Source organism: Drosophila nasuta, chromosome 2L, assembly GCF_023558535.2.
Source record: "Drosophila nasuta strain 15112-1781.00 chromosome 2L, ASM2355853v1, whole genome shotgun sequence".
Classification (NCBI taxonomy): Eukaryota; Metazoa; Arthropoda; class Insecta; order Diptera; family Drosophilidae; genus Drosophila; species Drosophila nasuta.
The window spans coordinates 5,954,656-6,175,343 of record NC_083455.1 but is presented as its reverse complement, the minus strand read 5'-3'; the positions used below and the strand labels follow the sequence as shown (position 1 = coordinate 6,175,343).

General features: G+C 37.5%; 5 protein-coding genes across 7 annotated transcripts; 1 reads left to right on the top strand and 4 right to left on the bottom strand.

Moving 5' to 3' along the window:
* Nucleotides 1–20,022: 20,022 nt before the first annotated feature.
* On the top strand, nucleotides 20,023–90,472 carry LOC132798667 (uncharacterized). Its single transcript, XM_060810613.1, is given in 9 exon segments — nucleotides 20,023–20,108; nucleotides 20,235–20,799; nucleotides 20,866–21,128; nucleotides 21,748–22,195; nucleotides 22,198–22,973; nucleotides 85,730–86,269; nucleotides 86,429–86,629; nucleotides 87,381–88,062; nucleotides 88,193–90,472. Coding segments are annotated over 8 exon segments (3,747 nt in total). The 5' UTR covers nucleotides 20,023–20,108; nucleotides 20,235–20,399; the 3' UTR covers nucleotides 88,630–90,472.
* On the bottom strand, nucleotides 24,717–26,601 carry LOC132798482 (mucin-2-like). The gene is made up of 2 exons (XM_060810351.1): nucleotides 26,506–26,601; nucleotides 24,717–26,436 (listed from the first exon to the last, which is right to left on the bottom strand). The coding sequence occupies exons 1-2, from the start codon at nucleotides 26,560–26,562 to the stop codon at nucleotides 24,982–24,984; spliced, it is 1,512 nt and encodes a 503-aa protein (XP_060666334.1). The 5' UTR covers nucleotides 26,563–26,601; the 3' UTR covers nucleotides 24,717–24,981.
* Nucleotides 90,473–91,288: 816 nt separating the features above from the next.
* LOC132798421 (uncharacterized) lies at nucleotides 91,289–113,100 on the bottom strand. Its single transcript, XM_060810276.1, has 5 exons — nucleotides 112,528–113,100; nucleotides 92,666–95,548; nucleotides 92,472–92,609; nucleotides 92,204–92,411; nucleotides 91,289–92,135 (listed from the first exon to the last, which is right to left on the bottom strand). Exons 1-5 carry the CDS (start codon nucleotides 112,624–112,626, stop codon nucleotides 91,825–91,827), a joined length of 3,639 nt encoding a protein of 1,212 aa, XP_060666259.1. The 5' UTR covers nucleotides 112,627–113,100; the 3' UTR covers nucleotides 91,289–91,824.
* A 7,197-nt stretch (nucleotides 113,101–120,297) lies between these two features.
* Nucleotides 120,298–182,762, bottom strand: LOC132798668 (dual specificity tyrosine-phosphorylation-regulated kinase 2). Of its 2 annotated transcripts, XM_060810614.1 has the most exons (10): nucleotides 182,190–182,762; nucleotides 168,086–168,149; nucleotides 161,743–161,788; nucleotides 136,801–137,060; nucleotides 135,862–136,234; nucleotides 135,035–135,207; nucleotides 134,699–134,976; nucleotides 126,490–126,628; nucleotides 126,258–126,429; nucleotides 120,298–123,177 (listed from the first exon to the last, which is right to left on the bottom strand). In XM_060810614.1, the coding sequence occupies exons 4-10, from the start codon at nucleotides 136,822–136,824 to the stop codon at nucleotides 122,108–122,110; spliced, it is 2,229 nt and encodes a 742-aa protein (XP_060666597.1). In that variant the 5' UTR covers nucleotides 136,825–137,060; nucleotides 161,743–161,788; nucleotides 168,086–168,149; nucleotides 182,190–182,762; the 3' UTR covers nucleotides 120,298–122,107. The 2 variants fall into 2 exon arrangements, with proteins under 2 accessions (XP_060666597.1, XP_060666599.1); XM_060810616.1 differs by lacking the exon at nucleotides 161,743–161,788.
* Nucleotides 182,763–210,301: 27,539 nt separating this feature from the next.
* LOC132792044 (lipase member H-A-like) lies at nucleotides 210,302–211,680 on the bottom strand. 2 transcript variants are annotated; one of them, XM_060801268.1, is made up of 3 exons: nucleotides 211,602–211,680; nucleotides 211,452–211,522; nucleotides 210,302–211,395 (listed from the first exon to the last, which is right to left on the bottom strand). In XM_060801268.1, exon 3 carries the CDS (start codon nucleotides 211,359–211,361, stop codon nucleotides 210,444–210,446), a length of 918 nt encoding a protein of 305 aa, XP_060657251.1. In that variant the 5' UTR covers nucleotides 211,362–211,395; nucleotides 211,452–211,522; nucleotides 211,602–211,680; the 3' UTR covers nucleotides 210,302–210,443. The 2 variants fall into 2 exon arrangements, with proteins under 2 accessions (XP_060657251.1, XP_060657244.1); XM_060801261.1 differs by having other exon boundaries at nucleotides 211,452–211,548; nucleotides 211,602–211,636.
* Nucleotides 211,681–220,688: the final 9,008 nt, after the last annotated feature.

Sequence of the window (220,688 nt, the reverse complement as noted above, 5' to 3'; positions counted from 1 at the left end):
ATATATAATATATATACTATATATATATATATACATATATATTTACTTAGTGTACTGTGTAATAATACAACAAAATATTTAAAAGCAAATGATGAAACTTTTTCCTAAAAACTAGTTGCATTTAAAAGAATTTTAAAAAATATACATAAAAGTATATATTTATTAAATGAAAAACAAAACAAAATTAAAAGAAAAACCATGCTCCTTTCTCTACTAAAAAAAAAAAAAAAAAAAAAAAAAAAAGAAAAACATAAAACCAACTTTAATATAATACTTAATTAGACATTAATAATAGTCAAAGAGGGAAACCAAGAAGAGATAAAGAAAAAGAAAACCAAGCAAAAGCGAAATAAGAAATCGTAAACTAGAAAATATTTAAATTAAATTAATTTTTAAAAATGAGAAAACACAAAAAAAAAAGAAAGAAAATGCGCTGATTTTTTATGTCGTTATTAGTATTTAAATTAATTGCATAAAAAACATAAAAAATTAATGAAAAACCAAACCAAAAATACAACAGAAAAGAAAAAGAAAATATAATAATAATAAATTAGTAAAATTGAAATTGGTCATTTTGACCTAAATAGTAAATTATAGAAAGAAAAAAATAACAAACAAAAAACCAATTGAAAGCAAACCCCGAAAAAGAAAACAATTGTAAAATTTTAATTATTATTATTCAATAATAAAAATACAAAAAGAAACGATTTGACAGAAATACCAAACATGACGGCGATCAACCGGTTTTATTGGAGGATTTCATTTATTTGTCTATTAGTGGACTGTTATCTGTATGAAGGAATGAAGATCATCGATTCAGCTTTATTCTAAGCCCAAGTTTCAAACCACGATTTGATGTCTCGTATGGAAAGGTAAATCCAGTGTGGTTAGTTCTAGTCCAAATTGATGTAAGACATGTGCAATGTATTATAAACACTTTGCAGGAATTGATAAATGTGTAAATATTATTTAGTTAACTAACATTCATGATCATTGCAAGAACACTGACTCATCGCAATCTTTTATTGTGAGGTTCGATAACAAAACAACATTTTTTTTATCAACCATGGCAATCACATTACAAAAAAAAACAATACTTTGTAAAATAGTATGTAACACACACATAAAACAACGAAATATCACATCTCTAAACCTATATAAATACTTATATTCAAAGTGGTAAAATTTCAGATCAGGTCGCATTCTGATACTTTCAAAGAAACAATTTTACGTAAAAATTCTGATGTCATGCGCAGTTTGTCAACAAAAACCAGCTGAATGAAAATTAAAAACAAGTCATTTCTTTACAACTCTTTCCTATAACAGCTATCTATAATCATCAAATGTAATATGAACTAATAGCAAACTATAAACAAATACAATATCAAGCAAGCCTGACAACAGAATCGACCTTATAGTAAAACATGTTTATCGGATGCTGCGTGTATGTATAAAAGTTATTTTTAAAGTATATCTTCAGATTATACTACGTACACTGGTTGACAATCTGTTTAAATCAAAAATTTCCTTTTACATTTTCAATATTTCGGCATGATTTCTCCATTAACTCCTGCTATTTTCTTCTAACTCCACAAAAAATTAGAAATTTCGAGAAATTTTTACCAAACAATAATAATAATAATAAAAAAAAACATATCCTCATCATTACTCTGCACTTAGATTTGCATTTGCTTTTGCATGCAGCACTTTTCTATTTAATTATTTTAATAATAAAATACTAATTCAAACAATTTTATTTCTATGCTGTGGTTTGCTATTACACGGATTGGAGAGGTAATTGTATTAAAATACGAATATCGCTAAAAATATTAATCAACTTTTCGTTAACAGCGGACTGACCTAAGATCCCCGAAATCCTTATCTATTTGGAATTTAGCTAATGGAATTCAAATCTATTGTATATTATTATATGACAAGTAAATAAATGTTAAAAAAAAACATATCATTAAAATAATATATATTTGTAAAAGCTAACGTAATGAATAAATATTATAACGTGATTTGATGGCGTATTTGTATTTTAAATTCCATTTAACTACTTTTGTGCACATGTCAGTAACTCTCTTAGTAAAATCACCTTCCTCATCTGAAGAAATTAGAGCATTACCTAAACATTGATCTTTATTAGAAACTTAAACCGAGCAGACAAAGTTAATGCATAAACATGGATGGCCCGTTCTTTATGGACTGCTTTGCTCCTTTGTCTCTTTTTTTGTCCTAGTTTAATTAAAATGAAAATACATTAAAAGTAATAAAGATCTGTAGAATCATAAAAAAGGTTTTCGAACCACCAAAAAAAAGGAATACAACCACCAAGTTAATTGCCGTAATTAAAGATCTGTATAATTTTATAGTAAATATTGTGAATTAAAATAAATATTTATTTCAAATATAAAAAAAAAATTTTAAAAAAGGTTTAAAACAAATGAAACAAATTTATTGTTGATACTTAGATTAAATTAAAATATTTGCGGACGGTCATATAATGAATTTATTTTATCCCCATGACATTACTGGAATATATTTTTTATACCATTTAGAGCCTTTAGTATATTTATAGAATATGGTTGTATTAAAAATGGGTTGCTTTGTTTAAGTCATTTCATTTGATATGTTTTTATGATTTCTACGGAATCTAGTTAAAAAAAGGGCATATGCCAATTTTATGAAAAGATTACAAAATGATTCTAAACTATAAAATACATCGATAAGTGGCAATTAAGTTCGATAAGTTGAATATCGATTTCAATGCAAAAATATCGATTTTAATGCCTTCGCAACCAACTTTATTAATTTACTATTCGTATTGATGACATTTTCAGCACAAAAAACAGCAAAAATTTTGCGGGGATATTTCGTTGCGAAGTTCCCAGAACAAACAAATTTTTAAGCGATTCGATACTCCGATTCTGGAATATATGTATGTGGATGTCAAAACAGCAGATCCACATGCGAAAAAATAGACAACCTACTATTCTGGACTCATATCGGCAATGTGAAAGAAATCATCAAGATGGAAAAATTAAAAAGAAAAGAGAAATAGAATGAATTAATATTGTGGAGTCACAAGAATTTAAAATCAAAACATATTGCAACTAAGTTGCAATTATTGCAACATATTAATGTGCTCGAGTTATTATCACCATAGAAATAGAAAATGAATTTAATTTTGTGTGTGTGTTTTTTTTAATAATTGCATTTATTTAAAAGGCAAATGTTTATGTGGTGCCAAAATCTTTGGTTTTAGCCATTTTCGGTCCAAATTTAGGGTTATAAAGGTGACCAAAAACGGTCACTCTAAAATTGGCTGCACATTATTTTGCACATAAGTTGGCCGCCACTTGCGCATTACGTCACGTATAAAAGGGCACAAGCAAGGTTTTGTAATACAATTCGATATTCGAAAATCGAAGACGAGGCGCACGCTCAAGGGTTCAAATCATTGCTAAGTGATGCCATTAAAGCTGTTGGTGGTGAAATCACATTAGCCTAGACACAAACTCTCATCGCACGTATAGTCAGGAAATACACCACTCAATTTTATAGCAACTGTGTGGAAATTGGATAAAATTATAGTACTTTTCTAGAAAAACCGTTTTAATAATTACAAATCAAATTGCTATTCAATTCAGTAAGGAAAGTTCTTATGTTATGAAATATTAATGTGATTGGTGTTGAGGAGAATAAGAAATATTTTAAGAATACTTTGTAAGCTATATTACTAATAATTATTTTTGATTACCTGTTTCAATAAAAATTTATATTATACATACATCTACATACAAAATTGTTTAAATCTGTATAATTTTAGACAGCCTTAAAAACAAGGAGTTTTTTTTAGCTGTGTGAGGCAAATGTCGCAGGTTTCGTTTGCATATTTTGTATAGCTTATCATAAACACTTCCCCGACTTCTGCAAGAAAATTGTTTACATTTGCACTTTGTTTAAACATGTTGCGATTTTTTCGCACTTGTAATTCAAATAACAAAACAGACACACGTTGCATTCAAATGTGTGAGTACGTAAGCATTCTGCCCACTTGGGGGTCCATAAAGAATGCAATTCAACTGTAATCGACTAACAGCAGTTGTAGCAACAACAACAACAACAGCAACGCCTGACCATGCAATGTGATTTTTTTCATTCGCATTTTTATTTTCATTTTGTTTTTTGTATGCTGTGGCATGCTGCGAAAATTTTCAAAGCAAATACTCGAAACAAGGGCTTTCAGATGAGAAGAGCAAGGAAGAGGGAGGGGGAGGGCGTTAATGATGCCGAAAAGAGGTGTTCGTTGTGGGTATGACGAGCGGTGCCCAATCTATGTATGACCCTATTGCCTATGCATTGAAGAGTTGCTTTTGCTTTTTTCACAGCATACTTTTGTGCGTGTAAAAAAATAATAAATGCACTTTTTTTTACAGGCTTACACACAGACAGACTGTGAACAACAAAAGAGGTTTAAGCCTGTTGTATATAAACTATGTGTAGCATATATACTTGTGTTTGTTTGATTGTGTGGGTATATAGTGTTGACCCCCTTCCCCCCGCACGTATTTATTGTAGTTGTTGGTTATGTAAATGGAATTCTATGTACGCAATACCCACGCACAATTGCACCAGCAGCCCACCAACAACAATAATAACAACAATAGCAACAACAACAACAACAGCAACAACAACAATAATGGAAAATGTAACGCGCTTTTGTTGTACATTAAAATTGCCGCCTGTCTTACTGTCAGCATGAGTGCGTGTGTGTGTGTGTGTCACGTAGGCTAGTGTAAAGTATATAATTAACGGCGGTTCACATATGTGCATTGGAAGCGGGCAACGTATCGCGTATATAAGCCGCATTTCCACCTCCCCCTCTTCCTGCAATGGCACCACTGATTACACGGAATACATAAAGTAAATGTCAAAAGCGACACACACACCACCCACATTTGTTGTTGTTGTTGTTGTTGGTACTGCTGCTGATTGAGTTTGAGTTGATGATGAGTGCAACTGGCGACCCCAATGAAACCTTGGCACCGTCCTCACTCCCTCTATCCTCCTTCACTTAACCCCACTCGAACAAACCCCATCCTCGAAGCTCAGCCCCATACCTTAGCTCTGTTCTCGAGCCTACCTCAATATTAGCACACACACACACACACACACATACACACACAACTTCAACTGCCTGTGCGTGTGGGTTGGAGTGAGTGTATGTGTTGTTGTTCTTCTTGTTGTTGTAGTTGTCATTGGCCTGAGAGCACACCCGCTGTCCGCTTCTTTTGTAGCCCGTGTGCATTGCATCTTAGGCACATCCTCTTACCCCACCACCCACCACCCTCCACTATCCCACGACCATCGTCCACAGTCCTCTTTCAACTGCTTGCACCCTCAGCTGCTGGCAAGTCACTGCACTATGGGCTACTTCAATTCATTTAGTTTTAGTACTGAAGTTCTAGGTTTTTGTGAAGCATTTTTCATGAAGCATATTTGTCTTATATGAAGGATATTCTCTTATATTAAATGAATACAAAAATCGAACTCGCTGAGGAAAATATTATAAAATAAAAATATTCTATGCATGAATTGTGCTGAATGGAAAGTTTTGTGTTAATTATTTGCAAGATTAGTAACTGAGGTCAACAGTGAAACTTTGGAATGAACTTGCATCGATGCAGAAGATAAGAAAATTGACTTTAGGCTTAAATCGAATTCTGACAATTGTAAATTTAATCTTTTTGACTAATTACCTATTTTAATAAGAAATATATTTGTTATTCATTTTAATGGAAAGCAAACTTCTTTAATTAATTAACAATGAACGGCCTATTAGTTTAATGTGTAATGCTTTCAGCAAATAAATCAGAGTATGTATACAAAAAAAAAACTTAAACTTTGTAATCTTTAGAGTACTTATTATTAGCTCATAGCTACGTATAAAAGGATTTAAGCTACCAAAAAGTCTTATGAATTTATTAATTGGTACTAATAACTTACGAATGTTAAATTATATATAAGGATAACGAGTTCTTGCTTTAATAAAAGTAAATTTTGCACGCTTTAAACAAATATATTAAATAAAATAATGTTATCGATTTAATTACCATTGATTGTTGTTAAATATTGAAATTGAAGTGCAGTGTGACAGAATAATTTCGTGATATCTTGCGAAGGCCAGATAAAAGGATAGAAAATTATGCCCATTCTTTTAGTCGTTTAAATTATTAATATGTTATTTTTTATTATTATTCCCTGCGCTGTTGGAGCAAAATTCTATGCTTATGATATGAGAATTGATTATAACAATAAATGTAAATTTTCCTAAGTTGAATTTCTCTTTTTGCGCTGAACTATAAATTTGCTTATTACATAAAGCTATAAGTTCATATTTAGATGGAAAATAATCACGATCCAACGGGCCTAACGAAAGTTGCAACAATCTTAGCAAATGTGCGACTGTTTTAGTCCTGTTGTCTCAAACAAATTTTATTTGTAAAGAAAAGTATCTACACATTCCGAAGATTGAAGATACCTTCATATCCCGATTCCCCGTCTTGTCGCAGTAAAAGCTGCTAGGGGAGAAGCTACCGAGTCGACATCGTCCATGATATCTGTGGCAAAGTAGTCAATAAGACCGAATAAATTTGGAGCAGTTGAGAAAATTCTGAAAAAGGAAAAATAAGTGTTATGTTAGATAGAGCAATTAGTGCAATAAAAAGAAAGCTTTCAACGCATTGTGTTTTTCGTAGTTATCAGTAACTATTTCTCGAAATATTCCATTTATCCCATGGTTTATAGTGGAGTGCACAATAAGCACAAATTACGAATACGCATTTGACTAGATCTTAGGTTGGGGCCTCCACATTCGCATATTCGATTGTCCTCCATGGGGGTCAACGCCGTTGTCCTCTTCCTCTTCCTCTTCCTCGTCCTTGTTCTTATCGCCTTCTCCCCATCCTCATGGTCTTCATCGTGATGTGTGTTGTTCCTGGTTGTTGTTGTTTGTCGACGTCTTTGGTTCCACTTCTTATGGCAAAATTTATGTGCACTCTTAATTTATGCATCGGACAACACAACAGCGTAATGTGCTCTGATTTCAAATGCGTTCAGGGCATTTGAATATTGCAAATCGCAATGTGGGGCACTTCTTAAAACCTCTCATGGTTAAGATTATTTTTTTTAAGAAATATGCAATTCTGTTGGCTCTCTTTTGGATTGGCTATAGACTGCCTTAGCAACTATACAAATATACGTTACATATATTTTATGAATATACTCAACATAGTATATGAATACAATAACTTCTTGAGCTTGTAAAAATAAAAAATTATATTTTATAACAATTTAATTCTTAGTCTGCGGAAAAACGCGTGATCGCCTGCCCTAAGTTGTACCCATTAGTTCTTAAGAAAAGTTATAAAATATATTGTTATTCCCATTCCCCATAAGGTAGAATAATATTATAACTAAACTTATTTAATACTCAACTCCGAGCCATTTAACTATATCTATACCAGGGTAGATGCGCATTTTAACTTTGTGCCTCCAGGAAAAGTATTTAGCAGGAGATATCTCCGATCCTATTTAGAAAATATTTGCACGCTGATCAAGTTTTGTTTTTTCCTCCCCCGCAATTCGAATAACAAGCATAAATTTAAAACTAGTGTCGCGAAATTTAGTACATACAATAATAACAACAGTATGCGGTCAGATACAAACTGTAGAAGTTATTTAAAAGATACTTTAAAATGGAAAAAAACACCTTAGTTGCTTTAGCGAACAATCTTGTGTGTTTAGTACTAGTTGGTATATTCTTAATGATTTTAATGGGTATCTCGCAGTCGAGCACTCCCAACTGTAATTTTCTTAATTGTCTTGATTTGCGTGAAGAGTCGAGACAATATAATCGGATCTATTTCTGACCTAGTTAAAGCTAACATGTAAACTTTCAATTAACTATTATAGATGTAATTTATTATATGATTATTGACAGATAAAAACTTGTAATAATATTATTTAATTGCCAATTCATAATAATGCCAAAATTAGTGCATTGCTATTCAATGGCATTTGTGGCATTTGAAATTAAAAAATTAAAGTTTGAGAGGATTAATTATTTAATAAAAATAACTCAAATGCTAATACAATAATTAAATTTAATTAATTCCGAATTGAATATTTATTGTTTTAAAAACAACGACTTAACTTTATTTATATTATAATCGTTTTCTTCTAATGTCTAGACTGGAAAAAAATGCAATTAGAAAGCAACTGTCATTTGTGCTCGATATTCTAACAATATATTGCAAAAATACAAAAATATATCAAAGTCAATGTTTGGTATATTAATATTGCTCACTACATTCAAAATATACCGTAGAGTACAAAATATATCAGATTTTCAGTCAAAGCAACTAAGATTCGTAATAAGTTGGCGTAGAAGGAGATCTAGCCCTGTCCGTCTGTCTGTCTGTCCGTATGAAACACTGGATATCAGAGACTATAAGAGATAGAGCTATAATTTTTTTTCGACAGCATTTGTTATGTTTGCACGCAGATAAAGCTTATTTCAAATTGTTGCCACGCCCACTTCTGCCCCCGCAAATCGAAAAAATCGAATAACAAGCGTAATTTGAAAGCGAGAGCTGCATAATTTTAAAGCCAATAATAACAATAGTATTTATGATTCCTGAATTTGTGCATTTGGTTATGGTCAGATTAAAATTGTGGATGTTACTAAAGAAATACTTTTGTTTGGCAAAAACGCCTACTTACTAGGGGTCTTAGTTGCTTTGGTTGACAATCTGGTATATTGTGCCGTCTATGGTATACTTTGAATGTGGTACTATATCGATATACCCAACATACCATTTGTCATATTTTTAGTATTTTTGTAGTATTTTCGGCATATTTTTATATTAATATCACAATATTTTTATTTTATTCAAAATGCGTAGCGGGTATCTCACAGTCGAGTACACTCGACTGTAGCTTTCTTACTTGCTTCGATTTGCAATGTTGACACAAACTTGTCGGAAATTTATAGACGGTCAGACAGACAGACAGGCATCGTCGCGACTGTTGACGCTGATCAAAAATGTATAAACTTTATAAGATTGGTACTGGATACAAGCGATATTATAACATTGACATAACTATAAATTATGTAGAATTAAGTACTGTTAAGATATACATATGCAATACGATGCTAAATGAAATATCAGGCAGTCTATGCTCACGAGTTAAATAAAAAGAACAATACATTTACTGTATTGTTCTCCTATGGGTAGCGGGTAAAAATATTCTTTTGAAAATATTTTAAAAAATTTTCTGTTTTTTTTAATTTTGTTAAACTTCTTTTATTATTTTTTAATTCAGAAAATTAATATTAATTTTTTAGTATTCCAAACTCAAGCTTTATAAAAAAACTCTGATATTAGGCAAAACTTTATAAGAATTCTAAAAATTGAGTATTACTAATTGTCACTTGAATATTGCGTTCTCATAAGCGAGGATGAAAATATCCTAAACCCGCCTATTCATATCAATTGTTGTGATAAAAGATAAAGTCTTTGATAATAAAATATTCAGGGGACAATTTAAAAATGCATTAAAAATTTGTTTGCAATCCAAAGTGTCATCAAAAAGTATTTTTTCATATTTTATTGTTATAAAACGAACTCATTCGCACACTGAATACTAAAAAACTAACCAATTACATAATTTGGCTAATGGCAAATGAACAAATGCCGAGCGCTCGATGCAAGTTCGCATAGCAAACAAACAACAACAACAAAATAGACACTTATACACACACACACACACACACACACACACACACACACACACACACACACACACACACACAGATTGAGACTCACACTTATATTCTTGTTATATACTATTCAAATAGCATATAGTGAGATACATAAGCGGCGCTTGGCCTGCCGGCAGTTTTACAGTACATAGAAAACTGTACTCGGTGCTCGGATGCTATGGCATCTAATTATATACACGTTGAGTACAAAGAGACCAGAAGAAACACCCTGAACAGGCAGCTGGTGTACTGAAAAATCACTTGAAAATCGACCCCATCCCATCCCGTCCCGTCCCATGCGGGGGGAGAGAGAGAGAGTTCGGCCAGAGTCAAACGATGACCCAAGCAATGCCTAAGCATGTGCAATAGATTTTCCCAAGCTTGGCAAAGACAATGGACCCGAGCTGAGGCGCCTGCGAGTAGGCTTAAGATTTTCTTCGTTGCACAAGTGGCAAGTGGAAGACAAAACCAAATATAATGAAACATTTTTGACAAGATGCAACACGCACAGCTCACACACGTCCACATGAATGCAGCTGCAACAATGTGCGTGTGACTTTGAGTGTGTGCGTGTGTGTGTGTGTGTGTGTGAGTCTCTATGTGTGTCTTAGTTTACTTTACTCATTTGCAATGTTTTTGGTAAAATGTAAAATTGAATTATTTAAAATTTTAATAGAAAATCTTTGACTTGCACTCAAACGCATACATATTATATCTACAAATGTACACACATTCAAATACCTTGCTATAGTGAATACATACATACATGCTTCCAGGTGAAGAAGTTTCTTATACTCTACAAAAAGATACTCTCATGTAACTTCTTAACAGATTTCATTCAATAATACTGAAATTATCGGTCTGAGATAAAATGGTAATAACGAATTTATGGTCTTGATTATTTTGTTATTTAACAATATTGATCCAAAAAATAATTAAATAAATTGTATTCCATATTATTAAATGAATTTTGTTTGAACAAAATCATTTAATGAGTGCTTACATTATTATTAAATTAACCTGAATGTATATTAATTCATTAATTTAAAAGATCTGATTTTAATTATTAGTTTAAAATATTATGGGACTTTTTAAATACTATTCACTATAAGGGCTTTAAAGTTTTAATTAGTATCTTATTTTAAATTTACAATCTACTTTAAATAAAATAAAATAAAAACATACAAGATTACAACTAGATATAGCTTAAACGTTTTATTTTCTAAAAAAAAAAACAAGAAGGATAAAAATGGTTTTGATAAAACAAAACCATTAAATCAGTGGTTAATTACCGAAAAAGTTCATTAACAAATTTATAATCTTAAATGTGTGTATATTATTAAATTCTTAAAATTTAATTATTAATTTATTATTTTAGAATTATAAGATTCTGATTTATTTTGACTATAACAAAATTTGTATTGATGCGAGGTGCGCAGAACTTAAAAAGAGACTTTAACTTAAAAAAAGAATATATCGAACTGTCGATACTTATTAACAGTGTTCCTAGATAAACATTATTAGGGTTGGAAGATACATACCATATCTAAAAGATTCTTTAAAGTGTTTATTGGTATCCAATTTTCAGCTATAAAAGTATTTTTTTCTGTGACAGCTGCTTTTAAATAAAATAAGATAAAAACATAAAAAAATACAACTAAAGTTACGAAATTAACTTTTTTTAAATAGTTAAACAGTATCTTAATAACAAAATTGTATCACATTTTCTTAATTACTTTCACGTGCTCTAAGCTATATTTTACTTATTTTTTTTAGAGTATTTTTCTTTCGTTGTGATTTGCGCATTGTTATCCATATTGTATATATTAATATATATTTTATGCTTCACTTCAGACACACATCCACACAAATACACACGCAAACACACACATTGATACTCACATGGACACGTACAATCTGCATGACTAGGATATCAACATCTTGAGTTTGGCCAGCAGTTGAAGAAGGAATCGTCTCGAATCCTTTTTGCTTCCATAGGCCATGTTATCATTTCAGTAATTGCATTTTTGTGTTTGTCGTTGTTTTTGTTGTTCTTGCTGTTGTTGTGGCTCTTGTTGTTGTTGCACTTTACCGTTTTTGCTTCCTCTGGATTCTCTAAGGGGTTATTTTGATAATTTTCTCAAGAAAACTCAACCCAATACAAATATGGCCCCATAAATACTTGACCTGGCCTCTGTGCATACTTTTGTGCGTCTCTCTATCTAATTTTCAGCAAAATGCAATGCACACCAATACACACACGCACACACACAAATACATATACATTCGATGCAGCATTGCATTAATAAATATGCACAGCTTGCATTTATATAGCATACATTCAGTTTCTAGCCGGTTGCATGTTGCTATTGTTGGGGGATTTATTTCGAAATTCTTTTTTCCAACTCCCTCTCGAGTTTTCTCAAGCTGCTTCCATTTCTTCTGCAAAGTTTCAGCTCTTTGATGAATCATCTTATGAACAACAGTGCATAAAGATAGACGAAATGTGTTATTTTCTAATGTGTTTTTAAAACGTTCTTATATTTTCTTTAATTTTAGAAAAGCATACAAAATAAATATTGGCAAAAGAATGTTGAACATAAATTATTAAAATTTATTTCTTCTTTTCAGTTGTCAAAACACTTTATGTAATATTCTTCATATTAAAATCATATCAAATTAAAAATTGATTTCAATTATTACGAATAAACTAAATAATGTAATAATATACAAAATACCCGCTACCCATTTTCAATTCTACAATATACAAAAAAAAATATCAAAAATATACCGAAGAATACTACAATATACCGATGACTAAATTTGGTATATTAATATAGTACTATATTTAAATTATACCATAGAGTATTAAGCATACCAGATTATCAGCCGATGCAACTAAGACCAACTATTGCAGTTGGCTTTCTTTATTATACAAAAGTATTTGCTAAATAAATTCTACAATTTGTATCTAATCTATTATATTATATATACCAAACATCGCGACTCTAGCATCAAAATTACGCTTGCTATTTGATTTTGTCGATTTGCGGGGCGGACGTAGGCGTGTCAAAAATTTGAAACAAATTTTGTGCAAACTTTAAAAGTACTCTATTTCTTGTTGTCTCTGGGATCTAGCACGGACAGACAGACGGACATGACATCTCGTCTGTTGGTGCTGATCATGAATATATGTACATACATATATACTTAATGGGATCGTAAATGACTTCTTCTGCCTTCCACCGTATGGGTAGCGGGTATAAAAACCAAGAAAGTGACGGAAAACTGAACAGCTTTTCGGTATAAGCATATTGAAAAAAATAGAAATGACTTTTTATTATTAATTTTTATATTACAAAAAATATTGTAAATAAATTATCCGTCATACTATCATCTATATTCATATGATAACGGATTTGTCACATTGAGCGTTGTCTTCTTTAAAAAGAAATCAACTTCATAGTTGATTTAATCATTTTTGATAAATTTCATTTTATACACGGACAGACAGACGGACATGAATATATTATCTCGGCTGTTGGCGCTGATCATGAATATACATACATATATACTTAATTGGATCGTAAATGACTACTTCTGCCTCTTACACAAATTTTCTTCAGGCACAACGAAATAATACCCTTCCACAATATGGGTAGCGGGTATAAAAACCAAGAAAGTAAAGGAAAACTGAAAGGTTTTCGGTATAGGCATATTGAAAAAAATAGAAAAATTTTTTATTATTAATTTTTATATTACAAAAAATATTGTAAATAAATTATCCGTCATACTACCATCTATATACATATGATAACGGATTTGACACATTGAGCGTTGTTTTCTTTAAATAGAAATCAACTTCATAGTTGATTTAATCATTTTTGATATATTTAATTTTATATTTGTAAATACAAATTTTGTAAATTGATTTATAAAATATACTAGATGAATATTATCTTAGTTTAATAAATTATTGTTATTATTAAAAATAATTGTGCTTTTTCTCCAACTTCTTGGGCATAATGGAATACTTATTTTTATTATTAAAGTGACACAGATTGGTTCAGTTACTACTTTGAAGTGGAGTTGAATTTTCAAGTAAACTTTTGAAATATGAAACGTAGATGACTTAAAGCAAATAAGCTGCATGTTCCTGATAACTGTAAGTATTCATTAACAGATGTCATTTGCTGCAAGACGAAAACATTTAAAATCCCATCAAATGAAAATAAAAAATGTATCAATCATACGATGATATTGTATAGTTTTGAATCTGGATGTATTGTAATTCTTTTGCTTGTCGGTAAAAATTACAGACGAACAAACAAATTGATAGGGCAAGTGCGAGAGGGGGAGTGAATAGGGAGATGGAGGGAACAAGACAAACAAACAGCCAGGATTGCGGTACCAAAGAGAAGGGAAAGATGTGGGAGAAGAATGCGAATAGGGAGGCTGATTGAAGAGGGCAAATAATGAGCTTTGGCAGAGGAGTAATTCCCAAAAAGAAGGAGGTGTGTGTGCGAGTGTGAGTGTGTGTGTGTGTGTGTGTGTGTGCAGCTTAACAACGCAACATAAATTAACGCATATTTCAGTTGCAATATAAAAACGCACAAAGCGAGTGAAGAGCTCGCTGCAACGGACAACAACGTCAACTGCGATGAAGCTGGCAGAGGCAGAAGCAGCATCAGAGGCAGCGACAGCGACGCCAACGTTTCAATTATTTGCTGTTATTGTTGTAGCTGCGCGTGTTGCTGCTGTTGTTGTTATCATTAACTTTGTTGTTGTTGTCAAAAGTGCCAGAGCAGCGGGCATTTTTTTGTGTGTGTCCTTTTTTTTGTTGTTGTTCTTTCAGCCGCTTCTGCTGCTGCTGCTGCACGCACAAAAAATGAATAAAACAGACAACGCCCTATCACACACACACACACACACACAGATGCACTCCCCCCCTCTCTTCTGCCAAATGGGTTGTATGTGTTGTAAAAAGCTGCCGCCGCGCCTAAAAGTATGCAACGCATTGGCTGCCTATCTGTCAGGTTGCATCCTCAGCTCTCTCTGCATCTCTGCAGTTGTACATTATTTACCTCTTGTTCGTTTTTTGCGAGTGCAGCCGCTGCCGTTTTTTATGGGTTTTATTGTGTGCGTGCGCGAATGAAAAATAAAATATATAAAAATATATAACGGTACCGCTCGAACAGCGCCGGCGTCGACGTCGCCGCACGTTGCACGCACATTGTCATGCCCCACCATTGGCCTCGGCGTTCCTCTCGTTCCTCTCGTGTCTCCCGCCCCAGAGGCCGTGCGTCGTCCGCACCGATGCCATGAAAAAATGAACACAAAAAGCAAAAGAGATGCCCAAATGCGAAAACGCGTGCAAGCAAACGGGCCGAAGCGATATTTTTCTGGCCGGGATCAGGGCGTATATATTGCATATATGTGTGCAGATACATATACACACACACACACAGAAATATATATATATATATATATATATAGGTGCAGTGATTGCCACAGCATGCGGGGGAGGCGAATGGTAACTGGCAAGGGCAGAAGTAGAGGTAGCCGTAGTATAAACACAACACAAAAAAAATACACCCCCGGACGGACAGCCGGCGGGGCCAATGGTGCGTATGTGTCATGATGGTGGCGACGGCGTCGTCGCTGCATCAACAACAACAACAACATCAACAACAATTAAAGCAAAACATAGATTTAAAAAACCAAAAAAAAAAGAGGAGTAAAAACGTTTTGCTGCTGCTGTTGTTGTTGCTTTAAGCTCTGCACAAATATATTGCAAATATTTGTTGCATATTTATTTTATTTGTTTGTCGCGTTTTATTTGGGCTCCTAAAAGCGCACAACACTTTTTAATTGGGTTAGTAATTGAAATTTATCGAACGCTTCCACGCACAGCACACAGAGCACACAGTGCTCAGTGCTCAGTGCATCGACACAGTCCCCAGGGACGTGTTCGTGAACAAAAAGCGCCAAATGAATTGCACGCATTTGAAAAGTAGACATCAAACAACCATAACAAAAGCAACAACAATAACAACAACAACAACACAGACAAAGGGAACAAGTTAAAGAAATGAAAATAGAGTTTTTAGTCCATTCAATTGTAATTGTTGAAAAGACCCAAGGGAAAACTAATTGCCATTCAGAGCTTCCTCCCTCAAACTTGAAAATGTAACATGAGATACCTGGGGGTAGCTATAGCTATAGGTTCGTATTTCCCAATATCGAAGCATATACATACTACTAAATCTTTTATGCCTTTTTAATTGTAATTAAAATAAAGAACAGTGCACATAATTATTATTATAACATTCATTTTGTCTTTTAAGTCTTATTCAATGAATTACAAAAAAAATAATTTTTATTTTCCCTCCTTCCTAATCTTCCCTGAGTTACCAAGCGCCTTAAGCTTATTTATTTAATATTTAATTTGTTTGTTTTTCATTTTATAATCCTTATTTAACTTTAAGAAATAACAAAAGTAACTGTATAATTGTGCTTTTGTGATTAATGGGATTTGTTTTGTTTTCATTTAATTTTAATCTAACTACATTATTATTATTATTTGATTTTATATAATGCAAACTGTGCATAGCTGATGTTAAGTAAATAAATAATCATAGTTAACTAAATTATTATTGTTAAATATATAAATAAATCCATTGCCCAAATATTCATCACATGCATTACAAAAAGCTGCAATTCATTTGCCAAACCAAAAAAATCTTTTTCGATCTCGCGATTTCTTGTACTCAGTAAGCCAAATGTTAAACTCACTACCGTAATATTTTTAATGACATCTGGAATGATATTTACAAAAATTCACTTCTTGTTGATAAATTAGAAAACGTTAAAGTAAAATAGTAAATATTCTCAACAATTTTGGATGTCATAGATTTATGAGTTGGATTAGAGAAATTCACAAAACACTTACCCATGATGGTCAGCCCATTTAAGAGAAACTGGTTGTATAACTTTGCATTCGATTCAAAATGTGTGGACTTTTTATTGGTGTCCTTTGGCACAGCATCATTAAGAGCAACAACAACGATAAGAGTGAAGCAAGATCATCATCTCAGCCACATCTAAACAGTCGAATTCACACACAATGGGAACGACACAAGAAACTGGACATTATCTGCCCAAAATATAAGGTAGAATAGTGAAGAGGATATATGCGGGCCAGAAAGATTGCAAATCAAAAGGACAACAACATCAACGGGCAACGGGCAGCAGCATCTTGGAATCCACCCCAAAAACAAGGAAGTGACCAAAAGGGGTTGCATCTTGGCCGGGATGCGTGTCAAAGTTCAACGTCTCGCCTCTCTGCACATTGATGCTGTGTCCAGTTTGAAAAACCGGCCTGTTTTTGCGCTCAAATCTGTTGAAATTTTGATGTGAAAGTTCAGAAGATTTTTATAAAAGTTTCATGTCCTGCCACGGATGCTCGATTCTTGATTCTCGGTACTCGGTTCTCGATGCTGATGCTGAGCTGAGCTGAGCGTGAGAAAGTTTGAATCGCCATCGAAGAAACTCGTTTATGCCCAATGTCTACTAATGTCCTGCTACAGATGCTGTTGTCCTCTAGCCTCCATTCCACTCTTTTCATCTCAGCTCCTCCGGCGTAACTAGTTGACCATCGTCTTGCCACTTAGCCAGCGACCAGCGAGCGAGAGATTTATTCATGTTATTTGGCCAGTTTGCTAATTACTAACCAAATGCCAAGACTTTGCTGCCAAACATTAGCTCAACAAATGGTCAAGAGGCTGCTGATACTGCTGCGACTGTTTCGCATTGTTTGTCTCCAAGTCGTTGCACTAATTGTCCTCGAAGGCGCACTGACTGTAGCCTCAAATGTCCCCCATCGAAGTGACTTCGCTAACTTCGCTGACTTCTCTCTCCCTCTCACAGTTGACCAATGCTGGCCCTATTAGCTTAGATATTCCATTAGGCGGCATCGATTACTCAGACATGCATTGATTTTTTTCACAAGTGACTGCAAATTTCAATGCATAGCCGATGAGACGCAGACCCTAATGAGCTCCTGTTTAGCGAGAGAGTATGCGATTGCAGTCCACATTCGGTAAATAAGTCAATGAATTTGGACTATCTCTTATTCGGAGTTATATAATGGAAAAAAATAGAAGACATGCACATTGCACTTATGTGGGATAATAAGAAGCATTTTAAGTGATCTCATTTTGTCGCATACCAATAAGGTGAAAGGGTAAAACTTTGTGCCAGATGAAAATGATATAACTATGACCGTCTGTCCATATCTCAGAGACTATAAGAGAAAGAAATGAAACTTGTTTCGACATCACTTATTTTTGTACGCAGAACGATTTTGTTTCAAATTTTTGACCCAACAATTAAATAAAAAGCGTAATTTAAATTTAATTCTTACACTAATATCAACATTATTTATCGTTCGTGAATATTTTTGGTTGCGTTCAGATGAAATTTGTGAAAATTATTGTACTAAAAAGATTATTTTATTTTGCAAAAATTTGCTGATGTTGTCGAGTCGGTTCAATATCTGGTATATTTTGTAAACTATGGTTTATTTTGATAGTGTAGCGATATACTAAATAAATAATTATTACAAGGTTCTGCATAATTTTTATTGATTTTCTAAGCCCTCTAATAATATGAGCTATATTTAGTAAATCATCTTAATCGAAAGTTTGGTAAAGTAATAAATTGTGTTACAACAACTTTCTAACTTTAATCCTCATTTAATGACGTCTGACCTATGCACATTTGCAGACTCATGCCACAAAACCGTTAAGCAATACGTATGTTTATTTTCATCTCTAATTACTGTCAACTTCCAGAGATTTCAAGAAAAACGTTACATAAAACCGGTCGGTCTTTAATATTTTCAGTAACTGACAGTTGATGTCTGCGTAATTTTGGCGGTAAAAGCACAAGAAGTTTTATGCAAAAAGATCCAGTTTTGTGTCGATGTTATGAGGGTCCAGCAATTAAGTTGATCTTGGCCTGTAGATGCTGAGCCGCAGACAGAAGTCAGATAAACACTGAGACCAAGACACGGAGGGAAGTTCTCAGTTCTGGGACAGTTCTAGCGGCCAATCAGGAGTCCCGAAAAGTTGCTTAGCAATTCCTACACATAAAGAATAATCAAAGCAAATAGATAACCCTTAAGGAGATACAGCTACAACCACCCCAAAATCGAAAACGGAGAATGTAAAATTCCGTTGCATACTTTCGCGCACGAACTGAAATTCAGAAGAAGGGAATTTACATATTAGTTAGTGAAAGATTATTGCTAACTCCGAGTTTTACTGAGAACTCTTATTTTTTCACTATGCCAACATAAATCTTTTATTCTCCGATTTGGGTGTGAAGGCGCAACATGTGGCGCGGTGACAGGCAAAGAAACAACAAGCGAAACCGAAAGCCAAAACAAAAGCAAAACAATGCGTATTTCAAGGCGAAAAAAGGCGCAACAGGCGACGGGTGGCAAGTGGGCGTCTAAACGTGCCACAACATGTGGGCGAGCGAGAAAAATGAGCGTAAAACATTTTTTAAGGAAACAACCAAAGCGTGGAACTCTCACCGCCGAAAAGTATGCTACGAAAAATGCAAAATACTTGGGCCAACTTTAGGGGTTGCTTGAGAGAGACAGAGTGAATAGCGGGTTGATTTTCAGGAAGACATTTTTCGGCATTCCTTAAAAGCACAATGCTGAGCGCAGCCCACATTGGGTTGGCTCCGCTCACTCTTATTGTCTCTGACTACAATTGTACGATTATTGAGGTAGGCACATGATTATCTATTTATATTTGGAAGATTTCCTTATGTAGTCTTGAACAGCCACCCCTTTGGCAGAGACTACTGGCCTTCATTAACTTGATGTACAAAGTTCAAAGATGACCGGTCAAGCAACCGGTTTGCATCTGGCCCAGCCTGTCTTCGACTGGACCTGGACCTGAACCTGATTGCCTATTCTTGGACAGCATCTGTGCTCTACGATGGCATCGACTGGACCCAAAGCTGATCAGTTGAGTTTGAACTTTCATTTCGGTCGCGTCGCGTTCGCAACTTTTCTGTTTTGGCTTTGTTCTCTCTATTGAAATTCTCCCATTTGTTTTTCGTTAATGTGGGGATTTCTGTTTAATGTTTTATGTTTTTAATGTTGTTACAAAATTAACATTTGTTTTTGTTGTCCCTTTTGTTGACCATTTTCGTTGTGCACGTTTAAACTTATGGAAATAACAAAACAAAATTAAATGTAAGTGTGAATCGATCGAATTGATAAACTATTCATGTGAAAATTTAAAGTGCAGTGAAGTTGTGAAAATAAAGATTTAATTGTGAATTCGAAATTTGATGAGTGATTTTTCCCTTTAATTTGCAGTGAACTCCATGAAATCCCACAAAACGAAGAATTGATTTCAATATAACAAAGCCACACACAAATTTCAAAACCCATATCAAAATTAATGCGCTGCTACATCGCTTGGACTTTGCCTTGAACACAAATTGAATTTCATTAGATATTTGAACAAAATTTCATACACATATGGAGCAATCCAATGGCAATCGTAAGCAGCTCTCTGAGTCCTCGACACTCGGCATGACGGAGAGTGGCAGCAATAAGCGAAAACTCTACGCCATCGATGAGCGCGAGGAGAGCTCTCCAGTCACAGTGAGTGAACTGGAACCCGAGGCAGAGGCTGCCTACGATGCGGATGTGGATGAACTGGAGCAGCCCGTGGCAGGTCCGCCGCTTGCCAAATTGGCCGGTGAGCGTGATGTCATCTATGAGCTGTTCCAGCCCTGGGCACTAAAAACCTATGGCGATCAGGCAAAGACCAAGACGATAACGCTGCGCAAGAAGGCGCGCATTCTAAAAGCACTCGAGGGCAAGGAACACAGTCGTCCGGACAGCTCCAAGTTTCGCTTCTGGGTGAAGACAAAGGGTAAGCTGAACTCATTTTAAGCCGTAGCCTTCACTAAGCCAAGTGGCTTAATTACATTCATTGCAGGTTTTACCACCAAGCGACCTGAGGGATTCGAGGAGGCGCCGGGCAGTCATCGGCTTCTTCAGCCGCTGCCCAGCACTGCAGTTCTCTCCGATAATCCAGGCGCCGTCGATCTGTTCGCAGCTTCGGCTAGCAAGGACTTTGGTCGTCGCATCTATCGCAAGGTGGCTTGCGTGGAGGAATTCTTTGATATCATCTACAACGTGCACATGGAGCTGGGCGGACGCAGTGGCATGCATGCGGGTCAGAAGCGCACGTATCGCATTGTGAGTGTAGCGTATAAACCATTTCCTTACTTAAGGGTCACTATTCACTGTACACAAAAATATTTATTTGTATCGTATAGTTTTAATACACTTGCAGTCTAGCTAAAATTTAAGCATTTGTGCTTGAAAATGTTAAACGCAAACATTTTCGAAAATATCACATTTTGTGCATTACTCATTATGTTATTATTCTTTATATTCATCAAAAATTTCATAGAGTATAAAGTTTGACAGGAGTGTTGAATGCATTCGTTTGACAGAAGTGAAGTGCTAAGTTTCACTTAGCGACAACATGTACAACAAAATGCATTAAAAGATGATAAGAGTTCACTTAGCTGCAAAATTCTACTAGCAGCGTTATTCTCACTTACTGGTCACACGAAAATTTCATTAAAATACGAGTTGAGGCCATTAAATGACATATAATTATATTTTATTTTATTACCATATGAAGATATAATACTAAACGCTTAATATATAGTATAGTATTATATAACGTCATTCAGTTAGATGTAGATATAAATATGAAATCTACATAATAACTACTAGCATGACATACATCTTGACTTCTAATATATATATATATGTATATTGTTTATTTCTTCTCTCTTTTATCTAGATCACCGAGACTTATGCTTTTCTGCCCCGTGAAGCTGTCACACGATTTCTAACCATTTGCCCCGAATGCAAAAAGAACCTGAGACCCTCATCGCCCGCAACGGGCGGCAAGGAGTCGGAGCTGGTGGGCAATGAGAGTTCGTCCGAAGTGGAGAACTACTTGAGCTACTCATCGCACACCGAAAGCTCCCTGGAAACGGGTCCTGCGGCCAAACGGCGTCGCCACTCGAGTGCCGATCTCAAGGCACATGCCCCCTTGACCGCAGGATCTGTTGCAAGCAGCGCCAGTGCCAACCAGCTGGACGCCATTACAGCTCCAGCCCCCAGTCCCAACACTAACATAAGCTCGGCCAAAGTCGAGGTGGCTGTCGAAACAGCGTCGGTCAGCGTGCCCAAGATACGAGTGAAGAGTCAATTACAACGTCCGCTTAGTCCGCCAGCGGCGCCAGTTGAGACAGCAACAGCAGCCCCTTACCCCCTTTGCCCCATCCCCTGACTGACCCCGCACAGCTTCATGGCATCGATATGCAGCTGCTGAAGTCGCGGGATAATCTAGTTCGCTATTACGACTTTATGCGACGCTTCTATGCCGGTGGCTCGTTGCTCAGTCAGCCGGTTTTAGCACCGCCCCTTTACGGCAGCAGTCTGCTGCAGAGTCTTAGCTATCCAACCACCACCACCACCTCTACTACAAGCACCGCAGCTACCACCACCAGCACAGCAGCAACAACAACAACATCTAATAACAATAGTCAGACACAAGCCAAGCCGTTGTCCGTGGCAGCGCCTCTCAAGACAGTTTCCCCGACGCCAACTGCGTCCGGCTCTCAGCAATTGAAGACATCCCCTGATAGCTCGTCTCGTGCACGCTCACCGATCGTTTCGCTGGCCACGCCCTCCATACCATATACGCCCATCAATTTAACAAAAGCTCCATTTTCCAGTTGCAGTTCCAGCAGCAATGGGCAGCCCACCTCGCATTCCACGCCCGTTGCTATGCCGCCCCTTAAACTGGAGCTCCTCAGTCCACCCAAGCCATTGGCAGATCTTCGCATTCCCCAATTGTTGACGCTGCGTGGCGCTGCTGCTTCAACGGAGCAGCATCCGTTGCCTGTGCCGCTGCCGCCTCTGGACTTGGAGCGATTAAAGCCCATCACATCCACCTATTTGCAGCTAACACGCAGCATGGGTCTCAGCGATGAGGATGCTTTGCGATTTGACAATCTGGTGAGTAAAGACTTTAAATACACTCTTTAAAATTATATTCCAATTTACACTTATTTTCCATATTATAAGAAAAATTTACCCTTTTATGATGTGAAGATTCATTGATTCTTATGATCTCCTACCAACATTTTTAACACACATTTTCCTAGTCTTAAGTTTATATCAATGATGTCCCGCTTTTAATATCCATCAAAGTATTTCCATATGATCTCTGTCAGCAATGAAAATCATATATTTATTATTTTTACAAACATTTTACCCCCACTACTTACATAGTACTTATTATTCAATAAGAGTTATTTCACCCAATTGTTTATTATTGAAATTATGATATTAACAACGCAATTACCGCCAAAAAAAAATCAACAATTGCAAATCAGTCTTTATTCTATGCGAAATACAATTTATATTTCCATTTTCTATTACATAATATCTGACACGTTTTTATTAAATTTAAATGCCTTTGGCTCTTTTTAACATGCATTAAAAAGTCTATTTATAAAAAGCGAGATTTTTTCCATTGCTGTATTTTTCACAATGGAATTGCCAAATCAAGAAATATAAATATAAGCGAACTAAATTTTCAAATATTTATGCTTTCTATAATATTTTAATATTTTTATTATAACTTTGCACAAAATATATATGCCACGTGTTTATTATTTGTCAGCGTGCTTTGAACAATTCGTAGGCAATGCTTTTTAATTAGTTGAACGCCTAAAGCGCTTTTGCATTTAAAAAAAAAAGTACAGTGGAGATATGTCCATATATACCTTTGCTAAGATATTATTTATTAAACTGCAGGATTGTGCTTTAAATAATACATATTTATTGTTCATATCATTTTGCATCTCAGCAGGGGTATAAATTATTCGGAATTCCGAAGCTCAAATAAACTATTATAAACTTTTATTGAAAAATTCATTTTTGATCAACAAATTTTTTACTAATTTAGTTTCTTTTTTCTCTGACATGCTTGGCTTGTAAATCTAACGCATCTATCGCAATGTAATCGAGCAAATATGTTATATATATCTGAGAGAGTTACCTATGACAACTACAACAACAACATGAACAACAAGTACCACTGTATCTACAACAACAACTACTACAACAACAACAAAGCTTTTCGGCCACATCCAATGTGTTTGCATTGAGCAACGCACAAAATTATGCAATAGTTATTTTTTTCGTTTCGTGTTTATTTGAAAGTTCAAATTGAATTTTCCACTAACATTTTTTATGTACATGTTTTTTGATCTCTTAATGCTTGAATTATTTCCTGCAATTTATGTTTTACTTTAATAATGCTGTAAACATGCTTAATGCAATGCTTTTGTATTATTCATATTTTTTTTTGTTGTTTTGTTTATGCTTAATTTAATTTTTGTTGAATTTCATATTATTTGATTTTATTCTCATTTCTTGTTATATTTTTTTCTTTGTTATTTTCCAGCTCAGTTATTAGCGCAAGCCAAAAATTGTTGTAATAAATTAGTTAAACACAAAATTTAATGCTTTTTTCTAAAGTTCTTTTGCATAATTCATAGCAAAAAATTGCAAAAGAACCGTATAATAAATTAGAATGCTTATTTAAAATGTTTTGCGTAGCTTATTATTAGACCGCTTTGTAAAAGTAATTTTTTATGGCTTTGGTATTACAGCTGCGGTAAGTACTGGAAGTTTATTGAATCCGATTTTCCTTTGCCTTCATATTAATACAGGAGCATTATCAACGATTCATTCAAATTACAAATTTTTTATTTACTTACTTTTCCCATATATTTTGTATTATAAAATTACTGAGTCAGATTTCTTCTCAGAATTCTATACATAACATATATTTATTATTACTGAACTGAACTTCTGGTTCGGGGTAATCTTTAGAAGAAATAAAACCCGCGCTGATAAGAAGCATTTCCTTCATTTAGTTGTAAACAATGTTCAAACACATATTTATTTATTTACATACATATTATTTATATTTAATCTTATCTCAATTTTCGACTCATTTCGTTGGTGGCTCTTGTCCTTGACCTTGCTCGTCGCCCTTGGCAGTGCTAAGCACAAACCTGGCACTCAGCACCCGACCGTCCTTATCGACAATGGTCTTGACCACTTCACCGTTGTGCTCCAGAATATCGGAGGGCTTCAGATTGACCTGAGACAGAAAGTTGTCAATAGACTTGTCTGATGATTCAGCTGGTGCTGGAGCTGCTGCTGCTGCTTCTGGCTGGGATCGATATAGCACATTTGCTTGAGGTGGTGCTGTAGGAAGCGGAGCAAGAGCTGGCGTCGAATTAACTCGCACCGTGGTCGTAATTTTTCTGCCATCCGGTGTTGTTCGTGTACGCACCAAGTCTTCGCCCCTGGCCCGGGCATTGTTTATGTCCTCGTCGGTGATGCCGCCACGATCGAGGAGATTGCGCATTTCTGGCGTCAACTCACTCGTCGTTGGTGGATCTAATCCATAGGTGCTCTGGGTGAAAGTTCTTACTCTCGTGTTGTCCGAGGGTAGCTCGTTAGTTTCCCGATAAGTGGGCAAACTATCCAAGTTGTAGGTGCTTATGGTCCGGGGAGTAACTTCAGCCTGTAGCGTTGGTCGCGTTGGAAGTGGTGGCAGAAAAGTTGGAGTTGACTGCGACACCGGATCACTTGATGATGGATTCGATGCTGGCGAAAAGTCACCGTCGAAAAACTGAGGTCTTTGCTCGGCAAATGGATCGCGTCGACGCTGCCAGCTTTCGGGTAGTCCTCCGTTGTTTTGCGAGAACCAATTGATGGGCACCGTTGATTTGTACAGCTTGGTGGTGGTTGTCACAGTGTTACCTTGATCGTCCTGCTCCTTCTTGGTGGTCACCTGAGGTGTGACGCCACTAGGAAATGAAAAGCTTGGCCAATTGGCTGATAGCTGTGGCCCTGTGGACCAACTGTGGGTGCTGGTGCTGAACAGTGGTGTTCCATATGTCTTGATAGTTGTCGTCACCCTATTGCCTTGATCGTCCTGCTCCGTTTTGGTTTGTGTGTGAGGTGTGACTCCAGCGGGAAAGCCAAAGCTTGGATAGTCACGACTGCCAGGCAATAGGGGAAAGCTGCCGCCAAGACTAGGCCAATCGCTGCCCAAGTTTGTGGTGGTGAAAGTACGTCGATTGCCAATTGAATTGGGCAGATACTCCCAGTCGGTCTGGGGACTCGGAGTTGTGGTGCTGGTAGTAGTGGGAATGGGATCCAGCTTGGGAGCTGACGGCTCCTCAGGGTCAGTGCGAACGATAATAGATTTTTCGTCGGGCGAGAGACTGTAGGTTGTTGTGTGCAGTTGACCCGATGCGTCCGGCTTGCTGATAACCACCGGCTGTTTGTTGCGCCACAATTCACCCAATGTCGGCGCATCTATGCCAAGTTCTATGGCTTGCCTGGTTAGTGCCATGCTGGGTAAAGTTGCAGTCGCACTGCTGCCATTTAGCTGCGATAAGAAACAAATATAATTGACGTCACTTTGTGCAAAATACACTCCACCAACAACCTGACCTACCTCCAGTCCCAACAGGCAGCAGCCGATCAAAATCAGCGCAAAACTCATCCGTTTCATATTGTGTTCTCTATGCTTGTCTCAACTAAACTGAGCTCAGGCCTGAGTCTGGGTAATACTTAAGCTCCAGTTGCAGCATTATTTAGTCTGTCTGTATATATGGGAAGTCAAAGGTTATCGCTTCTATTTACTACGACTAGATGCAAAGCATCTTTATTCGATTTAGTGGGAATACTCACATATTATAAACAATGTTTTGTGTAGTAAATTACAATTGCGATACTTATAAATATTTGGATTTGTATTTACTCAAAAAAATTAATCTTATTAATTTCTATTTCATTGTTTATTAATTTCTAAATATTTATAATTTTCTATTCCTAATTGAATTCATGATTCTCTATGATGCAAATCTTTCGATGAAATAGAACGAATTCGAACATAGCATATACATACGAGTATATTATAATAATTTGATAATATGAAGATTTAGCCACCTACTTCTTATATGATTGCATTTGAAATATATCCATTCAATTGTAAAAAAGGGAACACATTGTAAACTAATAGTCTATATTAATTTGCACTTGTCGAGCTTACTTTGAATACTTTCAAAATTCTTTGGAAACTTTTTGTATACACCCGCAAGAGAAAAAAAACACCCATAATCTTTTGATAGCTTGGCATTGTTCTCTGAGCGTGGTATGTTGTTGACACATTCAAATTGCTTTACAACCAGTGCAAAAAAACTATTCAATTGGAGCACAGTTTCAGTTGAAAATATTTATACATATATTATACTTATATATTATACTTGTATATATGAAGTCAAATATTTATAAAAATTTTGCGCGTAAATAAAAGGCATTGACTGACCAACCCGACAACACAATAAAGCCAACTGCCAACAAAGCTCTTGAAATTGTTCGAACAAAAAAAATACGCACATATTTTGTGTAAATAAACAGAGCATCATATCAATTAATTTGCCGCAAAGGCTTATTAATACACTTTCGAATATGAGCAAAAAATTATTTTCAATTCATAAAGTAATATACGCTTAATATTATATATATGCATTTTACCATATGTGAAAATAGAAAATACCTAAAGATTCGAATTATAGAAATATTTTCAATTTGAATATGATTCTTTCGACTAGAAATTTTTAAAACTGTCAATTATTCATTTTCATATTTCTTTAATATTCGAAATTTTTGTTTATTATTTTTGGCCAAAATTCAATATTTTAAAAGTCCCTGAAACGTTAAGTCATTTAAAAATTTTTAAATTAATAAAAATGTATATTAAAGGTATATCAACTTTTTAAAACACCTTATTTGAGGATAGTGTGTACAAATCAAACAAATGAAAATAAAATACGCGATTTCATAAATTCGCAGTGAAACTATAAAAAAAGCAACAACAATGAGCAATGAGCGACAAATATAAAATTGTATTAAAGTTTTAGCTTTGTGAGCTTGTTTGTTTGTGTGTCTATATGAAGGTTAGAAGAACGCCCAAAAAAAATAAGGGATACCGAAGATGCTGTGTCTGTGATACCCCGGGAAGGCTGAGGTTATGGTCCAGCGGCGGTTAGCGACGTTGTCCTGGGCTGGGTGAGAAAAGGGTACAGGATCTAAAAAATAAAGCAGAGCTTGCGGAGCAGGGACATCAGCTAGCTGTCCGGGTTACTGTTACCCAGTCAGTCCGGGGACAGGATTTACGCTAAAAAGACGCCATAAACTTTGAATGCCGGTGTAGGGAGTAAAAAAAAGGGACCGAAATTGGAATTTGATAGACGCCTGGGCCTGGGCATGGGACTGAGTCTGAGTCTGAGTCTGAGTCTGGGCATGGGCCTCACTCAGTCTGTGACTAGTCCAGTGCAAGGGTCCTCGTTGCTTTTGCAAAGTTCAGAGGCCGCTGCATAGAAGAAGAGGGGAGCAAGGGGGGTGCAATCCAAGTATTGACGACTTTTTAAAAGGGTCGAGTGACGTCGAAGCTGTTAAGGACGTCGCAAGCAAAGAGAGAGAGAGAGAGAAAGAGAGAGAAAGTGAGGGAAAGGAGAGCGAGCTGGCTTGGCGCGTGTAATAAACCAAGCGATTTTAACGCTTGCGAGAGGAGTTAGGGATAGGGGGTGGTGTAGGTGTCGCTCTTGGCGTGTTTTGGTGGTGTGGGTTGCTAGGTAGCTGAGCTGGCCAAAGTTATAAAACTTTACAGTTAACTAGGCTTGGCAATCAAGCTAAAAGCAAAGGCGTCGTCGTCATCGTCATCGCCCTTTCACCCCCTATTTCTTCACCCCCTCAAGCACTGCAAGTGCCTGTCGCGTCACGTCTGGCGCCACCTAGCGACCGTTGCACGAGACATGTAGCCAAAAACAAAAACTGAAAAAAATATGTATGCGAAAAAGAAAGCAACACAAAACGGAAGGCAAGCACCTCTAAACGTGGACAGTTGAAAACACACACACTCGCACACATTCACACACACGCTTCCACAAAAACAAATACCCCCAACGCCCACTTGTGGCACACCATGTGTGTCCAGTGTGCCCAGCGTATGAGTGTGTGTGTGTGTTCAAACTGTCCCTTTGAGCAGTCAGTGAGTGGGTTTTGACTCCCCGCCGGGGTTTGGCTTATCCAATGTGCCGTTTGTTTGCTCAAATCGCTTCTCGTTTTAAGCATTGCCTTTTGTTGCCGCCTTTTGCCTTTCCACGTTTTGCCATTTCGTCTGTCTCTGTCTCCTTTATAGACATTGTCTATGGGTCCCTCCCAAATGGCCAGCACCTTTTTCCGTGAGTACCTTGTGAGTACGAATTAAATCCTATTCACTACGCATTCACATAAGTATTTACTTAAATAGATTTAAAAATTAGAAATTGTTTCAATCATTGAATTAGAATTAAATAACAATTGATGAGTCAATTTGAAAAGACAGAAGCCCAAAATATTATTCTTTTTTTTCACTCTTTAAGGCAATTTCCAATAATTAAAGCAATAGGCAGTTTTTTAGAAATTAAATACTTCCCTATGGCATGAGTATGAGGTTGGGCTTGCATTAATTTTCCCTAGAATGTGTTGTTGTGGCACTTTATTGCTATACTGCAGTATACTAGGTGAACTACCTAAATAATCTAAATCTATGAAAAAATGTATTAGAAATTACAAAATTTAAAGCATACTTTTAGGTGCCACAAGAAATATGTTTTACTTGGTGTGAATTATTGCTAACTAAAAAATGTTCATTATAAATTTAAAACCACTTAATATAGGCCACAGTTTTTGACTTTTCATATCCACAATTTTAAATTTTTAAGAACTCTACTTAATATTTGTATTTCTTGAATGCAACTTGCATCACATTTTTAATTCCTCAAATTGATTTGTTGCTCGATTGATTGTTCGAATGAACAAATTCTAAAATTTCCGATAATTTCCTAATGTCATTAAATTTTAAGCAGTTTTCTAAAAAAAATTAATGAAAATCAATAACTCCTATATGTTTGTAAAAGATGTTACAAAAATGGACATATTCCAAATGACTAATAATAAGTCCCCAATTAAAGATCTCGTTTGTACATCGTAGAATACATAGAAAATAGATTCAAGAGTCACTTCTATGGAAGTCTACATTAATGTAGACTACGGATACAAAAAAAAAATGTTTGGTAGCCAGACAAAACGTTGTGCAAAGGTGCTGGAGTTGGAATATTTAGCGAGGGGTTGGGGAATAGGAGATTGGGCAAGGCAACGGCACGCACCCTTGGAAGGTAAGGAAGGCGCAAAAGCAACATCAAATAGAGCTTTGGGTGCTACCTCGCTTACGCTCCAGCAGACCCATTGCTCCCTCTCACTTCACATTTAGCCAAGAGAAGGAAGGGGAACTGGGCACGTCAGCCGTTGATGGGGCGCATGGGGTTGACGGAGTTTTAGGTCCGTTGGAACAAGGGTCGGGCACTTCTTCATTAATTTTCATGGCGGCACAAGAACAATGAACGGAACGAAACATAGTCCCAGTGCCGTCTCCACCCTCCCTCCCTTTTCGCTCAATATGAAAACGTAGAAAACAGAAATGATGAAAAAAAAAAATGAAAAAGTAAAAGAAAAGCAGGAAAAGTTACTCCTGCTGCCAAGTTGTGGGTGTGTTTTTGTGCAAATGAGTAGAGAGTGAAGGCAGGCACTGAAGTGCCAGTGGAGTTGCAATGGGTCTAGAGGGCTGTCTGTGTCTCTATGTCTCTGTATGTGTGTGTGTGTGTGTGTGGGTTGATTACTTTCTGTGTTAGGTGCCTGTCCGTCCACGCCCAACGCCCACAGCCGCCTTTCAGGGCACAAAACTTCTGAAGGCAAGTACGCATTTTTATGTTTGCTCGCCTGGCTAGCGGTCCTTATTTTTTATCGCAGCACTGGAAGCCCTTTTTGCCGTTTTTCCCCCTCCCGCACATCGCCTCCATAATGGAGGACAGGCAGAGACAATTGTCGACGCAAGCGAAGAGACAGAGTCTGTGCTATGCTGAGGATGGGATGGGAAAGAATTGCAATTTTTGCGAAGAAAAAGCCAAGAAAACGTCTTGGAAACTGTTTGACATGCTCAGCCTCCCTTTGGCTAGAGCTGAACGCTCTAATGAATTTCCGTCCAAGTCCTTAGAAAGAAAACGCAAAAAACTCACAAAAAAAGAAACAATTAAAGTGGACTTAGCATGGGGTTTGTGGAGTGAATGGAAAAGGAGAAGGAGTAGGGGAAGTCTGACGCACCCATAATCATAATTGCGCGTCCAGAAAGTTACCCCTTGGACTTGTCGATTCTGTTCTCGAGTTTCAACTGGCTTCGCCTCTCTATTCTATTTTATTTTTTTGCACTCTAATTGTTCAGCCAGTATTCCTTTTTTTTTTGTTGCTCTTCGTGTTCTTATTGCGTGGCTCTTCCAATCCCTTTGCTTAATTGTGTTCCCGGACCGTCTCCCTTTCTGATATCTGTCCTTCAATTTCTCCTTCTTTTTTTTGGTTTAAGTAAAATTTTCACTTGCTTTTAATTTGTCAATTTTGTGCTGAACGAAGCTTCCATCTTTTTTACCCTCTACTTCTACTTCTACTTTTTCTTTTACATTTTATTTTCTTTTTTTTTTGGTACTTCTTTGCTGGACATTTTTTATGTTTGCTGATGAGCTCTAAAAGTTGCAAAACAAGGTGGCAATTACTTATTTTGGCTTTTCAGCGACTTGCGTGATAATTACTAGGCAGATTCTATTTCCAAGAAGACCGTTTCAGGGATTCTCATTTGGTTCTTTATGTATTAAGAATCTTCTAGTCTATATAAATAGAACAAAAAATATATGAAAATACGATTTTATGCTGCTGAAAGCAAGACCCAATTGAATATAAAGTACTCCCATTGAAATTAACTAAATATTGCCCTTGGCCTATTCATATATACATATATATATATATTATTCTCTTTCTATGTTCTCTAATTTCACATTAAATTTTTCACATTATAGTATACTTAACAATTGAATTCGTGAAAAAAACAATAGCATATTAAAAAGAAAGTTTTGTCTAGTTCTATATGTTCGAATTTTCATTTTATAGTTCATTCAGAATATCATATTTGTGGTAATATACTTATATGTATATATAACAATTGACCAGATAATTCATAACTTAAAAACTGGTTTAAATTATACAAAATTTTTGAAAATAATGATTCTATAAAAATTATATTTTTAATTCCACAAAAAAACCCTTGTTTACTTCCTGTTTAACATTTCTCTTATCTAATGATATGACACATTTTCAACCCTCAATGTATCTAACTTCAATTAGAAACAGGGAAGAAGTAAAAGAAAAAAATAAATTGCCACCGATTGAACTTCCGTTAAGTACGATGACAAAGCAACAAACATAAGCATAGCAATAAAAATAACATCGACGATGTGATGACAAATAAACAAGCGATTAAAGTCAATGTAAAACATAGAAAAAAATATGTAGCGAGAGAAGGAAGGAGGAAGCAACGAAACTGGCAATAATGAATTCCTTTGGCAAACACAAATTGATAAATTAAACGCCACTTATGACAAAGTGAAGAGTGTAGCAAATACTCGTAAACAAACATAAAAAAAACGAAAGATGGAGAAAAGAGAGCAAGCGTAAGAGAAATAAAGAAATCAAAATAAACGGCAAGGACACGCACGAATACAACAACCAAAAAAAAAAACGAACAACAACCGCAAAGTGCACGCAAATTGAAGCGGCAATAAAAAACAGAACATAAACAAGGCACAAAATAAAAGTCAAAAGACACACACATTCTTTCTCCCATATTTCCGGTCACCATCTCTCTTTCTCTCTTTTTGTCTCTGCACACACAGCAAACGAGTTGAATAAAAAATAGAAGCAAAACAATTAACGTCCTTGGCGAAAATATTTTTATTTTTTTTTTGCACGAAAGTCAAAGTGGAGGAGAGAGAGAGAGAAACTTGAGTTTGGCCATATAAAAGTGCAAAAAGCAAACGAAGAAATTATACACAGCAGAAGGGCAAGAAGGAAGGCGCCGCAAAAAAAGCAAGTGAAGCAAAACAAACAAATAAACAAATAAAGGCGAACAAACAAAACAAAACGACGGCAACGCCAAAGTCGACGTCGACGCAGACGCCAACGTTGACGCTGACTCTGACGTTAACGTTCTGAGAGTGTTGCGTCGTGAGAGTCCAAAGAGAAGAAGACAATGTTGTTGTACGAATGCCGAGATGACGATGATGACGACGACGATGATAATAATGATTGTGCACACGCACACACGCAAAGAATTGCGCAGGCAAAAGTATTTGGAAGCAACAAAAACCAAAAAAAAAGACAAACTAGAAAACGAGCAAAAAATACTCAATGACAATGCCAGCAACAACACAAGAGCAACAAGAACAAGAAGAACAAGCGAGCCAGAGACAACAACCTGTTGAGTCTGACACACACACACACACACATATACACGCACACAATGAGAGACCTGCAACTCAAGCGGAAATGCAAATAAACAAACACGAGGAGCAAACGAGACAAGGCGAGACGAGACGCGACGCGATGCGGAGCGTGAGAGAGAGAGAGCAAAGCAGAAGAGAGCGAGATGGAGAGTTAGCAACAGAAACTCGCGTCGTTCTCAACTACAGCTGCCACACTCACACATACATATATTTATATTTACACGCTTTGAATAACATTATGACAGTTTCGCCTTTTTACTTTTAACACTTTTTACAAAACATGCAACAAAAACAAGCGCGTTAAAAGCAAAACAAAACACTGCAAACAACTGAAACAAACAACGAGACAAGCGAAAGTTGCCAGCCCGTTACTAAAGGAATTTACGACTTTTGCGAAATCAATTGAAAACTGGAACAGAAAACAGACGCAAAAACTCCCCCCTTGCCCCATCATCTCCATCATTTCCACCTCTTTTCGCTCATCTCCCTCTGTTTACGAGCACAGCATTCGCCCTTGTCATGTAACTGGAGTGATTTTTGATTTTGCTGACCAAAACTGTTTTTTTTTTGTGTTTTATTATTTCTTTTCTCTTTTTTTGTTGAGCGACAAAAGAATTTTGATTTATCATTTGTGGTGGCGGAGCGAAAGGGGTTGTAACGGTACTTTGCACTGTACTCAACTCACATCACTCGATGCATTCAATAACTGTTCTGTGGTTGGGACTTTTGTTGTAATAGATACGCCGTTTGATTGCTTTGTAATTGGTTTTTTATTGGTGCCGACTTGTGAAAGGCATTTCGACCGAGTGTTGAAATATTCCTTGTCGATTATGCCAGATGCTAAATGCACTTCCAGCCCACAGACACATGATGGAGTGCTCAATGAAAAATGAATGGGGAAATATGTGTAAAGTTGATTATTATGAGTGAGCAGTAAAATTATTATTGTGTTACCAAAAATCAAGCGAAAGATAGAGATAGATTGTTGCCTTTTATGGCAACTGTATTATTGAAATATTCATAGCGTCTAAGCTTTAGCAAATCCTGCATAAACTAAGCTCTTAAAATTAAATGTTTATTTTGCATTCTTACTAGATTTAAATGGTTTCGATACGATACGTTACAAGGAATGCCATTAAAATCAAAAATATGTGAATTTTTAACCACTGAAGGATACTAAAATTTTGATTTATAAGTTTACACTATTATAAATAACAAGTATAATAAATATTATATTTCAAAAATGTAATATAGTGAAATCTATTAAAGCGAATCATATTCATTTTTCTATTTGCAATAATTTTTAAAGAATTTTGAGATCTGTTGATCTAGACAGTTCTTTTAAGTAAACACTTATTGCTTATTTATGGGCTTTAACCCACAAAAGTTTTCCTTTTCATCCTTCAATTTAATCACAACCAAAATTCAATCTAAAATACTTTTAAGGTATTAATTTTATTAAAATTAAAGCGCCTAAAATATGAATATATTATTTCAATTGATATATAAAAATTGTAATTTAAAACACAGTTCAAACTAATTGATGGATGATATAAAGCAAGTTTTATTATTTCTATTAAGAAACCCATACATTTTTATTATTTATAATTTATGAGATATATTAAATTATAATAATTAGAATATGTACTTATATTAAAATCAATTATATACAATTTTGTAAAGACTGTAAATAATAATATATATTTAGGAATATGAATTACAAACTTTATAAAATTATTTGTAAAGAAATCAATCTTTTAGGACTTGTATTTTCCAACAATATTGTAAATAATGCAGATAGCTTATTCAAGTTATTTACGTCATGTTCTGAGATTTTTTCGAAAGCGGCTAAAAGTGGCCAAAGCAATTAGCCAAAAGGCTCAAAGACTCTATTGAAGTTAGCTCAGCTTTCAATCGATTCAATGTTGAGTTTGAGGCACAATATTTCTTCTCTAGCAATAAGCATGCAAACATATTTTGCTAAAATCTTGAATTATATTTTGCAACTAATTTAGAGCAAGGCAATGCTGCCATCTCCCTCCCACACACACACGTACATGCTCTCTTGTTTACTCTAACTCTGTGTCCTCATCGAGCTGTCTTTTTCTCTCTATCTCAGTCTCTCAAAATAGTGTGTGTGTTGCTGTGTGACTGTGGAAGAAATGCATTGATTATGCATGCGTAAAGCTGAAACTCAGCTCACAGTTCTGAGTTCTCAGTGCTCAGTTCTCAGTGGATGCCACTGTACCAGCCTTTGATCTTAGGCATCCCTTTCCGAAGCTCCTCCACCTGGTCGACTTGCATGTAGAGGCTTTCAAGTAAAAAGATAAGATAGAAGGACAATTTGCAGGCACATGCGTCCAGTCCAAAAAGGCGCACAACTTGTCCCAAGATTTACCCAGACTCCTTCAATACTCTCTCTCTCTCTCTTAGCATGTTGAATTTTCTTCAAAATGCTGCACGTAGTCGTAAGTTGCCTTTTGTTTGCATGTGTGTGTGTGCTGTGCAAATTAAAAGCATTCATATATGTATGTATGTATGTATGGATGGGACGCCCTCTTGGGAGAAATTACCTCATGCTCCTCTGTCACGAATTATGCACAAAACTTCATTCGTTCAACGTTGCGTATACGTAACATTTGCTTGCTCCCAGCCAGCTGCTGCTTCTGCTGTGTGTGTTGATTAGATTTTCTTGCAAGAAAACTGACCAAAGAGTCCTCATACGTCAGCACAACCTGAATGTGTGTGTGCGTGTGTATGTGTGTAACCACAAGCACTCACACTCTCACCCACACACGTACATACAAATGTGTATATATAGAATGAATGCTTGCATTACTTTTACTCTAAGAATTTTTGGCCTCTCTATATGTTTGTGTGCGAGTGCATGCATTTTAAGAAGCTGACCACACACACACAGCTGCACATCTCTCTCCTCACACACACACACACACTAACACACACATGCATCATGTAGCAACATGCAGCTGCAGTACAGCAACTTTTTGGGGGCTTTTCTTGGGCTTTTCTAATGCACATTTTTGCATTTTCTCTAGAAAGAGTCGACTGCGAATGCGAGAGAGAGAGAGAGCCTTAATTTGAACATTTCTTATTAGTGCACACGCACAGACGCAAGTGCGAGCGAGTCCGATATATGTTTGCGAAGAAAGTGCAGCAAGTTTGTGGTTGAGGTTCCAAGTTTTGGGTTGTAGGTTTTTTGGGTGTCAACTGCTTGGGTCAGCCTTAATGCAACTCTATGTATGTGTGTGTGTTAGTGTGTTGCATTTGTGGAGGGTTGGACTTTTTTTTTGGATAATTGCATCGAACTCTTTTGAACTTAAACTCTATTTTTCTGCAATTCATTACAACTTCTCAGAAAACAATTTTTAAAACAAATTTTAAGCGATTTGTTTGCTAATTAAACAAATTATACTCAATTATCAATCACAAAATTGACGATTAAATTTCATAGAAAAGTAGTTTCAGTCGAATATTTATTTACATTAATATGTATTTGATAGAACACAACAAATCAAATTTAATACGAACATTTTTGTCTTGAATTATTCATGTGAAATATTTCCAAGACAATAAATGAGCTGCCTTAATGGCATAGCCATATAATCACCTCAAGAATATTAGAAAATGCTCAAGAATTATATAAATTTAAATTCACAAGTCGAGAGTGCAAGAGAGAAAGAGAAGGAGACAGACAGCAAGTAAAAAATAATAAATTTGTATATAAATACAAGTACATGCAGCTATCTGAAATATAAATTAATCTTAAAATGTTAGAAGGCAGCCATCAAATGCCAAAGTAAATTGCTCATTTATGTATAAAACTGGCTGCGTATACGACGAACAGAACGTTGAGTTGAGTTGCAACAAGAAAATGCAATTTCTTAAGACATTTTCTTCCCTCACAAAGTGGAAACCCCTGTCTAACCTCAAAGACTAAGCCTTCAACACACGAAAAATCAACAAAGATCTAAGTGAGAAAGAGCATACATGTGTATGTATAAGTGTGTGTGTGTGTGTGTGTGTGTTTGGGTGTGTGTTTTAGTGTTGGTCAAAATTTTAATCAAAATGCGTCTTAAGAAAAATGAAAATGCTGCAAAGCGGCAAAGGCGTGCGCTAGAGCGGGACAAATAGAGAACAACAATTGCTGCAAATCGATGGCGTTGCATACTTTTAGGCCTCCAAGACGTGGGCGTCACACAAGACACAAGGCAACTAACTACTCGACTCTGCTCGGCCATAATAATAATTATAACAAGACAAAGTGAGGCAAAGTGAGGGGACAACATTTTTAAGAGCATTTCACACTGGGCAACAGCAGCAGTTGCTGTCTCTGTCGTTTTGGCTTTGGGCTTTGTTGAAATAATTATAAGGACATGCCAAGTATAATAAAGGTGCAACTTAACTCCTTATCTTGCTCTCTGCCCATGTGTGTGTCTGTGTGTGTGCAACGTTGTGTAGGTGTCACACTTGCCACAGGGCCAGCAACAACAACAAGAGCTGCGTCCCAAACCCAAAACTAAATCCTAGGCTCAGTCGTATCCAACACACAACGCACTGAGCATCGATTGTCTGGTCAAGTCATTGATGAGAACAGCCCTAAGCTGACCCTGTTCCCCTCGCCCCCGACCACGCCTTGTATCCTGGTTATCCGTCGCCCTATGCTGGCCATCCTGGATATATTGTGTGCGTGTCGCTGCCACAGTTCGCTTTGTTCTATGATGATGCATCGCCATCATTATGATTTTCTATACATACGACTACAACAACGTTCTCTGCCGGAAACGGTTGCTCTCCTCGTTTGGGGGACAGATATGAATGTGTATGTGGGTGTATTTTGTTTGTGTTTGTATATAATTTTCCACATATAAATATGCATATGGAGCCACCTTGATCCCTCCTCCATTGGACTGCGCCTGCTGACTGCCTGCTGTGTGTGAGTAATTATGTGTGAGCGCGTGTGTTGTTTGTGTATTGGTATTATTATTATTTTCGTTTTTTTTTTTATTATGTTTTCATTGCATTCCTCTGTATGTTTTTAGCCCCGCAACTCGACATATGCAAGCGGCGCTCATTCAATTAAACGCATTAACTTGATTTTCAATTAACTTTAAATATACGATAGAGATTTTTACGATCAATCTACAAGTATATAAATGCGTTTCTGATTGCCAGCCGTAACCAAGATATTATGATGCGTAAATCGTTATGCTTATCACATTATCAATTGCAATATAATCTGATTAACAATCAACTAAATGCGCTTGGAATGAGGTGCGAAACTTGTCAGTGCAATGTTTCAAATGCTTTACAATCGTTGCGTTGAAATAAATTCAAAATTATTAACAATTGTTTTAGCACACATTTTTAAAAATATTAAAAATTTCTTAATAATAGATTTTAAACAGTCTTGAAACTTCTGAAATATTATATTAACTCAATAAAATTTTATATTTGTAGCGTTTTTTTTATGACTCTCTAAACTTCACATCAATTCAACAATAACACATCTTGAATTGAATTAAAATATTCGTATTTTTTTCTCCGATTTCAAAGTATTTATCTTTTTATTGGCAAACTCTAGCCTCTCCACCAACTGAATTTCTTTTAAGACAAAGTGCGAGTATTGATTTAAAATATTTATTTAAAATTAATCTATTTAACAAAGAAATAAATGCGTTTGGAATGAGCTGCGAAAAAGAACAGTTTCATTTTGGAATATATTTGTAACATATTATTTTAATAAAAAAACTTATGAAATATTATTCTAATATATCTTTCTCATACATAGTTATGGGACTCTCTATATTTCACATCACTTAAGTATACTTTTACTCGTATCTTACTTTCGCTTGAATGCAATCAAAATATTCCTCATTCTTCTCTGTATCTCGTCATTGTGTTTAATATCTCTTTGATGGCAAATTCTACCCTCCCTCCAAAAGCAGAATATACTTTCATGACCAAGCACAAACTACTCAAAAGTAACTTTAGAAACATCCGCCGTTTCTTCTGCAACCCTTTTACTACTATATAAGCCAGCCCCAGAGCCAATTTGCCACCCTCCTTATTAGATGTAGCTCACACTCAACCCCTTTTGCATATATTTTTTGGGAAATTTTCACCGCTTTTCTGCCATTATTTCCATCAAATACTCGAATGTTTTGCTTAAATGGAAAACACAATTAACTGAAATTAAAATAAGCGCGCAGCGAGCGACAGTAAGACAAGCGAATGAGTTGAGTGAGAACAACCCTTATAGAGTCGTTAGCTCCGACCATTTCACCTGCACAAAATACTCGTCACATCTTGAGCAAACCCCTTTGCCTTACCCTTTCTCCTCATTGTTGTTGCACCCCACCACGAAGGTTGCTTTTGTGCCACGTCTTGCTGTCTTGCCTCAATTTTTAATCACTTTGTCACCCCTTTGGCTAGCGTCGTCGTCCTCATCGCTCTCATCGTTGTCGACGTCTAATCCTAATTCCAAGCGCACAATGCCAAACCCTTTTCACAAACTGTGAACGCTACCCGTGCTCAACCCCTCCCCCATATGCCAGATGCCTTACCCATCTCCCCCGTCTCCCACTGTCTCGCTGTCTTCTTGTCTCCCTGTCTCCATCCCTGTCCCATTCGAAAATGCAAATCAGACACATTTTCAGACCCAAAATGAAAATTCCTTACGAAAAATGCGACATTGGGTGCCTTTTTTATACCCTAGCATCAAAGGCAACTGAGGGTATTGCAATTAATATATAATACATGAATATGGATCTACTTATTATTATTTGGGTTTAACAAAATTCAACCTATAATATATATATGTATATTGTATTCCCAATACAAGGAACAATTATAGATTAAATTGTGTTTTACTATTTTTCCATTTATTTATTGTACTTATGTTACCTTGAAGTCCAGAGCATTCTTTAGTCTTGTTATTTCGAGTAGTGTCTACTTTTTACACTTTTTCTTTGGAGTACCACTTTGGAAAGCGAAATTTATTTTTGATTAGGAACACCCCGAAAAAAACCGAGAAAGAAAAGGAAGAAGAGCGAGCAGAGAGTGAACGATATGTATGTATATATCTTGCGCTGTTTCTGCTCATCATCGTCATCATCATCATGAGACTTCATCTCGCAACGCAGCAACCCCACGAGGCCAAGAAAGTGGGCCGGGATTAGGGGGGAGCGCCTGGGCAACTTGGTGGTCTCGAAGTCTTTTGCGCCTGGTTGCCTTGACGGCGACGGCAACGGCGACACTGGTGCCCAGACCAGACCAGACCAGACCAAGACCACGACCAGAACAAGGAGGAGGACGATTCCAGGGGGCAGCTCCTCTACCACTCTAATGCTCTAACAGAACTTGATGTTCTACCATAATCCTGCACGTAAAGCGTAAACTGAGCTTGCCTTCTTCTTCACTACCCCCTCACGTCGCCGGTGTCGTTAGAGCCGCCTGGAAGGACATCTTTGTATTATTTTCAACATTTAATTTGTTGCCTGCGACGACGGCAAGGACAACGATGGGCAGGGGCAGAAGGACCTGGCACAAGGATGAGGACGGATTGGACGACTTCAGCAATCTCTCCCAAACCTCCGCCCTCAACATTGTTACTTTGTTTCACATTTTTCGTGCCCAAATATAAAATAAAAATGCTCACGGCACCCCCCTCACACACACACTCACACACAAACACACACACACACACACAGAGTAAAAGTAAGCTTGTCCCCCCACACAACCAGCCCAATTTTGGTCGCTCGTTTGCGCTTATGTAATAACCTCGAATCTAATTACTTTCTGACAACATCGAGTGGGGTGAAGCTGAAGTTTATTTTTTCTTTCTGGTCGTTCTGTTCTTGATTTCGATTTCATTTGGGGTGCTTATGATTTTTGGGGTCACATGACTGTACGACTATAATTGCCAACTAAAATCACATTGCTCTCGAAATGGAAATGTCGTGGGATCGAATGACGAACTCAAGTAACGAGCTGAGGTCGTGGATTTATTTCCATCACCGCATTTGAACTATCTCACCTCACAAGTGAGAGTTACTTCTTAACCCATGCAGCGTTTTTATCTCCATATTTTTGAAGTCATAACTTTGGCATCTTACGAGGCAATCCAAGCCAACCCCAAACCACTGACAAAAAGGTGTGCTTTTTGTCTGTACTTGAGACCCAAACCTTTCATTTTATGCAAAACAGGCAGAGCTCACAGCACACTTGATGAGCTCAAAGAACCCTTGCAATGCGGCTCAAAATCGAAATGAAAAGAAACGAAACGGATGGGAAGGGTGAAGCCAAGGGTCGTTCTACCTACCCAATTTCCAGCATTTTTTCGTCCTCGCTTTTTTGTGTGGACCCAAAAGTAAACTTTTTGTTAGCCCATTTTGCAGCAGCGCGAATAAAAAAGTTATGAAATATAAAAAAAAGTGAATGAAAGAAAGTTAAGGGATCGGAGAACCTGGGGTTCCATGCGGCATATCCTTCATTAAATCGAAGAACAAACGAGCAGACAAGCAGCATGGCGTCGTCGTCCAGAAACAGAACGAGCAAGAGAACCAGGACCAGACCCAGAACTCGAGCCAAGCCAAGCCGAAGGGGCTAAGCCCAGGGCAAAACGTAACTCGCTAGCTAGGAGACGTTGATGGCGATGGCGATGGCGATGACGATGGAGATGGTGATGGCGATGGCGATGGAGACGGTGTAGCACACATGCACCATGTGCCGCCCAACACCACCCAAAACCCTAACCCCGCACTCAACCCCTCAAGTCAAAGACTCGAACCCCGCCCAACGTAGCGGATTTCTTTCATTTTAGTTTCCCTTTAGCTCGCTTTTGCTCCCTTTTAGCTGCTCCCTTTCCCCCTGTTATCCACTCCAGCTGCGGCAATGTGTGCCAATGTGAGCGACCCTCTTCAAATGTGTTTGTTGCCTTTGCCGCTGCCTTTGGCTGGCATGTGGCGCGACGACCGGACCCCACAGTCTCTCCCACTCCTTGACGCAACAACGTTTCAAATTCAACAACGACGAGGACGAGGACGACAATGATGATGGGAACCGAAGAACATGCCAGAGTGGCAGGAGTTTTTGGGAGCAAAGTAGAGAATGAAGGTATGGAGGAGGGGCAGCGACGTCGAGCACAAAAAAAAAAGAGAAAAAACCTTTTCTTGGCATTTGTTGAACAGGAAATAAAGTTGGAGTGTGGGTTTGTTTCAGGGGGCAGAATTGCTGTGAAAAAAAGCGGCATGCCAAGCTAGACGAATGAGCCAGGGCAGCGTCTGATGTGTCCTGGGTTTGGCCCAGGCTCTTGGCTCGCCCTTGTATAATGGGTATATAGAACTTGGGCTAGGGATTGGGAATGGGATTGGGATTGGGATTGGAGCTGACTGACGAGCTCGCGCGTTTCTCGTTTTTGGGTTTTTTCGCTGTGGGATAGATGGAGGTTTTATTTGGGCAAGGCCAATGGATATACCCAGGGACGTGGACAAGCAGGAGAGAAGTCATGGCAGAGGAGGGAAACGAAGCGTTGTGGCATGTGTTAGTTTGAGTTAGACCCTTGGCTGGAGCATTCGCCTGGGGGGTTCGCTGCGGTAACCATGTCGCCTGATAAGACACAATGGACATATCAAATTGTGGCTTAACTCATGTGTGCTCTGTGCTGCCCAAGCAAGTCTCCCCTCGCCCCTTGCCCCTCTATTTATCCCTCACCCTCTCTCCCACCCAAGGGGCGTTTTTTTTGCCTCTGGGGCGCGGCTGTTGGTCGTGCAAAAGTTTTGGGAGTTCGTTTTCGTTCCGGCATGCCAGAAGTAAAAATATATAAATGGAATTTATGTGCCATCAACCCCTAGCTGCCTATCCCCCTCCCCGCTACCCCCGCTTAGCCAAGGGTAGGCAACCCAAGCATTTGGTTTATGTGGGAACCTGCGACCAGTTCAAGCGGACAGTTCTAATAACTAACTAGCGCACGGCGAACGCTTCACAAAACCTTCTCGTTCTTCAACATTTTACTCGTCGTCTTCTCGAAATACGACTCTGACCAAGCCCCAAACACGCAGGTTTCCCTCTTTTCCTCGTTCTCCTTTCATTTGAACCCATTCCAAATGCTTAGACTGTCAGTTGATGGACGCCAAGTGCCGTGGAAAACATAATGCGCGTAACGTGAAATGAGTTTTGATGTATGAGTGTGTGTAGAGTGTATGACTGGTGTTAGCCGACATATAGCCTCAACTAGGCAGCCTGTTACATTCTTGGGTTATTAGGGGAGTAACTTGTAAGTTCATCATTTAATGTAAATTGTAAGCAAGAGCTTCCAGCTCGGTTAGAAAATTTGATAAATTGCAAAACTGAAAAAAATCGAGTTGAGTCTACATCAAATTAGTTGGGCTTCACTTTGGGAAATTGTTCATCAGTAGAATAGCAAAGTATTAACATTGAGCTTCAATAAGACGAATCGTACTTAATTTTGAATATAACGCAGTTCATGCATAAATAATGAATATCATTGCATTTAAAAATATAAATAAAAAGGACAATCAAGTATTTTATTGTTCTTTATCAAAATAAAAACATTTTTTTTTGTCAGTGACACTCATTTCAAAACACTAAATAGTCTCTTACTATACCCGCTACCCATAGCGTAGAAGGGTATTATAACTTTGTGCCGGCCGGAAATTTGTGTAACAGGCAGAAGGAAGTAACAAGTCCCCCAACATATAATGTATGTATATTCTTGATCAGCGTCAACGGCCGAGGCGACATTGCCATGTTCGTCTGTCCGTCTGTCCTTAAGAACACCTACATCTTAGAGACTATAAGAGATAGAGATACAATTTTTTTTCGACATCACTAGTTATGTTTGTAGGCAGATCAAGTTTGCTTAAAACTTTTACCACAAATTGAAAACCCAAGTGTAATTTTATAGTCATACACATATCATACATGTGTAAAGACTTTATGATTTTTTAATTTATCGTTTTAATATGCTCAAATTTGATTCAAAAACTTTTTGATTCCTAATTTTAATATCGAAAAAGTTTAAAAAAGTTCTCTATTTGTTTACTTGATCATTCTCAACATGAAAATTTATAGTTAAATCCTTGCTTTCTTCCCAGGAATTCTTAAGCTCAGCCTGATCAAAATCAAGAATTCACTTTGCCCATTATAAAACCAACTTTGCAATAAGTATTTATCGATAACCATTCCTGGGGACTCATCAATATATATCTAATCGTTTTATCTTCCTGTTTATCAGTCTGCAAGGCTATAACCTTATTTCTCTGCGCTGAACCAGCAGCGACCTCTCCCACAGCAGCCATTGAATGGGGTTCGTAACTCCCTAACAACCAGAGACCCCAACTCAACCTTTTCCATCTCCCCCATTTCTTTTATGACGATTATTTTTATGCTCTCATCCTTCCCCTCAAACTCAACTCAACTCGACGCGTCGTCTTGGCAGGCAGCTTTGACTCTGGCGATTGTCTCACGCCCTGGCAAAACTTTGCTGGCTGTTACCAAAAATTTTTGCGATTGCTCCAATTCTCTGCCTTGCCTCATCATACCCCTCAGCACCCCTTCGCTTAGTCAGCTACCCTTGCTCTGCTTTTGGCTCATACTTTGCTCCCCCCCGCAACATTTTCCAAGCTTAGCGCAATGGAAAAGGATTTTTGGTCTTTTATTGCACGTCAGACGTTAGTCCGCTCACAGGACTTCAGCCTGGCGTGACTCCTGCCACGACTCCTCGTCGACTCTTTGGACTCCTTCGACTGGAGCTGCTGTTCCTGTCCCGTTGCCTTGGCCATTATGCTGCAGCAGCAAGAAAAAATTTAACGTTTATTGCTTGCGCCAATGAGCTAGTCCTTCCCCTGCCTTGCTGCTCCTCCTCTGAGTCTCCTGCGCAGTCCTTTCAACATTTGTCGGGCGCCAAGTTGTGTCCACCCCCTCTTCGTGCTCTTGCTTTTGGGGTTTTCTTTGGCTGCCCTTTCGTCCTGAGCAGCGCCATCTTGTTGTTTTGCTGAAATGCGAAGGACATTTGATGTAATGATGCCTGGAGGCAGCCAGCGCTGTCTAAGTATGTGTTTGTATATGTGTATGTGTGTGTGTGGCCAACGGTGGTCCTTCGTCCTGAAGCCTGTGTGCTCGCCTTCGTTCTTCTTTTGCGAAAAAGGCACTGTGGGGGCAGCATCCTTCGCCTTCGCCTTCGTCTTTGCCGCCTGCGCCTTTTGTTTGAGTTCACTTAAGTTCAACGCTTGGGTCTTGGGTCCTGAGTCCTTCTAGTTTGTGCTCTACGCCTTGCCTTTTTGCAAACTTTTGCTCCTGCTTCTACTGCTACTGCTGCTGCTGCTTTCATTATCCTTTTTGGCGTATCCTTGGCAGCAACTGACTCATGTGGGCGTCTTGAGCAGTCAACGAAAAAAAAGGAGAAAGCCAAAAAGAAACGTGCAAAAAAAAAGAAAGAAATAAGATGAATTACTTCGTTTGGCTGCCGCGCCAATGACCAACACCCCTCCCTTGTGTCCTTCTCTTCTCCTCACAATACCCCCGCTCAATGCTTGTCATGACTATGGCTTGACTAGTCCTAGTCCAGCAGGACAACCCTCGATGCCAGCTGCCCTGGTCGGTCATCAATTTTCGTTCTGCGCGAGGGCAAAAGATGTCCGTTTCATTTGTGGCGCTAAGAGGTAAAAGGAGCTGACCAAATGGAGGCAGCAGGAAGGAAGGATGAGAGATGGAGGATAGAGGATGGTGGGGGAGTCATTGCTTGGCTGGGTTCCTAGCAACCGATGTGCGGTCCAGGCCATCAGCAGTCGCTAGGAGATTAGATTTGATGGGCTTTAGGTGCCGCCATTGCTGCAAACATGGCGCATGTGTCCTTCCCTCTTCTCTCCACTCGTCTCCCTCTGCATACGCTTTCTACTCCTTCTCCTCTCCTTTTGCTGAGAGAACTATGTCTTACAATATTATGTCCGAATGCTTTTTGCGCCACTGTAACTCCAGCTCCCACTAAAACTTTTCGCCAAACAAGCTGCATCCTGTTTTAGCTTCAGCTTATGTGTGGCCAGTCTGACTGTCTGTCTGTCTGATTTTTTTTCCGTCGGTGTGTATCTGCTTGTATCATGGTCTGTCTTTTCCGCAGTTCGTGGCTCGAACCGTCTGTCTGTCTGCTTGTATCCTCGCCTATCTTGTTCTTGGTCCTCCCTCCTTCTTCTGTCGCTCTGTATCTCTGTCTGCCTTGACCAACTTGTGACATTATCACAGAGCATGATAAGCTGCAACTTCAACACTCACACTCGCTCACACACTCGAGTGATCAGTAATTAGAAAGCTCTCAATGAAAAATGTGCGCTTGATTTCATTCACAATAGTTTTAGTCGCTTTCAAATGATTATAAAAATCCAATTTCATTTATTTGCTTCAATCAATTTTAATCAAGCCAAAACACAAGCTGTGGCCCCCAAAACACCAAGGCAAAAGACGATGTCATGCATTCACACATACAAACACAAACACACACACTCGACTGTCGACTGTCGCAACTCACACTCTTGGGTGGAGGGGGGCGGTTTTATCTTCGGGTTATTACCGCTGAGTGTTGCCACACAAAATAATGCATTAAAGACGACAACGAAGAGGACAGAGCATCAACAGCTGTGTCGACAGAGCAGAGACAGGAACGTGGGTGAGGGCAAGTGCTAGACTGTCAAGGGTTGGGGGAAGGGAGGGTAGCAACCCCAGTGCACGCATTTGAAAGGCGAGACAAACTCAGCACACTTCACTTCCCAGTCGCCTGTCGCTTGTCTTTGGTTGCAGTCAACCTGCTGTGCTTACAAAGTGCATTTCAAACCCCTCAACCCCCCAAATGTCGAGCTGCCCTCAGCCCGCTTTACCACATTGAATGCATTTTACTTGGGCTTGCCCCATCGAAATTTATGATGCTTGCAATGGCAAAATCGAAATGCAAAAGTGTGAGTTTTCTTGGGCCTTTGACCAATACCAGGCTGGCTATATATATTTAGAAATATATGCACACACACAGCAATAAATAGGTATATGCCATATAAGGCACCCTCTAGTGCAAGCACAACAAAAATGCAGTGCATACTTACAGGCGTCGCCTGCTGAAGCATCTTAAAATTTAATGAAAATCTGCAGCTTTCGCACACACACACACCCACACACACACACACACACAGCATAGATTGCTCATTGTCTGAGTGTGGCCAAAAATCTATATACATACAAGTATATGCACTACAGTTGCTGCTGCTGCTGTTGTTGTTTTTTGTGCTTGTCAGAGCCTGCAATAATAAGTTTTCTATGCACTTAATGTCAAGTAAACAGAGACCAACTGCCCGCTCTCCAGGCACTTGAGGTGCAAGTCAAGCTGCTCGGCAGCTCAGTTCGGCATTGCAAGATGCTTGGCCCGAGCATTTTCCACAGACTTTTGCATAGTTTTGCACTCGCCTACCGAACAAAGCACACGCACACACATCGCTCATACGCACAGTTGGCTGGGCTTTGTGTCTTTCTTTCCCTTCATGCCGCTGCAACTGCAACGGCAACTGCATCGACAACGGCAAGTGCAACTGCATCGACTTCTTGTGCAATTTCTTAAGATTTGAGGTAGCCACTTGCTGCACTGCTCTAACGTTGTGTTCACTTCTCGCTCGCACCTGTTGCCAGTGCTCATTGCAATGTCTTTTGACTCTAAAATTTGTTGCTGCTGCATTTTCTTAAAATTTTGTGCAAATATCTGAGTAATTGCCGAGCCTATGTGCACTGCATTTAATTTTCTCTCTCTCTCTCAACTTCTTTATATATGTGTGTGTGTGTATATAACCCACTCCAAGTGTATGTGTATATGTTATATATATTATATTTTCTGCTCGAAGATATTTTGCAATCTTCATGCTGGGCCTTTTGTCAACCCGCCAGAGACTTACATGAATAACTAAAATTTTAATATATGTTTATTAAAGTACACTTTGCTTCTACTAAGTAGTCGTCCCCACTCATACCCTATCATCTTTTTGGACTAATTGTGCAACTTTTGATTGGTCATTGATTGTATACTTTTGCCAGGCACTGTTCGCAGCATTAAAATTGCAGCACTAAAAAGGAGACGACCCCCGCACTCAGCTCCTACTTAAGTATGCACATTCGACGTCTACATATCAGCAAATAAGCAGCTACTAATATGATAAATGTACATAGAGTGTTGAGGGCAACACTCTCGGCTGTAGTCGTATCAACACACAATTATTAAATAAGAAAATTGTGCAGAAGAATGATTGGGAATGTGTTGGCAGTTGGGGTGGCAAAATAAAAGGCATTATCGGCTTAGGCTCGCATTAAGTTCAATGTACTTTGCAGTCGGCTTAACTGCTTGATTAGTAGCAAAATAGGAAGGGAAAAATGGTTGCAATTTATATATTAATTTTATTAATAAATCAACAGTGCATTAGAGCTGCAGCTAATATCATTTATAAATGTATACTTTTCGAATTTATAGTTTCTTTCCTTCAAATTTCTTAATAAAGCGCCTTTGAAAATCATAGAATCATTAATTCTTCTTATTATTGCATTGCATTGATCACTTTATATATAAATTCTTATCCGCAATCTTTAATCCAGTTTAATGAGTAATAGCTCTTAATTTCATTCTAATAATTTTCAAACATTTCCTAGGAAGAATGTTTGAGGGCGTTAGTTTTTTTTCATATTTGTAATTTCTTTTACGAATTCAATTGTTTTTTGGTATTTCAAATTATAATTTTTAATGGAACATTTTTTTGTATTCATATAATATCAGAATTGTGATGGATTATTCTTTATTTAATAAATAACATCTATAGAATAAAAAATGATTGGCTTCAAATCAATCGGGTCACTTATGATTTATTGGACACTCCTAATACTTGATGATAAACCACACCCATAGCTGGCGGCTATAGCTGATTAACCCAATATGCATATCTATATACCCAATAGGCATGGGCTTATATATGAGGGGGCTGATTTAATATATAGTACCTATGCTGGTCGCATTTTCTGGTTGCTTCTTGCTTAACCTACCTCAACAAACTCGCAACGCCGCTGAAGCGCAAAACAAACAAATGCAACCAATAGGAATAGAGGCGAGCTATGAGCTATCATGCCATAGCTATAACCATAACCGACTTTCCTCCCACTCCCGCCATCCCATCGCGATGCTAAACCCCTTTTGGAAGCCCCTTCTATAGTTTAGGGCAATGCTCAAACCGTAAAGCGTTGCCAATTTTTGGTGCACGCGTCAAAGCAGAAAAAACATTGGGCACAATAAAAGTTGTGTAGGCGCATTGTTGGTCAAAGAGGATTGTGGATGGGGGGATGGTGGATGGTTGGGGGGTAATAGGTGCTGAGGGACCTTAGGGTTGTGTGTGCGGGGGGTCTTTTGACTTTTTTCTATGGGCTTTTTGGTGGGTGCAAAATATTTCGATCAGGCGTAAAATGTGCGCAAAATTCAACAGCATTTTTTGTGCCAACGACAACAATACAGTCGAGTGTAACTGTGAGTGTGTGTGTGGCTGTGTGTGTCATGTACATGCGTGTGTGTTATACTTTATTATTTATTATAAACACAAACCCACTCACACACACACATCGACTTGTTGTAGTTGTCGCTGCATTTGGTCAAGCGCAAAAAATAGACAAAATGCAAGCGGAAAAAAAAGAAGCGAACGAAAAATAAATTCAAATAAAATGTTCTATATACAAAAGTGCACTCTATGGTTATAGAAGTGCATGTATGCGACTATGTATGTGTGTGTGAGAGAGAGCATATATGCCGTTGCAGTTGTGTGTGTTTTTGTGCTATTTAGTTTGCTGTTAAGCTGCATTGCCTGCCCGGCCAGCTATGGACCAGGGCTGAAAGTATTGAATTCAAAATTTCGTTTCAAACGGAATTTCAATTATTTTCCAATGAAGTGCAAAGTTGCTTCAAGCTTTAGCAACTAAATTAACTGCAATGCGTAGTCTATTTAATGCTCGACTTTCAATTTGATTTATTTGCGCAATTAAACAATCAAAATGTAAATGAATTCACAATACGTAGCTGCAACTGCGTTGACTATAAAATTATTTTTTTCGCCATGCCTGGTTTGCCATTTGGCACCAAACATGCACTCCTCCACCTCCTTGGCTACCCCTCTCTACCTCTCTACCACCTTCTCTCCCTTCGCTCTTTATGCTCATACCTGCTGGCTGCAGTTGGAGCTGCAGTTGGAGTTTCTGTTGCTGTTGCTGTTGCTGCACTTCCTGCTGCATTTTGAGGGCAGCCTGCCGGCGTTGACCCTTGATTCCCTCAACCCCCTTTGGTTTGGATTTGTCGCATTTTGTAACTACTTTTTTTCATTTGTTGCCCATATTACAAACCATTTGTTTTTGCATTAGTTTTGCCAGCTTGCAAGATGAAAAAAAACGTGCACGTAAAACACAAAAACAAATCGTCTGACATTTTGTACATGTTCCGTGTTTTATATACCCCTATATATAGGCATATTTTGAGGAGTTGGGGCTACACTCCTCCCACACTCTATGCAAGCTAGTTGAGGTATAGGAGGTGTGCGTGTGTGAGTGTGTGTGCCATGCTGACATTTTCAAAATAGAGGCGACTGCGCATTTTACGCTTTTTTCGTATTGTTTTTTCCTTTTTTCGTGCATGTTTCGTATGGACTGCGCATTTTTGCAATTTATATAAATATTTTATACATTATTTATTTTACATATAATATTTTTTGCCATGCTACGGCAGTTTTTTGCTTAATTTTCATGCGCTTTATAAATATTGCATTAATTTCATTTTTACTCCACGTTTTGCGTATTCCCATTTTTATGCATTTTTGATTAAATAGTTTTTGGATTTCCTACAACTAATTTCGCTGCCATTATTTTATTTTTTTTTTTTGTTTTTTCCTTTTGATTATTTGAAATCTCTTCAATTTATGTTCATAAACAATTTTTCAAAAGATTCATAGAGTTTATGTTGCGACTGCTGACCGCGTGTCTATTATTGTACAACTGGTTTTTAGTTTTCAATCTGAGCACAAACATTCAATCGTCATAGTTTTATAAATGGGTTAATGGATACTCAAGAATTCATTATTGAGAATTTAATTCTACTTTTATTATCATTAATATATTTTGTAAGTAAGCTTTTTAATTGTAAGAGAAGAAGAGTATATATCCAGCTCAATTAAATTAGCAATCAATTTGAGTCTAACAAGAAGATCAGAAAGTCAGCATAGAATAAGTAACTACAGCCGAGTTCGATAGTGCGGTAACCGTTAAATATTTTGAATAAAACCAAAACAGTTTGGTATTCATTGCAAAATACACCAAATAATATACAAAAATACTAAAATATAGCGAAGGACATATTTGGCATATCGATGAGGTCAAAATATACCTCAGATTCTCAGCCATATCATCTACTACTCTATTTAGACAAAGTGCATCTGTTTCAATGATGGAGTTCTATAATGCAAGTGTTTACACTAAGACTGCATCACGCGAAATGCTGTTTAGGGCTAAAAAGTAAACAAACTCATTCAGAAAGAACAATAATATCAAATGCAATAGCAACAAATCAACCAAAAACTAGCACAAAAATTTAAAAATATATAAGTTTTATATATTATTCATCAATTGATTCTACTTTATTCTGTTTTACATCATAATAAGCAACTCTTTCTGCAACGTTCATATTTCTATACAAAGTGGCCAAATTGATCGTTTTGGTGGTTTCAACTTTATTTCTTTAAGAATTGGAAATCAAATTTTAAGGCGCCAAAAAGCCATCTGATTTTCATCGATATCGCGTGGCAAAAATGTAAAACAAACATTTGAAGTGCTGTCGAAAAAAATTAGAGCTCTATCTCTAGGTCGGAGAAGTCTCCTTCTGCCTGTTATATCCATTTCATGGAGTCCAAAGTTATAATACCCTTTTATACTATGAATGGCGGGTATAATAAGTTTGTTTGTAAAGCAAAATTGGCATTTAATATTTTAAGAATCCCAAAACAACTACAAACATAGCTGGCTACACAAATGGCTAGAACTAAGCAACCTATCGTGAAAACTTAAAACAAAGAAAGTTACAGTCGAGTGTGCTCGACTGTGAGATACCCGCTACCCATTTTTAATAAAGGCAAAATATTGCGGTATCATTTTCAAAATATACTGCAAAAATACTAAAAATATACCAAATGGTAAATTTCGTATATCGATATAGTACACCATTCAAAATATACCATAGACGGCGCAATGTAGCAGATTGTCGGCCAAAGCAACACAGACCCCTAGTAAGTAGGCGCTTTTGCCCATACAAAAGTATTTCTTTAATAAATTCCACAATTTTTATTTAATCGTAACCAAATTTTCAGGAATCATAACTACTATAGTATTTGTTGTATATACCAATATTCGCAACTCTAGCTTTAACATTAAGCTTGTTTTTCGATTTTTTTATTTGCGGGGGCGGAAGTGGGCGTGTCAAAAATTTGAAACAAACTTGATCTGCGTGTAAAAATAACAAATGCTGTCAAAAAATTTATAGCTCTATCTCTTATAGTCTCTGAGATCCTGTGTTTCTTACGGACAGACGGACAGACACACAGACGGGCATGGCTATATCGTCTCGGCTGTTGACGCTGATCAAGAATATATATACCTTATAGGGTCGGAGATGCCTCCTTCTTCCTGTTACATACATTTCCTGCCGGCACAAAGTTATAATACCCTTCTACTCTATGGGTAACGATATAAAAAAACAACAGAAAAGCCAAATCTTTGCGCAATGTACACTGCTGAAGGACAGTATCGTATTTATATGAGACAAACATGCATATATAACATACATAATTAACTGATAATTGTTGACTGAATTTGAGCTTAGAACACGTGTGAATCGAAGCAATTGGTGAGCCAAGTGATAAATCCATCATATTATCTTAACAAATCAATTGACAATCGACCATTAACCACTGAGCATATTCATTAACCTAATTATCGCAGAACGGCATTTGGACTGAACATCGACAGGATGCGAATATATTAATGCAATCAACAGATTTCTAACCTGAACAATGTGCGTTTCACTCACTCATTCATTTCACCCCCCAGAGCGAAAGCCAAAGTCAAGACCAAGATACGAAAAGCAGCGAGCTTTAATTATATATTAGCCAATTGGCCTCGTTAGTTCAAACACTTTGACTTCCAAGCAGGCCAACAGACAGCAAATATATGTATGTATATATTTATGCTTGTATGTGGACATATCTAATGTATGTATATTATTATTTGAAACTCGGCTAACTAAGTTGAAAATGCAGCGACCGCGTCAATTTGGCTGCCAAGTTGAAGTTGAGGTCGAGACACATCGTCATCTTCATCGTCATCGTCAGCGCCATCGTCATAATCGTCATTGTGCTTGGGCACGTGTTGAATGCCTCGTCGAGATGCTGACGGCATGACAAACACCCTGATAGCCATAATAACTATAATAATCAACATCTACGCTATGTGGCCTAAAGGCAAGACGTAGAGAGACAGACAGAGAGAGATATATAGAGAAAGAGAAGGTGGGTCACCATGTTGGCCACAAATGCTAAACAATGACGCGTTATCCCCTGCCTGATTTTGGGGGCTTAAATTGAAGGCGACAGTTGGCGCTGAGCTCGTGATGAGCTGGCAATTTGAGGCCAACACTGTGTTGACATATTGAACCGAAAAGACAATTCTGGCCGCATTAGCTGCCAAAGCTCTTTGGACTAACTTCAAGTCAATTGATTTGCGCTTTTTTAAACGTTCCTTGCTCTTCCTTCTCTCCGTTTCCCACAAAACATATCAAAGTACTTCCCTTCTAATTTTGGTAGCTGAACTATGAAACAGTTCTCCATCCGTATTCTTATCCTTTTTTGCTATGCCGCAGCTATTTTGGTCGGTTTGGCGTGACGAAGAAAAAACCAAGGGAAATCACTAAACCAAGGGCAGTCAAAAAAACGCTGCAGACAATCATCGAATAACTGACAGTCCATCGACGCTTTTCATGTATCTATCCGTTTCTCAGTTCTATTTTAAATTGCGTCTCCTGCACAGTTCTTTTCTCGTTTCCTTTGCTTCTCTGTATTTTATTGCTACTAGGGTATTTTGAGGACTAAGGAACTTTTTGGAAGTCGAATCTTATCTTTTTATACCCGCTACCCATAGGATAGAAGGGTATTATAACTTTGTGCCGACAGGAAATGTATGTAACAGGTAGAAGGAGGAATCTCCGACCCGATAACGTATATATATTCTTGATCAGCATCAACAGCCGAGACGATCTAGCCATGTCCGTCTGTCCGTCTGTGTGACTGTCCGTCCGTCCGTATTAACACCAAGATCTCAGAGACTATAAGAGGAAGAGCTATAATTTTTTTTCGATAGCATTTGTTATGTTTGCACGCAGATCAAGTTTGTTTAAAATTTTTGACACGCCCATTTCCGCCCCGCAAATCAATAAAATAAAATAACAAGAGTAATTTTCAAGCTACAGGTGTATATAATAATAGCTATAGTATTTATGATTTCTGAAAATTTGGTTGCGATCAGATAAAAATTGTGGAAGTTATTAAAGAAATACTTTTGTAAGGGCAAAAACGCCTACTTATTAGGGATTTAGTTGCTTTGGCCGACAATCTGGTATATTGTGCCGTCTATGGTATATTTTGAATGTGGTACTACATCGATATAACAAATATACCGATTGGTATATTTTTAGTATATTTGTATTTTGGTATATTTTGAGTGTGCTCGACTGTAATTTTCTTACTTGTTTAATTACATATTTGAAACAAATTGTAATAAAATTTTGACCAATAATAAATCTATTGCTATTATTTAAAATGGTTTGTATCTTATATATAATTTTACAGCTATTGATAAGTTCACAATAATGAACAAAAATGAAAATAGTAAGAAATCTCTTATAAATTAAAAATGATATCTAAATTACAAATCACTTCAAAACATATTAAATTAGTTAATTTCTTAAATCCTGTGTCTTATCTTATAAAATGCAATCGGGACTCTTTAAAACTATTTCTAAAATGAGGGACAAAAATTTTAATTATTAAATGGTAAACGATTAGTACAAAATTCGTATCGAAATCATTTTAAAATCACCCTTAATCCACACACTATTTTATAGAAAATATATAATATAAAAATTGCTGAATGAGTTTATATCAAATTCAAAAGATATAAAATAATATAAAACGGTCCCGTTTCGACATCTTAGTGGTGTAGATATCGCATTCTGTGCTTGCATAAATCTAAATTCTAAAGACAATAACCTGAGCGCAAATCAACTGCTAACAGAATGAAGACGACGTTTTGACCGTCGTCGACAGCCGCCACCCCAGACAATCTCAACCCAAGAGCAACAATGATGACATACAAGGCCCATTCCTCACCCCCGTGTAGCACAGCTCTACCTCACGGTGATGCGTTCTCACTATTGTTTGTCGGACAGGAAAAAAGAGAAAGAAATGAAAGGAAAATCGAGTCGAGTTTTATGATCAGGAATGGACGTTGCGCTGAAGACAAACCTCAAAAATGTTGAAACAGCGACGGCTATGACGATGGGCAAGGGAACAGCTCCCTGCTCAATAAACACGCACCGTCAGGCAGAGCTCTTGCCAGCACCCCCTCCTGCCTCCTCTACTCCCCTCCCGGCCCTGCTAGCTAAACATTTCTTTTGGAAAAGGTAGTCATAGCCTAACGCTCTTGACCCTTTTTGCACTCAAACCAAGCAACGAAAAATGACTGAACCTTAGCCCACACTGAACACCCAACCCCTAATCCCATCCTAGCACCCATCGACTTTTTTCTCTTTTATTCTTTTCAAAAACTTCACGCTGCCCAACCCACAAATTTGCCCACTTGCAACCCCCCGCACACAACCCGCACAGTTACGCAGCGCACACGGCAGACAAGCGACAACAACGTTGTCCACTTTCGCACCATCCCACCCCTAACCACCCGCGCTTACACACACATACATACATACACAGTCATAGCACACGTATCCCCTCACCCGGCCTCGGCTGTTGCCCCTGCCAACAGGAACAACAGCAACAACGTTGCGTTGCCGGCTCGTATATTTTTCTCATTTATTTTTCCAGCTCCCAACTCCGGTCTGGCAACTTCACCTCCAGCCACCCGCCATAACGAAACCCAACCCAACCCAAAGCGCCGCAAAGCATGCTTTATTTTTTGTGCGTTTTTCATATCCGAAACGCCGACGAGCCCCGAACTCATACTCCATCCCACCCGACCGACAAATGTCCCCGAATGCCGCGCGCCCGACCGAACTCGCTGACGAACCAACCAACCGGCCTTTTTTTTCACCATGCCGGCGAAAGACAAAAGCAACAACAACAGCAGCTCGTCCCCTTCCCACCGTATGACCCAAACTGCGCTCGGCCTCTGGTCCCGCTCTCAGTCACATTGTTGTTGTTGCATTTTTGTTGGCGACGCGCAAAAAAAGCAACAAAAATAATTGCCATTCCCCTCCCGCATACGCCATACCACACTCAACAAACTCACAGCTCACACCTCAACTCTCCCTCCACCCATTGGCCTCCCAAAAAACTCATGCTCTCTCGCACTCATCCCGCATTCCACATCCCGCACTCTCTGCCCAGTGTCTCCCTAACCATTCACAAAACTCGGCACTCAGCTGTTTGTCAACTCATCTGCCGTCGCCATCCGCTTTGGCTACGGCTGATTCAACTCTCCTTCCACGCACACTCCCCACTCGCTCTCCCCCTCGCTGTGCTCTACAAAGCATGCTTGCCGCGTTGGTTCGTTGACGCCGCCGTCGCTGTCGCCGTTATCGGCGTTTCTCTGTTTTTGTACTCATATCCCTCGACTCGACCATGGATGGTCGGTCGCCCATTGCCCATTGCCCGTCGTTCGCCAAAGTTTCTCGTCCCTCGACCCTCTTGTCCATCGGCCAAGCACATTGTGTTGCATACTTTTTGCCATTTGCCTTCCACACGCACGTTCCGCGTTCTCCATGTGCTTTTTGGCGGCGTCCCACATTCACATTGCCTTGCACACACACGCGCATGACACGCTCTCGCACTCACTCGTTTCTCTCTCCTTCTCACTCTCGCCAATGCTGTGGCATGCTAGTACACGCTCTCTCTGCACTGTGTGCTCTCAGAGCATTGCTCTCTCTCGCTGCCGCAGTCGACGTCGCTGGCACTTTGGCGGTAGAAAACGCATTTGCCTGTCTCTGTTTTGGTCAGTCAGCAGTTGGCTTTCGTCGTGTTTGGTTCGCCTCTGGTGGAGCGCTCTAAACTCAGCATTAGAATCAAAATCAGAACAGAAAAACAAAAACAAATAAAATCTCAAAGAATTCCACATAACAACAACAACAAAAACCGATTAGCCGATTTTGTGTGCCAAAAACTTGTTAGCTTGTTGCATTCGCCGCGAACAAAAAACAGCTGCAAGAGAAACAAACAACCCAAATATCACAAAAACAAAACAAAGCAAAACAATTTCAAGTGTTGCATATCGAAGCGAAACGCAAAGAAAAGCGTAGCAAAAGAAAACGCGCCAAAAATCATTTTGCATATTATTACACTCTCTCACTCTGTGTGCTTGTGTGTTGAATCAAATCAAGTTCTTAAGCCATCCAAAGTGAACAGTGTTTAGTGTCAAAGATCAACATAAGAAAAGTTGCCTCGATAGCAACTTTGATATCATCGAGTTTTGGCAACGACTGCGTCAATTTAATACTTTGGTTTTTGGCCAATTTCATTACCCGGAGCAGGCATTCAAAAAATTTGCCAAAATTCCGAAAAATCCGAGAAAAACACCAAAAACTTCGACACGTACCGCATCGGCAACCGGTGGCGGTGGCGGAGGTGCTGGCGGAGGTGCCACCACCAGCACAAAAATGGCATCTAAAAGAAAAGCCTCGGTGTTGCTGCACAAGGTGAGTGTCCTCTCAATCTTTTGAATTCGAAGAAACTCAACTTGCAACTGCTGTCAAATGCTCGATGTCCAATACAAATTCCTTTCCGAATTCGAGTCCAAAACTTTTTTTTTGTACTTATAAACATGTTTTCAAGGTATTAGATCACAGATAGTGCAACTGAAATTTTTCAAAATAACAAACGGAGTACTTTTTTAATATTTACAGCGTTCCGTCAATTGTTCTGTGATCTATTAACAATTATATATTTGTGCATTAGAAAAAAAAAGATTACACGAATGATCAAGTTGTAGTAAAGTTTCAGAAAGGACTATTTAACTTAACTCGTATTCATATTTATTTTAATGGATAAGCTCAACAAAATTATTAGGAAAGTATCGTAGAGAGATATAATCGCTTACATTATTTTTAAAATAATCAAAGTTTATTTAATTCCACATCAAAAAGAAGAAATATCGTATATTGTGGAGTTCTTTGATTATTGAATATGTTGCAGAAACATTTTTTAGAAACCTAATTTTCAATATAAATTATTCGTTTTGCAATTTCGTAGAAAATTCCTTGGAATAGTGTGCCTAGGGTTTATCTGCAAAATGTGATCAACACTAAACACAAGAGCATCCCCTACCATTTGCTAGTCAAGCATTCACCCCTCTGAGTTTGCTGCCTTCGGTCTTTGCACAGCCATCTAAACCAATATGAAATCAATTTGCCCCCTTTGCCCAACCACACATCCGTTATTTTTTTTTTTTGGCAACCTTGGACGAGCAGACACATATTCCGCCCAGCCGCAAAGCAAACAGGACCTCCTTCCCTTAAGGCGCTCAAAAGAAATCGAAAAAAGAATAAGAAAAAAACGTAGACAGTCGTAGAAAATATTACTAATACGGCGCGTAGGCAGCAGCCGCATAAGAAAACCTGCTCATAATGCCATTTAGGATGAGATGGTGCCTAGACGGGGGGTTCTCTAATGATATACGACAACATCCCGTGTGTGTGTGTGTGATGTATAGGTGTGCGAAGCCGTAGGTGTGAGTGTGAGTGTGTATTTGAAGTATATAGAAGCGCGAATGGAGCTGACATGTGTGTGTCAGTTTGTTAGCTATGGAGAATGGGTGTCTTCTGCTCGCAGCCCAAAATGAAACGCTGCGCGATGTCTTGTTCCTTTCACCCCCACATAAACACAAACACACACACACACGCATGCACCCACATACTCACACACACTCACATGCACTCACACCAATTCTGACTTTACTCAGATAAACCACCCAAAAAGGGCGCACATTTTGCCCCTGCACGGTAATTCATCAAATGACGAAGACGCAGGCAAAGACGAAGATGAAGGTGAAGGCAACAGCAACAACAACGGCAACGTCACATGGCCGACGGGGGTGAGAGACTTGCGAACGGACTCAGGGTAACTTGGGCGCCACCGCTGTCGCCACAAAAGAAGTAAAGCTTCTTGAGCCAAATGCCACCCGAAACCCACAGTTGATACACAAACACCCCATCGCGTCCACAGAGAGAGAGTGTCCAGCACCCACCCAATTTATGTGTGCTGCTTTATACCCTAAGCTAGCTAAAGCATAACAGCTTCGATGTTGCTGAGAATTAAGGCGTCATTTTAATGATAATCAAAACAAAATCAACGGGAAAATAAAGCTTATCAACTGCAGCTGAGATCATACGAAATAGTTCGAATTTGAAAAGAAGACCAAATCGAATATTTAGTATTTAATAAGGAATAATAACAAGCAACATACTTTGAAATAGTCGCTACCCATTTTTAATAAAAAGAAAACAGTGCGGTACTATTCATAAAATATACCAAATTAATATACCAAAAAATACTTAAATATACCGATGGATATACTTGGTGCTTAATGTATCAGATTGTTAGCTAAAGCAATTAAAAATAATTCTTCAATAAATTTAAAAATTTTTGATGGTGTGATTTATTTTAAATAATTGATTGACGATAACTTGAAATGAAGTAAGGCTTAGACATGCATTAAAATTGTGATTACTTTGATTGTGTTGACTTCGATTTATATTAAAGGTGGCTTTACACGCAAATCACGCTTACCGGCCACATATTAACACATGACATGCTCACAAAATCATAATTACCAAAAATAACAGATCACTTGTCGTTAACTGTAGCGATATGAATCACATTCTCTTTTTTTTTTGCAATTTTCTAAGTAGAGTATTTAATGTTCGTTTTAGCTTGGAATCTTCTCAAGTTGTTTGTTTATTGCAAATATGGGTGGGTCAGTGTAAGAAAAGGGAAGGGAAGGACAAGGAGGAGGAGAAGGAAAAGGGGGTTTCGTGACGAGCCCCCAAACCCGAAGAGCTACAAAAGCATTGACTTTTGTATATAGTCAGCGGCATTTGTATATAAATAGTGCGGGTGTGTTTGCCTGCAAGTGTGTGTGTGTGTGTGTGTGCGTGGGTTTGTGTGTGTCACTTGGTGGGAGGGTGTCAAAGGCAACTTCAAATCCATGAGGGCACTACACACATACAACTTTACTACAAATGGGGAAGGGGAATGTGTGCGATTGTGTTTGAGTATGTTTATGGTCAAGCTTTGTGCTTAAGCGCACATAAGCCGCCGCAGGACATCGTGTGTCCTGCCAAAACGTCTTTAGGTTTAATTTGTACCTCAAAACTGTTCATGGGTTTGGAAACTTAAAGATGTGCCTGCGAGTGCAAGTGCGAGTACTCGCAAACTTTCAAGTACTTGCAAGTCAAATACCAGGCATAACTTGTTATGCAGCTCAGCTGTAATCAAACATGATTTTATGGTGATGGTTCCCCTCTCTCTTTCTCCATCTATCTATGATTCAACAAACTCATTCCCATCCCAGTTATCAATTTGGGGGGGCGACACAAACTTTCGACTTGGCTGGAGAGTGCTACGGTTACACATCTCAGCATTAGTGTCGCAGGCAGACAACGTGCCAGGCGAATCGAAGAAGACATAGCTGACGGCAGAGCCAGTCAATGCCAGGACCAAGGACCAGGACCAAGACCAGGACTAGGAATAGGATCAGGCTTGGCATGAGGCAAGCTTTGTAGGTAGGAGTTTGGCGACGATGTCTTTGCCTGACGCTTGTCTTGTCTTGGCTCTCTACCTCGGTTAGATGTTACGGAAAATTGCTTACGGTTTTTTGCACACCAACACACATGTGTGCACGTTCTTCCACACATGAATAGAGAGGGAAAAAGAGAGAGAGAGAGAGCGAGAGAGTCAGAGATGAAGGCAGTTGGAAGGGTGGGAAGGACCGCGGGTAGCGTCACATCATACAAACAGACAAGTTAGACAGCCCAGGACCCTCATCTGCTCATCCATTGCTCGAAAATAGAAATAGATGACAAGAAAACCGACGACGAAGACATTGCTGTAGAAAATCCTTTTGGAATGGGTAGCGCCTGCCACGATGCCAGGACGATGACGACAGCAGCAGCAAAAGCAACAGCAATAGCAACAGCAACATTGAGGAATGAGAACGAGGACGACTTTGGCTAAGGGCAAGCGACAAGCTCGACGGGTTACATTTGGCTGATGCGCGCAAGCACTGCAAGAAATAGTTGACCACAAAACGGATGAATTTTTAAACCGTTAAATCAAGAGTTAAAATTAGGCAGCGTATTACCATACTGAAATTTAAAATAGAAATAAAATAATGTAATTTTAATACAAAAGTGCACTCACTGACAAGCTTTCAATACAAACAAAAATAGAAAAAAATTAATAGAAGTTGCTTCACTGACTATATCTTTGCCTAAGATAAAATTGTAACCGTTAAGCAAGATCAACTTGCATGCATATTTCATAGATGTTTCCATCTCCATGACAAGCAACATTATTAGCATTTCACTTGTCTAAATTGTTGTCGATAACTATTCCTTAAATATTCGCCTGATAGCCGCATCATTTTTGGTAGTGTAGACCATCACTTGCTCCTGGGCTTGCCATCCAAGTCCCTCCATACACACACAGACAGCCCAAGCACACCCATATAAATAACAGCCATCAGCTCAAAGCTCTCCCTCTCCACTCCAAACACTATATACACACCCACACACACACACCCAGTTTCGTAGATAAGAGGTGGAGGAGGCGCTTGCGTCTCTGGTTTTAGGAAAAACCTTCCCTAGAACGTCTTTGCGTACTGTCAAGCACAAAACAGACAAACCAAGGTGGCTAGGCCATCACCCACACTCATCGAACTACACAGCACACACACACACACATTCACGCACACACAAGCTAACACCGACAACTGAACTGAACTCCATCTTGGCCAAAATGAAGGCGCTGCAGCAAAAGCAGCAGCAACAGCAGCAATGCCACAATCAAAGTTGCTGCGAAAACTGAGTTAGAGGCGGGTACAGACTTAGCTCATCCCAATCTTAACACATACATGGAAACTTACACACATACATCCACAGAAGTCCCACATCACAAAAAGGACGCCCGACATGCGACGCCGCCCCCAAATCCACACACAAAAACAATGCCAAAAGTTTCTACACACACACAAACACACACACACACATACGACAAATAAGAGCAAGAAAGGGCGGCAAGCAGGGACAAAGGAAGGGAAGGGTAAGGGGAGACGGCGCCTCACCTTCGTGCCAAGTTGGATGCTGTCTTGCCATGTTGCCAAGTCAAAGCAAAGGCTCCATGCCATGCACTCTCTGCCCCAAATTGTATGCTACACTTTTCATAGGCACAGCTTCGTATGTGTGTGTGTGTGTGTGTGAGTCTCTGCCTGCATGTGTGTGTTTGTGTCTGTGCGAGTGTCTTCGACTTTGGCTTAGTATTTTTGGTTAATTTTCTTGCAGTTTTAGGTTACATTTTTGGCTTTTCCCCACTGATGCCTGTCGGCTGTCGACTGGGATCTTTCTCTCCTTCCAATTTCTCACTCCCAATTTTCCCTGCGCCGCCCCCAAATAACCGCCTTACTCAATCCTCTGTTTGGCCCCAGGCCTTTCACTTGTAAAAGACGTTTGCTTAAAAGCCACCACACTAGCAACACACTCACACTTACACACGCACAGGCACATGCACAATCCTTGCTCACACACATATGCACACTCACATTTAGTTAGTTTGTGATGCTTTTTAGTGCCAGAGACCGAGACATCTTAAAGGGGTGCCGCCACACATGAGCAGGGAACAGTGACTACAGCAGGGGAGCATTGACTAGAAAGGGAGAGCAGTGAGCAGGAAGATTCAAGCTCAAGTCCTGCAGCCGCCTCCTCCCTCGCCTCTCTTGCCACTGTCGCCAGCAGGCAGCATACAAATGAAACCCATGTCAGTTTGTAGCAAGTCCTCCAGCTCCAACCCCAGTTTCAGTCCCTGACTCAGCCTCATTCTCATTCTCATTCAACGGTTTTCTTCGTCTGCTAGCAGCAACGCTACTCTTACCCTTCATTATACGGCTTGTGCCGGAGAGGTAAGGCGACTGTTAGTTTGAGGCTGCTGATGAGCTACAAAGGCAGAGCCAACAAATTTTTATGCTTTCTGCCTTTGTGCGCTGTTCATCAGCCGCATTTTACTTTTATTACTTGGGACAATGTCGCAGACCAAAGCAACCCAAGGCAGCTACAACAACTGCCCGCCTTCTTCACTCTCGCTGAGTTTTGGGCTTAATGAAAATGAAGGCAACGACAACAACATCAACAACAACAACAACAACTTGTGCGCTGCTTATCCGTTATCCCCTGAGCAACGCCCAGCTCAAAGCAGAGTCCACAGCAGTCCAAATGTCCACACTATTGATGTGTAGATGGAGCACACTTGAAGGCGTCGCTAACCAAACGTTCTCGTCTCGTTTCGTCTCGACTAAAGATTATTACTTGCGACAGTCTTCGAAAGTCCGACACTGACACCGACATCGACTCTACGTCCGACTTCGAGTCCGAGTCTGAAACAGAGTTTCAGCTCTCGTTCAACGTCTTCGTCCCATAGTCGCCGCCATCGTTTTCGTCATCGGCAGCAGCAGCAGCAGCGGTTTTTCTTTGGCCTGGTACAACGCACGTCCAATCGTTACCCGTCTCCAACCCCCCCTTAACTGTCCTTGTCTAATGGTCGCCCACTCAGTCTGCGAGTCGCTCACTCGAATGCTCAAAACGCCAACACAAAACGATTCATCTTCCCGTGCTTTCAATCCCACCCAAGCCGCCGTTTCCAACCCACCCCCTCCCCCCAATCCCCTTTTGCAATACCATCTAGAATCCACCAACAACCGTTGGAGCCAACTTTCCGCTTAGCTAAAACGTTGGCCTTCATTCTTGAGCTACGTTTTTTCCCTTGTCGTTTTTTCCTCTTTTTTTTTTGTTGCTCCGCACTCTTCGTTTTCCTTTTGCGAGATTTGAGGCTGGCGGCCTTATCTTTGGGGCCTGAGCAACGTCTTCTTGTGTTGTCCTGCCTTCCTGCCTGATGCTGATTCACAGCGATGTCTTCTCCTTCCACTTCTGCTTCCACATCCACATCGTCTTCACTTACAGTCCCTGGATAGCAGTGCCAGCAGCTAAAGCAAAAAAGGTTTCCGGTTGCGACTTCCTTTTTGGCTACAACGTTCTCGTTGCCTGGGTATTGCGTTTGACTCAACTCGCCTTCTCCTTCCACTCCCTTCCTTGCCTCCCTCTTGACTACTCTCGGACACCAGAAGCTCAAACACAAATTAGAGAACTTTGCAGGCAAGCCAACTCTCCTCGAGAACTCTGGCAAACTTTGAGGCACAAAATATTGAGAAAAAAACAACAAATATAAGCCGCAGTTGAGTAATGAATAAAGAGGGGGTAAGCAAATGTTACAAATGTGCAAATGTTCAAAGGGTTGGAATAGCAGAGAATCCGTAGATCTCTCAGGTCTTTTGCCGTAGTTTAACAAAAGTTTAAACTAACATCTCGCAAGCAGCATTTTGTGAATCGCAACTTGTCCCGTCACATCAAATAGACAATTTAGTTTTTGCTCTGCAACCTGGAGTTTCTTCCTCAAGCCTACATCAAAATTAACTATTGAGTGCACACACATACACACTATAGATATCAAGAAGCATTCGTAGTTCCCAGTCTCAGTCCTAGTCTCCGATGGACGGTGACTCCAACCCCCCCCATCGAGTGCCGTTCCATGACGACCCACTCCAATTTACTCACTGACTATCAGAACTGCTAATGAAATACGCCACGTAGCGTGCGCCAGCAACTTTTCCTTTGGCTCTGGGGGTTGTTGAATTCCTTCGTCCTGCTATTGAATTACTCAAGCATCGTAGTTGTCCTCCCCCATTTCCCCGATCTCCAACTCTCACACTCATCGTTTCACTTGGACTGCAGACCTCACTTCCCAGAGCCGGCAACTAGCTCAAGTCAGCAACATTTCAGCGTGAACGTTGTGTCTTGTACCCTTTCAACGCTTTTCTCCTTTGCCACACTTTGCCCTCTTTCACTCTCAAGCCAACCCCTACCACCATAGGTGGTACACCCCAAAAAAAAAGATAAAAATAAAAAAAAAATAACAAGAAAAAAGGAAAAATCTATTCTGCAGGGGCTTTAACAAGAATTTGCGCTTTATTTTCTACTATGAAGTCGGGTAACTGGCCAAAGGTGGCTGAGACCTGAGAAAAAACTGTGGAATGGATTGGCAAATATTTGTAGTTTAAATATTGATCACGTTTACAAAAGACTAATATCGACACCTTTCGAGCTCCGTCGAAACCAAATTTATAGGAAACTAATTGCGCAGAGTGTTGATAATATCTGCTAATCAAATATATGGGAAAGAACTTCTCAATTAAAACGAGATATTTTAATTTTCAATTTCCCAATATTTGTTCCAGTTCTTTATTTATATAAAAATTCAAATCTAGATCTTGATTTTATAATCATTTGAAGACTTATAATATATGCTCTGAAATCCCCAATTTTTACTTTTTTTTTAAATTATAAATTACAATATATTATATTTTTTATTTTGTGTAAAAAATACAATTTTATTATTTTTGTTTTCTTATTGATAGCATAACTTATTAAAAATTATTTCAGATCCACTGTTTGTTATCGCCAGAACCTTTCGTTGTCTTTGATGCTGCCCTTAGCAAACACTCTCACCCCTATTCCACCCGCTGCTAGCTTTACCTATATTTTCTCCCTCATTTTATCATCTTCTTCCTAAGCCATTTGCTTCTCCTGTCCCATTGTCCCCACCCACAGCCAACAGTGAATTGGGAGTTGCAAACTAGGTGGCAGCAGAAACAGAAGTAGCAGCAGCGTCGTCGTCGTCGTAGGCTAACCTAACCCTTCATCAGCTAACCAACACCCCAGGATCCTGCCACACCCCAGACCACCCCCAAGCCCGAACCATTTAGATGGTTACCCTTGGCATGGTCGTTGTCTGCTTTTTGCTTGCTTTGCCAAGCGCAATTTTTATACAAAAATTTTCTTTTTCCGCCACCCAACGATAGACGTTTTCCCTTGCCATGCCAAGCATAATTTGGGGTGTAGCAAGGAAAGAAACGGAACAGAATAAATTGGAATGGTTAGTCGGTTGGAGAGGGGAATGTAGGAAAGTGAAGTGAAGGTAACCCTCGCATAAGAGTCACTTGGCAGCAGGAGAAGGACAGAGCAGGGCAGGGGCAGTGGCTGGGGGAAGACGACTAGAGAACTGGGGGAGACTAAAGGACTAGTTCACGCGGACGTTCTCCGCAACGCTTTTTATTAGTGTATTTCAGATGCTTTGCGCTGCTGTCTCCGCTTCCCCCCTAACCACTCGCACTCGTGGCGCCCTGCTATGTCCTGTGCCCTATGCGATGTACTCAACCAACAGTCGCAGTCCTTGCTCATCAGCGAGTCGTTGGTCGGTTGGTAGCTGACTCCAACCACCGTTGATGTTTCTGCTGCTGCTACTGCTGCTGCTACTGCCACTGCTCTGGCTGCCTTTGCACGTTTGTCCATTTTAAGTTCGAGCTCTGCCCGTGGCACTCATCCAGCAGCGCTGAGTCCTTCATCTGGGTGCTATCCCTTGGACCTCCTTCTAGCAGCATCGCCCTCATTTATTTTGCACCCACGCCTCGCAGCAAAGTTTGTCTTGCGTTTCGTTTCGTTTGGGTTTTTCATTTTTTAGATTATTTCTTGCCCCAGTCACCCCGCTCACGTTGTTTCGTGCTCTTCTCTTTTCTTCGCTTCCCCCTGCATTCGCCATTTTCCATTTTTATTTTAGCATCCTCTGCTATCCTGGCGAGGACTAACGAGCATGTTACTCCTTTCCTTGCCTTGCCTTTCGCTTTTATTATTATGCTTTGGCGCACATTCCAACCAAAAAAAAAAGAGTACAAAAAAATATATAAAGTTGTGTACCGCTTTGCCATCTTCCCACCCCCCGACTCTAACCCCGCGTAACCAGGCTACGAGTTTCTCGCTCTGGACGCTGCAAAAGTTGCATGTCCGACTCGGACTTCGACTCAGACTGGGACTCGCTCCCTCCATCGGTTTCGGTCTGGGGCCATATAAAATAATAACAACTAACTAAAAATCCGTACGCTTTAGCTGGAAAATCCTTTTGTTTTGCTTGCGTTGCCCCTCTATACGATATAAAAAAAAACACAGAAACTACTTGCAACAAAAAAAAAAAAAACAAAAATAAAAAACCGGTAGAAGGCGGACTAAAAAATTAAAAAATAGAAATTGTTTGGCCCGCTCAAATTCAATGCAAAACTTTTGCCTCCGTTGGCGTCTGGCAGCCCACATAAATTTTGAGCCCAGAACACTTCTCACCCCCTTCGAAACCTCTAAGCGCTCGCTTTTTCTGGTCCGGGTGGAAAGTTTATCAGCGCGTTTGTCTGCCAGTATCCAAAAACCCCAACCCATCTCATCTCATCACACCCCTTGCCCCTTGCCTCTTGCCCATTGCCCGTCAAGTCACCCTTCACCCCAGCGACCGCCTACGCTGAGTCCTTTTTTTTCGACCCCGTCCGGCTTGTTTGTCTTACTTTTGACCTCTATAAGCGCGGCGCCGCCGGAGCCGCTAAAGCAGCCCCGATAATAATGAATTCGAAAATAAGCGAATGCAGTTCCTGCAAACTGAAATTATATGGAGGGAGCAGAGCTTACAGTGCAAAGAGATCACAAGGATTAACTATGAACAGTTCCTTTGTGGCCGTAATAAACTTGACTGATGCATTGCACTTCGGGCATAGTCCTTAGAATGCAAATCAGAAAGAGCACTTTGTGCACCAAAATATATAAGGTTACAGGACTTAAATAAAAAAAACTCATAATTTTTTTTTTAAACTTTCTTTGCCACGAAGATTGTGAATAGCAAGATCATAAAGTAATCGTGAATAATTTAACAAATTTTATTATGATAAAATTATACAAATTATTAAATATCGTATGATTATAAGTATTTTGTTACACTTTTCAATAACCAAATACATTACATTTTATTTACTACTTACCTATTCACATATTTGGAGTCATAGAAGTAGAATACAACACTTAGCAAGTTTGAGTATATTATATTTATTAGCTTTTGTCCATGTTGTTTAGTGTATTCCAAATGATTATATACATATGTAAATATTGCTAACATTAATATCACATTTATTTCTCTAAGTTTTTATTTGTTATCAAAAAAATAACCAAAGCATTTGTTTTCTTTCTTTACAGGTAAGCATTGAATAAAAAGTTTCTTCCATAAAAATAAACAATAAGTAAGTACAAGTACAAAAATATTTATTTGGCATATTTCTCTAAATTTGCCATCAGTAAAATGGATAAATTCTGAAATTAGATGAATTTAGTTTACAAAGATACTGCAAAAACGTAAAAAAGAAGTGAAAAATGTTCTCTCTTGGCTTAAGCAGCTTAAAATTAATTTACATGGAACTTTCATAGTACCAGGACGCAACCAAGGATCAGGGTGCTACTCCTAGGCTTGCAATCTAAAAAAGAAAAAATAATATTCAGTTGCAGTGGCATAGGAATTATACATTTGCCGCCGGAAGTTGAAAGTGGCAGTCGCGTTGCTTACACAGAAAACAGGAGAAAGAGAGAGAGTGAGAGAGGGGCTACATACAGAGTGCAATAGAAATAGAGTGGAGAAAGAGGGTCAACATGTAAAGCCTCCTAAAACCTAACCCCATCTTGAACCCCTCCCCGCAACGCCAACCCCATTCCGACCACGCACTTAATAATACGGTTTATTAGCGACATAAGCACATCCGACGCTGGGTGCAGACATTTTAATTGGTAGGCGAGTGCATGGTAACATAAAAATTATAGTAGAGTGCAATGTTGAGGGCTGCTGTGGCATAAAGCCCAGGGACGGGGGACGAGGCAAGGGTGCGGCCTGTAAACAGAGTCTGTCTGTCAGCGAGGCAAACAGCCGGGCTCCCATGCAACATCGAGGGGTGCAAGGCTGAGGCAATTGAAATGTAGGATATACTCGTACTTCAATCATTGGCTGCTTTTGTCTTTTCCAACAGTTAAAAGTGGTTCATGGTGTGGTCTAGGTGGTCTGGCTTCGAGGATGTTAGAAGAGGGCAGGGGAGGCTGAATGGGAGGCAAATAGTGTCTGCTGCATTGCCACAAATTAAAAAGTGCTGCGTTTTTTTTAATCAAAGCAGCATTAAGAACTCATAGATGCATGTAAAAAAGGCGCAGAACACTCTGCTACATCATTTGGGCACTAAAATGCAAATGATGTGTAGTTATTATATAGTAAAGATATATAATTATATATAATATAATAAAATTAATAACGAGACTTAAGTTTCAATAACAATCAAAGCCGCAACAATTATTTTGTTTTCATAGCACATTCAATTTGAGTAAATACAACAATAATATATATATTTAAATTGTGGTTAAAATATTGTTTGTTTTAGGCTTATTTGAGTTTTCAAATGATTCATTTTTGCGCTCCTATTTTGTGTTAATTTATGTCCAAATTTGTATCTTTCGAGCAATCTAGTATTGCTCAACTTTAGCTTTTATTTCTATTGTCATGTTCATTACCAAATGCTCAAGCTGTTGCAGAGTGTAATTGAGTACTGCCTTTTGTGTGTGGGTTGGCAAAGGGTTTCGGGCTTTGGGTCTAGGTAGTTAGTGTCTTTGTGAGTCGCCGAGTTGCCCATTTAAATGCGGCAGAATGTTGCGTTGAAGTGCAGCTTAACAATTTTCGTGCCTCGCTGCAAGTCTCGAAAACAATTCTAGCGCTGGGCTCCGAGACCCAGAGAACCCTTTTCATGTCGCTGGTCCGTGGACCGTGGATCGTGTGTGGGTCGTGGCTCCATCGTTGGCAGACGTACGAATTTTCCACATCCCTAAATCGCTAATCTGCTACGCATTTTTGCCATGCCAGAGCTCCGCACCAGCTCCGCAAAGTCCCAGCTCTCTCCACCTTCACTGCTTTTTGTAATAATTTTGCAATGTGTGTGAGGCAGATGGAGTTTTTCCTTTTTTTTTGTTTTTTTGTTTTTTTGCTGTTGTTGCACCCAAGCGCGAATCGGCAACTTTGAGCTGTAAACTTTGGCGGGTCCTGGCTGGGGCCCAACCGGGCTTAGCTTGGTTGGGTTTGTGCTGTTCTAGCTCTGGGTCTCGTTCTGACTCTCATTTCGACTCCCACTGCCACATATGTGCGAGGGCGCGATAAGGCGTCAGAGAAATTGAAATTGTTACCATTTGTGAAGGTTGCCGCCGCAACGCTAGACGACGACGACGACGACGACAACGAAAACGGCGACGATGACGACGTCGACGTCGACCCTGCCAGGCATACATACTCTTACATAGGTGTGTTCGCCCAACCAGGGTGGGCACGCTAGAAAAAAAAAAAAAAATGAAACAGAACAGAGCAGAGAAGAGCAGAGAAGAGCTGAAAAAAGCGTGCAGAGGCGAACGCAAGTTTCGCCTCGGCGAAGGTTGTAAAACCGCCAGTGACGACATGGGAAATGGCAAATGGCAATGGGAGCCTTTGGAACATTTTGTGTTGCCAACTTTCAGGCGCGCTCACAAAACTCAAGTGCGCTTCGGGGACGCGACGCGTGTTGTTCTTGTTATTGCTGCTGCTGCTGCTTCGTTTGGGTCGCAGCCGTAAGGTGAGTGGGACAAAAGGTTGTGGGTGTGTAGTTGGTCTGAGGCGATGTTGATTATGATGGCATCGGCCATCAAATTGCGGAATGGGCTTGGCTTTATTTCGCTATGGATCTGCACTCTTTGGACTTGAGTTGAAGCGAAACTCGACTCAGCATAACTGAAATTGCCGAGCGAGTAAAATGTCTGGAATAAATTAGATTAAAACTCTGCAAATTATGACATACAAACAAGTAGCCATAAAACATTTACTTGCTATGGACTAAGAGTTTTCTATTTAATAACAAATCTTTAGCTAACATTATATTTTGCTCAGTTCAATAGGTTTTTGCAAATTCAAAATGAATATTCATAGCAGCTAGCACAATGTCATTTATATCAGTTTCTTTGGCCAACTCACTTCAAATTAAGTTCAACTCGCTGATAATCCAGCACAAACTCATACTCAACCCTTTTGTTGGCAATGTGGCCGCCAAGTAAAAAGTTATATATACATTTTTTGTCGGAATATATTTGTTGTATTATCTAGCTGACTTTCTTTTGTGAAAAGTTGGGGGAATGGGGAATCGCCCATAAAGGCAAAATTCGATGGCAAAAAGGGGCTCCCATTTTTACCAAAAATATCACCTAAAAAAAAACGAAATGAAGAAGTAGAAGCACAAAATAAAAAATAAAAGAATGAGCAGAGCAAAGAGAAAACCCACGTGAACTCATGCCAACAAAACGTTTGCCGCATCTTTTGGGATTTCTTGCCTCGTTTAAAAATCATTCAAGCAGCAGACACAACCCAACTCACAACTCACAGCCAACTGAACCACCAAATCAACCCATCCACCCACCCATTCTCCCACCACCCACAGACAGTGCCACAAATTGTGTCAAAAACGTTTGGCGTTGTCGCTGGAGGCGGCAGCAGAAGGAGAAGCAGCAGAATCAGCAGCGAAGTTGGCTGTAAAAAGTGATGGTTGGGTCCATGTGCCCACCTCTAAAACGTTTGTTTGGTATCCCCTTCATTTTTTTTTATGTTTTTGCGCAGTCCCAGACCCAGTTGAAGTCTCCCTTCCGATCTCCGTCCTCAGTGTATGAAACTTTGACGCCTAACGAAAGAGGCAGCAAATAATTCATCATTTTGCCTTCAGACTTCAGAGCATTTCCTCTGCCAATGTCGCTGGCAAATCCTCTGGCTCTGGCTTGCCTGCCATGCAGCTAAACTTTCCCATCTCCTTCTCCAGCTTCATCCCCATTCCCATCCCTATTTCCATCTCCATCCATCTCCACCTTCTTTCAAGCTCTGGCTGAATACTGCCCCTTCGGCGGTAAAGTAAAAAAAATATTATTTGGAACGGTTTATCATCAATTTTATGTGCGATTTTTCTTTTATTTCCTTTCTTATTTTCGCTTTTTTTATTCTTGTTTGTTTGCGCTTTGCTTTTAGTCTGCTGGCTCCCTTTACCCTCCCGCACCTGACCAGAACTTGGCTTCATCAGTTCCTTCCTCTTTCCCAGTCTCGCTGCCCCTTTTCTCGTTTCTTTATGCTTATCTTAGTCCGCTCTGGAAATGAGTCCCGCTTGCGACTTGGGGCTGTCAGAGAGAGAGAGAGACAGAGTCAGAGCGAGGGAGTCAGGAATAAGCCACTCGCTGTGACTGTCTTTTCGAGTGAAAATCAACTCAAATTCGATTTGATTATGATTTGTTTCGATTGCCGACGAACAGAGTGAGAATAACGCGGAGAGGGGGAGTAAGATGGTTACCTACCTCAGCCTAGCAGCCGAGCAGTGGTCCCCAACAATTGCACTGAGTGGAGTCTGAGTCTTGCTCTGCAAGTTGAATTTGATTTTTCGCATAGCTTGGCATTTGCCACGAAGACTTTCATTTAACAAGATTTTCTAACGAAGTTTTACGAGGCCAGTTAAGAATTGCTGTTAGACTCTGGCTCTATCTTAATATCATCGTGAAGCAGCCGAAGAAAGATAGTTTTGAAGTGCTTCCTATATCTATTCTCATAATCGCTATAAAAACAAAGCTTTATGCTAAACATACATAAGTTTCATTATGATATAAATATTTCAGTTTGCAAATATTATTGTATTGAAATTGTATTATTATTTCATTTCATTTTACTACATAAATATTTCGGCATTTCCATGATTTAATACCAGTATTATTTGTTCAATCTGCATACATGTTTTATGTGCATCCTTATATGTTATATACACAATATATATTGTTTAGTTTTCATAAAAAACATTTATTGGTACACGTCGGGCAAAAACTGTCAAACGCAGCAACGCATCAATCAGCGGTCAACAGCAACAATAGAGAACACCAAAAATTATATTTATACATACACAAACACACATATCCAAATACGATGCAGGTACAACTATACACACACACACATGTGTTTGAACGTATTTATGTATAAAATAAATATTATTTTTTAGACTTTGTTTAATTAAGCTGCGTATTTTGTTATGATTCTTTTTGTTGTTGGTAAAAAATTTAGTTTGCTTAATATTTCATGCGTTAAATATTTGATAGCTCGCATTGGGCATACAGTTCCATAGCTCATACGGTCAGCTACATACGCAAAGCAGTGTACATTATTTTTTTTCTCACAATCCACTCAAATTTACATTCAAACAAAAAACAATACATACAACAACCAAAGAAAAAAAAAATTTGGATCAATAGAAATGATTTAAAAAAATTAAAAATGATGAAAATAAAATTGGAAGTGCAGCTCTTGCTGCATTTGCATATTCAAATAATTTTTTATAAAATAAGTATACATACAAAAAACATGCGAACGTCGCGTATACGCCGTGGGTACACATAAGGATTGCATAAAATATGAGCGACACATAGAAAAATCAGCGCTGCATTAATAAAGACTCACACTCCTTGATCGACCGCAACGCATGAAGCACATATTCTATTTCAATTATCCCATCTTGCCATACTTTAAAAATATTTAATTTCTGCATATTTAATAGGAATTTCATTATATTTTTATAATAAAATAAATATATGTATGTATATTTTTTTTAGTATTTTTCAATTTTAAATTGGCAATTAAATATTTTTGTAGAGATATGTGGCTTTCCTTTTCAAAACTCGTATTAATTTTAGCGTTTGATTTTCACTTAACACACCTTTGAGTCACTTTCCCTACTTGTCTGTTTGGCTGTTACACGCCTCATCTATCTGCACTTCACTGCTTGTGGCCGAAATGCTGCTCCGGTCTGGTGTCGCTGATTTGCGTTTGGAATTTCCATACGAATTCTCATCATGTTGCTGATGAAGATGGCATCAATGATTATGACGTTGCAGCTGTTGCTGATGTTGCTGCTGCTGCTGCCTGTTGCCGACAACTACACAACAACCTAACTCTAATGCACTGCCGTTAACCGAAATCTATTGAGTCCTTTACACACTTGACCAACACCTCCCCTTCAGCTCTTCCTGCTGTGTCATTCATTGCACATGGCGCCCGTTTAGAAGTCCAAAATATCTCACTTCTAATCGCTCTCGATTAGAGAGAAATTGCATTTCATTTTTTTTGCTCAATTACTTCTTTTGACAATTTTGTGTGATTTTTATTCTCAGTTTGTTGCATGTAATTTAACTTTCCGGTAATTAATTACATTCAAAGCCTACTCAAATTTTTGAGTTTTATATTCCTGGAAACAAATTTATTAATTAATGAAATTAACTATTTTGGCCAATATAAATAAAAAATATTTGTAAAAAGTCCAATTTATTTTTAACTTTCTATTCAAAATACTACAAACGAAAACTAAAAAATATAATTAACGTAACTTCTGCATTCCACCTTTTCCCTGCTCATAAGTTAATTCTAGATTTTGAATTTCTTCTTTGAACTACAATTAAAAAGAGCTTCCATGTAAATTATTGCGTATAGCTTTGTCCCATGCTTACCATTGCAACAAATCGTTTGTATTTTGCAACTAAAAATACAAAACATTTCGCCAATTTACATGCAAACCATTTGCCCACTTCTAGGACTGTTCTCTGCATTGCTAAGCTGCCTTCCCTCTACTCTACTACATAGAAAAGCCTCCCACGCACAGTCCGCAGCTAGCATTGTGATAGCGCGTAAAGCTGGTTGTGCTCTCAGCTAATGCATTGACTAACGGCCCATTATGCATACGTGGCGTATGAGTGATTTGTTGTTGCCAACAGGCCGAGTCACAAAACAAAACAAAACAAAAAAAAAAAAAAAAAAAAGAATAGCTGAAGAGAATTTGCGAAAACGTGCAAAAGCGCGCTTGCAACGCGTTGCACGCACCAAGAACCAAAAATAAAATCCAATTTTTGTTGCTGTCGGATGTTAAAATTATTGCATTTGCTGCCCGAGTCCAACGAGGCAACAATCGTGGCCCTTGTGGGTGGCATTAACTGGTCCGCCCGTTTGTCCCAATGCCACCACCTCATTTGTGTATACACGCATCTCTGTGTGCGTGTGTGTGTGTGTGTGTGTGTGGGTTGGCATTAATTGTGATGTCTGGCGTGGTCAGGAGCCGGCTGATGAGTAAGTAGATTTCCTTGTATGCAGCAGCCTCCGCCTGCCGTTCTTTTTTTTTTCGTATACATACGAGTGTTTGTTGTTGGAAGTACGCCTACTTTTTTGCATTGCACGCTGCACGCTGCTGCTGGGTGTAAGGGTAAGAGGTGGAAGACTCGGTTTGGTTTTTTTCTGCACATTGCCTCATTGATAATAATGCCCCCCGCTGCCGCCAAGCCACCTATCCGCCTAGCCGTGCAGCATCGGCTGCAGTCGCGTTGTCGGTTGTCCGCTGTCCGCTCGGTTTTTTGCCTTGCATGCGGCGTATGCGTAATATTTTTAAACACACACGCACGCACATACACGCACTGCGATTACGCGGGACTGAGGACTGTCCTGAGGTAGCAGCAGCAGCAGTGGGTAGTCAGGCATCAGGCATCAGGCATCGAGCATCGGCCAGGCATTGCTGCCCAGTGAGAGAGTCGTCGTTGTAGTGCGTTGTGCGTGTGGCCAGCGCGAAAAAAGGACCAAAAAAGCTCCGCCTTAAAAATATGCGCGCACCAATTGCCATTTGTGTCTGTTTTTCTCTTTTTTACACGCACGGCGCGAAATGTGGGCCTATGTTGCACAGTGAAACGTCTGATAAGCGCGCATAGTTGTTGCTTCTCTCGTTGCTGCCGCTGCTGCTGCTGCTGATGTTGTTGTAAATAAAAAACGTTGCACAGCAACAACAACAACAGCAATAACAACAGCGAAAAAAGAGTGGAAAACGCACGCGATGCCAACGGCTGACAAATGAAAAGTGCAAAAAGCGTAAAAATCGCTGCGACCGCTGGAGAAGCCTTCTCTTTTCTTTTTTCGCACTTTTCAGATGCCAAGCTTCGTTACTGGTCCATGGGGCATCCCCGGAACATATGGCAACAAAACTTTACATACTTGTAGGCGTTATTTTTTTTGTATTATTTACGCACCTCTCCATCGCAGGTCGAGGGTTGCGGTTAAGTGGCCTCGCCGAGTTGCAACAGAGCGGGAACGGGAAAGAGAAGGGAAGAGGGTGGCAAAGTTGTTGCGGTTACTGAGGAAATGGGCATCAATGTCTGACAATATTATGTTTCAATTTCTGCCTTGGACTGAGTGAGTCGGAATTGGAGATGAGGACTGAGCCTGAGTCTGAGGCTTTTGTCTGCGCGAAATTTGACTTGATGATGGAAATATTAATAGAGTCTCGGGGGAGAGAAACTTAATAAGATATGCAGTTACGATATGTCAAAGGCAAAAGGGAGAATTTTGTTTGATTTTATAAATGAGTTGATTGGCTTTGAGTGCGAAAAGCCACAGATCTACTTTAAGGTCTGTTCAAGCAGTGAAAAGTTTCTAGGTTAAATAATACTCAACCACATACGAAATTTCTATGCATAAAACTATTTTTATATATAATTGTTCTCTTCAGATTTGTAACTTCAAAAAGTGGTAAAAATAATATTCGCAGCCTGACCTTAACGGAGTCCATTGTTTGACAGCATTATCGTCTGTTCCGCTTCAACTGCGCATTTTGCACCTAAATGTCAGTTGCTCCTCAGTCGCATTTGCTGCTGGCAATGGCAATACTCATACGCCTCGTATGCGCTTTTGTGAAATTTTTGGCGTTTCCGTTTCATTTATATTTTTTTCTGCTTTTTCGGAGCAGATCCCACGCATAGCTTAAAATGCAGTCACGAAGAGGGAAGCACAAACAGTTGAAACTTTTTTGTTTCTCTTTTGCTCCATTGGCCAAGGCAACTAAAAAGCAATGGTGTTCCTACACACACCCTTTCAAGCATGTGTATGTGTGTGTGTGTGCATGTGTGTCTCTGCGTAGTTTCTGCACATTTTTATGCTTTTGCATTTGCCGCCAGGCGAAAAATGGACAAAGCGTCGACGACAATTGCTGCAACAGCAAATATTACAAAACTTGAAACTCTATAGAAAAAAAAGATATTTAATAATTGTATATAACATATGTAACTGCATTTTTATATATATCGTGTATTAAAAATGAATTCAAAAATTCATAAAATACCCTATACAGCAAACACAATACCCTGGCAAAAACCGAAATGTGCATCATAGAATATCATCGAAAGCTTATTGGGAGCTCCTCTTACACAGCCTTGATGCACACCTGCCTCCCCTCTGGTGCAGGCAATCCTTTTAGCATTTGATAGCATTGATGATGTTTTGGTTTACCATTTGTGACCCAGGCTATACTATATTATATACACCAAAAACTAAATAGCAACACAAAAAAATGCATGTGTATTTATATAAAAGAGCTCTTCCCTCACTCGCCTCTCTCCTCTGCCTATCGAGCTTTTGATTTGCTTTCAGTTTTTGGGGTTTTTTCCCCTTTTTGATTTGATTTTATTTTTCTATTTTTCCAGCGACTGCCCACAAAGCGGGTCAAAGTTACTCACATCACACGCGGCCAGAGCCAGAGAGCAAGGTGGTTGAATGGTCGCTGGGCGTGTAATTGTTTCGGCGTAGCATGCATGTAGCATACTTTCGGCTAGCACTGTAACTAACGCTACATGCCACTCAATCGCACAACAACAATAACAAACATCAAGTGTGGGTGCCAGAGAGAGGCGGAGGGCCGTGTATATTACGCTTTTTATGCGGCACGCGAATATTATTTGTAGTGCGCCATAAAGTATGCAACATTTTGTTGACCAGTCCGCAGTTGAACAGCGATATTTCTTTTTTTATTTCGGTGGGTTACAGACGACTCCGGCAACGCCTGGAGCATGCTTAACTTCCAGTTGCCAATGTACCGCACCTTGTCTGGCTGATTAGTTTATGATGTGGTTGGGCTAGACAGCAAGGGGATCGGCAGGTTTGGCTTCCAGCTCCGACCTCGAGTTGGGGTTTAGGTTACAGTTTTGTGGTTCGTTTGGAATTGCATTTTTATGTTCGAGACTCGAAGGTTTCTTCTTGCACCCACATGGAAAATTTATCCGCTAATTTGAGTGGGCAAGTGTGGTAAAGTGTCTGACTGTCAAGGAAGTTGTTAAATATTTAGCATAATATCAAGGTAAAAATTATGGTGTGGCTATTCCAAGTGAAGTTCAATTAAAAGCGGTAATGTTCTTTGAAATGCTACCGAGAGACCGCCACCAAAAATATTAACATTATATTTTGAAAGTTTTGAAAACAGAATGTGTTCATTAATTTCAAATATTACATTATTGTATGATTATCCTTCAATAAATTTGGTTATTGTTTTCAAATTTCATAGTACTAAAATAGAACAAAAAGGATCATTATATCAGATGTTGAGAACATTTTTAAATACGGGCTTCATTTTATACCCGATACACACAGAGTGGAAGGGAACATTCATTATTCCTCCAGGAAATGCTGAAAGAGTCATCTCCGACCCTATAAAGTATATACATTCACAATCAATGTCGACATCAACCATGTCAGTCTGTCTATCTGTATGAACACATAAATCTCAGAGACTCTCTAAAGCACTCGTTATGTTTGCAGATGCAGATCACGTTTGCTTCAAATTTCCACGCCAGCCAATCGACAAAAATCGAATAGCAAGCATAATTTTAATAGCAAGTATAATTTTGCATCCCTGATAATTTGGTTGGTATATTAGTATGTTTTGAATTAGGTTATATGCTCAAAAAACAAGAAAAAATTGAATTGAATTGAATTGAATTGAAATAATCTGAGATGTCTTGAACCTTTTATTAAGATCGCAATCTTGCCTTCAAGGTGCACAAAGTTGTATTTACTTTATCAATTTATTTTTTCCCAATATTCCAAATGATAACTGGAAAATAATTTTTGAAACTTTCTTGGACTCAAATTTTAAATTTCAAAATAATTTAAATTAAATTGTTTTATTATTGCTCTACACCTTGGCTTAATCATATGTTTTATGCATTTATCATTCATTCCCCTCCCTTTACATTTCTGTCTCCCTATCTCTCACTCTCGCGCTAATGACTGTGAACCAGGTTGGTTACTAATTTAATGCTGGCCTGTGACTGCTTTCAACCCATATTTGCATCTACCGATTTTTTTATATATGTATATATTCCGTCATAGATATGTATGTATACATGTATTTTAAAATCTATTTTTTTGACATCGTCAACAAAAATGGCCGTCTATCCAAAAGTATACAGCATTGAAAAAAAAAACAGTTTTTGTAATTGCTTTGACCAACGCTAGTGTTTCAGGGAAAGGGAACGCTGCGATATAGAGGAGTATGCAGGTTTTACCATATATATTTTATAGCTATCCGTGCATTTAATGCATTTAGACTGCAGTTGCGTCAAAATGACGCAATGCATCAGAACTGCGAATCTGAAGCGGAGAACATGCATATGGAAATTGTTGGCCAAATATTGATATGCATATTCATGTCCGCCCCAAAAGAAGGCTTCAAGCGCTCAACATATTAAACGAAAGATTGCAAATTTTCGACTTGTATCTAACCACATAAATATTTGTAACTTTAAGGATTCCATAAAGTATCAGAATGTTCGACTTTTAAGTCTGCCAATAAAAAGGTAGAAAAGCGAAATCAAATATTTATTTTATTGCACTTTTTGGACCAGCTGAAACTGTACCAAGCTGTCACTCCCACTCTATCAATCGCCTTCAATGTCTATCTTCGTTTATTTGTGCACACAACTAGTATCTAAGGTTCGATATGCGCTCACATCTCATGTGCAATTTCTTTTAATTTCTTCAGCACGATTGCGTAGTTAAGTTTCGAATTCTCATTAGACTAAGTTGCCAGCCCACAGCTCAAGAGCTAGACCGACTCTGACAGACATCAGGGTTTCCCCCCTGGGCACCCCCTCCGCGCCGTAGCGTGGAAGCTGCAGCCTCCCCCGAAAACCAATGTCGTAACCACAAAAACTTTGGAGCTTGCCTCCCGTTTTTACCGCCCTTAGAGTGAGATGGCAACTTGTGTGTGTGTGTGTGAGGGAGTGAGAGAAAGTCTGAGACAAAAACTAATGCATATGTTTAGGCATTTTAATTTATATACGACAACCCACTCACACAAACACACACACACACACACACACAGACAAGCATACATAAAGGCGGGCAACTTCTAAGAAAGGCACACACACATGCAGACACTAACCCCCGCTCTGTTTTTAGGGTAAGCATAACCCCTGCCACACTTGCCCCGGCGCCGTTGATAAAAGCAACTTCCATTTCATTTAAACTACAATTTCCTTGACAGCGCACAGAGGCAACCATCTTCCTTCCCCCGACCCCGCCCCCGTCACCGTTCCCTTTACTTCTCCGAGTTAGGTCTTGGTGTAGCAAGGGAATAGGAGGTTGAGGTTGTAGTTGAGAGCTGGGCTTGGGGTTGGGGTTGGGGGTTGGCAACCCTTTCACGCACTTATGAGTTAAACGCAAATTTTCTTAGCTGCCTTTTAGGCGCTGCTCGGAGAAGAGGCCGTGTGTGTTTGTGTGCGCACGCTTCTCGTCTGGAGAAATATGTCATCGGCAGTTGGCAGTCATGAGACGCACACTCACACTCACACACACACACACCCCCGCTCACACTCACACATGTGTACTCACGTGTAGACACACACACACTTGTATGCGTACTCTCGAGCCGTTTGGTAATTCATTATGCGTGTGCTTAGAGGCTTTCTGCCATTGTAGTGGTGTGGAGTGGTAGTCATAGTCTGCTTTTAGGCGCACTAGACAACAATAATAACAACAACTACAACAACAACCCCCCTTCTGTTAGTGTTTCATTTGTGCCTTTTGCATTGAACTTCTCGTTTCGTTTAGTTTCGTTCCCCATTTTGGCTTTTGCTTTTCTTGCAAGATGCCACAGCCCGCATATTTCTCAACATTAGACTTGGCAACCAATCTCTCGCTCTCTAGCATACTTTTAGGCGCAACCGTAAAAGGGTTACAATTTGTCTGCCTCTGCATTCCCTCACTTCAGCACTATCCCATACCCATTCCCTTTTCCATTCCCACTTCCATTTCCACTTCCTTTGCCTTCAAAAACTTCAAAAGCAACTTCGTTTCGACTCTCGCACAGAAATGTTGTAGCAATGGAAATAAATGCTTAGATTTATGTCCTACTGTGTGAGTGTGTGTGCTTATGAGTGGGTTGGTTCGCCTTGCAGGTGTTACTCATACGCCATGTGGGCTGCTGCTGCTGCTGCTGCTGCAGAGCACACAACACACAACAAATTGCTTGGCACATCGACAGCAATGGGCCACAACGAAACCCGTTCTATGGCTATGCCAAAGTCAAGGTTGCCTTGGATGAGCTCACCAGCTTAAGTCGAATTGTCCCAGCCAAATGAAGTTTGCTTCCATTCCAAGCCAGAAATCTTACATACACATATATTTATATATATATATATGTATGTATATATATATATATATAGCAAGTGTGTCGGGCACAAAGACTCCCGGCGGAGTTGCTCAACTTCACAAAAATGTCAGTCGTTTGGTTCCTTCGCTAGATTTAACCTGCCTTCCCTTAACTCTTTTCTTTTCCTCCCCCAACAATCCAACTGTCCGGCTTTCTATTCCTGCCTGGCCATTGACTTTGTCCAGTCAAACTCTCTTACTACACTCTCTGAGTTCCCCAGTTGCTTTTCTTATACCGTTTTAATTAATGGAAAATTTGTACGTTTTCTTCTTATTCATGTGGTCTTTTCTTCAATCGACAGCGGTGCCTTAAGCAAAAGGGTAACTCGAACTAAAAGAAATTTCCAGCTCTAGCCAAGGCAAGCTTAACCTGAACCCCAAAACTCAAACCCCAATATTAAAGTCACACCCACACATGCAGTCGCATTCGCATTCACACTCGCAATCCCAAACCTAGAGTGGAGAACCCAATTCCATTCCCTCGCTTTGCCCACCACAATCTAAAAGGAAAAACAACTCCCACAAGTTGTCCATCTACGGCTCTGTTGGCTACTTTCGTTTGACAGTGGACAAAATCCAAATTGTCATTTGTTTTCCACAGCTTGATTAGAAAATTGTCTTGGGAGTTGTTTGCTTTAAGCTGAATGAATGATTTTTCCTAAACTAAACTAATTTCTAGGTGTCCCATTTCGCTCTTAAGTAAAAGTCGTTGGTTACTTGATAGATATTTGTGCCTGCAGCAGAAGTTTCTTGAATAAATCTTCAATGGTTTAAGATTACACACTTGTTACCTTTATCTTTAACTAATAAATATACAAAATATTTATTAATAAAGTAAATAAATGTAATAATAAACTAAATATCTGAATATGTCTTGTGGAATATATACATACATATATAGATTTCTTTTTTGATTGATTCAAATCAAGTGAACTTTAAACTCAAATACTTAATATAAAAAATAATATATTAGGTTGGCCAAAAAGTCTTGCGGTATTTCCGATAGGTGTCTTTGCAAGCGCGTAGTTCTAGTTCTATTTATCGAATCGGTTCATGCGATACCTTTTTGGAAAGCTCTTTTCCCGCGCTAACACGTGTTTGATTAATTGTTGTTTGTCTTGAGTCGTTCGTGAGTTATAGCGTCACAAACATGGAGCAAAATAAAGAGAAAATACGGCATATTTTACAGTACTACTACGATAAAGGCAAAAATGCAACTCATGCTGCCAATAAAATTTGTGCAGTTTGTGGACCCGATACAGTTTCCATTTCCACCGCACAACGATGGTTTCAACGTTTTCGTTCTGGTGCGGAGGTGGTCGAAGATGCGCCACGGTCCGGAAGGCCTGTCGTCGAAAATTGCGATAAAATCGCTAAATTGATCGAAAGAGATCGGCATAGTAGCGCCGGAGCATCGGCCAAGAGCTGGGCATGAGTCATCAAACCGTTTTAAACCATTTGAAGAAGCTTGGATTAAAAAAAAGTTCGATGTGTGGGTGCCACACGACTTGACGCAAAAAAACATTTTTGACCGTATGGATGCATGCGAATCGCTTCTGAATCGCAACAAAATCGACCCGTTTTTGAAGCGGATGGTGACTGGTGATGAAAAGTGGATCACTTACGACAACGTGAAGCGCAAACGGTTGTGGTCGAAAAGCGGTGAAGCGTCCAGACGGTGGCCAAGCCTGGATTACCAGCCAGGAAGGTTCTTCTGTGTGTTTGGTGGGATTAGCAGGGAATCATCCACTATGAGCTGCTCCCCTATGGCCAAACGCTCAATTCGGACCTGTACTGCCAACAACTGGACCGCTTGAATGCAGCACTCAAGCAGAAGAGGCCATCTTTGGTCAACAGAGGCCGAATTGTCTTCCATCAGGACAACGCCAGGCCACACACATCTTTGGTGACGCGCCAGAAGCTCCGGGAGTTCGGATGGGAGGTTCTATTGCATCCACCGTATAGTCCGGATCTCGCACCAAGTGATTACCACCTATTTCTGTCCATGGCGAACGACCTTGGTAGTCGGAAATTGGCCACAAGAGAGTCCTGTGAAAATGGGCTCTCCGAGTTTTTTGCCAATAGAAAAGCGAGCTTCTATAAGAGGGGCATTATGAAGTTGGCATCTCGTTGGGAACTCGTCATCGAACAAAACGGCGCATATTTGACTTAAATCGCATTATTCTAACCAATTTTATGAACAATTGAAAATTCAATAAAAATACCGCAAGACTTTTTGGCCAACCTAATATATATAATTTGGTAATATAAAGTGCATCGTTGGGATGCTTCTCAGTTGATTGCAGATAACTAAACCCAATATCGAAAAGACTTTCGATCAAACTCTGCTAGCTGCACAACGAGATCCTTCAACTCAATGTTAATTAGGAGTGGTGTTCAAACTTCATTTTCATTCGCTTCCTTTTTGCTTTTGCTCCATCTGCGTGTTATTCACACAGAATACAACTTCATTTGTGCTGGCAACAGAGTTGGCAATGATGGCAAGCTGGCAGGATGGCGAGTCCAACCATTGTCCCTTAAACCACAACCCAAGACAGAGAGTAGCAGGAAAAAAAGAAGCTGTGCTGAACGATGCCCAACGTCTTGGAAAGAAGGCAAACGAAATGTTTCATTAGAGCAATGTTTGCCACAAATGGCAGAGACCCAAAAGCGCCACCCAGTTGGCCCCCATCCCATTGCAGTCACTCTTCGGGGCGGAATATCCTGGGCAACTAATTTGCAGCGTAGCATAAAAAGGAAGCATTCAGAGAAAAAAGCAATCCGAAGTAGAGAGGAAGAGAGAAAGAAAAAAAGGGAACCCGGTTCCCTGGACTTTCATCTTGGGCCAAGATAAACTTTCCTGCTGGTTGGGCTAAACTTGCCCATACACCAGAAGGGAATGTTGAAGTAGACGCCGAAGCCGAAGACCAAGTAGAGATGTATGTAGCTGGTAGATTCTTTGACGTTTTTTGCGCATACTTTTCAATGGTCTAACGAGTTTGGGCCCCTTCTAATCATTGGGATTTTGGTATATCGAACGCTGTCCCAAAACTTTGTGCGGTCATCGAAAGTTCCGTAAACTGAACTTGCACTCATCTCACATTCACTCTGTCTTCTCTCTCTCGTCCTCTCACAGGAAACCATTCCAGCAACACCGGCCACAAGCACCGACACCAGCAGTGTGGTTGGTGTAGGCGGTGGCGGAGGCGGTGGCGCTGGCGGCGGCGGCGGAGGAATCGCCAGTGTTGCCAGTGGACTGGGTGACATTGCGAGCAGCCTCGGCGGCGGCAGTGGCAGCGAGTCGGAAGCCTACGCGGGTCTCATGAAGGATGCGGACAAGCTGAAGCTGATGCTCCTGGCCTGGAACTATCAGAACTCGACGGCTGTGCGCAATGGCACCGAGGGACCAGATCTGAGTGTTGTCGGCGGCCTTTGGGCGCAGTATCAGAATGCTTTGGCCCAGAATGCAGCGGCTGTGGCAGCAGCCAGCAGTAAAATGGACAGCTCATTGTCGCCGGTTCCCAGACAGGATGCACACTCGCCGATGGAGGCACAGGACGAGACGAACTCGTCGGGCCAGAAGGAGGAGGACGAGGTTTCCGAAGATGATTCCGATGACAAGATGGACGAGAAATTGGCCACCACACACGATCCCGAGCGCCTCAAGGCCTTCAATGTGAGTAAACTGCGTGAGAGAAAGAGATTGAGATGAGTTTTTTGCCAGTTGAGCAGCGAATGTAAAGCAAGCGTTGCTAATGAAACACCACCAGAAATGGGAAAACACTTTTCCCGCCCCAAAGTAACCGCAATTAATCGCTGGTATTTTGCCTTGCAGATGTTCGTGCGTTTGTTCGTGGACGAGAATCTCGACCGGATCATTCCCATTTCCAAGCAGCCAAAAGAGAAGATTCAAGCCATTATCGATTCATGTGCCCGACAATTTCCCGAGTTCAGTGATCGTTCCCGCAAACGCATTCGCACCTATCTGAAGTCCTGTCGTCGCAACAAAAAGACACGAGACGGTTGGGAGAATACGGTGAGTGATTAGACATTATCTTGATGTTCTTACCAGAATGTGGTGCATATAATAAAAATAGTTAAATTTACTGCAAAATTGGCACTTCAAATATTTTAGTCTTGGGAAACAAAATGTAATGTTTGCTAGTAGTTGAGAAATATTATTTATAACATCAATCTGAAATTTTGCATTTCTCTTTTGTTCATTATCAGAAGCTTTACAAAAAGATGGAAATTAAATAGAATAAAGAATAAATATAAGAAAAACATAAAGAAGATTATATTAGTATTCAAAGTGGCAAAAATTATTCCATGTTAAGTAAAATTATGAAAGATACTTTAACATTATTTTATTCGTAAAATAAGATACTTTCTTTTTCTATTTTTTGGTGCTATTTAGATAGTAAATTCAATTAATTTTTAGGCTTTCTATTTATTTTTCATCTTTTTATATAATAAATCTACTATATTTTATAGGAAATGTAGCATTTTCTCATATTGTATTAAAATGACAATGTAAATGAAATTTCATTAGTATTTTGGAATTGTCGAAATATGAAGATATTTTGAGCTTATCTTCCATACATATTTTGAAAAGGGAAAATAATTTTTTGTGCTCTTAAAGTAATACAACATATAAATATGTTGCTATAATTGTTAGTATAGGAATATTCTGATACAGTTAAAAGTGACTAGAGTATGGAATGTTTTACCTTAGACCTCACTTTCATTCTGGTATTCACCATCTTTTTCCAATTGCCATTTTGCAGACTCGACCGACGCCCGCGCATCTGACCTCCGTGCAGGCGGAACAAATCCTGGCGATTGCCTGCGAGAACGAGTCGATGAACGCGAAGCGAATGCGAATTGGCCTCGAGCCAATTACACATGCGGTGCCAGCGCCGGGCAGCGTTGTGGCAGCTGCAGCTGCAGCGGCAGCTGTTGCCGGCACCAGCACCACATCCGCGAGCAATGCGGCCACCGTAACCTGCACGGCAGCCGATGCGGCTGGCCTCACCAGCGTGGCAGCGGCAGCGTTGCCATTCGTTAGCGCCGTCGGCTTCGCACGCTCCACACCGAACTCGGAGCACGCGGATACCGCGTTCGGTGGCGCCTCCAATTTAGGCGCCGGCGCTGGCAGTGCAGGCGGCAACAGCACTAGCGGCGCAGCTGGCGGTGGCACCGGTGGCATGAGCTCGGCGCGCAGCTCACCGCTGGCACTCAGCTCAAATGCCAGCGTTGGCGGAGCGAGTGTCACGGGCTTGGCATTGGCCAATGGGGCTGGAGCATCGAATGGCGCCGGTCTGCCCTCAAGCAGTCCCTATACCACGGACTTTAGCTCGCCCTCGGCGGCCTCGCCTTTTGTGGCAGCTGCAGCGGCAGCGGCAGTGGCAGCTGGACGTGCGCCCAGCTATCCTGGCTACTTCCCAGGCGTTGCCGGGCTGGGTAATGGTAAGTAAATAGTTGGAGTGACACTGGCATAAAGCACTAGTGGATTAATCCATGAACTATACGCTTTAAGTGAGTGTCATTCAAATCGTTAGCACACGCTTTATTAACTTATCTTCCCTTCTTATTGCAGTTACGCCCACCGATCTCTCCATGAAGCCCACGGCGCTTGGCGTTGGCGGCGGCCTCGCTGGCAGCGTCAGCAGCAACAGCAACAACAATACAGTTAGCGCGCAGCTGAGTGCCGCCAATCTGGCCACACTGAGCAATGCCAGCAACAACAATGTGCTGGCCACAGCCACACAGCAACTGCAGCAGCTGCAACAACAGCAGCAGCAACAGCAGCAGCAACAACAGCAGCAGCAACAACAGCAACAGCAGCAGCAACAGCAACTGCTCTCTACGTCCGGTGATGCCAACTGCTCCCGAGTGCCGCCCATTCTGCCCCACAAGCTGAGTCCCAACGAGGTGACCGCTGCCCGCCAGGTCATATCGGCGTACAGGGAGAGCGCTGCGTTCCTGCTGCGCACCGCTGACCAGGTGGAGCAGCTGCTGGTGCAACAGCAGTAGGCTGGCGATGCAGATACTGATGCTGATGATGATGATGATGATGGTGGTGGCTAACATTGGGCACTTTCCAGACCCGAGGCGACGCGAGGCGCGCGCGCGGGTTGTTCCTATTTAAATTTAAATTTAAATTGAATTACACAGAGCAACAACAAAATAAAAAAGAAATAATAAAACACTCACAGCAACTAAGCGAATTAGAAAGCGAAAGCTACAAAAATAGTCAAAGCATAGCAGCAAAAAAAAAAAAACAAAACCAAAAATCCAACCCCAAACAAAATAAATAAAACAGAAACAAAATAGATACAGAGAAACAGATAAAACAAAAATAGTCAAACAATGTTCGTTTTAACACAAACATTTTAAGTGTTTTTTCCTCCAAACTACGTACAGCATATTACAAATAGCATTAACGGATAAACAAAATGATTAATACGAAATACCACAAAATACCAACAAATTCCAAACAAAAATACCAAAAACCAATCACTTAATATTGCAATTGTCGCAGCCGCAAAACAGAATTTTGCTTTGCAGTTCAATAGCTCGCAGCTTCGCTATAAATAATAAAAAACAAATCAAATTTAAACATAATTAATTTTTTTAGCACTATATTATTTGCATGTTTTATTCATAGTAACGACTGCGAGATATTGAATTAAAAAGCTTAACTCTGATTAAAATATCAAATAATTAAATGAAAACAAAACAAAATCATAAGCAGCAAGTCACATTACTACAGTGTCTACTAAAAGTAAAACTACAATAGCCACCCACACAAAAAGACAGTCACTCAAATATGTTCACACTCGCATTACGTTGAAGTTTTTGTTTAAATTTTACAAGTTTTTATTACATTTTAAATGCTCGAATAGAGCCACAGTTTCCGGCCCAGTTTGATGTGCGCGATTTGTTAAAAAAAAAATAAATAAATAAAAAAAAATATACAAAAAAGCGAAAAACAATATATTGTATTGTATGTAATTAAGTTGAAGTATTGTTGTAAATTTTAAGTGTATCAAAAGAGATGAAATGGTCGAGTTAGAAAAAAAAAAACACATTTTAAGATAACAAGCATAACAAAAATGATAAAAACAAAAAAAAAAACATTATTTCAAATATATGGGAAACTATGAGAAAACACAGGGTGATACTTTCTGAAATTATTACAAAAGCCTAAGCTAAAATTTAAAACAAAAAATGTGTAAAAAAATATATAAAAATGGTATGGCATAGAAGTTGGTATATGTGTATTTAAAAGTGAACAAAAAAATTCGAAAAAAAAAAAATTTTATTTTATTAAAATTATGAAATTATAAATTTTATTTTCATTATACTGTCTCTATTTTTGATTTTGTATTTTGACATTTTTATTGAAATATTTTTATTATTCTTATAATTCATTGTATAGATCATTATTGTGTTGGTTTGTTTATTGCATACGAAATATAAAATAAAAAAAATACATAAATACCAAATAGCCATTAATGTTTTTTTGCATCTATAAATGTGCATGTAAAAATACAATACAATCCGAAATTAAATCGAGTCAAGAGAAAACCAAATCGAAAAACCGCTATGCAAAGCAAATTATAGAATTTAATAACATAAATAACAAAATACACCAAAAGTATTTAATTATTTAATCAAATAAATAAATATTAATTACACGAAGCGTGGCGCAAAGAGATTCGATAAATTTGCTGGTCACGCAAAACGAAAACTATTATAATACGAAAACACAAATTTATTAATTATAATATAATGGATTGATATTTGCATAGAAAAGTAAACTGATTATAAAAGTCCGAAAACAAAAAAGACAAAACCCAAAAAAAAAAAAAAACATTTTAAAAGTCGACTTAATAAAGAATTTATGAGAATTATATGTATATTAATCACTTGTTGTAATTTATTGTGTATTTTTTTATTGGACAGGAATGATAAATTAATCATATTAATTAAACAGTTTTAAAAAGCCCGAAAAGCTATTAGAGCAATAATATAATAAACTGTACAGTTTTGTATATTACCTTTTAATGCTGAGCTGTGCAGTATGCTTCGAAGTATACATTATTCATTTTGCTCAAAGACGAACACTCCTATTAATTTTTGTATCCCTATTTAGATTTACAAAGACAGACTATATGGCTTCGGATTTTAGGGCTGATCAAAAATTATATGTTTCTTTGAACGAGTTACTTTCATTTCCAACGGCTACTTAAAATTGAATCATTTTTTTGCATCATATTTATTTGAGATTTAGTTATTGTATATTGTTAGTTATACGCGATACAACTTAGCAGCTGGCTTTAAAATATTTGCTATATATTTAACGATCAATCCGGATTTAATAAATATAATAATAATCTCATAAAATTGAGTTCACCTTTCTAAAACGAATTTCACTCGAAATTCCAATATACTTCAAACTGTAGTCAAGCAGACATCTTTTAGTACAGTTTGACCCCAACCATTCAATAGCAATTACTCAAACCAGCTTTGGACAGTTACTTTAAAACTGTATAAACTTAGCGTATGCGCGAACCAATGAAATCAATTGTTGAGGGCTCTAAACTCTTGTTAGCAATTGCTTTAAATGTTTGAAAATATGCATGTAACAAAAAATTTCAATATTTGTCTATAACATATATTATAATAAAACGGGTTGGTTATACTGTACAGTTTATTTAATTCTACATTTATTTAAAACAAATCAACTTAACTAAAATTCTTAATTAACAGAATTTCGAATTGGATTTTATGCCCGAATAATAAATTAGATATAAAACTCTTAAAGTTATTCCATTTGCAATGCTGTCTTCGTTCTCAGAACATTGTTTTTCTTTTCTTTTTTACACTCTTCTGTTTAGTCTTTCACTTAAATTAAACTAATTCTATTTGTAATGACTTGTTTATGTAAGCGAAAGAAAAAATACAGAACTCATTGTGGAAGCACCCAAATATTCTGATTGTTGTCGTTGCTGTTGCTGTGTTTGCTGATGTTTGCACCAATTCTCTACTATAAGATTCCGATTTCTACACGTAGTGGCAAGATTTCACTAACAATTTTTGCTTGATTTTGTGATAATTATAAAGATACCCCCATCTTGGTCAATGCAAACCAAAAAACTTATGGACTAAACAAAATTTGCAATAACAAGGCCCACAAATTGGCCAATCTCCAAGCTAATCGCTTCACGCCAGGACACCATCCAGGGCGTGAATCACACCGTTGGTTGCCGGTATATTCGAGGTGACCATTTGTGCATCATTCACTTTGATTTTGCCAGCAGAAGTCTTTTGCAACACAACGGTTTTGCCCGTGAACAACGAATCCTTGACCTGGTAGAAACGCATGCCGGCAGAGAAGAGAGCTCCAGGCACAATGTGTTTCATGGCGAACTGTTCAGCGGCCTCCTTATCCGTGTAGAGTTTCTCGAGCGTGTCCGAGTCCAGTTCGCTGAAGCTCTTGTCAACAGGAGCGAACACTGTGTAAGTCTTGACACCTTAGGTAGCAAACAATATAAACAATTTAGATAGGATTTATTTATTTGCAGGTGGTACTCAAAATTACCTTTGCTTTGCAGTTTCTCAGACAAACCAGAGGTGTAGAGAATCTTCAAGAAGTTGGAGAAGCGACCTTCGCGATCCGATTGCAGCGTCTGCAGCAGATCTCCAACGGGCAGCGGGAACATGACACGATCGACAGCATGGGCAACACCTTGTGGTATCTTAATGTCCTTCTTGTTCAGCACAACCATCGCGCCATTAATGGTGGTGAGCTAGAAAAGTTTGAGGGTTAGTAAGGAAATTACATGGTCAGTTTGTAAGGTTAAACTTACAGTGACATCGTTCCACTCCTGATCATGCATATTGTACTGATTGACGCGCAGCTGAGTGCCAGCCAAGGAGACGCCAGTCATCTCGTCCTGCAGCGTAGCAATCTCAAACGATCCGGGAATAACATGATGCAAAAGCAGCTACAAAGAGCAGACAGTGAGTTAAGCATTAAGATTGATGATATATTTGAACTTACGCCACTCAGCAGTCGTGGATTGGAACGGAACTTCTCCTCGGCACGTTCGGGACCTCCAAGTTGAACAAGCAGATTCTTGAACGCCTTGTCCGTAGGCACAAAGATGGTGTAGGGACCCGTCTCGTTGAGTATGCTGTCCAGTCCGCTCTGACGCAGATACTTAGCCATGGCAAACAGTCCATTGCTCTTGAGTATCTGCAACAGATCCTCGCTGGGATTTGACAGCACTGAGGCACCAACAGTCGAGGCTGCCTTCTCAGTGTTCTCCGTTTCCTGCACCAAAGCATCGGCATATTGAGCGGGTGTCTGTGCCAAGACCTCAGGGGTTTGCGTAATGTCAGCCAGACGCTCGGTCACCACAGGCAGATGCGTGGATGCGCCCGCAATGTACTGCGGCGATTGCGTGATTGGCGACGAGCTGTAGATGGGCGCTGGCGTGGTACGAACCAAGCTGGCACTAATGCTGGGGATGCTGCTGCTTTCGTACAAGCTGGGGAAGCGAGGAGTATACGGAGTGCTAGTGGTGCTCGTGGTGGTTGTGGTTGTTGAGGTGGTGCTCGAGAGACGCGACGGATGATACTGGCGATGATTGCTGGGTGTGCCACGGGAAACAAATGGCGCTGGCGTTGTGGTTGTTGTGGTGGTGGATCTAGCTGTGGTTGTGGTACTGGGAGTGGTGCTGGGAATGATGACTGGGGCACGTGTGGTGGTGGTCTGTATGATCTTTCCGCTCTTGATCTCGACAACCTCATCGTTGGGCAAGGTCAGACGGTACACAGAGGGCGGCAGCTTAATCTCTCCGCTGCGAATGCGCTCCAAGATGCTCTCCACCTCGGCACCAGTTTGCTTTGTTTCCTTCTCGCCATTGGCCTTGACACCCTGGATCTTGAAGCTGCCATCGGCTTGCTCCTCCAGATACACATATGTGGCCTTCTTCTTGGGCGGTAGTGTGGGTGGTGCGGGCGTGGTCTTAGAGCTGAGTCCTTCGATCTCGTAGCCATCGGGAATGAGGCCACGCTTAGCCAGTTCCTCGAGCGTGGGTGGATCATCCGAGTCAGAGGTAATCACCGCCGAGCTGGCAATGCTGTTGGCTCCATTGCTGACTCCCTGAATGTCACCTGCGCCGCCTCCATACAAAGCCGCCAAGCTGGAGAGATCAACACCGCCGGGTAGTCCGCCAGCTGGCAAAGTATCCGACTCCTGTGGATCGGGGGAACGCAGTATTTGCACCTTGCCACCACCTGGCAGCACCAGATCCTTGCTCTTCGTGGGCGCAACATCACTGAGACTCAACTTTCCCTCCGCGCCTAAAGCCTGCTGGGCCAGCAACGTCTGCAGCTGTTCCTGAGAGTAAGCCTGTTGTCCCTGCACTAGGTTGGGATCCGTGGTGCGAATGACCTGCACACGCTGCCCATTGGGCAACACCAGATCCATCTCGTCGTAGGTCTTGTTGCCCGTCAGTGGCTGCTGTGGTGTCTCGGACAGAGCTGCCTTCAGCTGCTTTAGCAAATCCTCGCGAGCAATAGTCTTAACCGGTTTCTTGCCCACCAACTTGGGACTGTTGTATTTGCCCAGCTCAGACTTCACCTGTGAGTAGATGTTCTTCTTGGGCGTGGTACTGGCTTCTGTCGTAGTGGTAGTGGTGGTTGTTGTAGTTGTCGTTGTTGTGGGATGCTCCTTGTAGTATTGCTGCAGTGCGCTGTTGAACTGATTGTATTCCGTGGGATGGGCAACGGGACGACCGCGTGGTGGTTGCACATACTGTTGCTGGGGTGGATAATTGTTGTGCTGAGTGATGATGGTGGGCAGCACGTGCTGCTTGATGGCATGTTGCTTAGCCAGGAATTCCTCATGTTGCTGGCGCACCTTGTGCTGGGATTTCTCATATTGCTTGGCCACAAATTGTTCGTGTTTCTGAATAATCTTTTGCTTGTACTCTTGATCAGCCTGCTGTGCTTGTGGTGCATTATTGATGAACTGATGCTGTTGTTGCTGCTGCTGAGAGAACAGAGGTTGTTGCTGCTGCTGCAACTGTTGCTGCTGCTGGAAGGTTTCACGCGATGGCTGCACGGGGAACGGCGTTGACTGCAGGTTGTTGAAAAGTTGTGGCAATGGCAAGCCCAACTGGGGTGTAAGTTGATACTGCTGCTGTTGTGGCACACTCAGTGGCTGTTGTTGCTGTTGTTGTGGCTGTTGCTGGTAGCTGAACTGTTGCTGTTGCTGCTGCTGTTGTGGCTGCGAAAGAGTCTGGAATGTTGGCACGGGCAACTGACTTGGCAGCTTCTGCGTAGTCTGCTGGCCAAACTGCTGTGGCTGCTGGAAAGCAAACTGCTGTTGTTGCTGCTGCAGTGTCTGCTGTTGCTGTTGTTGCTGGTAAGCTGGTGCTGGAAATGCGGTAGATTGCAGACGTGCATCCGGAAATTGTTTGTGGCGTGGCGGCAGCTGCTGGGAGCCAGCAAAGTTGCGCAAGTCCAAGAAGTTCTGATGATGCAGGTCGAGATTGCTGGCAGTTGAAGGCAACTGTTGCTGCTGCTGCTGCGGCTGCTGCTGTTGCTGGGGCTGTGGATATTGTGGTGCTGTTTGCAGTTGACTTTGAGTCGAACGCTGGAATTGTTGATTGCTATGCGGTTGCTGCTGCGGCTGCTGCTGTTGTTGCTGCTTCTGTTGTTGCGGGAATTGGGCAAAACGATGTTGCTGTGGCTGCTGCTGCTGCTGATGATGATGCTGCGGCTGATGGGATTGCTGATGTCCATGATGCTGGCGCTGTTGATGTTGCTGATGTTGTTGCGGTGGTATGGGCAACTCAACGCCAGCCTGGATAAAGTTTTGCTGATTATACTGCGGTAAATTCAGTTGACGACGATGCGCATTGTGGAAAGACGGCTGCAAGACATAAGAGTTAAAAGAAACAATCAATCAACAATACTCGCATCATTTCATAAACACTACTTTTTATTACATCACTCGCTTGACATTAATCCCCTTTCAGTTGGACAGCAAAGCAAACCAGATTTATCGGCGAAATTGAAAACTGGCACACAAATTTGCCGTTGCCATTGAATGCTCGAAAAGTGGACTAACCCACAACGCCCCAACTTGGATTAATAGAGTTGAACCAGTTTTGTAGCTAGTTCGTTTGCTCCATTTCAGCTGGCCACAACAAGATATTGTTTGGGGTCCTTTGGAGCCAGCGGGCCAAGTTGAAGTCTATTAATTTACAATAACAAAAAAGTGGGTTGAAAACCAGTCAAAGTCATAAAACTTGCTCTGAATAATGCCACTTGTAACAGGTTAACGAATCGAGAGTAAGTTAACCACGTCACAGCAAGTTAATGATCTGATTTATTACCCACATCCTTATATCATATATACTGCTGTTATATTTCCGCAATCTGCGAATTATAATTGCCCGAACAATTAAACAACAAAATGCTTAATTGCGGAATGAAAGGTGTAAAAAGTACAAGCAGAAGATGCGCTCAATTTGATCGACAATACAAACTTACAACCGGCAGTTGACATTTTCACTCAATTTAATCTTATTTTATTTATGTAGTTGCGTAAAGTGCACTATTTTTGTAAATGTGAACATTTGTTTTACAGTAGTCAAATTGGCTTCCTTAATTAGACCATTTTGCATATAAAGTTAATGTCAATACTTTTTTTAGTTATGTCTAATAATTTTTCACCTCAAACTGACTAAAATTTCATTTGGTTTCAAAGATCAGTAATACAAAATTGTAATCTTTGGATGAACTTAAATGAACAGATTGTTTATATATCAGATTCGAAACTTCTAAATAGCTATGCGCTGAGATTTGTGAACTCTGAATAATGCAATAAACAATCTAAATCTAACTGCTATATTATTCCAAGAGTTTAAGTTTGAAGAACCGAATGAATGAGGTGCACAAGTGTGCAAATTTATAATACTTTGATGGTGACAGATTAAGAATTGATCAAAATGTTAAGATACATAACAGAAATGTTAAATTAACAGTTAAGACTTAATATATCACTGTTAGACTCAGCTATTGCGAGCGAAGAGCATGTGCAATCATTAAAACAATATAAAATTATTCATTCAGGCAAATTAATTTACACTATTGTGTTGGAATCAAACTGCATTTATTTCATAAATTGTAATGAATTGTTTTACTCGTAATAAATTTGTTATAATTCCTCTATAAAGGTTGATTTCGGTTTAAATTGTAAACTAACAACTTGAATTGTATTATAATTCATCTATAGCAAGTTTCTTTTCAGCGATGACAACCAACGTGAATAAACAATTACAATTTATATTTACTTGTATTCATTTGTGATAACTCATCACTTATTGTAATAAATTCAAATAAAAGCCAAACAATCCTAGCGTGGTTTTAGTGAAGTCATACAGTTGAGTAAATGTTTGTATGTGAGATCTTCAAAGAGCTGTCAAATGCTGCGCAAAGATGATGGATTGAGACATTGGTTGGCCAACTGACAGAGCCAGGGACTGGCGCTATTTACTCGCACTTCCTTTCAATTTGCTGTTGCAATGCAACAATTTTTCTTTGTTTTCATGTTAGTTAACATCTCCAGCTGCAATTGCTGCGATTCGTCTGGGATCTGTTCCCTGTTCGCAGTGCCACAAGAGCTTATACAATCTCTGGCTCAAACTGCTTGTCATACGCATCGTATACGCATCGCATCAAGTCTGAAATGATTCGGCGATAACAAAGCGCGTCTCGACGACACAAAAAAAAAAGGTAAACGAAAATCATTTTACAGCCATTATTCAACGCAATTTTCATAGGCAAGAAGTGCGGACTTATAAAATGCTTAGCAGCATGCATAATTTAATTGCCAGGGTCATAAATCTTATGGCTTTTGCACTTACTTGCGACATTTCCATGCGTCTGCAAGATTTTCAACGATTCATACCCCAGCCTCCTCCTCCCTCCCTTCCTTTGGCATCTCTTTTCTTTGCGCATGTTAATTATGTTGTTGGCACTAATGATGCAGCTCATCATCGGCAAGCCGTCGAAGCTGCCACTGTGACTGCCGCTTATGCAACCAGAGTCAACAACCAGCGGCAGCATAATGATTGAGCTCCTGTCTCAGCTACCTGTGAAGCCAAACAGGTGTTGCATGAGATTCTTGATTGTTGGGCTTTCATTTAATCTGCTTGAGCTTAAGTTGTTGGTGGGGTTTCCAATTGTTTGAACTGCATCTTCTGAAATCTGGAATCTGGAATCTAACCTATCCCAATAGGTCAGCTTCTTTCAACACAAGAGATTTCTTTTTTGTGTATTGAGGTTTTCTTTTAAGCACAAAACAAAACAACAAAGTTTCCCTGCCATTTGTTTTTGTCTTTTCTGACATATTACTCAGCTGGTGAAAACATCAATCAATCATCAATCAAAGTACCCAAAAAACATGGGCACTGCCAAGCCGGACACCGAGTCTGGACTGTCTGTAAGTCATGTCAGTCAGTCAGTGAACTCCATCAAAAGGGTTCCATAATTTGCGTCATATTTCATGGCTGGAATCTTACGGACATGTTAATTTCACGCTTTAGCGTCTTGCTCTCAGTATTTTCTCGCATGCAAAACACTTTCATTTCTTTTTAAATTTTTTCTCCATTTCTTCTCATGCCAATCCCCGGCATTCAAAGCTACGCATGCGCCCAGCTAACGACTCCCATAACCATAAATATATATACACATATAGTCAGGTGTGGCTTCTGTGTTGTTGTCACATGCCAACACGACACCCATTAGTCGATTGTTGTTGCTATTGTCATTGTTGTCGTGGGCTGCTCTTGTGTTTGAAGGTGTCAATGCTTCGACAATTTGAGAGTTGGCGTTCTCCATGAATTGAGCACCAGATCATAAGAAAATATCCAAACGGTGGCCATGTTTAAGCAGCAATCAATTAATCATTGGCTTTTGATTGAGTTTGGATTGGTGAAAATGGTTTTGATGATTGGCAGTTCGACACAAATTAATCGCTTGACTGTCTGCTGCTAAGATGAGTTATAAAGCGTTGAAAAAGAAGTTAACTTTTTTTTATAAAATAATTAAACGCCTTTTTACTTTATTCTTACACATCTTTCGATCCCCCTAGCTAGAGCTGATTAGAAATTAAAACAACTGACAAAACCATATTCAAAATAATTTTCTCAATCTTTTTCTTTTTGTTTTCTCTATTGTTTTCCTTATTCTTACACAATTTTCTATCGTTTATTGTTGAACTGCGATAGATAGTTTATAAAATAAAAGAATTCATTTCTTATTTATTCCCACACAACCTTCAATCAATGTAGCGCCTAATACATTGTTTACTATTGTATAAAATAAATTAAATAATTTTCTCTCTTTCTCGATGTCTTCAACGATTAAATATTGATTCTTACACAACACCGTAGAGCAAGGTGTTTAATGCCTATATTAGGTAAGGTCATTTTGGGAAATGCGGATGAATAGAGCCAGTTCATTTATCAGTTGACTCAATAATGTCTACTTAATAAGCCACAAATAACTGTGCAGCATAAATTATGGCATGTTTCGGGCAACAAAGAAAGTTTCACGAGACCCAAAAGTGTTGCAGTCCATAAAAAAGAGGCAAAATAAAGGGGAAGACCACATTCCCGCCTTCAAATCTATCCAATGTTCCTCAAATTGTAGTTTATTACGAAAGCGTTGCATATTCGGGCTGTCATATCAAACGAGCATTATGCTAATGAGTCTATATCGGACATGAGATTGGAACATGAACATGAGGCACAACCCAAAGAAGAAGAAGAAGAAGTTGATGTCGAGGAAGCAGTAAAAGCCGGTTACGGCATTTATCAAACACACACACACACAGCAAAAAAAAACATTTTTTCTTTTTCTAATAATTTTTTCTATAGTTTTTTTGACGGGGCGTTCAGCCATGATGTTAAATCTGTCAGTTACACGACTCGCTGGCAATCTGACTAATTTGTTAATAAGTCATAATTGATTTCACATCACATCGCATCGCATCACACATCAGCAAAAGAGCAACAAATTTGAGTCGAGTTTCGGTTTCAGTTTCGGTTTCGGTTTCGCGGTTACGCTTGCCCGATTGCCCGAGCTCCAGATGAGCTCCAAAAGCAGCCAATGAAAGCGAAATCTTCAATCTTCAAATCTTAAAATTTCTTTTCGTTGTTCGTTGTTTCTTTCGTGTTTTGTGTTTCGTGGCGTTCGCAGTGAAAGTGATTTGTAGACACTAAGTGAGCATTTATGTTGTGTATGTTAATCAGAATATAATGGATCAAAATCAGAAGCAAACAACCTGGCCAGACAAACGCCACTGGCGCTTACCTTGTTTTACTCGTTTTTGTTAATTAAAGAGTTACCCAAGTGCTCCGTAGCCGTAAATTCTTCAAATCCCCAAAGCTAACCGGGTTGCGCAATGGCCATGACTATTCGAGTATCTGTGAGATACGTCTGCATCTTAGAGTGTTTCTGTTTTTGGTAACGTCAATGGCCAATGGCAACCAATCTGTGAAACTACTCGACTACTCGACTGGCCCCGTTTCCCGCTGCCTTTCGTATTTCCTGTCCAATCCCCCCCGTCTCAATCTCTTGTTGATTGCATTTTTGTTTATGCATGTTTCTCTTTTTTTATCTGCAATTTTTGCTACCGGCTGTTGACGTTTGTTCGTTTGTTCGTTTGTTTTTCAAACTTCTTTTCTAGGGCGCCTACATTTTTGGTCATTCGTGGAGTTTCAAGGTTGTATCTTCGGGGGAATCTTGTAGTTGGTAGTTTGCAACGGCTCAACGTATGTTGCAATCATCTATGCTGCAGATGCATGAGTCAAAGTTAGAACAGCTTGTTTTTTTGGGCATAATTAATGAGCACTGTGATTGTATCTTTCGGTGATTTGATGGACAGTTCTGAATGCGACTTGTAAATTGAATTTAATTGGCCCAGAAAACACTGAAAACACAGCTCACATTAAATATCTAGATTAAGCAATTAATCTTCTGCCTGTTTTGTGTAACTTTTGATTATTTCTTCAATAAATTCAATCGAGGTGCTTACGAAATTTACAGACTTGAAGCTGCTTTGAAAAACATTGTTCACGTTGCGACTATTGTTTGGCAATTGCATTGACTAACAAGTCGAAATAATCGCATCTTATCGATGATCATAAAACTCGATCGCAGAAATCGTGCCCACATCATTTAAATGGCACTTTGATTGCAGTCAGTAATAAATTGTGATCCATTCAGAATGGCCACAAACAGCTTCAGTTTCTGTCAACACACTCAACATAGAGAGACAGACGCTGCCTGCTCTTAAAGTGTGCATAATAAACATTTGACGACTGCTTTGGTTTTTTTTTTTTTTTGAGGTGTTTTGTGGTGTTGTTGGTCAATCTAAAGATTTGGCAATTGCCTTTCACTTTTTCAGTTTTTTAGTTTTGGTTTTGGCTGAGCTATCGACAAATGACTGCAGTTAGCAAAGCGAACCCAGGAGATCCCCAAACTAAAGGCATTTTAATTGCCTACAAAATAGTTTTGCTTGCTACGCAAATAAGTAATTAATTCGTGGCCGCACAAAAGAATGCACAACAACCACAACAACAACCACAGCGAAGGCAGCGGCAGCGGCAAGCAAAAGAGAAATTTACATAAAATTGTGTAATTAACTGAAATTTTGTCTGGCCAAAAGCAAAAAGCAAATGCCTGCTAGCAAACACCTACACCTACACCTATCTACAAACAAGCAACTGGAGTCCAGTTGCCGCGAGGTGAGGCACGAGACGAATCGCATGCCCCAACCGGTCACATGAAAGCGAAAGAAGCCACCCAAAAACAACAACAACAACATGGAATTGCCGCTAGCAAGTGAAACAATTGCAGGCACAACAAATAACAATAAGTCCAGTTAAAGCAACAACAATCACAAATGTTACTTAACAATTGCTTTGGAATAAAAAAGAAACTTGGTCAAACTTTTGCTGATATTATCGCTTCGTTCCCCTCTCTCTCTCTCTGCCCCGCTTTTAGCAATGAGACGAAGTGTAGCGAAATGCTCGTAAAACTGTTTATAAATTAGCACGATTTGTCTTCTTTTATTTGTAAATTGTAAGCAACAACAAGTGAAAAATGTTGCTTCATTTTCGAGCCTAACATTTTGCAGCCAATTTACGGACTAAACGCATAAAATGGAATGCAAAATGAATGTGAAAAATCACTTTTTGGTTTATGTTCTTAACTGAGAATTCAAAATGAAAAGAATTTAGTAAATGTTCAAGTTGAAATGAAAATATAAAAGTTTAACAAATAAATTGAGTACAAAGATGCAAATGACGGAATTTGACGACAGCTACACATTTTAGTGCAATAAGAATTTACATTAACAATATAACCTTCTCTGAGATGCGATGGATAATAAATAAATAATACATCTGTAGGGCTAATTATGGCTACTGCAATCGGGCTTAGCTGACTATCTGGTATATTTTGACCTGTATGGTATATTTTGAATGTGGTACTACATCAATATACCAAATATGGCCTTCAGTATATTTTAGGTTACATTGTATTATTTAGTATAATATAGAAACAATTCTGCACTGATTTGCTTGTATTTAAACGGAATAGTCGAGCATACTCGACTGTAACTTTCTGATTTGTATTTTAAATCTACATATATGCAATTACATTTATAAATTGCTCAATAATAATAAAACGCTGTGCAAATATAAATCACATAAGTCGATTCATGCTACATACACATTTAAGTAAATTTTAAAACGAATTTGCAATCACAACTTTATAATTAGAATAAATCATGCTACAAAATATTTCTCAATAACATTTATAACACTTTATATATTAAATTAATAAACCTTTACCGAAAACATTTAAAAATTTACAATCACAATTCTATATATAAATATTCTTTCGATATTTTCAGTTAATTTTATTTGGTAACTGCAACAAACCCAAAACAAATAGTGTGAAATGATGATTAACCTGGATTGGCGGCTGTCAAGGCAGCTTTGTGTATCTGTATGTAACTTAGTTAGTTAGTTGTGGCAGCAACTGCAGCAGTTGGTTAATTGCGAATGCTTTGCATCTTCGAGATGCGAAGCCGATTCGTGGCGCATGTGCAACAACTGCTGGCTAGCTTATGCAAGAGCGCCTGTGGCACAAAACAAGTTGCAGATACAATTAACGCAATCGTCAGCGTTAGCACTTCAAACCGATGCGGCATGCAAATTTCGTTGCGTTGCCTTCGCCTAAACTAATTGAATGTAATGCATGCAAATTACTTTGAAATTGGGACAAAATGCCGATGGCCATGTTGGGAGCAAATACAACGCAATCGCCCACGCTCACGCCTCCTCCTCCTCCTCCTCCTCCTCCTTCACCTCAGAAAGGGGGAAAATTATGCGGGTTGCAGCAGCAGCGGGTATTTGGTGGCAGCTACTACACACATAGTGCTACCTACTCTCATATGCCATGCCTAATTTGACAGAGTCTGACACTCTTAACGAGTTACGAAGATTTATTATATCATTAGCGTCTCTGCCTGCCCCTCCTCCTCCTCCTCCTCCTCCTCCTCCTCCTCCACCGACCGTAATTGTAATTTAAATAAACCCAGTTTTTGGTCAGTCTTTGAGCTGCATGTGAGTATCGAGGTTTATGTGCCAGTTAATTTAAATGTTCATATGGCTAATTGCATTGAAGTTTTTCCTCTTGAACTTTTGTTTTCTTCTCTAAGATGTGTTTTGCTTTATTTTTTGTTGTGTTGGTTGCTTTGACCACAGCGAGATCTGACGCAAAGTTGAAGAAATTAATTAGCGAAAAAGCCATGAAGTAAAGACCATGCAAAGAGCAGCAAACAAAATAAAAAAAGAGAGCAGAGTTCAAAAGGGTAATAGCAGAAAGTTAATAGAAAGTTCGTGAGGGTGGTCTCAAGAAATATGCCAAATATTCGTAGTTAATCATTAAGAAGAAATCGCAAGTTTTTCGATATTCCGAAACCAGTTGTGAATAAATTCCTTTCGCCAGTTTCCGCATCTTCTAAAATTTATTGTTATTGCCATATGATCAAATCAAACGCTTCATCAGACTGTCAAGGCAACAACTTAATTCGCCAAACACACTTTCAATTTACAACTCAGCATAAGTCAAATAATAAATAATTATAATGTTTTGTTGTATTTTCAGCAAAATACACATAATTATTAAACGCAAATTTGCGTGTTGGCTGCACATTTGCAGAAATAAATTTAAATAGTTATAACAAAATTAACTGCAATTTTACTTTCCAATTCAATAAATTTGACTTTGCGTGTCTTCTATCTTATATCTTCGTTTCTTTGCATCTTCTGTAGCGAATTGTTGCTGGACAGTAGCGTTGAGTATCACGAGTTCAAAGTGAGCCAACAGAATCGTTCAATAATTGCTCAGCCTTGCCCAACTCCAACTCCACTCCACTCCACTCTCTACGGATTTGCATGATCTGGCAACCTGCTGGGCAACTGGGATTTCATAACTTTAACTAGTTTCGCAGTTGTAGTCGCACTATTTCATTGACAGTTCCACGCCCAACACGACTCAACAGCGTCTGACAACCTTTCCACGCTCATCAAAAATAAGCAACAAAAATTTTGGAATCTTTTGTTTCGTTTCTTACGCCTCTTTCGACATTTTTTGTGCAATTTTTCTGCGACCACAAAAGCACAAAATAAATACAATTTTCGAACCGAAAACTATTCAATTTTTGATTGTTTGTCTACTCGTTTTCATGGGCTGTCACTTCAATTGAGGCGTTCAATTGCAATTGACGCCACAGTCACAGTCACAGCCATTGAAAATGGGTCAGAAATAAGCCAACGTACTTGTGTCTAAACTAACGCTATTTGTACAGATGAGTTGCAAGTCTTGACCTTCGGCAACGCTTTTGCTTTTCGGTATTAAAATTAAGTAGTCTATTATACGACTAAGATTTGTCGTGGGATTGACTTGAGTACACCTTGAAGTCGCTGCAAGGCTCGTCAAGATCGCCAAAGATCTGCATTAATTAGGAGTTATTAGGGTTTTCCCTCATCATCATCATTTTGTGTAGAACTCGAGAGCTGTTCACCTTCTTCAAATGTGCAAAAGGCGCTTAAAAACAACTAAAGTAAGCAAAACAAGTAAGAAAACTACAGTTGAGTATGCTCAACAGTGAGATACTCGCAAAACAAAGAGGGATTTTTTTTTATTAATATACCAAATAATATAGTATTTGGTATATCGATAAAGTACTACATTTGAAATATTTGGGCAGCGGGTATAAAAATATAAATACTCGCAGCGAATGCATTTTTTTAACTTTTTCTCCAACATTCCAAAGACGCAGTGAATCCGCAGCCGCAAATTGCAGCTTTACGCTTAAGATCTTTCTAGTAATTTTCATTTTAATGCATTAATTACACATTAGCATTAGCTCGAAGTCGCTTCAACATGCGATTGCATTTCCAAACCAGCTGGAAAACTGAAAAACTGAAAAACTCCACTCAACACTTTTCAGTCTGCGGCTCTGTGTCAATTGGACTGCCATTGTTCGCAATGAAATGGAAACTCTTGTTGTGTGTTACATTTTTATATACAATAATATTCAGTTGGAATGCATAATTTATAGGTTAACAGTGTGCAACTGAAAGCTGAGAGTCGTTCTTTTGCATTTAATTATTTTAACCAGTGATGAGACAAGCTTAATGCGGCTGCTGATTTTCCAAATACTTAAGCTGAACTCGTGCCCAGTTTTTGGTCACGCAAACATTGCACTTGCTTCGCTTGCTCACTCGCTCGCTTTTCCGAGAAACGATATTAAGCGCTGTCCCGACATGCAAATTACTCTGAAGAGCTCTCTGGGGTCTGAGGTCTGAGGTCCGTGGTGTCTGGAGACCGAGGTCCACACTCGTTGCTATGCACAAGCCTAAGCAGAGTCAGTAAACTTTCGCATGTTTAGTTCGTGACAATTTTTAGCAATTACCTGAACAAGACGATGTCATCGTCTAGCTAAACTAACGGGAGACTGTCTGACCATTGTTTAGCGGTTAATAACCTGGCTTACTTTGTTGTCCACTGATATGACAGACCGCAGTGCAGTTGGCAAATTGACAGAATGTTTATCACGTGACTGCAGCATATGTTTGATGAGAAAGTTGCCGAGCGTGAGAACTTTCTGAGTGCCACAAGCAGCAGGCAGCAAGCAGCAAGTTGCACGCTAAATGTTTGTCTTTCATTTCAGCTGCTCTTTGGGCTAATAATGCTTTATTACAACTTTAATAAAGTAGAAAATATTTATGTTGCCAGACTCACTTGGCCTAGTAACTTACTGAGAGAAAAGTTTATACAGCAGAGCATTCTTTCGCGTGCCTCAGACACTAATTAAATTTAATTCGCTAGCAACTGAATTAGAAATCCTTTCTTTAGTCCAACATTTTGCATTGCATCATTTAAAAGAAAACCCGCTTAGTTGGCAAGTTACAATTATGCAGTCGGAGCTGTCTACTTTACGAGTAACTCAACTGCCATCATCGCATTATCATATTTGCTCAACTCTGATGCAATTCTGTTTAAATTGTGACTCTTGAAAGCATTTCTTGGACGCACAATTCACGGCTAAGCCGAGTTTAACGCCCACCAATGGGAAAGTCAAAGCACTCGCAAATGTTGCTGGTACTTAGCGCCTGTCGAGATCCGAGACACCTCCCCCAAAGCAAACTGACAAAGCAACTGCCAACGACTGTCGACTGTAACCCACTTCACACTAGAGTGCGGTTGGGCGAGTGTGGCATCCATAGCGCATAATGGCCAGCTCCAGATACGAATAGCAGCAGTGGCAGCAGCAGCAGCAGCTCTGTGGCAGACTCAATGCCTGGCTGCCACTTTCAATTTTTCTGTTTCTGCTGAAGCTGCCACGAAAAGCCAGAAAACAAAAACACTTTTCGCAAGCTTCGCTGAGCAAAGAGCAACAACTATTCCATATTCCATTCCCAACCCCTCCCTTCGCCTGCAGTCTACAGTTCTTCTTCAGTTGCATTTGCCAGTTTGCAAATACACGTTTTAATTTGTTTTGTTTTGCGGCATCTGCTGCGCATTTGAGTGCATCAGTTAAGCATGCAACACACTCGCATCGCATCGCATCGTATCATATGAGCAAATTGCGTTTTGCTTTCGATTTCATGGTGAAAATCGTTCACGTAAACTTTTAATAAAATTTCATTTGCTTTTGCCTCGTCGATAGTTCTTTGATCGCTCCACAATTGCTTAACCTTATCCCCCTGTTCAATTGCCTCAATTGTGTTTTGCATAATTCACCAGCTCAAAACCATTTTTATTGTTATGTTGTTTTCATTTTCGCCAATTTTCTTTTCCACCTTTTCGACCACAAAAATGTCATTAAATAATTGCAAAGTGCATTTTTTCGTTCGAAAACAGTATTAAAGTGCAAATCAATGGCCACAAAAAAAACAAAACTTTGACTCCCACCACGACTTGTTGGCAACAACAACAGCAACATCAACAACAGCATTTGAAGAAAAACAAATTATGCAACTCGTGTTTGGCTTGCAACATCTTCCAGTCAGACAAACAGACAAACAGGCAGGCAGGCGGCCAACCAACCCAGCCAGATCTTTGAGGCGGCATAGCTAAAATCTTGTTTTGGAACTCTCTCGCAGCGGCAGCGAGCAGCAGCAGCAGCAGCAACAACAAACGCTTCTTCATTTTCGCGCTGTAAACTTTTCACCCAGCCAACAAGAAACAACAAAAACGAAAGTGCAACAGCCGCAGCTAACCAGTTGCCCAGTTGCAAGTTGCTGCTTGCAACTTGCCCGTTGCAATGTTGCAAGCTGGAAGTTGCAGCGCAGGAGGCGCTTCGTCTGGGTCTCTGGGCTTGGTCGGACTTGGTCGCTTACGTGACCGGCGACGAGGATCGTTTGACTTTTGGCCATATTTGTGTTGAGTTATGGCGAGAAGATGCTGCAGCAACAGCAACAACAGCAACAACTACTTCGTCTTCAACGGCAACTGCATTTGCAATTGCAAAACCAGTTTTACGTGGCGTATGAGTAATGCGGAAGTTGACACTTGCTGCGCTTGGCAAATCTCCACGGCGGTGGGTGAAAATTGTTCCCTGATATATTTACAGCGCATTGCAGCACTAATTGCGGCATTCATCAGTCCCCTCTTTGCAAAAAAAAACCAAAAGACATGGGCTAAAAACGCAAACAAAACTCATTTTGTTGCAAGTCCCCAACTAGCTATTAATGACCCAACCCAGCGTAACAACAACAATTTGTTCAAAACTGAAAATATCAAAAAAAAAAAAAAAAAAAAACAGAAAAATGAGTCGCCTGTCAATAAGCAGCGATGAGTTATGTCGCAGGCCCTTTTACTTTCTTTTCCCAGCATCGCTTAACTACATACAACTATCTGAAAGATGCCTCAAGTAGAAGCATTAACGATCCACCTCTCTCGCAGCGGTTCATGTGAATTTTTATCGCTCGTTTTTCGACTGCAAAATTTAGGCGTAACTCCATCGTAAAAGCGCACAAGTTAATGGCTTAATAATTGAGCATATTCGGGAAATAAGCGCAGGAAATCATTTTTATTTGTTTGTGCATAAAATGAGAACTTGAGAATTGTTATCAAACAACTTCACATCATTAGCAATTTTAGAGAATGAACATGAAGAACCAATAAGTGACTGAATTGATGTCAATTGACTTTTGAAGTTATCTTGAATTAATTCCAGTTCATGTTGAAGTGGTTTTCTCTCTGCCCTATTATTACAACTGGTGCAATTAACAAATATTTAATTTCTTTCATTATTTTCGAAATTGCATCCATTGTACGCAGCACATTGCCACGACCATTGTCCTTAACCTTTTGTGCAGCTGTTGAGTTTCCTTTTTTTGGCATTTTTTTTGCAAATTTCTTCATGAGTTTTCAGAGAGTTTAAACGAAAAACGTGTCAGACCAGATTGCTGCCGTCTGTCTGCTGCCTATTGACATAAGTTGACTGCGGCAATAGCAGCAACAACAGCAACAGCAACATGAACTGAGCAACGGCAACGGCCTGCGATTACAACAACTACGGCCCATTGCGAACTTTTTTTTGTTTTATTTTTTTTTTCTTTTTGGTTTTTTGGTAAACAAGAAAAAGACAAGAAAGCATTTTCAGCCACATCATCATCTTCCTTTTGTCTGCGAACAGGAACTGGTCACAGTTAAAGTCCCAAGACGAAGACAAAGACAAAGTTGAAGCTGTCTCAAGTTTCTTTTATGTGATTTTGTTGTATTTCTTAATTTTAAGTCTTATATTGTTTTGTATGTATAAGAGAGTATAGACTATAGTAATTTCATATAGATGCATACAGCATGTACATACTTATGTATATATTGCCTCACGTAGCGTTTTGCAGTTGCCTTTTTGTGTCGTGTAAACAACTGTTCAACATTGCAACAAATTGAGCAACATCTGTTGCCCATCATCCAATTGGTTAGTTGGTAAGCCATGTTTCTGTTTCTGGGTTGGCCATTATCACCCGCCCCCTCTTCCTCGGCCCTTCTGCCAAATTGTTTGCCATAGCATAGCTTTGGTTTTTAATTTTAAATTTCATTCGCTCTGTTTCTGCTTCGATTTCAAATTTAAAATCTTAATGCATATCTCCTCCATCGGCGATAAAAATATTCAAAGTTTGTGTGCTTGCTTTCACTTTCGATTCAAATGAAATGCATGAAATGGTTATGAAATTGGTTTGCCAAGTATAGAAAAATGTAAGGAATTTGCTTTAAACTAGTTCACGAATTTTTTGGCGAGATTTTGAATAATTTATTTTAATTAAAAATAACATGGAAATAAACTGTAAGTACTCTTATTCGATATGTATTAAAGCATAAAACACATCTAAGCCGTGATTTTAATAAGAAGTGTCTTTAGCCTTTAAATTGTGCTATATACTATTTATAGTATATACATTATAAAAACATTTATTGTAGTTTTTATTTTACTACATCTCGAATTGTTGCTGTTTTTGCCATTTTCCTTAAGAGCTTGAAAAGTAAATATTTGTGTTTTCACTAGAACCAAGTATCGTAATGGGCTTAGTAATTTACTTAAATTGAACTCGATCAATTATAAGCGGGCACTTTATTATAAATTAGCCGCAAGCAACTGGCAACTGAGAGAAGATACTTTTTGTATCGTTTTTCTGAATGGTACGAATGCGAGTACGACAGCCCTTGAACCTGTTCATTGTCCGCTCCAACTCGCATTTCTTTTGTATGAATTTCAAGTTGTAATTTCTTTTCATTTTTGCTGCTTATTTTTTGCGCGACTTTGGAACGGGGCTCGACGTTCTGGCAGGTTATTGCTTTTATTTTCTGTTGAGTTTCGTTTCGTTTTCATAGCATGGAAAGTGGGTCAATCGAGAGATCTTTATAAATTTTTTGGGTTGCATATTTATCTGAAAGATATTTTCGAGTTCCACTCAAGTGACAACAAACAGTTAATGGATTTGTGTTTAAAAATGAAAGTTGTTTGGCAACAGGAGTAAATAAATGATCGACTGGCAGCTTCTCACTGTAATTCACTGCAATCAGGATGACACTTGCCCAGCCCAGCAGTTAATCGAGCGTAGTTCGGATCCAAATTATTTATTAATAACTCACGAATTTTCCACTTCAAGCTTGTTAACTGGCGCCTGACAAATCGCATCGAATCGATTTGTGTTGAGTTGAATCACATCGAATTGGATCTCATTGCTGGGCCAGAAAAAACAAATAAAGTAATTGAGCGCTAATCACACTCAAAGTCCATTAGGGTCTCCCTTCTCTTCAACACTCAATCTTTAAAGTGTTGGTAATGTGATTTATTTTTCACTTTGAACCGACTTCGTAGCTTTTGACTGGGCTGCTGTTGCTGTGTTAGTTGTTGCATCGAATGAGAATTAAATCGAGTTTCAATTTAATCCCATCTCATTGGGAAAGTGCGCTTGTGCCTCTGATGACTCGCCTGATTGGCCACTGGCCACCGACACAGAGCCAAGTTAATGGAAATCATGCCAATAGTGTTGATGTTAGTGTTGGCCCAGGAAGTGCTGCTTAGCACAGCAAATTGAAAATGCAATTGGGCATTGCATTTGCCATGATATAAGCGAGATTATGAAAGCATAAAGTACTGCATAAATGTATTAAAACATTCTTCAACTGATGGGAATTGTAACAATATTTGTATTGTTTTGGCTATTGTACTTTAATTGAGATGTTTTAATCTTTCAACGGATTAATCTCGTGCTCGAGGAAGTCTATTGATATTTTGCTTAATATCTTTATCTTTATTTTGTTACTAACGATAACAAAATACGGCCTGGAGCTGAATTCAAAATGCGTTTACGTAACACCCCTATTGCTTTAACAAAAGCACAAAAAATCCCAATTATAAACATTAGTTCATCCGCAAATCAAAGGCAACAAAGCCAACAACAAATAATATTTGAAATCATAAATGATTGGGAGCTATTGCCAAGTCTGGTGGTTTGCTGGCCATGAAAGTGAAAACTAAGTATAACAGCGGATGCCACATTGACCAACAATCAAAACACAACAATACCAACAACAACAGCAAACTGGGCTATAATCCAACCACATATCACACTCGCTCTGGCACTCTCATAAGTAGCAAATAGCTAATGGCAATAAATTATCTTGGACCAGCAATTTGTTGATGAGGCATTACAAATTATCTGCCCAAAATCTTAGATAAGCAGATAAAGATCGAGCTGAGAATGCAGCTGAGTTGCATAAAAGTTTTTTGTATCTTTTTTTTTCTTTTTTTTTTTTGACCAGTCCAAGCGAACAGGTTTATTATCTGTCTCAGTTGTTGTTTTGGTTGCTGTTGCTGTTGCGGCTTTAAACGTTGTCATGACTTTATGGCTTTTACTCTCCGCTCGCTTCGTGGCGCTTCCTTTGCATCTTCATTAAACACCAAAAAATAAAATACAACAAAATAAATAAAAGGGAAAGTTCATTGAGGCGTGTGAGGCGCTCATCTCTCTGCTCAGTTGCATATTTGTACAATTAATATGAAAATGTATATGAAAATATTTTGAATAATTGAATGCTTAAGCAGACCCCCACCAGAGACCAAAGGCGAGGCTTATGCAAGTGTTCAATCCATAGGAATTCATTTAATATTATTTCCATTTCGAGCCTATTGCATAATCATATTTAGACCCATTTCAATGGACGCACTTTTTGGCATCGATTTTCCCTAAGTAACAGCAACTTTCTTTATCTTAAGTAAGTCTCCAAAAAAATCTGTGTCACTTTGATTTTGTTGGCCTAACTTCCAAAAAGGTGAAAAAATAAATTCACAAAATAAAAACAACAGCTACAATAAATATTTGCATAACAAACGTTCAATGGAAATGCAAATTGAGTAATAAATATTTTTTTCTATGAAACTTTGGCACATATTTGGCCTGAGAGCTTTATCTATGACTAACTGGGACACCTGATTTGGTTTGTATCAAAGTGGGTCTATTTTTAAATTCAATAGGATGTTGGTTGAATATAAAAAATATAACGAGTTTGTAAACCTTTGCAATAATGAATAAAAGCCTAAGCTGGCTTAAGAAATGTAAAAGAAAACAGTATAAACAATGTGAATTTACGGAATCTTTAAGAACTTGTAGATATTTAACCACAACTTGTTTTATCAATTTCGAAATGATTTCCATCATTAAATTAAGTGTCTTCATTTATAACTTAATTCGTTGCACAATTTTCACATAAATCTTTGTCAAATCACAAGCATTAATCCAGACTTACCGCATTATGTATTGCCCCATTGGGTGGTATAAATCCCTGAGCATCGCTGGAGACTGCCCACAGGCACAAGGTGCCCCAAAGTGCCAACAAAAGTCGCATGATTCGCACAAATGCCAGACAATTTATTTGGCTGGGTTTCTTCAGAGACGGCAACAAATTGCAATTGTTATGTCAATTGTATGATTCAATATCGTTGCACTATTTTGGTATATTATTCAATTTAAAACAAGACACGATAAGGATGCAGAGTATGAAAATTTGGAAAATTTCCAATTGGCGCGCGAGAAATGTCAAAAATGCGAAGACGATAAAACAACAAAAAAAGCGAACTCAAAATTGAAATCGAAATTCAAATCAACTTTTGCTCAGCGCGTTTTGAACTTAACGTTTTCTATTTGCTTTATGCAAATGATGCAGTTTTTTTTTCTCTTCTTTTTTATTGTGTTGTATGCTTTCGTTGTGTGTTATTTGTTTTTAGTATTCCGTTAGTGTAGCTATTGGCGTTGCTGCCTCGCGGACTCGACTCGAGTTGAAGTGGCAAGTGGAAGCCGCAGACACGACTTGTCTGGTAAAAGTTCGATGCTTAACTGAAGATCATTAAGCGTTTGGTAACAATTTAAGCCAAGCCATGCGGCGGTGATGCCAAAAAGCAAAGAAACAAATACGCGAAGCGACATCGCTTGCGATGAGCCGGCAACATGTTGCTAGCAACATCTGCAACCATCGCAGAAGCATCAGCAGCGACCTAGCAACAACTGAACTGAGCGCTGAGCGCTGAGAGCGTTCGCTGACAGCGAAGAGAAAGCAAAGAGCGCATAATTTGGATGGAAAGAGAAAGTATTGGACTAGCAACATGAGGAAATACCATGCTCTAACTTTAGTTTTTCAAATGCATTTCTTGTTCAACTCTTTTCATAATGTCTGAGGTCTTCTTCTAGTATCAAACCAGAAATGGCTATCAAATTATGATGCCTGCATCTGCAGAGATTTCGATTTGACGCGCTGATCACGTAATTTCCTCAAGCTCTCGTACTCGGAAATGCCCCGATAAGAACGTTGTATAAATTGAAGGTGTATCGTATTGCATCGAGACAAAACAATAATTATGAATAACTCTTAATAGCTGACTGACTGACGGAGAAATGCATTATTATCGCTTACATACGTGGGCCAAAAAATGTGGTTGTTCCAACCGAAAACAATAACAACACGAGCGAAGCTATTTAAGCTGCATTCCGTGGCACGCAGCGATGTGTCGTTTAAGTCTTAATACCAAACACAATTTGTCTGCTTCGTTTAAAGTGATTCATTTTTTCTCGATAATTATGTGGAAGTAGATGATTAATGTGGCCCACTCTTGTGATCTACCAAATACACATTATTCACGCTGATCTGTGAGTAGTAGCTTTGATCCCGCTGTGATCACATCTCGTCCGCTCTACTGATCAACATATTACGCACTTACATCACTTTTGAATGCCATTTGGATCAGTTGATAGTTTGGGTTTGCTGTGCATTGTATGAGATAACACAGCATGACTTGATCAACTGGCCACGAATAATTAATGTTTGTTATTAGCGTGTAAAGATTGGTGGGAATTCAAGCTGCACTTTACATTTCTGATCTTCAAATGCACTATAGACTGAAACCTCTCTCTCAATTATTATTATTATTACCTCTAACGTCGCCACTCACTTTCAGTAATGCGCTCTAATTCCATAATTATGCATTACATCATATATTTATTGAATTCTCTTCAAGAATTATACCTAGAAGGTTTTTTAAAAAATAATTTATAATGTGTCCAATTAATCAAGTAAGAAAGCTGCAGTCGAAAGTGCTTGACTGTAAGATTCGCCATACCCATTTTAATAAAACCATATTCTAAAAATATACTAATATACTGAAAAAATACAAAAATATACCAAAGGCTATATTTGATATATTGATATAAAACATTGATATATACCAAACAAAACAAAATATATCAGACCAGCACTGCATTCAAAATACATCAAGGGGCACAAAATATACCAGATTGTTAACCAAATTTTCAGGAATCATAAAAACTTTTCTTATTATTGACTGCACCAAAAGTTCCGAATCTATTGTTCCGAATTCGCTTGTTGTTCGATTTGCGAGAGCGAAAGGGGCGTGGCAAAAATTTAACAAACTTGATCTGCGTGCAAAAAATAGTAATGGCAATAGCAATTTTAGATCTAGGTATTCATACAGACGGACAGACACACAGACAGACATGACTATGTTGTATCGGCTGTTCACACTGATCAAGCATATATATACTTTATGGGGTATAAACATTTCCCAAAAGGCATTACTTTCTACCCTATAGGTAGCGTGTTTCAAAATTATTTCGTTCAACAAATTGAAGTTGAACTCTATGTATGCGCTCTTAAGATGGAGTATTCCCTAACCTCTATCTATCTCTGAATTATTATTATTACATCTAACTAAGCCACTTACTTACAATAATGAAAATAAAGACAATTGCATAATAATGCATTATATTATAAAATTAATAGAATTCTTCTGAAGAATAATCTGCAATATTTAATCAAGAATAATTTGTAAATTGTGTCTGTAGTCTAAAACGTTATTTCTACATCAGCGTTTTAAAGTAAACTTACCATTTTTGCTCTAAAAATCAACTATTCCTAATTATTATTATTACATCTCACTAACCCACTCACTTTTAACAATGATAATAACGATGCTTCCATAATTATGCATACCATCAACAATTTATGAAATTCTTGTAATATAATAATAAAAATATGTAATATTTAAACCAGAATACATATATAGGGTAAACAATTATTGCGTTATTGCACTTTACATTTGTCATTTTGAAATGAACTATAAATGAATGAATGAAGCCACTCGCTTTAAGTGGAAATGAACAGTTTTCCATTATGACATTCTATCATTTTTATTTCTTCAAAATATATAGAAAAGTTACCAAGAACTTAACAATTAGCAATAATCTGCTGCTGTCACTCCCTCCCTGTTCTGCCTCAAACAGCTTCCTTTTGATCATTTTAAGTAGATTGGAAAATTGATTTCCTCTTGTGCAACACCTGTCAGCTAGTTAGCTTGCACTTTTGGCCCTTATCAAAAGGCAACCTGAGCCAATCATCAAATTATGGCATTTTCAGCTTTCCAGCAATTATAGCAGCAATTTGTGTGAGACCCACAGCACAATTCGGCAGTCGACTGTCGAGACGGCAACACGACTAATCGACAGATCCATCAGCCCAGGCATCCGACACTTCATCGCCAGCTTTCATTAATAAATTTTCACTTTCAAAGCTGGCCAATGCACACACAGCAAAATGCAAGCCAATGGGCACCATTAAGTCAATGCCCACTGCAATTCTAGAGAAGCTTCGACGCCAGGCCCCCCTAAACCATTCCCTTGTCGCATTGCATAAGATACACACACACAGCTTATCAGGTTTCCATTGAGTCAGAGTCAGAGCTAGAGGCAGACAAAGAGTGAGACCAAGACCCAGACCGAGACAATGATAATGGCTCTGCTGATTTGACTGATTTGGACGATGACGCCCAAGTCCAAAGACATTGTCCAAGTCATTCGACTGAGTTGCTCTTTTGTATCTCAGCGATGTTTAAATTTTATTTGATGGCTTTCTTTATTAACCGATCAGTTTTCTGAAAAGCCTCGATGAGTCTTCAATCTATATGGAAAATAAATAAAAGAAAACATTTTCACCTGTTTGCCTGGCAACAGCACATTAATAACCAACCCAAAAGGCAGATTTAATTACTTACCTCAGGCTTTTGTCAGGTCTTTGAGAAAACTGTCCAACAAATCTTCCCTCAAACCAAAATGTTTTCAAGCAAATGTTTTTGTTTGTTTTGAATATTTTTGTTCTTATCTATTGTTAACCACATTATGTATTTCATTATTGATAATATGTGTATAACAATAAGCAGCAATTTTATTTTTCATGAAGTTTCTAATAATAAAATTCTTCCTTATAGGGTCTAGCTTATGATGATTACATTTTTGCGAAATCATTTCTGCTAACTTATAATAATAAATTTCATATTTCAGAATTAAAGCTCATCCGCGAAGGTTTTTGCTTTATTTATAAAATAAATTACTTAATCTCAAGCAGCCTTGTTTGGACTACATACAAATTGGCCTTTGGGCCTTTTGTGTACACCTTTGCCAGCTTAATGTTTTATTTGTCACATATAAGCCTGGTTTCCATCACATTCTCAACTATATTGACCTCACTGAGACGTGACGAGCTTGCAATTTATTTTTATATCTCAAAAATTAAAATGTCTTTTTGCTAACCGCACCTCCAAGTGCGTCATAAGATGGACTCCATCCGTAGATAAGAAATAAGATGATTAAACGTCAGGTAGTTGTTCACATTTTGTAGTAAGATTTATATACATAGGGGAAGTGTGTATGTTTCAAGTGTGAGACATTTTTGAAGGAGGTTCCGTTGGATTATCTGCGCATAAAATATTAAATTTTATTGCAGTTAAATTTCTTTGCATAGAGTGCGAGATTTTTTATTTCCACTTGATCTTTAAAATCATGCAAGCGAAAAGATACAAAAATATCTGAAGTCATGCATGCAGTAAAATACATTCCTCGATTTTAAGTACTCTTTAAAATTTGCTAGATTTACATATAACACATCTCCTAATAATAACTTATTTTGTTCTTAATATCTTATACATATAAATTACTAAGACCACAATACAGAGTTCTTAGATCAATGCACTACCTACTTAGTTTTCTTTACCACAAATATGTCTTATCAAATGATGACAGGCACATAACTCAAATATGTAAACAGAATGTCATCGGATCTTCAATCCGGGTAAATTCCTAATAGCCAGGTAATATTTGTGCAAGAGATTACCAAAAGAGCGTGCAAACCCACAATCCAAAGCCAAGCAAAACAACAGAAATCAAAACATTTTGAAAGAAAGAAAGAAATACAGAAAAACGAGACTAAAAGCTGTACAAATAGCAACAACAAAATGCTTGAGGGAGAAAGACTTTCACCTTGCGACGAATGATCACCATGCACACAAAATAAAAATAATACAAAAAAAAACTAAAACTCAACCAGAGGCAGCAGAAGCGACGGCCTTCGAGGTGCCATGGACCCGAAACGAATCAGCCTGACTTTGCCTGGCAACAAGTGCCATGAAGAAGCCTCACCAGAGATCGAGCTGGAACTGAGACTGAGACCGAGACTGAGGTTGGAAAATACTACTTGCGTCAATAAACCTTTGACTCAATGACGCTTACACACGGTTGCTTATCACTCGAAGCTCTCAATGGGAATATTTTGTTGTTCGTTTCTGTATTGCGTTGTGGATAAACGTGGTGGAACAACTTTTACTTTTCATTCAAGAATAGGCCTTCCAACACATTTGGGATTAAGTCATCTACCACTTATATGAGTGGGTTCCTACTCCGAAGTACTTAGAATTCTCAACACTTTCTCGTTGTCAGTTGATACTCCCCACGCAATGCTGACAATCATTTCAACTTGTCAAGTGCTTCATATGAAAAGTGAAAAGGAAATTTGTTTATGAGAATTGAATCTGCAGCCAACAGAGGCTGACTTCAAAATCAAATTATCATCCATTAATATTGTAAACATTTAAATTAAATTATCTCCACGCGCTAAAAAAAAAAACAATAATATACGATGTTTTAACAAAATATTTAACAAATTTGCGCAGTCAAATATTACATAATTCCAGCAACTATCTTACAAAAAATAGTTAGTCACACAAATTTTAAATTAACAAATTTGTGCCCTCCGGACTTAACGATTGGTGTCAAATGCTGCGATCATTAATAAAATCGCATCACTGAAAAAGCTAAATATTGATAGTGAATATTGACATTTTGCATTGATGAGCTATCCGAAGTCTGCCAATTATTTCTATAGACATTCATTAGAGCATAGGTGCGACACTTTCTAGACACACACGGCAAGTAGCAGAGTCGTTATTTTACTTAACATTTTTTTGACACTTATGATTTTTGGGAGTGACTAAAAGTATGCAATGTTTTTTATACAATCAGCATTTATCTTAACCCTTCAATGGTGTCCGATTTACAAATGGTGATGACGACCAATAATAAGACTAATACTGCTTCTAATGGATTAGGGTATCCTACAAATTATTTTATAAGTCAAATTCTTAATTGTATAGAAAAATAAAATTGTATTTTTATTTGTTAACTGAAAACAACAAACAAAAATTATTGGATATCCATCAGAAGCACCCAATGCATATACTAAAAAGTAAATTCATATTTGGGATTCTGAATACTTTTAAGTCAAAACTAGATTAACAATGACCTATTTAATTGTTTTTGAAATAATGGAAATCGATACCATTCGTTTAAATGGTCTTGCAATAATCAAGCAAGATATGGACAAGCTATGGTCATTTGTTAATATCGTTCCTTAATTAAAAATTTTTACTCCTGCGGATCTATGAATGCCAATTAATAATACCATTCTACCATGCTAGATATCTGACTTATATAGCGGAATTTATATAAGCGATTGCTTTAACAAAAATAAAATGTGATTTCTTAGCCCTTTCAAACATAATACACCAATACATAGCTTTACAGAGAATCACTTGGACAACACGCTAAAAGATCTTCCTAGGTTAAGCTGACCAATAGCAGCAAATCACACTTACACACAGATTGTATAGTTCTTCGTGGTGAGAGAATCCAAATTAACTCCAAATTTTACTCTATTACGTCCAGAAATGTATTCAATTTATTTAAAAAAAAAATTGCTGGTGCTTCCTAGACCAAACAAGTAAGAAAGCTACAGTCGAGTGTACTCGACTGTGAGATACCCGCTACCCATTTTGAATAAAATAAATATAATTTGCGGTATTTTCTTAAAATATACCGAATATACTGCAAAAATACTAAAAATATACCAAATGGTATATTTGGTATATCGACATAGTACCGCATTCAAAATATACCATAGACGGCACAATATACCAGATTGTCAGCCAAAGCAACTAAGACCCCTAGTAAGTAGGCGTTTTTGCCCATACAAAAATATTTCTTTTATAACTTCGACAATTTTTATCTGATCGCAACCAAATTTTCAGAAATCATAACTACTATAGTAGTTATTATATATACCAAAATTCGGAACTCTAGCTTTAAAATTACGCTTGTTATTCGATTTTTTTGTTTTGCGGGGGCGGAAGTGGGCGTGGCAAAAATTTGAAACAAACTTGATCTGCGTGCAAACATAACAAATGTTGTCGAAAAAAAATTATAGCTCTATCTCTTATAGTCTCTGAGATCTAGGTGTTCATACGGACGGACGGACAGACACACAGACGGACAGACGGACAGACGGACAGACGGACATGGCTATATCGTCTCGGCTGTTGACGCTGATCAAGAATATATATACTTTATAGGGTCGGAGATGCCTCCTTCTACCTGTTACATACATTTCCTGCCGGCACAAAGTTATAATACCCTTCTACCCTATGGGTAGCGGGTATAAAAATGTTATAGTAAAAAAAGGCGCCCAAATTGATAAAACATTTTGTGATTTGAATACATAATTTTTTAATTTATTTTTTTTTTTAATTATTGTAATTGTATTGATTACATGGTTGTTTTGTTTCTGGCGGCTAAACCATTAATATGATTCATTAATCAAAAATTGATATATTTTTAAATTTAAATGTAGATTTTGTTATTGTTAAATTTAATACTAAACTTTAAATTCGAATCAAGTGTGTTTTGTTTTTGTTTTCATTTTTGTATGTATATTTTGTAGTTTGTATATTGAAATGAAAAGGCCTAATACATTAAAGGAAAGAAAATAGTAATTGCAGTAGTAAGAATCAGCAGAGAAAAATACATAATATAAATAATACGTAAAATAGGCGAATTAACTTGTAAATATTCTAATTCTGTGATACATTATATTCGTACATAGTCGTATTTTTATATTCATACGCAAATGTTTGTTGTATTTATAAACGTTTACATTATCAAAGTCATGAGCAAAAGTTGCATTTGTTTACAGTGATATCTAAAATTACATTACAAACTTTGTTCAATGACAGTCTAGGTTCAGATACAGAGACGGAGTGTGTTTTTTGAGGGGATTATAGGGGAAAGAGGGGGCAAAAGGGGCACACTCTGCCAACGCTTAATAATCAACTGTGTGTTCTTGTTGTGTATTTCTTAATTGATTATAATAAAATTGTTTTGTTTATTTCTTGTTTTTTTTTCGACTAATACGATTTACATAGAATTAGTTAAAGTTCCATCTTATATATTGGCCATAATTGTTTGTTTGTTTGTTGTTGTTCTTCTTCTGCTTCTTCGATTTGCACAAAAGTTTGTTATAACTAGGCATAATTACGTAATATAGTAGTTCATTAAATATGTTTACTCATTAGATTATGACATGTTTGATGAGTTGATTTGTTGGATCCTATTTCATAATTCTCCCATTTTGGGGTGATTCTAACAAGGCTCGAATGTTTCAATATCTCCGCAATGGAGTAGATGCAATATATATTTCATATAATTATGTGTAGATTGATAAGTTGGTGGGTCTATGAATATGTTTTTCGTTATGGAGTTACGTGATATATTAGCTGTGTATTTCGATCATATGTTCGCGAGCTGTATTGTAAGTGAAACATTCGAACCTATACCAAAACTTATACTATACATAATATTTATGTTTTTTGTTTGTTTGTTGAATATTACATATATGTGTTTAGCTACATTTTGCATATGTAACTAATAACAGCCTTGATACTGTTGCAAAAGACATGGAAGCTGTATGAAATTGTTACAGATTTGAGTCGATACAATCGTATATCGTAGAATTACCATATTACTATATTAGAGTACTACAAACTATCCAATGTATAACTATGTTACGTGTTGTTGTTGTTGTTTGTTTGTTCCTTTGAGCTGGTTGTGGGTGGTGTACAGTAAAATGTGAAGAAAGAGAGATGAGGCAAGTTTCAAATACAGAGTGGAAATACTTATTCGGGAAAGTACAAAATACAAATATTTAGCTATGGCAGTAGCAAGAAATCAGAGAAAACTGAGAATACTGCAGAGTGTTGCAAGTGTGTGTGTGTGTTTGCGTGTTTGTGTGTGTCTGTTTAACTACATTATATTGTATTATTGGATTGGTTACTTATGCTGTATTCTATATAGAGTTATTTCGTGGCTTCGTTTTGAGGAATACAAAGAGCTTTGCGCTCAGCTTTGCTTCAACAAAACCGGGACACAAATACAAACACACAGACATGTACAAATATAAACCAAACCTACACATACGTAGCCTATATAACAATTATATATCTTTAGATCTATGGCGGGCCAGTCGTCGGAGCCTTCGCCTCGTCCAGCTCCTCCTCCCGCAGGGCAGCGCATTGCTGTGGACGCCACTTCTAGCTCCAGAAGTCCATCATATTCACCAGTTTGCACTTCTTGAGCTCGAGCTTTGTTGGCCGGGCGCGAAGTCAAGCCCGCCCAAAGATGGCCCGATCCGAGACATCGCCAGTCGACTGTGAATGCGACATGGCCACATTTGAGGAGGAGCCACCAGCACCTCCAACCTGTGTCTGTCCATGATGATGATGATGGTGATGTGTTGCAGTCGCAATTGTCGCCGTCGAGGCATTGTGATGTGTCAAATTGTGATGATTGTGGGCCAGCGTCGAGCTGCCGTACTTGCTGCTGCTGCTGGTGGTCGTGTTGCCGCCGCTGCCGCCATTCAGATGCTTCCGGGTCGCCGCCGAGGAGACGTGCTGTGTGCTGCCCCTGCCGACGCCGCCGTAGATGCGATGCAGCGAATACTGCTGCACAGACTCGAGGTCTGAGACGCTCGAGGTGATCTTCGAGCGGACCGCCACCTTCTGCATGCTGTTGTATTTGTCGCTGGCACTGAGCTTAATGTCGGGCAGGTGTCCATTGGACTGGGCATGGCTGTGGCTGTGGCTGTGACTGTGACTCTGCATCTGGCTCTGGTTGTGACTCTGGCTGTGTGGCTGGCGCGAACTGGAGCTCGACTTGGTGGTGATGGCCGCATTGCTGACCGCCGTGGTGCTCGTTATGGATGCCACAACGGGGCCGCCGCCGCTGCCGGGTGAGATCTCTGCAAAGTTGTAGCAGGAAGACTTCTGGGAGACACTGTTGAGACCCGAACTCGACGAGCTCGTCGACATGCGGCAGCTGCGATGGCGACTCGATGCCGATGGCTGCAGGAACTCGTGGTGTGCGGCCTCATCGGGGGTCATACGCTCCGCGGGATCCCATTCGAGACAACGCTGCAGAAAATCGATGAAGTAATGATCCTGGCAATGCACAATCTGTGACAACTTCTTGCTGCCCGGCGTTCGCTTGCGTCCCTTTGTGTTGGTTATGCAACGCGGATAATCACGTGAATCGAAGAACAAGCGGCGACGTCTCGCCACCGAGATGAGCACCTTGGGCGGCAATCCCAGCACCTCCATGATGCAGGCCAACTGCTCCACCTCGTTCTCGCCGGGAAAGAGTGGGAAGCCCGTGTACAACTCGGCCAATATGCAGCCTGCAAGATAATCAAAAATAATAGCGTAATTAATATTGATTTCTATCGAATGTTTATTATTTGTATACTGCAGTAATTCTGGGTGTCAGACAAGCGCATTGACCTTGACTCTCGGTGCTCAGTTCTTAGTTGGCAGCTATTTATTCTCTGCTGGTCACTGAACACGTGCTTGTTGGGTTGACCACAGGCTACAACCCAAAAGAGTCCTAAGGGTATTATTTATTTACTGCTGCTTGTATTACAAATTGTTTAAGTGGCATTTGGGTTCAAAAGTTCACTGCAATATTGATTGGCTACAGCGACTAATACTCGCACTTAGTTGAGGTCAAACTTCAATTATATGAAATACTAAAAGGGTTCTATCTGACATTTGACAGCTCGAAACTCGCCAGCACGTGGCATCTATAAAACTAAAAGCCCATTTAATTATTTAAAGTCAATAAAATTGTTAAACACAAAAGTTTCAATATTCTTCGATTTAGCTATTTTTTAAATAGGTATAATACAAAATGAGATCTACTGAAATTCAGTCGGAAATCGCTTTAAGTATTTTAAACTCTTAAAAAATTAAAATGTTTAGAAATATCTTAAGACTCTTTATTAATAAATCTGAGTTTGGAAAAAAATTAACGTTGATTTTTGTATAAAGTGAAGAGCTCGAGTCACAAATTATACTTTCATTATTACTGAATTTGAGTAAATTGGCTAATACCTTTCTGACTGTTTGCTTAGCAACGAAGCAAAGTCTTCGAATAATTCAAGTTATAAGAAGCCTTGAGATGATACTTGATTAGTTTTCTTTTGCTCTCTAATTAGTTGCTAGACTTGAGTCTATACGCTGTAAGTAAATCCCATTAGTTCCATATCAGTTGACTGCACTCCACAATTTCCTAGACTCATTATCCGTGCATTCACATATTTAGCTGCCAAATGGTAATGTTCAATCGCGCCCTAGTACAACAATTCCTTCGGTATGAAGTCGCCTTCTCTCTAGGTACGTTAGAGCCCAGCCAAGTGTAAAAACACGCACTATGCCAATTAGCAGCAACAGGCGAAAAGAACGTGAGGCAAGGACTCGGCTGTAAGCAGTAACTGGAGCAACGAGATAGCATGTGGAACAGATTTCAAATTTCAGGAGACGGCAGCTTAGTCTCGGGTTAGTCGAGTCGGATACTCAACAAGTGCCGCCCACTTAAAGTTTATGTCTACAATAATAATGGCTCCTCCCAATCTGGACTCGTTCGCCCCTTTTACATCCTTTTAGCGTCCATTTCCGACGACGACCACGTCCGGTCAGCACAAAATATCGTAGAACTCTGGTCTGCTCGACACAAAAGACTCATTAAAAGTGCACACTACGTGAGCGATAGTTACATTCTCCGTGTGTCCGAGTTTATTTTCACTCACTGTCTTGGCTACACTACGATTGAAAGCTCATGCGGGCGGGCGCTTACTTATTCAAGTTACTGTGAACGCTTTCAAAATGGGTTACGTGTTGCATAGTGTGAAGCTCTTAACAAACTAGCTGGGGGCAGGCCGCCTCTTAATGTGCCACATACGAGTACATGAAAGAGGTAGTTCTGAGGGTTTGATAAGCAACACAACACAGAGCGAGGGAAGAGAATTTCAATTATAGAAATGAGCACAATATATGAAAGTGCTCAAGAAATGGGAGCACCTGGAAATTATTTCCACAGCACGATAAGCTAAGTCTTGCACACAATATTTAAAAAGCTTTTTAGTTACAGGCAAATTTATTAATTTTTAACTGTAGTATAAATTTTACTGCTAAATATTCTTGTATTTTTTCTTTAATTTCTCTATTAAAATGGGACGAATAAATTATATTCTTAGTATACCATTTTACGAATTCTTTATTTGTTTTATTTATTGGTTTTATTTTTATTCAATACACTTCAATGCACTTCTTTGAATAATTGTATAATCCTTACATTTATTTTCATCAATTTAAGATCAAATTTTCGTATTGAAGATGTCTATTGATCAACATTTTCTCTTTTTAGCTTCTTCAAAAGCGGGAGAAGTCCCTAAAGAAATTCTGCAACTAGAGGTTTTTAAGTATTTCTATTTGATATCCTCATATCCCTCACCTATTAAACTCAATTAAGAAGCTCTATAAGAAACATATTTTTAATGATTTATATTTCATATCACATAATTTGATGTTCTTATTATTGTGTATATTTGACCTAGACTCAAATCGAGCAACTAGCTCTTTAAACTCGACTTTTAAATTGTTTACATTTAATAACATAATCATTATATCATTAACCTATTAAGAATAAGGTTACAGAGTAAAGAAGCTAACCCACCATTCAGAAAAGAAGGAGAAGAGTGATAATTTTATTATCAATTGCAGTTAAATATAGATACTGCCAAGCTGTCTAACCCAACGCATGAAGCTTGTCCCTTTTCCCTTGGCTAACCCACATAGTATTTAACGGACTTTCTCGATCCCCATTTAATACCCTCTTCATGCTGTCATCCATTCAGCAGAATATTAATGATGATAACAGTAACGAATATTCGCTGGGCTGCCATTACGAGTGATAGCTGTCAATAAGTTAGCAGCATAAAGGCCACCAACCATTTGTGGCACTTAAACCCCACTGAAAAATTGCGTTAGATATTTTAAATGTCGACCGCACAGGAGCGTAGAGCGTAGAGAAAGAAGCGTCTTTATTTCGATGGAACACATTCGCACACAGAAGTGAATGCCACATTCAATGTGGCCATAAAACAGAATATAAAATATTTAAATGTTACACGTAAGCTGACTATATGCAAGGCAATACACCTACACACTTTACTCTCTCTCTCTACCACTCTGTGCGCTGTAGTTATTTATAGGTGTAACGAGAGACTATGTGTATGAGTGTGTGTGTGGGCTATAAATTTGCTTGCCAATGCAGGGCAACCATTTAAAAATTCATTTTCATTGCATCGAGGTCAAAATGGCGCTGGCAAGAGACACACACACACACACACACACATACACAACACGCAGAGAAATTGAAAAATGTTTTTAATTAAAATCAACCAGTTGACTCTGCACTCACCCAAGCTCCACATGTCAATGGCAGTGCCATATTGCAGGCCCAATATCACCTCCGGGGACCGATAGAACCTCGACTGAATGTACGTATAGATTTTTCTATCCACATAACACGAGCTGCCAAAATCGATGACTTTGATGGAGCTGCTGCCGCGCTGTTTAAGCAAAATGTTTTCCTACAAAAAGAGAGAGGATTGATTAATAGATTATTCTATTTAAATATTTATACCACTTACCGGCTTGAGATCACAGTGTATGATATTCTCTTTGTAGAGCAAACGCAGGCATTTAACAATCGAATTGCAGAAGCGTCTAATGAGACTCATGCTGAAACCATTGTAATTGTTCTTCTTTATCAGCTCGTAGAGATTAAGGCTGCAAATAAAAGAAAACGATTCGATTAGAATTACAAAATTTCAAAACATGACTCACAACAACCCCATCAAACTTGTTTCGACTTTACCAAAAAAAAAAAACGAACATATTAGAAGCCACAGTCAAGTATGCTCGACTGTGAAATACCTGCAATTTTAATAAAGGGAAAACAGTTCGGTATTATTCTAAAAACATACCGAATTAATATTTCGAAAAATACTATGACATACCGAGCACTATATTTGGTATATAGTTAAACTTTCACGATTAAAATATACAATATGGTAAAAAAAATATACCAAATTTTTAATGAAAGCAACTAAGTCTCGATAACAGCAGCAGTTTTTTGCATAAATAACTTATACACTTTTAGATTATAGTATCTGCTTAAATTCATAACTATAACTTCAGATGGCTGATCAAGAATATGGATATGTATATACTTTATGGAGTCGGTGATGCATATTTTGTTTACTGGTGGCATAAAGTTATAATACCCTTCTATCCTGCGGGTAGCTGGTATAAAGAGGTAAATATAGTAGTGTAGGAATATAGTCGAATCGAATACAAAAAAGACGCTACGAAACGCCGGCCGCTTTAAGCCCACATCGAAGCAGCGACGATAAAATAGCATGCATTGAATTAATTTGCATTGCATGTCGCACAGAAATTTGGATATATGACGATAACAGCCAACAACAACAGCAGCAGTAGACTGTAATAGCAGGGACAATTGTGCCCCAAAGTAATACAGTGGAAATTTGTTGCTATCGATTATGAAATTTGTAAACGAATCGCGATTAAAATAATCGCATTAAGAAGTACTATTGAGAGGATGACACCGGAGCAGGCTTCACAATGAGTTCAATGCAATAAAATATAAAACGAATTTAACTGCCACATTGTGATTTCATTTGCACAATTCGCTTTGTCATAAATTGTTGAAAATAGTCTACTTAAAATTGTGTTTGTTACACAAAATGGAGTAATTTCACCCACTGTACCACTTTTGACATTCCCCTGTCGTTGGTTTTGTCAACCCGTTTGCTATTTTTGTTTACAATTTTCCGCTGTATTTTTCTGTTTTCGATTCTTGTTTTTATTATACGTTTTGCACTCGCAGTTTGTGCGATTGTTGGCGATTAATTAACTGATAACGAAGGCGGTTGTTTTTTTTCTGGTGTGTTTTTAGCTTTTTACCCAATGTCATTGCAACCACTAAAACCTTATTTACGTTATACGGTATGCGGTTGAATCAGGGGTTAGGTCAACCAAATATCCACCATGTTTTATCAATTGCTTGATGACTGTCAGTTTTCGCTTCTGCATTGCGTTTGATGAGTTTTTGACGGTCGAAAAATCATCAATTTTCTCCTTTATCCCTATGTTTTCCTCCTATCATTATTGACATACTTTTCTGGCTCTCATATATCATGTTTGAACCATTGCCAATTTATTGAACTGCCCGACCACACATCATGTTTGCTTTCATTTCCGTTTCCACTCCTGCAGTTGGCCGAGTGTCATCTTCTTAGTATGCTATCAATATCTTCATCAGCAGCTCGAATTTGCTGAGCTAAGCTGAGCTGCTTTGACATGCACTTAATAGATGCTTTGACCTAGTTGCGAGCCGGAAAATGCCAAAAGTAATAACTGGAACTGGCATAAAGATGAGACTGCCATCAAGTAAAGTTTCAGCAAACTTAATGAGAGAAGCAATCAAATAGTTCAGATACCGAAAATGCGGATGGATATTCGAGATTAAATTTCTTGACTTTCACAGACCAACTCCTTTTAATCGATTGCAGTCTTAGTTTATTTATATGCCATTTTATTCACTTAATTAAAGTAAATTCGATGACATTCTCTTCTTTCTATTGTCAATTATGACAAGTGCTGCATACTTTTAGGCGAGCTCATGTCATGTTCAACATCTTGTTATCAAGTAATCCAATTAAGAATCGTGTCTTACGGTGCTAAGCGACAAAACTCAGCCACCTTGCCACACACACCTCCACTTGGCTATTATAGTCGATTGACAGTTGGCTGCGGAGCTGTTAAGGAGGCCTCAAATCGTGTTAGGCTTATTGGGTTAAGCTGGCGTCGTTGTGAGGCCTTGACTTTAACCGAAATAATGGATGACTGTCAGAACGCTTGAGAAGCGTAGAAGCAAGCCACAAAGGTCACATGGCTTTTGCAAATGGGAAAAGTTTTCTAATGGCAAAATACAGTTTTGCATTTAAAGCGTAGAATACCTTTAAAGCGCTAACAGTTTGTGTGGATTTTGTATTGATTTTTCGGAAGCAGAAGAGAAGCCTTGCATCTATAACAAACCAATAAGAAAATCATCAAAATGTCATAATTTCAATCGGGCAAATCGGCAAAGCGAGCCAACTTGGCTTGATATCTAGTTGACTGCTTCTCTCTTACTAGAAGGCATTGTGTCAAAATGGCATATTATAACTGCATTATGACATGCCACATGCCGCTGCCACTGCCGATGACACTGGCAATGCCAACCTGGAAAGAGATGGCAAGTCGTTAAGTAAAAACGAGAGAGAAAAAGAGAGAGAGAGCGAGTCCATGAACTTGAAAATTGTTGTTTATAGCATTTTACTTTTGCGCTTTTCCTTTTGCTTTCGACAACTGTTTCCCTTGCGTCGGCTGCTTGGCTGCTTCATGACTTGTGTGCCAAATTCTTTTCGGTAATTTGATTGATTTGCCAGCTGTGTGAGGCAACCAGTCAGAAAGCCAGTCAACATGCAACTGTAACGAGCCACTAATGCTCACATTTAGCGCGCCAAAAATACACACACACACACACATCGATGTGTACATATTGCAAAAAGAGCTAACAAAATTATTGTCTAAACAATACAGTATTGAAGAAGGTTTTCACTCTGTTCTTCTGCATAGAGCGTAGAACACACATCCGGGTCTTTTTTTTTGGGGACTGTCAATTGGCCGCAGAAATGAATTCATTCGAAAAAGTGTCGAAGTTTCTCTGGAGAGAAAGTGAAAAGTTTGTGCTGTGAAATTGATTGACAGACAACTGCAAACACCTTCTGCATGGATTTGCATACTATAAAAGTTTATTTGCATAGCCATAAACGAGCTTAAATTGCCGCCTCGAAGCCTTTAAAGCGAAACCATATAATTATAAATACCTTTGCTTCCTTGGAGGTAAGATGGAATCTGATTTTGTAATATTTATTGGCATGCTCAAATGCCTGCCTAATGCCGCCCCTAAATATCTATTAATAATATAGCTTTTAGTTAAGCGCCTTAAAGTAGGCCAGGGAAATGGAAGCAACAATCTCCGCGTGTGGGAGGATTACTAATTAATGATGCTGTCCCCGACGACAACCTTGATTTGGTTGGGTTCAGGATGTCACATTGGCTCAAGGCCTCTAATCCCCATACAAATTTATATTCTACTCGCTATTCAGCAAGCAGAAACCACAATTTGTTGTCTGGGTGGCATTTTAATTAGTGAGCCGTCGCATTTGAGTGTGGGAATTTAGTCGCAAAGAATCGGCCATAAATATTTCAAAGGAATATTGTCGAATAAAACACATGATGAATGACTTTTGACCTTGGCCATCGCAATGGTTTATCCTCTGCTTTATAAACTGGAATTGCGCGCGATCTGTTTATATCCATCTTAATGCCTGGCAAATGTCAATTAGCGGTAATTACTGTGCCACGGCACGGCATAATAATAACCTACATCAACAACTACAAACAAGTAAGAGAGCTACAGTCGAGTGTGCTCGACAGTAAGATACCCGCTACCCATTTTCAATACAACTATAATACAACTATAATATATACCCAATAAAAATACTGAAATATATCGCATGCTATTTTTAGTATATTTATATAGTACTACATTTAAAAAATACCGTAGAATATACCAGATTGCCAGCCAAATCAACTAAGAACAGATTGCCTCCTTCTGTCATTTTCAAAATAACTATATTCTATAAATATACACAATATACCGAAAAAATACTAAGATATACCAAAAACAAAATTTGGTAATTGATGTAGTACTACACTCAACATATACCATAGAGTACAATCTTGCCAGCTAAATCAACTAAGAACCGATTTCCTTCTTCTCCCTGTTCTACACAATTCCTGCAGGCACAGAATTATTATACCCTTTTACCCTATGGGCAGCGGGTATAAAAAAAGCTGTCAACAGCGATGTTGTTTACGCAACTTGCCTCGCCTTGGTCCTTGGCCAGGACTCGGTGCGTCGAGTCTCTATGTCTGTGGTAACTCAATCCCCAGTTGCTTCCATCTATTGCAATCTACACGCTAAGTGCAAAAATTAATTTTTAAAAAAAACCCAAGCACAGTATGCTGCTCATTTGCATAGAGACAACTGAGAGACGAGAGCTGAGAGGGAGGAAAACATTCTCGGCATGCATGCTGCGCTTTTAATTAAAAACCTCCGACTATATAAACTGACTTGGCTGCTGTTCAACATTGTCTATCATGTCAGCCTTCATGTCAAAGTGGACAATTACATGGCTGCCATCAACAGGACGAGCCATGAAATATTCACAAATATATTATTACTCATCTCGTATCTAAGGGCTTTAACATGAAGGAGAGCTCACCACATTAAAGATTACTTAATTAATTAATAGGCGGAGCATCTTTTAGCTATCAATTTGGATTAATTGGCATTTGTTAATGAATTGCTCAAATTCCACAAAAGCCGCTCTGTGAATTGTGCTTAAATTCATTCATTCAGCTTAAAGAGCACTAAAATGTTGAATCTAATGTCATTGTTCGACATCTTGTATTTGTAGATAATGCCTTGATTATCTCATCATGAGCTCAGCAAATTGAAATAAATTTAACACTAAGACACAAATTCTTGACACATTGCCCGCATGTCCAAAAAATCAGCAAGAAAAGAAGAGAAGTGAAGCTTATCCACCAGAACAGCATAGAGCCATATTTACGACCCTGACACTTCCTACTCTCCCTCTCTCTCTTCTCTGCTAGCAAACTTGGCCATGACAACATTATTTTGGCAACGTCATCTACACAATATGCTGCATAGTTATGGCACTCAATGTGACCATATCTTATGGCATTTGATGGCAGCAAAAGCAAAAGCAAAACGCTCTCCCTCTCTGTCTGTCTTCTTCCTTGGTTTGGCAGCTCATTTTATCGCTGTCGCTGTAAATTACGTGGCCCATAACATTTTTTGCACTACGAGTGGACTTATGTGGCACAGGACAACGAACAGACATGCTGCAGGTGAATTTAGTGTGTGTTCACTTCGTGACTCTGGCTGTCAGACAAGTCCTCTATACGAAATTAAGTGCTCGAAATGTGTGCTAGTGGGCGTATGTTTGCCTCAGTCCCTTGATGAGAATGAAGTGTCGCATTAGGAACCATGGATTAAGTTTCATATTTGCCGAGACTTGTCCCCTCTCCCCCGCAGCTTTCGTTCTCTTTCTCTATTTTTTGCACAGTTTTCCGGCACATGCTAATTAGCTAATCAGCTTGCGGTTCCCTTTGCATGTTTTGGATGAGCTTTTTGGACAGCAACAAAAAAAGGGCTGCCAATTAGAAATGTTTAAGTGCTAAGTGCACACGTTCTGTAATTAATTAGAAAGACCACAAAAAAAGGGGCAAATGTATTTGGAGGCTTGAATGAAAAAGTCTGCCAAAAGTTTAGAGCTATTTCTATGGAAATATGTGGAGCCACAGACCTGATTTTATGGAGCGGAATAGAGCTAGGAAACACATAGGATTTTATTTTAGAGGAATGCTAATGCATTCATTCATATATTTTTGAAAATATTTGAAACCTTTAAATAAACATTAAGTTAAAAATATCTATTAGTTTTCTATTTTAAAACTCGATCTCGGAACAAAAACCTTGGCATTCGATTCGTGCTACTTGATCCAAGTTTTAATCCATCATTAATCCTGTAGCGCGAAACTCAATTTGCAGTCGCTGCCCGAGAGAAAATTAGCATGTAAAATTGAATTGCGTGCAAGTAAATTGAATTACGTAAAACTTGGCCACACAATTTGTTTACTCGTTCAAAACAAACTTTAAACTTGCCGCTGGGTTGTCAATGCAGAGCCCCATTTTCCATTTCCCTTCCCCGTTCCTCAACTCTCATCCTATTCATTACAGTTTCTTAGTTCCATGGTCATTGCAGAAACTTTGCCCATTGCTGTAACTTGCTACGGTGGCGAAAAAAACAAGACGCAAAGTGCGCACTCGAGTAGCGATTTTGCGGCTAATTAGCCCAAAAGGCAAAATAATTAAGTTTGTGATTTCGTTACAACTGAGTATTTTTTTTTTTTGGTCGTTTTGGTTTCGCTGTTTTGCATGGTAAACAATTTAATTTTGTCGCGTTATCGATTCTTAGGGAACCCCGAAAATTCCGTTTGGTTTAATGGCGTGTTGTTAACCCATTTGAAATTAGAGTTCCCAAATCGGTGCTCAAAAATGTCAACTTAAGCAAAAGTTAGTGGAAGGCCTGCAATTAAGACAAATTAGTTACCGCCTGCCGGAAATGTCAAGGGACTTCTGATATGGGCACGAGCCGGGCAAAAAAACCAAAGAGAAAAAAAACGAGCAAACGGAAGCAAGTCAAGTCAATGCAATGGTTAAACCATGACCTTCAACATTTTCTTTTTTTTCAAAACTTTTTCTTACGTTTTTTTGCCCGTACATACAAATAGTATTTTGTGCTTTCATATTCTTGCATCGCGTGTTTCTAGCCATATTTGCGTTGCCAACTGTCTAAACTTTGACATATGCAGGCTAAGACAAGGAGACGCAGGAAACGAAGACTACTCCCAAGCCCCGCCTGTAAAATCAACACCTGATAGGGGCGTTGGCTGTCTATCAATTAAATTGCACCGACGACCAAACACAACAGGTAAATATAGACACCTCACACACAGCAACACATGTGTTGCACTTGCACTTGCACGCATGCAATGCATTGCATTTTGCAAGCACCTGAAAGTAGGCTACACAATATTTAAATTGAAATTGATAGTCGAGCGGCGTCTGCGGTTTGTTGTTCATACACTTCCTGCGCTGTCTATCAGCATATTGTGTGTGTGCTGTTGTGTGTGGGCAGGCATGCAAGCAAATTAAATAGAAATTTATTTGTTTACTGCACTTAAGTGGCATTCCAAGCGATAAAACTGCCATTTCCGACGTGCAATCAAAGTAAATGCATCTCACGCTCTAGGAACGGACTTTGAATGAAAACTCTATACCACAAAATATTGGTAGTTGGACAAGGAAAGAAGGGACTCCCAACCCACATCTTCATTCATCGAAAATGAATAACATGCATGGTCTAACTATTTAGAATAATTTAATATACAATATGCATATGAAAAACTATTAAAGTAAAACTAATAAAGCAGAGACAACGTTTGAGGGTTGTTAATTAGATAGTTAAGATTGCCATCAGAAACAAAAGTTATAAAACCATTAAAAAGAGTTGTTAAATAATTACGATAACCACTTGACGTTTTACGATGCTCATGTGAAAAACCAAATGAGATTTATGGTGTCATAAAAGCAAACGCAAAATCAAAATCAAAAGCCAAAGACAATGGCAACAAATACCATATGACACGAGCTGATAATATGTGTTTATATTAAGGGGGTTGTTGTCTTCGAGGAGATAGCGGGGGAGGTGTATGGCTATTTTTAACACAAGAGCTCTGGGCTTGGTGTGTGTTATGTGTGTTGTCAAGGTAAAAGCGCAACAGAGGATCTGCGTAATGCGTGCTAGGCACTTGTGAGAAGGCACACAAAAAGAATGAAGCAATGATTACGATTGTCGTTTAATGGGCACAATGCACGCAAGGATAAAACTTGCGAATAAATTTAATTGGCTGAATGTTAATAGAAATGCGAGCGATACGCGTTTTTAATTGACGAGAAGCGAGAGTTGTGTCAGTCGTGACAGTCACTCTGTTTAGCATTGACGTCACAGCATATTAACTAAGTGGAATGACTAGCGAAATATTAAATTATCTAAAAAGGGTGAGACTCACCTCATTAACTCGAAGGTAATGCACAAATGCCTACGGAAATATGTATAGTCCAGCATGTGTATAACATTATGAGATCCATCCGCATCCTTTTCACGCAGCTCATCCAATATATTGAGCTCAACAACCGCCTGGTTGAGGAATCGCTTTTTATTCCTTATGATTTTAATGGCCACGTGTGTGTTGGTCTTATGATCTAACGCTCTGATCACCTGACCAAAGCTCCCCTTGCCAATCACCTCCAATATCTCATAGCGAAAGGCTATATGATCGTGTTCAATCTGTCAACAAATATAATTATTTGAAGAGTATTCACGATTAATAATTTATTAGTCTTACGATTTTGTAGTTGCCATTATCATCGTCATAGCCCATGTTTGTTGTATTGGCTGTGGGGGCGGGCTTATTGTAATTCTTGCTGGCATGCTGGCCGAAATACCAAACCTCCTTGTACACCTTAAGCTCCTCAAACTCCAGATCAGTCAGATAGTTGCGAAACTTCTTAACGAGCTCTGTAAAAGTTAAATATATTTAATATTAGCATGTGAGATGTTCTAAGGTTTTTGTTGTTACTTCACTTTTCGGGAACCCTTTTTGTTTAAATCTATCTGTGGATATTAAAAATAGCTACAAAAGTATCTATCTATCAAGAACCATCCATCTTAGATGTCACAGCCCTTTTTCATATTACACTTTCTTAGTATTATCTTAAATTAATGCAAATTGTTGTGGCAAATGCTCTTTTATAAACAGTATCCTTAGTGAGCCACATCAAGGGTCAGTTTTTGAAATTTACACTGTTTCTATAGACCTTTTTGCAACATGAGGGCCATTCGGTTGAGTGCCAAAGCAAACTAATTGAAAACTAACCCGTTATACGTAGTGGCACACAACACTGGTCTGAGTCTGACCTTGACCTCAATGCCATTTGAATATAGTATAAATAAGAAAAAATTAATTAATGGCAGCTTCCAACTGTGGACGCAAAAGCAAAACTCAACTGGGAGCTGCTTTGCTAATTCGCATTGGACGTCAGCGATGCGTATTAACCCAACGCGTTAAACATTGCAAATGTTGACAAGGGCCCATCCACCTCTTCTATAACTTGTAGTTAACATACTATATAGACCCCCCTCTCTTCTACCCTGTCGCTCTTCATTACGAACCTGATGGTGTCATGGGCGTGTTGCATTTCAGTTCGGCGCTTCCTGTGCTGCTCGCCGAGTTGCCGGAGCTGCCGCTGCCGCTGCTGCTGTTTGATTTGGTCGAGGAGCCACGCTCATTGCCGCTGCTGCTGTTTGTGGTCGAGCAGGAGACCGGTGAGCCAAGGTTGTTGTTGTTGTTGTTGCTGCTGCTGCCGTTGCTGCCATTGCCGTTTAGTGTTGTCGTTGTTGTCTCATTCACGTTGTTGTTATTATTGTTGTTGCTGTTGCTTATGTGGCTATCAAGGCGACGACTCACGTTGCACAACTGTGGCAGATCCAGCCTGGAGCTGGACAGACGCACGTCGCGTCTGAGCTTCTCGTTGTCCAATTGTATCTGCGTTAGCGTTAAGAAAATATATTTTATATTACTTTACAATACAAAATATATCAAGATATGTAGACGACAGAAATGACATTTGACATATTGAGAAGTCTTCAAAAAAGTGTTGTATACTTTTCAGCTGCTGTTAAACGGAGAGTGTTTGCTATTTTATGTTGCATACTTTGCGGTGTCAATATGAAATTCATTTATTTGCTAAAGATGATTTGAAATTTATTATTTGCTTTGGCAAAAAACTAATAAGTTTAGATGTAAGAAAACTAAAAAGAAATTAATATTATTTTACAATATTTGATAATTTTCAACTCTTCTAAACAAAACTCATGTACTCATTCTGTCAATCTAAACTGTTAGGTATATCCAAAAATATTTGATTACTCTGCTTGGGATTTTATATGTCACCTTTCTTTTAATTTTCCGTGTATCGTATCATATTACAAATAAGAAGATTATTCAGTTGAATTTCGTAAATTGATTTCAGTTGTATTTTTTTAATCCTATTAATCTGAATGTATTTTCAATGTCTTCATGCCATTTTCGATCTTTTGTTTGCCACTTACCGGCATTTCACATCGATCCAACATTGTGCTATGTTCTGTCTGTGTGTATTCAGTTTCCAATGCTTTCCAAAATGGCACAGTGCTTTCGCCGCACAGTGCTTAGTGGTTGGTTGTTCTTATGGAACCGGCCAAAAAGAATTATTATTGATAACCAGCTGCTGGGCAATGTGTCTTCGGGGCGCACAACATTTGCATTTGAATGTGTTGGTTTCCTTCCTTCCGCCTACTTTGTAGTTGATTTTGTTTGGTTTGATGGGCAACTGCAAAGAAAATAAAAACAAGGAATCGAAATATTTATACAAGCACAAAAAAAGTATAAACACATTAATAATATGCTAAACTAAACGGACGGATGTCTTTAAACCCTTCTTGACTTTAACCCTTGACGTTCGACGGAACAAACTGTCGACAAACAGGTAACCAACAACCAACCACTGCAACAACAAGAAACACCGAATAATCGATGTGCATTCAAAGCACACACCATAAATAAAATGGTAAACCAAAATAAGTTTCCTCCTGCAGAGAAACCCCCAAAAATCGTCGACTTGTCAAAACATAACCATAACTAACTCAATAGCGAGAACCACCGAACAACCAAAAAAAAAAAACGAAAATAAAAACTCGAATGTCAGTCAGTGGCATTTAGCAGTTTTCATTGTCAAGGCGGTGTTTGTCGGCAAATCATCAAAAGGCCAAACTTTATTAATATTTTATTCAAAGGGTCGTTCCACGTACTCATAGCCTAACTAGACGCTCCCGACATTAACTTGGGAGCTGGTAAGGATCCAGCCAGGCCGGTGTACTCAATGCAAGCCGGCATAAAACTTGGTAACCAAAAGTCATGACCAATTATTGGCTTTTTGTGTTTTTTGCGCCTTCTTCCTGTTAGCCCTTTCATGTGCATTTCGTTGCGAGGGGCATGCATAACGATTCCTAACCCTTTTCGCTGTCAGTGTAGGGGGCGGACAACCCTTTTTTTGGGGGCTGATGCAGCGCAAAAGTTGTGCTGTGCTCGACAAGTTTCTCTATGAATAGCAACATAATGAGTAAACAGTTAGGTAGGTACACTGAGCAAAAAAGGGTGCTAAGATTGAGTACAGCCCGATTGTAATTCATCTTTATTTTCCTCTCTACTTCTTATGCTATTAAATATTTATGACTTTCGGTTCTTCGTTTCTTTCAGTGCATTTAACTGATTCCCACATTTCAAGGTGGCACTGAGCGAGACCCAGGCTAACTTGTCTACTATTTCTCAAGTTTAACCTATTCCTTTGGCTCTCTTTTTTAAGTTTTCTTTTATGCTTTGGTCTCTTGACATGCCCTGCAAAATTTATTGGCTTTTAAAAAGTTTTCTGTCATAAAATCATAATTTACAGCATTCGTTTTTGACGCAGAGTTTTTGGATCAACTTGACAGTTGTTATGGCATTAGTGGGCGGTTGGGTTGCCCATTTTTTCGTCTCCTTTTTATAAGTAAGCGTATCTTCATACAAATACATAAAAATATAGCAATATGTCTTGGGTTTCTTTTTTGTCTCTTCATCCGCTTGTGCTGTCTGCGCACAAAGTTTAGAGCCGACTATAAGTTTAAATTTTTTCAGTCAGTCTGTCAGTCTTAAATGAACTTTTTGAGCTGGTTTTTCGCCAAAAGAAATTCGCATATAGAAAGCAGAGGGCCAAGAGCAAATGGCATATGCCCAGGTCATTGAGTGGCTTGAATTTCACATTGTGTCTGTCGTAATTCGATAAACGAAAGTATTTTGAACCCATTTCGAGATACGATTCGATTGCAAGGCTGTCAAATTATGTCCAAAAATAACTGTCGACGGTCATGGGCACATTAAAATGACAAATCAATGATACAGATAAGCGATCAACAAAAAAGAAACAATATATAATTGTCTAGGCGTTCACAATTCTTTATTTTCTACGGTGACTTTGAGCTCGAAATGTTTTTGCATTCATTTCAATTGAAAAACAGCAAGTTTTTTGACTCATTTGCCATTGCTTTGACACCCACCCAATTTATATAGAGACAGACACTGAATTGGTTTCTGTGCATAGATTCAAGTATAAACGATATCTGCAATTTCTATGAATGACATTGAAAATTAAATGTCAGTTTCAATGATTTTTCATGTACTCGGTGTTGTTTTACGACTCAAGTTGGCGAAGATGTGTCAGAGAAGTTGTTTTCAGCCTTTGTTGGCATTGGAGCTTTGTGTTTTTTTTTGCGTGAAACATGATTCAGTTTGAACCTGGCCTCTTAAGAAAACCTCCATATTGACAACTGATATGTCTAGTAATCGAATATCAATATTGATTCATCTTTGCACTCAAATTCAAGCGCTTAGTTGACAAGGGAAACTGTATTATTAAAAAGTAATCAATACTGTGTTTTTTTTTTGTGCAACTTATTCTGCGTGGAGTTTTAAAATTCAGCTTTTTCTCTCTTGACCAATCCATCAGCAGCTAGCGGTTTTATGATTTTAAAGCTTTCACAGCAATTTACCTTTGGCTGATCTCAGCTGTGACCCCAGACATAACTAAATATTAAGTCATTTATTTTAAATTTCTACGTCAAGTGTCGGAGACCCTTAGCCAAAAAAAGCGACTGTAAATTGGTCACTCAAAGCAATTGACTTGCTTCTTTTGGAATATACAAAACGAAAAACAAAAAAACAAAACAAAACAAGGAGAAGGCAACTTTGATGGCAATAAAAATGTCATGAAATTTATGGGCATAATTTGTCAATTTATAGCAGAGTTTTATTTTGACAAGCGCGAGAAAATCATTTCAATCAAGTACAGAAAACACAAATAATAAAATTGTGCATCTTTTTTCAAGTGCATTTCATTTTGGAGTTCCGTTAAAGCTGCACCACAAATTTGCTTAATAAATGTCAATTGCTTTTTTTTCTTGGTTTGTTTTATGTTTGGCTTTTGGTTGTGTTGTTTTTGTTTTGTTTTTGCTGTCGGTTCGTCAATGAGCAAACACATAAAATAAAACAAAACAAAACAGAATAAAACAACAAAACGTGACATTTTGTTGTTGACTTTTGACACTTGCAATCATTTTTGGGCAGTCGGATGGAAGATTTATAAACTGCGCGTACAAATTTAACGTTGACTCGGCGAATCTCAGGGAATCGCATTATGTAAATAGTATTTTAATACCCTGTGACCAATGAGAATAAAAAGATAGGGTGTAATATATTTTCTGCAACATCAGCTCTGCGATTCATCTTTACAGACTTTGTCGGGTTTATTAAAGTACATTTTAGTATTCTTTGTTTTACAGAGTATATTCAGGTCGAGCACTTCAACCAGCAGTGTTATCACTCGTTTTATTTTCATCGACAGAGAAAAACCTTGTTGCAAATGCCAAACTTGTCGGGGAGTGTTGCCATTTAAGTGTTCAGCTACCCGACAATTTACGAGTAACAGCAAAGCGACAATTGGGCCACAACTGGCAGATGTTTCCATTCACATTGAATGCCAAAAAGAGTTCTTTTTACAACCGAATTCTTTGGCTGTCCATAACTCTGCTGATCCATTGTTACAATGGGATTTATTAAAATGTTTTCTTTTTGATTCATTCTTGACACCTCAAGTGATTGGCCGCCAAAAGCTCAACAAGCATCAATATGCATGCAAAGCAGTTTGAAAATTAAATAATTCACATTTCTTTTATTGTCTCTCGGACATGTACACACTTGTTGCCCATAATAAGCCGCAAGGCATCACGTTCATAGTTCTTTTTTTTTTTTTTGCGAATGGTTTTACATCTATTGTTCCATCATTTTATTGATTTGTCTGAAAGCAGCCCAAAACTGCCAAGATTTTTGACATTTGGGGTGAAAAAACACATTTCGGGGCTTTGATCTTTTCGTTTCGTTTGAAGAATCTCAATTATAATCACACTTCATATGTATTATTTGTGAGTCAGAAGATCTAGAGGAAAGCATTTGCAAATCTTCATAACTTTGCCAAGTAATTAAGCTTTATACAGCATTGTCTGTTATTCACAAGCCATAACTTTAGAGCAAGTTTAATTCGAAAAGGAAATCCTGAAACAACGATCGTCAAAACAATACTCTACTCAAAATCTATTACTAAATCTTGTATACATCATTTCTTTTATAGCATAGTTATGGAACCCAGTTAACATGAGCGCAATTTTGTAATAGCTGCACATAAACAAGATAATTTCTGACTGCGATTTTAGCTTGTCGAGGCCCATTTACATGCTTTCTTTGCCCAACATAATAAGCCTATAATTTTATAGCAACTGCATTTGTGCATGCAAGTCTCAAATTTCAGAGTAGCAAGCAATGAATGAAAAAATGGAAGAAAAATCAAAGTAAACGCGGCCAATTCGCTATGAAATTTGGGGCACGTAACCCCAATGGGCGTAGTTCGAGTTGAATATCCTAGAACTGACCCACGACAAGGGGGAAATTGTACTTAATCATATGGCACACCAGGTTAAAGCGCAACCAAAAACATCGTTTGTCACAACAAGTTAGCTGCAAAAAAACCGAAAAAAGTATCGGCCGTGTGGCCCAGAAAGAGTCGCCCTCAAAACCAAAGAGAAAAAAAAAGTCAAAACACAAAAATAGCAAAGAGCCAGCTAGCTAGCGACATGCTATAAACATTTTTGTTACATTTAATTTGGCGCAGGCACGACACATAAGTGAAATTCATTTAGTTTTCATTATTACCTGAATTATTATTATTCGTATTATTCCTATTACTCTTGCTATGCTTCTCCTATTATTATTAATGTTGAGCCAGAAATTGCATGCCACAAACAGAAACAGAAACAGAAACAGACCATAGCCAACACATTTTTGTGTGCTAGGCATTAACCAGCCAACTAGCCAAACTATGTTAACTAATAGAGCCTACCCAAATGTGACCTCATAAGCTATTGACCTACTAACCCCAGCAGCAGCAGTAGCAACAGAAACCCCAGCCGCAAAGTAATGACCTCAAGCGAAATGTCAACTAATCGCATATGGATTTCAGCAGTCCACAACGGAAGTAGCCAACGCTGTTCTATGTTGTGTCGTGGGTCTTTCGGGCGGAACTGGATCGCTGTCAGTCCGAGGGAGCCCAAACAAGTGTTAAGCGTAGTTTTGGGAGCAGGTGCTATGATTGGATTAATAAACTTTCGAAGGCGTGTTCCCGGGCATAAACAATGAACATGAAATTGGAATTATCAAATATATTTAATCAACTAAATGCAAAAACATAACTATTCCAAATAATTATCTTAAATGTAAAAGGCCACATGCCGTTTATTTATTTTTAATGTCAGTGATTCGCTCAATCTAAATTTATTTTCATATCCACAACGCAACAGTTGTCAACGCAGCAAGGCAATGCAAGAGTACAATAGTAGGTGTGACATATAAACCTTAATACCGTGCACATAGCAAATGTCACACACACGCGCAGACCCCCAACTGGGCGCACGTTGCGTATGTGTAATAATTGCTGGTCAATGCACTGCGCACACTCGCTCCCTCATCTTGAAAAGCAACGGTACACAAACTTGACTACTAAAACAATTTTAATAACTTCCGTTCTACAAACACTTTTCGATTCACGTCCTCTTGCTCTCCCCCCTCTTCCATCCAGTTATTTGCTGCTCCCTCTCTGCCGAGGTGACTGCACAAAGACAATAGATGTGAACGTGTAACAGGGCGGACTTTGACAGTTGGCGACTTTTGCTGCTGCTGCTGTTGGGGGCCATTAAACTCGCAGAAAAAAATACCAACTGCAGCAGTCTAATGGCCGATAGTTGGCAGCAAAAGAAAGTAGTCGCCAAATCTAGGGACAAAGGGGAGCAAGAATTTTGCTTTATTAAGCGCAATTGGCATGGCGAGGAAAATGCAACGGAAACCTGCATAAAATTGAACTACTGTTGCTCCAACGAAGTTTGCAGTTGTTGTCGGAAAATGACAATTAGCTTCGGTGTTGTTGAGATTCTCCCTCTCATTTACCAGTTGACTGCATTTCTCTTTCTCTCTTTACTCTTACTAACCAATATAAAATATAAAGACGGAAGTCTTTAAAGTTGATTGAGTAATATCTGTAAGTATCTTTAACTGTATAGCATCGGTATCTTTACTTTGTCTATGTAATTGTATTTGTATTTGTTTTGTTTTCGTATCGCATCTATGCTGGCAGCTGCTGCTCAAACGTATTGCCAATTTTGTTAATAGCTCTGATGATAATGTCTGGCAACGTCTGTTGTCTCTGTTCGTCTCAACGCTGAGCAGGAAGCAAATGAAACTGTTGCAAAGCGCATCGATCATTTTTCGCCAGCGGCCTACTTAGCTCAGTTCAGATACTGTAGAGGGGAATTTAAATGAAAGATTTTATGTAGGCGAAGCAGGGAAAACTTTGCAAACGATCGCAGTTTTTCTTTTTGGGTGTGGCTTTCTGGAGGAGGCTCAGCTAATGTTTATATTTCTATTTTTATACATTTTCGGTATATTCATTTGGTTTATTTTCAGAATAATAATGCACAGTATATTGGTTTACCAACCTTCGACATTTATTTTTATTTTTTCAGTATATTAATTTTGTATATTTCCAGAATTATACTCCGCAGTATATCGGTGTACAAAATATAGTCGTAGGTATTTATTATTATTTTTCAGTATATTAATTCGGTATATTTGTACATATTCTCGAGCGAGATAGTATATTTATGTGTTTTTAGTATATTAATTTGAGATATTTTAAAAAACACTGATTTGCCCTAATTGAAAATTTAGTACTTGTTTTGTTTAAAATCGATGAATCGAAAAGTCTGCGACATTTTCCTATCAGTCCGACTTCAAACTGAGCTCACACTTCGGCAAACCGAACTCTGTGATCTTCATACAACAATTGTCGCAATCATAGGGGTATCATAAAGAAACTATAACTACGCTAATTGCGTTGATCGTGCCTCTTCAAGTTCGAGATACGCACACACACACACTCACACAGTAGCAATAATTGCTTCAATTATTTTCATATTATTATGTGTTAAAATGCTTTTTGTTCAGTTTATTTATTTCGCAGTCTAACCCGCCGCAGCCTCCCAACATCCTCCTCACATCAATTCATTATGCCGCCACAAACTGCGTCCGTCTCTCTGTCTGTCTCTGTCCGCTTGTCTGTCACCGAGTCTGGTCTCTGCCCATTCGGGGACTGCTGCTCGCTAAAGTGTGCTCATGTTCATTAACGCCAAAGTTGAGGCAATTGTCGCCGTGGCCGTCGTCGTTGTCGTTGTTGTCTGTCGTCTGTCCGCTGTAATCTGAGCGTCGAGCATCTTTCCGCTTTCCTCTGCTGCTCCATCTCTATGGCCAACAATTGCCAGCATATTCCATGGCTCATTGTAAAGCGAATCGTCCCATGCTTGGCATCTGATTTTCTATACCCTATGCTCAAATAGTTGTTACACAGATACACAAGAGTTGCGAGACCGATTTCCGATTATATAAATCACATTGCGAATGGTAACTAATGGGTATTTTATTAGTCGTGTTGCTTTGTCAGCTGCAGCATTCTCACTTTTTATTAATAGTTGCTTGATATGTTGGTTGTTGTAGCTGGCTTTTTTGGTTTTGTTTTCTTTAGTTTGTCAGCTGTCAGCAGATTTTTTCGGGCATGGAAAGTGTGACATTTTGATTAGTTGATATTTTTTCTGCTTTTTTTGCTGTTACTGCTTGTGATTGAACTTGAGGCGCTTGTGGGTTAATGAACGTCAAGGTTGAGCAGAGAATGCTTATTAAATTGAATAATTGGGGAAGTTGGAAAGTCGGTAAAAATGGGAGGGAAGCGAACTGAAAACTGAATACAATTTGAAAGCTAAATCTTTGCGCTTCTGTTCTTTACTCTCAGCACTTGCCACACTCTGTCAACCATGATTGATCAATCCCTGTACGTGTGTAATTGATATGTCTAAAGATGATGCCCACAAGCTGCGTTTTGTAGCGCCGCTTTGTGGTCGATTAGTTACTCGACTCAACTTACATACCATGTGTTTTTGCTTGCCTGTTGCTAGTTTCCCTTTGCCTCGATTCCCACTTGATTTCCACTTCATACATCGTTCCCAGTAACGATTCTGTAAGTCTGAAACCGCAGGCGCACCCAATTGACAGCTGATTGACTGACAGTTGTTTGTCAGTTTTTTGACAATTAGGCGGCAAAGTGAAATTGCTTTCGATTTCGATACGATACAACAGCAACAAGAACAACAACAAAGGAATACTGCTAGACTCAAAAGAACAATAGAATATATACAGAAAAAGACGAATGCCCCATGATTGCCTTGAACAAAATTGATTGGGAAATTATAAATCAGAATGGTATTTTTACACAATATTTACTATTTTTAGATGCGAGTACTATATATACACGATTCTTTTTGGGCACGGAGAAAGCGACGACCTAAAACACAGAATAAACTGAGACTGTGGGTTGCTTCCATACACTTCCATACGATTGGGGAATAATGACTAAATTAAATGTTCAGTATGACATTCAATGTTTTTCTATGATTTTCAACTTCCACAATTCCGTAAGAGTATATCGAATTCGGATATTTAAATTTAGCATTGTGGGGAAGCTCTTATTTCTTGAATTTCTTCGATGTCGTGAGTTTTATTTTGGTTGCGGAAAATTGATAGAATGCTGTCAGAAATTGGGTCACCAGCGAGTCACTTGACATGTGAATGCCGAATTTTGTTGTGTTTTCGCCATTTGAATAATATATGAAACTAATTAGAGGTTGCGCAAAATATATATTTTCTAATGAAATTATCAAGTGGACCCCGCATCAACGTTCATCGTGATCTCTATTTCTAATAAGAGCTCTCCATAAATTGTTTATCATAAGCCACAGATCGTTTTGATGTTGCCCAATTTCTTTATTGCCATTATGATAGCTTTTTTAAATGTTTGATGTTCTAATTTCGTGAGCTCAGCAGGCACCCACAAAAAAAGAGAATAAAAAGAAGAGATCCGAATTCATTTATTATGTACATTTTTTTATTTTTATATTTTGATACGTTTTTTTCGATGTCATACTGTGCGATCAGCTCAACATATCAATTGATAATATGTTGATGTCTCGGTGTTTTCATATTTGGTTATTACTATTAACTGCTAATTTTCACAGCTTGTGTTTTGATCTTTGAATATGGAAACTTTATACATATATCAGGTTGCAAAATCTTTGCAAGTTCAGCGAACTTTCTAACCGTTTTATAACAACAGGGTTTTTAGGTGTGATGATCATTTCTCATGAACTCGCAGATCTAACATTTATGATATTCGAATGAAATATGTACTATAATTTTGTATGAAATTCTTTATGATCTAAGCGTGTTTACAAGTGGATTTATGAGGTAACAAACATAACCATTGACGTTGTTATTAATTGCAGCATAAATAAATTGCCTGAAGAAATAAACTAATTTAAAGTGACGACCTTGCTTAGTCGTTGAACACGATTTAACTGTGGAGAAGTAAGCACTTTAGTTTTTGGATGTTACTCAACAGTTTTGCAAAATTTACATCACCTGACAGTCGCTGCAAAGTACAGTTACAAATTGCTTTGCTAAATTGCAGGCATAAACCAAACTTTAGCTCAAGTTGCAGCTTAATCGACATTTCTCACTCCCACAAAAACGCATCGATTACCCACCAACCACCCGGCAAAAGCAAAAGCAAAGGCAGCAGCTGAAACAGCAGGAGCTTTGAGTGCCACCACCAGCCATCATCAACATCTAAAGCAGAAACCACAAATTGCAAACCACGCAAAACCCATTCACTGTGCACTCGATGCATAAAGCCCAAACCCCAAAACCCCGAAACCATCCTCCATTGCATTTGGCAGCATCAAAAACGTTAACTAAAAACACAAAAATCCATTTGGCAAGCACCTAAAAAGCTGCTTCTCAAGTGGCTAAAAAAGCATATACCATATACTGCAAAACATTGTTGGATTTTGGCTGCATTTCAGGTTGGACAAGTGTTTTATTACACAGCCTTGCTAAAATCCAAAGCGAAGACAACAAAAGGAATCTTCAGAGCGAAATAAAAAGCGAAAAACACAATTTTATGTTCCCTTGAGTTGTGCTTTTCATAAATATTTGCGCCATTAAAAATGTTTTTTATTGTGATTTTTATGCCATCATATTTATATGGCTCAACCGATGTTTGATTTTTGTAGGCTTTGTTTTTTTAAATTGGCCCAATTTTTTCTACATTGAGGGTGGGCAGGGTCAGAACAAGCAAATTTCTTTGTTTACCCCAACAGTGATTTTTATGGGAAGATTATTAAAAAAATATTGACCCAATTTGTTATCTTTATGGACTGAACTTTACCTATGAATACTGTCGTAATACTTCAGCTGCACTTTCCGCACCCTTCCCCCCTTAGATCTATTGTAAACGTAAACGTTAGACACAACTTAGTCAAGGCCGTAACAAATCCCATTCACTCGTCTTACTCATTTTTGAGTTTTTTTTGTATTTGTTTGCAAGTATGTTGCCAACTCAGCGAATTGCAAAATTGCGAAAATTCGATTTGAAATTTTTGGTTTGCTGGTAATTTTCTTAGGCACAGACAATACACAATACACAAATTGAAATTGAAATTGAACACATTTATCGCATCTCTTCAGGCAAAACAAACAATAAATTGGCAATCATCATGAAAAGTACGTATAAAAAACTCAAATCTAAAAACCCCACGAAGCGCAAAGCAATTAGACATGCAATACTCGAAAGTACTCGTAATGTCAAATTTGTAATTAAAACTAAACTCGATTTCCATTTAGCGAATTGTAAATTGTAATTTAGTGAGATGTTTCCACCAAGTCAAGCAGCTGTCGAGTTAAATCAACAACTTGCAAAATTAACTTTGATAGCAATTATAAAAGTTTTATTGAACAGATTGAACGTTTCGTGACAATCAATAATTCTATAAAGTTCAACTATTATGTCAATTAAATGGTAGCAAATACAACAGGCACTGAATATCACAGTGCTACAAATATTAAAGAAAATATATGTATGCAAATTAGAACAAATTCAAGTTCTCTTTACACTGAGTTCTCTTTACTATTACACCAAAAATAAAATAGGAAGCGTAACTTTAAAGTTAGGTTTTCGGAACATACAATAGTAACTAAGGTATTTAAAATTCATGAAAACTTGGTTGCGATCAGATACAAATTGTAGAAGTTATTTAAGAGAAACTTTTGTATGGAAAAAACCCATACTACAAACGGATCTTAGATACTTTGGCCGAAAATCTGGTATATTTTGTAGTCTATAGTATATTTTGAATGTAATACCAAATATAGACTTCGGTTATTTTAGTATTTTCGGTATATTTGTCCAGCTTCTTTTCTTGTTTATTACTTATTTAGTTTGGCTTTGCAAAATGACAATTTATTTTGGAATTTTTATAGTATTTTTTCTAAATTAACATAACATATTTTACACAGATTTATATTTCTAACTTTTACAAACATTTTATGTTTAGTTGCTTCTTTCATACCATTTATTTAAATGGAAGTTAGCTATTGTTCAATTGCTTTACATCCATTCCAGTTCACTTGCTTTGAACAAGTGAAAATCTCACACTCAAATACAAATCAAATCTTATAGTCAAGTTGACATTCATATAAGATTCATAGATGCAAAACTACACGCTTTAACTTTAAACGATAGAGACAGGCCATATATCAGCTGTGGAGCAAACTGCAGACAAACTGTCAGCCATCTCTCGTCGAGTGTTTCTCCCCCCTCGAGCCGTCTGCTCAGCCCAGTTTTTGTTATGGACAATCTAAAAGCAAATGCCGACATAGAGGCGCAAAAGACGAAAATCGTAAATAAAAATGTCACATGAATTTCCATAAGAAAGCACGAAAAGTCAACTGAAAGTGGAAGTTGCTTTTGAACAAGACAAAAGAGCGCAAATACAAAATGGTCAAATAGGCTGTCTGTTAACGCTTTAAGAGACCATTTTATGCAACTTGGAAATGATATTAATGAATTACTAAATGGAATCGTGTGGGCACCAAACTGCAGTCGGACTCTTTTTGTGGCAACAACAGCAACTGGCAGCTGGCAACAACTACAACTACAATAAAAAAAGAAAAAGGTAATTGGGCAGCCGCGGAACTGAGGCACAACATTGTCGTGTCGTGTGGTTTGCTGTTTGGGTGTTTGAGAGTTGGAATCAAAGCCAAGACAGATAAACCCTAACACGTTTTGACCGCAAAGTAAAGAGTCTGGACTTTGTATTGAAGTTGAAACTTGCTAAACTGGCTTTTAAAAACATTGCTGCTGCGGCTATGGCTGCAGATGCTGATGTTGCTGCTTCTTTCATATGCGACTGCGGAGGTTGCCTTCAAGTGTTGCAGGTTTCTGTGAAGATCATGGTCCAAGCCAACAACAACAAGTTGTTGTTACTCTCCTTGTGGCCATGGCTCTGACTGTCTCTGTTACTCTTCTCGTTGTTGTTGTCGCCAAATACGCATGCCTCCTTGTTGTTGTTGTTGTTGTTATTGTTGCTGTTGCGAGCACTTAAATGCTGATTGTTAAGGTTAATGCACTTGAGTTCGTTGTCGCTTCTTTGCGCACCAAACTTGGTTTAACCGAAATTTACGATCAACTCCGATCGCCTCAAGGATTTGCCATTTAACGACTATGCACCAATAAATGCACGCAAAGCGTAATTAAAACTCTATCTATGACAAATTTCATATCATCAAAAATATTCGGTAAACAGTTTTCACTTTAACAAATAGCAAGCGTAAAACTAAAATATTACGCATACGCAACGCTGCACAGCGTTTTGCTGTAAGTATGCACATACATATTTTTTGACATGATGTGCATTGCGCTGGCACTTTCACTTGTTTTGGAGCCTGCCTAATTAAAGAGACATATTATTTAACAAGCAGCAATTTGGCCAAAGGAAAAGTTGTTAAGACAACAGATTTCCAGATTTTTTTTAATAGTTTTAACAGCGAAAATATGACGGTAAATACTAGTTAGAGGGCACAACTAAATAAAATTCAAGCCACCTGCTTTTTAAGCATTATAAGATTGTCGAATTTTCAAGAAAACTCAAATTTACATTTATTAATACTAGCTATAAAGCTTTGCTGCTTTATGTAGTTAAAATGTTTATATTTCAGAGTTTACACATTTTTTATAACCCAAACATTTTTACTAGAATTCATAATTATTTACAATGCCCAGCTAATTGTATACTTAATTGGTTTCAACTTGTTGAACAATTGAGTATTAATCCATTTTTTATGCCACACATGTTTCTTTGTAAACATTTTGGTGAATACCAAAAAGAACTTCCTTCATTCCTCTCTGCTACGCAAAAATTTTCCATTCGGTTTTGTTTTTTGCATAAATTTCGCATGATTTTCGTTGTGTTTATGTTATCCACACGTTTTTTTTCTTTCTCTGCCTCTTGTTAACTTTGGTTTTTGGCAACATCAAGAAGTACGACGACTATACAAATTTGGGGAGGCCGTTGGTTGCCTTTAAAATGGGTCAGTGTTGTCAGCTTTTGATGATTTGGGTCAAATGTGCGTTGCATACAGACGAAAGAATAAATCATAATTATTATCATTCGCATGGCAATAAAAGCCACAGCACAAAACACACACTTCAAGAGGAAGTTGTTAATTAATGCTCACAAGAATATGAGGCAGAAAGCAGAATAAGTTGAGAAACAAAAAAAAAGAGTTGGAAAATGTTTACGGGTTCTGCTTGTGGCTGGCTTTTTAATTAAAAACTTGTAGGTTGAATTTTTGGTTGGCTTCTTATGGTTTTTTTTATGCACGAGCAATTCGAGAAGTCGCTGAGGTCAACGGTAGGCTTGACCCTAGAAAGTGTCTAACAACAGCTAAGCATTTAAACTAGTATTTGTAATACATACGCTTCATTAGATTAATCACAATACTCGAATTTTACATTTTATATTTACCTGAAATGAAAAGAAATACAAGTTAGTAAAGGAAAATTTGTAATTTGTATTTAAAGTCTTTAACCTATTTGCCCAACTAAGAACTATTTATGTTGAGGAACTTTTTTAAATATCATTTCCTTCAACTCAACATCTCCCGCTTGACACTTTTCGTAGCCGAATTCTATTGATTGTCCGCAATTTCCAACTTCCGATTGCCTGCCTCCTGCCTTGTTTTTCTGGCTTCTAGCTGACAGTTTGTCTGGGCGTCTGTCTTTTGAGTCTGGCCGCATAACTTACACACACACACACACACACACCACACCTCACAATCTCTTAACCGGGCTAAACAGAGCGCACTGCCGGCATTTTAAGGGCAGCCAGGGTCGTTGTGGCTATTAATACTCTTAACTTGTTCGCTTTTTGCATTCAGTTTAGTTTTTCATTTTGTCATTTTCCTTCGTTTGTTTTTTTTTGTTTTGTTTGTTTCGGTGGCACGCAATAAATTTGTATGTTTTCTGTCCAACTTGCGTTGACAGCTGTCGCCGATTGTCGAGTGCAGAAAGTATCTTACAGATTGCCAAAGAGTGCCTCGCACAATTCCCATTCAAATTGATTTCCCCACAATAATATACGTATATGTTATCCGTAATCCTTTATCATTGGCAATACATGAATATACCAAATAAAGCTTTTGGTATATTTTAGTATATATTTTCGGTATATTTGTCGAGCACACTCGACTGTAGCTTTCTTTATTGTTTTTTACTGAATTAGTTTTGTATTTTTTAAATTAACATAACTTATTTTTACCCCGATTTATATTTCTGATTTGCTAAAATATTCTGAAATTGCTTTGCATTTTTTTTGTCGTGTGCAGAAAGTATCTTACAGATTGTCAAAGAGTGCCTCGCACAATTCGCATTCAAATTGATTTCCCCAGAATAATATACGTATATTTTATCCGTAATCCTTTATCCGATTGTCATTGGCAATACGTCAATATACCAAATATAGCTTTTGGTATATTATAGTAAATATTTTCGGTAGCTTTCTTTATTGTTTTTTACTGATTTAGTTTTGTCTTTTTTTAATTAACATAACTTATTTTTACCCCAATTGCAATTGCTTTGCCTCCATTCCCCTTCGTCATGTGCAGAAAGTATCTTAAAGATTACCAAAGAGTGTCTCACACAGTTTGCATTCAAATTGATTCCCCTGAATAACACAAATACATACATATGTTATCCGTTATCCGATTGACGATAGCAATACCGTTTTTCCCATTTGTAATGTAATTTTCACTTTTCTTTCATTTAACAGCCACGCCCATTTCCCATAGACACATAACTCTGATTGATGTATTGCTGCGCTGCTTGATACCTAATCAATTATTAATTTACGGTGTCCATCAGTCAAGTTGCCAACTTACATCATAACCACATAGAGTTCCAATATCATGTGCATTAATTACTGCTTGCAGTTGCATCAGTTAAGCAGTCAACGAACCATCGAACCAATCAAGCAAACGCAGCTCCATTTCCAGTTCGGCAGACAATATGAGAAACACGTTGAACTCTCTTTGAAAATTTCACCCAATTTCCTATCAATTGGCTATTCAACAACAAAATCAGCTTTTAATATATAATAGAGAGCAGCGAAAACGAGAAAACAAAACAAGATGACAGTTGATAAAGAAGAAAGATAGTGTAGTTTTGCAGTTACACAACAGCAACGACCGAGAGATACCGCGTACTTTTGCACATTTTAATATTTGGAAGATTTGTAATCTCTTTTTTTTGTTTCTAAATGGAGTTAAAACTGTCTGTCACAATTTGATAATTACACTTGGTTAACAATATACCTCATATATGAAATATATGAATATAAATGTTGATTACACTCGTTCAACACAATAGAGCGTAGTGCATACCCCATTTACTCAATGAAAAGGGTATTGTAAAAAGTTAAAACTGGGTGCTTTTGATTTAACAACTGCCTGCAGCAGCAGCAACGGCTTTGTTGGACAGCGTAATCAACTTTTTTGCTGCTTTAGCTGTTGTCTGCCGTTGGCCGTTGGCCACTGACCATTGACCAGCACCTCGACAACGAGGCTACGACATCGACATCGACATCCACATCCACATCAGCAGCTTCGATAGCCTCTTGGAGGCGCTGCTTAATCATAGTGGAGCAGCAGCCGAGTCTTCAGTCAAGTAGGAGGCGCACTTTACTTGGCCAGGGGCAATTTGTGTATAGTTGTTGTTGCTTCTTTCTATTGGCAATCAGTGCAAAGCATTTGTCGCGTCTCTAACAATTCCTTCATCCCCTTCTCCTTATCATCGTCATCATCATCATCATCGTAAGCGTAATCGTAATCGTTATCCAGTTTCATTTGGCTCGCTGTCAATTTTTGTTGTCTATTGGCTCTGACCTACGATAAATTTCGCTGCGCGCTTGATTATAGACTCTCTCGAGAGACTCGCATCTTATCGAGCCATGCATAATTTTCAGTCTTGCGAGTCTCTTTCGAGTCTTCAGGCTGTGGGCAAATCGAGCGAAAGGTCTGCGGTCTGCTGCCTACGATCTGTTATGGTTTTTGTAGGTCGTTCGGGGTTGTTGATTTCAATGGTAATTTATGAGATCCCCGACCAAAAAACGATTTAAATTTCAAATGTCAATTGGATACGAAATGTTTGCCGGACCTTTCGACGACACGAAGTTTTACAGAGACAACAAAAAAACGGTGGCACAAACGTCGAATATATTTGCATACTACTTATACAGTTTAGTTTTTGGTAAACATCTTAAACTCCTCATAGATTAAGTTGCTTTTGGTAAAAACCGATGAATTTGCATTTCCAAGAGAGTGTAAGAACAATCTATTACTCATTACCTATGGAATCGATTTTGTGAGATTTCTTCTGATTCTCTTTAATTAATTCGCTTTTCATCGATTTCGTAAATTGACTAATTTCGCTGAATTTCTCAATCTGCCACTTACGCTTCCTAATTATAATTCTTCGAATCGAAAAAAAAGCACATAAAATGCAGCCACATGTGTATTCTTTTTTGGCCAGCTCAAGAGCAATTGATAAACAAAATTTTGTGGCCAAAAAGTTTTCCCTTTTTTGTAGTTGTTGTTGTTGTTGTTCGATTGCTACCTGTTGGCTGGTGATGCATAAGTAAATAAATAGTCAAATAGTCGAGAAGCAAGAGAAGAAGAACAGATCGTGGCGCAAGATCATCGAGATCGAGTGTGCCAGACGTGGTCCGAGGCCGACCCAGTGACCAAGTTATGTTAGCCAGGTCGACTGAGGTGGGCACCAAAGAGAAAGGAACTCGGCATTCGGCGGCAATTGCCCCCGAAAGAATTTATGAGATTTTTCGTTGAACGTTGTCTGTTAGTGTGTGTGTGTGTTTGTGTGCTCAATATATAATGAAAGATCGTTCAGGGGAGCAGACAGATAGCAACTAGAACGGCAAATGGGAACAGTTGTTGTTCGTTGTATCGCCTAGTATTGGTATGCAGTGGCGCCCCCTGGCGGCTGAATTGTCATTGCTAACTGAAAATGAAAAGCGCATGCGCGAACGAGTTTTACAAGCGTGAGTTTTATTTTTTCATGTTTTTTTTCCCCTCTTGCGAGTGAAATCGATATCGAGAGTATCGTCTCTAGAGTGTTACTCATTGTGGAGAGAGGGGGAAGATGGAGAAGTAGAGGAGGGGGTTTGCCATACCAAATCGCGCTTATAATTTGCTTTGTTTTCACAGTGAAATTGCAAAAAAAACGTCTGTCGAACATCTTCACTTTGCTCATATCTTGCGTCTAATTAACGCTTCTTCGACTCTGCCTGCTTTCCAATTGTCTGACTATTGAGTTGTTTCCACTCTCGTCCCAAATGGTACTCGCTCCTCTCTTATGGTTCACATCGACATCGACATCATCCACATCCACATCCAAGTCCCCAGCCCCCAGCACACTCTTCCTGGCATTCCTCCCCGAAAATGAAATCAAACGAAATCTTTCACGCGCCAATTCCTCGCATAGTTTACGCTGCTTAATCAGCACGTAAATGTTTGATTTTTATTTTTAGCCAAAATAAAACAATGTTAACTGAAAAGGCTGCAATATGGCACACACATACACACACGACTTTATACACGCAACACACACACGCAATTAAGGATTGTATAATGAAAACTTGGCGCATTGAATTTATTTTGTTGGCAAATTCTATTTGCCACGTGCCTCAGAGTTAAAAGCATAACAAAATCATCGATATATACAAGTAATATATATTCACGTATTAAAGAAGCAAACCAATTCCAGATATGAATATTATGATCATCGTAAGATTAAAGAGATATCTCGAAAAATAATTCGCATGCTGTTCTGACGCAATTGAAATGAAATTGTATTGAGCTATTACATAACTAAAATTATTGTATTTGAATCGATCATGCCTTAAGGTATTTCTATTAATGAAGAAATATTGCAGAATAGTATTTATTTCTAAGTTTATCGAATTTCAAAAGTTTGTGCATATCAATTATTTGTTAACTGTTAAATTTTTGCCACATAAGTATTTCGATATTTGAAGATTCAACACATTCTCAGTTTCAAAAGATGAAAGTTCTAATGTTCTTGTCTCTGACTTGCCAATTAAAATGTCCCGCGAATATGTATTTTTTTATGCATTTTTAACTGAAAAACCATTTGAAAATTTTGTGGAAACATAATTTGATGTCGTTGATTAGTGCCTGAAGGCGTAATACTCGTAAAACACGGTTTACTTTTAATGGCGTCGCAAAAAAAAGAAAAAAAAAACTAACAAAAAATGTATGACATGGACTGACTGTGGAGAAATTTCATTGCACATTGAGCATAAACATTAAAAAGAGGCAGGCAAACATAAAGAATACCACAGCACAAGCAGGAAAACTAATTAACATTCCCTGGTATTAAGAATGGGAGAGATTCTAGTCTATTCTCTGGACCCCTCTAGTCTATGAAATATGTGGCAGGCGGTCAGCCACAGCTGGAGATGGGAGTTGGAGTTTTCGACTGCATATAGAGCGGTTAAGTGGCTCCACTCCAAACGCGTCACGCTTTAACGGCTCTCTGACAAACCGCCGCCGCCATCGCCTCCGCCTCACCACCAACCCGACACTCCCTACTATGCGGTGCCGTCATTCCAGGGCATTCCAATAGAGTGCACAGAGTCCAATTGGAAGGGAGCCGTCACTTTGCATCTATGCAAGTTGTAGTTGTAGTTGTTTCTCTTGTTTTTATTATTGTGTTGTCGACCCTTTGACAACTTCTCGTTGTTATTGTTTTTGTTGCTGCTGTGCTGTGCTGTGGTGTTCTATGCGGTGCTTCGTGCTTCATTCGGTTTGTTTTGTTTTGTTTTTCTATCGGAAGTTGTTTTGTTAATTTATGACTTTTTCAAATGGAATTATGTCTACCCTCTACAGGAAATGCAATTAGTTTTTTTTCTTTTTAGTTTTTTTCCGGGGTTCTGCACTTCGACTTTGCTTTTTGTTGTTGTTGTTGTTGATGTTTTAGAGTTTTGTCAATTGTCGGATGTTTTCCTGCTCTCACAGAGTTTGTCCCGAGTGCATGTGTGTGCGTGTGTGTGACCGATATTTGACCTACATGTTTTTATATGTTGCGAGATGTTTTCAGCGTCTCTTAAACATTTTTATGACACATTTGACAAATTAGTTGAAAATTTACTACTTGACGTGCGGATAGATGAAGAGTGGCATGCAATTGATGTTACAGCTTAGACAAATGAAAAGAACATGTGCTCAGCATGGTGTGAATGAACTAATGACTGACAATCTATGACTAGCAATTCTTGTCAATTACTGTTAGATAGTTGATGGAGTTTAGAATAGATACGAGCACTACTATTCATTTAAAAATGAAGCCAAGTTTTTTTTAGGAAAGTGTTAATTAGGTTAAAATATACTAAACTAATATACTAAAACGTGATATTATGCAACATGAATATACCGAAGAAATACTAAAATATACTAAAAGCAATATTTAGTATAACGAGGTGTAGCTACATCGATTCGACTGTTGCAGCCGACCAACAATATATATTCTTTATGGGAAATATACTAAACTAATATACTCAAATGTGGTATTATACAAAATAAATATACCGAAGAAATACTAAAATATACCAAAAGCTATATTTGGTATAAAGAGGTTCGATTTGACTGTTGCAGCTGACCAACAATATATATTTTTTATGGAATCGGACAACCCATCCTCTAAATTAATATACTAAAATGAGGTATTATACAAAATCAATATACCAAAGAAATACTAAAATATACCAAAAGCTATATTTAGTATATCGAGGTGAAGCTATATCGATTTGACTTTTGCAGTTGACTAACAATATAATATATTCTTGTGAATGGGTAAAAAAAAAACAAACTCAACTTCCTTCGTAATACCTTAATCATATTAAAGTCAGAGCACAATCGCAACCTTTGTATTGCTGAACAACGCAAATTCTTCTGCAGCGTCATAATGCTTCTATGATACGATTAAAATTTACCAAAACAAAATTCACATCAGCCAATGCCTCGTTTAGAGAGTCAACGTCCCGTTTCGATGATGGTTCAACAAATTTGCGTGTTTTTTCTTCTTTGGAGTTCTTGTCAGCGTATGTGGCGTTAACTTTGAATATGTTTTGACTTTGTATTTGAATATCAATTTGCGATTTCCTGTTCAATGTGCAAACAATACGCGAGTGAATTGACAGCAAAGTGTGATTGATATATTTATATAATAATTTATGCATTGAAATTGAGATTTATCCACGTTTTTCATATCTGATAAGCTTGACTAAATATTTATGGGATATACAATATATTTTATCAAAACCTTGACCACCTTGGCAGACCTTCAGTGGCTTTGCAGCGTCATCTGTCGCTATTAGCTAACACTTACGATTACGTGTTTTTTTGTTGTCGTTTATTTATATATGTATGCAGTAAGATTCCCCCTTTCTGCCCGCCCGACCACACAGTCCCTTGGATCCGTTAGTCAACATAAATGAAGTGTCTTGGCGATTCTATATAGAATTACGTGGGGCACATTCACAGACGCCACGCCGTTTGGTTTGCATTTCGTAATCTCTCAGACAAAGACGGCGATAAAGATGTCGTCTATTCTAACATGTTGAAAGGCAACCAACGGGTGGAGAAGGGGTTTCTGGTGAGGGAGAGGCAAAGAGGGAGAGAAGTGCAATCTGCCTGCTGCCAGTCTTTTGTTTTGTGTGTCAGTCTAAGAATACACAGACATACATCCATTGTTTCGCTGCATTTTAATTGTGAATTTCAGTTGTGAGCATTCGCAATCTCAAGATACGCGTACTCGTATTCGTATTCGTATTCGCATTCACATTGGTATTTGTATTCATAGTATCTATGCCAAATAGTCGTGCAGTCCCACATATGTCGAACGGTTTGAATGAATGCCCAAGCTATATGCAGTTTGCAGACTCTTAAATTGGAATACTGTTTTAGTAGTGTAAAAAGTCTATTAGACATTTTTGAATACAGTATTTATTTGAAGCAATTGAGAATTCTCAATCAAAAGTAATGTTTAAATTAAAGATATATCATTTTAAATGTATATGCAAAAATTAAATGATTTTTCAATGCATTACTTATTCTAAAACATTCTGATATTTTCTTGAAATACTTTCGCGCACATCGAACTATCGATAGTACTATCGGCACTATCGACACTTGAGCATAATCTTTTATTTTGGGTAAAATAAAAACAATATCGATGACCAAGCTAATCGATTGGTTAATGGCCAACAATCAAATACTATCGATTGTGCAGAATATCGATAGTACTCCACCTGACTTTAAACCAATAAATTCCTTCGACTAGAGCATCTAAATGTTACGCTCGCACAGGCATCATTATACTGCTCTTATGTGATATCTTTAGCTTACTATAATTGTTGCTACGTGTATTTGAAGAAGAAAAAAATAAAACTTTTCTAACTTGAAGGTAATTGTTGCTTATTTGCCTGTCTCTCTATCTATCTATCTGTTTGTCCGTCTATCTTGCCGCATGGTCATTGTATAATGTCAATTACTTGTGATTTACGACAGTTTAATGATAGACGCTGGCTGAGTTCGTCTTGGACTTATAAGAAGCGCTGCTAACAATTTACATGATGCGAGCTTTGCATGTGATGAATGCGATAAGTTCTTGCTGCCCAGTGTTGCATGTAATTGGCTCGTAAAACTTTTTCCCAGTGTTCGTTTTTTTTTTCGGTTTTTTGTTTTGTTTGTTGTATCCAATTACAATATGTGCATATGTGCATTCGATGGACCCCAGCGAAAAAGGGACGCCCCAACTTGAACCATAAAATGTCAACAACTTTCCACATGCCACATACCACAGTGCGATGATTGTTCACATTGTTGAATGTGACGTAATCGATGCATGCAGCCAAAGAAAGAAAAAACGATAATTTCAAGTTAAGTACTTGCTTATTCAGTGGACAAGCTGCACAGGTGTCTTGCCTTCTATTCCAATCACACTAAATAACAATTAGCCATATGTGGAAACTCTTTTATTTTTGCAGCTCTTTTTCTCATCTATTTCATCTTTTAGATATTTCATTATGTTTTTTGTGTGTTTCGATTTGGCAATCGATTTTTTTTTTTTGGGGGAATGCCAAATGTTGTTTTGAGTCAGCGATCGAAGGTGACAATGGGTTGATAACAGACTTGAATTAATGCATCAGCATTTAAATAAATGTTTAAAATACTGATAAATCTAATATAATACTTATATATTATAGGTGATAATTGGGTGTTTAAGATACTCTGTGATCAATAGCTTAATAATCCTTAGTAATTTTCTATAATTATTAATCAAAATGTACTTCTTTAATAATACCGAGGTAATTAAAATCTTTCATAATAATAATACTGTCAAAGTTAACAACAAAAACTATAAATTTGTTGAACTTCCAGTAAAAAAAATGATTTATAAATAAATTTTCCAGTCTCTGTCGCTGCTAAACAACTTTAAGCTGGCTTATTCATTTTAGAGACATGTTCTTTCATTTTTTGCCCATTGTTCAACTATTTCTTTTGAGTCACCGCACTAATAATTCAACAGGTTCTGCTTTAAACATTTTGTGGCCGCTTGTTTTGGTTCTAAACAGCAACTGGAACCTGACAATCTAAACCGACCACGACCACGACCACCAACCGACTACCGAAAGGGAAACGAACTCATTGAAATTCTTGACAAGCTACGCACGCGAATTGGGTAAAAGAATAAAAACGAAACGAAACGAACTCAAGTGTGGAGAAAGAATATGAAAACATGTCAGTTAAGGGGGCCCATCTGGTTGGGCTATAGGTCGAGTTATCGTCGCTTCATTCGGTCTCTCTTTCTATTTCCCCCAAATAAATGTCAATATACCATACGCTGCGGGTGTCAAGAGTTTTCTAGGCGCTTATCGGATTGTTTCAAGACCAATAAGGCGGCGCAAAGTGGAAAATTCGCTAAACTAATAAGCCAGGCCAATGTGTCTATTTGGGGTTGCAGAGGGGGGAAGGGAAAACGCTGTGCACAGTGGGTGAGCAATAAAGCTTCGTATTGTGAGGAATGCAAAAAAGTTTTAATTAGAAAAAAAAGCAAAACAAAAAATAATAAAAGCTTATGCATGAATATGAAAAGTTTTTCCTTAGTTTGGATGCTGTTGAAAAAGCGAACAATGCCACAGCATCGGCGCATCAGCAGCGTTGTCGTTAAGCCAAACAAAAGCCCGGCTCAATGACAACAACAGCCATGTGGCAACTGTAGTTGCAGCAAGGGGCAGCCATAGAAAAGTATCTGTGAAGTTGCAAACGGCGAACAGGCGAATGGCAAACAATAACTTGACACATATTGGAGTACCCGGAGTATTTATCATACAGGAAGCACTCTTGTCGTCGTCGCCGTCGTCGTCGTTGTCAAGTGCATTACACTTTTAGCATGCCAAAGCAAGCAGCTTCTGTCCGTCGTAGCCTCGCAGGCAAGTTGAATGAACCAAACCAAACCACTCTGCGCCTTTCTCCTACATTCTCATTCTCATGCATTGCCGAACTCCGTTTATGGCTGATTAGGGAGTTGCTCCCTTGCAACTGGGACAACAACTGAATATTGACTCACACATGCAACGACAATATCTAAAGTCAATACACTGATAAACAGTCGGTCCAACTGTCAATCACATTCGTAATGCATTTTGCATTGAAATTTGTTTATCTTTTGTCGGTATTTATGAAAGAATTTACGATGCAACGTTTTGCTGTGGGTGCAAGTTGAGGACGCATTGCAACATTGTCGCTGCTATCAATTATGGTGCTCAGGCTGAGAAGTCAGTAGGTCAGTGGAGCAGTCAACTGATTACATTCAGATAAGCTGAAACTTATGGTCTAGATGCTTACGAATTTAAATCAAGATAGTTGTAGAACGAACAAGAGTTTCGATTTCGGACTTTGTCTAACTTAAGATGCGCATCTAATGCATGACAAATGTGTTTTCTTGAAACTAATACTTCTTTAAGATATAATAAGACAAGCAAGCGTTATGCAATAGGTTTAAAACCCATCATATTCTGCCCGATCATATATCATATGTATTTCGACAGTTAATTTGATTAAGTCTCCTCAAGTTCGCCAAGTCAACGAACTTTTCACCCCTTGACATGAACACAAGCAAAAAAAGTCTCTTGCATAAGAATCTGCCATTCGATACGCCTCCAAACGTCTTTAATTAATTATTAAATATTGCTTATAGAGTTTTTCTTGCCCGTTTCCATATTTTGCTTGTGCACAAAAAGAAACCAAAAAAAAATACGTTTGCTGAAAGTTGAACTCACCTTTACACAGAAATTTTACTTGCGCAATTGCCGTGATGTCTGATGTCTGCGAAAAAAAAAAAACAAGAAACAAGAAAAACACAAACGAGCATTAGATAAATGTCAGACAAAGTTACATTGCAACAACAAGAAACAAAACATAAAGAAAAGATACGCAAAATATTAGTGATTATCCACATAAATATGAAATATGTCTGGCATCAAGTTAGTTAGTTAGTTGTAACAACAATCAGACAACTGTCAGGGGCTCTTGAAATTAATCAACGTCGTAAATGAATGAAACCAGAAACCATTACAACTCATTATAAACGTCGTATGAGAAGTACTAGTATAATAAAACCTGCCTATACAGACACACAATAAGTATCTATTCTTTGTATTCAAATGAACACTCTGCTCTCTGAGAGAAGGTAAGCAAAACTTGTCAACTGTAACGACGCTCGCAGGCAATCAACAGAAATGCATAAATTAATAAAGCAAGAGAAATGATAATATGAAATGTTATCGACTGTGACTACCAACAACAACAACAACAACTACAATGATGACAATGGCCATGTAATGAGTAAAACAAAACATGACATGAAAGTCAGGGTTACTTCTCATTGGGGGTGTGTATGGGTGGAGAACTGTCTGCTGCACGCAGCTAATTTCATGCTTAGTTGCGCAGTATCTTTTATAATTGATAGTCCATAGAGAGAACAGCAGGTAACCACCACAGACAACACAGTAAAAAGGACTCAAAGTACGCACTGCGGCTCCAACAAAGTTTTGTCAACTTTAAAACTTATCAAAGCAGCGAATATGAAACAAAAAGCACTTAAAGGATTGTCAGTTGCCATAAGTTTGTTGCCAAACTAAGTTATAATGAATGCGTAAGAGATAAAGATACAAAAATATTCATATTTATATTTATTCATTTTCCTGCGTTTAACTTTCTAGCATTTTATTTGCAAAGTTTTCCTCATGCCTTTTTAAATTAAATCAATTTCGCCTACAATTTTCTCACATCTGGATATAGTACTAAAAGTTGGCTAAGTGCTCGATGATGAGGGCAATTTATGAATAGACGGCAAGTTCGTTAGTGACGTCTGTAGTTAACCGCAATAGTTACAACAAATTGCCAATAAACAGACCGACTCTTCGGTTGTCCTTGCCACCGTTCGTTGGCCCCTAAGGAGAGCTTTTGCCCCAACTGATGACACGCACTTTGCGTGTTTATTAAATAAATACAAATTTGCATAAATTTGCCAACGCAAAAAAAAGAGCAGAATACCAAATAATCCGAAGCGAGTCTTGTTGTTATTTTTTCTGGCAAGTCAGCGATGCATCGCAAAGCCAACAAAATTTATTCAGCCTCATAAGAAAAAGGATTCATTGTGAGAGAAAAAGTGTAAATGTTGATTACGAAATTACGCAAAAAAGGGAAAATGACACTGATTTTTCATGCATAAATTCAGTGGCTTTGATAGATGTATGTGAGCTGACTTAATCCAAATCCTTGGCCTTGTCTGTCACTGTCTGATACCAAATACAAAAAAAAAAAGAGAAAAACGACACTCCCATTCCACTTAAAAGACGCAGCGTCTGCTGCCTGCTGTCTGCGGTTCTGATGATGAGCTCAACTGGAGGCTTACCTTGACCCAACCCAACCCAGTCTAAGTCAAGCCACACTCAACCCAGCCCAACCCAACTCGATTCAACTCGAGCTGAGCTTAGCACGTTCGGACAACTTCTATGCATCCATAACTCAGACCAAGTACTCGTAATAACCCGTGGGGCACTTTCAATGAGTTTCGAGTTTGATCCCCCCTTGGTCTTGAACTCCTGCTAAAGTGTAACTAATACGCAAGCTTGGACTGGCACAATAGGTAATGGGAGTACACAAAAACCGATGGCCTGCTCTTTGATTAATGGATGCCGCTACTGTTTGAAACACGAGGCAGACAGAGCTCAAGGGAGGAGGAGCCGAGGGGCATAGGAATTTATGCACGTTTTGATTCGAGACGCTGGCGGCATCATGATTCTCCTCTGCGTATTGAAAGAACCGAGCAAGCAAAGCATAAAGAAGATTCTCTTTATGCTTTGCTGTAGATGTAGAGATGAAATGATGTATAGAACCAGAAATTAAGAATTATAGAATGAACAGACAACAGACAACAAAACCCAATTCCTTCGCCCAAGCGAAGCGGATCGGAGCGAACATTCAGTTAATCGACTTTAAGTGGTCGTCATCGGGCATTAAATGGTTGCCAGCCTTAACCTTAGTTGAGTCAGTTCGGTGCGGTTCAATGTTAAGCATATCATTTGTCTTATGCCTTAATAGTAGTTAAGTTAGAACCCAGCATGGGTTGTATTCTTCTTGTCCAGTTTGAGAAGGGGGTCTAATTAGCGACAATCATTTTTCATCTCCTGTCGAGAGTCTCTTTGAGCTTGATTTTAAATTTGTATAGCCAACATTGCATTCGAGTTTTTTGTCTGTGATTAGCTCGACTCAATGTCATGCCACAACACAACCACTTGACCAGTTTTGTATCTCACAGATACATTCACACAACTGCAGCGATATCGAAAACTTTTGTTGTTTCTTTTGTTCTGCTTATAGCAGAATAAGCAAAATATTCAAATAAATTATCAACTAGAACAAATTGTTAAACGCGAAAGAGTGGAAATCACTTGCTGCCAGCTGCACAGTAGCCTCAGCGAGTTTTCTGCTTTTGTTTGTTTGTCGCATTGTTGCACAAAAGTTTTACATGATAATACATTTTGTGGGCGCTCTTTTAAATTGTCTAGATGAAGGGGGCGTGACAAAAACTACTGGTATGTGTGTCATGTGAGCTTGGGCTGTCTTTGTGTGGGTTGTAAATGAGTTGAGCTAAGCTAAGTTGAGTTGAATTGAGTTGAGCAAGCGAAGCAAAGAAGATGTTGTGGGTATCACACTTTGCACAAAAGAGAATAAACTCTTTATAGTGTTGCGAAACACACAAAAGCGAACAAGTTAATAATGGAACGCACGCTTGAGATAGTCCCAACTTTGAAAGTGATATAGCAACTAACAATATTATTAATGAATTTTGCATTATAAGTTTAGATTTTCAGCTTGCCAAAAAGTTGTCACAAAGTTGTCAAACGATTTTGCAAAGAAATTTTTCTTATATGCATATTGAGTTTAGAGACTTTTTTTCAGATTTTTGGTTACAATGAAATAAAATCTTAGGAGATATCAAAGACATAATTTTATATGCGTGAATCTGGTATATTTTCTACTCTGTGGTATATAGTATTTGTTGTACACAAAATAAACTTTTGTTATTTCAGTACTTTTTTTTTGTATATTAATTATATTTTAACCATAATACCGCTAATTTACTTTTATTGAAAGTTGGTAGCAAGTACCTTACAGTGTGGTTCACTCGACTGTTGCTTTCAAACTTCTTTTTGCATATTATTATAACTTACACTTGTTAACAAACAATTTCCGCACTTTTTCCATCCCAGTAACATCCATATCCATTTCGATAATGAAATATTTTGCTCTACTCGATAAAGACGCGAATAGTTATTTGCATCTTGAGATACATTTTCAATGTTGATCACACTTTGTAAATGCAAATTTAAATGCCAAGACGATGTCTTTGCTTTGTTGTCGTCGTTGGCAAGTGCTTAGTATGCAAAGTATGGCATATATTGTGGCCACGACAAGTTGTGCTGTCATTTTGCGTGATTGTTCAGGCGACAGTAGACCGTAACGAACAAAAGAAATGAGTTATGGACTGCACTTGACTGTTGTGTGCGTAGTTACAATTTGTGATAAATCTTGATCACTGTGTATTGGCCACTGGCATTTACGGAAGTTGTTACCCAACCAGTTACCTGATAAGGGGTGCGGTCTAATGATCGCAGATTGTAAACGCAACAAAAACACTATCAAAACTTAGACATTATCGATGGCTACGATAGCAATATCAAACGCACCCAAAAATTTAGCAAACTATTTGAAATTCATTCTTTAGAAATCCTCCTTTGTATTTGATTAATATTTTATAATACTATTATATTATATGAGCTCATTTATGTACTTTTTCTTATACCTGATATTTCAAGTGTTATTTGCTTCAGCTTCACTTCGTTTGGCAGCTTGTCTTTGTTGCTGACCGACTCCATCGAGCAGGTAAATATTTAATTATCGCATGTTTTTGTTTGTTTGTTGCCATTTCTAAAAAAATATAATTCTTTTTCGGTTTCAGTTTTGGTTTATTTTTTAATGAGCGTTTCTCGTGTGCAATAACCTTGCACAGAGACAGACGGCGCAACAAACTTGACATGGCAAGCAAAGATTTGCAAGTAGAAATAAAAACAAAGCGCGAAATCTAAGATAAGCTTAAATTGCGTTTCTTTTATATGGGTTTCAGCTGTTTCCTTTTTATTTGTGTTTGGCGTTTGACTCTTTTTTTATTATTGTTTTTATCTGAACATTTGCGGCGAGCATGAAAAGTATCTTCTGTGATAGCTAGTTTTGTGTGTTAAACACATTTTATGTTAACATTTCTCTATCTCTCTCTCTCTCTCTCTCTCTCTCTCTCTCTGTGTGTCTCCACTGTGATTTATTTATCAGCAATGTTCAATGTCTTCCTACTTTTGCCCACACACAAGGTTGACTTTCACGCGACACTCGCCACTCGCCTCGACTCGGAATTGTTGTGTTTCCTTTTACAGTTTTCTACTCGGTAATATACGTAATTCGAAATCGATTTCGATTTGCAATATGTGTGGAAATGTGAAATGATGTGCCGCACAACAAGGTTTGTACACACATTTGAGGTCTTTGTTGAAAAGCAAATCTTATCACATTCGATTGGGTTTCAAATGCGCAATTGTAAATTGAATGCAAAATGTAATTTATATCGTCTGAATTCTCATAAACACTCTGAGAACAGAAGCTTTATTGTATATTTGTAACATTTATAACATATATATATAATTAAACCTTGTTTTTATAGTCGCTTCCCATAAGGTTGAAGGGTGTTATAGCTTAGTGCACGCAGCTTTGTGACTTCGGAAAGCAGAAGGAGTTATCTTCGATCACATAAAGTACATATTATATATATTCTTGATCAGAGTCAGCAGCCGAGACGATATAGCCATAATAACTACAACTACAAGAGTTATTAAAGAAGTACTTTTTATGGAAAAAAGCAACTTCTTCAAGGTAGGGTCTTAGCAGCTTTGGCTGACAATCTGGTATATTTTGAATGTAGTACTATATCTATATACCAAATACAACATTATATATTTCAGTATTCTTCGGTATAGTGATTTGTAGATTTTTAGAATACTAAGATGTATATTCCAAATGTAACAGTTGGTATATTTTAGTATATTTGGCGTATTTTGAGAATTCCTCAATGTATATACACCAATTTTTTTTGTATTTTTGGTATATCAATTTGGTATGCTTAAGAATAATACCGCGCTGCATATTGTATATTCAATTTGGTAAATTTTACTTTTTCTTTTCTTTTTTTTTGGTATAATAATTTGGTATAATTTCAGAGTAATACCGCACTGTTTTGCTCGAATTCAAAATGGTTAGCGGGTATCTCACAGTCGAGCACACTCTATAGTAGCTTTCTTTCTAGTTTTAAACTAAATTCCCATTATACAATTCGAAGAATTATCATACGCAATTCAACTGGCACAAATCGTGAATTTGTTGAAAACCGCAGTTCATTATTATCACCTAGTTACACTGAAATAATATGATATATGTATAAATAACATATTTATATTTCTGGCATACCGGCTATTTATATTGTATTCATATGTGTACAGACATATTTACGCCTACATATGGAACATGTCGGACGCTATCAATGGGACAATTTATTGCTGCACAAATTGCGACGCATGCAAATCATAGAAATGCGCTGTTAATTAAATACCAGTTGGAATATATAGTATTCTGTTACGCTTGTGCCACACAATTACAATTAATTTCAATTATTAGTGCATAAATATTAATTTAGTTGAAAATCTGTGTACGTTTCTGCATAATTATTCACTGGATATAAACGATATCAGTTTCAGTTTCAGGTTCTGCGCAATTTGCACAGCTGTATTCCAAATCTTGAGAGTATTATCGCCCAGTTGTTACGCCTGAAATGCAGCTTAATGTGTTGTAGAGGAATTTTCATAAAAATCAAATTGAATCTGAAATTTGCTTCAAATATGCGAAACTCAATGTGCACAACAGCTTTACAATTGGGTTTTTGTCATGGCTTTGGAATGTTTACACTTTTATGCCTTATCTAAAAAGTTTATATTTAAAGCATGAAAAACTTACCGAGTGTGGATAAATGTTAAACCCTAAGTTTCTCCCGATATGTCAACCAAGTACATAAGGTTTTCTGTAAGAAATAAGGTAAATTGTAAATGAATTTCATGGAATTGTTATGTATATTTAAACATTCGATCAATCAAGTACAAATGTACAAATCCCACGACCAATTTTATCTGATTTTCTTATAAGGTTCAGGCGACCTAAATTAAATAGTCACAAACCAACAAAGTTGCCCCAATTTTATTACACGAATGTAACAAACAAAACAAAAAAAAAACCATTCTTATCTCCAACTTACAAAATTCCCATTGCGTGTATCTAAATAAAATAGAAATGATAATAGAATATTAATTCTATTAAAGCCTAGGCAATTTAACTGTAGCGCCTGTCTTATCGCTTGCGTGTGAAACTAAATGTTTGACTGATAAGCGACTGTTAAAGGTAATCCACATGTATACACTTGCATATAGTATATGCCAGACAAGCCAATCAGTAATTGGGGGCGTGTGAATCACTTGACGGGCTGCAGATAATGTTTGGAAACAAACTTTAATTGATAGCCAGAGAATGTCGTACAATTTGACTGATAAGATTTGGGTAATGAAATCAGGGCAAGAGTGTCCACAACTATCTATTTAAAGTAGAAGGAAATAGCCTTCCTCAATATTTATAGTATTCTCTTTATGTTCAGTTCATTCCAAGAACAAACTCCTTATGCAGCTTCACACATAAATCAGTTGTGAACAGCAATGATAAACATTCGATGAGCTTGATCAACAAATCAAATTGTTTTTATGCAGCATAAATTTCGCATTGCTAAAGCCGCAGACGCGCGATGTTTCAAAGATTTAACTGCGATGCTTTGCCGCTCCTCTTGAAATCGAATCGAAAATAAACAAAACAAAAGCAAAATCGAAAGTGACGACTGCACAACAAATCTCACAGAGGATCATATCGGGAGTGTTTTGTGTGTGTGCTGTGGATCACGTCTCTGATATTTCATTTAAATGTGTAATTTGCATGCATGTGCAATTTTTTATTTGTATTCACTGAAATGCGCTGAAATAAACGCAAATAAAGAAGCGATTTCCTCGTTTTATTTGGTTTCCATATGCTGTCACAGCAAGCCCCCAAGTAAAGTCTGGAATATATAATTTATTAATCCTGTAATTATTTATATTTATGCCTTGGGATAAATCAACGTTAAGAAAACAAACCCAAAAATACAATGTTTGTATTTTGAAATGCTACAAAACAGCATTTTGTTGAATAAATTTAAACTGGCCGGCAAGTGACATGAATTAATGCAAATAATAATAGCAACAAGTGGGAAAAAATACAAATAAAAATAGCGCAAGAAAATAAATATGCTGTTGAAAGCACGCAAAATGTGTCTGTTCAAAATTGAAAAGCTCGTAAAAAAAATCAACAAGAAATCAACAAGTGAAAGCGCCAAAAATAATACAAACTTGTATCTATCTATTACTCAGCTGTTGGCCATTGAGCAGCTGTTTCGACTGATTTATATTGTGTCTATATGTATTTTGTACGGAATGTCTTGCTAGACAGCAGACACCAAAGTAAATAAATATAAAGAAAGGCACTTGGAATAATTACGAAAGATCTTTGACATCGATCGTAATCAACGTTATGAAAGGAAATTGAAGCTTTTCAATGAATGTAAAATGAGCGACAGTTGCAAATATTTTTGATCTACTTTCTTTTCACTTCCACACCTTCATACCTAGAAATATTCAGAGCGTTGTTAGCCCTTGTTTATTTTAATTACAAAAATAATAATATAATTACAAGGGCCATGGAATGCTCGAAATATGTAATTCAAGAGTGTCAAGTACATCACTGTAATCAGTCCGACAACAGACGCAACCATTGAGTATACTTAATATTAAATATTGCGCATACGCAGCGTTGCACACACCACAATTGTGGCATTCAAAATACACCCATATCCTGCTAGCCACGTTTTGAAAGCAGCAGCTGCACACAGCTGCTAATTTAACAGGCAACAACAACAACAACTACAGAAATATGATTAACCACAACTGCAGCAGCCCCAAAAAGATACAAAATGAATGTTGCAATCTGTGCTTGCTGCTGACTGGCAACACCAACAACAACAACAACAGCAACTACAAGAAACTGTTGCAGCCAAAGCATTGCATGATTTTTCGAGTCATAATGAAACTGAAAGCAGACAACAGCAGTTGGCGTAAATTAACGTTAAAAACACAGCAAACCAACTTTTTGAATTCGTCGACTTGCACAGCAAAAGTGGCTAAAAAAGAGAGGAAGAGGGAGTGCAGAAAGAGGACTTGCGAACATTTAACAATTTCTGTTTTATTTTGCATCTATTTTGTTGTGCACACCCCAATATTTTTGCACAGTAGTCGGCAAATCGCCACAGATCTCTCACAGTCACTTGTTTGGCGGGGAGCGCTTGTAACACAGTCGTTATAAAGCGGACAACAACGATTTGTTGGTCAGGCCTTGCCTTGCCTTATAACTACATTTGCGGCCAGCTGAGTCTGGTTTTTCAGCTGTTTTTTGCCGTTAATTTGTCGCTGACTTATCCCCATCTACATAAGTAAATCGCTTTAATTTGCCTGTTAATGCCCTATTGTGAAAGTGTAGTGGGGATATTAGCAAAGCACCACAGACGTATGACGGTAAAAATCAATTTATAGATTTAAAAAACCAATAAAATATATAAAATTTAGATTATTATTAAAAACTCAAATGATTGCATTTGTATTATTCGATTTTATATTTAAATTTTAAGACAAAATTCGCACTAAAAAAAGAATAGGTAAAACAGTGTGCCCATACGCTTATTTTTTTGGGATTTTCATAGGGTTGATTTTAATAACCTTATATTAACGATGGTACATCAGCTAGTTTGTTGTGACTTTAGATACAATTAGAAATTGTAATTTAAAATTTTAACGGAAAATCACACTTCGATTATTTAAACTATTTACTGTGCAAATCGATATAAATACAATTTAATTATGCAAAAATATTAGAATGGATTTTTTTTTTTCTAAATGTAAATACCATAAATCATGCACAGTAACTGAAAATCAGTCACAAACTTAAAAAGCCTTCAATTCTAGTAGATTTCTTGATTTCAAATTACATTCAAAGTTTGTTTAGTCAAGACAATCGCAACACGTGCCAGACCAGTTTTGCCTTTAATTTTAATCGAAAAAATTATGTTTAACAATTGTACGTATCTTATATAAGTAAAAGTGCTGAAATAATTCACAAAAATGGTCTGTCGTTTCCTATTGCAAAAATGAAATACTTGAAGCATTAAATATGAATATATTGCAAATATTACTGAAATAATGTATTTTATTTTTGGAATTTTTTGGGCTATTAAGACGAGGCCTGAAATAGTCGTAATAAATTTGAAATATTATGGTACGCTTGAAGTGATTTTCGTGTAATTATTTTGTAGCAGACCTGCATTTCTTTTGAATCTGTTGATGGCGCGAGTACGCCTACTTTTTACATCATTTATTATGTGGGCAATCTAATAATGGCTGCGATTCGACTTGAAATTACTTTTTACTTAACTGCAAGTACCAGTTAAGTTTGGCTTCCAGAAGTGGTGTAAAGGGGGGAGATAGTGTTGAGTATCTCATTGCATGTTGTGTGGCACGCTTCGTTGGCTGCCCCTGCGTTTATCGAATCGCTCAGCTGCAACTGAACTGAATGTATCTGCGATTGCATTGAGCATTGAGTGAGTGATTGAATTGAAGGTAGGCAGAAGGCAGGCCAAACCGATTTCAGTTTTAGACTAGAGAGATACTTACTTCTCGCACTTGCAGATACAGATACATTTTTGACGCATTACTTTGGTATCTGTGGGCGTTGTTGTCTGTTCGCTGGGCTTTTGAGTGTCAAGAACTTGTCTTGGCCATAAAAGAGAAACCGGCAGATATGTGCACCAAATGCACCAACAACTGGCAACTGCCAACTGCCAACAATTTGGTTGTTGCTGTTGTGGTTGTTGTTAAAGTTCAACCAGTTTCTTGAGACTTTTATGGTAGCTTGCAGACATCAGCAAAACCAAGAAATAGCTGTCAATGCGCGCAGGTTGAAGTCATGGCTATACCTAGGCCATGGTTTGCTTTTATAACTTAAGGGCGAGTCTACTTTTAGTTCATCTTAGCAAATTTTGTATATACCCAAATTATGAGAAAAATCTTTAATCTTTAAGCTCAAATAAATATGATGACCTGCATAACAAAGCATAACAGAGTCAATAAACCCTTAAACATCATCATCTGGCATAATCAAAACAGAGAAGCAAACGAGCCGAAACAAGTTTAATATATTTATAAGGCTGATTCTGTTCTTTACTCCAAATACACTGAACATGGACGCAGTGAAGCATTGCGAGGCGAGAAAATTCTGAAAAATGGCGTATACTAAAAATGAATACAACACAAAAACACAAAAAAAAAAAGAACAAACAACAAACTAGAATAGCCAGCGAAAAGCATAACAAAGAGGGGGCAGCTCAGCTACAAATACACACACACACACATACTATACACACACACACACAGAGTCACAGACTAAGTACGGATAAGTACCTACGACAAGGCAAGACGAGTCGACAATGCGCCTATGAACCTGGCAACCGGTTCTCGACTCTGGAGTACAAACACAAATAGCAGAACTTGAGCTTGAGTATCCATAAAGCAAACAGGCGATAGCAGCAGCAGCGGCAGCAAAGGGCAGTAGATGTAGATACTTGTGCACAAAATCGGGTTTTAGAAGCTGCTGCTGCTGCTGGCCAAAGCCAAAGAGCACAGGTAGATGCACCTCAACTTGGAGGAAATGCTTTTAGATTCAGACCAAAACTATAATCATACACTCAACAAAAATTTACGAAGCCAAAATAATGCAAATTCATAAAAATAAATAATATATATTCAAAAACAAAACTATAGACTAGTTTGGCTTTATCTTTTTAAAGAAGAAATATGAAACAAAATGTTAAATTTGATAAACATCTTATTAAAATAATATGAAGGGAAATGTGAAACGTAAAATTCTTAAAAAAAAAGAGAGAAAAATGAGTACCTAAGCAAGTTAAATCACAATTCTTCTGACAATATTGTTAAAACCAAACAAATTCAAATTATTTTAACTCTTTATTAAAATAATATGACACAAAAATTATATACATATTCTATTGTATTTATGATTCCTGCGAATTAAAGAAGTTGTATAAATTTTTTAAGAATTTTATCTCTATGACAAATTACGCCAATAGCAATCGGGTCTTAGCTGCTTTAACTGACAATCTGGTATTTTTTCATCAATACTTCGAATGAAGTACTTGACCAATATACCAAATATTGTATTCGGCATATTTTAGTATTTTTGAGAAATAGTATTTGGTATATTTTAAAAATAATATCGCAGTGTTTCGCTTTTATTTAAAATGGGTAGCGAGTATCACAGAGTCGAGCACACTCGACTATAGCTTTCTACTTGTTTTTTTTTTTGTTACAAAAAAACTGACTAACTTGGCCATCTTATTTATAAATATTATTTTTTAAGAAAAACAATGTAAGGAACATTTGTGATTTGATAATTTAATTTAAAATACTTAAGAATTTCTTTGTATTTCCGATTTGAGATCAGTTCTGTGCAACTTTGTTCAGTGTAAGGCAATAACAATAAGTGTTTGTCTGAAGCCTTTTTGGTCAATGGCTTTCGCAGAGCTAAGATCGGCAGCAGCAGCAGTTGCCGAAGAGCCCAAAGAAGAGGGTGAGACGTCATCCCCCCAAGCCTCTTCTTAACCGTCTTCTCCACCGCCATCGTCGTCATTATCATCATTCATTTTTCATGGTTGAGTGCCTGCCATGCAGTTAGCTCTGATTGTTTACAGCTGCCGTCGAGAGGCAGCAGCACACCGTAGACTGTGGCTTAAAACTGGTTTTGTCGTATTGTGCTTTTGCAGACCCGGTGCCAGTCTCAAGTCTGAAGTCTCGCCGCCCCAAAGGCGTCGCACAGCTGTTGGCCAGGTCCAGAAATTTAATATGCTCCACGCAGGATGCAGACACCCAACAAACAGGGACAGACACGCACTCAAATTGCTGACTGGCTGTAGTTGGAAGCAGCCAGGAGCAGTGGCTGCGGTTTGACCTAAAACTTTTTGAAGACATCGTCGACGATGCAGTCGCAATTTTATACACGTCTCCGTCTTGTGCATATATGAAAATGTTGAAATTTCAAGCTTGGCCCAAAGCTTTGTTAGTCTGATTCTTGTCTCGCCGCATTGTATCTTTCACCTCGAGATACACTGCACAGAAAAATTCTCTTACTTTTGGATAACTTCTTCGCTGATGGCCAGATTAATCTGCAGTCCGGCAGGGTATTCAAATGTCGTGAGTCCGAGGTTTTATTTGTATTTCATTTTGGCGTTGGTGCAACTCATTATTTTGCGGTTGAAGAAGTCCGTTCTGGGACTGCGGCCCAACTTCTGTTATGGCGTTGAAGTGCATAAATAACTTTTTTGTGTTTCTGTTTTTTTTTTCGTTTCTTTAAAACGGTAAACGATATACGTTGCTGACTTTGGTATATAATCTCTGGGGCATTAATATACCTCTATATATATGTATATGACTGTTTGGCTTAGTCAGATTCAGATTTCAACGAGTTTTGCTCGTGGGTGAAGTTAAGATTTTGCTGTGGGTCAGCAGAACAGCACCGAACAGAACAAGGAAAGAGGCTAACGGGTCTCTTACCATCAATCTGAAGCTTAAGGGAAATGTAAGAGAACATCGCATGAAACATTTATAAGAAGTATAATTGTTTGTACAAGCAAAACCTGACATAGAAGGTCTTAAGATATTAACCTCAATTAATCTCAATTAGCTAACGTTTCATTTAAAGCCTACGCTTCAAAATTTAATTATTGTTTATTTTTAGATAATTACTGTATTTTATATATTCCGCTCTAGCCATGTAGAGACTATAAAAGCACACATCAAAATCAAGTTTGTTGGAAAAAAAAAACATATTATTAAAATTCACAGAGTGTCATTTGTGGTTAAACTATTTTAGTTAGGTTTCTTAGTTATTATCTATAATTTGCTGGAGAAACCTGTGTGTTTAGCAGAGTAAACAGATTTTCTTCACAGCTTTTTCCCTGTTCAATAATTTCTCATTAGCAAGTGCAATGCCAGTGGGTCTTAAGTTAAGTTGACAAACGAAAACAAAATTCCAAACAGAAATAGTAGAAGAAAAAAGCAAAAACCTAATGCTTTCAATGGTGCGAGACGCCTAATTAAGTTTTGTCACCAACGTCATCACAAAAGCTGCGTCAAGTTGTGCCCAAAAAAACTGCATTGAATAATGATTCAATACAAAATATGAAATAGTATTGATGTATACAAAGATTTATTGTGGGCAGCCAGACAACTAAAAATGAAAAAGACTTTGTTAAGCTTCAATTTCAATTGCTTCAATTCTTCATCAGTTGGAAGCGGAAGAAAATGCAGTTCGTATATTAAATTAATTTTAATTTCTTGATTTCTTGTAAGCTGATTATGAGTCCAGTGCAATTGGTCATAATTAAAGCTAATTAAACTGTCAGACATCATCAGTTTTAAGGAAGTGTAACTCTTCAATTTCAACCGAAACTTTATTCAAATTTCAATTTAGCTGCACCCCGTCTAGAGTCTAGACTGCGATTGAGGCTCAATGACAGCATCGTTAACAAAATTGTCAAGGTATTAACACTTCATTACATTCATAAATACTGTAAATATACTTGGCTAATTACACAAGCTAGAATCGTTTAGTAAAAGTGCGAGTGACAATTAGATAGAGAGAGAGAGAACAACAAACTGATGATTAAAATTTAATTACAGCTCTTCAAATGCTGCGATTTCACTTTTATTTTACCTATAGTATACAACAGTTTGCCTTATAGACTTGACCCAGTTTGGAACAAGTAGTTGAAGAACTACTGAAAATCATAATTTGAAAATGAATATTTCTCGTTGTTGTTGTTATTGTTGTTAAGTTACTCATCAGCGCACGCCTTCATGCGTGAGTACAATTATCTGACGGATACAGAAACGTTTGGCAGGTGGTAAAGCAGCCGACCAAGACCCAATTTTCACATGACAAAAGGAAAATTGTTATCAACTTGAACTGGCATATTGAGTGTCTGTTGCCGTTTCAATTACAATAGACACTCAAAGGTCTCAGCGACAATTAAAATATATATATAAATATACATAGATGATGCATAGTAGTTCCTTCACATATGAATGACCTTAAAAAGAGAAACACGCAAAAAAAAACTTTGGACAAAACCCGCCCACAGACTAACTGAAAACAAAAAAAAAAAACTTGCGACAAGTGCTAAAAACCACCCACGAAACTGGGAAAGTTTGACTTATGTCGAAGGTCTAGCGCAAAATTCACTTGACAATTTGACAAACCCCTAAAAATACTGATATCACTAACAAAATATCTTATAGTACTTTTCAAATCTATAGCTCTGCATTTTCGCAGTGGGCGTTTTGTGTCTTTTATTCACAACTTTGGAAAATCCGGTCTGCCTTCTGGCTTTTGCATATAATACTTAACTGTGTTATAATTTTTCGTTCGTTTTTGTTAATTAAATAATGCGTGGATGTCGCACACATAACTAATCAATTTCAATTGAAGGTGTCGGCTTCATGGCACTACAGTTAAGTGATCTATTGAAGGCCTAGTTAGAAAATATAGCAACTGACGTAGGCGCAATAATTGTACTACGACTGTGACATCTTCTCAGAAGGTTGTTGCCTAGCAACAGTTCCACGATATCTCCTTTTTCTTCATTTCCTACCTTTAATCATTTTAGCAATACTTTTTTATTACCCTCGACTCACCGAAACTGCAACAGACAGAAAAAGAAACAAAGAAAGAGAAATGGTTAGAGTTTAGTCATAAAGTGTTTACTAAAGTGCAATAAATTGCTCATTGCCATGTGATTACATTTTCTATAAAAATGAAACGTTCAAGTGCGAAAGGAAATGCCATTTAGTTGTACTTTTTTTTAGCAATAGATTGCTAATTGTATTGGTGATTGATTGAAAGTTTTCTTCATGAATTTTTAATTTAAATTAACATTAAATATAATTAAAACTGTTTGATGCAGAAAACAACAATAAATAACCGAGCTATCTGGATAATTTCATCAACGTAGCACAAACAAAATTCTCAAATGCAATCAAAACACATATTCGACAAAAGTGAAACTTGTTTGGCTGCTCATAGAAACGTTTTGCCAGCTTTATTGCTTATCGCGATTTAAATTACCAGTTTCAGGTTATTCGATATTAAGTCTACACATTTATTTAGCTAATTGCCTAACAGACTCGTGTAATCATAAACATTGTCATGAGTTGCGTTAGATAAGCGCAAGTAAAAATTGATAAGCGAACGACCTCGTCGAGAATATCGCATAGAATTAACGAATAGAAGCAGAATATCAAATGCTTCCTATATTTTATACTATATAGTACATAGATGTGTATGTATTTACATATGTATGTCGGTAATCAGATGGAACATTGTTGTAGCTTAGGCTAGATCAAGAAACCCTATAACTACACACGCAATCGAATCGTGAGTAGAAACGTTTTGTATATACTAGACAATTGTTGGAAGATTTATGGCAAGTGATGCCAGCAAAATTGTGAATTGTGACGCACATCGGAGAGTCCGGGGGGGAATGAGATGGGAACACAAGGGGTTCGACGTGTCGTCAGTAGTTCTCGTAGTGCTAAATTTAAGCACATCACACACATATATACTTTGCATTCATATTCCGAATGCCGCCTGACAACTAAATATTATGACTGCGCCCCCCTCGATCTCCTCTTTGTTTTGGTCGCTTTTGTTAAGTAATTTGTTGTGAATTTGAATTTGAGTTTGATGCCATTGTGAATACTGAGCATAGCTTTTTATCACTAACTCGCTCGTCGGTCTCTGAGGGCCAGTTTCACCTGTTCGGAGAAAGATTCATTCATCCGGCGTTTCATTGGAAGCTGAAGTTTGTCATCGGAATTTTACGGAAGTTGCGGCATTTCAGTGTTAATTCGTAATCTCTAAGGTTATTTCTTGGGGTCTTCCCTGATAAATTTCTGTGTCACTCGTTTTTGATTTCGCAGCTCATTGATAAGACTAATTTTAAAAGCAACACTAACTACGAGTCTAATATTTTTTTTTTTTGCCGTATTTCGCTGATATGACAATTATCAAAATATATACTTTTATTGGACTAACAGAACTTTGATACTTCAGAGAGTCCGGTTCGAGTGTACTAATCTTTTTGATAACTTTTAGGGGCGTGTGTTATTCATTCAACAATCGACAAGTACTGAAATCGAACTTCAAGAGTGAATTATTTATATTTCCATTCAAGTTTTGTACAAAGATTTTTTATTTCGAATGTTGAGATTAAATGGCAATGACCTAGTCTTTTATTCTATGGGTTGGTCTCTTTTTATGGTGCTTAAATAGATTATGATTTTCGAAGGGGGAAACAACAGTTAAATTAAATGATCTATTGTTAAGAACATGCTGATCTCACTTAAGGTAAATATTTCATAATTGAAAAGTTAAAATAATATTGAAATAAAAGTTTTTTTATATGGATCGGCAATTCAGTAAAATATATATTTTTTGTTTATCCGTAAATTTGCATTAACTTTGTTATTACCATAATTCATGCAAAACGACGGCTACTTTTCGAGAGGTTTTCGGGTCCTAACGGTACTTTTGCCACTTATCTCTCTTGCTCGGGTTATTCCTCAAGTTTTCTGCACATCATAAAAATTGCGCAAATAGCAAACAAAATAAATACTTATAGTAATAACATTTTAAGTAAGTCCGTTAGGAAACGGAGCAGTCAAGGGGCCCAAGTGGGTTACCTTTTTTTATATGACACTTCAGCGGGACCATAAAAAACAAAACAAGAAAACTACGCATTCAGACAGATATATACAAGGTGTGTGTGTGTATGTGTGTGTATAGTACATAACCAAATCACACCTGAGGGCATCCAAATTGTGTCACTGTGAGTGCTTTATGCGTGAGTTTTTGCAGAAAAGATACAGACTACAACATTTCATTAGAATTTCTAAACAGGCCAGAAAATTTCATTTCATTTGCATAAGTTGATGAGTTTTATAGCAGTGAGAGAGAAAGACAAAGAAGTAGCAAAAAATAACTGACAGAAATTCTGTTTCATTTTTTATTCATTCACTTCGTTTATAAATATTTAGTGCGTATGTAAAACACTACGAGCAATTATTTAATTATTCTGCATTTTAAGTGCTGAATATCTAAATCATATTCAGATTAAGAATAGTTTTCGAGTAAACAGCTTGTGCGCAGAATATAAATAGTTTTATAGCAATCAGCTTTTAAACACACGAAAGATCTCTTGCAGTGAAATGGAAAGCTTAACAAAATCCAAATGCAAAAACGTGTTGCAAATTGATTTTTAAAAAAAGTGTTGCCAAAAGATTATTAATAATGCTTTCAAGCTAAACAACAAACAAACTACAAAAGCGCTGATTAGTCAGCAGGTAGCCAAATGGGGGTCGACAACAAGAAACAACTAATAGTTGTTGGAAAGAACAGTTATCGGTTGAATGTTGAAACAGAAATACTCTCTTATAGAAATCTGTGTATTTAATTAAACACCAGCTGCACGCGAATTAATAATTTTATTAATTGTGAAATGAAATGCACATAAAAATAATCTTTATTGCGACTCTTGATCCACTAAATGTTATTGGTAAATAAAGTGTTTAAATTAAGTGTCACTAAGCTAAAATGATAAGCGACTTGCGAAATGTATAATTTATATTTCCGAATTCCAATTATTCAAATTAATTCTAAAATGTTATAACCTAATTAAAAGCAACGCTGTTGCATATTCGATAAGAAATCCATAATACTCTTCCCAAGTGAGTTAGAAAATAACAAGTAAGAAAGCTACAGTCGAGTGTACTCGACTGTGAGATACCCGCTACCCATTTTGAATAAAAGCAATATATTTTGCGGTATATTTCTCAAAATATACCAAATATACTACTAAAACAAAAAAAATATACCAAATGGTATATTTGGTATATCGATATAGTACCGCATTCAAAATATACCATAGACAGCACAATATACCAGACTGTCGGCCAAAGCAAATTAGACCCCTAGTAAGTAGGCGTTTTTGCCCATACAAAAGTATTTCTTTAATAACTTCGACAATTTTTATCTGATCGCAACCAAATTTTTAGGAATCATAACTACTATAGTAATTATTATATATACCAAAATTCGTAACTCTAGCTTTAAAATTACGCTTGTTATTCGATTTTTTTTATTTGCGGGGGCGGAAGGGGGCGTGGCAAAAATTTGAAACAAACTTGATCTGCGTGCAAACATAACAAATGTTGTCGAAAAAAAATTATAGCTCTATCTCTTATAGTCTCTGAGATCTAGGTGTTCATACGGACAGACGGACGGACACACAGACGGACAGACACACAGACGGACAGACGGACATGGCTAGATCGTCTCGGCTGTTGAAGCTGATCAAGAATATATATACTTTATAGGGTCGGAGATGCCTCCTTCTGCCTGTTACATACATTTCCTGCCGGCACAAAGTTATAATACCCTTCTACCCTATGGGTAGCGGGTATAAAAACAAATCTTGGAAACGCAGAAATTTCACTAAACTTAAATTTTGTATCTGAATTTTTAACAGCTAAACATCCACAAAAGTGTTGTATTTGCCTCTGTCTGTGTGTTTGTGAGTATATGTGTGTGTGTGTATGTGTGTGGCATGACTGAGCTGTTGTTAGTTGTTGTTTCTTATCGTTTCGCAGCTGATTTAAATCTTCAATAGCCCCCAAGTGTGTTCCCCTTTGTACACGAGGCTGCTCATTAGTGACCGGCGAATGACATTGACAACGATATCGATGGGTTTATAAATTGGTTTCTTGGTTCTTTTATTTTTATTTTACTCTTTCTTGTATTTTTGCAAAAGTTTCACCTGAAATTTGTTACCTTTTCTTTTTGCTACATCTTGTATTGATTGTACTCTCGATTAAATAGAAAACTAAGATCTAGTCAATGTGTTTTTATAAACATTTTTTTTTATAAATTATGCACAAAGTAATCTTCTGTAATCTATGATTTCATCTAATTATTTTTTAAAATATTATCAACAAAAAGATGAATAATAATAAAACACTATCTACATTTTTGCAGTAGCGCTGCGGAATTTGTTTATAAACAAATCAAAAAGAAATACAACGAAAATCTACAGTTAGCATGAATGAGATCTGGACAAATGTTTAACAATTTGTATTCAGAACGTGAGGCGTAATTGAACATTATATATTATTTATTCAAAGTGTCATCGTACCCTCATCCATATATAATATAGCAGCAGCAAATAATTGATATTGTACTTAACAGCTGAGATGACCGATAAGATTTATGATTTTAAAGCGTGTTTAATTATAGTTTCTGAAATAATTTACTGTTGCTACCGCAATGAATAAATAAATTAACAAACATTTAACTGTTTGTTCGAACTGCTGCACAGTTATTATAAAACTTTTTCGGGATTATCTTATAAATCACAGCTGATATATTTGCCACGAATTTTAAATCTTTCTGTCAGCTTTTGCACTGCAATTTTTGTTTTTCTCTTTTCGTTTTTTCGCCTTTCGCTCTAAGCTTCAATAGAAAAGGCTTTGAATACATGTCCTGCACACACACACACATTCACATGGCTTTTTGGATGCTGCACAACTCTCCCAATTGTATTCTCTCTTTATTTCACTCCCTTTAACAAACTTCCGCTCTCTGAGCGCAATGTGTGACTTCAAATCACATTGTTGTTGTTGTTGTTGATGTTTGGTGGATGCAGGCAGACAAATGATTACAGTCTACGTATGTATGTGTCTGTGTCTTCACCTTTCATCTACGCACAGACAAAATATGTACATAAATGTATGGGTGTGCACACCTCTACTCGTACCTTATTATTATTGTTGTTGTTGCTGCTGCTGCTACTGCTGCCGCTGCGCTGCTGTGTGTTATTGTTGTTTTCTTGAATTCAAATTTAAATCGCTCGAAAAAGGAACACTTTTAATTTTTACTGTTAAACTGTTAAACACTTTTGTAATAAATACAAATTGGTAATTTGCTTTTTCCGTTAGATATTTAATTATTAATATTTATTTTTCTCTTAGATTAATTTTCTTGTTGCTTCTTTTTAGGGTTTCATTCAAAAAAATTTTTTGCGCGTCGTCGCGGTGTATTTGCTTTACCGTTGTTATTTTTGTACCAAATTTCACTTTCAATTTTTCTGCTGATTTCTATTTAAATTGCATTCATAGAATATATTGCCGCGTTTTATTCAACCGATTCAGAAAGCAGCTCCTGCAGTTTTGTGGGATGCTGCTTCTTCGCTCACAATTGAAATCAACAATGCGAACGAACCGAACGAACAAGCGAACGAACGAACGAGTACAACACAAATGAAAAAACTTTGGACAAATTGAAAGTAAATTTCAAGTTTCCGCTCCACACAACCGCACAGCGCGAACAAATTTTCTGAACTGAAATCCAATAAGAGTCTGGCAGCAGTCAACGCAGCAGCGACGGCGTCGACAGCAGCGACAGCGACAGCAGCTGCAAGCAACGAACAAAGGCAAAAGAAAACAAGTATGAACACGTTTAAAAAAAAAGCACGACTACTGAAATACCTTAGAATACCTACATACATAATAGAATGCTCCGAAAGTTAAATATATAATAAGCCGTTCTATTAAGAGAATTACATAGAGTTTCTAACTATAATTTTTAAATTTTCGTCATAGTCTTCTTGTTAATTTTATTAATATTTTTATCAAATTCCAATATTATTACAGAGTATTAGTGGAAGGCAAACGCACGATAGCAGAAACAATGAAAAGTACAGCTCACGAAAGCAGCAACAAAAACAATAGCATACAAACAGTGCAAACACAACGGTTGGAGCCAGAGCGCTACAGCGCGAGAGAGAGAGCGCGTGAGAGTAATAACAGAAACTCAGCAACAACAACTCAAGGCAAAAGAAAAGTAAACAGAACGAAAAGCCAGCGCAACATAATTGAAGGAGAGGGAAAAACCAAAGAACGACATAATGAGAGAACATGTGAGAGAGCAAGAGAGTGCTGCATGGCGCTAAAAGTGTGCGTGTTGGAGAGTCCGCAAAGTAAAATGTGAGGGTATGTGTTTGAGCGGGCTTTTTGAAATGAGGGATTTGTGACAGCACACCAGAAAATAACGTGTCATAATGTTTTCAATTTTAATAAACGATAAAAATTGGTGAGGTCCAGTTAAAAAATTAATACATGCTTACAATACATATCTAAATTTCACCCTCGCATTTACGCGAAGTAGTCGTACCGAAAAGCCCACATTAAATATTAATTTCAAATTATACATCTGTGCTGGCCGCTGATCGATCATGTTGCGTGCAACTTTATATTTCGAGAGGTCGAAACAACCCCTAATAGCCATAATAACAATACATTAAATTACTATACGAAATGCAAAACACTTAAAGCAATCGTACCCGCATTTGACCGATGGCAATCGAAATTTTATTATACTTATTTTATTTACCTTCTACGAGCACTCGGATTTCATCCCTCGAATGTTGATAAATTATTAAAAAGTTGCATTGATCTACACTGCAATGGGATAGGAAACCCCACGACTGTCTGGCAACGCTTTAAGCGCCACTTTGAGCAAAGTCAATTTCTTTTGCGAGACACACAAAAGAAACGTACTCAATTTGTGCGCAGCTCTCTTGTTATTGTTTTGTCTCTGTCTTTGCTGGAGAGAGAGAGAGCAATCGCAAACACACTAAGCAAACACAAAAGCGACTGCGATTGCTGCGTATTGGCTCTCTTCGCTCTCGCCATCCAGCTGTTAACAGCACCGCATGTGGTGGTAATAACAGAGCGCTGTAAATGAACAGTGTCGATTAACATTGCGTGTAGGCAAACGAGATTTAATTAAGTCATTTCACAATAATTTAATTAAAACCAGCAAAATAAAAGGGAGGCAGCTTGGGTGACCAGCTGATAATGCGGAACATGAAGAAATCCAACTGTGCTGCAATCTGCGGGCATTCGTTCTTATCAATCTCTAAGAAAGCAAAGCAACAACAATTTGTTTATTCCAATTACAACATATGGAACAGCTGTTGTCAACGATGGATGGTGGGGAGGTGTGGAATGAGCAAAACATATGTAAGTCAAAACTGGAAAAACAGACAACATCAAAAACATCAGCAGCAGCAACAACAGAAACTAGAAATCAAAACAAGCTCGACAAAAATTCAAAAGAGGACGGACTGGGATGTGTTTTGAATATTTATCATGAAAGAAATTAGAGAAGGGGAGCAAGAAAGAGAAAGAGAGAGGGAGAATTGGTGCTAACAAGTTCAAACATGCTCAATATACACAGTCATTCGAAATGGTGTCGACATTTTGTCACACTCCCATCTAGTTGAGATCTGGATGAGTTAACGATGGTCTTAAAACAGGATAGTTAAGATCTCTAGATAACTCTGCCCATTCTCGATCTGCTTATGATGCTTTCTATAAATCAGTAATTCTATTGATCTTCCATAATTTAAAGCTCTTATTTAAAATTATGCTGTTTAAAAGCAGCAACTTATTTAACTAATAAGACCTAAGAAAAAAAAAACAATGCTATGTAGTCTCTTATTAAATTTCGATGTTAATAAATCGTTAAGGTTAAGAAATGAAATGTACTTCTATAATTTAATAATTTTTATTGTTAAAAAATTTCTCCAGCTCTTCCTTAACCAGCTTTTTCCACCTTCACACACCCACCACATTTATCTTTGCATACCTCACCTCAAGTCCCACATTCAATCTATGTACGTTTGCTACACGCATTTTGAATGATAATTTCAAAATGAAAAAGTTGAAGTACGCATAGATGTAATACAAGTTCTATCACGAGAGCAGCCCACATATGTATGTACAGGGCGGACTGTTGGCACTTCTATCCACAACAGTTTTTATGACAGGAAGAAATCCATCAACACGATTCTTCTGGCCACAATGGGCAGAGATTTTCCAGCCGAAATGTAAAGAAGCCATAAATTGCGACTAATAAATATCCTGTTAAAATCACAATGCAATATGTTTTGATAAACTATTTTTTCGATTACAGGGTATTTTCAACATTGTTCTCTGCACAAACTATTTTGTAAATTGTGTAGCTGTAGTTATGGAATTTGACAAAGTTATCTTTTATGTTAGCACAGTTCTCATTTCAAAACTCTACGAGGTTGTGCTAATTTAAAAAATTTCAATATAATTATTAAATCTACCTAAGTAGTGTTTTACTTTAATAATTTAAATTCTAAGTAAGAAATATTTTTAATTCGGACAATTCTAAGCTGTGAGTTTCTATTCTACAAAAGCTTCGTTATATGTACTTAATCCAATATGGGAAATTTCATATGTGATACTTCAAGGAAATAGGGTATACCCATTTCGTGTAAAATACAGGGCATAAAAAGAAAGAAAAACTTGGAACAAAAGTTGCATTTAACACTCGCTTTCTTTGCGAGTCATCGTGTAATGTGGCTTGAGGGCCCGCAGCTAAATATTACTACATTAGGCGAGTTGCTACGCCCCCCTCCCTCCACCTTCTCTCACTCCATACTCTTCACTTGTACTTGCCACCTCCCTTTGGGACGCAACCCGTTGCGCGCGTCAACTGGCGTTGGGCAAACATTTTACACTGTCACGGGAAATTGTTTGTTTAACATGCGCGGTGCGTTTAAAATTACATGATGAGCCGCATTTATCAAAAAAAAAAAAAATGAAGAAAATCAAGCTGCAGCAACAACAAGGCAAGTAATCAAAACATAGCCGAGACAAAAACAAGAAATAAAAAAAGAAGGAAAAACAAAAGGGAGAAAAAAAAACTCAACAGAAGAAAACATTTCTGCACATTGTCTAGAGAGAGGTCTCGAGTCTTCCTCAACACGTCTGCAGACTGCAGTCAACATCGTCTTCTTCTTCTTCATCGTCTTCTTCTTCTTCCACTTTGTAGTCCTACGCAAGACGACTCGATGTGTGTTTGTGTGTGTGCGTGTCTTTTGATTATATTTAGCTGCCTGTTCTTCGACTGAGGTCGTCGACGGGGTCTTCATTCAATCGACCGGGGGCAGTCGCCGCCAATTCTCGAGTCTCGATTCGGTCTTTGACTGGGCAATCATTGGCGCTGACTTCCCACTCTGTTTCTGACTGTCTTGGGCCACTGTCTGCTGACCTATGCTGATTTCTTGGAAAGAAATTATGATATTTCTCATATTCCATCATTCTATCAGACTTATTCGGCTTCTGCATCGACTCTTTAAGCTGCCCACCTACGCACAGTATTTAATGGTAGTCTAGGGTGAAATTAACTCGATTGCCAATTGAATCGTCTGCACCATGGTTGATATTTCAATATCATCTAAATGCTTTTGGAGATCTAGATAAGTTTTGATTAGAAAAGGAAAAAAGAAAGGATTAACAGCCACAGGACTTGGTATACTTTATCCTTTTTTCTTTTATTTCCTTATTATTGGATAAATATTGATTGATATTCCTAAATTAAAGTGAGGAGATTTTTGTTTCGTTTCATATTAAAATATTGTTTATGTGTCTAACATAGTATATCTAATTCTTTAAATAATAAATATCAAATTAACCTGAACTCCTTTTTTTATAATAGCAAAATATATTCAGTTGAAAATATTCTATTCCAAATATATCAATAAAATATTCTACTGACTAAACAATAATATACCAACTATACCAAATCATATACCAAATTTTAATTTTTTTACATAAAAATACACTCTGAAATTAACAGGATCAGACTTGTTCGACTGAATCCTAGATTCTTATGTTTCCTTCCCTTTTAAAATTATTTGCATAATTAGAGTAAAGATTCGCCGAAGAAAAATAATTATTTTGCTTTCAATTTATGAAATCAAATTGCAAGAACATTTCAGAAACCTCAAGTAGAAGATAATAATCTGTTATTACTCTTCATTTAAGTCTAACAAAGGAACAACACGAAGCCCACTGGAGGCTCAACAATCGACTCTTTATCGCATAATCCAGCATATGATGAAGTCTTTGTAAAGTGCTTGAGGTTAAGACACGCAGTCTACACTATAGTATAAATCTTCATTAATGAGTGTAACGCCCAATGCATCGATTGGTTTATTCTCGGATACTCTTAGTCGTTTAAGCTGTAAGTACTTTCCGTACTCTTTCCGCAGTGTTGACAATTAATCACAAAGGAAATAAGTGCGAGCACTCAAAGCATGTGTCAGACTCCGACTTGAAAGGAGAGGGGAAAGTGGTTGGGGGACTGGTCCAGGTCCATAATTACAAGTACCCCCTCTCGCGCTCTCTCTCCCTCTCTCGTTTACAGCATTCTCTATCTGACTGCAATTGAAAAGTTGACCAGAGTTTGCGGACTTAATCGGCTTGCAAGACGTCGCGATAAGGTCTGGGTCTGGGACTGAGTCGGTTTCTGTTTCTGTTTCTGAGTCTGAGTCTGAGTCCGGGACTGAGCGTGAGGGGTGAGGCTCGCTTATAATCAAGTAACGGTTAATGTACGCATAAATTAATTATGCCACAAGACAGAAGTTACAGCTGATGGGGAACGTAGAAAAAAAAACACAAAATCAAATGTCAATTAAAAGTAAAGCCACAAAAGAAAACAACACAAATATGCTCGAATGTAAACAAAGATCAAATTGTTGCCGATAAGGCGTGGCTCCAACCCAGCTCTTAACTCCGAGTACACACATCTTTACCATATATGTACATATATATATATTTATATATGGAAGTATTAGTAGTGCGTGTCTATCCCGGGGGATTTACGACTTTTCTCCTCGACATCGACACATAACATAAACAGAATTTCTCAAGTGCTATTCAAAGCTCGAACCGGTTATCCGCAATGAATCAGGAGCCGTGACAGCTGTGCATCAAAGGCGAGGTCAATCAGCGTTTCAGAGCCGAGTCGAAGTTCAAAGTCCATCAACACAATTTACACAAGATTTAAAACTGTTCAAATAAATCAAATAGTAGGCACTGAAGAATTGGGGCGAGAGACACGGAGTAACTTTTTCAGCTGTGGGAACAAACTCAAATGAGCAGAAGAAATTTGTGGCCAGAGTTCATAATGAGAGCCACTTGATTAGCTAGACGAATTTCTTTCATATTACATGCACTCAAATTGCAGACTATTTACGATGAGTAACGAATAAATACCCTGGAATTTTCAGAATATCGAATAAATATGAAGTACTAAAATGGAGAACATAACTTTAAGTAGCTTTTACTTTGGGTCGAGAGTTTGAAATCGCTGAAAGCTTTCCTAATTATCTATGACATTTTTGACTATCGGATCTGTAATAAATATCCCAAGCACCTTTTTATTTATCGATCATATGAAATGATTTTGTATATAAACAAGAGAGCAACAGTTGAGTCAGCTTTATACCCATTTTGAACTAAAGCAAAACAGTGCGGTATTATTTTTCAAATATGACAAATTAAAATACCACAAAAATACTAAAAATATACCAAAATATATTTATGTAGTATAGTACAAAATATTTTAGAATTAAAGCAAACAGTGCGGTAATATTTTTAAAATATGTTAAATTGATTATAATACAAAAATACTACAATTATACCAAAAGCTATATGTGGTATATTGATATTTCACAACAATAAAAAATTTGCAGTATACTACAAAATATACCAGAATTAAAGCAAAACAGTGTGGTATTATTATTTATAAAATATACCAAATTGAAAATACCACAAAAATACCAGGGATATACCAAAGGATATATTTGATATATTGATACAGTACTACATTCAAAATATACCATAAATAGTATAAAATATACCAGATAAATTCAAAATATACTTATATACTTATATATACCCTTGTACCATAAGGTATAAAAATCCATAACATTGATAATTACTTGATTTTCAAAATCGATATATAACCCATTATTTGCCTATTTCACGCTTACAGGGTATATTATACACTCCAAAGCGAGTTCCTTACTCAATCTCAAGTGGCTTCAAGTGGATGTGGCAACAAATGTAATTCGATATGGAGGAGCAGGAAAAAAAATATAAGAATCAGCAAACGTCGCTGACTATGCCACACACAACGTCAAGCATGTGAAGAAGGGTGTGGCATAAAGCAACTTATAAAGTTGGAGGGGATATAAAAGTGGGGGGAAAAAGAGTTGTGAAAATTGCCACATCGTATCCTCCGTCTTCCCTCTGCCTCATTATCTTTGAGCAACATCGTCTAGGCGACGTTGATATGATTTTTTACGACTCGTCGCAATTGCAAATTGAGCGAAATAAGAAATTATTTTCATAGAGCAAATTTCTGCTTGTTGAAGTCGCTTGCACTCTCCATAGAGCAGTTTGTCAACGAAACTAGAAGCTATTCATGCTCTATTCTTTTTATATTATTTTATGCTCTTTTCTTTTTGCATTTCCACACCCCAATTTCAATTTCAAAATTTTTCTTTATTTTAATTATTTTCTGTTTGCTTGCTAACAATTCTGAACGAATGGACTTTATCTTCGGGGTTTAGTTTGTTTAATTTAATTTTATTAGACTTTTCACTTCTTTATATTTAGTTGTTTTTGTACTACTCGATTTCAAAATTTACTAAGATAAGGAAATATTAGATATGCGTAAAAATATATTTATTTTGAACATTTTAGAAATAATTTATGAAATATGTATAAAATAAATGAAATATTTGTGTAAATTGATAATTTTGTTTTTAATAATTTGATACTACTCGAGCTAAAGTTTAAAGTAATATGTGCTAATAGAAAAAATTCCACTATGTTCATATAATTCATTTTTATGTTAGAAAATATTTATGTTATTTCATAATAATTTTTTATACATATATTATACAAACATATTTATTATTGGTGCCTGTTATTTTTTAAATATTAGTATTTTTATTGAAGGTATGATTTAGACATGAATAAATAAATGATGATGACCAAGAAATATTTGTAGTTTAGTGGTAGTGGAAAGATGTTTGTTCTAAAGATATTTTTCATCTATAGCTCCTAAATTTATAGGCTAATTAATTAGATAATAGGCAATCAATTTGCTTTATTTCAGAAATCACATCTACAATTAATTTGCACACGCTGACCTTCAAAATAGTCCCTGATCTTGATGAATGTTCACAAGTTTTGAATTTTCAAAATCCTAGCAATATTCTTAGATACACTTGACCCACTTTTGAGCAGAAATTTTTATTTGGATTTCCATTCGCATTTGCATTAATTAAACCTTCAAAATAGACCTCGACAATTGTAGACATTCGAGTAGTTTACAGTCCAGAAAGCACGAACCGAACATGCATACTCTTAGTACTTGAGATTGAGAGGCCCAGACTACTATATAGTAGACCTTACACAATCCAGCGACCAACGAAGCGATCCCAACGACCCGACCCGACTCGACTCGACCCACATACCATAAAGGCCGAAAAGTGCTTTTATTGTATTGTTGTGTTAGTGTTCATAAAAAATGCGCGCAATGTTAATGAAAATTGCTAAATTTTCATGTAATTTTCATATGTAATGAAAAGGGTCGACGCTAAGTGAAATTTTGCTCAACTTTTGGGTAGTTTTTCCACACACACACATACGCACAAAAGGTCGCTTTCTGCACACGTTAATGGATTAATTATAGGTGTATGCGACCCCAAAAATAGCGTTAAGTGTTTCCCCCCTAAGGGGCCATTGGCACACTTACCACTTGATACCCACAGAAATATGTGTGAATAATACTCGAACCGTTAGCTGCTGTTAATTGAATTGCATGCCAAAATGTTTTCTCCGATTCGAGTTTAAATATTTGCATCATCCGTTGCTGTTTGTAAACAAAATGCTAACGAAAACGAAAACAAATTCATTGCAAATGCATCATAAACATTTTCACTTTTTCTCTGGACTCTCTCTCTCTCTCTACCTTCTAGTTTATTCCGGAAAAGCAATACCTCCCAACGTCCATACCGGACTTTTTCCTAATACATAATACTTCGCACCGGGAACAACCATAAAATGCACGCGTTGCAACTGGGAAATTTTCCGAGTCGAGTCGAGTCGAAAATGAAAGCAACAAGAAAAGAAAATAAACAAGCCAAGTCGGAAAATGGGAATGAAGAAAATACTTATTACGATTCGCTGGCACGTTCTCAAACTGGACCAGATGGTCCAGAGAACTTGGGCAATAGAACATGATTTTTAGCTAGGCGTGCGAAGAACAACTTAAAATTAATGACGCCATACGTGGGGGTCGCTCCAACTAAATCTAAACAAAGTAATGCCCAATAAATTTCTGGGTAATCAGAGGAAATGAGGAAAGCTCTAGAAACACACGAAACTCAATTGGTAAAAAATGCCTAATGAAAGTATGTGATCTATCTACACCAAACTAAATGCATAATAGTTTTGCCAGATCTAGGAATTTGTACTAATATTAAATCATTCCTGATTACTTTAAAAGCAATTAATTTACTTTGTAGAATTATCAATAACCAGTTTATCTGTAAGAAGATCTGCACTTTACACAATTATTTCAAATCATCATTAATTATTATATATTATATAATAAATCAAATTATTCTAATATGAAGATAATTGGTTTATCTGTAACAAGATGGACTTTTCTCTGACATATAAGTTTTAAAGTCTTTACTTTCCCAAAATTTGAGCTAAAAAAGGATCCTTTCTTAAGAAATACTTAATTGTTTTTGTATATGCGTAATTCTCTGACGGATATCGCGTGTGACCATCTTTACAGTGAAAAAAAAAACATAAACTGCAAACATTTTAAAAATAAGAAAAGGGGATTCTTTTATCTCTATTTTAGTACTTTAATTAGAGCTAAGAATCTGATAATTGCAAAAATTAACAAATTCGTACGCAAACCAAAAAATTAACGAATTTATATAATTTAACGTGCAACAGAACAAGTTCATAAAATCAATCTTAGCCCTAAATATAGTGCTATTCCAAAGCTTTAAGAATAACCTTTACTTATTTTTAAAATTGTTTTAGTTTATGTTTTTTTCACTGGAAAGAAGGTCGCACGTGACAATTCAGGGAATTACCCATATACTTTTATATAAAGATAGTAAATTTTTAATACATTTTGACTTGTTTTCTTTTGTTAGAGAATATTGATTGGGAATATTGATACACAAAATTGATCTAGACAAGGAAGATATATAAACATTGTAAGATACTTACAATGTGTAAAATAAAATAAACAAGTAAGAAAGCTACAGTCGAGTGTACTCGACTGTGAGATACCCGCTACCCATTTTGAATAAAAGAAATATATATATTTCTCAAAATATACCAAATATACTGCAAAAATACTAAAAATATACCGAATGGTATATTTGGTATATCGACATAGTACCGTATTCAAAATATACCATAGACAGCACAATATACCAGATTGTCAGCCAAAGCAACTAAGACCCCTAGTAAGTAGGCGTTACTGCCCATACAAATGTATTTCTTTAATAACTTCGACAATTTTTATCTGATCGCAACCAAATTTTCAGAAATCATAAATACTATAGTTATTATTGTATATACAAAAATTCGGAACTCTAGCTTTAAAATTACGCTTGTTATTCGATTTTTTTTGATTTGCGGGGGCGGAAGTGGGCGTGGCAAAAATTTGAAACAAACTTGATCTGCGTGCAAACATAACAAATGCTGTCGAAAAAAAATTATAGCTCTATCTCTTATAGTCTCTGAGATCGAGTGTTTCATACGGACAGACGGACAGACACACAGACGGACAGACGGACATGGCTATATCGTCTCGGCTGTTGACGCTGATCAAGAATATATATACTTTATAGGGTCGGAGATGCCTCCTTCTACCTGTTACATACATTTCCTGCCGGCACAAAGTTATAATACCCTTCTACCCTATGGGTAGCGGGTATAAAAATTGTTGTTTTGGTTGGTAGTATTTTAGTATTTTTTCGTATATATTATTTCATATATATTAACGACAAATTGATACTCCTTTTAATATTTAGAAACACAATTTTTAAGAACCCAAAAAACTCATATTTCTTATCAGATCGAAAGTAAATGATTTGCTTTGCTAATGCTCTTTGCTATTGTCATTTTAATAAAAGTAGTTCATAAAATCGGTCTAATGATAAGAGAAAGGTTATAAAACTGCGTGCTTCTCATAAATATGAATAGAATTAAATACAATCATTTATTGTGAAATACAAAGACTAGAAACGATATTATGTGCATTGTTTGGGGCCATGCGAGATATAAACATGAATAATACCGAACCCAGACGAGACTTTTGTTATCTCGTCTAGAGCAGCGTCGAATAGTTTCGAAAAAGAAATGTAGATACAAGTCATCTGAGATTGAACTTAGCAATGCAATTGCGCAGCTTGAATGCTGATAAATACAAATGCAGAAGCCAACGAAATGAACCAATTTCAAAGTGGAACATTGCACATTCAATTTATGTGCATTTTACGCCTTTTGTGTATCAATTGAGCAATTGCAATTGCAATGCTAAGCGAGTTGTTTGTGTGCATTTTACTCGTACAGTGAAAGATGCATAGTCGTAAAATACCGAAACTTGAAAGTGTTAACGTGTTGACGTCAATTGCAGATAGATTTCCGACACATAGATGGCTGACCCGATAACTCCCATGACGAATATTAAGAGTTAAGCATTAGATTTCAATTTGTCAAAGTACAAGTCGTAAACTTACGAAACTTTTTACGATTTGCACTGGTGAAAATTGAAAAGATAAAGTTCAGTTTGTTATGCTTGCATCTTATAATAAGATTAAGATATAATTACCGTGACAAATTACAAGTAAATCAAGTGAAAAATTACAACTTAATATTGTCGACAAATAAATAGTATATTGTGAGTGTATGATAGTAGTAAGCAGTTATAACACGTATATCTCTTAATATTATAGTATTTTTGGTATATGTATATATAATTTTTCAATTATGAATTCTGTATTAATTAATGTTCTCAATTAATTCTCTATCAATTTAATATAATTTGTTTAACTCCATCTCACTAAAATATGCATACAAATTTAATTTAATGCAAATTTATTCATGATAATAGAATAGTCGTTATTCCTTATTGGTATCGGTTTGCATTAGTAAGTCGATAGGCACGATTCTATCGTTATCATCAGTCGTAGATCATCAGTTGTTGGAAGTAAAGTCGTAAGAAGTTGAACAGAGTCGTGAAAAGTCGTCACGAAATCAGTCGTCAGAGGGAAACAGTATTATTTAAGTTTATAAAATTTTACTAATACTATTGTTATAAAATATCCGTATTCTATAAAATAAACATATAAACAGTGGCGAGCAAATGTGGCTTCATGTTTGCACTTTTGACTTTAAGGTGAAGTAAAACTCGTAATAATGTGTTAATCGATTTAATTTCTTTTTAACAATAATCTTTAATTATTTTCCCTAAATATAAAGAAAAAAAATTTAAAAAAAAGTTGTTTATATTTTAAATAAGTTTTTATTTAAAAAAAAGGCCAAAAATAGCCTTTTTCACGTTTGGGCTATTTCATGTTTTTTAACATTTTTTAAATTTTAACTTTATTAGTGGAAACCCGAAAATTTCGATATTATTGTTATGTTACTTTGTGTTAAACACCATTTAATTATTAAAAGTGGACGAACTTAGCGCATATTGATCATGTATAGTATATTGGTAATTCTCTGGTAAATGTCGCGTGCGAACAGCTTTTAAGTGACAAAAAAAAAACATAAACTAAAACAATTTTAAAATTAAGTGAAGGTGTTTCTTAAAGCTTTGGATTAGCACTATTTTTAGAGCTAAGATTGATTTTAGTAACTTATTCAGTTTTACGATAAAATATATAAATTCGTTAATTTTTTGGTTTTGCGTACGAATTTGTTAATTTTTCCAATTATCAGAACAGAAAACAAAACAGAAAAAAAATTCCATAACCATTCTTAGCTCTAATTAAAGTACTAATCTAGAGCTATTAAAATAACCTTTTCTTATTTTTAAAATTGTTTCAGAATAAGTTTTTTTGTAACTGAAAATCTGGTCGCACGCGACATCCCTCAGAGAATATGTTGTTGACAATTTTTAAAAGATTCGCTTAAAAGTTAAGTTAATATTTCATTGCCTAATTCTGTAAACTTTTCTAAATCTTTACTCTCACAACTCATATTTTCATATGTAAACAATTTATCCATGCGAATAGATTTTTTTTCTTTCTAAATGCAATTTAAAAATATCCTGGATTTATATATGTCTAATTTTAAAATTTGTACAAGTTATATCTGGTGACAAGATGATCCGTTTTACCAGAGTTAAGTAAAAGAGTAAGAGTTGCTTGCCAAAAGTTCTGCCAATCCATTGCTCTGACAATCCACAGCTTGTATCTTAATCTGTGGCTAAGTTCACAAGTCTCAGGATCGTCTTGAAACAAAATTGTCTGTTACTTAACAGCACAACACTTCAGAACACTTTGGTATAAGGCTCTTGAAGCTTGCCACAATTTCAACAGTATTATTTCGTTTGAAGTGGAAATACAGCTTAATGAAGCACATTAATTTTAATGCAGAGGCATTTGTCGGCTTTGGGGGGGGATGAGCAGGAAAAATGTCTACCATGGGGCGCCTCATGTGAAATTAATGAGTTGTTATTGTTGTTGTTGATGCAGTGGCAACATTTTGTGTCGTGTTGCCGCTGCAAATGTCAGGCACTCAATCACATGCGGATTTGCAGATACTTGTTCAGCTTCAGCATCTCAAAATGGGGTGAAGAAGATTCACTCTGTGCCATCATATAATAAGTTTTAGTTGTTGCTCTTGGTCTTTCTGACTGTGGCAAGTATAATGGATTTTTATGTAGGCGCTTAGTCGAGGTGTTAACGAGTTATTAAATATTCAAGCGAGGGTGAAGCTGAATGATGCCACATTAATTTATGAACTTCAGATTTTATTTATTTAATTCAAGTCAAAATAAATAGGCTTTTCTGTGGAACAAAGAATGAATTAATCAGCTGGCTAAATCCATAAATTAATTGCTGAACACCTGAGGGAGCTTTTTGATGACTTTATTTACTGTAATTGCAATGAATTAAAAATTTCATGAGTTTTGCCATAAATGTCTCAATTAATTAATTGCAATTCTCCCAATGGATTCTTCAGAATTGCTGCGGTTCATTTTCGCCTTTCTTTGAATTTCCTCTTAAAATAAGAGTCTGACAATTTTCAACGAACAACGAAATATTTGGTTTCTTCACAATTCTTGAGTCATTTGTTGGCGATCGCACAAAGAGTATTTTGTTCACCTGACAAACTGCGGAATTTAACAGAATTTTGTGAATTTAATTTTCTTTCCCGGAAGCGCAAAATTTTCATGAGCAAATCAGCTGAGAGCGCGAGAGAACATGAACAAATCATGTTATTTAATTGCTTTTAATATCATTTTGGTCACACAAGGAAGCCTGGGGAAAAAGGCTAATGGAATTGCAAGGTCAGCCACCTGGAGTGGGCGTATTTGTTGCACCAAGGGGGCGGGGGGGAGATAAGAGGGGGTTAACATTCGCCTATTAATCAACAAGTGGCTGTGAGTTGACGTTCAGACAGGCGCGGCACCCAACACTTGTAACTCACAGCAGCAAATGAGTCGACCGATTGTTGACTAAAATATATTGCACATCAGATTTCTCAACAACTAAAAAAACAACAATAACAGCTACAGCAACAACAAGTCACGCAAATGTCCAAGCTTCAAGTCATTGAACGTGGCCCAGGCGGAAATTACCAAACGGAAGTCGCAGTCGAGAAAGGATTGCCAGTAAAAGTATCTACAGCTAAGTATCTAACAGTTAGATCGCATGCTGAGGCCAAAACTACTGTTAAGCCAACTGCCAAGGCGCCTTGCGTGCTCAATTTCACTCCTAAATTAAATTATTAAAGAGGCTGTACAACAAAACAATAAGTGCAAAAAGTATCTTCACGCATCGCAAGCTAAATACTCTATCCGAAATTCCGAAAATTTAACAAGAGGTAAGCAATATTTTAGACCAGTTAAAAATATGTCGTAATACTAATAATTTATGTGCGAAGTTTTACATTTTCAATGTATTTTATATCACAATTTTATTTTTATTTCTTATAAGAAGATGAGATTTTTAAATGTCGCTAAAGTTTTTATAAAGCAGACAATTTTTTCTGTACAATTTGTTTGCCAATAGTTAGTTGTTAAACTTAATACAGCAGCTAAAAGTATCAGAATTTAAAATAATAATATTAATATTTGAGAAAGAAGTTTATTTAAACTTTTAGTATAATTTCTATTAAGATCTTCATACTTTTATTTTATTAACGAAAGTTTTTAAAGTCTTTCGCTGCGTTATTTCGATAATAGTAATAACGATAGTAATAAAAAGTTTATAAAACATTGTGTATCATATTTGATATAATTGTTAATATACTCTTACCAGCACAGGTAGCTTAACGTGCTTTGATTGTGTTTGTCCAAGAGCCAAAATATATTTAATAGCCAAAATTGCCAGGCATCGTTTAAAAAAGTTATTAGAGTGCGTCAACAGCAACGAAAGCAGCAACAACAACAACACGATCTGCTGCCAGCTGTGCCCCCAAACATAATAATGATGATGACGATAATGATGATGATGATGTAGTTGTAGTTGTTGTTGTCGCCTAAAACTGATCATTGACCGTCACGCCTGACGCAAATGCGGCATCGACTGCCGGCAGCCGTCGCTTTTCAAAATTCGTGTGCCAAAAGCTGAGTGGGCGTTAAGCAAAGTGGCAAGAGGGCAGAGAGAGAGGGAAGGGTAGAGAGAAAAGAGGAGGAGAAGAGACGCGTTGTCTGAGCGTTGGCTACTCAATCAAATGACCAGCGAAGCGCCAGGCAGACAATGAGCTGCGAGTACACACGAATTCGCCAACTGCGATTTGCATTTATGAGATAAACTTTGGCCAGCACGCGTTACAGATACAAATTCAGATACAGATAGAGATACAACAGCTATAGATACAGCTACAATACGAGTGTTGTTTTTTGTGTATTGTTGTGTGCAGTGTTATTTTAATTTTTTTTTTTTAAATCTTCAACTAGGCCTCCCATGTGAGCATGCAAAATGTAATTATAAATCAACGCAAGTGTGAATAAACTTTTGCTTTGATTTGAAGGCGGCTGCTGAGGCAGAGCTGACTTTGCGGTAGACGGGGCGTATGAGTGACGCGTATGGGGATTTTGTGTTGTGTTTAGATTAATTCAAATTGATTGAACTCACTCCCAGAGACCAAAATTTGTAATGCACACAAACCTTGCGGTTTGCCATCATCACAATTATAGTTATGATGCGATACATTTCTCGTTTTTTTAGCTATTTTTTTTTTTTGATTGTGAATTATGAGTAACTATGTGGGTTTGGCTATTTGTGTATCGCTGATTAGTTGAATTTAAATTAATTGTGGATATCAAAAACTATGCTTATGGATTGATAATTTAAGAGTACACAACTCAAAGGCAGTCATAATAATAGATTGCATATCGTTCGAGTAGTTATTGAAAGAAAGTTGCAATGAAATCATGTCCGGGTTTCTCTCGAATAAGGAAAGCTTAATCTTAACTGTTGCTAACCAAAAACTATATTTATTTCAAGGTTGCTGGTCTGTTAAACTTTAATTTTGGCAGAAGCTAATTTACATAAAATGCTCATGCGGCTAATCTCTCGAGATTCATTGGCTGTACAGCTGTATTCTTCTCTTGGGCATTACATTCGCAGCTCATTGTGAAAATCACACACACACAATTTCCCTTTTGGCAAATCCCAAGCAATTGTTAAGTTCCATGTTGGTTGCTAGGCAAACAACCATTCGCCACAGCAGCTTCCACAACAATCAACAGCTTGTCTATCAAAAAAAGCGCCCGACTTGCTCGCTGCTCATCCGCAAGGCAAGTAAATAATGTATACCACAATTTCCATCTACAACCTCCCTTGAAAGATTGTATGTATCACTTTCGCCTTTCCTATGTAAAATGCCAGACACAATACGAGAGTTGGTTGGGTCTGAAGTTCGCCTACGTCAACGTGGCAGACACTGGATGAGTCATCGACTGCCAACATTCGTCATCCAACAGTCGCATCCCGGAAGTCCTTTCAGCTGCTGCTCCCGCGCCTAAAAAAAAAAGGAAACAGCTTTTTTTCTCATGTTCGAAATTTCCATCTCTCAGCGTTTTAGCCTAATTAAGCGTAAACTTGGCAACACTTTCAGCATTTGATATCGCCTAAAAGCTCCGGCCCAGACAATTTATACAATTCCATTTGCAGTCCAAGAAATGTTGTGTATCTGTTGGTTTTTCTTTTTCCTTTTTCCTTTTTCGATGCTGTCACACATCTCCCATTCTCTCAGCATCTTCTCTCTTTGTCGTCTCTCCGTTTCTCTGTGTGTGTGTGTCTCTCTGTGGTGTTTGTAGCTTTTAATTTTATCGATTTGTATCTGGTCGTCTGTTGGGGTTTCACTCCCCGAAAATTGTTTTTGGCTGCCAAGTTGGGGGTTGTCCTTGCTGCAGGCTGCTGCTGGACCATACAATGTGCTTTTTATTGGTCATGGGCATGAGACATGTTTGTTGTAGCCTTGAGTGAAGCGCAAGAAACTTTCTTTGCGTCCTTTTTTTTTTAGTATTTTTGTTGGGGCTGGGCAAACATATTTGTTGTACATTATGAAGTGCTTTATTTTTGGGAATGAGACTTTGTGGCATGTAATTTGGTAGGGAAACCAAGCTGTTAGACATTATGTGTACATTTAAGGATATGTGTTAGTTCAACCGTAGAATGGCGCACTTTAAGCTAAGGACAATAGATACTTTTGACACTTTTACTCAATTGCTTTGGCATTTTAGTAGATGGAAATACTAAAATATTCAGTACTGAATGGTGAATATGAAGTTGAGTATTATTTAAATAAAATACATTCATATTACTTCATTCAGAATGTTGATCAGTAGGATTGACGGATTGTTTAAATATACACTGGTATACAGAAACTCAATCGAAATTTGTTTTTAATGTTTAGGAATGATAAAGCACACAAAATGTTATGTTGAAGATTGTTCCTTAGACTGAAAGTATACTTTACTTATTTAAGAATATAATTCTTATTACAATCGGTATGTTAATTAAGAATACTCGTATTATTCAAAATCAAATCGATTAATATTTTTCTCTTCTTACTTAGTCTTACTTAAAAGATTGTAATACAAAAGTTAACAATTCCCGACAGAACTGATTGAATATTATTTATTTATAGTTTTAATTAAATAAAATATATTTGGGAATTCTTCTGAGTGAAACAAAAAGGTTCGCTCAAGTCTGAATTTATTTGATTAGGTTTATTCAGCCATATGAACGGATCCCAAAGGATGCAAAGTCAATGCCCCAGGGATTTGGGATTAGCAGAGCACAGGAAATGAGTATCATATAGATGGCTATTTAGGAGCAAATAAAACAAAGCAATTGCCACGTGGAAGCTACTTGCCAGCTTGACCTTTCAGTGTAATAAATTTTTAACTAAGTGCAGGTACGGAGAAGAAGACGGAGAAGGATGTGAGGTGAATTTGGGACGGAGAATGAGGCGGAAGAAGTTCGTAGTTAGTGCCAAAACTGTTGCCTACTTTCCGGACTGTTCACTGATGGGGAGGAGGTGGTAATAAAATTGAATTTTATTACACACATGTCGAAATGGCTAACGGAACTCACATAACACAACAAGCTGCTGTCTGAGCCAACTAAATATCATGTAATGTATACACTCACACACACACATAAACGCACACACACATACACTCAGAATGTGGCCTCGACAAATGTTGAGTTCAAGGAGACGTCACTGATGCTGTCCTCGTTGTAGTTGCAGCTTCTCACAGCTGTTGGCTGCCGAAGGACTCTCCAAACTCTCCGCAACACTGTGCGCGCTCTCTCACTCTCATGGAGAGTGCGCGCTTTGTTCTCGCATCTCTCCACTCGATTGCATCTTACTCACACAGCTCACACTCAACAGTTATGCAATGCTACACACTTACATACATACATACATACATACAACATTTCGCAATGAATGTCTGCATGTTATGCTGTGGTCTCTATCTCTGTGTTTGCGGCTGACATTAACATGGCGAGTTCTTCATCTCCTATCTTTCGTCTCGCTCTCTCGTCGCGTATCTTGCTCCTCTCAATGACGTCAAATGTCTGCAGGCAACTCTCATAGCACAGAGAGTCTGTTCGACTCTTACACAAGATTTGCTTTTCAACTGTCGTTGACAGTTCCAACAACATGACGTCAATATGGCGAGTTTGTTCTCTTGCTTTTCTTTTTGCTTGTGGGCGGCAAACTGTTTGCAGCCACTGTTGCCAAAAGTTTTCACAAAGTTTTTCCTAAAAGGTAATACTAACGCAGCCTAGAAGCCATGAAAGGTCTGGTGCTGTCATAACTTTGTCGCATTTTGATTTATTACATTTTCAAGATTTAAGAAACCGAACCAATATAGAATTTCTAAATTTAGCTTATTAAAATAAAAATGTTCTTTAAATAAAAGAACACTGAAAACTGAAAATATTTTTTAATTAATGCTAATCAAATTTTTAAGTTCTTAGTAATATATGCATTGCAAATTTTGAATTCCATTTTGTAATTTATTGATTTATATTGTAGCAAGAAAGCTTTTAATATACTAAAATCTCTTTTTTTATTAAAACTGCTTAAAACTCATATATTTCTTTAAATATATTCCATATTATCACAAACGAATTTTATATAACTTTCAAGCAACATTTCTAATATATGATACACAATACGAATCAACTGGGAAACATTTGTATAGAGCAATAATACTGAATTTAATATGTATAAATAAATAAAAATTTACAGATTTTTATTAACATTTCTTTAGAAATTTAAATTTATTCAAATAAAATTGTCAAATTTTTTTACTGACAGAAAGTATTTATAATTTTTTTTGCTAGCACATTAAAAGTTTCATAAGCTTTCTGTGTAATCTTTGCCAATTTATTAATGAGTCAAAATGTTTACAGTGGGAAAACATTTGTAGTTAATTTTATAATTTGAGTGACGCTCAATTTAATAATACCACAAAAAGTATGTAATACTATCGTAATATTTTTATAAACTATACGAACGAATTAAAAATTGTTCACACATAAAACAGTCCAATGTTTAAAAATCTTTCTTTTAAGAGTCTGTTAATATGTCAATGAGTTGCTGTCAAGCTGTTGACAGTTGGAAATAAATTTCAGATAATTTTAAAATTTTCATTCAACTGCACTTATTGTGAAGTAAATATTAGTATCACATTTTTTAAGTAGTGAATCAATTTCCAGCAGTCCAATGTTGAATAAACTTTCCTTAAAATATCTGTTAATATATCAATGTGCCGATGTCAAACAGATGGCAACTGAAATAATTGTATAATTTAAATGAAAAGTAATTTATCTACACTTAAGACTCATATAATAATACCAGAAAAAGTATGTAATACTATATTAACATTTTGATTAACTATTAAACCGTTAACATGACAATTAGTCGCTGTCAAACTGTGGATGGTTCAAATAATTGTAAACTTTAAATAAATACCAGAAAAAGTGTGTAATACTATTTTAATATAATATTTAACTTTTTAAACCAATTTAAATTTTTACAGATATCTGTTAATATGTCAATAAGTCGCTATCAAACTGTTGACAGTGGGAAATAAATTTAAGATAATTTCATAATTTGAATTCAACTGCATGATGATGAAAATATACAATTTCATTTTTTAAAATTATTAAACTAATTTCCAGCATTTCAATAATTAGTTATCTATCTTTAAAATATCTGTTAATATCTCAATAAATCGTTGCCAAAACTGTTGATAATTCAAATAATTTTATAATTTGAATGAATACCAGAAAAAGTATTAAAGTTCAAGTATTCAGTATTCAAAAAGTATATCTTAATATTTTATTTAATTACTTAATCCAATGTAAATTTGTACAGCTATTTAACAGTCAGTCTTTGAATATCTGTTAATATATCAATGAGCCGCTGTCAAACTGTTGACAATTGCAAACAATTTTGCAGATAATTTAATAATTTGAATGCAACGTAGTTTAACTGCATTCATGGCCTACAACTAAATAATAATACCAGAAAAGAGGTGAGTAATACTACTTATTGTAAGCAATGGCCATATTAGGTAACAGCGCCAGCAACAACATTTTAATATAAATTGCACTTGATTAGTTGATTAATAACAAAAAGGAAGTCGTGAAAATGCACAAAATACTATAAAAACAATTACGACGGGTTTTACTTAATAGCGACTTCGAGAGCGAGTCGTGAGCTAATTTTACAATACGCACCGATTGCCTTCAATACGAAATTCATGACAATTTCAATCAAAATCAAAACAAACATTATTTTTTTAGTGCGTAATACATCAGATAAAAGTCGGGAGATAGAGAGCGAGAGATTGAGAGAAATTAGTTTCCTATGCAATGATTTCCGCAATTGGCAGGCCAATTAATATAACTTGGGTGCAAATGCGGGGAGCATATGCCACGGGATTTGGGGCGGGGGCTGGGGCAATGAGGCAATTTCAAAATTGTGGCTGAAGTTGTTGAAGGCAGTCTTCAAGTGCTCCAACTGATTTTCGGTATTGAATTTTTGTGATCATCTTGGTGCGATAACAATAGCATTAACTATAATAACAACAAACACAGTCGTTCACTGACTGCAACCGTTGCAACAACAGCAGCTGCTCATATAAATAGGCAAAACAATCAAACGAAGCCACACCGAAGTTTAGTTACTCTTCCAAGAAGGTCAATAAAATATACTTGGGTATTTTTTTAATAATTGGAATATCTATTCATATTGACAATGAATATAAATAATTGATTTCTTTTTTAATTTAAGTATATACTTATATAAATTTATAAAAAAAAACCATTTTTTTGTTAATTGTAGCAAACGATCCCAAATGATCATGTTAACATAATATTGATTTTAAAAAGATCTTGTTTTCAATTACAAATTAAATTAACATAATATTGCTATTAATAGTATAAAAGCTTGTTTTCAATTACTAATTAGTAGAAATACATGTTTAATTCTGCAAGGATATGAAAAATATACGAGTAAATGTAACGAATAATTTTAAATAGTCTTCAAATGATATTTAAAATAAAAAATATAAAAAATAATAACTCTTTATATAAAGAATTCCCTAAAATTAGAAATATACATTGTGGAACAATTTTTTTTAGAGCAATTGATTCATAATTTGGCTTAAATAATAGTAATATATATAAAAATCAATAGAATTTCAATAATGAATATAACATATGTATATACATTAACCGTGAAAAATATATAGCATTAATCTACTTAAACTATTGTTACATTTATAATTAATAATAACCTTGAGATCGACGCGATTTACGTATAAAGTTTAGTATTAAAAACGTCAAGAAATATTTGAAAGCGCGCATAACAATATAACATAACTTTATACAAACGATACTCAAAGAATTTCAAAACTTCTTTCCTTAGGGCAGAGTCAATTTAAAGTTGTTATACCCTCTCTAAACAAGTGTATAACAATAACAAAAAAAAAGTAAAGTTTCAACTGTAAACAAAACGCACGCGTCGCATATGAAGCCGAAAAAGAGGAGAAGGAGAACGAGAAGGAGAAGAGGCAAAGTGTAAGCATTTTTGGTTGGAGCTGCGAGACGAGACGAAACGAAAATTTCACTGTGTAACATCGTCAGCCTCATATGGAAAATTTCACTTGCACGCTTGAGAAAAAGTGCAGTCATAGGGGGATCAGTCGAGGGACGGGGGAAGGGAGTTTTTTCGTTTTGTGGGGTTGGGGGCCTGCTGTCGAGTGCGGTAATCACGCGTTTTCATGGATTGCCAATGGAGGAACCGGCTACAATGCGTTTTGTATTTTAAATTTGTTGCTTCCCTCTCTGTTTCTTTCTGCGTCTTCATCTTCATCACTTCGTTTTTCGTGTGTGTGTGTGTGTATGTTTTTTTTTGGCACTTTCACTCTCATCCTCAGTTGGCGTCGGTTTGTTTCGTTGGGGTTTAAATATTACGTTATGTTTTGGATGCCTTTGGAGAGATAAGCGGGGCATTTGTTTATGTCATTTGCAAGTTTGGCTCTGTCAAATGGAGCGATTTAATTATACTCTTTCATTGGATACTAAAACTATATGTTAAGCTGTGTAACGCATAAAAGGAATAATTATTAGACGATATAAAAAAGTTGTATACTGTGGTTTAAATGTGGTTTGTTACGTTGTTTTATATTTACAATAACCATTAATTTTAATTCATAATTTAATAATGATTTTTTTATGGAAATGCATGATATTTTTATAAAGTGTAAATCAAGATAAATTAGTTCTTTAACTTAATGAAAATAAATAGCAGTAAAAGTAAACTGTTATATTACATAATCGAATAATGATTAATGAATAAATTTACTTTATTAATCAACTAATTAAATTGTTATTTAAATTAAAGAAATACTTTTAATTTCTTGAACTTAATTATGATTAATGAAAATACGAAATAATACTTATTTATTGATTACGTCTCTAATATATTTTATCATTTGGAAAGAGTATTAAATATTCGACCAACTCAGTATAATAACTCCTTCTTGCTCTTCAGTTATTTTTGGTTCGTTTTGTGTTGTTTGTAAACACATGGAGATTGAATTGGAGTCGTTTATTTTATACAAAATTGGGTGCATCGAGTGACTCGACCAGTTGAAATCATTGTCTAGTTGTCCAAGGTTCGATATAACGCAGACTCTATAAATTTTGTTAATAGCATTTCTCGTCTATTTCCAGTTCAAGTCTCTAATTAATTTATGCATTTTTTATAGCTACGGGGGCGAATCAAAAATCTAAAATACATCGACGGAAATTCATAATTCCAATGCATTTCGATTGCCACATAATGCGATTGGAATATCAAAGATAAAGCAAACGATTTGAGCTCATTACGAAGTGATTAAGTTAGATTAAATTGACTTGGGTTGCTCAATTCAAGGCAATTAATCAACGACTTAATACATTTCTTTTTCATATCTATAAAGATATTTCGTTGCTTTGAACTTGTCTGGATTCAATTTCCTTTTAGAATATGACGCTTTCAGCGTCAGACATTGATCAAAGCGGCAGGTCGAGTCCAAGGTGCAATATACATATAAATCTTATCCGGATAATAATGGTTCCGCTTACGTATTGTTTATTGTTTATTGCGGTTGCTAAAGAACAATAAATACCACCCAGAAATGACAGTTTCGAGCTTCATTATTGAAAGGGAAGCAGAACAAGAAAAGAACGCATTTCAAATCGCAATGCGACGCATTGAAATTGGTTGGATAACTGCAGTGCAGTGCAGTGCGGCATCTGGTCGCCAGATGGCGCTACCTTGCCCCGATCCGACGCCAGATGCAGCAGTCTCCTCATTGAACTGTCAGCGCAGTGAATTCGAATTGCATTACGATCGAAGTTGTATTTGCTTTAAAGGTTTGTTTATGCACTTTCCCCAACCCAACGGTTTATTAGCTAACGGATCATTTTCGCATTGCAATTGCATTGCATTCCTCGCCGTTGTTTGTTGCCACGTGCAGCGCGCAAAAGTATCTGCCAGATACTTTGTCTGTGTATGTGTGTGTGTGTATCTCAAGTTTTAGGGGGGCCTTATTTAAGTGTCTGTCAAAAGCTGACTAATGGCCTACGCATTCGATTTATGTGGGCGCCGCAGAGGACGAAGCCGTGACCTGCGGGGGGGTGGACAGCGGGAGGCGGGGCAGCTGACAAGCGGGCGGCGTGTGAAAATCGTTAACAAATTGCAGCGTCGAAATGATTTGAGGAATACATCGATTTAAATTTACAAAAATATCGAAATATATATGTGTATATTCCCATTGCAGGCGGCGCATTCAAAAGTGAAATGTGTGAAAAATTGTTGTAAAGTTTGCCTTTTATTTTTCTTTAAATTTTCCGTGGGCGGAAGATGCAACTTTAATTGACAATTTAGTTTGAGAAATGGAAAAATGAAGCCGCTATAACCTCAGCGTTGAGTGATGGGTGCGGTTAGTGTGACCATATTTTGTTAATGTAATATGTGATGAAAAAAGGCCAATCTGTAAATTGTTTAAGTGAATTTCAATATTTTCATTTCGCGTTTTTTTCTCTTATTTTCTTTCAATCTAATAATCGAGCATACTAAACTGTAGCTACTTCTTAAAAAAATAAGTAAAAATTCTCAAACATATTGGCAAGATTTGAAGATTCCCTTTTATAGATTCCCTTTTGCATATATGTAAGTACAATTAATAAATCATAAAAATGTGAGAACAATACTTCCATAATAATAAATAATATATTATTTAAACAAGATAATCTTATCGACATTTCGATGAAGGTTCTTTTGTATAGATTCGCTGTCGCAAATTGAGCTTTATTATTCATTATAGAATTAACAAGATCAGCAAACATTTGGCCTGCTCATTGAGAGACGGTGCCAAGCACAACAAATGATAACAATTCACACCTCAATGTGGAACATGTTGTCGTAATTAACCCACTTATGGTTGCTTTGCTTGTTGTACCTGGTTCCAGGTTCCAGGGCAATGTGATGAGATGACTCGACAGCTGTTGCTTGAAGTAATTTGTGAAAATTATGGGCCATCGTTTGGTGTATTTTATTATTATTATTATTATTATAACATTAACACAATCAGCGAGGGCGAAGAATCACAAGACTTTCGTTTTGTTTACTTTTCAGTTTTACATTTATTTCACTCTTTTCGCTCTGATTTACATCTTTCACATTTTTTTTGTCGTGAATTTTTGGATTTTTGGCATTCTGCGCACACGCATTTTACTTTCCAATTGCGTCGAGTTCAAAATGAATTATCGCAATCTTGACAAAATGTTGAGAATGGGGAAGTTTCAACACTCTTTTAAGCAGTGCAAAGTTGTTATATTAAATTAATTATAATTTAAATTACATCACAATCGGTATTGTGTAATTTAGTTAGAAATGTAAACCACACGAGTTTTTTTTTAGAAGATGATTTATTTTCAGCATAAACTTTAAAAGTAATATATTTGTTGCTGCATCTTTAAAAATCACTTAAAATAAATCTGTAATTTTAAACTCATCAAGTTTTAAAATATGTAAAAAGTATTTAAAAGAAAGCTTTATTGCCAAATTTAGTTTGAAATATAATTTCCACGAATTTATTTATTGTCTCGTTATTTTTAAGAAAAACATGAAAATTCACATGTAATCATAGTTTGTTTTTTTGCAATACATCACTCACTTCCCTTCGAGTTGAAACCATATCTAAGATCTGCCCCATCACCCAAAGATTTATTCACACACTTTGTTGCTGATCTTCATGCGGATCACACATGCTTAATGGGGTCATAATCGCCTCCCGCAAAGTGTTACGCATTTCGTGACAAATGTGTAATAACCTTTAAAAATACGACACGACTGAGTCTCTCTGTCTTTCTTCTTTGTATCTGTGTATCTTTGCTTCAGTGTAAGTGAGTATCTTTCTTCTGTGCTGTAATTTCACAAAATTTTGTAATTTTGCGCATGCGTCAAAGTCGTTTTCTTTCTTTTGCTCTGTTTTTGTAAAACCGGTTTTTACCGTTTGTCGACATTTCAATTGCTAAATTCAAAAATAAACAATAAACAATAAGTATATACATAGTATACAAGACAAGATCTCTGCGTAAAAGATTTTTGCTCATTCGCAATGAGTAATCGAAATGTGATTCACGACTCGGGGCCTCCGGCGTGTCAATTTTGACAGCTCTTTTGTTGTTCCGAATACGTTTATTTCGCCCGCATTTCTGGAGCAAGGACGTAAAACCCACTTGACAGACCTTGTATTTCCTGCTTTCACCTTTATTTTAGAGCCGCCCACTAGCAACATCCCCAAAAACGGCAATGTCTTGGAGTCATCATGAAAGAAAGCTGCACTTAAATTATTTAACTGTTTGAGGGGCTCACGCCTTGATAATAAATTGTTCAATTCCGCTTCAATTACGTCAGTTCGATGTCGCCTTATGTAGAGGTAAGATTGGTAGAGTTCTTGATATTCATAAAATGCTGTTAATAACATTCACTTTTATTTGTTACATTCTGAATGCATTACATTATAGATAACATTTCTTTTAATACATGTTAACCACATGGTAGAAGGGTATTATAACTTTGTGCTTGCAGGAAATGTATTTAACAGGCAGAAGGAACCGACCCTATAAAGTATATATGTATATATTTATCAGTTTAAATTCCGAATGTCTTTATTTTAGTTTATTTGAACTTATATTAATCAATAGAAATTAATAAAAACGTTTATTATTCCAATATGTCTACTATATTTTGAAATATTCTTGATCAGTGTCTGGTATATGTTGAATGTTATACTATATTCAAACTATACCAGTCACTATATCAATATACGAAATGCCCCCCTTCGGAACATATTTAGCATTCTTGGTATATAAATATAGTATATTTAAAAAACACCTCACTATTTTAGTTTTCTTAAAAATTGGTAGCGGGTATCTTACAGTCGACTGTAGATTTCTTATTTATTTTAACTGAGGTTCTACAGAGACAGTGCAACAATACCAAAATCTATTACAAGAGATAAAAAAACCTCAAGACTTTCATTAAATAAATAATGAAATATTTAGTGTAAAGACCTTAGAAACATGCCCCATATACAAAATTGTCGTCATTACTTTTTGTGTGGTTTAGATGTAATGGAAAAAATGAAAAAAAAAAAATGAAAAATCACGTTTCTATAATCTTTTTATATTTTTAATGAAAAGGGATTGATATAAAAGTAATTTTATGAAAAGTATATGTTAGGTGCTTAGAAATAACATTTTTAAGCTTAGTCCTGCGGTTGTGAAATATGATTATATTGAATATATCTGGAATTAAGCTTCAGCCAATTTCTGTGATTTCTTAAGCGCATCAGCCTCAATTTGCAAATATCTTCGCTCCAGTTTCTGCTCCAATTCATCGATGTGCTGAACACCAGTTTTGTCAAACAATTTTGTCGTCAAGTCAGTGATAATTGCGCCCTTATGCCCGGCAGCAAAAGGCGGATTGGCATACGTCTCCAGGAAGTAAGTGCCACTGTTGTTGGGGGACGCAGGATAGCCCATCAGGGCTTGAGTCTGTTGCAAGGTGCAACGACCGAAAGCATGTGGATGCCAGTTATTGCACTTAATGCCCCAGAAACCATTCTCCGAAGCAATGGACTCGGCATAGTATTCGGGGGCACGATTGTGACTGCAAGAACCTGGAGATTTATGATTCTCGCAGCCAGGTTGTTCTCCGTCTCGAAAATTTACATAGAAGTCCGCATGTCCCATGGGTTTTAGAATGCCACGTTCCGCAGGATTTGTGTGTATAATATCCACGAACTTGGCATCTTCGCGATTTAAGCGATGTCTGTCATGGGTAACAACAAAAAGTGGCTTGGCTGGATCTAAGCCCGTTATATGATGAAGTGTGTGATTCACATAGTTGGCTGTTTGGCCAGCCACTTGGGCACCCAAACTGAATCCAATGAGGTGCAAGTCATCCTTATTGATAATGCCAGGATTTACCAAATTGTTGATCAACTGACCCAGACACTCGCTAATCAACAACGCATTTAGAATGGCTTCCTTAAAACACGGATGCCTTACCAAGGGACCAAAGTCAACGGAGATCACATAGACTGCTTTTTTATCAAGAAGTTCTGGTCTAATTTCAGTATTAGGGGAAAAGTCGCGATGTCCTGTATATCCGTGAATAAGTATGTAAACTGGGTGAGGCGGTTGAAAGAGTGCGGGATCAATTCTCATGGGTCTGATTTGTGTGGGATTGTCCCGAGTTGCACTGAAAATGGAACAGAGAACGTGTTTGTGTGTTGATCGAAACTAAGCGCAACTTACTTGGTATAAAGCCAAAAGGTCACGTTCTTATTTGGACAGCCACCCTCAACCACAAAGCAGCTCCAAGATGCCTGTACATAGGAGCAGAAAACCAGAGCTATATATTTATATTAAGTTGAAACGATTTCAGATTCAACTCTGTCGACATACCTAGCACTAGTATCTTCATTCCGATAAATTTCGCAGTCAACTGTCGGCACAGCAACTAAATATTTTGCCTTTTAAAGCGGTAAAAACCGAATAATCTAAAGTAATCTGGCAGTCATTAACCTTAATTCAACGCGGAATATGAATGATGAAGCGTTAAAGTCGCATGCAGTTTATCTTGACAAAAATCGCATTAAAAATCGAATGTCACAGACCCAGCAGATATGCATTTTTCTAACTACCACGATTGAGTTAACAAAAAATCTTTAAATTTTTTTATTTGCCTGGCTTAATGAGGTTTTTTCCATTAAATAATTTACTTTAATTTTAATGTATTATTTTAGTACACATATTTCTTATATAATAATATTTTAAGCTTTTTTTATTATTGTAATTAAATTGTATTTTTTGTAATATATTTTTTTTTGTATTTTTAAAAATTTTTTTTATTCATTTTTTTAGCTTCAATGTTAAAATTACCGCATAAATAAATTATACATTTTATTGGAATTTAGTGCCGCCAACTTGTCATTATAAAGCTGAAAATTTGCAGAATACTTTTACTTTTTTAAGCGTTAATTTAAAATTGTTCGATTTTGTAGTTTTTTTTTTAAAGTTCCCTAAAACTTTGTTATACTTCTTAAAAAACAACTTTTAGATGCTAGAGAACTGAAGATGGTACTCGAAAAATATATTCTCTGCCGATCGATAAATAAAATAGGTAAACAAACTGAATCTGCATTTATTTCTGGAATTTATTTTAAGACTGAACTCGAGTTCAAGTGAGTTTGAACTTCAGAGAGCAACACCTGGGTGTAAATGTATTGGGAAAATGTGTTGTACGGAGTACTTTATGGGCTTCAGTTGATCAGTTGAAGCAGTAATGTCGACACAACGAAAGGCGGAGTGAAAAGAATTACATTTCCAGCAATTAGTTATCAGACTAAAAGCAAACTCAAGTGCATTAGCCTATTGATTTTCAAATGGAAGTGGAGGAGAAAGACGGAGAGTTAAAGACTGGAGAGTCTCAATTTGCAAAATCAAACTAATCCGCTTAAGAGCTTCGATTTTCCGACCAGACAGTGACAACATAGAAACATTGTCGCAATTGAGGCGAAATAAGCAACTGTCCCTCACCGAAGAGGATAAATGAGGGTAGAGAGACAGAGAGAGAGGGAAGGGAGAGGTGATATTGATTTGCAAACCGGACCCAGGTGAGCAGTCAAGATGGGTCTAGCCTCAGACACGTGACAATGCATGTGAGCAGACAGACGGACAGACAGACGGACGGACAGACAGACAGACGGACAGACAGACGGACAGACAGACGGACAGACAGACGGACAGGCAGGGTTAGACGGTTATTTTTAACAATGCAGCTGCTAATTTTGAGCACCTGATATGTGTGTGTGTGTGTTTGGGGCCCTGCTCTTAGCCAACTGAGTGGATAAGTCGCCCAAGCTGCCGGCTAATCAAAAGCCAAAGACCCACCCATTTGTTGCCAGCGACCCACTTGAACATGCGCGCTCGTGACATTCGACTTGGAAACGTGCAAAGCGACGGGAAATCGACCAAAGACCCAAAGAAAACAAAATGCGAAACGTGCAAAACGTCACTTCAGTTGGCCCCAAACCGAGGCGACATCAGATGCGTCACAGCGGAAAAGCAACAGAGAAGCCAACACAGCACTTCAAACAATAACAAACAAGCAGCTAAAGCAACATGCTGCACACTTAATTACACTACAATAATTAATTGATTACCTGAATTGATAACTATAATATTTTATATAAAATATATAAAAGTTCTTCAATGAATGCATAAAGATTTACCAATAAAAACAATTACTTAAAAAAAAAAAAATATAATAATAATCAAGGAAAATAAAAAATTCTTTTTGGGAGCTTATGAAGTTTTATCACCAAAGAAAATAAAACAAATTATACTTGATCTTATTTGCAGCATATTTAAAGGATTAAATTATCAATGTACTGTAGCTGTACTCAATATTATTGCCTAAATGAATGCTAAGTAAATAAAAGTAGGTACGGTGAAAAAAATTGAAAAAAAGTGCGACAAAGCTAGATAAAAATATTATAGGAATTTCAATAGATTAAAGAATTTGTTAAACTGAGATCTTGGGATTTTTTCAGACTAATATTCTTAATTTTACGAATTTATTCTTAAGACGAATGTTCTTGATATTAGAAACTTGTCTATTTTTGAATTTAGTAGAATGTTTGCTTTACAATCTAGGCCTTAGATTCCAAATATTATATTTGAAATTCAATTTGACTTTGTCGCTTTAACAAGAATACCCCTTTGTTAGAGTATCCAAAACAATAGTGCTTTAAATGTGGCAAACTAAAACAAAAATCAGGAAATGTGCAGCGCGAAAATGCGCAGCTGAGCAATGAGACACGCACGAGAAACAAGTGGAGACAACAAACAAGCTGAGACAACAACAGAGATAACAACAACAACAGCAATAGCAGCAACGGCGACGTCGTCGTCGGCGACAGCAAGTAACACTATGACAATTGCCAAAGCTGACAGTTTGACGTTTTAAATCACGCGCCAAACGTCAAATGTAGCAAAAGCAACTGCCAGCAAGAACAACAATAACAACAATAATAACAGCGACAACACTTCAATGCAATGAATATCTTACAATTATTTATGTTTCAATTTCGAACAATAAGAAATGCAATTAACGACAGACAACGAATTTATAGCAACAAAAAACAGCTGAGAGGTCAACAGTGTCAGATGCCAATGCAAATGCAAACAAATGAGCGAATGCAATGCATGTCAAACTATCAAAATGCTCGAAAACTGTTTGACGACAGCAAGCTATTAAAACTGTCAAGTCATTGCTGCTTGAATAAAAAGTTTGGAAAATATTTGCACTACAAACTAAAGTCACTAAAACTTGGAAGGAAAAAATTTAGAATTTCGCAAGTATTTTTATAAATATTTGTTTACATTCACAATTCTTGACACAATTTAGAGATGACCACAGAATATTTTTACATTGAAAATTTCAAGACTAATGCTTAACCGAGGAGCATATAATTTTTATGCGGCAGTATTTTAAAATTGTTGTTTAACTAAAAATAGTTGCTTGTAACGTATAGGATTTCAAAATATTTTTTGGTTTATCTAAAATTAGAACTATTTGCAATTAGAATGAATGCTAAATGTCGGACAGTAAATCATCATTTCTTCCTCATTCCATAGCATTTATTAGTCCACTAATTTTCGCTGGACTTTCTTCGCATTATAAAAAGCAAAATGCCATTCAGACCCATGTCATTTCTTTATGTATTTATTTATGTGCCCCAGCACAACCCACACAAGAGAAACGGCATCGGGATAGTTGCATCTTCTGACCAGTCGTGTCGGTTGAGCAATTTACTCGTTTTTGCAGTTGTTGCATTGCATCCAATTGTTATTAATTTGTGCGCTGAGAGTGTCAGCTGCACTTAAAACGATAAAGACAACAACAATTCAAACAAGAATAGCACACAACTGTCCACACAGAGCATGAAAAGAATCGCACGCGACTCATGTCAATTGCGTGCCACATTCCCAGGCAGCGACCCGGGTCAACTGCCTCAAGATTGTATTGAATACTTAATCTTCTCACTCTTTCTATTTGTCTGTCCCTTTTTCTATGAGCTTAAATGATTCAGTATGAATACTTTATACTATAACTTTTGTTACATGCCATCTAGAAATAGTTTAGGAGGCATATAAACGTTAAACTTCAACATACTCACTTCAATATGCAAATTAACATGCATGCGGGGAAAGTTTTTGAGCCTGGTCGGAGGATTATCACATCATTTAAGCATTTTAATGGACTCTCATTTGTTTGCTTAGTCAAAGTTTTCGACACAAAACTTTAGCAGCTGCCACGTGTCAAATGTCACTGGAATCGACTGGTGACTCTCAAGTTCCTTAAGTCCCTACGCACGTGTCAGGGGCCTTAGGTAACAAACATATGAGATTCTAGATCCTTGAGGCGATGACGACAGTCATGTCCTAGAATACGGAAAATCCAAGCACTCTACTTAAACAATCGCAGATTCAAATTAAATGTATTTATTCACCACCATTTACATTACGAAAATAGATTAAATAATATTTCATATTTTGTTGTACAGTGTTTTTCTTGCATAAATCAGGGAGTCGCATGCGTGTTGCATACTTTTAGGCTACGCTTCAAAAGAACTTTTGCTTGCTGAACGAAATTTAATTTGATTTATTTTGCGTCAGCGCAAATTCGCCAAACGGCGTTTGCTGACGACAGCTGTGGCAAAGGTAAGTTACTCAATTGACTCAACTGTGAAATACCCTGTATAAATGAATATATAAGGGATCAATATGTATTCTAATAAATAAAATATTTGCTTTTATATCAATAGACACAAATACCCTTGCAAACGTATTTGTTCGGACTTCATGAGCAGATATCGCATTGTGACGATTTATTTTTAGTAGACCTGTTATGAAATTCAAATGCTTGTCAACTCACTTGACGTCAGTCGTGGAGGCAGGTTGCACAGCGCTTGTAAGTGAATTAATTCCAAACTAATTAAACAAAATTTAATAAATAATTATTCAACCGTGCTCCGGCTGTCACCTACTTTTAATGCGACTTTCAGTTATTCAAGTGAGCGACAAAGGAAACTTTTAACAGTAGAGAAGAAGACAAAAAATCATTGCATAATTTCAGGCGGCACATGAATTACGTATGTGCAATGCTTGTCAAACTGTGCGGGAAGCAGAGTTGAAGACCGACAATGTCATTTCGTTTAGTTTTAAATATAGTATGACAAGAAAATATTAAATAAATTTAAAAACGGAAAATCTTGGATGAATACAGCAATGACGAGTGATCGACTGCTGAAATTTACAATATGATTCAGATTACTAACAAAATCAGATATTTTGTCCAAAATCAAGCGAAAGCGATTCAAATATATTGTCCGAAATATAGATAAATTAATTTCCCTTAACCGATTTGAAATAACGAGAATATATATTCTTTACAACTTCAACAATTGAATTATTAATTCAACTGATTTTGTACCTTACGATATTTTCATGAAAAGAGGTTGTCGTGTTCTAATTCTTCCTCCGACTCATACACATCATCATATCTACATACATAATTTGCATGTAATTTGTTGTGTCGGCACCACAAGAGCCCAAAAAAACACCAAATTGCAAAAAACTCAACTCCATTTTCAGGTAGTCCCAAAAGAGGAGCACACTCAATATTTTGCATTTGCTCGCTGGCTGCAGAGATGCTTATCGAGGTGACAACAACAACAGCCAACAGCAGCAACAACTGCACCAAATTGGCTCCAGCTACAGACCCCAAAGCAGACTCGACTTTTGTCACTTTGCATATTGGGCCGGCTTCTTAGCATAATATCAAGTTCACGCTGTGCGCCCAGTTAACCTGATCAGCATTGTTGTTGTTGTTGTCGTTGTTGTTAAAGTTGCAATGGATGTTCGGTCTCCTGATCATGTCTTCTTTTGGGCAAACTACAGCACTAACAACAGTTGCATGCTCATTGGCCCAGTTGGCAGCTGTTTGACATGTTTACCACGCTTCTGGGCAAAAGCAGAAGGATTAACCTCGGACCCAAACACAGAGTTGTTCTTTGATCTCGTTTCCAGTTATGCGGAAGTTATTCGCTGTGTTCTTTTTTATGTTTGGATGCGAAGGTGTCGGCTTTTGGCCATGATTGATTGAATCTCGAAAAGGAACTGAATACTAAGCAAGCGGACCAATTCACATACTACAAACTGAAGATTTATTTTAGGACTTGGATAATTTGAATAACAGAATAACAAAGTGAGATAAGAGAAAAAAATAAAATTAAGATAACACAATTTAAAGTTAGCTTGAATTTATTTCATGATATTATTAAAAATATATTAAAGCATTATTAGACTAAAACAAAAAACAGTTGCTTTGAGGACACTGTATAATAACATGTAATTTCCCTCTACAATTTGTATAAATAATCTAATAAATGTAATGAAATTTTAAAGTTGTCGATAAGCATTATGTTCTCAAAATTATTAAATTCGTGTTTCCAAAGTACACGAATTGATCTGGTAAATAATAAATTAGTAAGTAAGCTACAGTTGAGTTTTTAAGTGGTTAAAAATATACCACAGGAATACTAAAATATACCATAGGCTATATTTGGTATATTGATATTCTACCACATACATACTATAGAGTACAAAATATACCAAATTGTCAGCAAAAAAAATACTCGATTGCAGTCATTTTTGGCATACAAAAGTATTTCTTAAATATCTTATACAACTTGTATCTTTAACTACTTTTTAATACTTCGCGTGTAATCCGACAGACAATTTCTCAATTAAAAATCAAGATTGAATATGTTGTCCATTGTTATGCACAACTTTTGAGATATATCTTAATGATAATATGAATTTAGCTGTACCTTAACATACAATTTTGACATACTTTCCTTGGATTAATTTGGATTTCTCCAACAACATATAGCCGACACATTCACGCCATCAACAAGATCACACGCCTCCCATATTTTCACTTGACTCACCGCAAACATGCAATTGGCCAACACTTGCAAAGCTGGCCACACTTACTGCCACATAATACCTTTAATTACGCCCCAAAAATTGCGGCAGACAGGTTGATATCAGATACAATCTTGGCGTTTAATCAGAAAAGTAAAGAAAACAGCAAGGAGAGCAGCAGTAGCTAATGCCGTGGCAGTTGCAAGTATGTAGGAGAGGACTGGAATATTATCAGTGGCAAGCAATCGGCGCATGCCCCACACGGCCATCGACTGTGCCACTGAGTCGCAGCAGCACGGGAAAAGCAATTACACGCCACATCAGAAGCTAAACCAACCAGTCGCAGGTACGTATTATAAGTTTTTCCCCTTCTCAACTCATTTTACTACAATATATGCAATGGTAACATCAGTTTCTCAGCTGTCTCAGTTTACCTTGAACTTCGGTTGCGTTCGCTGTTTCTTCTCCTCCTCTCAGCCTCATGCAAATTGACCGTTTAATAGGCGCTAATATGTTTTGCCAGCTACCGCGTTAATTTACAGTTTACTTTTCGCAGTTGCCAGTTGCCATCAGTTTGCAACCCACGCGACCGACTCGTAAATGTAAAGCTCAGTGGCACCGCGTCGTATACTTTTAACGATTTTGTAATACCACCAAATGGCGCCTCGCCCGGAGGTGTAATATTTTTTGTGAGAAACGTGTGTTGTATGCAAAAGCAACAAAATTTAAATGCCACTTCTATGCAATGTATTTGCCAGCAGCAACATTTGCCTGCCCAACATGTACTCCGAGATTGTGAATCATCAACATTTATCTTAAGAGTCTTATAGAATTTAAAATCTTTGACAGAATTTATAAATTTATTTTTCAAGTGAAGGCTTGATAAGTGAGCAAAAGAGCTTAAAATCTTAAACAATGTAGTAAAACGAAGAACAAGTTTAAAAATAGAAAATATAAAATTATCTTTTTTGTTTAAACACGACTTCAAACAATAAATGAACATATTTATTAAAGTATATTTTATGAAAATATGCAACATATAAATACATATATACTTCTTTACTTGCATTTGATTTTAAAAGATACATCAAATAAAACTGATATTTAGTTTGTTATAAAATAACTCAATTTAGTTATTTTTTATGTTCGACCCGCTACCCATTTTGAATAAAAGCAAAAAAGTGCAGAATTGCACATAAGAATACCAAATAATATACCACTAATATACTTAAGTATTCTAAAGGTTATATTTGGTATATAAATTACATAGTACATTCATATTATATAGATAAAAATATACCAGATTGTCATCGAAAGCAGCTAAGGCAGCTATGAGTAGCACGTTTAAATTTTGAATTGAATGTTCTGATTATAATACTTTGATAAAAGCTACGTTGTCTATAAATCATTAAATAATTTCAGCATATTCTTTTAACTTATTGAAGTATTTTAGTTCAATGAAGACAACCGATTCTGCCATGCATAATAATAGTAAAAAGTAAGCCCATTTATGAACTTGCATTCTCTTTATTGGAGTGTCTCACAAAGCAATTAATGTCTTTGCTACATTTTTGCATGCAACACACATTGCATTTTCCTGCGAATTTAAGCCTCCACACACAATGCAGAAATGCCATAAAAGAAGGAAGAGGAGGAGAGGGTGAGATAGACAAGTTTATTAGCTTAATTAAAACTCTTGAAAAGGTTCATCAAAGCAACGGAAAGAGTCGATTGGATGCGCTTCTCTTAGCCCAGGGGCAGCAAAATGCAACAAAATCTTCAAACTGAAAAAAAATGTGTTGAATGCTAGCAATTTAGCAAGTTAACAGTTCTCTCTCCCAATAATGGAAACCTATGAACCATTCGCATTCGTATTCGCATTCCCATTGCTTTTCCCCAGTTGAAGTCCAGTCTTGAAACCATTGCTGTCTCTCATTCCGTGCGCAAGTCCCAGTTGAATGACGTTTTACTTGATTGCAGTTAATTTTTTTCCCTCAGCTTTGTTCAAATGCAAATTCTACTTTTCTATCATCTCCCTCTCCACCGAAGAGAGAGGGAGAAACGACAGAGGAAAGTGGTTTTGTGGCTCTGCCACAGCTCAAATCCAATTGAAGCCACAGAAACTTTTGATTGTTTGTCCCTCAATCCACTGACAGGGTTTCTTTGGCGGGGCAAAGTCGTATAATAAAAAATTGAGTTGTAAAATGTGGAAAACGTGTTGAAAGACTTTGTTGGAGTCGAAGCGAACTCTTCGATTTTCTACACCCAACAAACATTTTCAAGTGTGCGGTGTTCGATTTTTATCGTAGCTTAATGTGTCTGTGTGTGTTTCTCTTGTTGTCGGAAGTGAGCATAAAATGGGATTTGGTGAAATGAAACTACGGATCGTATTCAAAAATAAACCTACACTTTGTCACTTGTCAATACAGCAAACGATGTTTGGTTTTTTATTGATTTATTTTTAAGTTTAACTTCATATTTATAGTTCAGATAAGT

What these genes read in the sequence shown, in the direction of transcription:
- LOC132798482 (XM_060810351.1), bottom strand. Translation starts at nt 26,562, where the DNA reads ATGAAACGGATGAGTTTTGCGCTGATTTTGATCGGCTGCTGCCTGTTG. An exon ending in GCTGCCTGTTGGGACTGGAG is followed by an intron (nt 26,437 to 26,505) that starts GTAGGTCAGGTT and finishes TTCTTATCGCAG; the next exon opens with CTAAATGGCAGCAGTGCGAC.
- LOC132798421 (XM_060810276.1), bottom strand. Translation starts at nt 112,626, where the DNA reads ATGCGACTTTTGTTGGCACTTTGGGGCACCTTGTGCCTGTGGGCAGTC. An exon ending in ATGGGGCAATACATAATGCG is followed by an intron (nt 95,549 to 112,527) that starts GTAAGTCTGGAT and finishes TATGTCTTGCAG; the next exon opens with CCGTCTTTCCACAATGCGCA. An exon ending in TGAGAAACTGCAAAGCAAAG is followed by an intron (nt 92,136 to 92,203) that starts GTAATTTTGAGT and finishes TTGCTACCTAAG; the next exon opens with GTGTCAAGACTTACACAGTG.
- LOC132798668 (XM_060810614.1), bottom strand. Translation starts at nt 136,824, where the DNA reads ATGTTGGATCGATGTGAAATGCCG. An exon ending in ATTACCTTCGAGTTAATGAG is followed by an intron (nt 126,629 to 134,698) that starts GTGAGTCTCACC and finishes TTTTATTTGCAG; the next exon opens with CCTTAATCTCTACGAGCTGA. An exon ending in TACACTGTGATCTCAAGCCG is followed by an intron (nt 126,430 to 126,489) that starts GTAAGTGGTATA and finishes CTCTTTTTGTAG; the next exon opens with GAAAACATTTTGCTTAAACA.
- LOC132792044 (XM_060801261.1), bottom strand. An exon ending in ACCTTTTGGCTTTATACCAA is followed by an intron (nt 211,396 to 211,451) that starts GTAAGTTGCGCT and finishes TTCCATTTTCAG; the next exon opens with TGCAACTCGGGACAATCCCA.